General features: G+C 35.2%; 2 protein-coding genes across 11 annotated transcripts; both read right to left on the minus strand.

The window, feature by feature from the left end:
- Positions 1-13,911: 13,911 nt before the first annotated feature.
- Positions 13,912-56,513, minus strand: LOC126807861 (zinc finger HIT domain-containing protein 1). Of its 5 annotated transcripts, XM_056101945.1 has the most exons (6): positions 56,390-56,513; positions 32,153-32,323; positions 20,800-20,882; positions 15,864-15,954; positions 15,543-15,621; positions 13,912-14,753 (listed from the first exon to the last, which is right to left on the minus strand). In XM_056101945.1, the coding sequence occupies exons 1-6, from the start codon at positions 56,496-56,498 to the stop codon at positions 14,732-14,734; spliced, it is 555 nt and encodes a 184-aa protein (XP_055957920.1). In that variant the 5' UTR covers positions 56,499-56,513; the 3' UTR covers positions 13,912-14,731. The 5 variants fall into 5 exon arrangements, 1 of the variants encoding a protein (XP_055957920.1); XR_008788573.1 differs by lacking the exons at positions 13,912-14,753; positions 15,543-15,621; positions 56,390-56,513 and adding exons at positions 35,271-35,476; positions 38,310-41,432 and having other exon boundaries at positions 15,860-15,954; XR_007674204.2 differs by lacking the exons at positions 13,912-14,753; positions 15,543-15,621; positions 56,390-56,513 and adding exons at positions 35,271-35,476; positions 38,310-41,432 and having other exon boundaries at positions 15,860-15,954; positions 20,791-20,882.
- An 8,074-nt stretch (positions 56,514-64,587) lies between these two features.
- Positions 64,588-215,253, minus strand: LOC126807810 (replication factor C subunit 4). Of its 6 annotated transcripts, none has more exons than XM_050532667.2 (12): positions 214,385-215,253; positions 197,632-197,769; positions 197,142-197,220; positions 191,259-191,338; positions 180,998-181,117; positions 143,341-143,410; positions 133,549-133,743; positions 119,467-119,595; positions 99,273-99,353; positions 88,069-88,185; positions 72,659-72,855; positions 64,588-64,749 (listed from the first exon to the last, which is right to left on the minus strand). In XM_050532667.2, the coding sequence occupies exons 2-11, from the start codon at positions 197,748-197,750 to the stop codon at positions 72,700-72,702; spliced, it is 1,146 nt and encodes a 381-aa protein (XP_050388624.1). In that variant the 5' UTR covers positions 197,751-197,769; positions 214,385-215,253; the 3' UTR covers positions 64,588-64,749; positions 72,659-72,699. The 6 variants fall into 6 exon arrangements, with proteins under 6 accessions (XP_050388624.1, XP_050388601.1, XP_050388618.1 ...); XM_050532644.1 differs by lacking the exon at positions 214,385-215,253 and adding an exon at positions 213,838-214,378; XM_050532661.2 differs by lacking the exon at positions 214,385-215,253 and adding an exon at positions 213,249-213,443.
- Positions 215,254-272,904: the final 57,651 nt, after the last annotated feature.

The raw sequence follows: 272,904 nt of genomic DNA on the forward strand, positions 1-272,904 counted from the left end.
CAGTCAGTAAGTTACCCGGATGAAAACAATTATGGCGGTTAATTGACAGAACTGATGACAGAGCTGTCAAATTTCACGCATGGGCAGTCATCCGCACTGAAACCGTTCTCAGATTGGCACGGTACCAGGCACCGCACGCTTATGTTTGACCCGTTGACACAAGATTGGTTGCCAGCAGCTAAATCGTCCTGGCAGTCAACAAGAGTTGTCATATATTTTTACTTTTTTCGGTAATGAAACATTTATAATACATTAAAATCTGATTAAGAGTAACAACTCATTAAGTAATTATCAGAAAACCATTAGTATGTGTTTGGTTTTTATAAAGTTCTGACCCATGCTAACATTTAGTGTACGAAACTTATAACATCATGGATTTAGCTGTTCAAGTCATAAAAATTCATTGAAAATCAATATACTTGTTCGTCTCAAGACCTTAAACTCTGTGTACCAATCTGAAGTCAATCGGATGATAACTTTAGTCCCTGGAGCGTCACAAGGTTTTTCAAAGTGATCAAGGGCCATAACTTTGGCAGTAATTATTGGAAAGCGTTGAAAATCAATATGATTCTTTGTCTCATGACCTCAAACACTGTGTATAAATTTAAAGTCAATCGGATATTTAACTCTGGCAGTAATTATCTGAAAATCAATAGGCTTCTTCGTCTCGTGGCCTTAAACACTGTATAAATTTAAAGTCAATCTGATATTAAATTTGACCTCTAGGGTGTCCACAAGATTTTTTGAAGTGATCAAGGGCCATAACTCTGGCAGAAATCACTGAAAATTACCAGGCTTCTTCATCTCATGACCTTAAACACTGTGTATAAATTTAAAGTGAATCGGTTATTGACCGACCTTATTATCTAAAGTGCACAGGTCGTACCTATCCAAATTTTTTTCATTTCGTGTTACAAAATTACTATTTTAAAATAACACCTATATATATATGTAGTGAAGAGTATTATAAGGTTATGATTAGCCACGTGGACTTTGCATCATTGAAAATTAGACCACATCAAACGCTCTAATTATACTTTCTGATCCATTCACCTCCAAATCATGACTATTCACCAAAAGCTGGCAGAAAATTCAAACACTCTTCTTCAATCTAGACAAAAAGGTCAACAAAATTTGCCATGCAAAAAAAGAGAAAGAGATAATTGCTATAAATAAATGCACTACATTCATGCATCGTGTAGAGGAAGCAATTATAGGTCTGAGTCCTTATGGGAATCGCACCACTGTTCTTCTCATCCATATTTTAATAGCAGCAATGAAATGAAATGGCTTTAGAGTCTTACTTTTCTGCACCAACTGGACTAATAATGACAAAAATATCCCATGTCGCATGCTATGAGGGAAATTTTACCCAGACAGCGGAAAGTTTTTTTAATTGCAAACCAAGTATACAAGGAACCATTGTTCTGTAATCCAATCTCAAGGACTACATACATGCCCTCCATCCTATATCACTTTATCAATTATTTCAGTTCACTTTTTAATTTATGTAATTTATTTCTATGTACCCCGTGCCACCCCAAGGCCTAAATCCAGTCCTGACTGTGGCTCTCGTATTTGGCAAATTAGCATATAAATTTATGGGCTGGCATAAAGAAAGTCCATTTCTTATCTTTCAGCACAATTATACCCTCTCACACATCAAATAAGAAATGAGGCTGGGTTCGGATCCTCTATCCTGCATATTGAGAGACCCAAATCCACCAATATTTCAACTCATATCACATTAATTATTAAGATAGGTTGCCAGGCAACAAAACATACCCCCACAGCAGCTAAATCGTCCGAGCGGTTGACAAGGGTTGTCAAATATTTATTCCTTTGTAGGTAATTGGGGGTCTTTACAAGACAGTTCCATACAAATCAGATTATAAATTTTGTCGTTTTGAGGGTTTACAAGGTTCTACAAACTGAAACAAGGGTCTCAACTCTGGAAGTAATCTACAGAAATTGTTGAAATTTGACAGGCTTTTTCGTTTTACTAATTTAAATAATGCATATAAATTTCATACATATCGGATGATAACTTTCATCAATCGAGCATTAACAAGGTTTAACAAAATGAAACAAGGGCAATAACTCTAGAAGTAATTATTGTAAATTGCTGAAATTCAATAGGCTTTTTCGTTTCACTAATTTAAATCATGCATATAAATTTCACAAAGATCGGGTGATAACTTTTGGCGTTGGAGCATTCACAAGGATCAATAAAGTGAAACAAGGGCCATAACTCTAGACGTAATAAACAAAAATTGCTGAAATTCAACAGGCTTTTTCGTTTCACTAATCTAAATAATGCATATACATTTCACAAAGATTCGGTGATAACTTTTGGTGATGGAGCGTTCACAAGGTTCAATAAAGTGAAACAAGGGCCATAACTCTAGACATAATTAACGGAAATTGCTGAAATTCAATAGGCTTTTTCGTCTCACTAATTTAAATAATGCATATAATTTTCAGAAAGATCGAATGATAACTTTTGACGTTAGAGAGTTCACAAGGATCAATAAAGTGAAACATGGGCCATAACTCTAGACGTAATTAACAGAAATTGCTGAAATTCCATAGGCTTCTTCGTTTCAGGAATCTAAATAATGCAAATAAATTTCAGAAAGATCGGACGATAACTTTTGACGTAAGAGCGTTCACAAGGATCAATAAAGTGAAACAAGGGCCATAACTCTAGACGTAATAAACGGAAATTGCTGACATTTAATAGGCTTCTTCGTTTCAGTAATCTAAATAATGCATATAAATTTCAGAAAGATCGGATGATAACTTTTGGCGTTGGAGCGTTCACAAGGTTCAATAAAGTGAAACAAGGGCCATAACTCTAGACATAAACACAAATTATTGAAATTAAATAGGCTTCTTCATCTCACTAATGTAAACAACATATATCAATTTTAAAACAATTGGATGATAACTTTTGGCGTTAGAGCGTTCACAAGAAATTGTGGACGACGGACAGACGGACGGACAGGGGCGACGGCAATATACGTCCACATTTCAATGTGGGTGTATAAAAATGATAGTCCAGGAGCTAATGACAAAATAATATGGTCATCAGTTACAAAAGGTTTGATCCCCAAATTTGTAGCAGGTGTTGGTAGGAGTAAAAATCAGTTGGTCAGATCGGGCACTGCTGGGGCGTATAGCCGCAGCAGCACCTTAAAGTAGCCCCCAGGGGGCTTAAAATTAGGTCATAAGTTACATGGCTGAAACTTTGTAGGGACAATGGTATCCATAGTCGGAGTAAATATTTCACAAATCTAACCAAAATTTCCGGGGCTTTCCCCAAGTCAGACCACGCCCAATATCGCCTCACGGGGCTAATAATATGGTCATCAGTTACATGGCTGAAACTTACCAGAAACGAAGATCCACACTTGGTAAATACAATTTTCATAAATCTAACCAAAAATTTGGGGGCTTTCCCCAGGTCAGATCGCTCTAAAGTATGTCCGACCACACCCTAAAAATGGGGCTTTTTATATGGTCATAAGTTACATGGCAGAAACTTACCAGAAACAAAGATCCATACTTGGTAAATACAATTTTCAAAAATCTAACCAAAACTTTGGGGGCTTTCCCCAAGTCAGATCGCCCTAAAGTATGTCCGACCACACCCTAAAAATGGGGCTTTTTATATGGTCATAAGTTACATGGCTGAAACTTACTGGAAACAAAGATCCATACTTGGAAAACATATTTTTCAAAAATCTAACCAAAAATGTTGGGGCTTTCCTCAAGTCAGATCGTCCTAAAGCCCACCTGGCCACGCCCTAAAAGTGGGACTTTTTATATGGTCATCAGTTACATGGCTGAAACTTACCAGAAATATTGTTCCATGCATAAAATATGTATTTTTCGAAAATCTAATCATAAATGTGGGGGCTTTCCCCAAGTCAGACAGGTCTTAAAATTGCAGCCCCACCCACCCCCTCTATATAAAGCTTATAATAATGTAATATCAATAATACATTGTTAAACCGCATCAAGATTCAAAATTATAGCACAAAAATAGAACAAATGTTTATTAGCTATGTGAAATCCTAAAATGAGCAATGGTATCAAGTGTTTTAGGAAGAGTAAGCATGTCATATCCCATTCACGACACCTCTTATGAATAGATAGTTAGGACTGATGTTAAATTTATGTCTTCAAACGTTCTGTATTCCATCACAACAACCCATTCAACAATGATTCAGAATGTTATTCAATATCTTATAACAAAGTGGACAATTTAAACAAATATTTCGAAGGTATTTATTGGATTAATAAGTTGCTTTGGTTTGAATTCGATAGTTTTTGCTGTTCCCGATCTTCGATAATGAATAACAACCTAATGGATTTTAAAAAATGTTAGTCACTGATGAATTACTGAAATTATGAAATCTATTTATAGTTCTAATACATATAACTTTAGTTATCCTTCCTCCTCATTGGTAAATATTTGTTACGCATAACATTTTAATGATTTAAAATAAGTAAGTGTGGCTGGGTGATGCCAATAGTTAATCTGTCACACTTTCATCGTCACTACAAGAATTGTTTGATTCGTCATCGGAGTCCTTGCTTTGTTGGTCACTATCTTCATCTATGAAAATACTCTCAACTGACACGGGAGCAACATCACCATCAAACCACTTTAATTCATACACCCCATCATCATTTCAAACCCACCCTCTATTCTTTGGATGGAAATTGGGGAGATTATTCTTTGAAGCATTTATCCAGACACTACAAATATAATTCGCTCTCTTGATTTTCAAAGTTAATACCTGTGAGCATGGCGGCAAAGGGCTTGCTTCTATGCCTTTAATACCAGAAAGACATCCATTTTTAAGCATCCCATAGATACTACAAACAAATCCTTCAATAACTATTTACTCCAGAAGGAATGAATTCACTTTTACCAAGAGAAAACAAGGCAATTATTGGTGATTGGTTGTCAGTCTCAACAAAATCCCGAATGCCTACTGTATCATGAAGAGTGTCTTTACCAGAAAGAATTTCAACAAATCTATCGTAGTTTTTAAAAGTAACCCAAGTTGATAGGTGTGGTGACACCATCATGCCAATGGGTGTTTCTTGGTTGCGCTCAGTGGATGTAAATGTCAATTCTGTTCGAGTTCCTCAATTCTATTGTAACTTAATGTATGTCCAAAACGATTAAGAATCTCAATAACCTTTTTACTGCCTTTAAGACTTTTCATTGAAAGACCCTGTTGTAGGTGTTTTGATGGCTTAGTCCCACCCCTGGTTAAAGAATAAATGACATGCTGACTAATGGAATTAATTCTCTTGACTTTGTTTTATCCACAATTAGAGTATGGACCAACTAGTAGATGTGTAAAGAAAGGGGAGACCATGTCTGGTACTGCTATTTCACCATTTATGATATGTTGTATGGTTAAATTTTCAGGAAGTTTCATTTTCTTCGTACTGAATATTTCTCATCGGAGTAAGAAAGTGACACTCTGAAGTTCTGAACTGTATGTTCAGTTTCGCTGGCGTTGTCAGATGCCTTGCGAACAGCGTCATCAACATTTAAACCTTTACTGAAGACAATATTACCACATCTTTTATTCCCACTGTCAATTGAAATATTCTCACCAAAGAATTTAACCAGCTTGTTCTGAAAATCGCTGAGCAAAATACCTAACTCTGTATAGTTTCCGCCACCAAATTCTAATAAACATGACTGAAAGTATTGCAGTAATTTATTTAACAGGTAGACCTCTTGTTTTTCCCGAATAATGTCAGTCACAATACTACATAAAGCATCAAATGCTTTGGTATGTATATTCCTAGTATCATGTCATTCACTTTTATCATATGACCCGCTTACTTCTCGCATCTTTTCAACTCTGTGTTGATATTCTATTCTGCACATTACATGATAATGAATGTCTTTGCCAATGAAATCTATATCTTGGATGTTCTTAAGCATATTTTCATCCTGAAGAATTGTTGCATATTCTTGAATATTTTTTTCGATTGTCTTTGTGAAACAGGTTATTACTGTCTGTTTGTGACCTTGATGTTTTCTGTTTGATTTACTGCAAAACAGGCAGACCTTCTCGAACACACCAGAACTGGATGCAGAAGTCAATGTTAAACATGATCTCATCAATTTTGGATTGGAATTTGGATTGACATTTTCTTGTACTTCATCATTCTGTTTCTTTTGAATTTTAGATATCTCTGTAAATCTTCTTCATCATTCCATATGAAATCCTGTTAACTCATATACAACTTTGGGGGGCATAATTTCAGCATACTTCACACGTGACTTTTTACGGATTTCTAAAATTTGTTGACAGTTTTGTAGAGTACCTTTCTTAAAAACAAGAATCGGCACCATTGCCAGAATGAAGAGAGCACCAGCCTTCGTACGATATGATGTATACCAGAATGAAATGAAATGAAATGGGTTTAACGTCCTACTGTTTTGCTCCGAACTGGTCTAATGAAGACCGGCATACACCATGCAGTGTGCTATGAGGGAAATTTTGTCCGGACAGCGGCACTACGGCCTACTCTTATATCAAATTCCAACTGTCAAGGGATCTTTTACATGCACGCCAATGTGTACACAGGACCTCGGTTTTTTGTCTCATCTGAATGACTAGACAGCTGTCCTTGTCAGGCCGTCCGTCCTGCATCACTGACAAGGGGAATCGCGCCGGAAAATCTGGATGAACTTTCTCGGCCAATGCAGGGATCGAACACCCGACCTCAAGGCTAGCGAGCCAGCGCCTTACCCACTTAGCCACCGTGATCCCCGTATACCAGAATAAAGAAGTAAGGATGGTTGATTTTTCTAACTTGACGTATTTGTATTTTTGTATGTATTTATCTACCGTAAACATGGACATATTTGTACTGGATCTACTCTAATTTATATACATGCTTATATATATTACTGCTTGACTTTATGCCATAATTCAGAATATTTGGAAATTTCAGTTATATTACCAATTGGATTGATTTTACCATCGTCTTTTTCAATTTCCATGTTGTATTAAGTTCTTAGACTTCAACTTGCAAAATGAATGAAATTTGTTCCGACTGTAAAAGTTACATACTTTTTGTGTGGAAGAAAACAAAATAATTGTACTCTATGAGACACTGTAACTGAAGACTAATATACAATACATATATACCTATAGAATATTATATTGTACAAACTATTTATATTATGAGATAAAAAAAGTTCATTTTTGGTGGCACAGAGATAACCTGTTCTAATGATCACCATGGGAACTGCAAGACCCAAGTTATAAAACACATATTACATCACTGTTAATTCATTTCACACTTTTTAAAATGTAAATATGTTTAGATGATTTATATAGAGGTGGTGGGTGGGGCTGCAATTCTAAGGCCCTTCTGACTTGTGGAAAGCCCCCACATTTATGGTTAGATTTTCGAAAATACATTTTTCATGCATGGAACAATATTTCTGGTAAGTTACAGCCATGTAACTGGTGTCCATATAAAAAGTCCCACTTTTAGGGTGTGGCCAGGTGGGCTTTAGGACGATCTGACTTGAGGAAAGCCCCAACATTTCTGGTTAGATTTGTGAAAAATATGTTTTCCAAGTATGGATCTTTGTTTCCAGTAAGTTTCAGCCATGTAACTTATGACCATATAAAAAAGCCCCATGTTTAGGGTGTGGTCGGACATACTTTGGAGCGGTCTGACTTGGGGAAAGCCCCCAAAATTTTGGTTAGATTTTTGAAAATTGTATTTACCAAGTATGGATCTTTGTTTCTGGTAAGTTTCAGCCATGTAACTTATGACCATATAAAAAGCCCCATTTTTAGGGTGTGGTCGGACATACTTTAGAGCGATCTGACTTGGGGAAAGCCCCCAAATTTTTGGTTAGATTTTTGAAAATTGTATTTACCAAGTGTGGATCTTCGTTTCTGGTAAGTTTCAGCCATGTAACTGATGACCATATTATTAGCCCCGTGAGGCGATATTGGGCGTGGTCTAACTTGAAGAAAGCCCCGGAAATTTTGGTTAGATTTGTGAAATATTTACTCCGACTATGGATACCATTGTCCCATCAAGGTATTAGCCATGTAACTTATGACCTAATTTTAGGCCCCCTGGGGGCTACTTTAGGGTGCTGCTGCGGCTATACGCCCCAGCAGGGCCCGATCTGACCAATTGATTTTTACTCCTACCGACACCCGCTACAAATTTGGGGGATCAAACCTTTTGTAACTGATGACCATATTATTTTGTCATTAGCTCCTGGACTATGAGTTCATGGGTCTGTCCATCACCATTTTTGGGACACAACTCTGCTTCTAATTGAGGTAGCGTGCCGAAACTTCATGCAGATGATCATTAGGTGAAGGTCTTGACTGAGTTCGAGGATGAGAGAGAGGGAAATGGGGTTTAACGTCTACTCGACACAAACTAGGTCATTTCGGGACTAACATATGGTTTAATTTTATTTAGCAGTGGGAGGAAACTGGAGGACCCAGAGAAAACCCACGAGGTTGGACAGGCGACCATACTCCTTGTCACATACAACCGGGATTCTAAACCACGCCAGTTGACTCAATGACATGCCTTATATGATACAGCACTCACATGCTAACTATTCGGCCATTCAACCCCCCTCTTAACTCTGGAAGTAATTTACATAAATTGTTGAAATTCGACAGGCTTTTTCGTTTTACTAATATATATAATGCATATAAATGTCATACAGATCGAATGATAACTCTAGAAGTAATAAACGGAAATTCAATAGGCTTCTTTGTTTCCCTAATTTAAATATTGCATATAAATTTCACAAAGATCGGCTGCTAACTTATGGCATTAGAGCGTTCACAAGGTTTAACAAAGTGAAACAAGGGCCATAACTCTAGACGTTATAAACAGAAATTATTGAAATTAAATAGGCTTCTTCATCTCACTAATGTAAACAACATATATCAATTTTAAAACAATTGGATGATAACTTTTGGCGTTACAGCGTTCACAAGAAATTGTGGACAACCGACGGACGTACGAAAGGGGGCGAGGGCAATATACTTCCCCAATTCTATGTGGGCGTATAAAAAGATAAATACATGTCGTTAAAACAATAAATAACAAACCAACAGTGAGGCTGATGTCCCCCGCCGAAATCCCATAATAAATAGATGACACACATTAATTAATCGCACATTTTTTTTTTTTCAAAAGTATCAAGAATCAAACTATACACTAAGTTTCATCACTCTCTATTAGATAGAATCAAGATTATCTTGTCCCAAAGCATTGACCAATGAAATTGATTAGCTCTGCTTAGCTTCAGCTCGAAAGGTTAATCATTGAACTCAGTCAAGACATTCACCTAATGAGAGAGAGAGAAATGGGGTTTAACGTCCACTCGACACAAACTAGGTCATTTCAATAAGTCGCTTGTGCGTAGGGGTCTTTAGCAGTGGGAGGAAGCCGGAGGACCCGGAGAAAACCCACAAGGTTGTCACGTACAACCGGGGAATCGAAACCTCGCCAGTTGACTCAATGACAGACCATATGATACAGCGCAGCGCGCACGTGCTAACCATTCGGCCATCCAACCCCCCCATTCACCTAATGAACATCTACATCAAGTCTAAACATTCTACCTCAATTAAAAGCAGAGTTGTTATGTTCCAAAGTCCTGACCAATCAATTTGCTTATCGCTCATTAGCCTAAGCAGAAAATTCTCACCATCAAAATTAGTCAAGGTAATGATATAATGAATCTATATTCTGAGTTCCATTGCACTCACTTCATTATAACTAAAGTTATCGTGCAACAAGGCATCCACCAATCAAATTGCTTATCTCTGCTTACCCTAACTAAGCCGAAAATGCTCATCTTCGAACTCCATCAAGGCATTGACACACCAAGTTTGAACATTGTAGCTCAATTAGAAAGAGAGTTATTGTGACTCAAAAAGTGTGACGGACAGACAGAAGGACGGACAGACAGACAGACCCATTTTAATGGTCCCCTGCTTTCTTCGAAAGACGGGGGACAAATATTTTTTCAATGTAGATTGTGAAATAGTATCATTAGCTAGAAAATGCATCTAATAGTATAAGGAACACAATACACAAAACCTAGCAAACTGGGATAAATTTATGTTTGGTCACGTTTTAGATAATTGTAATCTTGTAAAATACCTTTCCTACATCATCAAACATGCAATTTTTTTCCCACAGTGTTCGTTTGTTCTGTGGCTGACAATTCGTGAATGTAAAATGTATTCCTGACAATGCAGCATACCCCATTCACGCCAAATAATAGATATTACATTATTCATTGGCCTGTTGTGGATTTTAAAGATAGATTGCCAGGCAACGAAACAAACGCCCGGGCAGTCAATAAGGGGTGTCACATATTTTTTCTTTTGTCGGTAAGGAAAGGGAAATGGGGTTTAACGTTCATATCGGGACTCACATGGTTCAATTTTATTTCAAAAATTCGCTTGCGTGTAGGAGTCTTTAGCAATGGGAGGAAACCAGAGGACCCGGAGAAAACACACAAGGTTGGACAGACTACCCTACACCTTGTCACGTACAACCGGGATTCTAAACCACGCCAGTTGACTCAATGACATGCCTTATATGATACAGCACTCACATGCTAACTATTCGGCCATTCAACCCCCGTCTTAACCACGCCAGTTGACTCAATGACAGACCTTATGATACAACGCGCATGTGCTAACCATTCGGCCATCGAACCCCCCTTGTCGGTAAGGAAAACATTTGCAACACACTAAAATATAATTACGATTGTAATTGTCATACTTGTTTGGCTTCTAATTCTGCCCCATACTAATGTTGAGTACTCAAAACATTAAATACCAAGGGCCATAAATCTGGAAGTTATTATCAGAAATCATTGAAAATCAATAGGATTCTTCGTCTCATGGCCATAATTGTTTAGCCTCCAGAGCGTGGACACCGGACGGGAGCAACGACAATATACGACATGTTGGCGTAATAAAAAAAAGTGTTGAAAACTGGAAATCAGCAAATAGGCTTAAAATACATTTATCCATATACCAATCCAAATTTCTTAAAATTGTATTTCAAAAAACCTGACATTGGAATGATTTGATTTGTATACACTGGCTATATTCAGGTTATTGATCCACTCTCCAATCTGCCAAGTAAACAACAATATATTATGATGTGCAAAATAATGTATTGATACCTGTTATAGATGAAGTGATAAACTTGGTCTCTCTCATATCCGCCCATTTTCATTCACTCATTCAACTTCTTACACAAAGAATCCAGTGTGTAAGTCAGTTATCGACCTTCGACCCTCAGGGTCAAGTTAGATGAACACCCAAGCTTGCACAATTGAACACTTCGGACGCTGACGCGTTCTCAGTGTACAACCTTGCACGAGCTCGGGTGTTCATCTAACTTGAACCCTTCTGTCTCAGTCGATAACTCTTACATATCAAAACAATTAGATGATAAATGTAGTCTGTAGAGTGTTTACGGACGTACGGACGTGGGCGACAGCAATATACAATCACATTTTGATGGTTTTTTTCCATTTTACTAATCTAAAAAAGGCATATAAATTTCATACAGATCGGATGATAACTTTTGTCATTCGAAAGTTCACAAGGTTCAAAAGAGTAAAACAAGACCAATAACTGACAGAAATTGCTGAAATTCAATAGGCTTCTTCCTTTCACTAATTTAAATGATGCATATAAATTTCATAGAGATCGGATGATAACTTAATTTCATCATTCAAGCGTTCATAAAGTTCAACAAATTCTAAACATAATTAACGGAAATTGCTGAAATTCAATAGGATTCTTCGTTTCACTAATTTAAATGATGCATATAAATTTCATACAGATAGGATGATAACTTTTGTCATTCACAAAGTTCAACAAAGTGAAACAAGGGCCATAATTCTAGACGTAATTAACGGAAATTGCTGAAATTCAATAGGATTCTTCATTTCACTAATTTAAATGATGCATACAAATTTCATACAGATAGGATGATAATTTTTTGTGTTAGAGTGTCGACAAGAAGTTGTGGACGACAGACGAACCGAGGTGACGACAATATAGGACCACATTTCCATGTTGGCGTATAAAAAGGGGCATTATACATGTATCTCCAAATATAAATGGGAACACCTCGCTATTTTTCATATTTAATTGTGGTATTCAAATTAATGTCAATGATATTTCTATAAAATTACGTGTTTTCGTAATATGATAGAATGAAAGCTTGCCGATCCGTATTGACTTGTAAAAAGACATAGCTTCTTGCAGCGTATGGCGTATGTGACTCACGGCACATAGCTTCATCGCAGCGAAATGCCACTGCAAATGAGAATTTCTATATGGAGTCTTAAAAGACGTAAAAGATATCGCAGACAAAATGACTGTCCACTGATTTGGGGTGTTTTTTACTCTTACGACATGTGATATCTAAGACTAGTTTATACATGCTTTCAGTTGGTACATGCTGTGATTAAAATGTAAAAGTCAATGTAGAAACCACAAGTTTAACACTTAGATTACACACTTCTACACAATTTGTGTACAAAGAGCGGCCATTTTGTCGAGTAGTTTCATTTTGATTTTCCCTAAATACGAATTCAACCTTCATTATGGTGGAATGGTTATGTATTTAAAAGCTTAAAATCGGAAAAAAGTGTGACCTCTAGAGAATCCGCAAGCTAAAAATGAGATTTTTCGAATAATCAGAGGCCATAGTCCAGGAAGTTAAGTTCAGGTATCCGCGATTATCAAAAGGAACCAAGATTGTGACCTCTACATGGACCATAAGCTAAAAACGTGATTTTTTGTTCAATCAAGGGCCATAATTCAGGAAGTTACGATCTGATATGAGCGAATATTGAAAGGAACCAACATGTATTTCGAGTTTCATTGAAATCGGATCAAAATTGTGACCTCTAGAGGGTTATGAACATGTGTTTTGAGTTTCATTGAAATCGGATCAAAATTGTGACCTCTACAGGGTCCACAACCTTGATTTACCAGATGTTTACACTATTTGCATACTAAGGGCGGACATTTTGTCTGTCCAACAGTTTTGGTCCGATTTTCATGAAATTCAAACTCAGACAAAATTACGGTTTTTCGGTGATGTATTCGAACGTTTTTTTAAATCAGATAATAATTGTGACCTCTAGAGGGGACACAAGCTAAAAACGTGATTTTTCATACAATCAGGGGCCATAATTCAGGAAGTTACGATTCGATATGTACGAAAATAGAAAGGAACCAAGATATTTGTGTTATAAACATGCATTTCAAGTTTCATCAAAATCAGATGAAAATTGTGACCTCCAGAGGGTCCACAACCCTGATACACAATATTTTGATACTATTTGCAAAAGAGGGGCGGCCATTTTGTCCGTCAGTTTCGGACCAATTGTTACGATATTCAAACTAAACCATCCTCAGGGTGTAACGGTGATATATTCAAACGTTTTTTTTAAATCGGATGAAAATTGTGACCCTTATAGGGTCCACAAGCTAAAAACGCGATTTTTCGTACACTCAGGGGCCATAATTCAGGAAGTTATGGTCCAATATGCGGGTTATAAACATACATTTCAAGTTTAAATCGGATAAAAATTGTGACCTCTACAGGGTTCACAAGCTAAAAACGTGATTTTTCGTACAATCAGGGGTCATAATCCATGAATTTACAGTTCCATACATGCCAATATCGAAAGGAACCGAGACCTTAGGGTGATAAACCTAATCGGATAAAAATTGTGACCTGTAGAGTGTTCACAAACAATTGTGGACGGACTGACAGGGGCGACAACAATATACGTCCACATGAAAATGTAGGCGTATAAAAATAAAGAATTATTTAATAATTCCATCTTCTGTTAAATAACATATTTGTGACAATGTGATCTCTTTCTCACGAGATTATTTTAATGTTGTTGCTGCAGATATACCACACAAATAATTGTAGATGTGCACAGGTTTACAGCATCAGTTATTCTCATTATCAAATAGTTGTAAGGCCATACAAAAAAAATATTCTGGTTCTCGGACAAACTTTCCTAAAAATAAGATGCAGGAGGGAGGTTTCTATCTTTGTGGGTTAAATTACTTCCGATAAATATCGCGTTTCAAAACACGCATATATCTCATCACATTGTTGATCATTTATCCAGTATCATTTATGATTGTCAGTAACATTTATTAGGATTGTGCACTGTACAGAAAGCCTACTGTACATCTCCGTATTCATCAGAATTTTTGTTAGACTTCCTGTAACCCAGGGAACACATTTACTTGCGGTAATTAAATAACCACAGTTCATGCGCCTCTTTTCAAGTGACAAAGGAGTATCTGAAACCAGAATATTTTATCATATGGCCTAATATGCAAATCTATTCATTGTAGATGTGCACAGGTTTTACGGCATCAATTATTCTTATTATCAAATAATAGGAAAGTTTTTATTCTCAATAGATGCATATCTATACATGTAGCATCAATCCAGTTGAACAGTTAGCATGTCATACATGTAGAGTCAACAATTACACATTCTTTCACCAACATACACCATCAAATTGTCCAATGCCCATTTTTCAACTATTTTACAATCTTTAACTGGTTAACAACAAACGGTTAGCATATCTATTCATTAACAAATCTCCATCTCAGGCAGTGTATTTCAAACATCTGAAATAAAGAAAAATAGGTTGTCATTAACAAGAGAGAGAGAGAGAGGGAAATGGGGTTTAAAATCCACTTGACACAAACTATGTCATTTTGGGACTAACACATGGTTCAGTTTTATTTCAATAATTCCCTTGCACGTATGGGTCTTTAACACTGAGAAGAAACCGGCGGACCTGGGGAAAACCCACGAGGTTGGACAAGCGACACTACTCCTTGTTACGTACAACCGGGGAATCGAAACCGCGCCAGACTCAATGACAGACTTTATGATACAACGCGCACATGCTAACCATTCGCCATCCAACCCCGCCACGTAATTAAAGGAAATTGCTGAAATTCAATAGGCTACTTCGTTTCAGTAATTCAAATGATGCATATAATTCCAAACAGATCGAATGATAACTTTGTGGTTCAACAAGAACCATAACTCTAGACATAATTAACGGAATATGCTCAAATTCAATAGACTTCTTCGTTTCACTAATTTAAATGAAGCATATAAATTCTATCAGATCGGATGATAACTTTTGTCGTTGAAAAAAGTGAAACAAGGGCCATAACTCCAGAAGAAATTAACGAAAATTATTGCAATTAAATAGGCTTCAGACTTCTTCATCTCATCAAACAACATAATGATAAATGTAGTCTGTAGAGGGTTCACAAGAAATTGTGGACGACGGACAGAGGTACGTATGGACGGGGGCGACAGCGATATACACGACCACATTTCCATGTGGGCGTATAAAAAGTTATAATATATAGTAATTTAGAACGAAAATATGAACTCACCTTGTATCTTGATGGGTTCCTAAACATCTAATACAACAATATCTAGCTCCACATTGTACACATGTAAAGTTAGATGGAAATGTGACGAAAGTTAAGGAAAGTAGATTTTATTATTTCATTAATAACAATATACATTATTGTTTTCTACACTTGGCTGGTGAGCTGAGAAAAGTTCTCCTTAATTTGAGAAAGCCAAAAATTGCAGTCCCAGTTGGTGATGGATGTGGTAAATACGGAGAGTGTACAGTGGGCAACAAAAAACTCTTGTTGATTGAGATGCTGTATAATCTTCTGTGTTAAATTGGTATTTTAATAAAGGATATCCACAAACAGCACAGAAATGTCTGGGAGGAATAACAGATGGTGGAACAGCAGCACTGAAGTAATTAGGTGGTTCACTGTGTACTTGTTGCTGAAAGTAAAAAGTTGTTCTATGTAAATAATCAAGAACAGAGAAGATTTCACTTCTTTAGATTTCAAACTCTTTATACATGTATGTCTGACTATATGCAGCAGTGAGTGTCATTGAGTCAAGTCTCCCATCACTGGCCCATCAAAATATTCTTTTTCAGGCATACCCAGTAACTGATATAATCAATTGAAATAAGGTTGTTTTGGGGGTATTCAACTCATTTGCGAGGTCTTTTGAGAACCCCACACATCCATTTGGGAATTGGCATGCAAGTTATCACTAACCTAGCATTAGTGCCCAAATTTACCAATTACAGTGCTTTGCTTTGATTTTCAATAATTAAGTGAGCCAAAGGTTATTGTTCAAAATCTTCTCTTGGCTAAATATATGCAAGTTGAAAGTTTTATCCCTACAACTGTTGCCAAATTATACAATTTTCATTGGTGATAAACACTAATCTGAATCATATTCATTTTTCTTAAATACAAATAGTAAATAAATTTGCTACGTGATTTTGATAATCCAGCAGGCAACTGGGGTCTTGGGATTTGGGAATTCTTGCTATTTATAAAGAATGTTTTGTATAGCACAGATACATTTGAATTTATTTCTTCCATCTTGTGACGTCATCCTTTGATGTTGGCGTGCCATTATTTGAACTTGCCAACTGTGTATTATTTTATACTACTACTAGATGAAATATTGGACTCGTGTGATGATTTCATTGAAATGCATGTGTCTATATTTTACGCTGTTTAATGGCCTTGAATCTCGAGCAAGACATTTCATAATATATTGAAACAGATCAGATACAACACTGGCAGTTAATATGTTAATAAATAATTTTGGTGTTAGAAATTGATAGTTTGAATATATTATAAGAATTGTAAAATTCTATTAATAAATCTATTTTCTTTATTTTTTAAATTATCCTGTATTTTAATTCTTTGATGAAGATTTTGAAGAAGACATCAATGTTTTTAGTTTGGTCATATCTGTGATATTGTACAAGTGCACTTTTTGTGTATTTTCTGGAATCTTCGTTGTTGATTAAAAGAAGACAAGACTGTTGATGGCTGTTAATATTTCTCTATATTCTTTTGGTAAACAGTAATCAACAAATATCACAGCAGAAAATTAATATAACAATTATTGGTTCAATGCTTAATAGTAAATAAGCTCCAATGTGGATATGGGAATTGACATAAACATATGTCTCCAAATATCCAAATACAGGTAAATAAGGTCTGTTCTTAGGTATGTGATCTAAGTTGATCTCCCAAGACACGTGTGTAGCAAGCTCCCCCCCCCCCCCCCCGAAATCCGGCATTTGGGTCTATATATCCCCATGCATCGCCCAGGGCATTAATCCTATAAATCTACAAACAATATACCCTGGTAACTAAACGCTATAGCCTGTAGACATTTATTATAATTTATAAGCTCAATTTAAAGTTTAAAACAAAGAATACTGGAGACAGGTGATTAATGAAATATATAAGACAATATGAAGTAGATATAAATGGTGGGTAATTAAGGTGGTAAGATCCATTAAAATATAATTTACTGAATTAAGTAATACTGTGCGGATTAGCACGACGTATTAAACATTTACTATTGAGTCCAAATTCACCCTACTATAATATATTTTGTTTATTGTAAATGAAACGATAGTTAGCAAATAATTTAGTTCATAGTAACTTGCATCATAGTATACTATTCAAAAAAAGTAGGGGATATTTGATTTTGGGGGCATAATACTAAAATATGGAAATGACTACGAAAAAAGTCACTATAGAACCTAACAGAAGAAACATTTCCAGTTACATGTGACGCCCAAATGCACCAATAGCTACCGCATGGAATGCAGGTGATGCTTGGGATCATCATGGGGGTCCAACCCAAGATTTGCACGACTCTGACTTTGAATGTTACAGTCATTGTGGCATTGAATTCAAGGGTGGAAACATCAGTTTAATTGTTTTAGTGACCAGAAAACAAATTTTGATATGCGTCGGCTTACCCAAAATGAAAGGTTACGTGCCCTTGGCATGCTACAGATCGGCACAACACAGGCGGTTGTGGCGCGGACGATGAATGTTTCTCAGTCTGTCATAAGCAGGCTATGGTCCAGATACCGTGATACACAATCTGTACAGGACAGACCACGCTCAGGTCGACCAAGGGCGACAACTCAAGCCCAGGATCGATTTATCCGTACCTTGGCCTTGACAAATCGTGTCATCACAGCAAATCAGATCAGCGCTCGTCTTCAAACAGACACTGGTGTGAGAGTGAGTGGCCAGACGATTCGGAATCGACTGCATAGGGGTCACCTTCGCGCCCGACGTCCTCGCGTGATCCCTTGTTTGAGAGATCATCACATTCAGGCAAGACGTCGTTGGTGTAGGGATCGTCAACACTGGGATAATCGACGCTGGAGCAATGTGATGTTTTCAGATGAGTCAAGGTTCACTGTTGATTTTTTGGACAGGCGTAGGAGGGTGTGGCGTCGTCGAAACGAGCGCTTCCAAGACGTTAACGTCATCAGACATGATCGATTTGGGGGTGGTTCTGCTATGGTGTGGGGAGGCATCACTGTTGCTGGAAGAACGGCTTTACATGTTGTTGCAGGGCGTGTTACAGGCCAGTACTACCGGGACAACATCTTGGCAGTCCATGTTGTGCCGTTCGCACGACGTCATGGCCGCCGTTTCATCTTCCAGGATGACAACGCAAGATGTCACAGGGCCAGGATCGTTACAGGTTACCTCCAACAACAGAACATCACTACATTACCATGGCCAGCACTGAGTCCCGACCTCTCCCCCATCGAGCATGTCTGGGACATGCTTGGACAGAGGTTACGTCAACGTCAACAACGTCCTGCCAATGTCCAAGAACTTGCTGCTGCGTTGCAACAGGAATGGGACAATCTGGACCAAAATGACCTTAGACGTCTCATTAGGAGTATGCCACGTCGGATCAATGCTTGTTTGGCAAACAGAGGAGGATTTACCCGTTACTGACTTGGTTGTGATGCTGTGGTAACTTTGCTGTTTGACCCCGGGTATCATTTTACCATTATAATGGTCAGTCTGTGCCTTACTTAGTCTAACGATCATTTGGAATAAATCGATGAATGTGAACTTCATTTCATTTTGTCATTTGTTTCTTCGTCAGTTTCATTAGGTGACTTTAATAACACTTAAAAATCAAATATCCCCTACTTTTTTTGAATAGTATATTTATAACCTAACACAAGTAAGATCTTTTAATGTTATTGGTTTATCTATGTGTAACTTTGATAGTAAATAACACAATTTATCCCAGAATAGTTTTAAATATTTACAATTTATAAAATAATGGTCATAGTTTTCCTCTACTGAAGAGAATTTGCAAAAGTTACTGTCGCTAATAGTCAATTTGCATAAAAAAATTTGAATCGGAATAATACATTGAAGAAGTCTATACGGTAAATATTTTCAGGTCATTGTCTATTAAAAACTTGAATATGAAAGTATATATTTCCTTTTTCAAGTATTGTAACCAATAATTCATTCCAATTGGTTTGATACTAATTAGTTAATTCAGAATAATCTACTTCCTTTCCTTTCCAAGTTAGACAAGTTTTATGTAGCCGGTATTATATATAATTTACTTTTATAAGAGTGGAAATAATTTTGAACTATTTTTGGGGTACACATGCTGTGATTGTTTTAAATTTGCATATCCAGTTGGATTTGTTTTGTAGTTTGTTCATAATAATTTTTAGTGAAATTGGTTTTTTATCATTTTATCATCAAGAATATCATTTAGATGAATTATATTACTATTAATCCAATTTTCATAAATTGGACTTTTATTATGTAATATGTTTATTACCCCATAATACTTGTTTCTAATCTGAATATGAGTTTTGGGATTTTGAATTTGTCCAGTGTTCACCCAGTATCTTATTATATCTTGATAGAATTCAGGTGCAGACTTAATATTTGGGATAGATTTTATTTATACTGTCTATATTTGATCCATACTGCTTTTAATGAATTAAAGTAACTTTCAATGTCAAGCATATCTATTCCACCATTTTCATATTTACCTATTAAAATAGCTCTCTTAATTTTCTCATTTTTAATATTCCACAGAAACTTAAGCAAGATATTTCTATTTTCATTCAGGAAATTTTTGGGTACAACATAAGTGCTTGCTAAAAACATGAATATTGGTAATAGCTTTGATAATTACAATTCTCCCAATTTAGTATCTGACATTTAAGTTTGTCATGTACAAAATATAAACCCAGTTAGTACCATGATTGGTTTATCAGCCAAGTTTATTCCATTAATTTTTTCTCTACAATTTTTAAGTTTACCTATCCATTTACCTAACTGTTTTATTTCGATTTAGTTTTAATCCTGAATGATCCAAATATTTCTATTTCGTTCATTGCTAAGGATATCTCATCCTTAGATCCTAAAAAAAAGAGTTGTGTCATCAGCCATTTGTGTAATTTTAATACTCTGTGTTTGGTTGTTAAGTTTTATACCTGTATCCCTTTAATATTTTTATTTTCCCTAAATTTTATTGCCATTATTTCAGCTGAGATGACAAGGGACACCCTTGCCTGATAATAGAAATTACATATGATAAGTCCATGTGCAGTTGCACTTAAATTTGTCACAAATAACAAGATAAATAATTAGCTCCATAATCATTCGAAAATCAATTTTATGTTCTGCTCAGTCACAGAAAAATAATTTGGGTTTATGATTATTGTAATATTTAAGTGAAATAATTAATTATTAGACTTTGTGTGAAACAGTTCAAGCTTACCACACTTACTTCTTCTTCCAATAATGCAGCAAAATTCTTTCTATATCTCTGTTTAAATTCTCCTTTTGATTTTCGCTTTTTCTTCATATTTGCTGAAATCAAACAACATTGCTAGAAACGAAAATATACCCACCAGTAGTAATTTGAAGCATAGATTTTTTTAAAAGTTTCTGGGTCAAGGGGAATACTGTACATGTAACTTAGCATGAAATTTTATGCACGATTAGCCAAACAATCCTGACAACACAGAAAATTTGCAAATTAAATTAATATTTCATGTCTTTTATTTATGGTACGTGAATTCATGTATCTATACCACCTTACACAAAAAATATATATATTGAACTACGAAATAAAAAGTTAGTAGGGCCTATAATAATTATATATTTAAAATGCAATATTCCCTTTTGGCTATTTAAATAGGTTTTATTATCGAAATTTCTTCTTTGGTTAAAAAGACAAATAAAGAGCCAAATTGGCTGTAGGAAAATCATTCCAACATAGCCTACATGTGTTACCACGTGCTCTATAGAAAACACACTGACTTTCATAATTTTGAAATGTATTACAATAACTTCCGAAATGAATCATTAATCACCAACACAACACTCAGCATAATCCTCTGTTGACAACTATGTATACAACTCTATAACACAGTGATGGGATTTTGCCTGTATATTCCAGACATGTCCGACTCTATTTTCCAAACGTCCTAAATTGTCCGACCAGGAATATGCCGAATCGGACATCAAGACATGGTAAATAATATTCAAAATTCCATAATTAATATAGTGTACTGAGTGTATAACTACCACTCAACCCGATTAGGCTGGATTGATTAGGTAATTAAGTGATCAACGTATTTATCTTTATATACCGCCCATTCACCTGCCTTGATTAACTACTTAATCTGTCTTGATTGGCCGACTTAATTCTTTGTCGGACAATTCATCAATTCAATCCTGAACAGAAGTCATTGCTTCTCCTTTGTCGGACTATATACCAATCCAATAAACTTAATCTACGTGATTAACCCGTGATTTCTCCATTGTCTCACGTTTTAATCGCCTTGATGTCGGCCGTAGACATTAGTCATATATGTCACATATCCTAATAGTATATAACACCCCAAATCAATATGCATTGTGTCTTGTCTGCGATATCACCTCGGTGGAAGCAGACGTAAAATACAACTAACACACACACATATACATTGTGTCCAATAACTTGTCTGTGATATCTCTTCAGTGGAAGCCGAAGTTCAATAAAGCTATTTCACACACACGCAAAATCAAAGTAGAAATCTCGCGAGACAAGTGGAATTAAGAGTTGTAAACGTGCCGAATCTAATATGTCTGATGTCGGGAGAAATGATTCTTTTTTGATGGCATATTGTCGGATTTATGATCACATTTTGAATGGGGTTTATGTTTTTAAATAAATAAATAAACACGCTAAGAAATGTTGACGAATATTTCGATTGGAATAACGTAAGTAGTTACGGTAATTGTTTTAGACGATAGCGCATGCTTAGAGTCGAATGGGATTTTTTAGCAGTTGGTGTCACTCGCTCGTTGTATTAGAGCGACGTTTATTACGGTTTACGGTCAAATAAATTTCGGGATGTCATTTTTTTACCTTCCGTATATAAATCGAAACGGAGTATAAGACAAATGCCGGACTTTGCTGAAAAATGTATCGACTTATGACCCGAAAAATACGGTAATTTTAAGGGAATTTGAAACCGGTACGGATGGGCAGTAGTCGGCAGGCTTTCATTCTATGGAATACGATGTCATGTAATTTTGTAGGAATATTATTGACATAATTTTGAATACCGTACGGGAATTAAATATGAAAAATAACGAGGTACACCTATTTTTTTTATTAAGTATGAATTTGAATATTTTGTTGACACGTGATTCTTAATTATGGTTTGAAAACGCCTGCTTAAATAACGATAAGAGTTATGTCCCCTTATTTTCGGGAAGAAAATGTCCGACAACTAAAATTTTGAAATCCCATCACTGCTATAACACCAATATTTTGTAAAGGCTGTAGAATTTTATAGCTACATGACGGAGGTCGATCGTAGCCATGTTTGATGATAATTGAGTTTTAAAAAATATGCTATTTTTCAGGTGTGCAAAATGACCAAATGTTCAGATCTAATTTCAGTCATTTTCCATAGCCCTCAGTCTTCACCGGCATATACAGCCAACATGGAATCATGGTCAATAGTCAATCGATAGAAGATTAGAATTTGATGTCTTGATATGAGTTTGGCAAAGATATTAATAAAGTGATGTGCATCTATGACAGAAACACTATGTCTGTCAATGTTTGATATTTGTTTTTGTGAAAAAAAGTCTGAAAAGTATCACTATCAGATGGGTCATTCCATGAAGTTGACACCTAGTGTGACATGGGCATTAAAATTTCAAAATGTATTTGGAGAGTAAATAACACATTGTTAAAAATATAAAAACTTTACAATTTTCTGTAAAAACGCCGACATACTAAAATGAATGTGTGTAACATTGACAAAATATTGTCCTCTTTTTCTTCTGGTTAAGATAAATAAATCATAGTTAAAGGCAACTGAGTACTCAAGACTAAAGTATCTATCATTTGGTGGTATCAAAATGTAAGAAGAGGTAATTTATTTTACAACATCTCTCAAAATGAGTCTGCGGGTAACAATGACCAAAAACACAAGTTAATGTTCTATAAAACAATACTCATAAAAAAAATGCGAAATCAATTCCTAATATTGTACATCTATTTGCCTTGTACAGTTTTTGACCTGTTGATTGTACCATCTAATAAAACAAAAAAATTAGATATCCTGTTTAAAAAGAGTTGGTAACATTGACCACATCAAATTCCTTTGGAAATTAATTCCTAATATTGTACATCTATTTGCAATGTACAGTTTTTGACCTGTTGATTGTACCGTCTAATAAAAAAAAATATATTACATATCCTGGATAAAAAGAGTTGGTAACATTGATCACATCAAATTCACTTGGAATCGTGATATATATTGTTAAGTAATCATTGATAAAAAATTGCTTTAACCATCCCAAGGAGCTATCACCTTCAAATACAAATGATAATGTGGATGTTAGTCATGTATGTGACAAGCACAAGGGTCACCTGTCTAACCTTGTGGGTTTTGCCAAGGACTATCATTTACCCCAACTGCTAAAGCCCTATGCACAAGCCAATTATTGAAATAACCTAGAGTTGAGTGACCGCTAAAGTCCACCTCTTTCGAACAACCATCATTAAATAAGTTACGACTTTGGAAATATGATTTAATATTTCATTTATTATTCAACATGTAACACAGTGATCAGTTTAAAAACAAAGACAAAATAAAAATGACATAAGAAATAAAATGGGGTTTAATGTAAATGACATAACAATAATGGTAAAATAATTAGACGGATAAAGCATCAATACTGATTTAATTCAATTAGACGGATAAAGAATCTATACTGATTTAATTAAATTGAACGGATAAAGCATCAATACTGATTTAATTAAATACCAGCGGCTGCCAGGCAGGATATGCCCACATTTTCGAGAGATGGATAGAGAACAAGCTAAAAAGAAAGGGATTTTTCCTACAATCAAGGGCCATAATTCAGGAAATTACAATTCGATATGCGCAAATATCGACAGGAACCGAGATCTTTGGGTTATAAACTTACATTTCAAGTTTCAACAAAATCAGATAAAAATTGTGACCTCTATAGGGTTCACAACCTTGATATACCATATTTTTACGCTATTTGAGAACGAGGGGAGGCCATTTTGTCTGTCAGTTTTGGGCCGATTTTCACGAAATTCAAACTCAGCCGTCCTTATGGTGTAACGGTGTTATGATAATACGTTTTTTTAAATCAGATAAAAATTATTACCTCTATAGGGTCCACAAGCTAAAAATGCAATTTTTCGTACAATCAGGCGCAATAATTCAGGAAGTTACATTCCGATATGCGCAAATATAGAAAGGAACCGAGATCTTTGGGTTATAAACTTACAATTCAAGTTTCAACACAAACAGATAAAAATTGTGACCTTTATAGGGTTCACAACCTTGGTATACCATATTTTTACGCTATTTGAGAACGAACGGCGGCCATTTTGACTGTCAGTTTTGGGCCGATTTTCACGAAATTCAAACTAAGCCTTCCTTAGGGTTTAACAGTGATATAATAATATGTTTTTTTAAATCAGATAAAAATTATAACCTCTATTGGGTCCACAAGCTAAAACGTGATTTTTCGTACAATCAGGGGCCATAATTCAGAAAGTTACGTTCCGAAATGCGCGAATATCGAAAGGAACCGAGATCTTTGGGTTATAAGCATACATTTCAAGTTTAAACCAAATCGGATAGAAATTGTGACCTCTACAGTGTTCACAAGCTAAAAACGTGATTTTTCGTACAATCAGAGGCCATAATCCATGAAGTTACAGTTCGATACATGCCAATATCGAAAGGAAAAGAGATCTTAGGGTGATAAACCTATATTTCAAATTTCATTGAAATCAGATAAAATTGTGACCTGTAGACTGTTCACAAACAATTGTGGACGGGTGGACGGACGGACGGACAGGGGCGACGACAATATACGTCCACATGAAAATGTGGGCGTATAAAAATTGGACGGATAAAGCATCAATATTGATTTAATTAAATTGGACGGATAAAGCATCAATACTGATTTAATTCAAGTAACGACATGGGATTTGCATTACTCAACATTGACTGACTTAATACTTAACTAAGAAATCAAAACATCAGCACTAGATAATTTCCCTGCATAGATTCAGTCAGATTAAAATCAGACCAAGTCATCAGATGTTGCGAAACAAAGATGACGAAAGGCTCTTTTGGTCATCAGATTTTGCGAAACAAAGATGACAGAAGGCTTGTTTACATAGGGAGCAGCATTTTCATGTTGTGAACAGAATCAAACCAATTTTTGACTGCTATTCCTATTACAGATTCAAATAACAGTTCATTTTCCAACCCAAAATTCCCTGCTGGTTTGAAGTACTTGACATACATATATGGCCAATCAACAACCTAGAAAGAAATTTAAACACAAGGTTAATTCTACAGTCTACACTATTTTGGAATTCAACATACATGTTCAGTACATGCAGATTAAATAAGTACATCCATTATTGCATAAAATCTAAACAACAAGAAACATAACTGTGTTGCTAACAAAAATTTCTTAAGAGCAGTTGTTTGGTCATTGTTACCAACACTTATTTTCATCAACAGCCTTGAACAGGTATACGGTATAGGTACATAAGGATGACAGCATGCATAGAACCATGAACTATTTAGAAAGATAAGTTTTTTTGTAAAGATCTAACAAATAATTAAATAAGTGTGACAGACAGGGGTAGTTAGTAATTTTGACATTCAACTGAAAGCTTGATCGTGTCAAGTTACCAACCAATCCAATCCTGGTTTGTTCCCGAGATAGGCGAGGGCAATCATTTGTTTTGCGAACCAAAAGTTTGAATAAAAGTATTCCATAATTATGTAAATAAAGAAAAGGCACATTCATATTGATTTAAGTATTCATATGTTCTTCGTAACTTGACACATGCGATTCAAATGTACGTAACTAATTGACAAATTCCATTTTCCTTACCGAATTCCATATTTTCCACTTCTTTTCCCGCCATGATGCCATTAACAAGTTGTCTATGCTGTAAATGAGTTGTATGATGTTGTTAAATTCTCGATCGCTCTCGACGGCGTAAAAAGAGAAGGAAATCGTGCGAACATAATATTGACCGACAAGCAACACTTTTCGTAATGACTACAGTTTAAAACATTTCAAAAGTAAAGCCGATAAACATTTTGCCTTTTCTAAGATGAAATAAGAGTGGTTACATTTTATGACATTATTTGAGTAGGTCACACAATAGCACTCCGTCTAATCGTGTCATTAGCATACCTAACAAAGCTGACCGACACAATTACGATTTTTCTTTATTTTTGGATGACGATATCTTAACAAATAGCCAAATCGATGCCCTTGTTGTGCAGTATTTGAAAAGTTGAACATTTAATCTTTGCAACTGCACCTCGGATAGTTGATTTAAACACATAAGATAAAGTGGGGATCAAATCAAAGTTCAGGAGTATGAAAATGTCACACTTTTGGTGCATGTCAAAATGACATTTTAATATTATCTTTACATCAGACCCCCAAAATAATTAGGGATGTAGTCATAACGGCCAAAAACAGGTTTGGTCAAAACGGCCCTACTTTGGTCATAACGGCCAAAACATTTGGTCATAACGGCCAAAACATTTGGTCATAACGGCCAAAACATTTGGTCATAACGGCCAAACATTTTTAATTTAACGAAAAACAATATATTTGAGTAAATATAACTTACCTTTGAATTTGATAAAAAAAAACAACTGACTATTAATCATTTGACAAAAATAGCAATTCATTCATCGGATAATCATTTGAACATGGTTTCAACTAATTATCCTATCCAATTTAAATACTCTTTGATAATCTCTTTGAAGATGGCTACATGGGATTAGTGGTGATTAGTATTAACACTTTGGCTTCACCAGCGAATATGTAGCCTATAAATGACCATCACAGATGTATCTATTCATCACTACCCCTTTACCAGGAACAAGATATGGCTGCTTAAATTCCAACTAATAATAAATGTGTCACCTGTAGGAAAACCGTCCAAAAGAATCAACATGCTATCGATTGTGATATTTGCAAGAACTGGACACACCGATCTTGCAACACCCGCGTTTCCAAATAAGATTACATGCAGATTTTAAACTCAGAAACTGATTTCAGCTTTACCTGCAGCGCATGCCGTATACCAGTTGGTAATTTTTCACTTAAAAAAATGCAACTTTAGATTCCATCTCATCAGAAACGTAAGTATGTTCAAATAATTTTTAAGTCAAAATGGAAAAATGACTCCTTATTAATATTTTTCAAACATACACAAGCAGGACTTATCTCATTATTATAATATTTTTCAGAAATACAGATACGGTACTTGCAGACACTTCCAATATTGTTACACCAACAACAAATATATCTTTCCATGAGGATGTCTTTGAAAGATCAATGGAGGAAGATATGGTGTGTGAACCAAGTTCAGTTACAACTGTACCAGAGTTTACAGTGGTATTTAGTGGGTCACAGAAAGGAAAAAACAAGTTAGTGGATGCTAATGGATACACCTATGTCAAGAAATCTTCGACTGAGAGGAAGGTTTATTGGCGCTGTAGCATACGGACAGCAAAACATTGATGTGGTGTTACGGTAATACTAACAATGTGCCCGGAAAAATTTGTAACTGGAAAGATTGCCCATAGCCATCCCAGCCAACCAGGAAAATTACATGCTGTAATTCAAAGAAAAGAGGTGTCAACTAATTAATCAACTGATTGGATAATCCCTAATTATATACTTCATATACTACCTCTGATTAGGTAATATATGAGATAAACATTAATCATATATTTTTTATGAAATAAAGGTAAAAGGCGTGGCCATCTCCAATCTATTCCGACCAGCCAATAAAATTCTACAAGAAGATCAGCCAATTTACAGTCGAGAAAATCCAGAGAACTTGATAAAAGCAGCCAATAGAATAAGAGAAAAAACAAGACCCAAAGACCCAAGAGACTTAGATTTTATTGTAAGTAAGTTATTTATTTTGTTATTTTATCGTGTTAAAAGTTATAATTACAAATTACAATATTTTTTAGGTAATTGAAGATGCAATACCCAAAAGACTTAGATGTTATTGTGTTATAATTCCAAATTATGATATTTTTTAGGTAAATGAAGATGCAATACCAGATGATTTTTTGCATGCTGATGTAACAGTGAAAGGGGAAAGGCACTTGATATTTTCTACAACTCGACAATTAGATTTGCTACCTAAATCCAGTCAATGGTTTGTAGATGGGACTTTTAAGATTGTAAAAGATAGGTTGCCAGGCAACGAAACATACGCCCACAGCAGCTATATCGTCCGGGCAGTCAACAAGAGTTGTCGCATATTTTTACTTGAAATGAAACATTTATAATACATTAAAATCTGATTAAGAGCAACAACTCAGAAAACCATTAGAATTTGTTTGTTTTTTATAAAGTTCTGCCCCATGCTAACATTTAGTATACGAAACTTTTAACATCACGGATTTAGCTGTTTAAGTCATAAAGATTCATTGAAAATCAATAGGCTTCTTCGTCTCATGACCTTAAACACTGTGTATAAATTTAACGTCAATCGGATATTAACTTTAGCCTCTAGAGCGTCCACAAGATTTTTCAAAGTCATCAAGGGCCATAACTCTGGCAGTAATTATCGAGAATTGCTGAAAATCAATAGGCTTCTTTGTGTGATGGCCTCAAACACTGTATAATGATAAAGTCAATCGGAGCTTAACTTTAGCCTCTAGAGCGTCCACAAGATTTTTCAAAGTGATCAAGGGCCATAACTCTGGCAGTAATTATTGGAAATCACTGAACACCTATAGGCTTCTTCGTCTCATGACCTTAAACACTGAGTATAAATTTAAATTCAATCGGATATTACCTTTAGCCCCTAGAGCGTCCACAAGATTTTTCAAAGTGATCAAGGGCCATAACTCTGGCAATAATTATCAGAAATTGCTGAAAATAATTAGGCTTCTTCATCACATGACCTTAAACACTGTGTATAAATTTAAAGTCAATTGGATATTAACTTTAGCCTCTAGAGCGTCCACAAGATTTTTCAAAGTGATCAAGGGACATAACTCTGGCAGTATTTATCGGAAATCGCTGAAAATAATTAGGTTTTTTCGTCTCATGACCTTAAACACTGTGTATAAATTTAAAGTCAATTGGATATCAAAGTTGCAATTTCATATTTTTACGTTATATTTTTAAAATTTATTTAAATAAAGCCTTAAAATAGATGGTATCTATAAACAGTCCTACCTTGTTAAAGAATAATCCTATTAATCCTATAATTCACTATTGCCAGTTGAGAAATTGGCAAAAATATCATTTTCCTCTTCAAATTCAAATGTTTGAGGATAGCTAATCCATGGTGGAGAATAGAAAACAAGGGAGGTAATTGTGTTATTATTTCCAGTGTAAATGAGTTTTAAGTGTGAGAGTGTGAGAATGACACCTATGACCGTATAATAGTGAGTTGACAACCTATTGAGCAAAAAACATAGAAATAATTATGTTATGACTTTCTTTAACTTCTTTAACTTTGACCTCTAGAGCGTCCACAAGATTTTTTCAAGTGATCAAGGGCCATAACTCGAAATCGCTGAAAATCAATAGGTTTCTTTGTCTCATGACCTTAAACACTGTGTATAAATTTAAAGTCAATTGGATATTAACTTTAGCCTCTAGCGTCCGGACGGACGGTCAGGGCGACAACAATATACGACCACATTTCAATGTGGGCGTATAAAAAACCATTTTATCAACTTGTATCCATACATAGTTTTGTGAAATCAGGTAGTCAAATGAAAATGGTGTCCCTTTGCAGCTATATTCTAATGTCAAGAAAAAGGAAAATAGATTACATAAAAGTATTTAGAAAATTGGTGGAATTGTTACTGGAAGAACCGAATGTTAAGTGTGCCACAATGGACTTTGAAGCGGCAACATGGAGGGCATTTGAAAAAGTACTGCGGGACGTGAAAGTGAAAGGGTGCCTTTTTCACTTTACCCAAGCTATTTGGAGACGGTGTCAAGAGCTTGGTTTGCAGGTAACTTGATTACCTTATAATGACAGCATTTTGATCACTTAGAGGAAGTAATTTAATTTATTTTCATAGAAAGCGTACTGAACACACAAAGTCACATCATTTTGTAATTTGTTTTATGATTTATTTTCAGAAAAAGTACAGGACACACAAAGGCACATCAGAGTTTATAAGGAAATTAATGAGCCTGCCATTTCTACCAAAATACCACATACTTGAAGTCTTCCAGCAACTAAAAGCCAAGACTACATGCCCAGATTTACTAGAATTAACAGAGTATGTCCAGGGACAATGGATTCACCACTCCATTTTTAAAATTGTATCCTGGTCCGTATTCAACCAGACCATATGAACTAATAACCACGTTGAAGGTGGGTATCTTTGACATGAAATTATTTATGCCAGTAATTGAAATAATTAGTTTAATATTTAATTTAATATCCCCAATAAAAATATCTTTTTAATATACTGTACTAAATAAATAGGTTGGCACAGGAGAATCAATAACAAGGCTGGAGAGCAGAAGTTAGGGCTTTACAAATTGATAAATTTTCTGTTTGATGAGGCCCAGCTTCTGGCGCTCCAATCTGCTTTGATATTTGAGGGGAAACTACGTCGGTATTTGATAAAAAATAGAACCGATAGACATGATGAAATTTTTAATTCCTGGAAGGAATGCAAAGAAGGCAATATTAGTGTGTCTATATCTGCTACGTGTATGTACAAGAGTACATGGTCCGGTCCAGTAGTTTAATCAAGATATATTGACCAAATATTTATTAAATTTTGTAGTAGTTTAAATCAAGATATATTTTGTATGTTTTACATCTATATTATATTTTGTATGTTTTACATCTATATTATATTTTGTATGTTTTACGTATTTATGTTAAATCTTTTTGACGTATTAAATGTTTTGTTGTATTAAATTAATGTTTATAAAATGCATGTATCTATATCTATATGTTTTTGTTAATAAATATCATTTCCTACATGTAAAAGATTTTTTGTTTTTAGTGGGACCGTTATGAACAAATTTCTTGGCCGTTTCGACCAACATTTAGGGCCGTTATGACCAAAATTTTTGGCCGTTATGGTTTAGGGCCGTTATGTCTATAACCCAATAATTATCAACAATTCATTTTATTGAATTCTGTTTCTTGAGTATTTTATCATCACACTGATAATCGTAGGTAACAAAGTGTCAACTTCATGGAATGACCCAGATATTAAAACCAAGAAACAAAGAGAGAAAAATGGGTTTTAACAACCACTTGACACAAACTAGGTCATTATGGGACTGACATGGCTTAATTTCATTTCAATAATTCCCTTATATGTAGGGGTCTTTAGCAGTGGGAAGAAACCAAAGGACCTGGAGAAAACCCACAAGGTTGGACAGGCGACCCTGCTGCTTGTCACGTACAAGCGAGCCACCTAACCTTCCTTCAAACCAAGAAAGTGAGTGGCAAGAAATACAGAAAACATTAATGAGTTGGCACTGGTACAAAAATTTTACACACTAAAAGAAAATGTTTGTTTGCATACTTGGTTCTCCAATCGATTCTTCAAACTTAGGAGCTTTTTTGCTCATTTTTAAATCTGCATGAGGATCATCTTGAAAGTTATCCGATTCTAAAGCTTCAAGAGCTTTTCTTTGTCTTCTTTTACGAGCAGCTTCATCCAAAACTCTTTTCTGTTGCGATTCTTTGATTCTCCCTGAAAATATAACCCGGATATAATATAGTTGAATTTTTCCAATACATATTGTGCATGACTAAATGCTTTGTCATGGTTCACATTCACTTATGAGAACAAACAAATACATGTACGTAACGAAAAATATTTAGAAGATTAGTTATACACTTGATGTAAAATACAAGTAGGGGTTTTTGGCACATCAAGGTCATTTTTGTTACTGCAAGAAAATGAAACTATATAAATCTTTTTTTTTTAAATCATGTTCATTCTTTACAAATATACTGAGCACCATGGAAAACGCATCACTATTTTTTCCCAAATATTTTATTACTAGGTGGTTTTGTATGTATAATATTATGCAATACTATGAACTATTGTTTCACACAATGCTCCCATACGCAAAAAATATCGGCCTGTGTGCAAAAAAAAAAATTGCATGAGATGCACATGAAAACCCAATATTCACATGCAGCATTGTGTGTGAGCCCTTTAAAAGCATGTCTTCAACTTAATCTGCAGTACATGAACTGTGAAACGTCAATCTGTCGTAATTTGTTGTTGGACGTGTGAAAGAATCGAGCTAGAGATGCCGAGACTAACTGAAAATCAACGGAATGAAGCCATGGGAATGTCCAGGGCTGGCATGTCTACACGTGCTATTGCCAGACACTTCAATTGTCATCAGTCCACTATTGTAAGGTTGGTGGAACGTGTTCGAGTTACTGGATCAACACGTGACCATCAACGTCCTGGTCCACAACGCGTTACAACCCAGGCTCAAGACCGCTACATCCAGGTCACTCATCTGCGTGACAAATTCTGCCTAGCGACTCGAACAGGTGCAGCAGTCGTCGGAAAACAAGGACCAGTAAGTGCCAACACCGTAAGACGTCGTCTAAGAGAAGTAGGACTCCGTGCACGACGACCTTATGTTGGAGCTATCCTCAGGGATCATCACCGTCAGCGGCGTTTGATATGGGCTCAAGGACACCAGACATGGAGAAAAGTAGACTGGCAAAGTGTGCTCTTCAGTGATGAGAGTAAGGTTGCAACGATACGGAAAAAAAGTATCGCTATATATCATGATATTGTTAAAATAAATTATCGCGATACCATGGATTATCGTCTGTGGTAAATTATCGTGATAATTAGAATTATTGTGGTTCAAAAATTCATTATCGTGATAATTACCGATGTATAAAAAAAACTGTGACTTTTTTTCCTGTGTTTTTTTTACCTAGGCAAATTTGTGACTTTTTTCCTGTGACTTTTTTTCCGCGCACCGCAATTCATTTTAATTCTATTCTAATCAGCTGGATTAGTACGCAAATGATAATAATACCATATGAAATGATAAGTTTGACGTATTTCTGCCAGGAGTTTTAATTTCCTTCTACTTCTAACACACTTTACACGTGGTCACGTCCTTGTCATTTGTTTTATTCCAAACCAAAATGTTCCCACACCACAGAAGATGTGTTCTTTTTCGTTGTCAGCAGTTGCGGTTTCGAACTATCACCGGGAACATTGGCATTTTCTATCTCGAATGCATCATTTGCCATTTTATTTAAAGAATAAAGGAAATATTATCCAGGTGGCTTTTCTATGTACATTATCAATGGAATTTTCAACGGACTGGGTAATCAATGATAAACCACCACTTCGTTGCTATGGCGACGTATATTGTCGCGTGCTGTTTAACTGTCGGGAATCCTTACATAAATATTGTGGATGCTTTCTTTTTGGGGGGTATATGGGACCAGCTATATCAAGCCGTAGCCTACACGTGTATACTTATGATTAATACTTAATTATTATTCAGTGAAATGTAGTCGACTTTAAACATGAGGCGGCCTATTGTCAGTCAGTGACAGTCGACCCATTGCGTTAAAAACCGTTGTCTGTTGTTGTGCAATATGGTCATGGACAAGATCTTGTTCGTATATATCGGCGCTTGTTGAAATCTGATTTCTTCTCCATTTTTCAAGTATTTTGAACGGATTTTACGTGACTATGATATAAAATATAAAAATTATCGCGATATATCGTGATAAGGCGATATTTGATATTTCAGACGATAATTTTATCGTCTGACCTAATTATCGCGATATATCGCCATCCCCGGGGTATCGCTGTATCCTTAGATGAGAGTCGCTTTCATCTTTATCACGCTGATGGCCGTCAACGTGTGTGGAGACATCTTGGGGAACGTCTTGCAGACTGCTGCATCTTCGAAACGAATCGATGGGGTGGGGGAGTGTAATGGTGTGGGGAGGCTTTACATTTCATCACCGGACCGCCCTACACATTTGCAGGGGTCGCATTAATGCTGTAGCCTACCGTGATGATGTCTTGCAACCAATTCATGTTCTGATGTTTTGAGCGCACCCACAACTTCAGCACTTCCAACAGGATAATGCACCTCCGCATACTGCCCGTTTTAGTATGGACTACCTGGCTGCTAACAACATCAATGTCTTGGACTGGCCAGCCATGTCTCCGGACATGGCACCGATAGAACATGTCTGGGATGAGATTGGACGCCATCTGTATCGGAGACCACAGATGCACACCATTGCTGCTTTAGAAGCTGCTCTTGTCGAAGAATGGAACAATTTGCCCCAGGCCTTCTTTCAAACATTGGTAAATTCCATGCGACGTCGCTGCACAGCGTGCATAAGAGCCTGTGGACGACACACGCGCTACTGACATCTGTGTTGTACTTTTGGTTTTGACCCCTCTGACTTTGTACCATTGATTACAGATTAAACATCCATAAGTGTACAAATGTGTTGTTATTGATGTGTTCTCATTTAAATATTGTTCACAATAAGAAGCAAAATAAAAAAGATATGTGATGCGTTTTCCATGGCGCTCAGTATACATGTATCTTATTTGATCTACCAATGGGTGGGCTGAGAAGGTAGTGTCCTTGATTTTATGTAATAGTAATAATCATAGACACCTTTGTCGGCACATCAACATTTCTAACAACCTGTTATGTGGTGTGGAAAAGGGATTTGACATTTTCTGAAGATTTCACATTGTTCTGTTTGTTTTGATGTCTGAATATGAAACCCTTCATTACTGGGTGCAATACACTTTCACCATCAATTCAACATGGAGGTGCAATGCTGTTAGATATTTGCCATTTACCAGTTTTGAATACTTCTGAAAGAGTTAATTAGGCCCAACAGAATTAAGTTAGTAATATAGTAGGGAATCTTTATTTGAGATGATCAACTATGAATATAAACTGAATGAAGTCAGTCTGACAGGTCTTCTTTGGACTATGCAAGTAACTATTCAGTTAAATACAATGATGTAACAGGAAGAGGCCTGATTTTAACATAGAAGTGATTGGGAAAATTGTATAAAAAGAGTTGCTAAATTCTGACATCAACACAGAATTTGAACAGATTTAACAGAAGAAAAGATAGGTTGCCAGGCAACGAAACATACGCCCACAGCAGCTAAATCGTCCGGGCAGTCAACAAGAGTTGTCGCATATTTTTACTTTTTCAGTAATGAAACATTTAATATAATACACTAAAATCTGATTAAGAGTAACAACTCATTAAGTAATTATTAGAAAATCATTAGAATTTGTTAGGTTTTTATAAATTTTTACCCCATGCTAACATTTAGTACACGAAATATTTAATATCATGGATTTAGCCGTTCAAGTTATCAAAATTCGTTGAAAATCAATATACTTGTTCATTTCAAGACCTTAAAAACTCTACGTATCAATCTGAAGTCAATCGGATGATAACGTAAGCCTCTAGAGCATCACAAGATTTTTCAAAGTGATCAAGGGCCATAACTTTGGCAGTAATTATGGGAAATTGTTGAAAATCAATAGGATTCTTCGCCTCATGACCTCAAATACTGCGTATAAATTTAAATTCTGGCAGTAATTATACGAAATCGCTGAAAATCAATAGGATTCTTCGTCTCATGACCTTAAACACTGTGTATAAAGTCAATTGAATATTATCTTTCGCCTCTAGAGCATCCACAAGATTTTTCAAAGTGATCAAGGGCCATAACTCTGGCAGTAATTATCGGAAATTGCTGAAAATCAATAGGCTTTTTTGTCTCATGACCTTAAACCCTGTGTTTAAATTTAAAGTCAATCGGATATTAACTTTAGCCTCTAGAGCGTCCAGAACCAATTGTGGACGACGGACGGGGGTGACGACAATATACAACCACATTTCAATGTGGGCGTACAAAAGCAAACATGAGATGCTCTATACTGAACACTGGGTAAAGAGCCAGTTGCAAGGGTCGCGATTAGTTAACTGAACAGTCGATCTTTATTTTCAAGTCCATCTAACTTCCGTTGTATCTATGACAGATTAGGTAATTAAGAAAAAGTCGGACGGCAATCCCTTATCCATCAAATAATTCACTGCTGTCAGTTATGGGCATGGCCAGTTAAAAAAATGTGATACATTAAGAGCCATTCCACAAGAAAACCATGCAATATCAGACAGATGTTAGAAGGTGGGGGTCGGCCAATTGAGTTCATACTCACAGGGTTTGGTCGATCCATCGAGCCTACTCCCCAGCCAAAATCGTCGATTTCAGAAATCAATCGTTTCCGAGATACAGGCTGATTACGTTTTTCGGCTGATTTTTGTCATTTTAGGCCAAATTTTAGCTATTTTTGTCACACTACAACCGCTGTTGCATGACCCTGGCGAACTAGGTTTTGATTGTTTGTGATAGTCGGGGTCTTACCCTATCGCATTATCATGGTCACCTGGTTCAAGTTCATTTTCCATAGGTGTGATAGTCGGGGTCTTACCCTATCGCATTATCATGGTCACCCGGTTCAAGTTCATTTTCCATAGGTGTCAGGAGACTACACAAGATACGTGTCTGTACCCTATCTTCAGATCGCGATAACTCCACTAGGGCAGGGTTTGCGATAAAAATTAAAATCAATTTATTTGCAGCTTGACCAGTTCTAACCACATAAGAAATTATAAAATCGTTGTCAGCTAACTTGCAAAAGTATGAAAATTCGTGTCGAAAGTTACCAACCAGCGGCTGCAAGGCAGGAAACGCCCACATTTTTGAGAGATGGATAGAGAACAAGTAAGGGTGATGATTTTCCGTGATTGCAGAAAAGAAAAAATGTGGAAATCGCGGAATTGTCCACTCAAAACGGAATTTGAAATCTCACACGGAAAAAGACGGAAAAACCGATATTTGCTGATACTAAACACAAACTCAAAACAATTTTGCAATTATCCAAGTATTTCATCTTTTTATTCATAAAAATCGGAAATATTGAATGATATCGCGTGGTTTTGTTACTGTCTATTTTAGTATTTAGCTACTTTCATTTCATCATTTAGGTATCATAATTTTACTCGAAACGAAAACCCGTCTTTCATATATCCCTGTATACAATTACTCTGTAAAAACACAACACAACTTTATGGATAACAATCACTAGGAACTTTAATAGTGCAACGTTTCAACAAGTGTCCTCTTGTCGTTATCAAGCACAGGGTAAAAAACGATAATATGATACAAAAACCTGGGAGTAAGCATTTAAGTATAAAAATTTAGAAGAAGCCACAAATAATAAATATTCTGTTTAAATATAAAAAATCAAAGACAAATTGGAGTTATGATTACAATACTTAATACTTAGATAATCAGGAAGCCATTACACAAACTAATTGGTTAAGATCTAGGTGGTTAAAGAAAACATATTTAGTATAAGCTAGAAAAAACATGGGCTTCATTTTAACACATAGCTAATTAATTATGGCAAAGGTATTGTGAATATCAAATAATAAAAACCAAAAAAAGATTCCCCCCCCCCCACCAAAACACAAGGCATTTGACTACAATTTGTGAGTTCACTTAGGCACAGTTAGTGAATTAAAATGTCATATGCTCTATGAATATGAAGTCCATCGTCGCAGTTTAATTTGGGCTGGTGTCTCTTAATGTGCACTGCTTCTGAAAGTTTACGTACTTTTTTGTTGTGTATGTTGCAGTCTAAGATTTTAACACTATCCCAGTTAACTTTATGACGCGGGTTGTCTCTGAGGTGTTGAGCCACAGCAGATGTGTTATTAGATGACTTAGCTTGATGTTCTAAAGGCCTTTTAGTTTCTCCAATGTAAGTTGATGAGCAGGAGCAGGTTATTTAATATACATATCCTTTTGTTTGGTTTGAGTTTGTTGAGGCTGATTTCCCGTTAGCTTTTAAGATTCCCTTTAGTGTTTCCCCATATTTAAAACCAGTTTCTATTCCAGCTTGTCTCAAGAGTCATCGGATATGGTAGGAAGTTTTGCCTATAAATGGTATACTAACATGTATTTCACATGTATTTCAGGTTTATCAGGTCTCTGCTTAGCTGTTGGTTTTGTTGGATGGAGAACTGATTGGATTACTCTTTTTACTAGCGATTGTGGATATTTATTCAGGAGACACAAGGATTCTTGAATTTGGTTGAGTTCTTTGTCTAAAAAGGCTGGGTGACAGATGTTGGTTGCACGGGTTACTAATGTTGTTATGATGGCTGTTTTAATATTGAGGCTGTGGTTTGAGTTGAAATGGATGTACTGGTTGGTGTGCGTTGGCTTCCTGTATACTGATGTTTCAAGCTGGTTGTTATTTTTCTTAATATCAACATCTAAAAATGGTATCCCTAGGTCTGTTTCTGTTTCCATAGAGAATTTGATATGGGGGTGTTGGCTGTTTAGGTAGTTTAGAAGAATTGTAGGATCTTCGTCTGGCTTGAGGATGACTAGTGTGTTGTCCACTTTTCTGTACCAATTAGAGGGTGTTATAGGAGCTGTAGCTAGCACTCTTTCTTCAAAAGCTGTCATGTAGATTTCACTCATAAGAGGTGACAAAGGGCTACCCATTGGGAGACCTCGCACTTGTTCATAGGTGTCTAATTCCCAGGTAAAATAGGTAGAGTTAAGGCATTCTGCTACTAATTTGGTGTTGCTTTCTGTAGTAAGACTGGTGTCAAGTGGCGTGTCCAGTTGATCCAACCTGGTTTTTAGTATCTTTATAGCTTCATCTCTCGGAATGTTAGTGAAGAGGTCAACAATGTCATAGGATATAATTTTCCCAGGGTGATCTATTTCTCTGATTTTACTGCAGAATTCGTTGGAGTTTTTGATGAAGGAGTCTGCCGTTTTCCCTAGAGGTGCCAGTAGTTTTGATAAGTGTTGAGCCACTTTGTAAAACACAGAATCTATGGAGCATATCAATAGTCGAGCTTTTATTGGATCTTTGTGTATTTTTATGGTTGCACGTGCGTATGGGGGTCTGGGGTGGCTTGGCTTGAGTTGGTAGAACAGGCTGTTGGTTATATGGTTTGATTCCTTAAGTTCCTTGATTAGTTTTGTTAGATTGGTTTCAAGATTTTTGGTGGTGTCTTTTCGCAATCTGCGATAGATGGAGGTGTCGTTAAGGAGATTGTTGACAGTACTGTGATATTCATCTGTGTTTAACAGGACGGCGACTTTTCCTTTATCGGCGGGCACTATGGTTATGGACTTGTCCTTCTTGAGTTCATCCATGGCTTTTCTTTCAGAGCGGCATAGGTTGCTGACTTGTGGTTTGGCTTTAGCAAGTGTGTTGGCTATTTGATGTCTAAGATAATCTGTTTTCCGCCTGGCGCAAGCTGTCGTAAGCCCTTCTCTATCCCGGTTATAAAAGTGTCATGATTCTTGGTTGTCACTGTAGGAATGAATTTGAGACCCTTGGACAGAAGATTTATCTGATCGTCTGTGAGCTCCTTACTGCTAATATTGTAGACAGTTTTAGTAAGATATTCGTTTTGAAGATTGGTATCATTATTGTTGGTAGGTTTAATGGTATTTCTTTTCAAGCTAATTAATTTATTAAACTTCTTTACTTGTTTAGTTTTGATCTGGTTTTGTAAGTTGGATTTGGTAGTGGTGAGTTTGGTGATAAAGGACTGATAATCTCTCTCATGCAAAGATGATTGAATTTGTTGGTGCAGTTCTTGGATTTGTATGTTAATACAATGTTTTTCGTTCCTGTAAAACTGGATACGTTCTCGAACTAAGCACTTGCTGGCATAACTAGTAATTTTCTTTGCCGCAATTGTGCAAACTGAAGATTTTAGCCACAGTCCTTTAGGTATGATATCATTGTCTCTACATCTAAGAAGAAAGGTTAGGTTATTACTTACACGTTAAGTGATAAACCTATATTTCAAGTTTCAACAAAATCGGATAAAAATTGTGACCTCTACAGTGTTCACAAGCTAAAAACGTGATTTTTCGTACTATCAGGGGCCATAATCCATGAAGTTACAGTTCGATACATGCCAATATCAAAAGGAACCAAGATCTTAGGGTGATAAACCTATATTTCAAGTTTCATTGAAATCAGATAAAAATTGTGACCTGTAAACTGTTCACAAACAATTGTGGACGGACGGACAGGGGCGACGACAATATACGTCCACATGAAAATGTGGGCGTATAAAAATCGAAGAAATATAGGCCAGATTGCCTTGAAATTTTGTTTCTGTACTAGCTGAGGAATTCCTGATGCATACACAAAATATGAAGTCTATCGATACAACTGGAAGTGCCACCATCTTGAAACGTGAAAAGTCCCTAAGGCTTTTTTGATATTTTACTTACAGACAAGGAAATTATATTTTCTGAATCCTTGAAGGAAAGCCCATATAATGTAGAGCTTAGAATTTTGATTTCTGGCAAATGATGGACACTATTTTGAATTGAAAATGGAAAATAGTGGAAAATCCACATTAATGGGCTTGAAAACATACACAATAGGTCGTGGTTTAGAGAATCCGTCTCCTATTACCGAAATTATTACATTTCTGGATAGCCCGGTTCAGGCACGAATGTTTGGTATTTCAAGATTTCAAAATTTCAAATTTCCACTTTGACGTTTTTCTTGCCGACAAAGTTGTTTACAGGACAATTTCTTTCTTATGATTCTATCAAGCTTATATCCAAGAGTCTAATCTTTGGGTCTTTCTAAATCTTTAACCTGTCTCCCAGAATGGATGTTGACTTTTGAATACATATTTTCGAAACGCTTTACAAATCCGAAATCACCAAATGTTAATGACGAGAGAATTAACCTACATAGCTGTAACTTTGGGAATATTTCACCTATTTTACACATTCATATTTGTTTGGGTAATTTGAAACGTTTACTTTAAATCTGCTATTTACGAACTTCAAAAATTACGTCATTGACATACATACATATTTTCGAACCGCTTTACAAATCCGAAATCACCAAATGTTAATGACGAAAGAATTAACCTAGATAGCTGTAACTTTGGGAATATTTCACCTATTTTACATATTCATATTTCTTTGGCTACTTTGAAACATTTACTTTAAATCTGCTATTTCCGAACTTCAAAAAATACGTCATTGACATATTATTTTGGAAGTAAAAACAAATATGACAACTTCTTTAATATTAGCACGATTTTCATGAAATTTATTTAACTTAAAGGGCCAATCCCGATAATTTTTTTGAGAATAAAACTGCTTAATTTTGTGTTAAAATCCCTTAAAATTGTCTACCTAAGGGCCGAGCAACTAACTCAATATTTGTGATACGTTTTCAAACAACTTAAACCCGTCAGTCTTCATCTGGAAATGGAGACCGGTGTCTCAAAATGTATTAGGCGGTATCTGGATAAAATAAGACTTTTTTTTATAAAAAATAATGTGTTGGTGAAATTTACCTTTCGTTATCAAGTACAGCACGTAAGGTGTGCACTGTATAGACCTCTCAAGGAACGGGAATCGATCATAAAGTCACCCAGCGAAAAAATTGACCCGAATTCTTAAAAGGGCTACGTGCTCGGATAAGCAGTTTTGACGTTCAAGTCCAAACGACTCAATATTTTGAGCTGAAATTTTGAGACAAGGTAAATACGCCACTCCTCTATATTTTGGCGCTTAAATTTCATACGTACTCGGACATTCATTTTTAAGTCTCTGTTCAAATCGGGATAGTCCCTTTAAACAATGTTTTTAGAAATTTTTAACTTATCTCCCCTCCGAGAAATGAGGGATCAAAGCACGATTTTCATGATATTTGGAATGAAAGTAAATTGATTCATTTAACTGGACAAAGCTGTTTACGAGTGAAAAATCTGCATTAACAGCTTGGAAATACTCGGAATAAGCCGCCGTTTCCTGAGTTGGTTTCCTATTTTCGAAGGTTGATTGCATGACATTTTTTTTATGTTAATTTTTAATACTTACAAACTTGATCTAAATATTCGAATAGCTGAGATCAATCCGATTCCAAAAAATATAAGATTCATTACAAGTTATCTCAGTTTATTGTTCGATATTTTCTCGGCATTTTTCCAACCATTTTCTACTCATTTTCTGAAGCTTCTGGGTTTTAAACGACTTGATCGATTTTTTGCAACAGAAAGTAAATCTGATTCCAGCAATACGGTCTCAGCAATATCTTTTTATTTTTAGATTACCTTTTGGCCAGGGGTAATGGTTCTCGTTATATTTTAGCAGTCTACTGTAAAACATGAAATTATTGCGAGCGTGAAATTATTGCGAAAATTGCGAGCTAGGTTCTCTCACAATAATTTCATGTTCGCAATAATTTCGTGAAAATTCGTTAAAATGTCGGCCATATTGAATTACCCCCCCCTTTCATTACTCTTCACAAGAAAGAGTCCCAATAAGTACAGTAGAATCTGTATGAGCAGCCACTCCTATTCAGTGACATCTCCTTGTAAGCGGTCATGATAAATTCCCCCCGTAAAAATTCTATTGTTTCATCTCTTTATTCAACGGTCACTCCTCTAACGCGGCCAGCAGTCACTATTTTACAAATAAATTCAACAAAACATCGCCCATTCAACGGCCATTGTTGAATGTTACCATCTTGTCGTTCTTTGTAACACCCCCGCTAATCCTGTGAGTAGTAGTTAATTAACTGGACCCCCACTGGCACTGATCAGGTAAAAAGAAATGTAACCCGGGATGTAACAATCAACCCGGGATTATCTATTAATTAATCTTTGTTTTATTAAACAACTAACCTGGTCATTGTTTTCACGTGTAACCACACATTATTTGATACTGATTGAATAAAATAAAAGTACCATGTTTTGTCACGATCATCTAGTATCTCTTTTCCATTGCCACTTTATTGTTAAACAGACGTTTTAGCGCCTCCGATAATATTACATACAGAGTTACATCCCCTGTAAATAGGAGATAAAATAAGCGATGTTTTTTTGTTCATGTGCTTTTTTGATAAAATAAAATTAATTCATGGATTTTCTTCACAAAAATGGATAAATATTATTGAATGCATCACAATGGTAGACAGTAGTATCGAAGGTTGGTACAAAATGACAAGTTTACACTATTTGCTGTTACTAATGATCACCAATCAACCGATGTTTTAAAAAGCCGACTGTCACCTCAAGGCTATAATCCTCAATAGTTGTTTATTTACTGTTACTAATGATCACCAATCAACCGATGTTTTAAAAAGCCGACTGTCACCTCAAGGCTATAATCCTCAATAGTTGTTTATTTACTGTTACTAATGATCACCAATCAACCGATGTTTTGAAGAGCCGACTGTCACCTCAAAATTAACAATCTACCATATTTTATAGACAATTATTTACTAAAAAAAATTATTTAAATTCGCAATAATTTCATGTCGCAATAATTTTTCCCCACTATAGAAATTCACAAAAATTTCATGTCGCAATTATAATTCACCACCCGAACTCGCAATAATTTCATGTCGCAATAATTTCATGTTTTACAGTAGGCCTATTAGTTGACTCGACTTCACTCTTCAGCCCGTTTCAATACTTACGTTAAATCTTTGCAAGCTAAAATTTAAAACATAAACAGATATCCAGATCATAAAGCCATCGCCATTAATTATGTTGATAATTCACCATTTAACCTAATTCAAGTGGTCTGGGGATATTAGACTGAACCTCGTAAGTGTTGTAATCTGGTGGGGGAAAAGTAAATCTCCGACATAAGAATAAGACCTATTCAATATGTTATATTCGAACAGTTTATGACAATTTTGGGGTTTCATGTTTGCGCAATTTTGTCCATAGCATGGTTTTGATTTTGTCTGATATATGAAAACACCTGATGTCCCAGCCACGTGACTTTATTCTAGCGCTTTGAACTATAGAAATAATGAAATGATCCGTATTTTAATCTTCTGGAGCGGGAAGTCTGTTCGATTACAGCAATACAAGTCTGAATTATTTCCCTTTATTTTCCAAATTTTTTTTACCAATGTGCAATGTTACTCACTATAATATATGCATAAATATCAGCATTTTCCTGCGTCGTTTCGCCTTGTTAGTGGTACAGAACGGAGGCCCTGACAAGAAAAGCTGTCTAATAGTTCAGATGGGCCGATCAACCCAGGACCCGTCTATAAATTGGTGTCCACGAAAAAGATCACTTGGCAGTTGGAATTCAATATAAGAGTAGGCCAAAGATCCGCTGCTCGGGCAAATTTTCCCTCATAGCATTCTGTATAACGTATGCCTGTCTTAATTAACCCAGTAGAAGCAGAACAGCAGGACGTTAAAGCGGTTAAAGCCTATTTCATTTCATATTAATAACCGTGCAATTGAGGTTGTATAATTTTCCAAATGATCATTCCACGACACACAGGGATCACAGTGGCTAAGTGGGTAAGACGCTGGCTCGCTAGCCTGGAGGTCGGGTGTTCGATCCCAGAATTGGCCGAGAAAGTTCATCCAAATTTCCCAGCGTTGATGCAGAACGGAGGCCCTGACAAGAAAAGCTGTCTAATTGTTCGGATGGGACGAAAAAAACGAGGTCCTGGGTATACATTGGCATGCACGTAAAAGATACCTTGACAGTTGGAATTCGATATAAGAGAAGGTCGTAGTGCCGCTGTCCGGGCAAATTTTCCCTAATAGCACTCAGTATAGCATATGCCCGTCTTCATTATCCCAGTTCAGAGCGGAACAGTAGGGCATTAAATCCCATTTCATTTCATTTCATTTCATTTCAACGACACAATTTACTTGTTCGAAATTTTCCTGCCATTTTTGAGTTATTTCCCGATATTTTCATTTCATTTTCTCATCAGTCCCGTTTTTCAACATCTAGATCCGTATTTTAAATTTCTGGAACGGGGAGTCAATTCAATTCGATTACAGCAATACAAGTTTCAGTTATTTCCCTTTATTTTCCAGATTTTTTTTGCCCGTGTGCACTGTATATATAACAAAGAGTTTTGATCGATTTTAATAATTCCTTTTCCTTGTTGAGATTCTTTATATAACCCATGACATGTGACAGAAACTGACCGTGAATATGAAAGCTTTAATATCTGCCTAGCAGATCTAGTTATTTTTTTTTTTTTTGTTCTTTTCCTGCAAATCTTATATCTCAGAATCTAACCTAAAGAATGCATTTGACCTACATTGCTGTAACTTTATGACTATTTGACCTATTTTACTAATTCTTTTTTTTTTTGAGTACCTTGAAACATTTACTTCAAATCTGCAATTTCGGATTTGCGAATTTTGAAAATTCGTGGCTGTGATTTCGAACTGGAAGTTAAGACCAACTTGACAACTTCTTTAATAGTTGCACGATTTTCATGAAATTTAGAATGTAAGTAGATCTTATCGATGCAACTTGAAAGATGTCATTAGAAATTTTCTAAATTATCTCCCCTTGATGAAATTAAGGATCAAAGTTTTCAAAAAAATCAACGAAATATAGGTCAGAGTGCCTTGAAATTTCTTTTCTACACTAGCTAAGAAAGGACTGATGTGTACACAAAATTTGAAGTCTGCCCATTGAACCGGAAGTGCCACCACCTTGAAAAGTGAAAATCCATAAGGCTTTTGCAGTATTTTACTTACAGTGTTACAGGCATGGGAGTTACATTTTCTGAATCCTTGAAGGAATGCCTAAAAATCTTGGATCAGAATTTTGATATCGGTCAACTGATGGTCACCATCAGGGTGCACAATTTCACTTTTGAACCACTAGCCCATGGGCAGGTGTCACTACAAAATTTGCTAGCCCTACAGAAAAATACACCTGCCCTCAATATAAAAATAAGGTCTTTTGTTTTTACTTTATTTTAATGACATAAAAAAAATAACAAAGTAACAAATATTTAAGCATCCAAATGTTCCAATTCTGTTTCAACCTGTCCATGTTAGGACGTTATAATTGTAATAGACAACAAGAACTATAAATGAAGGGATAAAATTAAAAAGGAAAAAGCATCAGAAAAGTTTGTGTTGTTCTATCGGCCGTTTTGATAGCTACGGCCAGGTTCGATATAGGAAGATATTCATTTACCCTTGCAAACTCGTTTTTTCTCATTCAAGCATATGCCGTATTGAAAATGAAATATTACAATACAAGAATGCTACATGTAAATTAAAGTATACAATATTTGTGCCCATTAACCAAGTCAAATAAATAGCGTTTTTTCGGATCATGCGATTTACAGACTACCATAATCAGTCTACCGGGACCTCTCAGTATAGTTAGCTTTATTCACATTTCTGCCTACATAAAATATATTTTAATCAGAAAATCAATGATTCCTTTGAAAAATCAAAATGGGTATACACAATTTGTGAAGAAACAGGGATAATTCTAACAGTACCATCGGTCGTGTGGAAAAGTGATCAAGAAGTCATGTGATGTAAAAACGCTATCTTTGTGAAATGAACACTTATATGTAACATTATTTATTGCTGTTTATCATTCAACAATAAAATGCTGTGAATGACATTGAAAGGAGGACATATTTTCACAAAATAGAGTAAAAAAATTGCGGTATCTTCGGTAAGGAATGTTGTCATTCGACAATACTCGTTTATTTTAGAAAAGTTATTTTTAGTACCGGAAGCTATTATAGGTAGGACTATCGTGTGCTTAGTAAGTTAGTTGTAACTGAAGTTAGTCTATTCGGCTATTATTATTGTACCCACAGGAACTAAAAATGCTTTAAATGATCACAAAGCATTGTTCAATTTCAAAGAATTTGTCAGAGAAAATCGGCCTGTCTGCGGGCGTATGGAATGCGTAATATCAGCTGTCCAACAAAATGATTAACCTGTCCAGGGCGTCGGGCGATGGGAATTGTGCACCGCTGACCATTTTGAACCGAATATGAGAAAAAGTGAAAAATAGACGATAACGGACATGAAAATGAAAACAATAGGCCGTAGTTTGGGGAATACGTCTCCTATTTACAAAATGAATACATTTCTGGATAGCCGGGATCAGGGTCGAATTTATGGTATTCGAAAATGTCACAATTTCAAATTTTGCCTTCGACGTTTTTCGTGCCAACAAAGTTGTTTACGAGTGAAAAATTGCATTAACTTCGTGAGTTTTTGACAGATTTTAATGATTTTTTTTATCTTGTTCAGATTCTTTATATGACCCATGACATGTGACAAGAAGTGATTGTGAATATGAAAGCTTTAATATCTGCAATAAACTATAACACATACTTATGGAAGAACAATTACTGATTTATTTGGTCGACGTTTCGAAGAGTATTCTCTCAACGTTTTCAACAAGTACAGTAACAAATGTGTAGAGCAATTATATATAGACAAGCAATAACAACAATTCAGAAACCATGCATGACAACAACAAGATCAAAGGAATAAGAACAACATGATCAAAGGCAATGTACATATGAAGGATTAGTGAGACCACTGATAGGTAATTATAGGGGTAAATAATTTTAATTAGACAACCAATCATGACAAATGAGAAACCATACATGATGTGATTGGCTAGGTGAGGGTACATCAAGGGAATAGTAAAGGACTGATAATAGGGGTAAAAATACCATTAAACCAAACAAAAGGGAAACCATACATGTTACGAAAACATCAGAGAAGTAGTAACCTACATAGGGATTAAATTTAAGTGAATTACAAAATATTAGTATTAAAATGCACACAACACAGCACAACTAGCATGCTCTTAAGTAAGAGTGTAATGATGGTCCTACACTCTTCCATCCGACAGACTCACACAAACATTTATGCCTAGGATAAGTACAAGAGACACTCAACTGTTTACTAAGGATAATTACATAAATGACCATAAATAAGTGGGATATAATGGTAAATTATAAATATTGGAAAGCCACACCACAGTCCTATCCACAGGCTCCTAAGTATGTCCTACACACTCCTTCCAATTAGACACACACACTTATTAAAATTAGTTCTACAAATGGATAACGAAAATTAACAAGTAATACACATGATACGCGAACTGAGTAAACTTAAGCATGTATGGAGGTCTAGGCATGTACACATCAGTTAAGAATTAGTTCATCATAGGCTCTTGGGAGGAATATTCCTGTGTCGCGATTGAGGTCTGGTTTGGATCTCCTGATATGTATTGCTTCCATGATTTTCCGTGTCTTTTCGTTGTGTTGGTTGAGTGCTAGGGTCTTAGACGATTGGATTTTGTGGCCTGGATTGTACTGGAGGTGCTGGGCAACTGCTGTTTCTGCTGTGGGGGACCTTGAGTGATGCTGGGCGAGTCTTTTAGGTAGGGGTTGTCGAGTTTCACCAATGTATGTGCTATCACACGAACACACAACTTCATACACACATCCTTTAGGTGGCAGTGGAATGGTGGGTTGCAGTTTACCATTCGCTTTCAGGTGGTCTTTAAGCGTGCGTCCTTTGGAAAAAATGACTTGGATGCCGGTCGTTGCGAGTAGCCTTCGGATGTGGTACGATAACGTTCCTTGAAATGGGATGGTTATCCGTATAGGTGGTTTATCTGGCTTGGGCTGTTCAGCAACAGTTTTTCTTTTTTTGTTTCTTTTATGGTATTCTTGACTAACTGGGGTGGATATCCGTTCAAATTAGAGAGTATGCTTTCTATATGGGTTAGTTCGCTAGGGAGGGAGTTGTCGTCACATATATTGATGGCTCGACGGGCTATGGTTGACTTTTTGACACTATGTGGGTGGTTCAAATGATAATGGATATACTGGTTGGTATGGGTAGGTTTTCTGTACACACTAGTGGTGAGTCCTGTATCTGTTTTCGTAACTAAGACGTCTAAAAAGGGTAGGCACTGGTTATTTTCTTTTTCAAAAGTGAACTTAATTCTATTATTCTGGTTGTTTAAATGCTGGAGAAGGGTGTCTGGATCATCACTTTTGTCAAGGATTACGAAAGTATCATCAACTTTTCGAAACCAAGCTATCGGCTGGACAGGTGATCTTGACAGGGCCACCTCTTCAAAGTTTGTCAAATAAATCTTGGTAAGCACTCGGGAAAGGGGACTTCCCATTGGTAAACCGTGTGTCTGTTCATAAAAATCATCTCCCCATGCGAAGTATGTGGATTCGATGCATGCTTTGGTTAGTTCTATGATGTCATCGACTGTTAGACTGGTTTCTAATGGAGTTTCTAAGTTGTTTAGTCTCTGTCGGAGTACTGTTATGGCATCTTCACAGGGGATATTGGTGAATAAATCAATAACATCATAAGATAAGATTTGTACAACATGGGGTTGGTTTTGTAATTTGTTGCAAAAGACTTTTGAATCTTTAATGAAGGAGTCTGCTTATTTGCCTAATGGGGACAGCAGTCTTGATAAGTGTTGTGAGGTGTTATAATAAGCTGAGTCACGAGAACAAACTAATAATCTGGCTTTGATGGGTTTTTTTTGTGTCTTGATGGTTGCCCTGGCATAAGGTGGTCTTGGATGTGAAGGTTTGAGCTTGTAGAAAAGCGAAGGTGTTAGTCGGTTCTGGGTCTTCAGGTTATTAAGTTGAGCTGCGTGGTTGTCATTGTGGGCCTTAGTTGGGTCTTTTCTTAACTTTCTGTAGGTTGTGCGGTCGGACAGTAGAAGGGAGACAGTTTCATGGTAGTCACTTTTGTCCATAATAACAGTTGATTTTCCTTTATCTGCAGCTACTATAGTGATAGTCTGGTCTTTCTTCAACACTTTGAGGGCTGTGTTTTAGTATCTGCTTAGCAGATCTAGTTCTTATTAAGCTTTCATATTTCATATGAAAGCTTATTGTTTATGTTAAGATTAATATTATTAAGCTTTCATATTTCATATGAAAGTTTATTGTTTCTGTTAAGATTATTATTAAGCTTTCATATTTCATATGAAAGCTTATTGTTTCTGTTAAGATTATTATAATTATTTTTTTTTTTTTTTTGTGTGTTTTGTCCACAAATCGGATTTCTCAGAATCTAACCATAGGATCTTTCTGACACTTTTACCTATTCCCCCAAAAATGGGTGGTGGCTGTTGATTAAATATATTTTCAAAATGTTTTACGAATCCGAAATCACTGAATTTTACGAACGAATGCATTTGACCTACAATGCTGTAACTTTGTGACTATTTGACCTATTTTACTAAATCTTTTTTCTTTGAGTACCTTGAGACAATTACTTCAAATCTGCAGTTTCAGATTTTCGAATTTCGAAAATTCGTCGCTGTGATTTCGAACTGGTATTTATGACCAATTTGACAACTTCTTTAATAGTTGTACAATTTTCATGAAATTTAGCATGTAAGTAGATCTTACCGATGCGATTTCAAAGTGGGTGTGGGTGTGACTTAGAGGATAAAGCTATTTTGAACATTCTGATAATGCGAAATGTCCAAAATCACCGAAGCTATCGTTTTTAAAATAATTTTTTATTGTTCGATTTGTATAAAACAAAGTTCATATGCTCTGTTATCTCAATTGACATTTTTTTTTTTTTTGTTACCGATAAGAGATATCTGTCGAACCCGGAAGTGGCGTAATTTTACCAAAACTACAAAATATTATTTTTTTTAAACTGATATAACTAAAAGGCTGTCCCCTTTAAAGGCGCAAAAATGTGTGAGCTCAGTTTTTTTAATTTCGATTTCATTTTCAAGCAAATTCGATTAAGAGGCGAAAAAAGATCTAAAATTGACTTTTTTACAACCCATTCAGACTTTTCAGATTTTAAAATATTTCTACGTAACTTTTTTAAACTAGTAGCTATAACCCATACGAAGAAAATGTATGTTTAAATTAGTTTGTAATATAAGCAGTTGCCTAGAAATGGGCAATTTTGCAGAAGTCACTGTTTTCGTTATTTTGCCTGTAAAATAGTCAATTATTATTGGATTTTCATACAAGTTACACCATTTCATTCAAAAAGCAAGTATGCTTCATATCAAATTGATTACATGTTAAAATTGACACCGGAAGTGACACCATTTTGTCAAAAACTGCATTTTTAACTTTTAAAATCAATATTTTTTTCAACCAAGAATTATTTAATATGTATTAATAATTTTAACTTTTAGTTTAAATTCACATATTAATAAAATTCATACGGTCATATAGATATCATAAAATTGTTTCTAACTTGTTCGGTTGCGGAGAAATAGACGTTTTTCTATAAATCACTTTTGAAGGTTTTTGGTCCATAAAAGTGTCAATTATTATTCAGTTTTCATAAAATTTTCACCATGTGATGCCTAATGTCGTAGACGATGTTATAAGACTAATTTAACATTTTTAGTATCACCGGAACAAATGTCATTTTGTCAAAAACTGTATTTTTAGCCTTCAAAACAGATATTTTATTCAAATTAGTCTGATTTGTAATGTTTTTAAAATTATATTTGATTCCAATCAACAAATAGAATGAACCCATATGATCATACAGATACCACAAAATGGTTCCTAACTTGTAAGGTTGCAGAGAAATAGACGATTTTCTACAAGTCACTTTTCAAGATTTTTGGTCTATAAAAGAGGCAATTATTATTCGAATTACATAAAATTTTCACCATGTGATGATGCCATTTCTGATTTCATAAAACTAATTCATTATCACTGGAAGTAATGTAATTTTGTCAGGATCACTTACCATGTAACAAATGTATAAAATGAATTGATTGCTGGCTTTGGTCGATTCTGCGGCATTGCTTATGTGGAAACCTGTTTAACGGTGTCATTGGTACCGGAAGTGACATAAGTTCAAGGGTAACTTGGCACCGGTGAAACACGTCATTACTGCATCCAAGTTCTAGTTTTATTATTGTTTTTATCAAATTGTAACAATCTGTTATTTAAAATCGAAGTAAAGAGTTTACCCAAACAAGATACAATTGTATTTCCTCTAAAATTATCGGGGTTAACCTTGTCCCCCTTTTTTTTTTGTACAATACTTCATTGCAAAAACATCGGTGAACAACAAAATAACAAAACAAACTAAAATCATAATGCCAATCTAACATCAAAACAGTGATCATACAATAATCAAACAATATGATTAACTTTATTACAAAAACATTGGTGATTTGATCTGAAATCAAATAACATTGGTGATTCGATCTGAAATCAAATAACAAAACAGTCAACGAGTACTAGCTATTTCTTCCACACGATTAAATTTTGTACGACGAGTCTTATTCTTAGTTGTGGACGACATCACCAATAGTTGTGGACGACATCACCAATGCCTTGAGGACGACTCCACCAACTGGTGTGGATGACTTCACTTGTATGTGGACAACTTTGCTTGTGGACGACTTGACTGGCACTCTTCATAGCATATGAGAGTCAACGGAACGGGACAGCAAATAGGATCCCTAGTAATAATAGCCACTTTGTTAAAATTTAAGAGTGTTTATTTAGTCAGACAGTAGCTGTACTACTGAGTGTTTAGTCAGACAGTAGCTGTACTACTAGTCTGTAGGCTACACTACCGGTAGTTACTCTAGTAACGTAATAATGTATCGGCTCTGAATAGCCTTCTACTACGTTACTGGGGGGCCTGAATGACAACTAGTATGAAAATAAGACTTTTCCTCGTCTCGGTTCTAAGGCTATTTTGGAATCCTTACCGTCTATTTTTCACCGTGATTCTTCTTTGATCACCAACAGGAATCATTTCCTGACACATCTGACACAAATTTATTATAATCCAACACTATTTTCATGTAGAATTGTACGATACGAAAACACAAACAACATTCATTTGAATGAGGCGGCCATTGTAAACTGACGTCTGCGCAGACCGGTTCATTACTGCGCTCAGCCAATATTCCAAATTTAGGAATGGAATTTTTACCGTAAACGAAAATTCGTGCTGTACCACAATTAACAGACTAAGCTTGTTAAGTTTTTTTTTTATTCAACATACATGAACAATAATTACATAAAATCTACGATATTGAACAACATTTTATATTGACCTTTATAAGATATTTAAAATCTCCTAAGAATAAAAAAATACTTTAAATTTAATATAGGAATACAAGATTTAATTAAATGATATCAAGTAAAATAAAAAAATGTAGCCTATCACAACCATTCAACACACATGAACAATTATTACATAAAATCTATCAAATAGACTAACACATTTTATCGAAATAAAAATGAATATCAAATATTCAATAAATAAATAAAACATGAATATAATGATGTAAAAAAAACCCACAAATTTTGAAAATACTGGAAATAAATAAGAGAGGAATGTAAAAGTATTGGAAATAGTTGTTTTTAAAAATTACAAAGACAAACGTACATGTAAACTAATATATCTGTACATTTTAATTAGAAAATGCAAGTCGACTTATATCAACAACAATCATAATTATTAAAAATGAAAAGTTTGTAATCATTAAAAAATAAAAATGTTTACAGCAGCAAGAATCCTTGGTCATATCAAAGACATATTATAATGACCTTCATAAAATATTCTAATAGTAAATAAATACTTGAAATTTAATAAAGTAATTACAAGGTAATTAAATGATATTTATCAAGTAAAATAAAAATGCACCGCAATTTAGGAATGAAATGTTACCGTAGAAATATTTTTTAAAAATATAACATGTGATGGCAGATATTCTGTACAACACTAATTATACCATATAAATTTATTGATTCAAACTGTATGTACATTAAATCTTGTATTCCTATATTAAATTTAAAGTATTTTTTTATTCTTAGGAGATATTAAATATATTATAAAGGTCAATATAAAATGTTGTTCAATATCGTAGATTTTATGTAATTATTGTTCATGTATGTTGAATAAACAAGCCAACAGTGAGGCTGATGTCCCCCGCCAAAATACCAAAATAAATAGATGACACATTAATTTATCGCACATTTATTTTTTTTAAAGTATCAAGCAATCAAACTGATTATCAACTATACACTTAAGTTTCATCACTCTCTATCAAAGTTATCTTGTCCTAAAGCATCAACCAACAAGGCATTGACCTAATCAACACATACACCAAGTTTGAACATTCTAGCTCAATTAGGAAGAGAGTTATCGTGCCCCAAAGTATCAACCAATCAAATTGCTTATCTCTGCTTACCCTAAGCGGAAAATGCTCATCTAATCAAATTGCTTATCTCTGCTTACCCTAAGCGGAAAATGCTCATCTTCGAACTCCATCAAGGCATTGACCTAATCAACACATACACCAAGTTTGAACATTCTAGCTCAATTAGGAAGAGAGTTATCGTGCCCCAAAGTATCAACCAATCAAATTGCTTATCTCTGCTTACCCTAAGCGGAAAATGCTCATCTTCGAACTCCATCAAGGCATTGACCTAATAAACACATACACCAAGTTTGAACATTCTAGCTCAATTAAAAGTTATCGTGTCCCAAAGCATCAACCAATCAAATTGCTTATCTCTGCTTACCCTAAGCGGAAAATGCTCATCTTCGAACTCCATCAAGGCATTGACCTAATCAACACATACACCAAGTTTGAACATTCTAGCCCAATTAGGAAGAGAGTTATCGTGTCCCAAAGCATCAACCAATCAAATTGCTTATCTCTGCTTACCCTAAGCGGAAAATGCTCATCTTCGAACTCCATCAAGGGATTGACCTAATAAACACATACACCAAGTTTGAACATTCTAGCTCAACAATTAGGAAGAGAGTTATTGTGTCCCAAAAAGTGTGACGGACAGACAGACGGACGGACAGACAGACGGACGAACCCATTTTAATAGTCCCCTGCTTTCTTCGAAAGGCGGGGGACCAAAAAAAACTTAGCAAGCTTAGTCTGTTAATTGTGGTACAGCACGAATTTTCGTTTACGGTAAAAATTCCATTCCTAAATTTGGAATATTGGCTGAGCGCAGTTATGAACCGGTCTGCGCAGACGTCAGTTTACAATGGCCGCCTCATTCAAATGAATGTTGTTTGTGTTTTCGTATCGTACAATTCTACATGAAAATAGTGTTGGATTATAATAAATTTGTGTCAGATGTGTCAGGAAATGATTCCTGTTGGTGATCAAAGAAGAATCACGGTGAAAAATAGACGGTAAGGATTCCAAAATAGCCTTAGAACCAAGACGAGGAAAAGTCTTATTTTCATACTAGTTGTCATTCAGGCCCCCCAGTGACATAGTAGAAGGCTATCCAGAGCCGATACATTATTACGTTACTAGAGAAACTACACTACCGGGTATGCTAGAAACAAATAATTAAGTATAAAGTAAGTATACCTGACTCTCTTTTTTCCGCCATAACCGCATTTATATCTGGTTCTATTTAGTAGTAAAAAAAACTTTCAATACTATTACTTGGAATGCTATTGCTATTACAGTAGCCAACCGACAAGGTCTTTTTTCTCAACTCAAGTTTTATCGGTTTGTCATTGTCAAGTTTTGACTCTTTTTATACCGACTTTATATATATAATTTATGGACTGAGCCCAATAATACCGATTCATTCCCACCTCTTCATTTGGAAATTAGAAATCTATCTTTTTGAGATAAACGCATATGCGTCAATTATATACGAACTTTGATTTTTTCACAAAAATGATCGCGTATTAATATTTGTAAACTGTGTATTGTCAAATAGGCTCCAAAACTTAATCAACACGGTTACTTCCGGTAAGTGTTTAGTCTCGGTAGACTGGACAACCTGCTCTAAATTGACGTCAGGCTGGTTCCTACGTCACTGAGCTATTCTGACTTCAATATAGACTGGACAACCTGCTCTAAATGACGTCAGACTGGTTCCTACTTCACTGAACCAGGTAGCGGGCAGCCATCTTGCCAGGAGGAATTCCTCCCGGCAGTGCGCATCTCTGTCTGCGCACATTACCAATGTTTACAAACAAAAACATGATCGGACGCAATCTGTTTCACAGAGAATTACGAGTCTCGTATAATATCTCTGTCATAGATGACTGCCTTAACACGTGCTGTCACAGCACGCGGTGTGAATCATTGGCTGAATGGCGCGTGCATTGTTTACGTAAGACATAACTGCTTCGGAGAGAATGCTGCATTTTAGTCATTTTAATACCCATTTACACTAAATCGGAAATAATTTTTAACTACAAATACGTCAAACGCCTTTATTTATTTTTCCAATATATACAAAAAATGTTTTAGAATTTAATTTGTCGCAGGAAAAAAAGTTAATATTTCTAGCTCAATAACGGGAAATGCTAATTGTAGGCCGGTTGGGGAGGTTCGGGTGTTTCCGGATACCAAAATGGCCGCTTTATATAAATGAGAATTTTGGGGAATATTAGGACTAACCCTAACCTTAATCCTTTTTAGAAGACTGAACTTGGATCCAATTTACCTTTTACCTCTCTTAAAAGGGTTAGGGTTAGGTTCGGGTTAGTACTCCCCAAAATACTCAATTATATAAGACGGCCATTTTGGACTCCGGAAATACCCGAACCTCCCCACCCGGCCTACAATTAGCATCAATGTCATCCTTATCAGTGATTGTCGCGGCCAAGCAAATATTCACTGCGGATCAGTGTGGACCGGACGCTGAAGATCGGAACAATAATTAATATTTTGGAATTTGAGAAATACGGCTTTAATAGGCTAAATCAAATGAAATATGAGTGATTTGAGCCGGTAGGCCTGCGATTGTGTAGCCTACTAGTACTAGCGTAATTATCTCGTGAGTGTGCATTCATGGTATTAGTCCATGTGACAGACAGATTTTCATTACCAATTTGATGAATAAATTTAACCATGATTTTCAGTTAGCCTTAGGTCTAAAGTGTCCAAAATTGGTTGATGGACATCCGGGTCACTTTGCCAAATGTGAGTTTGGCAGCCATCTTTAAAAATGGCCGCCATTTTTTAATATGAAATAGTGCAAGTCAGGGAAACCTCCACAACTCCTCAACAGGTTCACCTATGGATATGTAAAATGGCTCAAAATGTTCATAATACAATTCTAAATCTGCTGGTATATGACTCATGTTGTTTAGGAAATGCTTTCGGTTTCAAAATAAAAGACTAATCTGAAAACAGCAATATTTTCGGGTTTTTTTTCATGATGTCTGTTCATAAGTTTACTAAAAAAATCTTGTTCAGACCCATATAAGCCAAATTATCTATTTGGTCAACTAAAGTGATTTACTAGATATCAGAAACATTGCTCATAAAAAAATAATCTCTAATATGAGTGTCCAAAATCCAAGATGGCATAATATCAAAATGGCGGCCAAAAGTTGCTCAAATGGCCAATTTGTCAGTTAATAGTTATTTCACAGTTTGATATTACATGTAATATCCAATTGAAAGGGATTACTGACCTTAAAATTAACCAAAACACAAAGTGTTTAATAAAATCCAAGATGGTGAATATTCATAATGGCGGTCAGAATTTCCGTAAAATGATCGATTTTCTGTTTAATGTAGCTTGTAATATGTCTTTTTAAGCAAATAACACACTATTTGTGGATAACAATTACTATAGTTTATTTCACTGTGACGTTTCAACAAGATTTTACATGTCGTTATCATGTTTTTACTGTTATGGCCTATTGCTCGTGGTTCATTATACCGCTTGAATAATTGTTTGATCTTTTGTTCTTGTGCTTATCTATACCAATTACAGTTTATACCTGTATATGTGCATTTGATTATCTAACGGCTTGGGACACTACAATGCCCATACTAGCTGACTTTGCATCCCTTTGGAGGGTCAGCACCGCTCTTGTATATATATAGCCATATTCTTTTCATTTTATTGTCCCTCGCCTTTCGAAGAAAGCAGATGACTATTAAAATGGGTTCGTCTGTCCGTCCGTCACACTTTTTGGGACACAATAAGTCTCTTTCTAATTGAGCAAGAATGTTCAAACTTGGTGTAGGTGTTTATTAGGTCAATGCCTTGATGGAGTTCGAAGATGATAATTTTTTGCTTAGGGTAAGCAGAGGTACGCAATTTGATTGGTTGATGCTTTGGGACACGATAGTACTTTAGTTCTAATTAAGTGAGAGTGATAAAACTTGGTGTATAGTTTCATTACATCAATACCTTGACTAAGTTCGATAATGAGAGTTTTCTGCTCAGGGTAAGCAGAACGATAAGCAATTTGATTGGCCGATACTTTAGAACACACTAACTCTCATTCTAATTGAGGTAGAATGTTCAAACTCGGTGTAGGCGTTCATTAAATGAATGCATTGATGGAGTTCGATGATGAACATTGTCTGTTTAGGATAAGCAGAGATAAGCTATCTGATTGGTTGATGCTTTGGGGCATGATAACTTTGGTTATAATGAAGTGAGGGCGATATTAGCTTGACTAAGTTCGATCGTGAGAATTTTCTGCTTAGTCTAAAGAGCGATAAGCAATTTGATTGGTCAGGACTTTGGAACGCAATAACTCTGCTGAATGTCTTGACTCAGTTCAGTAATTAACATTTCGGGCTAAAGCTAAGCAGAGCTAAGCAATTTCAATGATCGATGCTTTGGGACAAGATAACTTTGATTCTATCTGATAGAGAGTGATGAAACTTAGTGTATAGTTGATAATCAGTTTGATTGCTCGATACTTTTGAAAAAAATAAATGTGCGATTAATTAATATGGGTCATCTATTTATTTAGGGATTTCGACGGGGTCATCAGCCTCACTGTTGGCTTGTTTATTAATGTTATATGCTTGGTAAGGACTTGTGAAATCTTATTGAAACGTCGCAGTGAATTAAACTATAGAATTTGTTATCCATAAATAGTGTGTTATTTGATTATGCTTCAATTACTAAATGCCTGACCCACCTACAATGCCCAACTAGTCTTATGCGGGACATATTGTGATCAATGGCCAACTGATAGCAGGGGCGGATTGGGCCATTGGGCGATCGCCCGATCGGACAAAAAAATGAAAAAAATAATTTTGTCCAATTCGTCTATAAAACCTTTTTCTGCTGAACATTATATGGTGTGGGGGGGGGGGGGGGTATTGGACCGGCCATGGAACTACGATGATGTGGCCGGTGTCTTTAACGGGCTGCCACGCCATCACTGGAGTCTGGAATGGGCTGGTATAATAGACTTTCTGGGCCGGGTGTGCTGGGTGTGGGCCGGAATTCGGAATCCTGCAATGGGGATTCCGAATTCCATCACAGGAGGAATCAACTAGCGCTCCCGGCAACAAAAATGGGACATTTTACAATGAAAATATTCCTACTTATTCAATATTCCTAAACTGGTTAATCAAATGGTCAAAATTTTCTCAACTAGTCCTATTTTTAAACCAGTTAAATTCTCTTGACTCTTGGCGATACAATACGTTAATTAATAATATGACGATATGATAATTTCACAGGTTGATGGTTGTAAATTACTTGTAGGTCGGGGTTTTGGCCTAAATTAATCGATTTATGAGATATATTATTTGACAAAGATTATAATCAGATATGCCACCAAATCGCATATTTGGGGTTCATTAAAAGGGGTAGCTCCGACAAGGGAGCCCGGACCGGTTCCCGGCCCCAATCCGCCACTGACTGAAAGTGTACCACTTTATTTATGCCTGACCTTGCTTGACCCATTACCCACCTAGCTAGAGTGTCAACAATTTTAATGCGTAACCTACAGTTCCCAACAATTTTTATGCATGGTCTAGTCTGACCCACCTAGCAATTTTTGTGTGTGGCTTAGGGTTTTTTCGGTAATTAGTGTTTTTTTTATTCGTTATTTATTGATATTTCGATATTTGGGGGTTTTCGGATTTTTTCGGTATTTTGTCTGCATCTTTCGGTACTTTTCAGATTTTTATCTCGGTACTTTTCGCATTTTTTCGTTATATGGTACAACCGAACCGGTTTTTCATCAAAGACTATGCCTGGCAACTTTTGTGGTATAGTCTAGATAACGTATCCACAGATCCATTTCACAACAAGTTGAAAGTTTAAAAAGAATCGTTGCGAAGATAATTTGAAATGCATTAACGACTAGGAATCACAAAAGTAATGTCGACCAATTTCTTCTTTCGCTTTAGGCAGGCCTATGATATTAAAAGGATATCATCATTGTCGCTGCCGAGATCTCCTGTTTCTTCTTGTACTTTGGCTAGTATCCATTGCTGAAGAAAAACAGTAGTTGCGATTGTCACAGTAATTCCAATGAGGTGGATGGTTGTGACATTAACAAAGAGGAAATAGTGAGCCATGCTTTTGGGTAAATGTATTTCAAATTATCTCTGTAATTATCATTTTTAAACTTAGAACTTGTTGTGAAATACATTTTACACTTTACACTTTCACAATTGACAAATATGAATCCATGATACCATCTGGCTAGATTCTAGATGATAACACAAAAGGTTGCCAGACTCTTCAAAGTAAAAATCTATCATATTACCATTTGTGGACCAGAAATGAAATGCAATGTGGGTTAACGTCCTACTGTTCTAACTTGGTCAATGAAGATGGCTATTCGTCATAGAGTGTGAAATGAGGTAAAATTTGTCCAGACACAGGGATCGAATTCCGGACCTCGTTGAGCCTTACCCTCTGAGCCACTATTTCGGCCAATTTCTGAACAAACAGAATAGATAAATTCTTAACAACTAGATATATTTGCAAAGATATATTAAAATTCCTTACAGTTTTGCTGGAATATTATTAAATCTTATTTTCTGATTTACGAGATCTGGTATAATTAATTCCATCATCCCCAAAAAAACTACTACACATTTTTATAATAAGCCAAGCCAAGAGAAAGACTGACAATTGTCCCGTTTTGTTCTTAAGCAATAATCTACGATATCCAAAATCTTTTTTTGAGGTAATATTTAAGTTTAGTGATCCTGAAAACCCCATAAATGGCATATTACAAGCCGTACAAAACAGAAAAATGACGATTATCTGAAAAATCATTCATTTTAGGGAAACTCTTGCCGCACTCTTGGATTTTAGCCATCTTGGATTTTGGAAATCCTTTTTTTAGATGTTGTATTTAAGTTCTGTGACATCGAAAACCCCTTAAGCGGCATTACAGGGCATATCAAACTGTAAAATGACGATTATCCGAGGCATCGATCATTTTAGGCAAATTTTGACTGCCATTTTGAATTTTCGCCATCTTGGATTTTGGGAAACTAACTTTATAGATCAATTGTAAGTACAATGACTACGGAAACCCTATATATGATATATCACAAGTTTTACCTTGCGTGATACTCATCCATCCTAACAAGAAATTCAATTTTCGTCAAATTTTGGCGACCATTTTGGAAATCAGACGGATTCAACCGAAAATGACGTCACAGAAGTGACACACTATCAAAATCGTCTTCAGTGACAAATTTTTCTTCAGAAACAACCGGTCCCCAAATATCGGTGTGATTGCGACAACCCTAAATAAACGTTCACATGGATAGTACCCTACCTCGCCGAGGCTCAACATTTTAAAATTGACAGTCTACTCAAGACTTTTGTTGAGTTTGCGGCCACCGCAGCTGTACAGACTGGGTCACTGACCGTATTTATTTATGCCAAATGAATAACTTAAGAAGACCAGACACAAAATTTGGCTAAATTTACCCTGAACATGATTTGGTAGTAAATTTTTTAATAAATCTTGAAAAAAAATGCCAAAACGTTGCTTTTTTCAGAATAATCTGTTGATTTGGAAAACATATGATTCATTCACCAACATGTGTCATATAACAGCAGCTGTAGAATGTTATTGCGAACATTTTGAGCCATATTCCATATCAATAGGTCAATCTGTGAAAGAGTTATGAAGGTTTCCTTGACGCGCTCAATTTCAATGAAAAAACGGCGGCCATTTTTAAAGATGGCCGCCAAAATGGCATTTAGCAAAGTGACCCGGAAGTCCATCAACCAAATTTGAACACTTCGGGCACCAGGCTAACTGAAAATCATGGTTGAATTTATTCATCAAATTGGTAATGATACTCCGAAATCCGAGGTCTGCCACATTTGACGTTCCCGTTCAAATGACTCCATATTTTGAGCTGAAATTTTGAGACAGGGTAAATACACCATTCCTCTATATTTTGGCGCTTAAATTTCATATACGTACCCAGACTTTTATTTTTGAGACTGTTCAATTCGGGATAGTGCCTTTAATGAAGGTGAATATATAGTTATACATAAAAAAACATGGTAAAATCATAACCATTGTCAAAATATCCATCAAGTTCTATCTGTTAATTGACCTATGGTTGGTAGACCAAATAAGGTAATGTTTCCTCCTCTATTCTTGTGAAATAAAGAGGATTATAACATATTTGGGATGGAAATTAACGTCAAGGCTATCTAAGACATGCAGAAAATAGGAGGTTATAAAACAGGGTGTAGATAGTGGTCAGAGCTCACCCAGATATTCCAAGCAGCTATTAAAGATGTAAAACCATTTATTCTGTAGTGTTATTACGACCACGATGAAAACAAACACAACAAGGAAAGAAGTCTTGATAGTACTACAAAGATTCAACAAAGTGAAACAAGAGCCATAATGGAAATTAATGGAAATTGCTGAAATTCAATAGGCTTCTTTGTTTTACTAATCCAAACAATGCATATAAATTTCATACAGATCGGATGATAACTTTTGTCGTTAAAGCGTTGACAGGGTGGAACAAAGTGAAACAAGGGCCATAACTTCAGAAGTAATTATTGTAAATTGCTGAAATTCAATAGGCTTTGTGGTTTCCCTATTTTAAATAATGCATATAAATTTCACAAAGATCGGATGATAACTTTTGGTGTGATAGCGTTCACAAGGTTCAACAATGTCACTCAGCTTTATGGGGCGCCCATACTGATTTGTGCACATTGGTCGGTGGCTTCGTATTGCGTCCATTGGAAAGGGTGCGATTCAACGCCCAGCTGGGGCAGCTGATCGGTTGTACTGGAAGGTCGCGTCAGGGGTTGTACGTCATTGATTAACTAATCAGCATTGACATTTCTAGTGGTTACCCACAGTTCCGTGCATCTCACACCAAGAACTCGCTGTAACAGTCCGTTTCATTGGTTAATCTCTCACTTCAACCAGAAAACCGGTAGTAACAACTCTTTCAGATCCTATTGTTTGTTTGTGATTTCTGCGTATTGTGTTTTGTCCGTAGTTTTGTTTTGTGTAATTATTTGTGGTGCAGTCCCCCTTCACTTACTATTATCTACTTATTTGTACCATAACTAAAATAATGTAATTAGTTTTTGTCTGTGTCATATAGTATTTGAAATTGTACATATTTTATACACCCAAACCAGAAGGAAGCATATTAATATAAGCCTATACATGGCTTGTTTTTGTATCCTATTCTTTATGCCTTTTATAATATATAATATTCTCGAAATAAATACTATTGTAAAAACTGGATAATACAATATCCCTCCACGTGTCTCTAAACAGTATTGAGCACACTAAGATTTCGCAAGTGATTTTTGAATCCCCCTAATACTACAACATACTACAAGGTAAACAATGTAATATGTATGTATATTATTTTATTATAATGGTTACTTTACATACAGTAGTAAATATATTCAAATTAAGTAATAGAGATCTGTTATAGTGACATGTCTATATTGTATTATTCATGTCTTTACAACACAAATTTCCCAGATATTGGTGAATTTTCATCGTAATACACATGAAGATATTTTTTAGGGGGAGAGGGTGTTGGTCGACTATCAGTACAGAACGTTCTGAATTGACAGAATTGCAATCAAGTGACACAGAATTCCGTAAATCCTAACAACTGAGGTGGTGTGAGTGGAATCTGATCTAATTAATCACAATGAATATGTTTCAGCTGTCATGGTTAGTTGAATTATTTCCTTATGCATTTGGCGCATCACCATTGTCACGTCACTATTTTTAGGATTGAGAGAATTCAATTCCAGAACATTCAATAGAGTATCTTCTAAAATATAACTAAGGCATAACTTTGTGTTCATACTCCAAGCAAGTTTATATTTGTTTAATATCATTATCAGTACAGTTTTAAAGTGTTTATTTTCCGTGACATATCTGTGTCATTACAACACTAAATAAAGCCATTAATTGTAGGTATCCATCTGCTCCATCCATCAGGCACTTATCACTCAACTAAAATTAAAAAAAGTCATTAATTTATTGTTTATTTTTAATATAAATATAAAACAATAGGTTGCCAATCAACAAAAAATATGCCCACCATCAGCATCACAAAATTAATAGTTTAGTGTTTTCTCAACAACTCACCAAATTATGAAAACTTTGAAAGGTTGTAACGGTTAGGTTGTAAGTTGTAACAAAGAACCAATTAAACTTTTGGATAGAAAATGTTTGGAAGAGTTATCTTTCAGTCACATTGATTTTGAAAAAGTAAAAAATATGTACTATGTTGAATTTCGTAAAAATCGGCCCAAAATTGACAGACAAAATGGCCGCTGTTCGTTCTCAAATAGCTAAAAATATGGTATATCAAGGTTGTGGACCCTATAGAGGTCACAATTTTTATCCGATTTTGTTGAAACTTGAAATGTAAGTTTATAAACCAAAGATCTTGATTCCTTTCGATATTCGCGCATATCGGAACATAACTTCCTGAATTATGGCCCCTGATTGTATGAAAAATCGCGTTTTTAGCTTGTGGACCCTATAGAGGTCATAAAAATGTATGTCTGTTTTATCCATTCCAACAAGCCAACAGTGAGGCTGATGTCCCCCGCCGAAATAGGAAAATAATTAGAGGACACATATAAATTTATCACAAATTATCTTTTACAAAGTATTGAACAATCAAACAGTATATCTTTACTTATAGTCTAAGCATACAATGTTTTTGATGGAATAATTATAGCATATTAAGGGGAAAACATACTCAATTCGAAGGAGAGTTATTGTGTTCCAAAGTCTCAGCAAATCAAATTGCTTATCGCTCTGCTTAATCTGAGCAGAAAATGCTCATTATCGATCTTAGTCAAGGTATTACTGTAATGAAACTATACACCAAGTTTCATCACTCTCACTTAATTAGAACTAAAGTTATAGTGTCCCAAAGCATCAACCAATCAAATTGTTTATCTACTTAATTAGAACTAAAGTTATAGTGTCCCAAAGCATCAACCAATCAAATTGTTTATCTCTGCTTACCCTAAGCGGAACGGACAGACAAACAGACAGACGGACGAACCCATTTTAATAGTTCCCTGCTTTCTTCGAAAGGCGGGGGACAATAAGCATGAACATTTACTCAATTCGAAGATCAACCAATCAAATTGTTTATCTCTGCTTACCATAAGCGGAACGGACAGACAGACAAACAGACAGACGGACGAACCCATTTTAATAGTTCCCTGCTTTCTTCGAAAGGCGGGGGACAATCAAAGTAGGAGAGTTATTGTTTTCCAAAGTCTCGACCAATCAAATTGCGTATCGCTCTGCTTACCCTGAGCAGAAAATGCTCAATTATCAAACTTAGTCAAGGTATTACTGTAATGAAACTATACACCAAGTTTCATCAATCTCACTTAATTAGAACTAAAGTTATCGTGTCCCAAAGCATCAACCAATCAAATTGCTTATCTCTGCTTACCCTAAGCGGAAAATGCTCATCTTCGAACTCCATCAAGGCATTGACCTAATCAACACATACACCAAGTTTGAACATTCTAGCCCAATTAGGAAGAGAGTTATCGTGTCCCAAAGCATCAACCAATCAAATTGCTTATCTCTGCTTACCCTAAGCGGAAAATGCTCATCTTCGAACTCCATCAAGGCATTGACCTAATAAACACATACACCAAGTTTGAACATTCTAGCTCAATTAAAAGTTATCGTGTCCCAAAGCATCAACCAATCAAATTGCTTATCTTCGAACTCCATCAAGGCATTGACCTAATCAACACATACACCAAGTTTGAACATTCTAGCCCAATTAGGAAGAGAGTTATCGTGTCCCAAAGCATCAACCAATCAAATTGCTTATCTCTGCTTACCCTAAGCGGAAAATGCTCATCTTCGAACTCCATCAAGGCATTGACCTAATAAACACATACACCAAGTTTGAACATTCTAGCTCAATTAGGAAGAGAGTTATTGTGTCCCAAAAAGTGTGACGGACGGACGGACGGACGGACGGACGGACGGACGGACGGACGGACGGACGGACGGACGGACGGACGGACGGACGGACGGACGGACAGACAGACAGACAGACAGACAGACAGACAGACGAACCCATTTTAATAGTCCCCTGCTTTCTTCGAAAGGCGGGGGACAATAAAATTGGAAGAGGGGAACTTTTCATTTTAAAACAAACTAACGTTATTTAACAGCACGCAACCAGCTGTCCGTTTGTCTCCATAGTAGTGTGGTGGCGAATTTCTCCCTGATCAACAAGACTGTAACTTATATGATCCTTTTAAGTTCGCTCCATACGTCTGGGAAAGGTTTCTTTGCATTAAAATAGTAACACAACTGAGTCTGTGAAAGCCGTAATGCCATTGGCTATTCCTTTTTAATCAACCAATCACAGTCAATATTACATAACTCCATGGTAATCATGGCTCAGCTGTAGGTCGTCAAATTCGCGATTTACGATATTAAAATGGAAGCTGTGATTAAAATTTAATTTTGTCGATAATGTTTTGGGGTACATGGCGGTAAAAAATCTTAAAATTCTAATCGTATACATGTATATGTCCTTGCTTGACCATTAATTTGAAATTTGAATGCAAATCACAACCACCTGGCGAACAGGCGGCATACATCAATTATATAATATAAAGCCTATCAATTGATGTTTCGTTTTGTCTTAAAAAATATATTATAAAATTCTTTCCGAAGAAAATTAGATATTTTGATTGTTGAATTCCATTTGCCGTGGTTCATTTGGAATGTAAAATATACACGCATGCCTGATTGGATACCGTATTATTTCAAATTATATTACCACCATGGGTCGGACTCAGAAACGTGCGGACAATGAACGAGTCGGAATAGCGAAGATTCCCGAGTGAGAAAACGGTTGTCATTTGTTTCATTACTTCCGCCAAAATGTGCTAAAGTAAACGCGGAGTCTGATTATAAGCATCTCTTACAAATGAAATTGAAATGTAATAAGTTTATTTATTATTTTTTTTTATTATTAAAAACTAAAATCAGTGGTGACAACTTGAAATGACCAAGTGACAAGTAAAATATATATTTCTACTTGTCACCTGAGACAAGTAAAATTTTACAAACATTTCAACCCCTGCCTGGGCATGGATTCCAATTTTATGGTAGACATTAAAATAACAATTGTATAATACATGTAGAGGTTTTGCTGACCAGTTGTTAGTTAAATTTAAATCTTAGTTGAATATAATCCTTGGATAGAACACCAAATACACTGAGAAACAGTCATTAATAATGTATTTTTCCGAAAAAATCTCCAATGCTGAATCCCCCGATGACACGCGACATTGGTTGAAATTAGGTCAATAAACCGGCGATGCTAGTTTTAGTTTTAACTCTTAAACGACCCAGAGGTTTGACGTCATAACGTCATAAAAACCCCCGTCATAATGGTCAATAGTATTAAAATATAGATATGTATTTTAAAGTCATATCATTAATAAACAACTGTAGATAGACCTTTCATGTAAATGGATGAAATAATCTAAATTTAATGCCATTTTCATAAATATAAATTTATACAAAAAATTAATTTAGACATTTCATGCAAAATTCATGTATATAATGGTTATTTCGATTTTTTTGTTCGGCTGTTGTGAACTAAAAATTATTCATCATGAATCTCTTTTAATTTAAGCTTATTTAAGTAACGTAATTCTAATAGAAATTTGTTGATTAACTGAGCCTACTTATATCACGTTCTTGGCTTAACGCAAAACTGTAAAAATCAACACTACAGATAAAATCTGAATCATTGTCATTCAATAAGGATGGTAATCCGTCATAAGGAGAAGTTTGCCGAATAGGTCTAGACATATCACCATTTTATTATAATTTTTCAAGGAGAAACAGTAAGATTTGTAACTGTCAAAATGTCAAACAGGAAGTAAACAAATGAGATAAAGTCGTCTGTTCATTAGGGAAATAACTCTCATTACGCTAGGAACGTTGCATTCGGCTAACCGGTTTTGTCGACAAAAGTCGCTGTGGGTACTTAACGGTAATGTTATAGTTGTCGACAAAAGTCGCCGTGGATAAGTTAAGAGTTAAGTAGCGTTTACTGTTATGATTTTTATTTTATACACATGCTGACAGAGGCTTAATTTTAAAAGTATTGACATTATTATTGAAAGCTATATGGCATAGTCCTACGAAATTTTATTTTAAAGCAATTTCAATTATAGTTGTCACGTTATTACTGTGCCGCGTGTCTATTATGGACGAATGAATAAAAACATATTTGCGAGTTATATGATAGACAAAAAATACAAATTGTGTTATGAAGAAATACCATGGTGCTGTATCAGTTTATATCCATCCAAAAACACAGTAATCTATTCATGAATTTCAAGCCAGAACATGAATTAAATATGCAAACTTTTCCGAACGGTGTAGCTGTACACCTACGTTATTTTTGTTGTAATTACACACAATAGAATACGATATTCATCAGAATTATTTTTGTTGAAGTTTGGTTATATTAAAGGTAATGGAAGCTTATAATTTTAAAACCACTTCCTACGGGACCTCATTAGTATAAATAATGCAAACGCTGTCTCTTGTAATCACCTCACCCCTTCACAACAAATTTGAACAATGGCTAACGAGTGTCAAGTGAATCGGACGATATTAATATCATAATAAATAACAGAAAAATATTGTGGAAATAAATTTATTCAAATAAATCGACATTTCTATAATAGGCCTAATGATAATGTTTGGGAAATTTATGTTTCTATCAGAAATACTAATGTTATTTCTGTAATTTTTGATTAACAAAATGGCGGCAAATTCCCGATGCATCGATACGAGAAGCGATGTTTGCGTCCGATGCATCGATGCGTAAAATTTTACTTGATATCAGCACTAATGGGGGTGCATTTTATAGGGCTGGCCCCTGTGAACAGCACATGCAGCATGAGTTAAATGAAAATCTTGGTGAAATTACCATCTCAGAAGTCAGGTTGCGTTTTTGAGAACATTTCCTAGGTTTATACTGTTTGGGGAGAAGCCTTATTGCTCAGGTAAAGTTGGAGATGTGGTCACAAACATACAATAAAAACATTTGACTAGTTTTATGCAATGCGTCTGTTCAGAGTAACATACCAACCTGACGTTTCTTTTACTGCTTAGTATATTATATAATTATTTAGCTCAATAATCTATTGGTCAAGATTGCTGAAATGGGTATTGCTCAAAATCGGTTACTGAGCTATAGGCATTTGAATACTGGTGGCCATGCCCATTATGATAATTGTCTGAGCAGCCATATTTTTACTTTTTTTGGTAATGAAACATTTATAATACACTATCAGCGGCTGCCAGACAGGATTTGCCCACATTTTCAAGAGATGGATAGAGAACAAGCTAAAAAGAAAGTGATTTTTCGTACAATCAGGGGCCATAATTCAGGAAGTTACGATCCGATATGCGCGAATATCGAAAGGAACCGAGATCTTTGGGTTACAAACTAACATTTCAAGATTCAACAAAATCAGATAAAAATTGTGACCTCTTTAGGGTCCACAGCCTTGATATACCATATTTTTGCGCTATTTGAGAACAAAGGTCGGCCATTTTGTCTGTCAGTTTTGGGCTGATTTTCAAATTCGAACTCCGTCGTCCTTAGGGTCTAACAGTGATAAATAATATGTTTTTTTAAATCAGATAAAAATTATGACCTCTATGGGCTCCACAAGCTAAAATCGCGATTTTTCGTACAATCAGGGGCCATAATTCAGGAAGTTACGTTCCGATATGCGCGAATATCGAAAGGAACCGAGATCTTTGGGTTATGAACTTACATTTCAAGATTCAACAAAATCGGATAAAAATTGTGACCTCTATAGGGTCCACAACCTTGTTATTCCATATTTTTACGTTATTTGAGAACGAAGGGCGGCCATTATGTCTGTCAGATTTGGGCCGATTTTCACGAAATTCGAACTCAGTCGTCCTTAGGGTCTAACGGTGATATAATAATACGGTTTTCTAAATCGTATAAAAATTATCACCTTTATGGGCTCCACAAGCTAAAATCGCGATTTTTCGTACAATCAGGGGCCATAATTCAGGAAGTTACGCACCGATATGCGTGAATATTGAAAGGAACCGAGATCTTTGGGTTATAAACTTACATTTCAAGTTTCATCAAAATAGGATTAAAATTGTGACCTCTATAGGGTCCACAACCTTGATATACCATATTTTTTACGCTATTTGAGAACGAACGGCGGCCATTTTGTCTGTCAGTTTTGGGCTGATTTTCACGAAATTCGAACTCCGCCGTCATTAGGGTTTAACGGTGACATAATAATAAGGTTTTTTAAATCAGATAAAAATTATGACCTCTATGGGCTCCACAAGCTAAAATTGCGATTTTTCGTACAATCAGGGCCCATAATTCAATAAGTTAGGTTCCGATATGCGCGAATATCAAAAGGAAATGAGATCTTTCGGATATAAACTTACATTTTAAGTTTCATCAAAATAGGATTAAAATTGTGACCTCTATAGGGTCCACAACCTTGATATACCATATTTTTACGGTATTTGAGAACGAAGGGCGGCCATTTTCACGAAATTCGAACTCAGTCGTCCTTAGGGTCTAACAGTGATATAATTATACGTTTTTTTTAAATCGGATAAAAATTATGACCTCTATGGGCTCCACAAGCGAAAATCGCGATTTTTCGTACAATCAGGGACCATAATTCAGGAAGTTATGGTCCGATATTCACGAATATCGAAAGGATTCGAGATCTTTGGGTTATAAACTAACATTTCAAGTTTCAACAAAATCGGATAAAAATTGTGACCTCTATAGAGTCCACAACCTTGATATATCATATGTTTACGCTAGTTGAGACTGAACGGCGGCCATTTTGTCTGTCAATTTTGGGCCGATTTTCACAAAATTCGAACTCAGTCATCCTTAGGGTGTAACAGTGATATAATAATATGTTTTTTTAAATCAGATAAAAATTATGACCTCTATAGGGTCCACAAACTAAAAACGCGATTTTTCGTACAATCAGGGGTCCTTAGGGTTTAACGGTGATATAATTATACGGTTTTTTAAATCGGATAAAAATTATGACCTCTATAGGGTCCACAAGATAAAAACGCGTATTTTCGTACAATCAGATGTCATAATTCAGGAAGTTATGGTGCGATATGCGCAAATATCGAAAGGAACCGAGATCTTTGGGTTATAATCATACATTTCAAGTTTAAACTAAATTGGATAAAAATTGTGACCTCTACAGTGTTCACAAGCTAAAAACGTGATTTTTCGTACAATCAGGGGCCATAATCCATGAAGTTACAGTCCAATACATGCCAATATCGAAAGGAACCGAGATCTTAGGGTGATAAACCTATATTTCAAGTTTCATTGAAATCGGATAAAATTTGTGACCTGTAGACTGTTCACAAACAATTGTGGACGGACGGACGGACAGGGGAGACGACAATATACGTCCACATTAAAATGTGGGCGTATAAAAATCTGATTAAGAGTAATAACTCAGTGAGTAATTATCAGAAAATCATTAGAATTTGTTTGGTTTTTATAAAGTTCTGTCCCATGCTATTGTTTAGTATACGAAACATTTAATATCATGGATTTAGCTGTTCAAGTTACCTTATTTTTCGGTGTATTAAGCACATGAGTAGATAAGGCGCAGGTCGAGTTTGGCAGAGGTGTTTCAGGAAAAAATAAAAGTGCATGGTTTAGGCGCACCCTTCTCCAACGCCTTGTTGAACACGTGCCATACTATACGCGAGTCAAATACACCTGCGATCTCCATTAACTGGGCCACGCTCTATTGTTTACAGATATAATAATTACCTATATTTAGCCGTATCAAGCTTTATATATATATACATTTTTTAAACTGCATAAGACTTTATATTAATTATAACTTTCAATTGCATTGTTTCATAACTTAAATGGTAATTCTGGCGCTTGTACGGGTAGTCAAATTGTCGTTGAAGTCCCGCCCACAACAAACATCGCCGTATCCTGTTAAATTTACGGGCAATTATCTGTAATAAATGAATAGGTATTGATGATAAACAAATGAAATAATAACTAGAAATAATTTATCATGATCAGCTACTCACAAATTAAATTCAGCTACTCACAAATTAAATTGACTACCGGTAAAAGAGAAACAATAATTCTAGTTTACTTTATACTATCTAAACAGTTGACAAACGATGGCGTCCATTGCCCCGCCCAGCCCGCCCACTACATGCGGCATGACAATACCTTGATTGTAGCCATTTAAATCTATCAGTAACATAATACAATAGCATTTTTAATACCAATCAAAGAAAAATGATGTTGTGAACTATAAACTACTTCATAAGGCATTTGGTGACAAATCTCCGGTAGATAATTAACGATACCGTTAAATTATAACAATGGATCAATCAGTGAATCTATGTTGCATGAAAACTAGCGGTAACTTGAAACGGCTAGATGTAAAATTTACAGCAATGTATAGAAAATACCAACAAACTTTCCATCAAATTTTTAAAAATTATCTATTGAGAATGGCTACGAGACGAACCGCTAAAGAGAACGGTAACAGTGACATGGGTTATGAATTCAATTTGGGTGAGTCGAACATAAGGCGGCTATGAGTTGGGAACTTAAGTCACATTATAAACCAAATAAAGAAGCCAATAGATGAAGCGACGCATGTTATCCACAAATTGAGAAAGAATTGGTTCACTATGTCAATCATATACGTCGAGTAGATTTACCGTTTCGATGACAGGTTAGACTGAAGAACATCAATATAATATGTCAGTTTAACTGTAATCCCACCCTTAATACTGATGACTTATATTGAGCCAATGAAAATGCTTGTAGGAATGCATGCCCCGCCCTATTCGGCAACTTGACTGATAACACCATTGACCTTGAAGGGGGATGAGTTAGAACTGCTGGTAATGGTCAAGAGTATACGGAATAGCAGAAATATATGTTGTTGAAATAGCAAGAAATATTAACGATACGTGTGCTATTTTTTTAAACACCGTTAAAGTTGAATGGCTATCGGCTGATGGTGTTTGCATTGCCGGTTATGACAAACAGTATACTGTACATGGAATAGCAGAAAATGTCGACATCTTTTTTATGCACGAAATATTAGCGATAATTATTGACAGATATGGATGCATTTTAAACATATCTAAAACATTATTGACAAATATAAATGGACACAAAAGGGAACAGTATTGTATTTAATTTAAGTGATAATAATATATCATTATCTTTTAAGGTAGCGTCACCCGGTCGACATGTGTTGATTGTAGGACAGTTATTTCTTGAACTTCCCGACTTAGGTATCGACACAGGAAGAGCCTGGATTTGCTTAACGTTATGTATTAGGCGCACCCCTTCTAGAAAATAAAATATTTGGTAAAAAATGTGTGCCTAATACACCGAAAAATAAGGTATCAAAATTAATTGAAAATCAATATATTTGTTTGTCTCAAGACCTTAAGGGCGTTGCCATGTCTAAGATTCGCACTAACTTTTCAAACTATTTCTCAGTGATACTTTAGTACCTGTCGCCTTTTCCCCTAAAAACACAAATAGTCAACAGAAAGAAATGTTCACTTCGCCGGATGGGTCAGGATTGTTGGTCAAATTGAGGGAATCCCTGACCTTGGTTGATCTAAAAATAGTATCCGAATTTGCTTTGAACGTTTCGATAAGTATAGTAGCTCGTCTTTCTTTGTTTCTGTATAGAAATATGCTTCTGTAGCCTGGTTTTGGTCATTTCTGATACACAGAAACTAGACTAAGGGGAATTCATTCGATCTCGAATAACCAGTCTTTTTGACAGATGCCAATAACGAAAAAATGGCTCCATTCGTTTTCTTTGTTTTGTGGGACAAAGATCTCATATTATTTTTAATAAACTACACAGACAGGAGCGACAAAGTCTACTCATTGCTAATTCATGATATTTTGTCCAATTTTTTACAAATGGTATTATTTATTACATAAATACGTCACGATTTGAAAGGACCTTTTTTTGTAACCATTGAAAACGATGAAAAAAATACAAGTTCTACTCAACCGATTTTAACAAACTTGGCATCAAATTGAAGCTTACATTCGGAGGAACGTTTCTATGGGACCAATTGAGATTATATGAAAAAGATTTTATTTCAGACCAGTTTACATAACGACCTATGAAATTTTTTGATTTTCTGGAATTTTGGCATTATTAATGGCACCATGAAAAAACACTCCTGTAATTTTATTAAACACTAGCTTAGCTATTTGCATGCCAAAAATTATTTAATTCGGATCAGGCAAGACTGAGAACTTTTTAGATTTATGATGAAAATTGGGTATTTTTTAGCCGATTTCAAAATTTAATATCTCTAAATCCAGAAAAGATATGTGCCCAAACTATGACTTAAATCACAGCTTCAGATGTCTATTTAATGATCATACTAAATTTATGTGGAACAGAGTTTGAAAAATAATATAAAATTAATTGTAAAGTTACCATAGGTTAGACATGGCAACGCCCTTCAACTCTGTGTATCAATCTGATGATAACTTTAGCTTCAAGAGCATCACGAAGATTTTTCAAAGTGATCAAATAACTTTGGCAGTAATTATCCGAAATCGATGAAAATCAATAGGCTTCTTCGTCTCATGACCTTAAACACTGCGTATAAATTCAGAGTCAATAGGATGATAACTTTAGCCTCTAGAGCGTCACAAGATTTTTCAAAGTGATCAAGGGCCATAGCTTTGGCAGTAGTTATCAGAAATATTTGAAAATCAATAGAATTCTTCGCCTCGTGACCCCAAACACTGCCTATAAATTTCAAGTCGATCAGATATTAACTTTGGCCTCTACAGCATCCACAAGATTTCTTGAAGTGATCAAGGGCCATAACTCGGGCAGTAATTATCCAAAATCGCTGAAAATCAATAGGGTTCTTCGTCTCATGACCTTAAACACTGTGTATAAATTTAAAGTAAATCGGATATTATCTTTAGCCTCTAGAGCATCCACAAGATATTTTAAAGTGATCAAGGGACATAAATCTGGCAGTAATAATTGGAAATTGCTGAAAATCAATAGGCTTCTTCGTCTCATGACCTTAACTTTAGCTTCTTGAGTGTCACAAGATTTTTCAAAGTGATCAAGGGCCAAAACTTTGGCAGTAATTATCGGAAATCGCTGAACATTTTGCAAGAGATGGATAGAGAACAAGACAAAAAAGATTTTTTGTACAATCAGGGGCCATAATCCAGAAAGTTATGGTCTGAAATGCGCAAATTTCAAAAGGGACTGAGATTTTTGGAATATAAAGATATGTTTTAAGTTTCATCAAAATTGAATAAAAATTGTGACCTCTAGAGGGTCCATAACCTTAGTATTACATACTTGCATACAAAGAGCGGCCATTTTGTCGGCCAGTTTCATTTCGATTTTCCCGAAATTCCAATTCAACCTTCATTATGGTGGAATGGTGATATATCTAAATGTTTTTTTAAAATCGGAAACAAGCATTTGCCATGCAAGGTACGCCCACATTTTGCAAGAGATGGACAGAGAACAGGCTAAAAAAAAAAAGTGATTTTTCGTACAATCAAGAGCCATAATTCAGGAAGTTACGATCCAATATGCATGAATATTGAAAGGAACCAAGATCTTTGGGTGATAAACATGTATTTCAAGTTTCATCAAAATCAGATTAAAATTGTGTCCTCTCTCTAGAGAGTCCAAAACCTTGATATACCACGGTTTTGATATACGAGGGGCAGCCATTTTGTCTGACAGTTTTGGACCAATTGCACGAAATTCAAACTCAGCCCTCACGAAATTCGAACTCAACCTTCTTTACGGTGTAACGGTGATATATTCAAACGGTGTTTTAAATCGAATAATAATTGTGACCTCTAGAGCGACGCCAAGCTAAAATCGCCATTTTTCATACAATCAGGGGTCATAATTCCAGAATTTATGATCCGATATGCACGAATATAGAAAGCAACCAAGATCTTTGGGTTATAAACATGCATTTCAAGTTTCATCAAAATCGGATTAAAATTGTTACCTCTACAGGGTCCACAACATTGATATACCATATTTTTTACACTATTTGATACATGCCAATAACGAAAGGAACCGAGATCTTAGATAAAGCTATATTTCAAGTTTCGTTGAAATTGGATAAAAATTGTGACCTGTAGAGTGTCCACAAACAAATTGTGGACAGACATACGGACAGACAAACAGGGGCGACGACAATATACGTCTACATGAAAATGTGGGCGTATAAAAATTGTGACCTCTATAGGGTCCACAACCTTGATATACTATATTTTGACGCTATTTGAGAACGAAGGGCGGACATTTTGTCTGTCAGTTTTGGACCGATTTTCATGAAATTCGAACTCAGCCGTCCTTAGGGTACAACGGTGATATAATAATATGTTTTTTTTAAATCGGATAAAAATTATGACCTCTCTAGGGTCCTCAAGCTAAAAACGCGATTTTTCGTACAATCAGGGGCCATAATTCAGGAAGTTATGGTCCGATATGCGCGAATATCGAAAGGAACCGAGATCTTTGTGTTATAAACTTACATTTCAAGTTTCATCAAAATAGGATTAAAATTGTGACCTCTATAATAGGGTCCACAACCTTGATATACCATATTTTTACGCTATTTGAGAACGAAGGGCGGCCATTTAGTCTGTCAGTTTTGGACCGATTTTCCCTAAATTTGACATTAGCCGTCCTTAGGGTCTAACGGTGATATAAATATACGTTTTTTTAAATCAGATAAAAATTATGACCTCTATAGGGTCCACAAGCTAAAAACGCGATTTTTCGTACAAGCAGGGGCCATAATTCAGGAACTTACGTTCCGATATGCGCGAATATCGAAAGGAACCGAGATCTTTGTGTTATAAACTTACATTTAAAGTTTCATCAAAATAACATTAAAATTGTGACCTCTATAGGGTCCACATTCTGATATACCATATTTTTACGCTATTTGAGAACGAAGGGCAGCCATTTTGTCTGTCAGTTTAGGGTCGATTTTCACGAAATTCAAAATTAGCCGTCCTTAGGGTGTAACGGTGATATAATAATACATTTTTTTAAATCGGATAAAATTTATGACCTCTAGGGTCCACAAGCTAAAAACGCGATGTTTCGTACAATCAGGGGCCATACTTCGGGAAGTTACTGTCCGAAATGCGCGAATATCGAAAGGAACCAAGATCTTTGGGTTATAAACTTACATTTTAAGTTTCAACAAAATAGGATAACCAGCGGCTGCCAGGCAGGATACGCCCACATTTTTGAGAGATGGATAGAGAACAAGCTCAAAAAGAAAGTGATTTTTCCTACAATCAAGGGCCATAATTCATGAAGTTACAATTCGATATGCGCAAATATTGAAAGGTACCAAGATCTTTGGGTTATAAACATGCATTTCAAGTTTCATAAAAATCGGATTAAATTGTAACCTCTACCCACAACCTTGATATACCATATTTTTTACACCTTTTGCGTACAAGCGGCAGCCATTTTGTCCGGCAGTTTGGTTTGATTTTCAGGAAATTTGAACTCGACCTTTATTATGGTGTTACGGTGATATATTCAAACGATTTTTAAAATCAGATAATGACTGTGACCTTCAGAGGGACAACAAGCTAAAAAAGGCGATTTTTCGTATAATCAGGGGCCATAATTCAGGAAGTTACGATTCAAGTTTCGTCAAAATCGGACAAGAATTGTGACCTGTAGAGAGTCCACAAACAAATTCACTGTAACATTGGTACCGTTTGACCAACAACTAAACACATCGTAATATCTGAACATCGCACGTGAAATTAGATGTTTGACAACAAAATTTAACACCTTACGTAATTGGACACCTTGACTGATTTTAATCAGGGAAATTGAACGGTCCAACTGATTATTGAACAATCGTGTTAATTAGACGGGACGCATAGAATTCAACACGTGTTGAGAAGCTAAACACTAGTTAATTAGACGCTTGGTAATCAAAATTAAACAGTGAGATTGAAATTCGATAGAAGTACAAATTGAGCACTATTCGCCTTAATTCAACAATATTTATGAATAATTGGACACAGAGTAGAAATTAACGCTATTTACGCTCTTTAGGGTCCACAACCTTGATCAGGCATCGATATTTCCGCGCACATTTGCTTTAAAAAAAAACTTTTTTGCAGGCACATTTTTAAAGATGAAGCCACGCCGGGCGCAGGCGATTTTTTGCCGCCCAGCACAAAGAAAAAATCGAAGAAAGCCGCCCAGTCGTATTTAAACCCCTTCGTCCTTCTCTGTACACAAACTCGGCGCTCGAAATTTACCACGGCAATTAAACGGCAAAGCCATGGTAAAAGCTGACGTCCGCAAACCATGTCTGTCACGGCATAATTTATTTTTGTGTGCCGTAGTAGACCCTATCATCCCAAATTAGTTTAAAGAAAGATGTATTGGTATTTTGTTTATTTATACTTAGAAGATCTGTAGGCCTAGGTCTATTCATTTTACAATTATGCTACGGTCTTTATATTTGTTTATTTGCCGTAAATAGGTCACCTAGACCAATTTACGGCACTCCAATGTTAAAGGTTTGAATGTCGTAATTGTCCAACACGTGCCTGCAAATTTATTTTCACGATGTTTCTTATTTTATTTCTTACCTGTGTTGACGGTGGATTTGCTACGGCCCGAGAGTAGGACTAGGGGGACGATGAGAGCTTTCTCAGTTTCTGCCTGACCGGATTCTCATTCCACCGTAATAATAATAATATTCGTGAGACAGGTACAACAACTTTACAAACAAGTCAAATAATACAATGTGTTTTAATTATCAATATCTACCTGTTGTCATAATTCGTTGTACTCAAATGAAACACAAACACCGTTTTAAGAATCGTTTTAGTTTTTAATCTCAAAGTAATAAAGTAATATTTGAAAAAAAAACCCATCAAAACAACAAATACCGAAAGGTCCTCAACTTATCTATCCAGAGAAACAGAGTGGGGCGGGACAATTTTATGCTCGGTCGGGTGGTGTCAAAAAGTTTTTAGATCCCTGTATCATTGATGAAAGTTAAGTTATTTTGGTAAAATTTGAATATATAAATGGAAATTTGATTTGCACTGAACCAAATACAAAAGGCAGCAGATGCTCTGAAAATACACCAAGAAGGGTTTAATTTTCATAAAAGACCACGCCCCCCTCCCAAAAATGTATTTTTACACCACTCACCAAATCCTGGCTACATCCATGTGTTTCAGTATGATCCTGCAGGCACATTTTCAAGTGTGTGCGCAGGCACACTCAACTTTTATAGAGCCCTGACCTTGATATACCATATTTTTACACTATTTGAGAACGAACGGCGGCCATTTTGTCTGTCAGTTTTGGGCCGTTTTCACGAAATTCAAACTCAGCCGTCCTTAGGGTGTAACGGTGATATAATAATACGATTTTTTTAAATCGGATAAAAATTATGACCTCTTTAGGGTCCACAGGCTAAAAACGCAATTTTTCGTACAATCAGGGGCCATAATTCAGGAAGTTACGGTCCGATATGCGCGAATATCGAAAGGAGCTGAGTTTTTTGGGTTATAAACTTGCAATTCAAGTTTCAACAAAATCGAATAAAAATTGTGACCTCTATAGGGTCCACAACCATATTTTTACGCTATTTGAGAACGAAGGGCGGCCATTTTGTCTGTCAGTTTTGGGCCGATTTTCACCAATTTCGAACTCAGTCGTCCTTGGGGTGTAGAGGTGATATAATAATACGTTTTTTTTTTAATCGGATAAAAATTATGACCTCTATAGGGTCCACAAGGAAAAAACGTGAGTTTTTGTACAATCAGGGGCCATAATTCAGGAAGTTACCTTCCAATATGCGCGAATATCGAAAAGAACCGAGATCTTTGGGTTATAAGCATTCATTTCAAGTTTAAACCAAACTGGATAAAAATTTTGACCTCTACAGTGTTCACAAGCTAAAAACGTGATTTTTCGTACAATCAGGGGCCATAAACGATGAAGTTACAGTCCGATACACGCCAATATCGAAAGGAACTGAGATCTTAGGGTGATAAACCTATATTTCAAGTTTCATTGAAATCGGATAAAAATTGTGACCTGTAGACAATTGTGGACGGACAGGGGCGACGACAATATACCTTTTAATCGTTCTATGCCAAAGAAAAAAATAGCGTAGAGAAGCCATTTTGTTCAAGGGAAAGAACTCGCGATAAAAACTTAAAAAATCATATCGTGTCATCGGACGAAATAGGTCCGTAATAAATGTATTTGTCTTTTAAATACCAATCGAGCAGATCGTATCCAACTTGTTTTTGTCCAATTGCGTGCCGTTACTTATTAGAACGAAGGTTGTGAGGATTATAGCTTTTCGGAATGTGCAGTGGTAAATCTAGACTGGACAACCTGCTCTAAATGACGTCAGGCTTGTTCCTACCTCACTGCGCTATTCTGACTTCAATATGCAAGTAAGAAAAGGAGTGACGTAGGAGCGAGTCTACGTATTAGAGCAGTTATCCAGTCTATGGTAAATCTAAACGAAACCTGTAGTCTCGATTTTCACGTCAGTTTACAATCTCGTGTCAACAGTATGGCCGTTCTTAATAATCGTTGCTGTACAACGTACCCGACCATTCCGATCGGTAAATGCAGATTCAAAGAACGATGGCATTTATATTCATTTATAGCAACAAATAAATAGGCATTTTCACGAATCCGATAGGCTTAGAGTATTCTGAACGGTCAGTAGTTGAACAAATTTTTTTGTTTTATTTCTCTTGACACTAAAATAAAATTGAGTCGGCAGGTTTTGTAATAGGTCGGTCGAGTTACTGGAAACAGAACATTTTTTTGGGGGGGCCTAAATGTGTGACACTACGGTGTCGTTAAAGATACATTATGGGAGATTCGATAACGAGCTGGCAGTTCTCACTATAATAGTTAAAAACTAGATAATGTAAAGGCAATTTGCTGAAAATTTCATTCAAATTGATCCACTATGAACCGAGAACAAAGTGATTGAATTTCCGCCTAGCTGTGATCATCATTACTAAAGTCAGTACGATAAACAGCATAGTCTTGATTATCCATTTAATTGTTAAATCGTGAAGGAAAGTTATGCAGTAAATCGGCTCACAATCCACTAAAGATTGCAGGCTAGCGATTCCATCTAGTGTTGATTATGGTCTGGATAGGATAATTAATGTCTAATTAATAATTTAGACAACATTTCTGGCCTAAAGAAAGACCGGCAATAGACAGATTCAGCTATTAGCTCTTGCATATAATGATAATGTATGTTTAAATAGTTGAATTATGAATTACTTCCACGTTGTGTATACGACCCGTGATACTAGGCTTGGACCTTCTTTGATTTCATGTTGTGATAACTATTTCCAATGATCAATTAAGTCTGAAACACTGTTTATGTTGTTATATAACAAATACAGCAAACTACAAAGGTTAAATACAGGAAACTACGATATATATGATAGTACTTTTCGAGTTATTAAAATATCTACGGTTAGCATCCTTTACAACTCAGACCTAACGGATTAAATACTACATTATGTCGCTATCCCAGCCTCTCTGTCAAGGAGGCTAAGATGTACCCCTGGGAACTACGAATGATATCTATTTCCCAGCCTCTCAATAATGTCTGGAGTGAAATTAAACTCGCTCTTTCTTATATAAAGATGATACATGCATGAGTCAGTATTGGGCCCCAGAAAAATGACCAGGTACTTCCTTTATCGGATTGGTCAGATGCACAGACGCTACCCTGGATTTCAACACAGTGTACATATATGGGCAACTAGGAGGGCGGCTAACCACGTTTCTAACGCATGAGATTACTATATTTGGATTATCAGACTATGATGTCATTGCCCGCTTTTAAACTACCAGATAAATTCTTGTTAGCCTAGTTCTTGTTGTCACTGGTACTAGTACTACTAGCTAACAACTTCAATACATTAACCAGAGCATTTTACAGAACTTAAATAAACTCTACTGTATATATACCCTATAGTATAATACGCCCGTTTGCAATGCGTTAAATAAGCACCGTTGCTTGATTATCGTTGTTATCTAACATGCATTAAATACAATACAATACAATACAAATACCAATACTTTCAGAATGACATTTCAAAATTGTCATTCCATGTCGCGAACAATCTTTAAATAATCCCTAATATTAGTTACATGTACTAAAAACTTCTACTTGTCTATTAAATATTTCAAGTCCTACTTCAACTATATAAAAACACTGATATATGCATGCTACAATAACATAAATACACGGATTCAGGTTATAACACAATAAAAGATAGGTTGTCAGGCAAAAAAACAAACGCCCACAGCAGCTAAATCGTCCGAGCAGTCGACAAGGGTTGTCACATATCTATTCTTTTGTAGGTAATTAGGGGAATTTAACAGACAATTTCATACAGATGACATTATAATTTTCGTCGTTTCAGGGTTCACAAGGTTCTAAAAACTAAAACCTGGGCCGTAACTCTGGAAGTAATCTACAAAAATTGTTCAAATTCGACAGACTTTTTCGTTTTACTAATTCAAATAATGCATATAAGTTTCATACAGATCAGATGATAACTTTTGTCGTTCGAACGTTCACAAAGTTCAACAAAGTAAATCAAGGGCCGTAACGGAAATTTGCTGAAACTCAATAGGCTTGTTCGTTTTACTAATTTAAATGATACATATAAATTTCATACAGATCAGATAATAACTTTTGTCGTTCGAGCATTTACAAGGTAATTAACGGAAATTGCTGAAATTCAATAGGCTTCTTTGTTTTACTAATTTAAATGATGCATATAAATTACATACAGATCGGTTGATAACTTTTGTCGTTGGAGCGTTCACAAGGTGCAACAAAGTGAAAAAAGGGCCATAACTCAAGAAATTAATGGAAATTGCTGAAATTCAATAGGATTCTTCATTTCACTAATTTAAATGATGCATATCAATTTCATACAGATCAGTTGATAACTTTTGTCATTAGAGCATTCACAAGATTCAACAAAGTGAAACAAGGACCATAACTCTAGATGTAATTAACAGAAATTGCTGAAATTCAATAGGTTTCTTTGTTTTACTACTTTAACCTAAACACAGAAAAATATAACTAAAATGTGGCCTAATTGTAAAATACTGTTACATTTCACTTAATGTTGTTAAAGTTCAGTTTCACTTTGTCTTCTGCAATTCGTCCTCTTGGATTTCCATTGGTCTGTTTCAGCTACCACCGTCTTCTTCTTCTAAGTAAGGTATCTCGTTTGTCAGAAGTCCCGACTTCTACAAATTTTCAATAAGCACTTCTTTTCTTCTTTGACGACTTAGTTGGGATAAATTCATTCATCCTCAAATCAAACATGTCATTGTCATCAGACCAAAAACTAAGTAGTCCTAATTTAAAACTTTATTTCAATATTCTAACATTATTTCTTAACCTTATTATTAACTCTTAGTCTTAATTAAAATTAACTTCATTTAATTATCAATAAACTTTGATGTGTCCCTTTAATCATCAGAATTCTCAAACAGTATTAAATTACTTTTTACCTCTTAACATTAATTACCTTTTACCTTTTAACATTAACTCATAAAATTTACCATTTTATAATTTCCTTTATATTTTATATTTTACTTTCGATTTCTTATTTGACGCTTGAGTTATCTGATATTTAGACTCTTTTAACTGGTCACATCAGTGCGACGTAACTATCACGACTGGTTAAACTAGCCTACTGCACCGTTATTGTTTAAAATTAGCACTAGGGCTTTACGCAGGCTACTAGCGCAGTACATATGGATTTATAAATATCGTAATATGAATCCGTCTTATTTCTTCGAAATCAGGAGGCCCACAATTTCTTGCAAGTCCGCGACACGTATATTCGTGCACTATAAATTGTAATATCCGTATCCACGTAAATTCCACCAAATAAATATAAGCATCATGCCTTCATGGTACCAAACTAAAACTTGCATTTTAAATGAATACTTCGCCGTTGAGGTGTTGAATTCCGGTTATAAAATATCTGTAATACGGTTATAATTTGATTATCAAAAGACGATTTCACACATGTGCGTGTATGACATTTTTACATGAACCTCGTGCGGCGGACATGTAACGCCCCCCCCCCCTCCTGAAATTCCTTTCTCACGTCACGTCTATTAATTGCGCTAAAAATTATAATATATGACATATTTTCCCGACCTAATTATTTGATTTGGTCATATTTTCCAGTAAATTATTCACAGCCGTTATTTCTGGAAATTGTTTTAAACTTTTTAAATGATTAAATAAACCAGACGAGCCGTGTGCACTCCATTCCAGCCACGTGACGTTACGGTAGAATTAGGTCAGATGACTTGGGGGACACGTGTTTTATTTATTTAGATATAAATACTTCATAATGTTACGATAGAATTAAGTCAAATGACTTGGGGGACACACGTTTTATTTATTTAGATATAAATACTTCATAATGCTATAAACTAGTGACAGACAGATGAAAACGTGCAAAGACGGTGTGAAATTCATTGTTATAAAATTGGCTACTAGTGCTACTTGACTGCCAACTAGCTGAGTAACCGCACGACAATGGACCCTATACGTTCCATGGTACCACTACGACTGAACGAATGCCGACTTGTGTTTTCGATAGAAAAATGCAGTCACAAGAACTCAGGAAAGAAACAAAACAATAAATTCCTATTTTAGAATATGCCCTGGATTACGCAGGTATACAAGAGCGGTTTTAGTGTCAACATCGGCAAATTCCATTGTCATATTCTTAAATAAATTACCCTGCTTAAGATGCCCTAGTTCTACGGCAATTTCGCTAAATACTATGACGCCGTTGTGAATTTTGACAGCTTGGAGTCAAACATGAAATTGCGCATTTTCGATCGGAAAAAAACGGTAATTTTCTGCCGAAGATTACCGCCCGGCATGAAGATTTTTCTGGGCACATCCCTGTATAATAATACGTTTTTTTAAATCGGATAAAAATTTTGACCTCTATAGGTTCCACAAGCTAAAAACACGATTTTTCGTACAATCAGGGGCCATAATTCAGGAAGTTACGGTCCAATATGCGCGAATATCGAAAGGAACCACGATCTTTGGGTTATAAACTTACATTACAAGTTTCAACAAAATCGGATAAAAATTGTGACCTCTATAGGGTCCACAACCTTGATATACCATATTTTTATGCTATTTGAGAACGAGGGGCAGCCATTTTGTCTTTCAGTTTTAGGCCGATTTTCACGAAATTTGAACTCAGCCGTCCTTAGGGTGTAACGGTGATATAATAATACGTTTTTTTTAAAGCAGATAAAAATTATGACCTCTATAGGGTCCACAAGCTAAAAACGCAATTTTTTGTACAATCAGGGGCCATAATTCAGGTAGTTATGATCCGATATGCGCGAATATCGAAAGGAAACTAGATCTTTGGGTTATAAACTTACATTTCAAGTTTCAACAAAATCGGATAAAAATTGTGACCTCTATAGGGTCCACAACCTTGATATACCATATTTTTACGCTATTTGAGAACGAACGGCGGCCATTTTGTCCGTCAGTTTTGGGCCGATTTTCACGAAATTTGAACTCAGCCGTCCTTAGGGTCTAACGGTGATATAATAATAAATTATGACCTCTATATGATCCACAAGCTAAAAACGCAATTTTACGTACAATCAGGGGCCATAATTCAGGAAGTTACTTTCCGATATGCGCGAATATCGAAAGGAACCGAGATCTTTGGGTTATAATCATACATTAGACTGTTCACAAACAATTGTGGACGGACGGACAGGGGCGACGACAATATACGTCCACATGAAAATGTGGGCGTATAAAACTGATTTTTCGTACAATCAAGGGCCATAATTCAGGAAGTTACGATCTGATATGCATGAATATTGAAAGGAACCAAGATCTTTGGGTTATAAACATGTATTTAAAGTTTCATCAAAATCAGATCAAAATTGTGTCCTCTCTCTAGAGGGTCCAAAACCTTGATACACCACATACATGTATTTACATTATTTGCGTAGAGGGGCAGCCATTTTGTCTGGCAGTTTTGGTCCGATTTGTACGAAATTTGGACTCGTAAGGGTGTAACAGTGATATATTCAAACGTTTTTTTAAATCGGATAAAACTTTTGACATCTAGAGGGATCACATCCTAAAAACGCGACTTTTCGTACAATCAGGGGCCATAATTGAGGAAGTTTATATCCAATATGCGCGAATATTGAAAGGAACCAAGATCTTTGGGTTATTAAAATGAATTTCAAGTGTCATCAAAATCGGCACAAAATTGTGACCTCCAAACGGTCCACAACCTTAATATACTAGATGTTTACACTATTTGCGTACAAGGGGCGCCCATTTTGTCTAGCAGTTTTGGTCCGATTTTCACAAAATTCGAACTCAACCTTCATTACGGTGTAAAGGTGATATATTCAAACGGTGTTTTAAATCGGATAATAATTGTGACCTCTAGACCGACTCAAAGCTAAAAACGCCATTTTTTGTACAATCAGGGGCCATAATTCAGGAAGTTACGATCTGATATGCACGAACATCGCAAGCAACCAAGATCTTTGGGTTATAAACATGCATTTCAAATTTCATCAAAATAGGGTCCACAAGCTAAAAACGTGATTTTTCGTACAATCAGGGGCCATAAATCAGTAAGTTACGGTCCGATATCCGCGAATATCGAAAGTAACCGAGATCTTTGGGTTGTAAACTTACATTTCAAGTTTCATCAAAATAGGATTAAAACTGTGACATCTATAAGGTCCACAAGCTAAAAACGTGATTTTTCATACAAACAGGGGCCATAATCCATGAAGTTTCGATCCGATATATGCCAATATCGAAAGCAACCGATATCTTTTGGAGATAAACCTATATTTCAAGTTTTGTAAATATCAGATAAGGATTGTAACCTGTAGAGTGTCCACAAACAAAATGTGGACAGACAGACGATGTCCGGAGGGACAGGGGCTACAACAATATACGTCCATATGAAAATGTGGGCGTATAAAAAAATATACCGTGACTTCCAATAAATAAATAATCTATCAATTCTTTACTTACTGCTATTTTTTCACAGATAACTGACTTCTGTGTATCGGTTAATTCTTCTGATATAACTATTCTATCATGTAACTGATTGATTACTTGTGTAGCAGCATAACCTTCATTTATCATTAGCTAAAATATAAAACAATAAATACAAGGCCAATATATATAATAAGTAGCATGGGGGAGAATCTCTCTGGTTCTCAGGCAATCTCTCAAAAAAAAAAATTTTTTGTGTTTTTTTGTCAAAATTAAATGAAATGGGGTTTAACATCCCACTAAACCCCATTTCATTTCATTTCATTTCATAATGCAGGGATCGAATACCTGACCTCCAGGCTAGCGAGCCAGCGTCTTACCCACCGTGATCCCCCTTTTTTTGTTGAAGTATCAAGTGCCTTATCATAAACATCACATTTCAAGGTTTTACATTCACCTCATGCTTAGTTTATTCAAGTCATTTGTAGGAATTCACAAAATAATTACTAATTCTTGTGTTATATATCTAAACATTACTGTACGCTGAAAGGAATACAAGTTTATTTACAGTATAATTTCATTCATTTCGCAAGATAATTGTGACCAGCCGCATCTAAATGAGTCGGAATGCGCGAGAATCAATAATGAGATAAAGACAAAATAAGTGAAAATATTGATTTTGAACGAAATTGAGATTTTCACAAAAATGAGTATAAATATACTATCTATCGACACAGAAGATCAAAATAGCAATAAAACATTTTAAAAAAACCTGTATTTGAACGTTTTGTAAGAGTACCGTATTCTTAAATATGTCCTATTTCTTAAAATTCTCGGCGAAATTAGTTATTTTTCTTTGCCTGCAGCGGGACGACCGGTCATTCCTCTTGCATAACAATTGGCATCTTTGTAAAGCAGAGCATCTCTAGTTTATAAATATGATCAAAATATTGTTGATGAATTGATTTTGAACGGATACAATCGAGTTTTAAAACCCTCCAAAATATAAATAAACTCCGCCTGTTGCCATGCTGTCCACACAACTCCTTTGCTGATTGGCTCCAGACACCGCGTGAAAGACATTATCCATAAATATTTGGTTTTGGCGATAATGTTTTTGAGTACCTACTCCTTTACCGATTGGCTCCAGACACCGCGTGCAAGACATTATCCATAAATATTTGGTTTTGGCGATAATGTTTTTGGGTACCTACATGCGATTCACTCTGATAAGTGGCAGAAAAAAAAAATAATTCTGATCGTAGAAATTGCCGTTGAGTGTTAATCGAAACCACGTGGCTGATGATGTAAATTAATCGACAAGCGGGTGTGTGTCATTGAGTAATACTATTACTAATCAACTGTCACGGGTCAATGATAAAGCCGTCGACAACTCATTATTACTACAAATAATTAATCCAAGTGGTGATTATTTGATATCTCATATCATCTTTAAAAAAATAATCTATAGGCCTTAAATGGAAATAAACAAAATGGCCAATAATTTTCTTTTCGAAGAGAATTTTATTGATAGCTGAATTCTGTTTACCGTCGCTTCTTCATACGGCATGAAAAGTAAGGAATGCATCTGGGATATTATTGTTTAAAATTCTCTTATCACAATGGGTCGAAAAAATGAGAATGACCAACGAGCCGAAATGCGACGATTCTCAGTCTGCAATTGAGTATCCTCTGAATAATGTTGATATTTACATCAAAGCCAAAATGCACGCAAGTAAACGTACACGCAAAATCTTATTTTAATTCACGTGTTAAATGAACACGCGTACAACTGTGGCGGCTTCTTTGATGATTATCCAATCAACAATCTTAACCTCCTGACCACTAGCTGGCACTAAGGTGCTAATTAATGAGGGTTCTCGCTGAAACAAAGGCCGCTAGAGGGCGCCATAGAACATTGGGGACTTAATGAATTATCTCCCTTGATCACCAGAGGCAATTCGTCACACGCATGTTTGTTGACATCGTTTTTTTATTCAAATATGCCGTCGTCTTTGTGTTGTGTTCCGAAGTGTTCGAACAGGGGTGGTCATAGGTTTCCCAAGGATCAGAACTTAACAAGAAAGTGGATTGTCGCCATTCGTAGAGATCGCTGGACACCGTCAAAATACAGTATTGTCTGCTCCTCACATTTTCGTCCAGCTGATTATATATCCGAGACTACCCACAGTAAGTTCCTTTTTTTCACTTAACAATAGGCCTAACAATAGAATAGTAAAATTCGTATGAAACTAACAATGTAAATAGTTAATCTAGGTTTTAATTTTAATATGCCAGGATCCGAGATGTGGGCTATGTTTTTATCAATACCGGTACGTACAGAATGCCACGTGTAAAATAGAAAATGTCACCATTAAATAATTGACATTACATTAACAAGTGCCGGGGTGTTCTAGGTTAATTACCACCCTAATTAAATGAAACAAATGACAATACAAAGAAAGAAGTATAAAGTTTCTTCCACTACATTGAGTGGTATGGTACATGTGTACAGAAAAAAATGTAGGTCTATTTTAATTTTTATAAATAACAATGAAAATTTTTATATTTCATCATCATAATTTTTTTCAAGTGTAGGCTTATTTTAATTTATTATTTATGTAATAACGTTTATATTTCCCCATCATATTATCATAATTTGTTTTTTCAATTTTTTAAGGTACAAAGCCGTTAGTGCAGAGATTGAAACTAGCCAGTGTTCCTAGTATCTCTGCTTGGAATAGGACAGCTAGAGACAGTGAGGAAGCTCGTCGACAACGGGCAACAGAACGAGCTGTAAGAAAAGGTATCCCAGATTCACCGCTGACCCTAAAAGGAATGCCTGGTAATGATTTATGTGACATAGGATCTGAAATAGAATGCAGTGATCATAATACTGAACATGAGTTGAAACTAAACACAGTATTACCAGAAACACCTCCCACCATAAAACTCTGTGAAAATAGTGCTCAAACAGACCCGTATTCATCCTTTTCAATAGAGCGCTTCATGCATAACAACAGTAAAATCCTAAATTACACAGGATGTGATTCATATAAGAAGTTTCGGTTAGTCTTAAATTCCCTTGGTCCAGCTGCATATGAGCTAAATTACTACTACCATGCAATAAAGAATGTTTCAATCGAAAACCAGTTATTTTTAACACTTGTCAAACTGCGTCTGCATTGGACAAATTTTGTTTTAGCTGACATGTTTGAAATAAGTGAAACAACTGTATCGAACATTTTTATCACGTGGATTAATTTTATGTACCACCAATGGAAGGAAGTGAAAATTTGGCCATCAAGAGATTTAGTATCTTTCTTTCAGCAAACAAATTTCCGAGAGAAATTTCCTAAAACTCGGGTAATAATTGATGGAACTGAATGTCCAGTAAAAAAACCAAAGCCTCCAATTGCACAACAAGCAACCTTTTCAACGTATAAGAATAGGAACACTGTTAAAATATAAGTTGGTGCGACACCCGGAGGGTTAATTTCCTATGTGTCTGAGGCTTTTGGGGGATCGACTAGTGACCGTCAGATAGTTGAACGAAGTTCTTTAATGACACATTGTGATCCCCTTGATTCGATTATGGCAGATAAAGGATTCAATGTGCAAGACATATTTGCCTCTTTTGATGTGTCCATAAACATACCATCTTTCTTTAAAAAGAAAAATCGACTAGATGGTACAACTGTACAAAGAGATCGGGTAATATCTAGCAAACGCGTTCATATTGAGAGACTGATTGGCTTAGCCAAGACCTTCAAAATAATGAGGGAGCCATTAACTATTGGAGAGACAAATCTCTCAACAGAGATATTTTTTGTATGCTGTATGCTTACTAATTTTAAGGAGGGTATTATTTCCAAATCTGCTTAATCTGGCCAATGTAAAAAAAACCCAAAGTTATATCCAGACACAAATGGTATTATTGATCATATATATATATTAAATAAATTAATTTTCAGTTACCTTTCAAATATATTGTCAATGCTAAATTATATCCATACTGACAAGGACCAGTGTCAAGTTGTTTGCATGGGATAAAAAAAAACAGGGTCATGTAAACTCATTCATGTGCACATGAAAGAGCCCTTGGCGGTTGGAAATTGGAAGAAGATAGGCAGATATGCCGCTGTCTGAGCAAAATTTCCCACGGCACACGGTATGCCTGTCTTCATTAACCTGGTTGGAACAGAAAAGTAGGACTTTAAACCCCAATTTAATTTCACATTTATATGTACCACACTTCAAATTGATAAAGAAGATATAAATATATAGGATGTTTAACAGTTTATTTCATGATTCAAAATTAAATTTTATGTAATTTTTGTACAAAAAACATTGTAACACTGCTTTACGGAAATAATTCCCCCAAAATGTTGACGGAGTGCAAACCATTTTTGAAATAAACATATTATCCCTTTCAATTTTAATTACTTTAAAGTCTTTTAGAGTAAAAACACAAAAATAGCACAGTTTGCATTGGGTACACAATAATTGCCCCTGTACTTGGTAATAATAATTGTGGGATGTGTTTAGAGTAAGGATTTTATTTTCATCCACATTCAAATATGGCACAGATAATGGGGATATGCATTGGTCCCTAGGCTTGTATGGGCATTTCACCTCAATCGTAGCATCACTCCCAACCAAACCATCGGGACTGGATGCCAAGAATGGGTGATCCAAACAAATTTGAGACCCACATGACTCAACAGACAGTCCAGTCTCTTCGCTAAATCTGGCAACAGCAACCTTTTCATAATTACGCCCGTGTTTTATCGGCGCTGTTTGCATATTTGAGGTTGTAAGCATAACGTTCATAGTGTGTCCTGTCTGTTAATTTACATATCCTCCTAAAATCTGAAGAGTTCATGCGATAACATCTCAACTCCAGCCACTCCTTTGATGCAGCCTGATTTAATGTCTTTGCAGCAAACTCCTTTTTTTCATCCAATGAAATTTTAATCAGTCCTATTTGATTCAAGAATATATCCTCTGGTGAAAGTTCTAAATAGTCATGGTCATGGCACATTGCGGGTATGTTTGCTGGGATAAACGACTGCGAAATGGGCATTTTACCAATGTTATCATAATTTAAACATGTATTTCTGAAGTGTCCTTCATATGTTGTATTATTTCTGTGGTAGACTGCACGGGGGTCATAATTCAAAGAAGATTCATCCCTCTTCCTTTTATGGGTCAAGTTTAAATCCTTGGCTTTTATGGGTGAACCTTGATGCCGCTTTGCCTTATGGAAAGTTTGTAATTTTTGTGTGCATGTTTCTTCTGTCAAAATCACACTATTTGCTGAAAATTTAAAAAGGGCATACAAAAGAGCATTTATATGCTTACAGTGTGCTTCAGGGCCCATGCCAGATCCACAATCGCACTGACATTCATCACATGTCCATGACTGTTAAATGACAAGTCTAATTTAGACTTAACAGTCTTACGCATTTCCGCTCTGCACTGACTTTTAAAATAAAACATATTGTCATGTTGTAAAACTTTAATATATGAAAGGAATCTTTCATTTACTAGATTGACACTTTCTTTTTGTAATGTTTTGTTCAGTGGTTCCAAATAGGCCTCAATAACTTCCATATTAATTCTTGGTATTGACATGTGTTCATGAAGATCTTAATATAACGATTCCGATGGAAGTTTCATTTGGTAATCCACTTGATTTGTGTTGAGTTCTTTACCAAAGTTGAAATTTCTCTCATATGCATGAAGCCTGAAAAAAAAGGGGAATACAAATTATTAACAGAATGCATAGTACAAAAGACTTCCTCTTACGACTTAATATTATGTAACATTTAGAAGATTAGGCCTACTTAGTCTAAGCTTCTTATCTAACCTTTTGTGGTCATTTATTTAAGATCCTTGACCACATGTCTACAAATTTCTTGTCTTTTGTTATTTCTGAAATTCTGTATCCATGATTCCATGCATGCTATTTCATTCGGGCCTGGGATTTGCTCCGTACTTCGGTCAACCAAATCAATGATTAGCAATCAACAATTATTTTAGACTACACATACAGAAATTGTATGTTCATGTTGCCAATTTCAAATAGTTCCAAAAAAACCATGGGAAATACATGTAGGTTACTGTTGATAGGGCTTGGCATTGAACTTATATCGTTAATTTAGAGCTGCCAAATGAAAAAGCCTACGTAATTTTGTAAACATAACATGCCAGTCTACAGTACTGGGCCTATTTAGATATGCTTGGTACTTCGGTCAACAAAATCAATGATTTGCATAATAATTTTAGACTACACAGAAATTACATTATATGTTGCCAATTTGAAATAGCTAAAATAAAAAAAACCATGGGAAATACCGTAGATAAGGCTCGGAAATGCACGAAATAAAATAAATGTCAAAATGAAATAACTCACCGCTCTATCAATTCTTTCTTACGACCAGACAGTTTTGCATTTCTTTTTTTCAACTCCTCTCGCAATTCGGTGATTGTCATGCAACCAAATCTCGAATCCTCGGCGTTAAAAGACATTTTTCATCGAAAAAACACTTTTTAAAGTAGAAGTGTAAGTCTATGCACGGTTCATTTTATCCATATTTACATCGGTTGTTAGGTCACGTGGGGCCCCCTGACAGAGGCACACTCTATTTGATTACCTCCCCTTATCGCTAGCGAAGATGCCCATTGATGAGATTAACTGAGTTAATCTCACTGAAGTTATATTATACACAACAGACTACTAATGTATAGATTGTTCTTCAGTATAACACTATCATGTGAATATTATGCCATGATTTGACGATGTATTTGGACTAAAAACATATTCAAACTAATTAATCTATCAAAATTTTGCTACAAATCCTTTTCAAAACACTGTTTAGACGAAGGAATACCCCTGCTATAAAAAATCTATTAAAAGAGGTCATAATTGTGTCACGTGACTTAGCTGACGACTACCTAGCAACTGGAGCGAATTCGGAGGAGAATTCACTGCATACACAAGACGATGTTGTCTTTAATCAGTATCAATTTATCATAAATATCTAAGCTTAATTAAATTCTCGGATTATCCACTGCCCACGCCTTTTTCCGTGATTTGTATCTCAGAAAGTGTTGTACGTCTAACTCTTCATAAAGTTTATCAACATGTATATCAAGTGCCCAATCTCTGCGTGCAACCTTTGACGTCACGTAAGCAGACATTCCTAATCGTCGGGCTGCCAATTAGGGAAACCCTTACATTTTTGTCCTGTATACACTCTATAAATACTTTTCTGGGAATGTATCTTTAACAATGGAACTATGAACACTCGGTTATCAATGAGTGTTGTTAATACAAATGACTATTTCTAAGAACAGGGCAGACTAATAATTTGTTGTTTTAAAATTTAGGTCTATGTAGGTCTATAGAACAATGATGGCAAGGTAATATATGTGATCATGTGATTAACCCAATAGCACGCAGAACGTCCGCCAACGTCCGTACTATATTTCCTCAGAACGTCCGTCAACGCCCGGGTGTTTATATTGTCCGCTGTATCAAAAATACTGCACTGAGATCATTGATTCACGGCTCCTTTGATAGCTAACATATGTGCCGACACGCTCGAGGTGTGAAAACCGGGTCATTGTATTTGACTTTTCCGAGTAAACAAAGCGTGAACTTTGATACCGGAAGATAACGGTAGTCATGTGACTAACTGGTTTTTTCCTCTGACCTGCATTACTTGTGACCTGCATTCCACTGTTTCAAAATGGCTAGCACAAGTAAAGGAATGGATGTTACGACTGCATTGGGTCTTTTGATGGAATCGGATTCAGAATTGGAAGAAAGTAGTGGCGAGGAATCTGATGGTTATCCAGACCATTCGGATTTAGAAATCTCTATGCAGGTAGGTTTTTTTATCTTCAAAAATCGTACTTATTTGTTTCGTTTTCTCTATGAAACGTGTTTGTAACTTTGTCGACAGTCTAGTCCTGAGGATTCATAAGGGGTTCATGTGTTTGTTTTATTCAAACTAATCATTTTTGGGGGAATAATGTGCGTATGTTGAGAATTTATTTGTTGAAGTTGTGAGAGACGTCATGAAGTGAGTGACATAGATATACTTTGTTTCATTTGTTTACAAATGGCTAGACCTACTAACGGTAAATTGCTATTTTGGTGTCACGTGACAATATTCCCCCGAGGCTAATACAATAATTATTTCAATAGGCTATTGTTTTTAGACGCCTCGATCTTGCCACTTTTTCCTATTTTGTTTTATTATAGATGTAAGCCTAAAAAAATAAAATAGACATTGGCTACTGTTGAAACTGCAGTTTGCAACTATCCATGCTCATTACAAGTAGAATATTTATTCAGGCTTACCATAAACAAGATTACAAAAAATGTTATAAAGCTTGATAGTGTGTGGTTATAAAAACTTGACTTACAGAACAAATATATTTTTATATTTTTAGATTGATGATGAAGACACTGATAGTGATCTTGACTGGGCTGCTCCAACAGTATCCGATAATGACTCCGATCTACCTGATATTTCACCAGCCTCCACACCTCCACAAGATGATAATGCACCAAGAGGTCGTCCAGCAGCAAGGGGTCGTCCAGCAGCAAGGGGTCGTCGAGGCCGTGGCAGAGGAAGAGTTCGAGGTGATAACCAGAGACCCCCCTTGGACCAAGGATGGTCTTATGACATGCCAACACCAAACATTTTACCCTTCAGAGAAGATCGGGGGCCAAAATGCAACCTGGCCTATGATGCCCTTGAAGTTGACTACCTACTTGCATGTATTGGTGAAGATTTTTTTGAGAAGGTGGCGAATATGACCAACTTATATGCGGTGTACCAGAGTCCGCCAGACAACCCAGATCCTGCTGATCCTCTCAAGACTTCCGACTCGCACTGGACACCTACCACAACAGACGAGATGAAGGCATACTTTGCCATAATGATGCTAATGGGAATCAAAGAGCTTCCTGAGTATGCAGATTACTGGTCGAATGATTCAGCATTGGGTGATCAATATGTAAGTTCCCGGATGTCTCGTCGCCGCTATGAATCCTTGAGTAGGTACTTACACATTACATATCCAAACAATGAAAATAAAGAAGACAAACTTTGTAAAGCCAGGCCATTTATTGACACACTACAAGACAAATTCCCAAAATTATTCGGCCCTGGACCAGCTCTCTCGATAGATGAAGCCATGATCAAATACAACGGTCGTATAAAGTGGAAACAGTATATGCCCAAGAAACCGACAAAGTGGGGAATGAAACTTTGGTGCTTATGTGATGCAAGTACTGGCTATTGCCTAAAATTTGACGTCTACACTGGCAGATCAGATGATGATGCTCCTGACAAAGGCCTTGCCTACCAAGTAGTAATGGGCCTAATGGAGAAATTTATTTTATCCAACCACCAATTATTTTGCGACAACTTTTTTACCTCGCTTGACCTGGTTAGAGACCTAAAAGATGCTGACACATACTATTGTGGAACAGTAAGAAAGAATCGTAAAGGCCTTCCTAAATCCATTGATGAACCACGTCTCGCCCCTGGTGAAAGTGTGAAGATGGCCACTGACAGGGATATTATCTTCTGTAGGTGGAAGGACAAACGGGATGTTTATCTTGTCTCCTCAAATAATGATGGTTCGGACACCGAGAAGCCCAGAACACGCCATCGCCAAGATGAAATGATTCAGATACCAACCATGGTGGTAGATTACAATAAGAACATGGGAGGTGTAGATCACCTTGACCAGTACAGATCTTATTATAATCTTGGACGTGCTGGAAAGAAGTGGTGGACGTATCTGGTTTTTGCCTTGCTAAATATAGCGGTTGTAAACGCTTATATTTTGTGGTACTCATCTAGGATGCCATTGCCAAAAAATAAGAGAAAGTGGTCCTTGAAGACATTCAAACTGAGAATAGTCCACCAGTTAGCAGACAATTTTAGTTCTCGCAAACGTAAATGTTCATGGGAAGGAAGAGAAATACAGAAAGTCATCGAGAGAAACATAATGCCAGGACATGACCTTGTTAGGTTTGATGGAAGAAAGAGAGCCTGCCAATGGTGCCTGAAAGAAAAGAAAAGAACTGCCTCTGATCGCTGTGTGGTATCAAGTTTTGGGTGTTCGCACTGTCGAGTAAATCTGTGCCGTGATGGTGATTGTTATGTAAAATTTCACGGAATAATTTGAATTTGAAAATACAATGTCAGGTGAATAACAATGATGTGACCAAAATAAAACTAATTTGACTTGACTTGAATAATATGAACAGAATAAAACTAGTGTGAATTGGATAAACATGTGAACAGTTGTGACAATCAGTGATAATATAAAATAAAAAAAATGCTCTATTATTTTTTGTTTTTTTATTTTAGCATCCTTTTTTTTTATCCTGTATGCATGTAGTTATTTCTAATAAGTGGTAAAAGTATGTCTGAAGTCTTGAATACCGGTACATGCAAACAGGATAAAAAATATATATATATAGGCGAATATAAAAAAAATAATTTTTTTTTATTTATATATCCATTACTTTCAAAATGGTTTATGGTCACGATTTATACCTCTGTGATCTAAAAACTACATACCATTGGAAAGATAAATTTATTAGCTATAAAATAACACTTGGTTGTAATGTATGATTTTCAATAGCTTTTTCATGATAGTTGAATGAACAAAACAGGTCATTTATTAGGTCAAATGTATATTTTAAGCGTTTGATATTATGGAATCATTAATTAAACTTGTGGCAGCTAATGGGTTAAGAGATAGCCATGCAAAAAGTGGAAATATGCCCACACAGCAGTTTATCCAAAAAGAAAACTTGGATGTTAACGAAATTTGACAAGAATCTATATAGGATCCTTCAAGAAATCTAATCTCTATCGTGTTCACAACTTTTCCGGACACATTATATATCTCTGGAACCGAAACTCCTAATGCTGAATACTGATAGCGTTATAAATCTGTTAAAAACTGTAGCCTTTTATCACGTTTTTCTGAAAAGGGGGGAGAACACAGTAACGAAAGGTCGTGTAGTGCTCAATATCGATAGGGGTCGTCCACTCATGACCCCAATGCTGGACATGAAATTTGAAAAAAAATTTGTTACAAACTGCAGCCTCTATCGCGTTGACAAGCCAATTGTTGACGGACAGACAGGCTTTTTTGACAAAATATTGAAATTTCAAATAATCTGTTTTTAAACTTACCTTTATAACCGTATCAAGTTTTTCATACGAATCTGACTGACAAGTTTTTAAAACATCATCAATAGTTTCTGTTGGTACAATCTGTCAATAAAAATATTTTGACACATAACAAAAATATTTCGGTTTTACCCTCCAAGGAAAACCAGTATTTCAACAAATTTCTAATAATCCAAAACAAAACACACTAGAACTGTGACGCAGTAATGACAGGTTTCACCGGTGCCCCGTTACCCTTGAACATATGTCACTTCCGGTGCCGATGAAACTATTAAACAGGTTTCCATGTAAGCATTTTCACACATCAAATAAAATGTACGCAGAATCAACCAAATCCCGCAATATCAATTCATTGTATACATTTGTTACATGTAAGTGATCCTGACAAAATTACATTACTTCCGGTGATAATGAAAATTCTAAATTAGTTTTATGAAATCATAAATGGCATAAGGCATCACATGGTGAAATTTTTTATGTAAATCGAATAATAATTGCCACTTTAATAGAACAAAAACCTTGAAAAGTGACCTGTAGAAAATCGTCTATTTCTCTGCAACCGTACAAGTTAGAAACCATTTTTTGGTATCTGTATGATCGTGATGGTTCAATCTATTTGTTGATTGGAATCAAATATCATAATTTTAAAAACAATACAAATCATTTGAATAAAATATCTGTTTTGAAGGCTAAAAATACAGTTTTTGCCAAAATGACGTTACTTCCGGAGACAGAAAAAGTGTTAAATTACTTGTATAAAATCGTAAATGGCATTAGGTATCACACACTGGAAATGTTATGAAAATCGAATAATAATTGACACTTTTATGGACCAAAAACCTTGAAAAGTTACCTGTTGAAAATTGTCTATTTCCCCGCAACTGAACAAGTTAGAAACCATTTTGTGATATCTATATGATCGTATGGGTTCATTCTATTAGTTGATTGGAATCAAATATCAAAATTTTAAACAAATAACAAATACGACTCGTTTGAATAAATTACTGGTTTGAAGGCTATAAATATATTTTTTGCCCAAGTTACGTCATTTCCGGTGACATTGAAAATGTTAAATTGGTTTGACCTAGTTAAAATTGACATTACGCATCAAATGGTGTCACTTTTAAGAAAATCCAATAATAATTGACACTTTTACAGGCAAACTAGCGTAAAAAGGGACTCATGCAAAATTGCCCATTTCTCGGCAACTGCTTATATTACAAACTAATTTTCACGTACATTCTCTTTGTATGGATTATTGCTACTAGTTTATGAAAGTTGCGAAAAAATATATTAAAATATGAAAAGCCTGAATGGGTTGTAAATAGCTCATTTTTTCACCCTTTTTCACCTTAAAATCGAAATTACCCGAAAACGAAATCGAAATTAAAAAAAGTGAGTCCGATGTTTTCTGCGCCTTTACAGGGCACACCCTTTCAGTTATACCAGATTTGAAAAAAATAATATTTGCTTTCAAAAAGTGGTACCGAACTCTCAAAATTGTAATTTTTGCTAAATTTACGTCACTTCCGTTGCCGAAAGGCAATTTTACCGGTAACAAAGAAAATGACATTTTGGACCACAGAGCATATAAACTTTGTTTTATACAAATCGAACAATAAATAATTAATCCAGGACTGAAAAACTGAATTAGCCAATGGGGGCCAAGGAAAATCAAATGACTCTTTAACCCTAAGTAAAATACCACACCACATAAAAATATTCATTAATAAAAAAGTTTTTTGTAAAAATTTAAATTTTCAAAATTTGGCGCCTAATATCTCCTAAGATTCGTCGAAAATAAAAAATCCAAAGAACTGTAGCTATGTGCCTTGTCTCTGGCTTTGTCGAAATGTATCAAATATTACAATCCGACAATTATTGATAACATTACGGCAAAATATCGAAAAACAACAACTTCGGTGATTTCGGACATTTCGCATTGTCGCAGAACGTTGGAAATATTAGTTTGTAGGTAATTGGGGGCCTTTACAAGACAGTTCCATACAGATCAGATTATAAATTTTGTCGTTTGAGGGTTTACAAGGTTCTACAAACTGAAACAAGGGTCTCAACACTGGAAGTAATCTACAGAAATTGTTGAAATTTGACAGGCTTTTTCATTTAACTAATTTAAACAATGCATATAAATTTCATACAGATCACATGATCACTTTTGTCATTCAAACGTTCACAATTGCCATAACTCTAGAAATTATTGACGGAAATTGCTGAAATTCAATAGACCTGTTTCACAAATTTAAATGATGCATATAAATTTCATACATATTGGATGATAACTATCATCAATTGAGCATTAACAAGGTTTAACAAAGTGAAACAAGGACAATAACTCTAGAAGTAATTATTGTAAATTGCTGTAATTCAATAGGCTTTTTCGTTTCACTAATTAAAATCATGCAAATAAATTTCACAAAGATTGGATGATAACTTTTTACGCGCGAATATCGCAAGGAACCAAGATTTTTGGGTTACATTTCGGTGTAAAAGTGATATATTTGAATGTTTTTTTAAATCAGATAATAATTGTTCACAAGGATCAATAAAGTGAAACAAGGGCCATAACTCTAGACGTAATAAACAGAAATTGCTGAAATTCAATAGGCTTCTTCGTTTCACTAATTTAAATAATGCATGTAAATTTCAAAAAGATCGGATGATAACCTTTGGAGTTAGAGCGTTCACAAGGATCAATAAAGTGAAACAAGGGCCATAACTTTAGATGTAATAAACAGAAATTGTTGAAATTCAATAGGCTTCTTTGTTTCACTAACTTAAATATTGCATATAAATTTCACAAAGATCGTATGTTAACTTTTGGCATTAAGGCAGTCACAAGGTCAACAAAGTGAAACAAGGGCCATAACTCTAGACATAATAAACGAAAATTATTGAAATTAAAAAGGCTTCTTCATCTCACTAATGTAAACAACATATATTTTAAAACAATTGGATGATAACTTTTGGCGTTAGAGCGTTCACAAGAAATTGTGGACGATGGACGGACGGACTGACGGCAATATACACGTCCACATTTCAATGTGGGCGTATAACAAAAACTAAAAGTAGTTTATTAATCTCAATACTCAGGAGAGCGATTTAGCTAATTTGCAGGAGTCTTTAATGACTCCCGCGAAGGAAAGTCGAGGTGTGTCGAGAGGAGTCGGAGTGAAAGCTCACCTTAAACATGAAGGACTGTATAAAATAAAGTTCTTTTCAAAGACCAGTTGTTGACAATTTATAACTATCATAATTATTTATTAAAACTTAACAAGACAAAAACCGCTACACTGTAAAACGACACGTCCTCTTTCATTCTGGTAAAAAAAAAAACCAGCGGCTGCCAGGCAGGATACGCCCACATTTTGCAAGAGATGGATAGAGAACAAGCTAAAAACAAACAGGATTTTTTGTACAATCAGGGGCAATAATCCAGAGAGTTAATGTCTGAAATGCGCAAATATCAAAAGGGACTGAGATCTTTGGGATATAAAGATATGTTTTAAGTCCACATCCTTCGTAGCATACTTTTACACAATTTACATACAAAGAACGGCCATTTTGTCCCGCAGTTTCATTTTGATTTTCCTGAAATTCAAATTCAACCTTCATTATGGTGAAATGGTGATATATTCAAACAGTTTTTAAAATCGGAAAAAAAAAAATGTTGAACTCTAGAGAATCTGCAAGCTAAAAATGTGATTTTTTGAACAATCAGGAGCCATAATCCAGGAAGTTACGTTCGGATATATGCGATTATCAAAAGGAACCAAGATCTTATTGAGTAACGGTGATAAATCCACAAGTTTTTTTTTAAATCAGATAAAAATTGTGACCTCTACATGGAATAATGCAAGCTAAAAACGTGATTTTTTCTACATTCAAGAGCCATAATTCAGTAAGATACAATCTGATAAGCGCAAATATTGAAAGGAACCAAGATCTTTGGGTTATAAACATGAATTTCAACTTTCATCAAAATCGGATCAATATTGTGACCTCTAGAGGGTTCACAACCTTGATGTAACAGATGTAATACACTATTTTGTTCGGCAGTTTTGGCCCGATTTTCATGAAATTCAAACTAAATTTACATTTCGGTGTAAAAGTGATATATTTGAACATTTTTTTAAATCAGATAATAATTGTGACCTCTAGAGGGATCTCAAACTAAAAACGCAATTTTTCGGACAATCAGGGGCCACAATTCAGGAAGTTACTATTCGATATGCGCGAATATCGAAAGGAACCAAGATCTTTGGGTTATAAACTTACATTTCAAGTATCATCAAAGTCAGAAGAAAATTGTGACCTCTAGAGGGTCAACAACATTGATATACCATATTTTTTTACACTATTTGAGTACGAGAGGCGGCTATTCTGTCTGTCAGTTTAGGGCTGATTTTCACAAAATTCAAACTCAACCATCCTTAGGGTGTAACGGTGATATATTGCAATGTTTTTTTAAATCGGATAAAAATTATGACCTCTATAGGGTCCACAAGCTAAAAATGCGATTTTTCGTACAATCAGGGGCCATTAATCAGGAATTTACAGTCCGATATGCGCAAATATCGAATGGAACTGAGATCTTTGGATTATAAACTTACATTTCAAGTTTAAACAAAATCGGATAAAAATTGTGACCTCTATAGGGTCGATAAGCTAAAAACGTGGGCGTATAAAAATTGTGACCTCCAGAGAGTCCACAACCCTGATACAACCGTTTGGTGATATATTGTAACGTTTTTTTAAATCGGATAAAAATTGTGACCTCTATGGGGTCCACAAGCTAAAAACAAGATTTTTTGTACAATCAGGGGCCATAATTCAGGTAGTTATGGTCCGATATGCGCGAATATCGAAAGGAACCGAGATCTGTGGGTTATAAACATACATTTCAATTTTAAACCAAATCGGATAAAAATTGTGACCTCTACAGTGTTCACAAGTTAAAAACGTGATTTTTCATACAATCAAGGGCTATAAACCATGAAGATACAGTCCGATACATGCCGATATTGAAAGGAACCAAGATCTTAGGGTGATAAACCTATATTTCATGTTTCATTGAATTCAGATAAAAATTGTGACCTGTAGAGTGTTCACAGACAATTGTGGACGGACGGACAGGGGCGACGACAATATACGTCCACATGAAAATGTGGGCGGATAAAAACGAGAGCATTGCTAATGCTGCAATATACGTCCACATTCCTGCTTTGATTGATATGGTACCTTTTAAAATGAAGAGAATGAAATGTGAAATGGCTGTAATATGACAAGAGGCAAAGAAGGCTAGGCGGTGGTTTGCTTTGCCAAATTTACAGACAAAATATTAACAAAAAAGTTGCTGTCTTTACGGTATAAGGAATAAATATGTAAAGTTCCAAGATGATCCATTCAGAATTGCAGTCTGTAGACGATAAATACAACAAGAGCATCGCTAACGCTGCAATATACGTCCATATTCCAGCTTTGATTGATATGGTACTTTTTAAAATGAAGAGAATGAAATATGAAATGGCTGTAACATGACAAGAGGCAAAGAAGGCTAGGCGTTGGGTTTGTTTTGCCAAATTTACAGACAAAATATTAACAAAAAAGTGGGTATGACACTGTCCCAGGACGTCAGGGCATGCACCAAAATAAATAGTTGCTGTCTTTACGGTATAAGGAATAAATATGCAAAGTTTCAAGATTATCCATTCAGAATTGCAGCCTGTAGATGATAAATACAAAAATTGGGTGTGGCTCTGCCCCCCTGGGGGTTGAATATGGAATAATATAAATAGGCACCACCCTGTTATTGAAATGACATCAATAGTTGCCGTCCTTAGGGTATAAGGAATAAGTATACCAAGTTCCAAGATAATCCATTCAGTATTGTGGCTTTTGGGCGCTAAAGTAAAAATTGGGCGTGGCTCTGCCCCTGGGGGTAGGGACATTCACCAAAATCAATAGTTGGCGCCCTTGGGCTATAAGGAATACATATGCCAAGTACCAAGTTGATCCTTTCAGAATTGCAGCCTGTAAACGATAAACACAAAAATTGGGCTTGGCTCTGCCCCTGGGGGTCGGGACATGCAGTTGTCGTCTTTAGGCTATAAGGAATACATATCCCAAGTTCAAAGACGACCCATTAAGAATCGTGGCCTGTCGGCTACACACACAAAGAAAAAATGGGTATGGCTCTGCCCCTGGGGGTTGGGCAATCACCAAAAAACAATAGGGGTCATTCATCGGGTATAAAGAATAGGTATGCAAAGTTTTAAAAGGATCTGTTAAGAATTGCGGCCTGTAGGCAACACATAAGCATTGGGCGTGGCTCTGTCCCAGGGGGTTGGACATGCACCAAAAATAATAGAGGTCAGCCTTAGGGTATAAGGAATAAGTATAAAAAGGTTTTCAAGACGATCTATTAAGAATTGCGGGCAATTAGTGAAACACAGAAAGAAAATATACGTGGTTCTACCCCTGGGGTTCGGGCATGCACCAAAAACAATAGGGATGTTCCTTAGGATAGAAGGAATACATATGCAAAGTTTCAAGGTGATACATTTAAAAATGCAGTCTGTAGATGACAAATAAATACAAGAAATGGGTGTGGCTCTGCCAGTAGGGATTAACCATGCACCAAAAACAATAGAGATCATCCTTAGGGTATAAGGAATTCATATGAAATTTTTTCAACACAATCGATTAAGAATTGTGGCCTGTAGGCGACACACAGACACATAAAAAGAAAATGGGCGTGGAAATGCACCTCAAATGATAGGGATGTTCCCTAGGGTAAAAAGAATAATTATGCAAAGTTTCAAGATGATACGTTAAGAAATGCAGCCTGTAGATGACAAACAAACAAATACAAGAAATGGGCGTGCACCAAAAACAATAGGGATCATCCTTAGGGTCTAAGAAATAAGTACCGTATTTTTTGGTGTATTAGGCACATGCGTATATAAGGTGCAGGGCGAGTTTGGCAGAGATGTTTCAGGAAAAAATAAAAGTGCATGGTTTAGGCGCATCCTTCTACAGCGCCTTTTGGAACACGTGCCATACCATACCTGACTCAAATACACCTGCATCCTGCGATCTCCAGCAACTGGGCCAAACTCTATTGTTTACATTTATAATAATTGCCGATATTTAGCTACATCAAGCTTTATATATACTCTTTAAAAAAAGTAGGGGATATTCAGAAGCAATACAAAACTGCGGAAATGCACTGATGTTTTTATTAGAAGTTACAGGCCAATTGCCTACACATGAACATAAACAGTTCATATGGGTGGCTTATCTGACGACCCCATTTCATTTGCAAAGAGATACACTGTCAAAAGTGGAAATGGATGTTTTTGATTTTTGTCTTAATAATGAGTAATTGCTCCACCAATCCTCAGACATTCAGCAATTCGTCGTGGCATGCTCCTAATCAACCGTCCAATCACGATTTGGGGAAATCTGACCCACTCCTCTAGCAGTGCCACGGCCAATTCTTGCCGTGTTGTTGCTTGACATTGACGTCGACGAACACGTCTCCCGGTCAAAGCAAACATGGATAGGATAACCAGGCATGCGGCAGTTTTCATCAAACCTTCCTTGAAGTGTCAAATTTGACAATGAACCCCACCCACCCACCACGTGTTTGGCGCTATTGCGCGTTGCATGTGCAACTCAGTGGTTCTGTTGGGGCATAAGTTCTTCATCTGTGAACATACTCTCAAAGCATGTCAAGTGTCCATGACTACTTATCATATCACAACCTACATAGTTATTTGCATTTCAATATCCCCTAATTTTTTTGAAGAGTATATATATATATATCATATATTTCTTTATGCAATAGAAAACCCTATATACATTTTTTGAACTGCATAAGACTTTATATTAATTATAACCTTCAATTGCATTGTTTCATAACTTAAATGATAATTCTGGCGTTCATATGGTAGTCAAATTGTTGTTAAAGTTCTGCCCACAACAAACATCGCCGTCTATTACATCCTGTTAAATTCATGAGCAGTTGGCTGTGAAAAATGAATAGATATTGATGTAGTGGGCAAGGCAATGGACGCCATCGTTGTCAGTTGTTTGGATAGTATAAGTAAAGTAGAATTATTGTTTCTCTTTTACCGGTAGTCAGGATTTAAGTCGTGAGTAGCTGATCATGATAAAATATTTCTACAGTTATTATTTCATTTGTTTATCATCAATATCTATTCATTTTTCACAGCCATACAGTGTGCTATGAGTGAAATTTTGCCCGGACAGCGGCACTACGGCCTACTCTTATATCAAATTCCAACTGTCAAGGTTTCTTTTACATGTGCTTAGAAGAAAGTGATTTTTCCTACAATCAAGGGCCATAATTCAGGAAATTACAATTCGATATGCACAAATATCGAAAGGAACCGAGATCTTTGTGTTATAAACTTACATTTCAAGTTTCAACAAAATTGGAGAAAAATTGTGACTTCTATAGAAACTACAACCTTGATATACCATATTTTTACGCTATTTGAGAACGAATGGCGGCCATTTTGTCTGTCAATTTTGGGCCGATTTTCACGAAATTCGAACTCAGCCATCCTTAGGGTGTAACGGTGATATAATAATATGTTTTTTTAAATCGGATAAAAATTATGACCTCTATAGGGTCCACAAGCTAAAAACGCGATTTTTCGTACAATCAGGGGCCATAATTCAGGAAGTTACGGTCGGATATGCGCGAATATCGAAAGGAACAGAGATCTTTGGGTTATAAACTTAAATTTCAAGTTTCAACAAAATCGGATAAAAATTGTGACCTCTATAGGGTCCACAACCTTGATATACCATATTTTTACGCTTATTGAGAACGAACGGTGGCCATTTTGTCTGTCAATTTTGGGGCGATTTTCACAAAATTCATACTCAACTGTCCTTAGGGTGGAACGGTAATATAATAATACGGTTTTTTAAATCGGATAAAAATTATGACCTCTAATGGGTCCACAAGCTAAAAACATGATTTTTCGTACAATCAGGGGCCATAATTCAGGAAGTTACGGTCCGATAGGGCAAATATTGAAAGGAACCGAGATCTTTGTGTTATAAACTTACATTTCAAGTTTGAACAAAATTGGATAAAAATTGTGACCTCAAAAAGGTCCACAACCTTGATATACCATATTTTTACGCTATTTGAGAACGAGCGGCGGCCATTTTGTCTGTCAATTTTGGGCCGATTTTCACGAAATTCGAACTCAGCCATCCTTAGGGTGTAATGGTGATATAATAATATGTTTTTTTAAATCGGATAAAAATTATGACCTCTATAGGGTCCACAAGCTAAAAAAGCAATTTTTCGTACAATCAGGGGCCATAATTCAGGAAGTTACGGTCTGATATGCACGAATATCGAAAGGAACCGAGATCTTTGGGTTATAAACTTAAATTTCAAGTTTCAACAAAATCGGATAAAAATTGTGACCTCTATAGGGTCCACAACCTTGATATACCATATTTTTACGCTAATTGAGAACGAACGGCGGCCGTTTTGTCTGTCAATTTTGGGGCGATTTTCACAAAATTCAAACTCAACTGTCCTTAGGATGGAACGGTAATATAATAATACAGTTTTTTAAATCGGATAAAAATTATGACCTCTAATGGGTCCACAAGCTAAAAACATGATTTTTCGTACAATCAGGGGCCATAATTCAGGAAGTTACGGTCCTATAGGGCACACATTGAAAGGGACCGAGATCTTTGTGTTATAAACTTACATTTCAAGTTTGAACAAAATTGGATAAAAATTGTGACCTCAAAAAGGTCCACAACCTTGATATACCATATTTTTACGCTATTTGAGAACGAACGGCGGCCATTTTGTCTGTCAATTTTGGGCCGATTTTCACGAAATTCGAACTCAGCCATCCTTAGGGTGTAATGGTGATATAATAATATGTTTTTTTAAATCGGATAAAAATTATGACCTCTATAGGGTCCACAAGCTAAAAACGCGATTTTTCGTACAATCAGGGGCCATAATTCAGGAAGTTACGGTCTGATATGCGCGAATATCGAAAGGAACCGAGATCTTTGGGTTATAAACTTAAATTTCTAGTCTCAACAAAATCGGATAAAAATTGTGACCTCTATAGGGTCCACAACCTTGATATACCATATTTTTACGCTAATTGAGAACGAACGGCGGCCATTTTGTCTGTCAATTTTGGGGCGATTTTCACAAAATTCAAACTCAACTGTCCTTAGGGTGGAACGGTAATATAATAATACTGTTTTTTTAAATCGGATAAAAATTATGACCTCTAATGGGTCCACAAGCTAAAAACATGATTTTTCGTACAATCAGGGGCCATAATTCAGGAAGTTACGGTCCGATAGGGCAAATATTGAAAGGAACCGAGATCTTTGTGTTTTAAACTTACATTTCAAGTTTGAACAAAATTGGATAAAAATTGTGACCTCAAAAAGGTCCACAACCTTGATATACCATATTTTTACGCTATTTGAGAACGAACGGCAGCCATTTTGTCTGTCAATTTTGGGCCAACTTTAATGAAATTCGAACTTATTCATCCTTAGGGTGTAACGGTGATATATTAATACGTTTTTTTAAATCGGATAAAAATTATGACCTCTATAGGGTCCACAAGCTAAAAACGCGATTTTTTGTACAATCAGGGGCCATAATTCAGGAAGTTACGGTCTGATATGCGCGAATATCGAAAGGAACCGAGATCTTTGGGTTATAAACTTAAATTTCAAGTTTCAACAAAATCGGATAAAAATTGTGACCTCTATAGGGTCCACAACCTTGATATACCATATTTTTACGCTAATTGAGAACGAACGGCGGCCATTTTGTCTGTCAATTTTGGGGCGATTTTCACAAAATTCAAACTCAACTGTCCTTAGGGTGGAACGGTAATATAATAATACGGTTTTTTAAATCGGATAAAAATTATGACCTCTAATGGGTCCACAAGCTAAAAACATGATTTTTCGTACAATCAGGGGCCATAATTCAGGAAGTTACGGTCCGATAGGGCAAATATTGAAAGGAACCGAGATCTTTGTGTTATAAACTTACATTTCAAGTTTGAACAAAATTGGATAAAAATTGTGACCTCAAAAAGGTCCACAACCTTGATATACCATATTTTTACGCTATTTGAGAACGAACGGCTGCCATTTTGTCTGTCAATTTTGGGCCAATTTTCATGAAATTCGAACTTATTCATCCTTAGGGTGTAACGGTGATATATTAATACGTTTTTTTTTAATCGGATAAAAATTATGACCTCTATAGGGTCCACAAGCTAAAAACGCGATTTTTCGTACAATCAGGGGCCATAATTCCGGAAGTTACAGTCCGATATGCGTGGATATCGAAAGGAACCGAGATCTTTGGGTTATAAACTTACATTTCAAGTTCCAACAAAATCAGATAAAAATTGTGACCTATATAGTGTCCACAACCTTGATATACCATATTTTTACGCTATTTGAGAACAAACGGCGGCCATTTTGTCTGTCAATTTTGGGCCGATTTTCATGAAATTTTAACTCATTCACCCTTAGGGTGTAACGGTGATATAATAATACGGTTTTTTAAATTGGATAAAAATTATTACCTCTATAGGGTCCACAAGCTAAAAACACGATTTTTCGTACAATCAGGGGCCATAATTCAGGAAGTTACGGCCCAATATGCGCGAATATCGAAAGGAACTGAGATCTTTGGGTTATAAACTTACATTTCAAGTTTCAACAAAATCGGATAAAAATTGTGACCTGTATAGGGTCCACAACCTTGATATACCATATTTTTACGCTATTTGAGAACGAACGGCGGCCATTTTGTCTGTCAATTTTGGGCCGATTTTCAAGAAATTCGAACTCGGTCATCCTTAGGGTGTAACGGTGATATAATGAAACGTTTTTTTTAAATCGGATAAAAATTATGACCTCTATAGGGTCCACAAGCTAAAAACGTGATTTTTTGTACAATCTGCAGGGGCCATAATTCAGGAAGTTACAGTCCGATACATGCGAAAATCGAAAGCAGCCGAGATAATTTGGAGATAAACCTATATTTCAAGTTTCGTCAAAATCGGATAAGAATTGTGACCTGTAGAGTGTCCACAAACAATTGTGGACGGACGGACAGGGGCGACGGCATAATACGTCCACATGAAAATGTGGGCGTATAAAAACCATCTGTATGTACTTGTAGTTTTTCTTTTTACTAATTTATAACTTCTGTTTAGTTGGATGAAAGCAAAAGTAGTTTAGTTGGATGAAAGCAAAAGTAGGAATATGCAATGTAAGTTGCTGAAATAATAATATGACTATAAAAGTCGATATTATAGCGATGTATGAATACAAGTATGCAGTTACAAAGGTCTTGTTTATTCAGAGTTTCAGCTATTATTATCCTGGATAAGTTATGCAATTAATGAATTATGCAATTACTGTCGTGAATAGAGTATGGCCGGTTCATTTCAAAATGGATTAAGAACCCTGCTACAGAGTGTATTCAGGATTTTTCAAAGTAATCAAGGACCATAACTCGGGCAATATTCATCGAAAATCATTGGAAATCAATAGGATACGTCATATTATAACCTTAACAGGACTAGAAATTCACGCAAATCTCTGAATCTAATTTGTGCAATGATTTTCGAAAGAGCTTAAGCTGCAAATCTACAAGGAATAGTGTTAAAACAAGCCAACAGTGAGGCTGATGTCCCCCGCCGAAATTGCAAAATAAATAGATGACACATATTAATTAATCGCACATTTATTTTTTTCACTAAGTTTCATCACTCTCTATCAGATAGAATCAAGATTATCTTGTCCCAAACCATCGACAAATGAAATCGATTAGCTCTGCTTAGCTTCAGCTCGAAATGTTAATTATTGAACTCAGTCAAGACATTCACCTAATGAACATCTACATATACATCAAGTTTAAACATTCACCTAATAGACACCTATGCCAAGTTTGAACATTCTACCTCAATTAGAAGGAGAGTTATTGTGTTCCAAAGTTTCTACCAATCAAATTGCTTATCACTCTGCTTACCCTCAGCAAAAAATGTTCATTATCGAACTTAGTTAAGGTATTCATATAATAAATCTATACACCAAGTTTCATCAATCTCACTTAATTAGAACTAAAGTTATCGTGTCCCAAAGCATCAACCAATCAAATTGCTTATCTCTGCTTACCCTAAGCGGAAAATGCTCATCTTCGAAAGTCCATCAAGGCATTGACCTAATCTACACATACACCAAGTTGGAACATTCTAGCTCAATTAGGAAGAGAGTTATCGTGCCCCAAAGTATCAACCAATCAAATTGCTTATCTCTGCTTACCCTAAGCGGAAAATGCTCATCTTCGAACTCCATCAAGGCATTGACCTAATAAACACATACACCAAGTTTGAACATTCTAGCTCAATTAAAAGTTATCGTGTCCCAAAGCATCAACCAATCAAATTGCTTATCTCTGCTTACCCTAAGCGGAAAATGCTCATCTTCGAACTCCATCAAGGCATTGACCTAATCAACACATACACCAAGTTTGAACATTCTAGCCCAATTAGGAAGAGAGTTATCGTGTCCCAAAGCATCAACCAATCAAATTGCTTATCTCTGCTTACCCTAAGCGGAAAATGCTCATCTTCGAACTCCATCAAGGCATTGACCTAATAAACACATACACCAAGTTTGAACATTCTAGCTCAATTAGGAAGAGAGTTATTGTGTCCCAAAAAGTGTGACGGACAGACAGACGGACGGACAGACAGACGGACGGACGGACAGACAGACAGACAGACAGACAGACAGACAGACAGACAGACAGACAGACAGACAGACAGACAGACAGACAGACAGACAGACAGACAGACAGACAGACAGACAGACAGACAGACAGACAGACAGACAGACCGACGGACGGACGGACGGACGGACGGACGGACGGACGGACGGACGGACGGACGGACGGACGGACGGACGGACGGACGGACGGACGGACGGACGGACAGACAGACAGACAGACAGACAGACAGACAGACAGACAGACAGACGGACGAACCCATTTTAATAGTCCCCTGCTTTCTTCGAAAGGCGGGGGACAAAAAAGAGAAATCTTGGAGTCCGACTATTGAATGTCAGTCAGTGTGTTTTGAATCAAATTTGTATGACTTACTGTTAGTGCTGATATCAAGTATCTATGCATTGCCTATCAATTGTTTCGGCTGACACCGATTCGATTCTTTGTCCTTTTTTTGTATTATCGATGCATCGGCAAAAAATACTTATAATTAGCTTTATGTGTCCGATGTCTCCGAGTTCGTCGACTAGAATAAATAACATCTTTTCAATACGTTTTTCTGTGATAATTCAAAATAAAACAATATATGTGACCCCCCACAGCATATTGAGTCACAATGAGGAAATTTTGAAAATTGAGTTATTGTTATTTTCACATTCTCCAACTCATTGCCTTCAAATTGATGTATAGTTTGTTTGAATTGGGCAAAAATTGACTGAGCTGTGTCAATTAGAAGCTACCCAACTCACAAAAGTAAGTTTTGAGAAAAAGCAAGTCAAAGATTTGGTATGTTCCAAAACAAAATCCCATAGCAACCAGGCCATTTATCTGCTGTTTTGTCGTTGAATATATCTTTTCATGGGTGCTGAAGACGAAAATTGTAGTAAAAATTTAATCCGACAATTTCCGCAATTTATTTGCTATATTTTGTCGTTTAATATGTTTTTTTATTTAGGATTTCAAGTGTGCCGACGACGAAAATAGTAATAAATACACTCCTTTCGTAACGAAACATCAACAACACATACGGCATAATATTCACAGGATAGTGTTATACTGAAGAACAATCTATACATTAGTAGTCTGTTGTGTATAAGGCTACACAAAATAAATGTCTTGTTTCTCGGGCAACTGACAGCTGAAACCGTAGGGGGGGAGGGTGGTTTCTTTTTTTTTTTTTACCTCATTGCTGGCTAGAGGATGGTGCAAAATAAAATTTGGCTATTGTTGAAAATTGTTGGGGCGGAAGGGCGGCCTTGTATTTTTTTTTTTTTTTTTTAAATGAGAAAGTCATTACTTGTCTACGGTTTTGCTTTCAGTTATATATTGTACATACTTAGAACATAAACCCCAAAATCAAGTCTACTCAAACACTGAACACTGACTGAAAGGAAAATAATTTTCCATATTTATTTCACGTAATGTAGCTTACAAATGGTAATGGTGACAACAACCATAATTGAAATTGGTTTAAAATAACATTCCGTACGACTATTAATAGCCGTCCATAATAACAAAAATAATTTAAAGAGTAAGCTTCTGTCATCATGTGTATCAAAAATAATCATCACGGTAAACGACACTTAGAACTAAATCTAGTATCGCTGGTTTGACCTAATTCCAACCAATGCATGTCACGTGTCATCGGGATTTGTGAAATGACTGTTTCTCAGGATATTTGGTGTGTTTCTCAGGATATTCGGTGTTCTATCTGGAGTTAAATATCGAATGACTATTTAAATTTAACTAACAACTGGTCAGTAAAACCATTTAATGTGTAATCCAATTATTATTTTCCGGATTATCAAAACTACCGTTATGTGCTAATGACCCAGATTCTGACTAAGGTATGGTGACTATAATCGTATCATATTCGTAGCCACAAGTAATAATTAACCTGTTCTACGATTCATTGTTTTATAAGTAGGATTATTCAAACATGGACCGACTGAAGCCGGCAATAGTGAGCCGATTAATATCGAATGATTGAAATACATTGCATTGTTGTCAATGACTTTCGGTGTTTAACACGAATCAAATTCTAGTTAACCAGGGGAGGTAATTAAAATCACGTGATACAAAAATGGAGGTTCTTTCGATATCAATAAAAACGACCTGTAAATGAGCATTTACATCTGAATCAGGTTAATACATTTGAATGGATATACAAGTATGACGCATGTAGGTACATGCGGCATATTCTTTTTATGACTTGCTTATCGATGTTCTGGCGGGCGTTACATTTTTTTTATTTTTCATCAAGACTAATAAATAGGCCGCACGCGCAACCAATTTTGCGTGCGGGCGGTGCCCGAGAAACAACTTACTTTATTTGTGTTGCCTAATATAATTTATTAGCACCTTAGTGCCAGCTAGTGGTCAGGATATTAAGATTGTTGATTGGATTATCATCAAAGAAGCCGCAACAGCTGTACTCGTGTTCATTTAACATGTGAATTAAAATAAGATTTTGCGTGTACGATAGGTCTATTATTAATTTCAGGTACCGTGATGTTATCAAAATATGAGTCCCTATAGAAATGTCAATTTCATAGTCAATGCTTACGTTCACTTTCGTGCATTTTGGCTTTGATGTAAATATCAACATTATTCAGAGGATAATCAATGGCAGACTCGAGAATCGTCGCATTTCAGCTCGTTGGTCGTTCTCATTTTTTCGACCCATTGTGATAAGAGAATTTTAAACAATAATATCCCAAATGCATTCCTTACTTTGCATGCCGTATGAAGAAGCGACGGTAAACGTAATTCAGCTATCAATAAAATTCTCTTCGAAAAGAACATATTGGCCATTTTGTTTATTTCCATTTAAGGCAGGGATGTCACTAACTTTTCAAGTAACAGGAAATTTTGCTAAAGTAAGGGGCAGCAAATGTTTAGGGCCTCAGGCCTGAAACTGCGGGCAAACAGAAGGGTGGGGAGTGTGTTATGGCGTTAGGTGCATTTCGGGTCAATATTTTAAATGACAGAAAGTTTTTTTTAAAACATTTTGTGAAAATATACATAAAAAATCTACCCAAAAAAACTTTAATAATCCAAAGAAGTGCTTTTCAGTCATATCTGAGTAAAGTCTTAAGATAAGCCTTATTATAGAACTGCAAGTCTACCAATTTTAAAACTGAAGTCCGTGAATATTAGTTTAGGCTTTGCTAAAACTTATAAAATCGTAACAATTTATTCGGAATTAGCAAATTTCAGTCTGCAAAACCGATAAATCCTGTTTTCTAATTATGGGTGTAATCGCGTGAATGGAAATCCCTGGAAACGTGACATCAGAGTTTTATTTTCCCGCAAGTGCCTCCCACATAAACAGTAGTGGCGATTATATTTCTATAACTTTTAAGTCCAGACTATTTTCGTATATTGAGATCGATATCAAAGCATTATAATACAACCGCTAGTAATATATTTGAACGAAAAAGTAATCTAAAATCGCAGATTGAAAGTCAGCTAAATTTCATGCTCAAGTCACGTAGCATGAAACGTTTTCTGATCACGGGAGAACTGTCAAAATTGTATAGACGTTTACTACTAGCCATGAGGAAAAATGACAGCAAGGGAACGGACCTTGTACAGTCAGTACAGTTCTCTATTTTATTAGGTACGCTCATGTACTCTGCTATTACTACTCCTTGATTACAATATACTTTTATTAACCCACAAGCATACTACCGGAATAAGAATCATGAGGTCGATTTATACAACGGAAGTAAGGGGGTTACCTCCCTTTTTGAAAGTAAAACTAGCATTGGCATAATTATGAACATTTACCGTGAGAAATAGCCTTCCGTGCGGGAGATCGGGAGAAGGTCATAAATCTTTGAGTATCAAGGAAAAAACTGGTTAGTTGATACGTCTGTGTGCTTTGCGTTTAGGAATTTTATTCAAATGAGTCATATATATTATTTGTTGAAAAGTATGATATTTAATTTCAATCAACAAATAGAATAAACCCATACAATCATACAGATACCACACAATAGTTTCTAACTTGTACGGTTGCAGAGAAATAGACTATTTCCTACAAGTCACTTTTTAAGGTTTTGGGTCTATAAAAGTAGGGTGACCCACCATAAATAAATATCTCCAATATCTTGACAATTATGCCACAATATTGATATATATACCAAGCCTTAAATCAGTTTCACACAATTACAGTCACTAAATAAACGATCATGTTGTACTTAATAAGCTATGACCATTTAATGATCTATAAATAATAGACTGAAACTGGTTCCAAGTTTCGTCCATTTTGAGTAAAAGATAGGTTACTTGCCCTTGTTTTGAAATTAGTCTCGCTTAACCAGCGTACCGACCATTCTACGTCTGATTGACAGGTCGGGATAATCAAGACTACCTTTTTATGAAACATAACAGAAAGCTGGAACAAGAAATTGAATTTAGAAAAACGCATGTTAGCCAGCTCAACAATTGTTTTAAGAAGCTTGTAAAAGTAAAATGAAACTACTGCTAGTATCATGTTCCTGCTAACGAAAGTGATTCAGAGATACTATTTGTACTAAACCAAAAGATGCCGCTCTTAACGGTACAATTAATGATAAAGCAATTTAAAAAATAAAACGAACGTAATTTCTAAAGCTGCTGTAATAACCAAGAAACTAAATTTTACTGCTATTCAAAATCGTCAACAATAGATTTTTTACGGCTGTAATAGTTGATAGATTTGTAGAGAATTGCACGTCCCATGGCTATTTATAGTATCATACAATCCACCGCTGATAGTTCGAGACTACCACTGAAGTCTGCACATTAGCCGTGTCGAGACCAACTTTCTGTAGAGTGCATGGGTCACCCTAATAAAAGTGTCAATTATTATTCGAATTTCATAAAATTTTCACCATGCGATGCCGTATGCCATTTCTGAGTTGATAAAACTAATTTAACATTTTCATTCTCACCAGAAGTAATGTCATTTGGGCAAAAACTGTATTTTAAGCTTTCAAAACAAATATTTTTTTGAAGTGAGTTATATTTATTATTCGTTTAACAATTTTGATATTTGATTCCATTGGACATATAGATTGGATCAATACGATCATATAGATGTTCAAAAATGGCTTCTAGTATCTTTCCCTTGTCGAGAAATAACCAATTTTGTCAGGATGACTTTTATAGATTTTTTTCCCATTTTAATTTCCCATTAGAAAGTTAGCTAACTTATCGGTAAGTTAGAAATAAATTTTGTCAGGATCATTTTTTTGACATATGTAACACATGGTAACAAATGTATAGATACAATTGATATTGCTAGATTTGGTTGATTCTGCGTCTATTTGTGCAATGCTTATGTGGAAATCTGTTTAACGGTTTCATTGATACCGGAAGTGACATAAGTTCACGGATAACATGGCAACGGAAGTGACACAAGTTCAAGGGTAACGTGGCACCAGTGAAACCCGTCATTACTGCGTCGCAGTTCTAGTTAAAATATAGATCTATATTTTGTTTCGTTTTTTATACTTTCGATGGCCTACACTACAGGTAGATCTAACAAGTTATAGTGGGAGTTCACGTTCTATGACGTCAGGTACCAAGCAAGCGACATTTGACCCGATAACGTCAGTCATTCGATTAACCAATTAGCGACCACCATGCTTTTTAAAATCTACTTTTGCTTTGTTTTGATTTCTATCGCTGGTAATGTCTACCCACAGTTCCGCGCAAAAAAGGTCAAACGCTCGATTCGACAGACCATTTGATTGGCTGACCCCTCATTTCAAGCAGAACATGAGTTATATAACAAGTCTTCCAGATCCAAATTTAGTAAAGACAAGTAAAAACTAAATTTTGAACTATAAAAAACGAAACGAAATTGGATCTGTGTTTGAATCAGATTGTATTATTAATTAAGAGTAGGAGGATTTGCGCAGATTGCATATATGGGTATCCTCTTAGATTCTCGCAAAAAATGACGAATTTCTAGTCCTGCTTAAACACAGTGTATAAATCAATCCGATGATTAACTTTGGTCTCTTGAGCATCCACAAGATTTTTCAAAGTGATCAAGGACCATAACTCTGGCAGCCTTTATTGCAAATCGTGGAAACTTCGTGACCATAAACACTGTGTATAAATTTAAAGTCAATCTGATATCAACTATAGCCTCTAGAGCATCCACAAGATTTTTCAAAGTAATCAAGGGCCATAACTCTGGCAGTAATTATCAGAAATCATTGAAAATCAATAGGCTTCTTTGTCAGATGACCTTAAACATTGTGTATCAATATAAGACCACATTTCAATGTGGGTGTATAAAAAGGTCCTGCCTCTAAATCCTACCCCTGATATTTCAAAGATATCACTTTGTGTAATTTGGGTTTCATCTTGGTGTAAGGAAGAGGCACTCTGTAAATAGGTGATAGCTTTTCTTAAATCACCTTCTGATGTATCTATTAAAGCTTGGATAACCTAAAAAACAAAACAAAGAAGGTTGTCAGGTAACAAAACATACACATTACACCCAAAGTCGTCCGAGCAATCCACAAAGGTTTTGGCATATTTATACTGTTGTATGTAATATGAGCATTGTATGTAATATGAGCATTAAAAACAGACTCAAGACCGATCAAGAGTCAAATTTCAAGCCAATCCAATGATAACTTTAGCCTCTATAGTGTCCACACGATTTTAAACAGTGATCAAGACAGAACTCAAATTATCAGATCATTGAAAACCAATAGGATTCGTCACCTCGTTAACATAAACACAGTCATCAACTGGATATCTTTATCAAGTGATGAAAAGTTATAACTCTGAAATCAATTATAGGAAATCTTTAACAATGGTTAAATTTAACTACAGTGCACTCTGTATCTGACATCGTACAGGATCATTACAATATGTCGGATTACGCAGAGTGTCGGAATGCCCAGTTTTCTCAAAGCCGGAAATATTGTAACTTTGAAAACATGAAGTATTATTATAATGTAGCTTCGAACATAGAACTTCGAATCACCAGAATGTTATTCCCTTTAAAAATGATAAACCTCTCTGTACATTCAAAATTTTATAACATTTTTATTTCATTTAACATGCGTAGGCATTTTGAATAGGTCAAGTCTGTCATTAATTTATCTTCTTCGCCGTCTTCAGTTGATCGCACCCTTGTCTTTGCTATCACGTGTTCATTGATAATGGGCTTACTCGATTGAACGTTCCGGAATTGAATTCTCTCAATCCCAAAAATAGTGAAAATCAAGTGAAAATGAGTACTTCGGGCTACAACACTTGTGTTGGATGTAACAGAGTGCCGGACTGATCAGAGGTCGGATGTGACAGAGTGCACTGTACGTTGATCGGTACATAAAGTCTATGACGTCAAACTATGATATTTAGAAAGTGGGGACCTTAATCGATATTCCCATTGTCATCATGATGGTGAAGTCCAGCGACCGCAGAAATATACAATTATCAATGGTATTATTGCGGGGTTTTTTAACAGCATCCACAAAATACTCTGTTTCATTCATCTTTTATTATATTTTCACAGAAACATTCTGTTTTATGAAAAATCAATGCCTGATGGACACATACTGTATTTTGCTGTATCTGTAGATAATTGGTTGTGCGATTTCTAGCTGTTTTATGCTTGATGGTCAGATGTAGTAATAGATTGTAAAATCATATTTCACCGTGTGCATTTAAACTACACAATAGAAATGAAATGAAATGAAATTGAGTTTAACGTCCTACTGTTCTGCTCTGACTGGGCTAATGAAGGCGGGCATACACAATACAGTGTGCTATGCGGTTAATTTTGCCCGGACAGTGGCTGGGTGATATACCGGTTTTTCGTTCTATTGTGATAAAATCATCAACAACTTTATCATATCGGACTTCTTTAAATATATCGAAAAACCGGTATATCGTGATAACCAAAATTATCGCGATATGACAATTATACTTGAAATTGAGAAACGGTTGTTTGGCAAGGTCAAGGTTGGACAGTTACGTATTTCTCGGGGTATAACTAGTATAAGTCGATACTTTTTCCGCGGCCGAAGTTGGACCTTCGTCTTATAGTCTGCATCACCTCATATATCGATGAAGGTAAACAAAAGGAGATCAAAAAATGTTTTTTTCTCTGTAACTGTTGCCTACGAAGTACAATGTTGAGTGACATCGTTTGCTAAATATCAAAATAATAGCACTCTCACGGCAAAGTCAACTCACATTGTTCCGACTTTTGCTATTGTTATTCCTATACAAATACTTGTCAGAGTTTCTAAATATATATAGTTTGTTTAACTTTTTAAAAAAATATAACCAACATTCAAGAAAGGCTAGAAAATGTCATTAAGATATAATCTTTCTGCCGACAAGAAATTTATCTCTATCTCTCACAATTTCTCGCAAGAATTCTACTTTGGTTTTCAACTAAATTAACCAATCATAAAAATTCTACTTTAAAAGCCTGTAATTATTTTTTTATTGTCCACTCAACAGATGCCTTCTATTTTATTTTATTCTATTATTAGTAACACTGTGTGATCGCCAGTCACGTGCAAATAGAAACCGTGTATTGTCTTGTATTTTCGGAGATATTGGAATAATATAAAAGTTCAAATGAATCAAGAACAAAACTTAGAATAATACTCAAGTTAATCCTACATTTAGCAGCTAATTATTTTACATTAATTGATTTTGTTTACAAACATCGGCACAGTATTAGACTAGGATAAAAACACTGCTGTAACTCGACAAGTTAAAAGATTACTGCCCGAAATGAACGGAAAAACATTTGTCTTACACTACACCGCTTCAACTTATCTATCGACGGAGGTCAGAAAAACAGTAAAATATGACGATTCGACTTATACCCCTCATCGACATATACCCCGTAAAATACGGTATTTACCTCAGTCGCATCTGTCACTGTCTTATAAATATCAAAAAGTAGATTATCGAACGCTTCCGATTGTGTTTACATATTATCATCATTGATCAATATTTTACTTCGACTAATGTACAAGATTCTATTGATAGGATTGAATTCATCTGTAAAAATAGCATTATTAAGTATACTATTCAAAAAAAGTAGGGGATATTTGATTTTTAAGTGTTATTAAAGTCACCTAATGAAACTGACGAAGAAACAAATGACAAAATGAAATGAAGTTCACATTCATCGATTTATTCCAAATGATCGTTAGACTAAGTAAGGCACAGACTGACCATTATAATGGTAAAATGATACCCGGGGTCAAACAGCAAAGTTACCACAGCATCACAACCAAGTCAGTAACGGGTAAATCCTCCTCTGTTTGCCAAACAAGCATTGATCCGACGTGGCATACTCCTAATGAGACGTCTAAGGTCATTTTGGTCCAGATTGTCCCATTCCTGTTGCAACGCAGCAGCAAGTTCTTGGACATTGGCAGGACGTTGTTGACGTTGACGTAACCTCTGTCCAAGCATGTCCCAGACATGCTCGATGGGGGAGAGGTCGGGACTCAGTGCTGGCCAAGGTAATGTGGTGATGTTCTGTTGTTGGAGGTAACCTGTAACGATCCTGGCCCTGTGACATCTTGCGTTGTCATCCTGGAAGATGAAACGGCGGCCATGACGTCGTGCGAACGGCACAACATGGACTGCCAAGATGTTGTCCCGGTAGTACTGGCCTGTAACACGCCCTGCAACAACATGTAAAGCCGTTCTTCCAGCAACAGTGATGCCTCCCCACACCATAACAGAACCACCCCCAAATCGATCATGTCTGATGACGTTAACGTCTTGGAAGCGCTCGTTTCGACGACGCCACACCCTCCTACGTCTGTCCAAAAAATCAACAGTGAACCTTGACTCATCTGAAAACATCACATTGCTCCAGCGTCGATTATCCCAGTGTTGACGATCCCTACACCAACGACGTCTTGCCTGAATGTGATGATCTCTCAAACAAGGGATCACGCGAGGACGTCGGGCGCGAAGGTGACCCCTATGCAGTCGATTCCGAATCGTCTGGCCACCCACTCTCACACCAGTGTCTGTTTGAAGACGAGCGCTGATCTGATTTGCTGTGATGACACGATTTCTCAAGGCCAAGGTACGGATAAATCGATCCTGCGCTTGAGTTGTTGCCCTTGGTCGACCTGAGCGTGGTCTGTCCTGTACAGATTGTGTATCACGGTATCTGGACCATAGCCTGCTTATGACAGACTGAGAAACATTCATCGTCCGCGCCACAACCGCCCGTGTTGTGCCGATCTGTAGCATGCCAAGGGCACGTAACCTTTCATTTTGGGTAAGCCGACGCATATCAAAATTTGTTTTCTGGTCACTAAAACAATTAAACTGATGTTTCCACCCTGGAATTCAATGCCACAATGACTGTAACATTCAAAGTCAGAGTCGTGCAAATCTTGGGTTGGACCCCCAATGATGATCCCAAGCATCACCTGCATTCCATGCTGTAGCTATTGGTGCGTTTGGGCGTCACATGTAACTGGAAATGTTTCTTCTGTTAGGTACTATAGTGACTTTTTTCGTAGTCATTTGCATATTTTAGTATTATGCCCCCAAAATCAAATATCCCCTACTTTTTTTTGAATAGTATACCATCTCCATCACCAACGTTAGTAACAAAAATGTGGCATCAAGCGATGATTCTAGGACCAAGTATTCAAAATTTGACTGCTTAAGACACACGTATAAATTATCAAGATAATATTTGTTTATTGTGATATTTGATAAATTACACTGTAACCTTGGTACCGTTTAATCTTGCGTAAATAGCGCTAATTTCTACTCGGTGTACAATTATTCATAAATATTGTTAAATTTCGGCTAACTGTGCTCAATTTGTACTTCTATCAAATTTCACTCTCACTGTTTAATTTTGATTACCAAGCGTCTAAGTCTAATTAACTAGTGTTTAGTTTCTCGACACGTGTTGAATTATAAGCGTCCCGTCTAATTAGCAAGACTGTTCAACAATTAGTTGGACCGTTCAATTTCCCAAGCCGTGATTAAAAATTAGTCAAGGTGTCCAATTACACAAGGTGTTAAATTTTGTTGTCAAACATCTAATTTCACGTGCGATGTTAATATATTACGATGTGTTTAATTGTTGGTCATCGTTCAGTTTTGCAGCACAATGTTGAAATACTGTATTAAGTGTTAGTTTTAGTACTGACCTGTTGCGATACGGTGAAATATTATTTTTCAGGATTCATACGACGGCAGGTATCTGTAATGCCTGTTATCATCCAGGGATTATTTTTCAAGATCACTACGGTGAAACAGATGTTGGATTTTTAATGGCGACGGGACAGTTCCGAAGCAAAGCTTTCTTGAGATGCACATACCGTTTCGTCCACAATCATAAAACGTGTATTTATATATCCATTTAAAACAGTATTTCCCACACTGACAACACATCCACGAATGATAAATCTCACGCATCTGATTTACATGTGTACACGTCGACTCCCTACCCTACCCTGATTAACCCTGATTAAATCCTTTTGTTTAAATGTCTTCGCAATTAAGACTAACAGCATGGATATTGCACCAATATATTATATAATATGGGATCTATAGAAAGCATTTTGGGTTGAAGGGTAGTGCGATTATCTCGGGCAATAAACACAGAAGGCTTGTAGATTTAATACATATGTGTCAGAAGCTAACAATATGTCAATTGTGTAAGACAAAACGTGAAAATAAACTAATAATTCGAACTCTTTCATATGAAAGTATATTGTTTCTGTTAAGATTATTATTATTAACCATACATATTTCATATGAAAGCTTATTGTTTTTGTTAAGATTATTATTATTATTATTTTTTTTGTGTGTACTTTCTGCAAATCGGATTTCTCAGAATCTAACCATGGGATCTTTCTGAAACTTTGACCTACCCCCCCAAAATTGGGTGGCAGCTTTTGATTAAATACATTTTCAAAACGTTTTACGAATCCGAAATCAACAAATTTTACGAACGAAGATATTGACCTACATACCAATAACTCTGTGACTATGAGACCTATTTTACTAATTCTTTTTTCTTCGAGTACCTTGAAATATTTACTTGAAATCTGCTATTTCCGATTTTCGAAAATAACGTCACTGACATTTCGTCCCGGAAGTAAAACAGAATTGACAACTTCTTTAATATTGGTACGATTTTCATGAAATTTGGAATGTATGTAGATCTCATTGACCCAACTTCAACGATACCAGCTACGACACTTCTGATTCGTTCACAGAAAATGGAGTTTGTAGCCCATTCCGAAAGTGCCACCATCTTGAAATGTGAAATGTCGCTAAGGCTTTTTTGATATTTTACTTACATGCAAGGGAATTATATTTTCCGAATCCTTGAAAAAAAGCCCATAAATTGTAAGAATTAGAATTTTGATTTCTGGCAAATGATGGACGCCATTTTGAATTGAAAATGAAAAATAGTGAAAAATCCACATTAATGGGCTTGAAAACATACACAATTGGTCGTGGCTTAAAGAATCTGTCTCCTATTACCGAAATCAATACATTTCAGGATAGCCTGGCTCATGGTCGAATGTTTGGTATTTGAATATTTCAAAAATTCGAATTTCGCCTTTGATGTTTTCCGTGCCGACAAGGTTGCTTTGAGTTTAGCTGGTTTGGACTTCGCGCATCCGCTACGCCGGAACCAAAGGTACCAGGAGTACCAAATTCCGGCGAGGAACTTTTCACGTTGGTACCTAGGTATCCTGAAAATTTCAAGGTGTTACCTGCATTCGTTCAAGTCGTTTGTTCTTGGCACGGCTCCAGGTCGGTTTTTTTTCTAAGTCAATTTACGGCTTCCATAAGGGGAAAAAAGTGGAATTTTGCCGTGACACCGGCACCGATTGTCCGAAAACCATGAAATTTGGACACAATACGCCCATTACCACCCTGGACTCTGTGCTTTACCCCCATTTTGATCCCATTAAACAAAAAGAGTTTTAGCAAAAAAACAATTTTCGGAATTTAATATTGGTTTTAATTAATTTTGAAATTGCAAATGCAAAGAGATTTTATCGCCTCTTCCATGTGATAGGTATTAGTACTATACACATTATCCTTAAAAGACAATTTTTTAAAATGACCGCAACGATGTATCGACACCAGAAACCGAAACCGCCTATTTTGACCTTTTTTGACTGCTGAGACATCCTTCCAGTGGTCCAAATCTCTGGAATTTCTAGCGGTTGGCTGCGCCGCGATATTTATCACATATTAAAAGGAGAAAATGCTCAGATATCAAGAACAATAAAAATTTGATAAAATACGGCAATTTTTTAAGCAAAAAAACGTTGATGGCTGGGGGTGGGTTTCGAATTTATTTTCAATGTTCTCGGAATTCCACACTCTTCTATTTTTAATATGTGATAGCTAGAATCCCAAGGTACAGTCCGTGCAAATTTGAAGGCAATCGGACCAACGGAATGTTGCCTGGGCAGAGCAAATTAACCCCGGTGGCGAAAATTTGCTCATTCTTCAACGTTATTATAACCGCCATCTTAGATCCATCTGGGTCCCCGATCCACCGTCACTTACCAAATCACTCTGAAATATACCCAAAATCCCAAAATCGACCTTAATTTCTTTTGACTTCGCACAGGCGCCACGCTGGAACCAAATTTACCATGACTACCAAATTACGGCGAGGAACTTTTCACGTTGGGACCTAGGTACCCTGAAAAATTCAAGGCGATAACTGCATTCATTCAGGTCGTTTGTTCTTCACACGGTTCCTGTCGTTTGGCTTTTTCCGCCATTTATGGTTTCATTAAGTGCGAAAAAAGTGGAATTTCGCCACAACACCGATTGTCCGAAAACCATGAAATTTGGACACAATACACCCATTAACACCCCGGACTTTGTGCCTTACTCCCATTTTGATCCGATTAAAAAAAATAGTTTTAGCAAAAAAAAAGATTTTCGGTCAACTGATGGTCTCCATTTGGAATAGAATATGAAGAACAGTGAAAAATCCACTTGGACAGACGTGAAAATAAACACAATAGGCTGTAATATGTTCAATGCGTCTCTTATTTCTGAAATTAATGCATTTCAGGATAACTCGGGATCAAGATCGATTTTTTGGTGTTTGAAAATTTTCAAAATTTCGTATTTCGCCTTTGACCTTTTACGTGCCGACAAAGTTGTTTGCATGACAATTTATGCCTTTAATTTTCAAAATTTACAAATTTAACCTAAATATTCGGACAGCTATGGTCAATCTGATTCAAAAAATATTAGTTCCGTTCAAAGTTATTTCATTTATTTTTTTGATATTTTCCTGCCACTTTTTAGTTCTTTCCCGCCCTTTTCGTTTCATGTTCTCATCCGTCTTGTTTTTAAACGGTTTGATCAATTTTTCTGAAACTTCTGGAATGGAAAGTCATTCCGATTACAGCAATCCAAGTCTCAGTTATTTCCCTTTAGTTTTCAGATTATTTTGTTGCCCTGGTGCAATGTTTCTCAATATATTTAGACTTGTAACTTCGCGACTTTTTCACCGATTTTGATAATTATTTTTTGTTGTTCTTTTTTCTTTTAAGATACTTGATATAATCCATGTCACGTGACGATGAATATGAAAGCTTTCATATCTGCATGGGACAGTAGCGGATCTAGTTTCTTTTTATTATTATAGAATGACGACCCTTTTTCCCTGAGGATCAAAGAAAACCTACTAAATACATTTCATGCTTATATGTAACACATAACTTTGCCAAACTTTATTTCAGAGAAAGCCCATTTAAAAAGGAATTGTATCATATATTTAAGTTTAATTTTTGATAATGAATGGCGATATCATAAATACGGGCCTCGGTGTAATTTTACATGCAAAATCAACGATATACTGCCACGATGTTATGAATGCTGAATATTTTCGTTAATAATACGGACGCGTTAGTCCACGTTGTATAGTGAGAACACGCGTGTTCACATTTTCTGCACGATATATATGCTGTTATATTTCCAACCAGTCATGTAAAGCTGGATGTCTAGAACATTTTAAAGGACATGTATACATACATGTATTATACAGTTTAGATATTTATGCTGTGTTCAAATTGTTTTGCATATTTACTGTATTAAGAGTGTATAGTTAAGAATTACTCTTGAATTACGGCAAAGATAGACTTTTAAATTGCAAACTATGAAGGTATTTTGGTAATCGGTATTTTGGTAATAGAAATAAGACATAAATAGAACTTGCAACGGGATTCGAAAGCGCTTTCAAGTCAGACGTAAGCTCGTACTTACCGTAAAAATGAACTGAACGCAACACAAGTCTCCGATGTAAGAGAATATCAGTTAATTATAACCGCTATCAAATCCACACAAAAATCCAAGGCACTCGTTTTATTTTAGAAAAGAACAACTGTATTTCGACCGAAGAGCCTATTCCACATGAACCCCAAATCAATGATGAACTGAACTGTCAACTTATGTAGTCATTCACGTGCAGATTGGTTTGTATAACAGAAATGGCCCGTGTATGAATGATTAAAGGATAAAATTGCACGTAGCCACTTTGTTTATCTAAAAGGGGCTCTGGCGCACTTTAAGGAATTATTCTTGACCCAATATTAACCATCGCCATTTTTTTTAAATCATAAGATAAAGTCAATCAACAAACAATACGGGTCTACTTTATTACAAAAATATTGGTGAACTTATCATTTTGTCCAAAATCATAATGCTAATCAACAAACAATACTATTGTTCTTTATTACAAAAACATCGGTGAACTAATCTCTGTCGTTATGGCGAGCCAAGCTAGTTGATTATTAGGTAAATAAAACAATATAAACAACCAATGAGTAAAACTGATTTATTCTAATCAATTTATATACGAGACAAGTATTACCTTAAGTCAAGTATTACCTTAACCGTGTACGAGTTTGCTTTTGAAGTGGTTAACTCACACCCTTTCAACTTGTAAATACCAAATACAAACTGCTTACCATATTCATGCCATAGACACTAATATCCTAATTAAAAAAAACGTTCCGTTTCAAATAATTATCAGACACAAATATTAATTCTGATTGTTTTATCCATCAACACACAGAGTAAACACATCTAACAACCAGATCTTATGAATTCGAGCCTCTTCAATAGTTATAAAGCACATCAAACAGTGTAGAATAAATTGCCTAACAGAAAATCATGCTTTATAAGTTGTTAAAGGGGCGTGGGGCTATTTAAGGAATGACGTTTGTGCACAATGCAATGAAATAATTACCACCGGTAATAGGAGAAAGATTCTTTAAGCCACGACCAATTGTGGATGTTTTAAAGGCCATTAATGTGGATTTTTCACAATTTTTCATTTTCAATTCAAAATGGCGTCCATCATTTGCCAAAAATCAAAATTGTAATTCCTACAATTTATGGGCTTTTCTTCAAGGATTCGGAAAATATAATTCCCTTGTCTGTAAGTAAAATATCAAAAAAGCCTTAGCGATATTTCAAATTTCAAGATGGTGGCACTTCCGGTTTGGGCCACAAACTCTATTTTTTGTGTCGTAGCTAGTAAAGAAAAATAATTTCAAGGCAATCTGAAATATATTTCGTCGATTTTTTGGAAAAATTTGATCCTTAATTTCATCAAGGGGAGATAATTTAGAAAATTTCTAATGACATCTTTCAAGTCGCATCGGTAAGTTCTACTTACATACTCAATTTCATGAAAATCGTGCAACTATTAAAGAAGTTGTCAAGTTGGTTTCAACTTCCGGTTCGAAATCACAGCTACGAATTTTCGAAATTCGAAAATCCGAAATAGCAGATTTGAAGTAATTGTCCCAATGTACTCAAAGAAAAAAGATTTAGTAAAATAGGTCAAATAGTCACAAAGTTACAGCATTGTAGGTCAAATGCATTCGTTCGTAAAATTCGGTGATTTCGAATTCGTAAAACGTTTTGAAAATATATTTAATCAACAGCCACCACCCATTTTTGGGGGGATAGGTAAAAGTTTCAAAAAAATCCTATGGTTAGATTCTGAGAAATCCGATTTGTGGATAAAACACACAAAAAAAATAAAATAATAAGAGCAACTAGAACTGCGATGCAGTAATGACAGGTTTCACCGGTGCCATGTTACCTTAAACATGTCACTTCCGGTACCAATGAAACCATTAAACAGGTTTCCACATAAGCATTGCACACATCAAATAAAATGGATGCCGAATCAACCAAATCCAGCAATATCAATTCATTTTATACATTTGTTACATGTAAGTGTACAGTACGTCCGGTGATAATGAAAATGTTCAATTAGTTTTATGAAATCAGAAATGGCATAAGGCATCACATGGTGAAAATTTTATGTAAATCGAATAATAATTGCCACTTTTATAGACCAAAAACCTTGAAAAGTGACGTGTAGAAAATCGTCTATTTCTCTGCAACCGTACAAGTTAGAAACCATTTTCTGGTATCTGTATGATCGTATGGGTTCAATCTATTTGCTGATTGGAATCAAATATCATAATTTTAAAAACATTACAAATCAGACTCATTTGAATAAAATATGTTTTGAAGGCTAAAAATACAGTTTTTGCCAAAATGACGTTACTTTCGGTGATAATGAAAATCTTAAATTACTTGTATGAAATCGTAAATGGCATTAGGTATCACACAGTGAAAATTTCATGAAAATCAACACTTTTATGGACAAAAAACCTTGAAAAGTGACCTGTTGAAAATTACCTATTTCTCCGCAACTGAACAAGTTAGAAACCATTTTGTGATATCTATATGATCGTATGGGTTCATTCTTTTAGTTGATTAGAATCAAATATCAAAATCTTAAACAAACAACAAATACAACTCATTTGAATAAATTATTTGTTTTGAAGGCTATAAATACAGTTTTTGTCCAAATTTCGTCATTTCCGGTGACATTGAAAATGTTAAATTTAGTTGAACTAGTCACAATTGACATTATGCATCAAACAGTTTCACTTTTATGAAAATCCAATAATAATTGACTCTTTTACAGGCACAATAGCGTAAAGAGTGACTCATGCAAAATTGACCATTTCTCGGCAACTGCGCATATTACAAATTAATTTTCACATACATTCTCTCCGTAAAGATTATTGCTACGAGTTTATGAAAGTTACGAAGTAATATTTTAAAATATGAAAATGCTGGATGGGTTGTAAATAGCTTAATTTTACACCTTTTATCACCTTTTAATCGAAATAGCCCGAAAACGGAATTAAAAAAACTGGGCCCAACATTTTGTGCGCCTGTAAAGGGCGCACCCTTTCAGTTATACCAGATTTGAAAGAAATAATATTTGCTTTGAAAAGTGGTACCTAACTGTCAAAATTGTAGTTTTTGGTAAAATTACGCCACTTCCGGTGCCGACAGATAACTCAATCGTTAACAAAAAAAACGGCAATTGAGACAACGGAGCATATATGCACTTTGTTTTAAACAAATCAAACAATAAATAATTAATGTAGGACTGAAAAACTGAATTAGTCAATGGCGGCCAAGGAAAATTACCGAGACAAAAAAAATTCAGATTTTTGCTCAAGTCAGATGACTCGTTAATTTTGCGTAAAACACGAATAAAAAATATTTATAAATAAAAAAGTTTTTTGTAAAAATTTAAATTTTCGAAATTTGGCGCCTAATATCTGCGAAGATTTGCCGAAAATCAAAAATCAAAAGTAGCGTAGCTATGTGCCCCGTCTCCGGCTATGCCAAAATGTATCGAAAGTTAAAATCCTATGATTATTGTTAAAATTACTGCAATATTTCTAAAAACGATAGCTTCGGTGATTTCGGACATTTCGCATTGTTGCAGAACGTTCAAAATAGCTTTATCCTCTAAGTCACACCCACTTTTCCAGTAAAACCGAAGAAATCGTAACGATCCGACAAGTAGTTGCTGAGATCTACTCAAAACAAAAGAAGAAGAATAATAATAAGAATAATAATTTTAACAAAAACAATAGTGTTTCACACAAGCTACGCAGTGTGAAACCCTAATAATCTTAACAGAAACAATAAGCTTTCATATGAAATATGAAAGCTTAATAATAATCTTAACAGAAACAATAAGCTTTCATATGAAATAAAGAGTTCGAATTATTAGTTTATTTTCACGTTTTGTCTTAGTATAGACATATTGTTAGCTTCTGACACATGTGTATTAATTTTACAAGCCTTCTGTGTTTATTGCCCGAGATAATCGCACTACCCTTCAACCCAAAATGCTTTCTATAGATCCCATATTATTTAATATATGATTGGTGCAATATCCATGCTGTTAGTCTTAATTGCGAAGACATTTAAACAAAAGGATTTCATCAGGGTAGGGAGTCGACGTGTACACACGTAAATCAGATGCGTGAGATTTATCATTCGTGGATGTGTTGTCAGTGCGGGAAATACTGTTTTAAATGGATATATAAATACACGTTTTATGATTGTGGACGAAACGGTATGTGCATCTCAAGAAAGCTTTGCTTCGGAACCATCCCGTCGCCATTAAAAATTCAACATCTGTTTCACCGTAGTGATCTTGAAAAATAATATTTCACCGTATCGCAACAGGTCAGTACTAAAACTAACACTTAATACAGTATTTCAACATTGTGCTGCAAAACTGAACAAGGACCAACAACTAAACACATCATAATATCTTAACATCGCACGTGAAATTAGATGTTTGACAACAAAATTTAACACCTTGTGTAATTGGACACCTTGACTAATTTTTAATCACAGCTCGGGAAATTGAACGGTCCAACTAATTATTGAACAGTCTTGCTAATTAGACGGGACGCTTATAATTCAACACCTGTCGAGAAACTAAACACTAGTTAATTAGACGCTTGGTAATCAAAATTAAACAGTGAGATTTAAATTCGATAGAAGTACAAATTTGATAGAAGTACAAATTGAGCACAATTAGCCGAAATTTAACAATATTTATGAATAATTGTACACCGAGTAGAAATTAGCGCTATTAACGCAAGATTAAACGGTACCAAGGTTACAGTGTTATTATCATAATATTTTTTTTTTTTCATTATCACCCAACCCTACACTGCGGTCTACTCTTATATCGAATTCCAACTGCCAAGGGATCTTTATGCGCACGTCAATGTGTACACGGGACCTCAGATTTTTGTCCCATCCAAACAACTAGACAGCTGACCTTGCCAGGCCCTCCAGCCTGCTTAACTGACAAGAGGAAACCACGCCGGAAAATCCCGATAAACTTTCTTGGCCAACACCAGGATCAAACCTGCGACCTCCAGGCTAGTGAGCCAGCGTCTTACTCAATTAGCCACCGAGGCTCCCATTCTAACACAATAGTAAATACTATTTAAAATCTATAAAACTTACCTCATCACTTAATGTAATATTTTCTTTCTTACTGATAAGTTTTAACCGATCACTGAGTACGTCCTGAGCAAGAGGTTTAAAACGAAACTTGGCACATCTTGATGTGATTGGTTCTATAATGCGACTAACATAATTGCATATTAAACAAAATCTAGTTGTACGTGACTGTTTCTCCATTGTTCTCCTCAAGGCAGCCTTAAATACACAATTTTAGATAAATAGAATGGTTCATTCCAAAAAGTTAATATAATGTTTATGTATATGTTCATATATAGAGTTCTCTGACTACCAGTATCATTCTTCCTAAACCACTTAATATCAGATTTTCACAATGAATTAAAAGGAATACAAGCCAACAGTGAGGCTGATGTCCCCCACCGAAATCCCGTAATAAATAGATGACACATATTAATTAATTGCACGTTTATCTTTTTCAAAAGTATTGAGCAAATCAAACTGATTATCAACTATAAACTAAGTTTCATCACTCTCTATCAGATAGAATCAAAATCAAAGAAATTGCTTAGCTCTGCTTAGCTTTAGCGGGAAATGTTAATCATTGAACTCAGTCAAGACAATTCAGTCAAGATTAAACATTATTCCTCAATTAAAAGCAGGGTTGTTATATTCCAAAGTATTGACCAATCAAATTGCTTATTGCTCCTTAGCCTAAGTAGAAAATTCTCATCACAATCAAGGTAATGATATAATGAATCTATACTCAGAATTTCATCGCTCTCACTTCATTATAACCAAAATTATCGTGCCCAAAAGCATTAACCAATTAAATTGCTTATCTCTGCTTACTGGTTAAAGTGTACTGGTGATGATTTTCCGCGGAAAAAACGCAGAAATCGCAGAATTCGGCACTCAAAACGGAATTTGAAATCTCACACGGAAAAATACGGAAAGGCCGATTTTTTGGTGATATTAAACAAAAACTCAACAAAACTTTGTATTTATCTAAGTATTTTATCTTTCTATTCATGAAAAAAATCGAAAATATTGAACGATATCGCGTGGTTTTATTACTATTTTAGTATTAAGTAATAAAGTAATAGTATATAGGCTACTTTCATTTCATCATTTTGGAATCATAAATTTACTTGAAATCGAAATGAAAACCTGTCTTTCATTTATCCCTAATAATACAATTACTCTGTAATGTAATCTATATCTTGATATAGTCATTTATAAAAGTAAAAATCGTTTTATTTACTTCTTCTTTACTGCCGGACTCTCGTGGCTCGTGTTTATCCGCTTTTACCACGTGATTTCACAAATATATCGTAGTCTAGTGAATCCAGCCTTTATCCCCGTAGAAACTACGAAGCTTGTCTGGATACATCTCGACAACAACAAGCAGGCAAGGGAAATCATAATGGCGTCGGCTGCTAAAAAAATGAAACGCGCCCACAGGGTTGTAAGCCTTTCTGCCGTAAATAGGGCGCAGCAATTCCCTGCAGACTTTTATGAAGACGGGGTAATCATGTTTTGCCGTTTTTGTAGTCACAGTGTTGATTTTAGAAGAGTCGATACCATTAAGGACCACATCAATTCCAAAAAGCATCAAGCTACAAAGTCAGCGAGTGGCCGGCAAAATGACGTCGTCTCACAAGGAAATAAACAAACCACCATTACTTCTACTATTGCTAAACAGCAAACGTCAAAATGTATCCGAGAAGAATTTGTTCTTGATTTTCTTAAAACAATGGTTACAGCTGACATTCCATTGAATAAACTGGAAAGAATAAGGCCATTCATTTCAAAGTATTGCAAACAAGGGGGGGGGGGGCGCGCTTCCACAACAGTCAACACTTACCACGACTCTTTTCTGATCATCATACATCTTTGGTAGATAAATTTATTAACAAGCTAATTGCAATAATATTGGACGAAACTACTGATGTACGTGACCACAGTATACTAAACATAATGTTTTCTGTCTATGGTGAAGTCTATTTAGTGGATTGTGTGACAATGGGGGCATGCAATCATAGTACTGTTAGTCAAGCTGTGGTAAAAACTGTTTACAGACTATGGAATTGAATATATACATATTATCACATGGACATAATGAAATTTGTGTACTTTCATCTTATCAGAAGCTTAGCAGACATTTAGTGCAGAATAGTGACGCGGTCTATGTGTTGTGAACGATCGTTTTCAACGGCTTTGTAAAAATTTTGATCGTTTTTTATTTGTGGATATTGTCTTCATTCATATGGGATCCAATGATTTGTGTGATGTGACGGTTTTACCGGAGTTCTTGGCCAATTCCATTGTGGAATTTGCGTTAAGACATTTTGGCAACATACGCTCCGAAATGTGTTATAATATCCCAACTTCTAAAACGCCAATTGGTTGTCGATGACGAATACAATCAAAGAGTGTATGACACAAATTGCCACTTGAAGAATATCTGTAAATCCTTCTCAAACATTTCTTTTTGGAGGCATCGGTCTGGCCTTTGCCAGCCAGTTAGTAATGTGTATGACCCAGATGAAATTCATCTATCTGATAACCGAGGTGCTATGCTATTCATGAAAAGTATTCGCAATGTTTTGCTGCGGCACATGAGATGGTGTCAACTGCTGTTACCCGCAATTTGATTTTGGTGTCGGTTTTACGGGATGTGATTACTATCGGTGCATGTAATTCATTTTGCAATGAACGACAGATTTCACCACGGATGAAGAGGAGTTGCCCGGAAAAGCTGGTTATTCGACATAAACTTGACCATTTACAGCTGACTAATTACTTGCTCTTGCCACCCGGTTAACCAATGGTTAAACCGGCATTATTTACTAACAACTTATTGTTAATTTTTCCAATAATCTAATGTTAACCTTACATTTATGCTTTTTCCGAATTGACTTTTTGCTATGTTTTTCCAAAAGGATCTTTGCTATGTTTTTCCGAAAGGACCTTTTGCTACGTTTATTGTTAACTTTTCCAATAATCTAATGTTAACCTTACATTTAGGCTTTTTCCGAAACGACTTTTTGCTATGTTTTTCCGAAAGGATCTTTTGCTATGTTTTTCCGAAAGGATCTTTTGCTATGCTGCTTTCCGAAAGGACTTTTTGCTATGTTTTTCCGAAAGGATCTTTTGCTATGTTGCTTTTCCGAAAGGAATTTTGCTTGCTGCTTTTACAAAAGGACTGGTGCCATGTTCCTCCGAAGGGACTTTGCCAATATATTGTGCTCCCCATAATGATTTTATTGCTGCTTTAGTACATTGTGCCTTCCCTAAAGGTGTTGCCTTGCTTGTCGCAAGTAATTCCGAAGGGACTTTAGCTACAATACCGAAAGGACTCTTGCTGTGTATTCCGAAAGGGCTTGTACTCTTTGTCAAAAGGGGACTCTTGCTGGGCTGTTCCAAAAAGAACCTTTTGCTTGTAATTATGCTTTATGTACGGACTTTACTGCACTATTATTGATGCTTTTCCATTAGGACTTTGGCTTCGCTCTTTGCAAATTATTCCGAAATTACAATGGTCTGTGCAGGACCTTGGCTTTGCATGTCGCAAATTACAATGCCTGTGCATGCTGGCTTTCTAACATGTTGCTTGTTGGAGCAAGATAAAACAATTATGTCGTTATGGTATCAGCATTAGTTTCCATTTTTCAGAACCATGCCGAAACGGAAAGCCAGTCCATGTCCCTCCAGTGACGCTGAACATGACCTGACTGAGTCCCCTCCATCCATGACTACAGCGGAAGATCGACTAACGGACATCCTGATGAGGAAACTGGTACACTACAACATGGTTTGGTGCCGAAAGCCCAAATAGTCCCAGCAACCCCCATCAGCACCCCCTGCTCCTTGCCCAACCTCAGTTCCTGAACCAACAGAACCGCCGCAAGACTCATCACCACCGACAGACACAGGGCTGTCTGTATTTTCTATACAGGCCAATGACATATTCCCACCAGGACAAGGTAATTCAAACGAGGCGGTACCAATGTCCAACATAGCTAATTTATGTGCTCCTATTTCCAGCCATATATCAGACAAGATCAAGTCCGACATCTGGTCTGACAAGTGTATTGAATTTTCGACACTTTTTCCAGGTTACACGGCAAATGGAGAGAGAAAGCGAGAGATATGGGGTTTAACTTCCACTCGACACAAACTAGGTCATTTCGGGACTAACATATGGTTTAATTTTATTTCAATAATTCGCTTGCGCGTAGGGGTCTTTAGCAGTGGGAGGAAACCGGAGGACCCGGAGAAAACCCACGAGGTTGGACAGGCGACCCTACTCCTTGTCACGTACAACCAGGGATTCGAAACCAAGCCAGTCGACTCAATGACAGACTTTATGATACAGCGCGCGCTCGCTAACCATTCAGCCATCCAACCCCCCACGGCAAATGGAATGTCACTCAATATTATGGAGGGTGACGATACGTCAACTTTCCGTATATACTCGGTACCAAAACTAAAACAGATTAGTTTGGAGCAGTGGCGTCGAGCCTTTCTTATATTTATGGATGTTTACATCCAACGTTTCCCGCATTTGGCTTCTAGCCTATTTTCGTACATGTCGTCTGTTATGGACTTGTACTCGTCATTTGGATTCAAGGCTGTGCAGTTTTATGACAGCCAGCTTCGATCTCTGCGATCCACCCTGCCTATACCCTGGAATCAAATCCATTCAGAGTTGTGGCTGAAAGCGTCAACGGTGTACGCCGCAAAAAATGTTGGGTCAGAGTCTCAAGTACGCCCTTACACCCGCACACCTTCCAAATTGGTCTGCTACGACTACAACTCCAGCAAGGCTTGTGGTAGACCACTATGTAAGTACCCGAATGTATGCCGACTATGCCATTGCAAACATCCTATTATGTCCTGTAAGACGCTTATCGGCACAAAATACATATAGATCTGACCCCACAGGACAATTTCTTTCACAGCCAATGCCAGTACCCCCCCCCCCCCCCGTACCTGCGTATACCATGCCTCCCCCAGTAAAACACCATCCTGTTATTCCGCCACCTGCAGCTGCCACGTCTGTCCCTCCTGTCAATAACCGCTATTCCTTTCGTAGAAGTGGTCTTTCCTTCAGCAAGAATGCCAACTCCGGTCAATCCTGTTAATCTTAATGTTGCATTAGAGGGCTACGATCCCCAGGACAGGTCCTTTTTAGTTGAAGGCTTTACGAATGGCTTTCGTATTCCCTATATAGGCACTAGACAACTGTCTGTAACCAAAAATCACTCCTCCTGCTTTGATAATTTTGACATTTTATACCAGAAAATAAATCATGAGGTAGCTAATAACCGAGTCATGGGTCCCTTTCTGTCTCCCCCTTGTCAAATCTCATATGTTCCCCCTTAGGTGTGGTTCCAAAACATGAGAAGGGTGCCTTTAGGCTAATTCACGATTTATCGTTCCCTCACGGTAATTCGATTAACGCCCATATTTCCGAAGAATTTACCACGGTTTCCTATGATACAATTGATGACGTCATCTCCATTGTTAAGCAAAGGGGTCAGGGAGCATTAATGGCAAAGGCGGATATTCAGTAAATCGGATATTAACTTTAGCCTCTAGAGCGTCCACAAGATTTTTTGAAGTGATCAAGGGCCATAACTCTGGCAGTAATTATCGGAAATCGCTGAAAATCAATAGGCTTCTTCGTCTCATGACCTTAAACACTGTGTATAATTTAAAGTCAATCGGATATTAACTTTAGCCTCTAGAGCATCCACAAGCAATTGTGGACGCCCGACGGACGGACGTGGGTGATGACAATATACAACCACATTTCAATGTGGGCGTATAAAAACTAAAGTAGAAATCTTGCGAGACGTGTGAAACTACAAAAGATGTAATCGTGACAATTATCAAGTCGGAGGAAAGATTCTATTTTGATGGCATATTCTCGGGTTTATGATAATATTTTGAATGGGGTTTATGTTTAAAAAAAAGAAATGAACAAGCTCAGAAATGTCCACAAATATTTCGATTGGAATAGTGTACATGTAAGTAGTTAATTGTTTTACATGATAGCGCGTGCAAGTGCTATTATTTAGCAGATGATGTCACTGGCTCGATATCGTGGAGCGACGATCACTGCCAAAAAAATTTGGGGATGTCTTTTTTTTTATACGCCCACATTTTAATGTGGACGTATATTGTCGTCGCCCCTGTCCGTCCGGACGTCCACAATTTGTTTGTGGACACTCTAAAGGTCACAATTCTTATCCGATTTTGACGAAACTTGAAATATAGGTTTATCTCCAAAATATCTCGGCTGCTTTCGATATTGGCATGTATCGGATCGAAAATTCATGGATTATGGCCCCTGTTTGTACGAAAAGTCACGTTTTTAGCTTGTGGACCCTATAGAGGTCATACCCGATTTAAAAATATGTATTATTTTATCACCATTACACCCTAAGGACGGCTGAGTTCGAATTTCGACAAAATAGGCATAAAATTGAAATTTTGTTGAAACTTGAAATGTATGTTTATAACCCAAAGATCTCGGTTCCTTCTTGAATTATGGCCCCTGATTGTACAAAAAAATCACGTTTTTAGCTTGTGAACCCTATAGAGGTCATAATTTTTATCTGATTTAAAAAAACATATTATTATATCACCGTTACACCCTACAGACAAAATGGCCGCCGTTCGTTCTCAAATAGCGTAAAAATATGGTATATCAAGGTTGTGGACCCTATAGAGGTCACAATTTTTATCCGATTTTGTTGAAACTTGAAATGTAAGTTTATAACCCAAAGATCTCAGTTCCTTTCAATATTCGCACATATCGGACTGTAACTTTCTGAATTATGGCCCATGATTGTATGAAATATCGCGTTTTTAGCTTGTTGACCCTATAGAGGTCATACCCGATTTAAAAATACGTATTATTTTATCACCATTACACCCTAAGGACGGCTGAGTTCGAATTTCGACAAAATAGGCCCAAAATTGACAGACAAAATGGCTGGCGTTCGTTCTCAAATAGCGCAAAAATATGGTATATCAAAATTGTGGACCCTATAGAGGTCACAATTTTTATCCGATTTTGTTGAAACTTGAAATGTAAGTTTTTAACCCAAAGATCTCAGTTCCTTTCGATATCCGCGCATATCGGACCGTAACTTCCTGAATTATGGCTCCTGATTGTACGAAAAAATCACGTTTTTTATCTTGTGGACCCTATAGAAGTCATAATTTTTATCCGATTTAAAAAACGTATTATTATATCACCGTCACACCCCAAGGACGGCAGAGTTCGAATTTCATGCAAATCGGCTCAAAAATGACAGACAAAATGGCTGGCGTTCGTTCTCAAATAGCGTTAAAAAATATGGTATATCAAGGTTGTGGACCCTATAGGTCACAATTTTTATCCGATTTTGTTGAAACTTGAAATGTAAGTTTATAACACAAAGATCTCAGTTCCTTTAGATATTTGCGCATATCGAATTGTAATTTCCTGAATTATGGCCCTTGATTGTAGGAAAAATCACTTTCTTCTTAGCTTGTTCTCTATCAATGTGAGCCGCTGGTTTTACCTCCATCTGTATAGAAGTCAAAACGTAGTGTAAGACGAATGCCGGATTTCTGCTGAAAAAAGTATCGACTTATACCCCGGAAAATACGTTAATTTTGGTGGTGATTTTGAACAAAAGTACGAGTCGACAGTAGTCGGCGCGCTTCCATTCTATCGTATTACGACAACACGTAATTTTGTAGGAATATTACTGACACAAATTTGAATACCGTACAGGAATTAAATATGAAAAATAATGAGGTGCAACTATTTTTTTTATTACGTACGAATTTGAATATTTTGTTGACATGATTTTTAATTGTGGTCTGAAACTGCCTGCTTAAATAATGATAAGAGTTATGCCCATTTATTTTCAGTAAAAATGTCTAACAAGAAAAATTTTGAAATCCCATCACTGGTTTAGACGCACCCTTCTCCAACGCCTTGTGAAACACGTGCCATACCATATGTGACTAAGTACACCTGTGATCACCAGTAACTGGGCCAAACTCTACTGTTCATAGTTATAATAATTACCGATAATTAGCCGTATCAAGCCTTATATATATTTCTTTATGAAATAAAAAACTCTATATACATTTTTTGAATTGCATAAGACTTAATATTAATTATAACTTTAAACTGCATTGTTTCATAATTTAAATGGTAATTCTGGCACTCGTACGGCAGTCGAATTGTAGTTAAAGTCCCACCCGCAACAAACATGGCCGTCTATTACATCCTGTTAAATTCACAAGCAATTGGCTGTGATAAATGAATAGGTATTGATGATAAACAAATGAAATAATAACTGTAGAAAGGATTTATCATTTTCAGATACACATGACTTTAATCCTGACTATTGTTAAAAGAGTAACAATAATTCTAGTTAAATTTATACTATCTAAACAACTGACAAACAATGGCGTCCATTGCCCTGTCCACTACACGCGGCATGACAATACCTAGATTGTAGCCATTTAGATCTATCAGTAACATAATAGCATTTTTAATAACATGATTTTGTGAACTACAAACAAGTTCATAAAGCATACGGTGACAACTCACCGGTAGACAATTAACGATACCAGTAAATTATAACAATGGATCAATCAGTGAATCTATGTTGCATGAAAACTATTGGTAACTCGAAACGGCTAGATGTAAAATTTACAGCAAAGTATAGAAAATACCAACGATCCTTCCATTAAATTTTAAAAAATGATTTATTCAGAAGAGACGAACTGCTAAAGAGTACGATAACAGTGTCATGTGTTGTGAATTTAATTTGGGCGAGTCGAACGCAAGACGGGTATGATTTGGGAACTTAGTCACATAAACCAAATAAAGAAGCGAATAGATGGAGTGCCGTACGTTATCCATAAATTGAGAAAGAATTGGTTGACTATGTCAATGATAGACGTCAAGAAGATTTGTCATTTCAATGACAGGTTAGACTAAAGAACTTCAATATATCTCAGTTTAACTGTAATCCCACCCTTGATACTGATGATTTGTTGAGCCAATGAAAATGCTTTTATGAATGCATGCCCCGCCCTATTCGTCAACTTGACTGACCTTGAACAGGGACCTGTTAGGACTGCCGGTAATGGTCAAGAGTATACGGAATAGCAGAAATATATGATGTAGAAATAGCAAGAAATATTAACGATACGTATGCTAATTTTTTAAACACTGTTAATGTTGAACAGCTACCGGCCAATGGTGTTTGCATTGCCCGCAAAGACAAACTGAATGCCATACACGGAAGCAGAAAATGCTGACATCTTTTTAATGCACGAAATAACAGAAATACGGGCGATAATTATTGACATAATTTAACCGTCTCTAAAAGGTTATTGACAAATATGGGGCATTTTAAACATATCTAATATATTATTGACAAATATAAATGGACACGAAAGGGAACAATATTGTATTAATTTGAGTGATAATATATCATAAGCTTTTGACACAGCGTCACCCAGTCAACATGTCTTGATTCTAGGGAGGTTAGCCTGGATTTGCTTAACGTTATATTTATTATTCTAGAAAGAAAAAATATATTTGGTAAAAAAAAGTGCGCCTAATACACTGAAAAATACGGCAGTGAAAACAATTGTTGATGTTCACTCTTCAATGTCAATTGACACAATCATTCTAATTTTAACACTTCTTAACAATCGTAATAAATTAAATGCAAGAAAGTAAGAATTTCCAGTGATCAAGAGAATGAAACTTTTGGATTTTTCAATAAGTTAGGATAAACTTGTTACCTGTGCCGCACCAGTCATAGAATCTGCTTCATCTAATATAACTATCTTAAACGGTGGACATGGTTTCCCACTGTAAAATACAATTTACATATTTACAAGGCATGTATCATTCAATCTTACAATGTCATTCATAAGGAAACAAAATTATATATTCAAGAATCTTGACAACATGTTACTTTAATAAAGATACAGGTTAGCATTCTCGAAAAAAAAGTTGTAATGAAATTTGGATGTTCCCCGTACCAAAGGAGCTAAGTCGCTAATATTTGGGATGTAGAAATTGACACAAATGGGTTGCAATGCATATAATAATGTAATATGAATGTATATAAACTGATTTACATTCAATCATTTCAATTTTTAGCAGGGATTGATCTTTAGTTCAGCTGATTAGTGTAACGGTGATATAATAATACGTTTTTTTAAATGGGATAAAAATTATGACCTCTATAGGGTCCACAAGCTAAAAACGCAATTTTTCGTACAATCAGTGGCCATAATTCAGGAAGTTAAGGTCCAATATGTGCGAATATTGAAAGGAACCAAGATCTTTGGGTAAAAAACTTACATTTCAAATTTTAACAAAATGGGATAAAAATTCTGACCTTGATACCATATTTTTACGCTATTTCAGAACAAAGGGCGGCCATTTTATCTGTCAGTTTTGGGCCGATTTTCACGAAATTCGAACTCAGCCATCCTTAGGGTGTAACTATGATACAATAATAGTTTTTTTTTAATCGGATAAAAATTATGAACTCTATAGGGTCCACAAGCTAAAAACGCGATTTTTCGTACAATCAGGAGCCATAATTCAGGAAGTTACGGTCCGATATGCGCAAATATCAAACAGATCAAGATCTTTGGGTTATCAACTTACATTTTAAGTTTTAACAAAGTCGGATAAAAATTGTGAACTCTATACACTATACGACTGGTACCGTGGAATCTCGGGTAAATAGCGTTATTATCTAATCTATGTAGAATTATTCATAAATATCATTGAATTTGGCCTAATAGCATTCAATTTGTCCTTGTATACAACTTAAATCTCAATGTGCAATTTTGATTACCAAGCGTTAATTAATTAGTGTTTAGTTTGTCGACAAATGTGTAATTATAAGCGTCCCGCTTAATTTTCATGACTGTTCAATAATTAGTTGGACAGTTCAATTTCCCGAGTTGTGATTAAAATTAGTCAAGGTGTCCAATTACGCCAGGTATTCAATTCTGTTGCCGAACATCCAATTTCACATGCGTTGTTCAGATTTTAACGAAATGTTTATATTGAAGGAGTTGTAATATAGTAATGCTGCTGTGAAAATGTGTACATGTATAATGTACAGGCTTCAGTTAATCTAAATCAATCATTCATAGAGCACACGATCCACTCCACGGGGCGATTAACGGTTAGTCACGCGGTCAGAAACGCGCCAATATTGGGACTATATTCTTAGTCTGTGTTAATCGTCGACAAATCTCCGCCGTGACAATTTACATCTACTTTAAATGTCGCCCAATTCATTTCGGTGGAAGCAGATATAGAATAAAGCCATTTCACACACGTGTACATTACATGCGCATGTCATATATTTATACAATGTCCACGAGTGTGTTAGGCCTACATGTAATTCTCGCCTTCACTTCGTTATAATTTTCTTATTTTGAGTACAATTTCTGAATGTTTCCATTCTTTTGTACGTCCAACTTCCCGAATTCCTACTGCATATACATGTACCCTGTGTAACTGCAATCTATAAGTTTATACATACATGTATATGTTTACGTTTAAAATCTAGATATCAGAAACTCGAAAGTTATACTAGACGGTGAACACGCAAGTTTCTTGATTGAACCTGCATTTGCTTTTGTAATTATAACTGTATGTAAATCGTGATTATAATTATAAACAATGCATTTATATAACTGTACGGCTTGTTTTCAGATCCCATAATTGAACATTGTATCTTTATAATATGTAAATATTGAATAAATATTGTTAGAAAAAAAAGGAGAAAAAAAAAACAAACCTGCATCTATATTGCATAATATCGCACCCATATTTATCCTTGCTATTCGGCCCAACCCAAAGGACCACACGGACCAATTAAATTACACTATAAGGCTTGACTTATACATTTTAAAAATATAATACAGACAATATGTTATTATGTTATTAATGATTTTAATCATTGATAACATATTGTATCATAATACAAAGAGGCGAACAATTTATAGGTGAGTATATACATAACTTTAGAATATCCGCTGCCGGTAAGTACATATTAGCAAATATATATCTTTATTACATCAACAATTTAATTGTTTTCTTTGATGTGCTTCATGACGAAACAATGCGACGGGTAAGTACATAACACTTTATTATTTCAAAGAAAACATATGCATACTAAAACAAACACTATTATCAATTATTAAAACAACAATTAAAACAACACTTTATTATTGATTCGAGTAGTCATATTAATACAAACACAAATATAAACGTATTAAAACAACACTTTATTATTGGTCCAAGTGGTCCTTTTGTATGGTCCAAGTAGTCTTTTTTGTTTCGTCCGAGTGGTCTATTCGTTGGTCCAAGTGGTCATGCATTCGTACAAAAGAATGGAATCATTCAGAAAGTGTAGGCTACTCAAAATAACGGAGTGAAGGCGACAATTACATGTAACACAACGTGGACATTGTATAAATATATGACATGCGCATGTAATGTACACGTGTGTGAAATGGCTTTATTCAATATCCGCTTCCACCGAAATGAATTGGGCAACATTTAAAGTAGATGTATATTGTCACAGCGGAGATTTGTCGCCGATTAACACAGACAGACTAAGAATATAGTCCCAATATTGGCGCGTTTCTGACCACGTGACTTACCGTTAAGCGCCCCGTGGAGTGGATCAAGTGCTCTATGAATGAATGATTGATTTAGATTAACTGAAGCTGCAAGCTCATCGTATGACGTATATAATTTAAAGTTTGGATTTTATAGCAGCCAATAATTGATGGATTACATCCAAGTTATAGACGAAGATGTAATGATACATTGTAAAAAAATTGCAAGTTCTTCATTGTTGCATACATTTTGGCCGACGTTATATGCATGTACAGTGCGTTAGAAAAAAATCCTAACCGATACAGAATGCCGGTAAATGTTTTCCCGAGATTACCGAACTCATTTTGTTGTTATTCAAACCGGCCTGTACATTATACATGTACACGTTTTCACAGCAGCATTACTATATTACAACTCCTTCAATATAAACATTTCGTTAAAATCTGAACAACGCATGTGAAATTGGATGTTCGGCAACAGAATTGAATTCCTGGCGTAATTGGACACCTTGACTAATTTTAATCACAACTCGGGAAATTGAACTGTCCAACTAATTATTGAACAGTCGTGAAAATTAAGCGGGACGCTTATAATTACACACATGTCGACAAACTAAACACTAGTTAATTAACGCTTGGTAATCAAAATTGCACGTTGAGATTTAAGTTGTATACAAGGACAAATTGAATGCTATTAGGCCAAATTCAATGATATTTATGAATAATTCTACATAGATTAGATAACAACGCTATTTACCCGAGATTCCACGGTACCAGTCGTATAGTGATAGGGTCCACAAGCTAAAAACGTGATTTTTTGTACAAACAGGGGCCATAATCCATGAAGTTTCGATCCGATACATGCCAATATCGAAAACTGTCGTGATCTTTTGGAGATAAACCTATATTTAAAGTTTCGTCAAAATCGGATAAGAATTGTGACCTGTAGAGTGTCCACAAACAAATTGTGGACGTCCGGACGGGCAGGGGCGACGACAATATACGTCCACATGAAAATGTGGGCGTATAAAAACGCGATTTTTCGTACAATCAGGGGCCATAAAAATCCATGAAGTTATGGTCCGATACATGCCAATATCGAAAGGAACCGAGATCTTAGGGAGATACAAGGTATATTTCAAGTTTCGTTGAAATCGGATAAAAATTGTGGACGGACGGAGGGAAAAACATGGGCGACGACAATATACGTCTACATGAAAATGGGGGCCTATAAAAAGGGGTTAAGTCAATATGAGAACGTGTGATTTTATTTGCTTATCGTCAAGAATTTAATACACGTATCCAGCAAATAGATTGCCGTCAAGAATGTGTTAAATGGCGTCAAGATTCACCAAAACCCGCCCAGTTTGTGCAACCATGTAGATTAAGAAACAATGTTTACTTTTGACAACGATCATCTGCTTTATGACCGTCCAGTTTCTCGGGATGTTTTTTAGAAATGAACACTACCATTTAGATTTGAAAGGGGTTTAGTTTTTAGACAAGGCGTTTATTTTCCCGGACGTTGTCAAGAGATGAACAGAGTGTTTAATTATTTAACAGGGGTTTCCCCGGCTACTTGGCCCGTTGCGCCGGCTATATTTTTATTCCATCTGAGAATTTATTATGTCATGAAAAGTTTGTAAAATGGAGTACTTCTTTAAGTATAAATGTACTGGTATACAGAGTTTTGCTACGTAACATAGAACGGGTAGCCGGCGAGTTTACAAACTGCACGCCCAACAATAAACAGCGTCAAGGTTTAATCGAGTTTAAAAGTACAACGTGATAATCAAGAAACAGGTGGTATTCTGTATCTCTTTTCAAAAAGAGTTACCGGTGTAGTTTAATATCGTGCCTTCCCTTTTTTCACCCACTACTCGAAATTTCTTAACCATCAATTACATTTATACTCAATATAAAAAGTTATGAGGCTTATCTCTTTATACCTTACTATTTTACATACTTTCTTTCGAAAACTGTCATTTATACCGGCTAGTTTTCACGCATTTCAGAGTTTCCGATAACCAGTATTTTATCTTCCCGTTGGTCCATGGGACCGGTGAACAATGATAACGGAAAATCATAAACGTTAACAAAATTAACTGCTACTTTATCTTTCCATTCATACCTCGTGCCAAAAATCCAGTGCGGACCATGGGTGTCGAAAAGTGGTGCTATTTATAGTAACTTGGCTATGACAATTTCTTCTGTCTTGAAGATCGCTGCTCAATGGCTGCATGATCTTCACAAAATGGTGCCAAAGCAGACGAATCTTTCGTACTTTAACGGGGGGGAGGTGATACATACATGTATGTATCAAACGCAAAAGAAATATCGCCATATCTTTCGTAGTTACAGTGAGTAGTGCACCAGCGGAGGAAAGACGGGTTTACGTTGGTAAAACTTAATATACGTCTCTGCGTAATCGTTTAGTTTTTGTCTGTCACCTTTTAGTTTATTCATTCAACGATGATAGACAAACGACACAATGATCACGTGACAACCATAATTAAAATTGCTATAAAATAAAATTTAGTTTGACTATCTCGCATAGCCTGCAATAATATAAAATAAAGCTTCTGTCAGCATGTGTATTATAAAGTAAAAAATCATAAAATATTTAAAACTTAAGCTTACAACATCGCTGATTCATTGACCTAATTCCAACAATGTCACGGTCATCGGTAATGGCGATTCTTTCGAAAAAATATATTATTAATGACTGTTTCTCGGCGTATTCGGTGTTTTATCAGTGGATTATATTCAATGAAGATTTAAATTTAACTAACAACTGGTTTGTGAAACCATCAAAAATGTATGATCCAATTAAAATTTTAATATCTACCTGGGATTCATAGTTCTCAATACAATCCATGACGAGATTATATAAACTGACATGGAATAAAATACGTAGTAACTACCGACCCTACACCCAATAATAATAATAATGACTGAAAAACGAAGTTTAATAGCCCACGATGTATTGATGTACCAGATATCTATATATACATTAGAAAAGAGATTGATAAAGGAATCGTTGAGTTAACGGTTAGATCGACCCATTTTCCGCGACTGCACCAAACTGAGTTATCAAACCTGTTCACTAGTTAATTACTGTGTGTGCTAACTTTTACATTCAAAAACTATTTACCCGATATTATAGGTTTTGATAGAAATACAGAGATGCCCATATTTGGCCCTTATATAAATTGTTGAAAGTGGTGTAAAATCAACCAAATTGCATCATATTGCGTGCCAAAACGCCAAATTTCCTCAGGGGGGCATGGCCCAGAACCCCCCTAGGTTCGATCGCCTGCGGCACTCTTTTCGAGCCTTCAGCTCTCAAAAAATTAGCTGCCTACTCTGATACTTTACCCACCTACAGGTATATTTAATGAAACCCCTGATTTAAGGCGTTTAGATTTTACGCCAAATTACCACTTTCCCGAGAGCCGTCTAGTAACTTAAGGGTGAGTAGTAATGCAATGCCGTTTACTTTTCATGTCTTGTAATTAGTTTGCCCATTGTCATCTAGAAAACTTAAGGTGTTTGTTTTTGTGTGAAATATTTAATTTCTGTCTCCCAATTTGATTTAGCTGTTCAAGTCATAAAATTTCATTGAAAATCAATATACTTGTTCGTCTCAAGCTCTGTGTATCAATCTGAAGTCAATCGGATGATAACTTTAGTCTCTAGAGCGTTACAAGCAGGCCTTGCATTTTGAGGCGCGCGCAACCGTCACCGAGGTGTGTCTTGATCGCGCACGCCAGATTTTTGTGAACGAAAAAAAAAAAATTCGCGAGGCTCATATCGCTGGCGAAGCGAATGCACAGACGATAATGTTAGTCAGTGTTGTCGGTACAAAATTATCTCCCTTTACCAGATGCGGAAAACAGCTTAGTTTCGAGCGAATGGTTGAATCGATTACCGCGTTATTTGTCATGCTTGATTTCCGGACATGTGAAGTCGATACCGGAGAATGTTTTATTTTTTCTGGCTGTCTTTGTTGACATTTATTATGTCAGCGGTCAGTGGGAACAGAGTCAGATTGGCCACCTTCAAATCATGGAATTTTTCCGAGGTTGGTTATCACACTTTCGAGGAGGAAAACGGGACAGTGTTTGTCAATGTTTGGTGCACAGTTTGCGCTAAACACCGAAGGCAAATCGAAAAAGACTTGAGAATTCGAGGTCAAACACTCAAAGAGCTCGATAGATACTGTGTAGGTACAAACTATGTCAGCAAATATACTGTTCTTCGCCATTTAAAATCCACGGCACATGCGATAGCAAGTCAATGCGAAAATGGACCAAAGTTGGACTTCGTGCCTCCTAAGAACCAACCAAGGATTGACCATAAACTTATTAATGCTTCTCGGAGTGCCTACCAAAAACTTCTAAGGAGTGCTTACATAATAGCTGTCGACAGTGCACCATTGACTTGTTTCAAAACAGTTGTAAAAAGTCAAAAAGCGAATGGCGTGTTATTAATAGATAAAACAGATTCTGGGACTGTCTGCAAAAAACTGATTACTTCCATTGCTACAACAATTCGCCAGAAAATCAGAGAAATAATTTCATCTTGCAGTGCATTTTCCTGTTTAATTGATGGCTCCCAAGCTAGAAAGATAGGTTGCCAGGCAACAAAACATACGCCCACAGCAGCTAAATCGTCCGGGCAGTCAACAAGAGTTGTCGCATATTTTTACTTTTTTCGGTAATGAAACATTTATAATACACTAAAATCTGATTAAGAGCAACAACCCAGAAAACCATGCTAACGTTTTGTATACAAAACTTTTAATACTGTATCATGGATTTAGCTGTTCCAAGTCATAAAAATTAATTGAAAATCAATATACTTGTTCGTCTCAAGATCTTAAACTCTGTGTATCAATCTGAAGTCAATCGGATATTAACTTTGGCCTCTAGAGCGTCCACAAGATTTTTCAAAGTGATGTGGGCGTATAAAAACTGGAGCAGAAAAAGAGATAATAATGGTAAGGCTGTTAAAAGAGGGGGTGTCAAAGTACTTTCTTGCGGCATTGGCAGACATTGGGGAATTTGGGGAGGCAGATGCGGCTACATTGAAGCATGCTATTGATCATTCATAGCTTCACTCAGTCTTTGGGTATTACAGATGAAGCTTACATAAATCGGATGTCAGCATCAACTTCTGATGGAGCAGCAGTAAATACTGGTGTTTACAATGGATTATTAACTCGAATGAAAATGGAAAGACCATGGTTGATCACTATACACTGTGCAAGTCATCGTATGGAACTGGCAATTAAAGACAGCTTAGCCAAAAACAAACACTTCAAGGATGTTCAAGACCTCATGATAGCACTGTTCTACGCAATGAAACAATCTGGTAAGTACATCATCATCATGTAAGTATGACTTGTCATTGTATGGACACAGATCACTAAAGATTTCCCCATTGACTCCAATGTTAATTCTCGTATCTTAGACCGGCTCTAACTTTTTCCCAAATTTTCGTTGGGTAGAAAGCTTTCTACCACAGATGGAGCAACATGTGGCAAGCACGTATGAGGTTCTTCATGAAAAACTTGAGATACACAAGCTGGAAGTAGAGACAAGTAAACATGCAATTTCAGGCCCTACATTTCAACCTAACCAACCTCTCAACTCTTGTATCCTTCCGCATCAAAATTATGAATATTCACCAAAACCTGGCAGAAAATGTATTTTCAAACCCTTTTCCTCGATTCTACACCAAAAAGTCAACAAAAATCGCCATGCAAAAGGGGGAAAAAGGAAAAGGCAGAGGAAGACTAAAAATAGCTTTGGCCCTTGTTTCGTGGGTGACGGCGTAGGAATATTTGGTGATCTGTGTCCTATATAGGGGTGAAACTTCAGGTATCACCAAAAGGCCCTTTTTATTTCCTTCCCATGTGTTCTGGCAACATGCCGGTGAAAGAAAATCAAAATCAAAGAATAACTGTAAAAATGATGGCCCTTTAAGTACACATGCTGCTTTATGAACACTGGTGCATCTCAGGTCCATAGGCCTTTTGTGCTAAAATTTAAAAATCTTTCTTATTAAAGGCAGTATTTGAGTTCTGTGAAAAAATTAGACAAGTTACAAAGAAACTACATAGAAAACACTCATAATTTGGAATTTTTTCAAAAATATAATTTTTTACTGCCATGTGATGAAAAATGTACAAAATTTACATGTAGCATCTCTCAAAATACCAATAATTTTCCACTTTTTTTAAATATCCGGACGGACAAGAAATATATTTTTAGAATCTGTGGACAATATGCAAACAGAAAAAATGCAAACCAGTTGCAATGATTGTAATATTAGAGATCTATACTGAAACATGTATGCCTACCCCCTGAACATGCCACTGATTGAATTAATCTAATCTATGGTTGCAGAACTTACATTACCAAAGGAATCTGTCTAACAGCTATGTTTTACCATCCCTGGCTAACATATGCACATATAAACTAAAATAGGTGCAATAAATATGAATTATGGTTAAAAATAGGCCTTGATGAATGAAAAAAATGCCATATTTGGTCTATGATCACCCCTCTCTAACAGAAGGGTCACAGAATACACAATTTTCACAAATTTGGGAATATTTCAATATTTGCAACATTTCAAACCTCAGAGGCATATTACAAATTTGTATTGCAATCCTTGTGCTGAAGCAAGATGTCTGGAACTTTACATTAATTTCCTGAAAAAAGAAGTCAAAAAAGTAGTCATGACAAAGTTGACAACATAAAAAGAGGCCTGAAAAGGAGAAAAATTAACATTTTATTGTTTTATAGGCAACATAAATGCAGCAAACACCACAAATGCTGGATTTTGATAAGAAAATATTGAACATTAAACTGACATTTACACATCTACACCAGTTTTATATCTGGGTCTGGTCTCATTGGCCTGAAATGCCTCAGGGTTCTACGTTTGACTCTGAACAAATAAGGGTTAGAAATCCTTGAAATGCACAAAAATAAATAACATTCTTAGCTGTAATTCAACCACAAATTCCAATTAAGATCATTTACATGTCAACACCGGTGCATTTAAATCCCTCAAAACACATTAATAGAAAAGGGTGGGGTGGGGCATTTATTGCCTCTCTAAACAGAATGATGGAGTAAAAAATGTCTAGAAAGGCTGGGATACTGCTTCCTACATGAAGGAAATGCAAGAATTTAATGTTTCAAAGAAGAAAAAAATGCTTATTCTGGGTAAAATAGTGGCAAAATTGAGCCAACCCCTGTTTTGAACATTTTGTACAAACCCATCTGCTGTACATTATTAACTCAGTGTTACCAATTTTCAATTTTCTGTAGGAAAGCTGGAGCTATTTCTAAACCTGACAAACATGTAGATCCCATCTAAGTTATATTAGCAAAGAAAAAATGGGCATTTTTAGACATTTTGACTCATTTTAGTAGTCATGAAAATATTAATTTCTACATCGAAATGGGGGGGGGGGAATCTCAAGATTTTTTGTGAATATTCCTGATCTTTAGACAAAATTTGGTGAAATTTCAATACTGTTCACTTTATCTGTGCTTTCTGAGACTGAATAAGCCAACATTGGGCATTAGAATATTTTACTTACTGTTAAAAATTCAATAAAAATTGAAAATTGAGAAATTTGCAGTAAAATCACAATTTTTCTTCAAAACTTTGATTTTTTTTTTTTTTTAATTAACTTTTTTTAGTTTTTCTGTAGCCAAACTATTTTATTCATATTTTCTGAGAATTTAATCTTCATATTTTCAAAACTAAGGCATATCAGTGACAGCCTTATCACACACAGACAGGACACAGATCACTAAAGATTCCCCATTGACTCAAATGTTAATTCTCGTATCTTAGACCGGCTCTAACTTTTTCCCAAATTTTCGTTGGGTAGAACGCTTTCTACCACAGATGGAGCAACATGTGGCAACCACTTGCCCAAAAGCATGTATGAGGTTCTTCATGAAAAACTTGAGATACACAAGCTGGAAGTAGAGACAAGTAAACATGCAATTTCAGGCCCTACATTTCAACCTTACCAACCTCTCAACTCTTGTATCCTTCCGCATCAAAATTATGAATATTCACCAAAACCTGGCAGAAAATGTATTTTCAAACCCTTTTCCTCGATTCTACACCAAAAAGTCAACAAAAATCGCCATGCAAATGGGGGAAAAAGGAAAAGGGAGAGGAAGACTAAAAATAGCTTTGGCCCTTGTTTCGTGGGTGACGGCGTAGGAATATTTGGTGATCTGTGTCCGTATTATTTTAGGAAAAAAATAAAGCATTGCTGTGACCATGTGACCAACATTACAATTTGTCATGTTGCTGACAGGCATTCTTTTTAGTATTATATTTGAAATCCAGGTGACAGTTCTGACTGTGTTCTTGTTTGATTTTTATACGAGAGTATTACAAGGTATCGACAGAAGGTCTAAGTTTGCTCAGGGCATACAGCCTCTTCCTCACCCCCCTACCACCCCCCTACCGCCCCCCCCCCCCCCCCGGAAACCTGGGAAACCTGCCTTTAAAACAATCATAGTATGGAGTAAAAAAACAACCAACCTGATTCAATCAATCTTTTGTATTTTTACTCTACGGTTTTGTACACTAGACTGGTTAACTTTCATGGTGTTGTAATCAGGCTTTTTGTATTAAAATTTGAAAAACAAAGACTGAAGAAGTTGTAAAGATTTTAATTTTTTACAAGATTACTTTTATATTTTCAGGCAAATTCAAGCGCCACTTTCAACTGACCGCTAGAGCTTTAGAGGTGCAGGTGTACTCTTTTCCAAAGGTGCATGGGACACGTTTTATATCTCATCAGTATCGAGGGGTGAAAGTCCTATTAAACAACTGGATCCCTCTTGCTCAGACAATGAGAATTCATTAGCAAACAACAGTGTTAATACTGGGTTGCGACCAAAACTTGAAGGGTTTCTTAAAAAACTGAGTGATTACCGCTTTGTGCGCTACGCAGAAGCCTACAGTGCATATCTTGGAGAGTTATCCCAAGAATCACAGAACTTTGAGGAAGATGGTTTATTGTTACACCAAATTCTACCAGAAATTGAACAGACAAAAGCTGCTGTGGAGGAATTGACATTTCAGTCGGAGTTCACTGTTGTGGGCGACACAATTACCAAGAGTCTTTTGAAAAGGGGCCACAAACGTAGAAAATCAGATAATCAAGAGTCAGTGGTTGTTTCGTTGGACAGGATAAAACACCTTCAAGTCAAATCTGCTGATGAAACTATTCTTGGGTTTACCGAAACAATAACTGAAAATTTGATAAAGTGTTTAGACACCCGTTTCAAGTCCTTCAAAGATGAATTATTTGTGAAAATGCGTTGGATTGATCCAGCAAACTGGAACAGTGAAAACCTAAAGGATGAAATAGCCTCTTTGACATTTGTGGCAGACCACTTCAAAAGCCTCTTGAGCTTGTCACAATTTACTGCTAACAACCTTAAAGTTGAGTGGAGGAAATTAAAATTAGCTTATGGCCATTTCTATCAAGGGTTTAAACCTGCTTCTTTTTGGAAACAAATTATGCTGTTTCGCAGAAGTGAATTTGCAAATGTCTGTCTGTTAGCTGAAGTTGTTATGTCCCTTGGTTGTTCCAACGCTGTAGTGGAGCGAGGGTTCAGCCACTTGACAAACATGTTGAATGATAAACGCTGAAGTCTCCTTCATTCCACTATGGAAAACTTGTTACTGATTAGAGCCAATCATCTTAGCTGGACTGCTGAGGAGAGGGACATGATTATAGAAACAGCTTTAGATATCTATTTAACTAAAAAGAGGAAGGCAAAAATAGATCAAACAAAGTTTAACCTATTAGGAATAAGACAGAAAACAAAGAAACGTAAAGTCAAAGAGGGGAGGACAGATTCCGGAATTACCATAAATTTGGAGAGCGATGATAATATGTCTTCGGAGAATGAGACTATATCCAACAGTGAGGTTGTGTCTGATGAGACAGAAGAAACCAACAGTAGCACTGATGATTTCAGTGATGACACTGACAGTGAATTTGAAGGTTTTCTCCCATCAGACATTGTCTGAGTCTGTTCACTTTAAATAAAGTGGCATGAGCTGCTTACTGCTAGAATTTTTATATTTTTTGTTGGCTATTTATTTTACTCAAACAGCCAAAATCAACACGGTACAGATTCAACGCATGATGTTTTATTCTAATCTCTGTGGTTTAGTAAACTGTATTACAGTTGGGTCTTATTACTTAATAGTCAGTCAACCACAATTTACTATGTAACTATGAATTGATTTATTTCAGTAATTGATACATATAATCAAATATATATATTATTATATTATATATATGCAATAATTATGTATTTACAAAATTTTGTGACTGAAATAATTTTTAAATCAATGTATAGTCCTACAAAGTACATTAACAATGTACTTGAGATGCTCAGCAATATCAATTTTAATGTATCCATCATTCAACAAGGTAATGATAGTATAAATAATCCTCGGTCTTCTGAGTCTAACATGATTCACACCAAAATGGTTCAACTGCTGTATTTTTAAACTTGAATTTAGATTTACTAATTTTAATAAACATAAAAAATGTAACTTCACCTTTAAACTGTGAAATGAAGTAATTTCAGTGTTTGTTTCTCAAATATTTCAATGATGAATATTTTAATCAAGTTAATAGAAAGTTTCTTTTGTTTGTTAATAGAAAGTTTCTTTTATTTGTTAATAGAAAGTTTCTTTTGTTTGTTTGCTGAGTGCATTTGTTCATGTTGTCACAGTTGAGATTATTAATTTAATTTTTCACAAAGTTAATTCTTCGTTTTACTGTAGTTATCAGTAGATACGCTGTAGTTTCAGCTTTTACTTCTTAAATATTTTTATGATAAAGTTTATTTTTACAAATTTTCATTGTTGGTCCTGTTCACATGTTGAGATAAATAGAAGTTCATCTTTTAACCACTATCTGTTGTTTTTTCATTTAGACTGGTTTCCTCCTATATACCTGGCCATGTCGCCATGTATTTAGAATTAGTGATTGAAATATTTAAATAATTCTGAGTGCGACATAATTTGATAAAAAGGCCAATTAATCACACGTGAATAGTGAACAACAGCTGGTTTTGCCTATGCCTTTCAGCATGTACATGTATCTAGTAAGGGGCAGATCCCTCTTTAAAGGTATCCGAAATAAGGTCCGTCATGATGTGAATAAAATACTAATGGATTTTTTTGGTGTTAAACGCCACACTCAAGATATTTCACTAAATGGCAACTTGGCCAGGTCTATAGGGGAAGGAAACACTAGACCTTTTGTTGCTACTGTTGACAACCATCCCAGATACAATTACATTGTAAGTCAGTCGATCAGATAATCGTAGAAAAAATATAGATGGCAATATAAAGCGCATCACAAGGCAACACAAAACTTGAAATTGGATTTAATAGGAGGACCTGATAGTTCAATGAATTCACACCTTAATTTACATTATTGTTAAAGCACACGCCCAAAAAAATTTTAGGTGTGTGTTTTAGGTGTGTTATCCACACGCCTGAAGATAAATAAGGTGTGTGTTACGCGCACGCCTGCCCCTGTACAAACGGCAAGGCCTGCACAAGATTTTTCAAAGTGATCAAGGGCCATAACTGTGACAGTAATTATCGAAAATCGGATATTGACTTTAGCCTCTAGAGCGTCCACAAGATTTTTCAAAGTGATCAAGGGCCTTAACTCTGGCAGTAAATATCGAAAATCACTGAAAATGAATAGACTTCATCTCATGACCTTAAACTCTGTATATAAATTTAAAGTCAATCGGATATTAACTTCAGCCTCTAGAGTGTCCACAAGATTTTTCAAAGTGATCAAGGGCCATAACTCTGGCAGTAATTATTGTAAATCGCTGAAAATCAATAGGCTTCTTCTTCTTATGACCTTAAGCACTGTGTATAAATTTGAAGTCAATCGGATATTAACTTTTGCCTACAAAGCGTCCACAAGATTTTTTGAAGTGATCAAGGGCCATAACTCTGGCAGTAATTATCGAAAATCACTAAAAATGAATAGACTTCTTCGTCTCATGACTTTAAACAATGTGTATAAATTTAAAGTCAATCGGATATTGACTTTAGCCTCTAGAGCGTCCACAAGATTTTTGGAAGTGATCAAGGGCCATAACTGTGGCAGTAATTATCTGAAATCGCTGAAAATCAATAGGATTCTTCGTCTCAAGACCTTTAACACTGTGTATAAATTTAAAGTCAATCGGATATTAACTTTGGCCTTTAGAGCATCCACAAGATTTTTTGCAGTGATCAAGGGCCATAACTCTGGCAGTAATTATCGGAAATCGCTGAAAATCAATAGGCTTCTTCGTCTTATGACCTTAAGCACTGTGTATAAATTCAAAGTCAATCGGATATTAACTTTGGCCTCTAAAGTGTCCACAAGATTTTTTGAAGTGATCAAGGGCCATAACTCTGGCAGTAATTATCGGAAATAGCTGAAAATCAATAGGCTTCTTTGTTTCATGGCCTTAAACACTGTATATAAATTTAAAGTCAATCAGATATTAACTTTAGCCTCTAGAGCGTCCACAACAAATTGTGTACGCCGGACGGACGGACGCGATGACAATATACGACCACATTTCAATGTGGGCGTATAAAAATAATTTAGAATATTATCGCAAAATAGCTACCCTCAAATAATGGCCTCCCATACTATGAAGACCTACTCAAAAAAAATGTCAACATTGGTTTTTTGTAATCAACCATCAAAACCTACAAAATAAAGCTTATTCCACGATTTCTACCCAAAAAACGGTAGGTTTTTAGACTTACGAAACGTTAGATTCTATAGAAGATGGTTTTATGATACCCATGACTTTGTTTTTAACCACTCCTACTACTGGTGTCACCATATCAAGTTTATTATCACTTGTTGGATCCCATCTAAGTTTATGTTATTCAAATGGTTTTAGATTCCCCTCTCTTTATATTTATTTGGATTCACATGAAAATGTGGGCGTATAACAATTACCAGCGGCTGCCAGGCAGGATACGCCCACATTTTCGAGAGATGGATAGAGAACAAGCTAAAAAGAAAGTGATTTTTCGTACAATCAGGGGCCATAATTCAGAAAGTTACGGTCCAATATGTGCGAATATCGAAAGGAACCGAGATCTTTGGGTTATAAACTTACATTTCAAGTTTCAACAAAATCGGATAAAAATTGTGACCTCTACAGTGTTCACAAGCTAAAAACATGATTTTTCGTACAATTAGGGGCCATAATCCATGAAGTTACAGTCCGATACATGCCAATATTGAAAGGAACCGAGATCTTAGGGTGATAAACCTATATTTCAAGTTTCGTTGAAATCGGATAAAAATTGTGACCTTTAGACAGTTCACAAACAATTGTTGACGGACATCCGTCCACAACGTTGATATACCATATCTTTACGCTATTTGAGAACGAAGGGCGGCTATTTTGTCTGTCAGTTGTGGGCCGATTTTAACGAAATTCGAACTCAGCTGTCCTTAGGGTATAACAGTGATATAATAATCAAGGCTCTACACAGCATTTTGAACTTACTTGTGCAAACATAAGTAAATTATCAAAACCACTAGCCAAACAAAATTTTCAGTTGCCAAGTCTAAAGATTAGAATAATTTGTCGTATGATATAGCTAAATTATATTGTGAACATACATAACTCTTCCACTTGTCGGCCTATAATAATAATAAAAGAAGTTTTAAACATTTTTTTACGACTGGGACTTGTAATTTTGCTTATTTGGGTGGTGTAGCGTCAGTAGCATGACTATCATCATTTTTCCCCGACTGAGACTCACTGCGAGACGAAGTTACTTTACTAGTAAAGTAAGACGATAAAGGTTTGATTCGTCTGCTAGCCATGCTGTCAGCTGTCTCGTAAACTTCCGATAAATACACTGCATGCGTAATGAGAATTTCCTTGCAGAGGACAATGAGATTGACCCAATTTCAAACCAGGAAAGAAACACGAGTGACAGTTGACCGGGATCATTGCCGATTACGTTATCTTTACAGAGAAAAGTTCAGATAGCTATAGTGTGAATTGGGGACTTCAAGATATATGTTCACTCGCCAGAAACCTAGCATTTATAAATATCTGGTCGCCATTGTCAAAATTCACTCGCAAATGCAAGTGTTTCAGTCGCATTGTAGAGCCTTGAATACGTTTTTTTAAATCGGATAAAAATTATGACCTCTATAGGGTCCACAAGCCAAAAAGTGTGATTTTTATGTACAATCGGGGGCCATAATTCAGGAAGTTACGGTCCGATATCCGCGAATATCGAAAGGAACTGAGATCTTTGGGTTATAAACTTACATTTGAAATTTCAACAAAATCGGATAAAAATTGTGACCTCTATAGGGTCCACAAGCTAAAAACGTGATTTTTCGTACCAACAGGGGCCATAATCCACATGTGAAGTTTCGATCCGATACATGCCAATATCGAAAGCAGCAGAGATCTTTTGGGGATAAACCTATGTTTCAAGTTTCGTCACCTGTAGAGAGTCCACAAACAAATTGTGGACAGACGGACAGGGGCAACGACAATATATGACCACATGAAAATTTCGAGAGATGGATAGAAAACAAGCTAAAACGAAAGTGATTTTTCCTACAATCAAGGGCCATAATTCAGGAAATTACAATTCGATATGCGCAAATATCGTAAGGAACCAAGATCTTTGAGTTTTAAACTTACATTTCAAGTTTCAACAAAATCGGATAAAAATTGTGACCTCTATAGGGTCCACAACCTTGATATACCATATTTGTACGCTATTTGAGAACGAAGGGTGGACATTTTATCTGTCAGTTTTTGGCCGATTTTCACAAAATTCGAACTCAGTCGTCCTTAGGGTGTAACGGTGATATAATAATATGATTTTTTAAATCGGATAATAATTATGACCTCTATAGGGTACACAAATTAAAAACGTGATTTTTTGTACAATCAGGGGCCATAATTCAGGAAGTTACGGTCCGATATGCCCGAATATCGAAAAGAACCGAGATCTTTGGGTTATATCCTTACATTTCAAGTTTCAACAAAATCGGATACAAATTGTGACCTCTATGGGGTCCACAACCTTGATATACCATATTTTTACGCTATTTGAGAACGAACGGCGGCCATTTTGTCTGTCAATTTTGGGCCGATTTCCACGAAATTCGAACTCGGCCGTCTGTAGGGTGTAACGGTGATATAATAATACGTTTTTTTAAATCAGATAAAAATTATGACCTCTATAGGGTCCACAAGCTAAAAACGCGATTTGTCATACAATAAGGAGCCATAATTCATGAAGTTACGGTCCGATATGCGCGAATATCGAAAGGAACCGAGATCTTTGTGTTATAAACTTACATTTCAAGTTTCAACAAAATCGGATAAAAATTGTGACCTCTATAGGGTCCACAACCTTGATATACCATATTTTTACGCTATTTGAGAACGAAGGGCGGCCATTTTGTCTGTCAGTTTTGGGCCAATTTTCACGAAATTCGAACTCAGCCGTCCTTAGGGTGTAACGGTGATATATTAACACGGTTTTTTAAATCGGATAAAAATTATGACCTCTATAGGGTCCACAAGCCAAAAAACGCGTTTTTGCGTACAATAAGGGGCCATAATTCATGAAGTTACGGTCCGATATGCACGAATATCGAAAGGAACCGAGATCTTTGGGTTATAAACTTATATTTCAAGTTTCAACAAAATCAGATAAAAATTGTGACCTCTATAGGGTCCACAACCTTGATATACCATATTCTTACGCTATTTGGAATGAACAACGGCCATTTTGTCTGTCAATTTTGGGCCGATTTTCACGAAATTCGAATTCAGTCGTCCCTAGTGTGTAACGGTGATATAATAGAACGTTTTTTTAAATCGGATAAAAATTATGACTTCTATAGGGTCCACAAGCTAAAAACGTGATTTTTCGTACAATCAGGGGCCATAATTATAATAATAATAAAAACTTTATTTAATGAGGCAACGTATTTAGTTTGCAAAAAAAAACCTAATCTTCCATAGGTCCCTCCTAAACTACAAAGACATATATACATGTAATATCAGGATAAATTTAAAATCATTAGAAATGCAATAGCATTTTAAAGTGGGGAAGTTTGATAAGTCACTCCCAAACTACAAAACATATACATTATACAAGTAGAATATAGGAAGAACACTATAATTACACACAAAATAAAATAGAATGCAGTTGCAAGTTAAAAATAATAAGTATGTCATCAGTTGAATATTATGGTTCCTTCAGTGTGCAAAATAAATGAGTTTTCAGTTTAATCTTAAAATTTTCAACATTTTTACACATCTTTATATCAAAAGGCAGATTGTTCCATAAAAGACATGCAGAATAATGAAAAGTACGTTTCATGGATTCCGTTTTGCATTTTTGAAGAAAAAGAGATTTACTGGTCTGTGAACTCAGCAAGATATCCGTTTTGGAAACAAGAGATTTTTCAATAAAATGGAAATTTAGATAAAGTGGAGTATTAAATGTAATAATTTTGAATGATAAGACAATTTTATTGTAAAGAATCCTCTGTGTAAGGGTAAGCCAACCGAGTTTAGTAAATAAAGAGGTGGACGGAGTTTCAATCGGTGCATCAAGAATAGCTCTTGCTGCCCTCTTTTGTAATTTTAAAAGAATGTCTAATCTACTTTTGGTAGCATTTCCCCAAATAATAGAGCAATAATCAAATATTGGTAGTATGTAACTGTTATAAAACAAAATTCTTGTCTCGTAAGGTAAATGATCTTTTATCTTATTTAGGAGAAATATTTTTGATGCAAGTTTTTTAGACATCTGCTATCTGTGCTTCCCAATTAAGGTCTTGGTCAATTTGAATTCCAAGTAATTTTGCGGTAGTAACCGTCTCAATTTTCTCACCATGGAGTGATAAAGTTAGGTTTTTCTGATTTCTTTTGTGTTTTGTTGAAATCAGCATTGATTTTGTTTTCGAAGGATTGATTACCATCCCATTGTTTTCACACCATTCAGCAACCAAATAGAGATCATTTTGGAGATTTTTGGCGATGGATAAAATATCTTTGTGTGAACAATGCAGGGTACTGTCATCAGCAAACAAATCTATCTGACTTGATTCAATATTGAGTGGGAGATCATTTATAAAAATTAGGAATAGGAGAGGACCCAGGATCGAACCTTGTGGAACCCCGCATTTGACTGTAGTAATTGAGGAGGTAATTGATCCTAAACATACTTTTTGCTTCCGTGAGTCAAGATATGATTCAATCAAAATTTGTGAATTATTATCAAATCGATAAAGATGTAGTTTTTCAATAATAAGCTTATGATCAATGAGATCAAATGCTTTGCTAAAATCAAGATACACTATACCACTCATCGCACCATTATCGATAGCATCAAGCCAATTATCTGTCATTCGGATCAGTGCAGTAGCACATGAATGATTTGATCTAAATCCAGATTGGTAAGCATAAAGAACATTGAAGGTTTCCAAATAAGTTTGAATTTGAGTGCTCAAGTGCCTTTCGAATATTTTTGAAATTGTGGGGAGAATTGAGATTGGCCTATAATTGTTCGGATCATCTTTAGCTCCCTTCTTATGTATAGGAATAATTTTAGCCAGTTTAAGGGCACTGGGGAACATGTTTTGAGAAATACAAAGATTAATGATATATGTCAAACTGCTACAAATTGTATATATGTTTTAATACCTCTGTGGTAGTAATACAATTAATAGAAAAGTTGTTATTTGGGGGAATCTTATCATTTACGTAATCTGATATCTTTCGTTTGCACTCTTGAGAAAGTGGTGTATAGGGGGGCTTAATGTCATCAGTTAAATTAGTGAAGTAATCATTCATCACATTAGCAATAGCATTTAGATCATTAACTGTTGTTTTTCCATATTTAATACTATTGGGATAAGGGCAATTATTGGGTTTATTTTGTATGTCACTAAAATATCTCCATATGTTTTTAGATTGCTCTTCATTTTCGATAGAGTCCTTGATAAAGTTTTTTTGGGCTTTATTAATGAGATTTTTGGTTTTATTTCTCCATATTCTATAGTCGTCACACCTCTTGGAGGCTTTAAAGAAGTCCCTGAACTTTCGGGCTTTATTTATTTCCTCATTAAACCACTTCGGTTGATAGTATCTTTTTACTCTTTTTCGCTTTTGCGGAGCATGGCAGTCTAAAACACCTATAAAAAGGTTATACCAAGTATCAAGGGCAGAATTTGGGTCATCAATTGACTCGACTAGTTCAAATGGAATTTTAGCAAGATCATTAATAAAATTAGAATCATCAAAGTTTTTGTAATTTCTGTATAGAATTTCCAAGTGGTTGTGTTTTGTGATTTTTCTCTTGCAGTTTCCAATGATAAAAATAATCGGAAAATGGTCACTAATACCATATTGAGGAACTTTAATTTCAACAATATTATCCGGTGTGTTTGTATATAGATGGTCAATGACAGTAGAAGAATTTTTAAAACAGCGTGTAGGGGCAGTAATTAATTGATGTAATCCCTGCATATTGATTATGTTTTCCCATCGTTTTGGAACAGTAGTTGAATAATCTATATTAAAATCTCCTATTACATAAATAGATTGACCAGTATTTATGGAATTTAAACTAGTTTCAAAATCATCAAACCAACCTGTACACGAAGAAGGTGGTCTATATACAAGACATAATAAAAATGATTTTTCTTATTCTGGATGGAGTTCAATCCAAATGGATTCGATATTTTGATGTTCATAATCAAGTTTTCTTGAATATTTTAGATCTGAATTTACATATAAGATAAGGCCTCCGCCACTTTTGCTCAGTCGATCTTTTCTGATCAGATCATAACCAAAGATATTAATAAATTTATCGTCAATTTCAGAATGTAAAAACGTTTCAGAAAAGCCCATGACATTAAAATTTTCATTATCTTGCAAAATTAAATCCCTTACTTCATCAATTTTACCGAAAAGTCTATTTATATTTAAATGACCTATTTTAAAACCTTTACGTTTGGTCGAAAATAAAGTGGAAACAGAGGGATAATTGATGGATTGTAATGAATCGAGGGTTACATCAGAGTCAATAAACTGACTGCTGAGGTCGCCTTTATGCATCGTTGGATCATTACTTTTATGATCTTCAAAAATCAGACTATTATTATCAGTACCAACAGGATTATCGAAGGAAGTTTCAGTATCATTAGTTGTGCTATTACTTGAAAGAGTTACATTAGTGAAACAGTGGAAGTTATCAATCAATGGTTCAATTGAATAAATAAAAATATTTGTGGTGTTGGTCATATATTGCATAAAATTATTATAATCAATTAAATCAGAATCATACGTAGATTTTCCAGCTTCAAAAACATTGCCTTTATCCTAGTACCTATCTGTACAATATTGCCTATGAAATGCTTTACAATAATTCGCTTTATGACCCTCAATATTACACCGGTAACATGTAACCTTGGTACCAATTTTACACGTGTCTTTTGTATGACCCGAAATACCACAGAAGAAACAGGGTTTAATGAAACTATTGTTAATGTCTAGTCTTTCCTTGATAATGTCTACATATTCTTCATAAATATGTAGTAGTGCAGATGTACCTCTGTCAGACAAGTGAATATTGTCTTTCCAAATATGTCTGTAGTCAGATTTTATTGAATCAAACACTCGAATTAGATTTACTGCCTTTTGAACACAAAACTCACGAAGGACATTGTTATAAAATTGAATGTTATGATCGATATTTTGTCCTGCCTGGTCATGTCTTGGTGTAGCCTCACAGATGAAAATATGTGCATTTGGCCTTTTCTTTCTAATAGTGTCCACTGTTCTTTTCAGGTCATATGTAATATCAGATAAGGACCGTAGCTCTGATACGTCATTCCCTCCAGCCTGAATGATAATTTTGTCATACATGCTGAGATCCATGCGCTGTAGATTTTTGACAATGTTGAAAATCTTGGCACCATTAATTGACAGCACTTTAACATTTGATTTTAACTCTTTGTAAAATGGAACTGCCGATAAGAAGAATGTTTTTCTGGGATTGGGTTTCATTTGACAATTTATCTCCAATTACAATCGGTGGTTCTTTGGGTTTACTGGTGTCAATGACCTTTAGTCCATCCTGTCTCTCTTCAGTTAAGGTTCTAGTTGTTAGTGGCGTATCTGTACTGGCACGTGTCTTTGATGTTGATGGGGTAGTGTGGGTGGTAGTTTCTGTTGTAACATTCTTATCATCGTGGGAATGGAGATTTATAATGGATACATTGTTGTCTGAAGTATTATCTCTTGTACTAACCGGTTTGTCTTCACTAGTATTTTGTTGTTGATTTACTGCTGGTGTCTCATTTGATATGATTTTGATAGTGTCTGTGTTGATTTCCTGACTGGTTAGCATTACCGGGTCTGTTTGAGTTGCACTGTCAATGTAACTGATTTTATGGTTGAGGGCCTCTTGAAGTTGAAACACTTGGCTATCAAGATCTCTTATTTTCTCAAACATGCAGTCTAGGTCAGAGTTCGTTACATGTACATTTTGTGATTGATAAGGTGTAGAATAAATTGGAGGAATGAAATCAAGTGAACTATTTTCCACAGGGAGTGGTATGATTACATTTCTAGATGTACTATGGCTGTATTCAGAATTAACATCAAATAAATCTACTATATCTTCCTTTGAGGTATTTTCAATACTGTTCACATCTCCTGCGAATTTATCCAGAAGATTTGGAAAAACAGATGTAATCCATGCTATGCAGGCCCCTCCTTGAATATGTACCATATCCGTTGTTGGGTATAGATAAATCTTGAGTTTTTTGCCACCCATTTCAGTAGTTAGAACAAAACCATGATGAGATTTTGGAAAACTGTCTTTCGAATAGTGTAAATGCAACAGTTTTTCCATTATGTTAAAATATGAGTGTTGAATAAATTGTACTGTAACACTGCAGCATTTATCTGTGTAGTCACTAAGTGTGAAATACTCATTGTTATTGACATCAATTGGTGTTGGTTCACAATTTGAACTTACTTGAGAGGATTGGTTTTCAAATGAATTTACTTCCATCTTCGTATATTGTAAGTATATTTTGTATATTATTCACATAAATTAGCAGATTGTAATATCCATATAAACGAAGCAATAGCTTACCGTATTTTATTATCCATATAGTATTAAGTATTCACGGCTCTATTTAAGAATTGTCACTATATTTTTGAATCCAAAATTCTAAAATTAAGATTAAGGTAATCCACAGAATTTCACGAAAATCCAAATAAACATGTATAATAATCTTATCTTAACATTACAAGAAGGAATGGCACTTTGTTGGTTAGTATTTTTGAAGTACAGCACAATTTCTCCAGAGCTATTTTATTCCTGGCTGGTACTGGCGGCCATTCAGTCGAAAAGGAACTGAGATCTTTGCGTTATAAACTTACATTTCAAGTTTCAACAAAATCGGATAAAAATTGTGACCTCTATAGGGTCCACAAGCTAAAAACGTGATTTTTCGTACAAACAGGGGCCATAATCCATAAAGTTTCGATCCGATACATGCCAATATCGAAAGCAGCCGAGATATTTTGGAGATAAACCTATATTTCAAGTTTCGTCAAAATCGGATAAGAATTGTGACCTGTAGAGTGTCCACAAACAATTGTGGCGGACGGACGGACAGGTGCGACTGCATAATACGTCCACATGAAAATGTGGGCGTATAAAAATTGTGACCTCTATAAGGTCCACAAGCCAAAAACGTGATTTTTCGTACAAACAGGGGCCATAATCCATGAAGTTTCGATCCAATACATGCCAATATCGAAAGCAGCCAAGATCTTTTGGAGATACACCTATATTTCAAGTTTCATTAAAATCGGATAAGAATTGTGACCTGTAGAGTGTCCACAAACAAATTGTGGACAGACGGACTCCCGTAGATATACTTGTGCAATTTCTGACTTGCGGGCTTTATGGGGGTACGAACGCTACTTGCGCGATACGTTTTCGGACGGCAATTGAGGGGGAATATTTTTTGCAGTTCATTAATTATTTTTTCTCATTTTTCCAAATCTTCCGCGGAACTTGTCCTCGCGGCTACCCCTACTAAATCGACCCCTGTGCGTCACGTGGCGCCCTCGAAAATTTTCTGCGTCGACCGGAAGTGGGATAGAATGGTCAATGATGGCCATTTGACCATGACCTTGACGGATCAAACCAAGGTCACCACGCGACTCCCAGGGGTCGATTTAGTTCAAGAGGCCGCGACCTCAAGGCCGTCAGATGCGATTTGGGAGATGCCAGTTATCTCCCCTTTGACCACAGCAGTAAAAAGCCAGCTATTTAACTTTCACAGACAATTTTGCCCAAAAATGTCTTCCCATCGGCCCGGGATTTGGTGACCGGATAGACCGACCCCATATTTGTTCTTCATTTTTAAATTTCGCCCTCAAAAAGTCGCGACCTTGACCCATTAGGGGCCCGGGAAGTTTATCGGTTTTTGCCCCCTAGGGGCAAAACTAATAAATTTAAGACCACAAGACCTTGACATTGCGACATATCATAATGACCCACATGACCTTGGCAGATCAAGGTCACCTGAAAGGGTCAAGGTCACCATAATTTCTACCGATTCGTATCTTCCTCGGGCTCTCGCGGGGCCTAAGTTCTACGTGGCAAGTCAAAGGTCATGACCTTGGATGGACACCCCACTGACCATTTGAAGTTGGTCTTGACCTTTGACCTGAACTTTGACCTTGATATTGAAAAAGTCCCAAAACTTCATGTACCGTCCAGAATTTCGCCAGAAGTGTCAAGGTCAATTCCAAGGTCACAGCAAACAAGGCCGATGACGGGGCTGTCTCACGGGTCAAGGTCATGAGCTTAGCTGGCAGACCCTCTCCCCGGCGGCATTTTTAGGTATACTTGTGCAATTTCTGACTTGCGGGCTTCATGGGGGTACGAACGCTACTTTAGGGGTAAAAGTGACAAAATTGTGAGGAGTTCTGGCGGTTTTTTGTGGGGAATATTTTTTGCAGTTCATTAATTATTTTTTCTCATTTTCCAAATCTTCCGCGGAACTTGTCCTCGCGGCTACCCCTACTAAATAGACCCCTGTGCGTCACGTGGTGCTCTCGAAAATTTTCTGCGCCGACCGGAAGTGGGACAAAATGGTCAATGATAGCCATTTGACCATCTCCTTGACCTTTAAGGGTCAAACGAAGGTCACCACGAGACTCCCAGGGGTGGTTTTAGTTCAAGAGGACGCAACCTCAAGGTCGTCGGATGCGATTCGGGAGATGTCAGTTATCTCCCCTTTGACCACAGCAAGAAAAAGCCAGCTATTTGACTTTCTCAGACAATTTTGCCCCAAAAATGTCTTTCGATCGGCTCGAGATTTGGTGACCCGATAGACAGACGCTAAATTTGTTCTTCATTTTTTAAAATCGCCAACCAAAAGTCGTGACCTTGACCCGCTAGGGGCCCAAGAAGTATTTCAGTTTTTGCCCCCTAGGGGCCCAACTAATTAAGTCAGGACCACCGGATCGACCAAGGGGTTCCTATTGTATTCAAGTTTTCCCGTAAAAGTCGAATTATAGGTAGGCAAGTATTGGATCAGAACCCTACTCGACCTAATCCCCCCTGGGGATGTTAACCCAAAATTATTAGAATTTTGCTCCAAAAAGGTGTCCGTCCTCAGCCCCCAGGGGTCCGAGGGATCCCAAATGTGGCTGAGAGATGGGCGATGTGGTGATGTACCTGCCCTTAAAATTTGGTGTCGATCGTAAAGCTGGAAGGGTCGGGCGTAGCGATAATCCTAATGAAAAATCGGCGAAAACCGAAAAAATCGATTTTGGCATTTCGGTGCCCCCTAGAAAATGCCCATAAATCATCCCCTATGGGCAATAGGTCCATGCCATTTGGCGGTGGGTCAGTGGGGGTCCGTGGGCAGGTGCTCACCAAAAATGAGCAGTATAGGCCAAGGGGTTCCTATTTTATTCAAGTTCTCCCGTAAAAGTCGAATTATAGGTAGGCAAGTATCGGATCAGAACCCTACTCGACCTAATCCCCCCTCGGGATGTTAACCCAAAATTTTTTCTTTTTTCCCGGTATAGGTGGGTTAGGCCTAATACCTAGGCCAACCGAATCTGGTTTCAAAATTAATATCGTAGCATTCTACGATTTTTCGAAAAAAGAATTTCATTTCGGTAACCTCGGGAAAATGGCCACCCCTCGACTTACGGAAGTCAGAACCAGAAGTGGGTGATATTGGACGCTGCGCAATGTCCTAGGGTAGGTACCCAGTGAATTTCACGTTGAAACTCCCAATGGTACGGATGTTGTGAGCAAACGGGCACGCGTATTCGGATTTTTAGCCAAAATTATTAGAATTTTGCTCCAAAAAGGGGCTCGTACTCAGCCCCCAGGGGTCCGAGGGATCCCAAATGTGGCTGAGAGATGGGCGATGTGATTATGTACCTGCCCTGAAAATTTGGTGTCGATCGTAACGCTTGAAGGGTCGGGCATAGCGATAACTGAAAAAAATCCCTTTTGACATTTCCGTGCCCCCTAGAAAACGCTCATAAATCATCCCCTATGGGCAATAGGTCCATGCCATTTGGCGGTGGGTCAGTGGTGGTCCGTGGGCAGGTGTTTACTAAAAATGAGCAGGATCGGCCAAGGGGTTCCTATTTTATTCAAGTTCTCCCGTAAAAGTCGAATTATAGGTAGGTAAGTATCGGATCAGAACCCCCTGGGAATGTTAACCCAAAATTATTAGAATTTTTCTTCGAAAAGGGCCCGTACTCAGCCCCCAGGTCGGGCGTAGCGATAATCCTAATGAAAAATCGGCGAAAACCGAAAAACTTGATTTTGGCATTTCGGGTCCACCCTAGAAAACGCCCATAACTCATCTCCTATGGGCAATAGGTCCATTAAATTTGGAGGGTGGTCAGTGGGGGTTCCTGGGCAGGTGTCCAAGGGGTTCTGATTTTATTCAAGTTCTCCCGTAAAAGTCGAATTATAGGTGTTATATTCCTGTTGTCCCTATTGCAAACATATGTTAAAGTAGCTAAGTCTCAAACTCAATATCATCAAAAATCTTCGACATTGAAAACACAAATTATTTGTCAATTCAAATCAACATTGGTCTTATGATCTTACAGGGAAAAGATGGGCTTCTAATATCCAATATTCAAGACAAAATAAACATTTTACCATTGGTTCACGAATCGTGTACCATAATGCGTTTCAGTGCCATTTGGAACAAGGGACTCAAAGAACAAGGCTAGACATATTCCACAGGGTCATGTCAAATGGTGACGCTATATTCTTATCTGGAGAGCATGCGCAATAAATACCATCGGTTTAGACTGGAATAACCAGACGCTAAAGATTGTCTTCAATTGAGACTTCTGGCGTATTTCGCCGAACATAACTGATTAGAAATTACAGTAAAAACAGAAATGATTGAATGTAAATCAGATTATAAAACATTCATATTACATTATTATATGCGTTCCGACCCATTTGTGTCAATTTCTAGATCCCAAATATTAGCGATTTAGCTCCTTTAAGTCTTTAATAACCCACTTTAATAACGTAGCATGTTATTTTACACAACTGCTCACAGTGTTCCTATGGACTTTCGATGTGGTGTTTCACTTTGTCGGGACAAGACGAAGGGCCTGTCAAGGAACAGTAAACAGTCCTTCAAATGTTACAAAAATAATTTGGCGTGCACGTACAAGAACCCTTGGGATTCAAAATAAGAGTCGGCCGTATTACCGCAGTTTGGGAAAATTTCACTCACAAAACACTGTATTAGTCCAGTCGATGCATAAAAGATGGACGTTAAACCCCATTTCTTTTCACAACAAATTCTTTAAATTTCTGACAAAAGACTGGCTTTATTCCTTGGATCCCACACCTAAGCTAAAAAAATCTACAAGCTAAAAACGCGATTTTCGTAGAATCAGGGGCCATACTTCAGGAAGTTACGGTCCGATATGCGCAAATATCGAAAGGAACCAAGATCTTTGGGTTATAAACTTACATTTCAAGTTTCAACAAAATCGGATAAAAATTGTGACCTCTATAGGGTCCACAACCTTGATATACCATATTTTTACGCTATTTGAGAACGAATGGCGGCCATTTTGTCTGTCAGTTTTGGGCCGATTTTCACGAAATTCGAACTCAGCCGTCCTTAGGGTTCAACGGTGATATAATAATACATTTTTTTTAATCGGATAAAAATTATGACCTTTACGCTATTTGAGAACGAACGGCGGCCATTTTGTCTGTCAATTTCGGGCCGATTTTCATGAAATTCGAACTCAGCCATCCTTAGGGTGTAACGGTGATATAATTGAACGGCTTTTTAAATCAGATAAAAATTATGACCTCTATAGGTAGGGAGTTCAGTCAGAAAATCATAATTACACAAACACAATAATGAACACAATATTATAATAGATGAGATTCCAAGCTTTTATTCAACATTTATTTTATTAAGGGGTTAAGATTTTATGGAGGTTTTTAATCTTAAAAAAAGTCACATTTCGAAGACAATTGAGACTTAAAACAATAGGCATTTAACATTAAGTGTAATTGGACAATGGCACCTTGATTAAAACAATATTTTGAATCTTATTGTTATTAAACTATAACTTTGTCATTTTAGAAGATATCTAAATAAAATTTTACAACATTAACAATTGAATATATCATCACAAGAATTCGTAAAAAAATTGAAAATATTAATCTAAATAATTTATGCTAATTAGCATAATGCGAATCTAATTAGCATAAAATTTGCCATTTTCTTTCTTTTCTCACATATTTCTTAAGTTATAAACACTACTGTTGAATTTTAACCATGTATTGGTTTTTGTATGCGATGACAAAAATAAATATGCAAGTTACATTTTATCTTATGCAAATTAGACTGTCTAATTTGCATAATATGACCTAATTTGCATAAATTTATCATTTATTTTAACAATAAGCCATCAAACATAAAATAACTTATCACATTGTAGTACTGAATAAATGTGCATCTAGTTGAGGGGAATTTGATGCAAAAACAAGGCAGCTAATTATCATAATGCATATTAAATTTGCATATTATGCACCTAATTTTAGCTTTTTTTTTACTCCGTTTTCATCATTTCACTAAAAATTAAGCCGTGTAACATAACATAACGTATCACATTGTAGTACTGATTAAGTGTGCAGCCAGTTGGGGGAATTTGATGCAAAAAAAAAGACAGTTAATTATCCTAATGCATACTAAATTTGCATATTATGCATCTAATTTGCATAATTTTGCATAATTATCTCCCCTTTGACCACAGCAAGAAAAAGCCAGCTATTTGACTTTCTCAGACAATTTTGCCCCAAAAATGTCTTTCGATCGGCTCGAGATTTGGTGACCCGATAGACAGACGCTAAATTTGTTCTTCATTTTTTAAAATCGCCAACCAAAAGTCGTGACCTTGACCCGCTAGGGGCCCAAGAAGTATTTCAGTTTTTGCCCCCTAGGGGCCCAACTAATTAAGTCAGGACCACCGGATCGACCAAGGGGTTCCTATTGTATTCAAGTTTTCCCGTAAAAGTCGAATTATAGGTAGGCAAGTATTGGATCAGAACCCTACTCGACCTAATCCCCCCTGGGGATGTTAACCCAAAATTATTAGAATTTTGCTCCAAAAAGGTGTCCGTCCTCAGCCCCCAGGGGTCCGAGGGATCCCAAATGTGGCTGAGAGATGGGCGATGTGGTGATGTACCTGCCCTTAAAATTTGGTGTCGATCGTAAAGCTGGAAGGGTCGGGCGTAGCGATAATCCTAATGAAAAATCGGCGAAAACCGAAAAAATCGATTTTGGCATTTCGGTGCCCCCTAGAAAATGCCCATAAATCATCCCCTATGGGCAATAGGTCCATGCCATTTGGCGGTGGGTCAGTGGGGGTCCGTGGGCAGGTGCTCACCAAAAATGAGCAGTATAGGCCAAGGGGTTCCTATTTTATTCAAGTTCTCCCGTAAAAGTCGAATTATAGGTAGGCAAGTATCGGATCAGAACCCTACTCGACCTAATCCCCCCTCGGGATGTTAACCCAAAATTTTTTCTTTTTTCCCGGTATAGGTGGGTTAGGCCTAATACCTAGGCCAACCGAATCTGGTTTCAAAATTAATATCGTAGCATTCTACGATTTTTCGAAAAAAGAATTTCATTTCGGTAACCTCGGGAAAATGGCCACCCCTCGACTTACGGAAGTCAGAACCAGAAGTGGGTGATATTGGACGCTGCGCAATGTCCTAGGGTAGGTACCCAGTGAATTTCACGTTGAAACTCCCAATGGTACGGATGTTGTGAGCAAACGGGCACGCGTATTCGGATTTTTAGCCAAAATTATTAGAATTTTGCTCCAAAAAGGGGCTCGTACTCAGCCCCCAGGGGTCCGAGGGATCCCAAATGTGGCTGAGAGATGGGCGATGTGATTATGTACCTGCCCTGAAAATTTGGTGTCGATCGTAACGCTTGAAGGGTCGGGCATAGCGATAACTGAAAAAAATCCCTTTTGACATTTCCGTGCCCCCTAGAAAACGCTCATAAATCATCCCCTATGGGCAATAGGTCCATGCCATTTGGCGGTGGGTCAGTGGTGGTCCGTGGGCAGGTGTTTACTAAAAATGAGCAGGATCGGCCAAGGGGTTCCTATTTTATTCAAGTTCTCCCGTAAAAGTCGAATTATAGGTAGGTAAGTATCGGATCAGAACCCCCTGGGAATGTTAACCCAAAATTATTAGAATTTTTCTTCGAAAAGGGCCCGTACTCAGCCCCCAGGTCGGGCGTAGCGATAATCCTAATGAAAAATCGGCGAAAACCGAAAAACTTGATTTTGGCATTTCGGGTCCACCCTAGAAAACGCCCATAACTCATCTCCTATGGGCAATAGGTCCATTAAATTTGGAGGGTGGTCAGTGGGGGTTCCTGGGCAGGTGTCCAAGGGGTTCTGATTTTATTCAAGTTCTCCCGTAAAAGTCGAATTATAGGTGTTATATTCCTGTTGTCCCTATTGCAAACATATGTTAAAGTAGCTAAGTCTCAAACTCAATATCATCAAAAATCTTCGACATTGAAAACACAAATTATTTGTCAATTCAAATCAACATTGGTCTTATGATCTTACAGGGAAAAGATGGGCTTCTAATATCCAATATTCAAGACAAAATAAACATTTTACCATTGGTTCACGAATCGTGTACCATAATGCGTTTCAGTGCCATTTGGAACAAGGGACTCAAAGAACAAGGCTAGACATATTCCACAGGGTCATGTCAAATGGTGACGCTATATTCTTATCTGGAGAGCATGCGCAATAAATACCATCGGTTTAGACTGGAATAACCAGACGCTAAAGATTGTCTTCAATTGAGACTTCTGGCGTATTTCGCCGAACATAACTGATTAGAAATTACAGTAAAAACAGAAATGATTGAATGTAAATCAGATTATAAAACATTCATATTACATTATTATATGCGTTCCGACCCATTTGTGTCAATTTCTAGATCCCAAATATTAGCGATTTAGCTCCTTTAAGTCTTTAATAACCCACTTTAATAACGTAGCATGTTATTTTACACAACTGCTCACAGTGTTCCTATGGACTTTCGATGTGGTGTTTCACTTTGTCGGGACAAGACGAAGGGCCTGTCAAGGAACAGTAAACAGTCCTTCAAATGTTACAAAAATAATTTGGCGTGCACGTACAAGAACCCTTGGGATTCAAAATAAGAGTCGGCCGTATTACCGCAGTTTGGGAAAATTTCACTCACAAAACACTGTATTAGTCCAGTCGATGCATAAAAGATGGACGTTAAACCCCATTTCTTTTCACAACAAATTCTTTAAATTTCTGACAAAAGACTGGCTTTATTCCTTGGATCCCACACCTAAGCTAAAAAAATCTACAAGCTAAAAACGCGATTTTCGTAGAATCAGGGGCCATACTTCAGGAAGTTACGGTCCGATATGCGCAAATATCGAAAGGAACCAAGATCTTTGGGTTATAAACTTACATTTCAAGTTTCAACAAAATCGGATAAAAATTGTGACCTCTATAGGGTCCACAACCTTGATATACCATATTTTTACGCTATTTGAGAACGAATGGCGGCCATTTTGTCTGTCAGTTTTGGGCCGATTTTCACGAAATTCGAACTCAGCCGTCCTTAGGGTTCAACGGTGATATAATAATACATTTTTTTTAATCGGATAAAAATTATGACCTTTACGCTATTTGAGAACGAACGGCGGCCATTTTGTCTGTCAATTTCGGGCCGATTTTCATGAAATTCGAACTCAGCCATCCTTAGGGTGTAACGGTGATATAATTGAACGGCTTTTTAAATCAGATAAAAATTATGACCTCTATAGGTAGGGAGTTCAGTCAGAAAATCATAATTACACAAACACAATAATGAACACAATATTATAATAGATGAGATTCCAAGCTTTTATTCAACATTTATTTTATTAAGGGGTTAAGATTTTATGGAGGTTTTTAATCTTAAAAAAAGTCACATTTCGAAGACAATTGAGACTTAAAACAATAGGCATTTAACATTAAGTGTAATTGGACAATGGCACCTTGATTAAAACAATATTTTGAATCTTATTGTTATTAAACTATAACTTTGTCATTTTAGAAGATATCTAAATAAAATTTTACAACATTAACAATTGAATATATCATCACAAGAATTCGTAAAAAAATTGAAAATATTAATCTAAATAATTTATGCTAATTAGCATAATGCGAATCTAATTAGCATAAAATTTGCCATTTTCTTTCTTTTCTCACATATTTCTTAAGTTATAAACACTACTGTTGAATTTTAACCATGTATTGGTTTTTGTATGCGATGACAAAAATAAATATGCAAGTTACATTTTATCTTATGCAAATTAGACTGTCTAATTTGCATAATATGACCTAATTTGCATAAATTTATCATTTATTTTAACAATAAGCCATCAAACATAAAATAACTTATCACATTGTAGTACTGAATAAATGTGCATCTAGTTGAGGGGAATTTGATGCAAAAACAAGGCAGCTAATTATCATAATGCATATTAAATTTGCATATTATGCACCTAATTTTAGCTTTTTTTTTACTCCGTTTTCATCATTTCACTAAAAATTAAGCCGTGTAACATAACATAACGTATCACATTGTAGTACTGATTAAGTGTGCAGCCAGTTGGGGGAATTTGATGCAAAAAAAAAGACAGTTAATTATCCTAATGCATACTAAATTTGCATATTATGCATCTAATTTGCATAATTTTGGCTTTTTCTACTCCGTTTTTAGCATTTTGCTATAAATTAAGTCGTCTAACATAACTTGTCATATTGTAGATATCAATCCATTCAGAGTTAATACCAAGCTTTTAACAGTGTGTTCCTGTAATATAAAAAAAAATAAAAATAATGATTAAAATCTAGTAAATTTTAATGAAATTGTTCTATATTATGTTTTTAATTGGAAATATCTAATTAAAAATACAAATATGGATGCTGTCACTATTTCATTTTGAAATGACATGCTCAATCAAAGGCAAATAACTTACAAAATTTAATTGCCAGGTGAGAATTTGACTTGCACAGGTGTTCTCCTATAAATCAAGTAATGTTGGACTTTTTAATGAATTGTATTTAAAAGTTTAATGTCAATATATGATATGTTCTTCAGTTAAATAAATTATTTTCATTATGTCTGCATGGTGCAAAATAATTGACTGTAGGTGTAGACTAAGCCCTATATATATTATTATAGAATTGAAGTGTAAATGTTGTACAAGTTTGTAAATTTAACTATAGATCTATTGTTCCAACGGAAGGTAAATGACAACATTAAGTCTTTCACGGATATCTCAGAAAAATAGTTATAAAATACTGAGCCTATTCACTCCCCACGTAATCTTATTTTGTCAATTTTGAATTTAAATTATAAAGTAAATACCATATTTATTTCGCTAGAACAACGTTACTTGAAGAATGTTCCTTTTAATAATAATTGTTACAGGTAACACTGACCATGCCTAACAGAATATAAGGCTTTGGCCTTTCATTTGTTTATAGTTATAGCAAATAAAATAAGATATAAAGATAACAACGTGAGTTGTTTAGGGAGAGACAATAACTTACGGAACAGCCATTTTGTTATTGCGCATAAGCAAAAAAACACTGATTCAACAGCGTTTCATTTTAAATGGCGTCTTTAACGCTATTCTTATTATCGTTCACTCCCCTCGTATTCGATATATTACATCATTTCATTAATTTTATATAATAAATTTAGCGTTTAGTACTAACAGAGCATATAAATTGGGGGGAAAAGTTGATTTCTTACCAATACTGGTCTGATTTACCAAATAATCAACAGTAATATAGTTCGTTGTATCCGTAAGTGGAGAACTGTCAAGCTCGTCCATTTTGGGGTCAAGTGGCGAAAACCACCCGATACAAAATACAATTTGCACATGATTTTATGAATGAAAATTATTTAATATTTGTAATTACTAGTTCGCTAACGTGTTGAACTATCATAATATCGGTGCCTCCAATAAAAATTTTAATCGAGTCTATCAAAATTTCACTAAAATGTCACTTACCTTTCATGTTTTTACTTCTCGTTTCGGACCGTCTGCTCGTATCAAAATGAGGCACACACATTGGAATATATCTGCCAAACGGGGAACAGGGAATAAGCAGGAAACTGCCCAATAACTGTTCGGTGTACACTGCAGAGCTTGTGGCCATTTGTGACGCTATATCATGGATCTCCCATCAAAAGACTATTAAGTTCGTCATTCCAAGCGACTCTCTGAGCAGTCTGATTTCAATCCAAAATGACAACTCTGACTCAAGACCAGAAGTCATTTTGGAAATTAGGCAGCTTTACCAGAGGGTCCTAGAGAAGGAAGCAAATTAGAGCTTGTGTGGATTCCATCACATGTCAACATTAGAGGAAACGAGGAGGCAGCTCGACTCGCCAACGAAAGTCTCAAGGACACAGCACCACTCCGCACCATAGACTACAGCACCACGGAAATCTACAGTATGGTTAAAAGACAGGTCAATTCATTCTGGGAATTAAAACTCGTTGAACTTGACACATACAGATTCCGACTGGATGACAAAATCTACACGAAGACAGCGATAAATAAAGCTATTTCACACATAATATGATAATCGTAGATAAAAGACGTCTTTCACAACATAAAAGTTGCGTTTATTTTGAATACTAAACAGACTGTGGTATAGGATTTAAATGGTTCATTTACATTACATACAATTTTCCAATTGTTTTCCAATTTTGATTTCTTTTTGTGCATGCTGCTATTTCTGTATTTATAAACCAGTGATTTTTTTCCAGTGTTGCGTTTTTAGTATTCATGCTGTTATTTGTGATTGTTTTTAGTATTTAGTGTACATACATATAAATACATACAATTAGTTTTTGTTATTAAATTGTCATAGCTAAATATATGTTCTGTTTTATTTATAAACCCTTTTCTTTTTCGGGAATGTTGATTTTGAATCAGTACCAAAATTTAACACCTGTACCCAATAATCAACTAAAATGCGCAGAAGCCCCCAATCAAGTAATTACGCTGTCTGAAAATGGGCGACAGCTTGTCTATAGAGATTGACAGTGACCTTTTTTGGCGCCAGTCTAATGTACAGTCTTGCGAGATTATCACACTGCTATTGAGAGCTCGACTTATGAACACGTGTACAGATGGAAGACTAGTTAATTAATTTGTGATTTAAAAAGAGATACATTACTTTGGACGTGATTTACCGATTTCCAATTGTATAATTACCTGGGACGTCATTTACCGATTTTTGATTTATTTGTCAGTGATGGAATACAAAGTTTATAGGATAGTGGATAATATATAATACTATGACCACGGTAAGGTGATCATCTATGGGTGTGCATTTTTTATATTCCCCTTTTTTATTCATACTTCATATGTAAATAATCGTAATAAAAAATTAACCGATCGGATAAACGGCTAGCGGGAAATTAAAAGGTTCATCTAATTTTTCAACGCTGTAGATAAATTAATCGTGTGTTGATTTTTCAACGTATCTCGGGAAAGTAAACGGCTCGTCTAATAAGTAGAGGCCGTAGATAAGTAAACAGTGTGTTGATTTTTCAACGTATCTTGGGAAAGCAGACGGCTCATCTAATAAGTGAACGTTGTAGATAAGTGAACGGGTCGGCCATTTTTAAACGCCTCTCGGAGAAACTAAACACGTTACTATTAAACTAAGCCATAGTACTAACTAACTCATTTATGTAATTCTTAAACGATTTTTATCAATTATCGAACGATGTTTTGAAAGTAAACTCTATGCATACTTTCCAACGCTAAAAACCCTGTTCTAAACGATACCAAATCCCTAGTGATTGCTTATCTATACTTAGCCTAAGCTGAACATCCCCATTATCATACTCGGTCGAGACATTAACCTTATAACCATCTACACTAAATTTGAACATTCTACCTCAATTAGAAGCAGACTCATTGTCTTCCAAAAGGTATGATGAAACGGGAAACAAAAAATATAGTACAATTACTTACTCTGATCTTGATCCTGCAGCAGTTAACTGTGAAAAGTTTTTAACTTTGGTTCGGACAACATCAATACCTCTTTCATCAGAAGCATTCAGTTCCAATATTCTAGATTTAAAGAGTTCGGGTCTGAAATAAATTGTTATTAAGAAATGAAAATAACCATTACCATTGTTGCCATCTTTTAATTTGTAATGTGATTTTTTCAGTTTTTATAATATTCGGTATTTTACCACACACTTTCTGAGCATTGCTATGCAGGCCCGGAACTTGTCTTTTCATTAACACTGTTGACAAAGAAATTAGACATGATGCTATATGTACAACCCAAGATGAATGTCTTTCTCTTTCAATCTTATTATATTATAAATTTCTGAATTTCATGGTAACTGTAACACTAACAGGTTATGAAAACCAGTGGTTAATTACAGCCATGTGAAATAATCATTCAACGATAAAATCATTGAACCGCAAATGAATAGACACAGTTTAAAGATACCTTCCTGCGTATAAACCAGGGGCTACCAAAAATAACTTACGGGCTAGTGATCTATTTAGCCGTACTAATCCTGGGCTAGTGCCCTTTCATTGGTTTGTGACTCAAACTAGTGACGATATAGATGAATAAACCGTAAAATATCCCACATTTATTCCTCATATTCCAAGGAAAACTCAATCATAAGAATAGATTTTCTGTAGTATTTACTGTACCCCTTCTATTCCCTTTTATTCATTCATAATTGACATTTGATTTCTCCATCTTGCAAGCTTTGACTGGTCATGTATAAGGTCATGTATAAACCAGTTGAAATCAGGTTGATTTAAAAACAAGTTCTGACATAAATATTTGAAAGCTTACCTTTGTATTTTCAAATACAAGATAATTTTGATTATTTAACATGTCGGGTATTTCCAAAGAATTTAGTACACGTGTTAATTACACACACGCCATGATGAATGGTTCCAGTGACCCGTGTGTCATCAACTTTGACCCTATCGGCACACAGCATGGCACTCGAGTGATAATATAAACAATTTTACTATCCTGTCTATTTTAATATATCAGCACATTAAACTGATTTGTTTCATTTTGAGACTCTTTATTATAGAGTGACCAGGTAAATAAATACGGTAAAACAATTAATTTGTCAATCAGTCGAGGCTATCTTGTGCTTTACAGTAAGTGCTAATAATAACGTAATGTATACAAATCTTCGAGTGGGAATTAAAGGACGTTAATTTACCGTGATATATTATAAATGACATGTGCTATATGAAGTATTTACATATGGTCTTTAGTGAAAGAAAACGTTGTGGCTACCATTCCTGGTTTTGAAGGTCAGATATGATATGAAAACGAATATCGGTTTGTATTTTTTTTTTTAACCGTTTCACCAGTGCAACCGAAACGTGACCGGTTAACCGAGTAGCCGTATACATCCTTAATGAGTTGGCAATCAAGTCTACGATCTTTATTAACCAGCGGCTGCCAGGCAGGATACGCCCACATTTTTGAGAGATGGATAGAGAACAAGCTAAAAAGAAAGTGATTTTTCCTACAATCGAGGGCCATAATTCATGAAGTTACAATTCGATATGCGCAAATATCAAAAGGAACCAAGATCTTTGGGTTATAAACATGCATTTCAAGTTTCATCAAAATCGGATTAAAATTGTAACCTCAACAGGGTCCACAACCTTGATATACCATATTTTTACACCTTTCGCGTACAAGCGGCGGCCACTTTGTCCGGCAGTTTTGGTTTGATTTTCAGGAAATTTGAACTCAACCTTTATAATGGTGTTACAGTGATATATTCAAACGATTTTTAAAATCAGATAAGTGTGACCTTCAGAGGGACCACAAGCTAAAAGAGGCTTTTTTCGTATAATCAGGGGCCATAATTCATGAAGTTACGATCCGATATGCGACAATATCGAAAGGAACCAAGATCTTTAGGTTATAAACATGCATTTCAAGTTTCATCAAAATCAAATTAAAATTGCGACCTCTACAGGGTCCACAACCTTGACATATACCATATTTTTACACTATTCGCATACAAGCGGCGGCCATTTTGTCTGGCAATTTTGGTCCGATTTTCATGAAATTCGAACTCAACCTTCATTACGGTGTAACGGTGATATAATCAAACGTTTTTTTAAATCGGATAATAATTGTGACCTCCAGAGGGACCACAAGCTAAAAAAGGCGATTTTGCGTACAATCAGAGGCCATAATTCAGGAAGTTACGATCCGATATGCGACAATATCGAAAGGAACCAAGATCTTTAGGTTATAAACATGCTTTTCAAGTTTCATCAAAATCGAATTAAAATTGTGACCCATACAGGGTCCACAACCTTGATTTACCCTATTTTTACACTATTCGCATACAAACGGCGGCTATTTTGTCCGGCAATTTTGGTCCGATTTTCCCCAAATTCGAACTCAACCTTCCTTAGGGTGTAACGGTGATATAATAATAGAGTTTGTTAAATCTGATAAAAATTATGACCTATATAGGGTCCACAAGTTAAAAACACAATTTTTCGTATAATCGGGCCATAATTCAGGAAGTTACGATCCGATATGCGACAATAACAAAAGTAACCAAGATCTTTAGGTTACAAACATGCATTTCAAGTTTCATCAAAATTGAATTAAACTTGTGACCCATACAAGGTCCACAACCTTGATTTACCATATTTTTACACTATTCGCATACAAACAGCGGCCATTTTGTCCGAATTTTTACGAAATTAGAACTCAATCTTCCTTAGGGTGTAACGGTGAGATAATAATACGTTTTTTTAAATCAGAATGTTGCTTCAAATCCCTCTCAAAATATAGTATTCGTGAGGAAATACCCCAAGCTATAAAAATCTATTAAAGATACTTTCTCAGAAAAGTATTTATTGGGTGGTTATTTCCAATAAAAGTATAGCAATTTTGGTATATATGGAAAGTAGAAATATTTAATCTTAACAGAAAAATACTGGATTCCCTGAAAAAACACCCATGGAGTGCATACAGGACAAAAATGTAAGGGTTTCCCTAATCAACAACCCGATGATTAGTGATGTCTGCTTGAGTAACGCCAAAGGTAGCATGCGAAGATTGTCTAATCTCCAGCGTTAGTGCGCGTTTGATGTAGATCAGGGTATGAAATAAGCCTCTTATATGGTAACCTCAAAATTGGTTACGCTAATCTGCCTGAAATTTTAAATGGTAACCTATAGGTTACGATGCATCAATTTGCAGCCATATTTGTTTAGATCTGACCCTCAAATTAGCCTAGGGGGATTTGGGGGCAAAGAAAATTTTGCATTTTGGCATGTAATATGGTATAATTTGGATGATTTTACACAACTATAAGTAGTCTACACTTTAACCCATTTAACACTAGAGCCAATCAAAAGATTAGCCAGATACCCCTAAGCTCATTAAATCAGCAGGACCCATATCCCTAAGCCAATTAATGGATTAATGTTAATCCTAATACCCTCTACGAAATTGCAAATATCAAAAATATATTTTCTATACAAAGAAATACTCTGTTACAAAAATGTACAGAATGTCGTGTTCTTTCCAATGATATAAAATTCAACTGTACAAAGTAACAATTATATTACTATAAATAATATTGAAAAGTCAGTCCCGGTTCCACTAAAATTATGACTTTTCTCAGTCATAATGGTAAAATAACGTGAACAAGTATCTCCTATGATTTTTTTTTTTTTTTTTTTTTTAAATAGAAATGTGTTTAAAAGTAAATATAAATATAACTTTTAAAAAGAAATATCGCCCCAAATGACCGTCACTTCATCGTTATCAGCATTTGACATAATTTCTGCCTTTGGATATATGGCGGAAATTGTCGTCTTCTTTGCTTCATTGCATCGAAAATAAAAAATATATAGTTGAAATCTTCAACTATGTAATATTCCTCTATGAAGCTTGTATTAAATCCTAAAAGATTTGATTCAATTTATAATTTCCAAAGTCTAGAATTATTAGCCGTACGTTTTGTCGTTTAGCCCATCTGAAAGTGTATCCAAGATATGGCGACCGACACACTTAATCTCGGCTGGAGTATACGCATCATAAACGTCCCAAAAAAATATATATAGCTGATTTCATAGACATTATCATATTCCACGATATGCCTGCCGGTAAATCATAAACCAGCGGCTGCCAGGCAGGATACGCCCACATTTTCGAGAGATGGATAGAGAACAAGCTAAAAAGAAAGTGATTTTTCCTACAATCAAGGGCCATAATTCAAGAAATTACAATTCGATATGCGCAAATATCGAAAGGAACCAAGATCTTTGGGTTATAAAATTACATTTCAAGTTTCAACAAAATCAGATAAAAATTGTGACCTCTATAGGATCCACAACCTTGATATACCATATTTTTTAGGCTATTTGAGAACGATGGGCGGCCATTTTGTCAGTCAGTTTTGGTCCGATTTTCACGAAATTCGAAATCAGCCATCCTTAGGGTGTAACGGTGATATACTAAAACGTTTTTCTAAATCGGATAAAAATTATGACCTCTATAGGGTCCACAAGCTAAAATCGCGATTTTTCGTACAACAGGAGCCATAGTTCAGCAAGTTACATTCCGAAATGCGCAAATACCGAAAGAAACCGAGATCTTTGGGTTATAAACTTACATTTCAAGTTTCATCAAAATAGGTAAATAAATTGTGACCTCTATAGCAAGCTGTCGGTAATTTTTCACAGTTGATTAGCAGCACTGCTAATTAAAAAGTCCAATTTTGCCAAAATTGATTAGCAAATTTAAAAATTGATTAGCAGTTTTTCAGTTTCAACATAAAACACCTAAATAACAAGATATTACTTTAGTTCATAACACATATGATTAGATTCCATTCTTAGATTTTTTAGCACTGCCACAAGTATTTGTGATAGTTTGTGAATGTGATGTAGACATTTAGTTAGGTCTTATGTATGAAGCCAATTCTTGACAGTGACTTCCGAAGCCCCAATCATTTTAATTGTTATTTTTTCGTTACGTTAGAAATCTTCATTAGAAAACAATTTCGTCTGCTTTTTATCATGTGTTACTATTTTTGTTCAATCAGGCGCACCTCGATTAACTAGACACACGCGATATAAACAATAATATTTTACGGGAATTTTTACTTTGATTTATCATTTTACAATACGTTAACATATATTTATTTTTTTATATTTTATTTACAATACGTGGGGGAACACTGGATTTATTTATTTCAAAATGAATATGATATAATTACTTGATGTCTCACAACGTGAGTGGTACTACTTAATTCCCTATTTCCGGTTTAATAGTCCCTATTCATAGAGTTATGTCCCTGTATTATATAGTACCGTATAATGAATTGTGTCTGGGTAGTTCGAGAAGAAAATGTCACACGGAGAATTGAGTTTTGTTTATAAAATTTTATTCAACATTTTATACACGTTGAAAGTGTTGAGAAAGCCTTCAAATGTGGATTATCCTTGTGTCAATATCCAAAATGACAGGCGTATTAATGATTCGCAGTTACTGCGAATCAAAAACTTTAGATTTTAATTTTTGATTAGCAACAGACAAAATATGTATCGCAAATTGTGCTGCGATACTGGTTGCGGCAGCCCTGCTCTATAGGGTCCACAACCTTGATATACCATATTTTTACGCTAGTGGAGAACAACGGGCGGCCATTTTATCTGTCAGTTTTGGGCTGAGTTTCACGAAATTCGAACTCAGCTGTCCTTAGGGTGTAACGGTGATATAATAATCCGTTTTTTTAAATCGGATAAAAATTATGACCTCTATAAGGTCCACAAGCTAAAAACATGTTTTTTCGTACAATCAGGGGCCATAATTCAGGAAGTTACGGTCCGATATGCGCGAATATTGACAGGAACCAAGATCTTTGGGTTATAAACTTACATTTCAAGTTTCAACAAAATCAGATAAAAATTGTGACCTCTATAGGGTCCACAACCTTGATATACCATATTTTTAAGCTATTTGAGAACGAACGGCGGCCATTTTGTCGGTCAATTTTGGGCCGATTTTTACGAAATTCGAACTCAGCCGTCCTTAGGGTTTAACGGTGATATAATACAGATTTTTAAATCGGATAAAAATTATGACCTCTATAGGGTCCACAAGCTAAAAACGCGATTTTACGTACAATCAGGGGCCATAATTCAGAAAGTTACGCGATGTGCGCGAATATCGAAAGGAACCGAGATCTTTGGGTTATAAGCATACATTTCAAGTTTAAACCAAATCGGATAAAAATTGTGACCTCTACAGTGTTCACAAGCTAAAAGCGTGATTTTTCGTACAATCAGGGGCCATAATCCATGAAGTTACAGTCCGATACATCTCGAAAAGAACCGAGATCTTAGGGTGATAAACCAATATTTCAAGTTTCATTGAAATCGGATAAAAATTGTGACCTGTAGACTGTTCACAAACAATTGTGGACAGACGTCCGGACGGACAGACGGGGGCGACGACAATATACGTCCACATGAAAATGTGGGCGTATAAAAATCTTATTCCATTTCACTCTCCATGTCATAAAATTATTAGCCGTAAGTGACCACGTAAAAATATTGGAATAATGCTGAAGTCATTGACACGGTTTGAATTTTCACCTCTGACCTATTACGTAAATACCGTTGAAACGTATGTTTTTTTATTTGATAATTTGCGAATATAACATTTCTTTTCATTGGGTGTTCTATTTTTATTACTCAATCACCATTAATTTAAGAAATAACCAGCGGCTGCCAGGCAGGATACGCCCACATTTTCGAGTGATGGATAGAAAACAAGCTAAAACGAAAGAGATTTTTCCTACAATCAAGGGCCATAATTCAGGAAATTACAATTCGATATGCGCAAATATCGACAGGAACCCTACTCCTTGCCACGTACAACCGGGGATTCGAAACCACGCCAGTCGACTCAATGACAGACTTTATGATACAGCGCGCGCACGCTAACCATTCAGCCATCCAACCCCCCACAAAATCGGATAAAAATTGTGACCTCTATAGGGTCCACAACCTTGATATACCATATTTTTATACAATTTGAGAACGAGGGGTGGCCATTTTGTCTATCAGTTTTGGGCCGATTTTCACGAAATTTGAACTCAGTCGTCCTTAGAGTGTAACGGTGATATAATAATACGTTTTTTTAAATCGGATAAAAATTATGACCTCTATAGGGTCCACAAGCTAAAAACGCGATTTTTCGTACAATCAGGGGCCATAATTCAGTAAGTTAGGTCCGATATGCGCGAATATCGAAAGGAACCAAGATCTTTGGGTTATAAACTTACATTTCAAGTTTCAACAAAATCGGACAAAAATTGTAACCTCTATAGGGTCCACAACCTTGATATACCATATTTTTACGCTATTTGAGAACGAAGGGCGGTCATTTTATCTGTCAGTTTTTGGCCGATTTTCACAAAATTCGAACTCAGTCGTCCTTAGGGTGTAACGGTGATATAATAATATGATTTTTTAAATCGGATAAAAATTATGACTTCTATAGGGTCCACAAGCCAAAAAACACGTTTTTGCGTACAATCAGGGGCCATAATTCAGGAAGATACGGTCCGATATGCGCGAATATCGAAAGGAACCGAGATCTTTGGGTTATAAACTTACATTTCAAGTTTCAACAAAATCGGATAAAAATTGTGACCTCTATAGGGACCACAACCATATTTTTACGCTATTTGAGAACGAACGGCGGCCATTTTGTCTGTCAGTTTTGGACCGATTTTCACGAAATTCGAACTCAACCGTCCTTAGGGTTTAACGGTGATATAATAATACGTTTTTTTAAATCGGATAAAAATTATGACCTCTATAGGGTCCACAAGCCAAAAAACGCGTTTTTGCGTACAATCAGGGGCCATAATTCCGGAAGTTACAGTCCGATATGCGCGAATATCGAAAGAAACCGAGATCTTTGGGTTATAAACTTACATTTCAAGTTTCAACAAAATCGGATAAAAATTGTGACCTCTACAGTGTTCACAAGCCAAAAACGTGATTTTTCGTACAATCAGGGGCCATAATCCATGAAGTTATGGTTCGATAGATGCCAATATCGAAAGGAACCGAGATCTTAGGGTGATAAACCTATATTTCAAGTTTCATTGAAATCGGATAAAAATTGTGACCTGTAGACTGTTCACAAACAATTGTGGACGGACGGACAGGGGCGACGACAATATACGTCAACATGAAAATTGTGACCTGTAGACTGTTCACAAACAATTGTGGACGGACGGACAGGGGCGACGACAATATACGTCAACATGAAAATGTGGGCGTATAAAAACAATAAAACTCAGGTGATTGATCTGGCGCTTTTGTTCGCTAATGACGTTGCCAGGTATGATGGGTACGCAAGTTGATTCGCTACCCCAAAATGACTTGAGGATCTGTCAGGTATTTATTTATAACGTAGGAGTGGGTCAATATTTTAACCGTCAGTTAAAAATTATAGCTTGGTGGTCGAGAACGGAAGTCCGTTCACGTGTTTCCGGGTTATGGTAACCGATGCGTAACCTGAACGACCGTTCGCGTGTTATTTCGTACCCTGTATATGTTGATAAACTTGATGGTACAACAGTTTCTGAGGTAAAAACCACAGAAAAAACCTTGGACAGTGGATAATCCGAGAATTTATTGGGTTTTGATATTGATGATAAATAATCAGCGATTAGAGACAACATCGTCTTGTATATGCAATTAATTCTCTTCTGGCTTCGCACCCATTGCTAAGTACCGAGACAGCCAAGTCATGTGACACAAACATCACCCCTTTTGATTGATTTTTATAGCAGGGATATTCCCTGACAAATACACTGTTTTGAGAAGGATTTGAAGCAAAATTATGATAAATTAATTAGTTTGAATGTCATGTGACCTGACTGTCGCAACTGCCGGAGGAGAATTCATTGCATATAAAAGACGATGTTGTCTTAAATCGCTGTTCATTTATCATAAATATCGAAGCCTAAGTAAATTCTCAGATTATACCCTCCCGATGTTTTTTTCCGTGGTTTTTATCCCGGAAACTGTTGTACATTTAAGTCTCTCACTTTTTCCATGTCTGCTCACCATTAAGTTTATCAATATTATCAAGCATAACCTGGCTGACACCAAGAGTTCAGACAATCTATGCGTGCAACCTTTGACGTCACTTGAGCTGACAGCCCTTAATCGCCAGGATGCCTTGTCCTGCGCGCGCTCTATGGGTGTTTTCAAGGAATCCAGCATTTTTCTAGAAAGATTGGGTGTCTCTACTTTTCATATATACTCTTCAAAAAAAGTAGGGGATATTGAAATGCAAATACCAATGCAGATTGTGATATGATAAATAGTCATGGACACTTGACATGCTTTGAGAGCATGTTCACAGATGAAAAAATTATCGCACCAACAGAACCACTGACCTGCATGTGCGACATGCAATAGCGCCATACATGTGGGAGGGGTTCATTGTCAAATTTGACACTTCAAGGAATGGTTGATGAAAACTGCCGCTTGCTGGTTTATCCTATCCATGTTTGCTTTCCTATCGGTTCTTGCATAAGATTTACTGTTTAGCGTATCTTTGCTTTAGTGTGTTACATTTAATTTGATCTGGAGACGTGTTCGTCAACGTCAACGGACAACACTGCAAGAATTGGCCGTGGCACTGCAAGAGGAGTGTGTCAGATTGCCCCAAATCCTGATTGGACGGTTGATTAGGAGCCTACCACGACGAATTGCTGAATGTCTGAGGATTGGTGGAGCAATTACTCATTATTAAGACAAAAATCAAAAACGTTCATTTTCACTTTTGACAGTGTATCTCTTTGCGAGTGAAATGGGGCCGTCAGATAAGCCGCCCATATGAACTGTTTATGTTCATGTGTAGACAATTGGCCTGTTATTAACATACACTGGTTACCTCTAATAAAAACAGCAGTGCATTTCCGCAGTTTTGTATTGTTTCTGAATATCCCCTAGTATATATACCAAAACTGCCATACTTGGTAATAAACACCCAATAAATACTTTTCTGGGAAAGTATCTTTAACTAAGTGTTCATTTTAACATGTTGATAAAATCTTTCAGGCCGGCGCAATAATTCTAAACATATTTGCATTAATTTTCCATAGTATTCATTTCAGATTCTGAAATTCGTGCCAAGAAACAGTTGTTACATAATTAACTTTACCCATATAATTCCCTGGCAGCAGCTAATATGGTTGATGTTTTTCCTGTTCCTGGAGGTCCATAAAACAGCAAGTTAGGTAACTGAAAATAAATAAAAGATTATAAAATCTAATATAGTCAAAGTAGAACAATCAACAGGAAAGCAGAATTGGAAGACTACAGTCATACAGAAAAACTTGTAAGGTTCAGCAGATGAGCCTGCTACTCCTGGTCACATACAAGCCTGGAATCAAATATGTGGCACTTGACTCCCTTCCAGAAATTATAATCGAATGACAGAGGGAAGGGGTTAAATGTTCACAACACAAATTATAATATTTCAGGAAAAAAACAGAGTATATCTTTATTTCAATTATTGGCTTGCACACAGGGATATTTAGCAGTGAGAGGAAACTGGAAGACCCTTAGAAAACTCATGAGGTTAGGCATGTAAAAGCCTGAGATCTATACCTGACTCAATGACAGGCCTTATTGAGAGGAGAAATGGGTTAACATCCACTCGACACAAACTACGTCATTTTGGGACTAACAGATGTTTCAATTTTCTTTCATAATTCACTTACGCGTAGGGGTCTTTAGCATTGGGAGGAAACCATAGTACCCGGTGAAAACCAATCGGCTACCCAAATTTGTCAAATTTAGTGAGGTCCAAAATTTTTCCTTTAAAACTATATTTGTTTGCCTTTAAACATGCATTATGCAAGAGCAAAATCTGCTTATTACAAGTCTTTCTTTAGGCCTGAAATGTTATTTAAATTATCAATTAGACATTAATTAACTTATCCAGACCATAATAAACTCTCGATGTCAAGGCTAGCCTTCGATGTTGGCTGGATTAGATTCCTATATGCCGCTAATGGCCATTGATAATTAAATCAAAAAAAGTGGATAATCGAGACTATGCTGTTTATATTAATGATTTTAGTAATGATGACTGTGACTCTGCAAAAATTTTACCCGCTTCTTTCTCGGCTCATAGTGGATCAATTTGACTGAAATTTTCAGCAAATTACCTTTACACTATCTAGTTTTTAACTATTATAGCGAGAACTGCCATCTCTTTATCTTATCTCCCATAATGCATCTTTAAATATGAACAATGAATTGACGCATTAAAATCCACTATTTATCGATGAACATGACACCGTAGGTGATAAGTAACACTATACGACTGGTACCGTGGAATCTTGGGTAAATAGCGTTATTATCTAATCTATGTAGAATTATTCATAAATATCATTGAATTTGGCCTAATAGCATTCAATTTGTCCTTGTATATAACTTAAATTTCAACGTGCAATTTTGATTACCAAGCATTAATTAACTAGTGTTTAGTTTGTCGACACGTGTGTAATTATAAGCGTCCCGCTTAATTTTCACGACTGTTCAATAATTAGTTGGACCGTTCAATTTCCCCCGAGTTGTGATTAAAATTAGTCAAGGTGTCCAATTACGCCAGGTATTCAATTCTGTTGCCGAATATCCAATTTCACATGCGTTGTTCAGATTTTAACGAAATGTTTATATTGAAGGAGTTGTAATATAGTAATGCTGCCGTGAAAACGTGTACATGTATAATGTACAGGCCGGTTTGAATAACAACAAAATGAGTTCGGTAATCTCGGGAAAACATTTACCGGCATTCTGTATCGGTTAGGATTTTTTTCTAACGTACAGTACATGCATATAACTTCGGCCAAAATGTATGCAACAATGAACAACTTACAATTTTTTTACAACATATCATTACATCTTCGTCTATAACTTAGATGTAATCCATCAATTATTGGCTGCTATAAAATCCAAACTTTAAATTAAATACGTCATACGATGAGCTTGCAGCTTCAGTTAATCTAAATCAATCATTCATAGAGCACTCGATCCACTCCACGGGGCGCTTAACAATAAGTCACGTGGTCAGAAACGCGCCATTTTTGGGACTATATTCTTAGTCTGTCTGTGTTAACCGGCGACAAATCTCCGCTGTGACAATATACATCTACTTTAAATGTTGCCCAATTCAAATAGCTTAAAAATATGGTATATCAAGGTTGTGGACCCTATAGAGGTCACAGTTTTTGATCCGATTTTGTTGAAAATTGAAATGTAAGTTTATAACCCAAAGATCTCGGTTCCTTTCATTATTCGCGCATATCGGACCGTAACTTCCTGAATTATTGTGACCTCTATAGGGTCCACAACCTTGATATACCATATTTTTATGCTATTTGAGAACGAACGGCGGCCATTTTGTCTGTCAAATTTGGGCCTATTTTCACGAAATTCGAACTCAGCCGTCCTTAGGGTGTAACGGTGATATATTATTTGGTTTTTTTAAATCCGATAAAAATTATCACCTCTATAGGGTCCACAAGCTAAAAACGCGATTTTTCATACAATCAGGGGCCATAATTCAGGAAGTTACGGTCTGATATGCGCGACTATCGAAAGGAACCAAGATCTTTGGGTTTTAAACTTACAATTCAAGTTTCAACAAAATCGGATTAAAACCTTGATATACCATATTTTTACGCTATTTGAGAACGAACGGCAGCCATTTTGTCTGTCAATTTTAGGGCGATTTTCATGAAATTCAAACTCATCCGTCCTTAGGGTGTAACGGTGATATAATAAAACGTTTTTTTAAATCGGATAAAAATTATGACCTCTATAGGGTCCACAACCTAAAAACGCGATTTATCGTACAATCAGGGGCCATAATTCAGGAAGTTACGGTCCGATATGCGCGAGATCTTTGGGTTATAAACTTACATTTCAAGTTTCAACAAAATCGGATAAAAATTGTGACCTCTATAGGGTCCACAACCTTGATATACCATATTTTTACGCTATTTGAGAACGAACGGCGGCCATTTTGTCTGTCAATTTTGGGCTGATTTTCACGAAATTCAAACTCAGCCGTCCTTAGGGTGTAACCAGTGATGGGATTTCAAAATTTTTCCTGTCGGACATTTTACCGAAAATAAAGGGGCATAACTCTTATCGTTATTTAAGCTGACGTATTCATACCACAATTAAAAATCATGTGTCAACAAAATATTCAACTCCTGTAGTAATAAAAATAGGTGAACCTCGTTATTCTTCATATTTAATTCCCGTACGGTATTCAAATTTATGTCAGTGATATTCCTATAAAATTACGTGTTTTCGTAATATGATAGAATGAAAGCTTGCCGATCCGTACCTACTTGTAAAAAGACATAGCTTCCTGCAGGCTGCGCCGTATGGCGTACGTGACTCATAGCACATAGCTTCATCGTAAGCACTGCCTTGTAAGCGATTTTCACGCGGCAATCGAGATCGCAGCAAAGTTCCACTGTGGATGAGAATTTCTATATGGAGTCTTAAAAGACGTAAAAGATATGGCAAATAAAATGACTGTCCACTGCTTCGGCATCAAATTCACAACAGTAAGCCTAATATTCCTGTAAAATTACATGTCTTCGTTTATACGGCAGCAAATGAATGTAGAACTTTCGGAATAAGAATCGTTTTCTTCTTAATAAAATGTCACAAAAATATTCAAATCTGTGCGTAATAAAAATGGGAACACCTCGCTATTTTTCATATTTAATTGTGGTATTCAAATTTATGTCAGTGATATTTCTATCAAATTACGTGTTTTCGTAATATGATAGAATGAAAGCTTCCCGATCCGTAACTACTTGTAAAAAGACGTAACTTCTGCAGCGTTTGGCGTACGTGACTCACGGCACATAGCTTCATCGTAAGCGATTTTCGTGCGGCGCTCGAGATCACAGGAAAGTGCCACTGTGGATGAGAATTTCTATATGGAGTCTTAAAAGATGTAAAAGATATCGTAGACAAAATGACTGTCCATTAATTTAGGGTGTTATATACTCTTAGGATATGTGACATCTATGATTAGTTTAAAGATGCTGTCGGCTCACATCAATGCGATTAAAATGCTCGACAATTGAGAAACCACGAGGTAAACAGGTGGATTAAAATTATAATCACTCTTCTTGGATTGATGAATAGTCCGACAAATGGAAAGCAATGACTTCTGTTTAAGATTAGATTGATGAATTTTCCGACAAAGGATTAAGTCATTCAATCAAGGCAGATTAAGTAGTTAATCAAGGTAGGTTTATTATTAGACGGTATAACACGATAAATACGTTGATCACTTAATTACCTAATAAATCCAGCGTATTATCGACGATAATGGGGTTGAGGGGTAGTTATACACTCAGTAATTTCGGAATTTTGAATAATATTCACCATGTCTTGATGTCCGATTGGGCATATTCCCGGTCGGACAATTTTGGGCGTTTGGAAAAAAGATTCGGACAAGTCCGGAATATACAGACAAAATCCCATCACTGGGTGTAACGGTGATATAATAATATGTTTTTTTAAATCGGATAAAAATTATGACCTCTATAGGGTCCACAAGCTAAAAACGTGATTTTTCGTACAATCGGGGGCCATAATTCAGGAAGTTACGGTCCGATATGCGCGAATAGCGAAAGGAACTAAGATCTTTGGGTTTTAAACTTACATTTCGAGTTTCAACAAAATCGGATAAAAATTGTGACCTCTATAGGGTCCACAACCTTGATATACCATATTTTTACACTATTTGAGAACGAAGGGCGGCCATTTTGTCTGTCAGTTTTGGGTCGATTTTCACGAAATTTGAACTCAGCCGTACTTAGGGTGTAACAGTGATATATTAATACATTTTTTTAAATCGGATAAAAATTATGACCTCTATAAGGTCCACAAGCTAAAAACGCGATTTTTCGTACAATCAGGGGCCATAATTCAGGAAGTTACGGTACGATATGCGCGAATATCGAAAGGAACCAAGATCTTTGGGTTTTAAACTTACAATTCAAGTTTCAACAAAATCGGATTAAAAATTGTGACCTCTAGGGTCCACAACCATGATATACCATATTTTTACGCTATTTGAGAACGAGCGGCGGCCATTTTGTCTGTCAATTTTGGGCCGATTTTCACGAAATTCGAACTCAGTCGTCCTTAGGATGTAACGGTGATCTAATAATACAGGTTTTTAAATCGGATAAAAATTATGATTTCTATAGGGTCCACAAGCTAAAAACGCGATCTTTCGTACAATCAGGGGCCATAATTCAGGAAGTTATGGTCTGATATGCGGGAATATCAAAAGGAACCGAGATCTTTGGGTTATAAACTTACATTTCAAGTTCCAACAAAATTGGATAAAAATTGTGACCTCTATAGGGTCCACAAGCTATAGGGTCTATAAAGTTTTGATGCGATACATGCTAATATCGAAAGCAGCCGAGATCTTTTGGAGATAAACCTATATTTCAAGTTTTGTCAAAATCGGATAAGAATTGTGACCTCTAGAGTGTCCCAAACAAATTGTGGACTGACGGACGTCCAGACATCCGGACGGACTGGGGCGACGGCATAATACGTCCACATGAAAATGTGGGCGTATAAAAATTGTGACCTCTATAGGGTCCACAAGCTAAAAACGTGATTTTTCGTACAAACAGGGGCTATAATCCATGAAGTTTCGATCCGATACATGACAACCAATATCGAAAGCAGCCAAGATCTTTTGGAGATAAACCTATATTTCAAGTTTCGTCAAAATCGGATAAGAATTGTGACCTCTAGAGTGTCCACAAACAAATTGTGGACGGACGTCCGGGGCGATGGCATAATATGTCCACATGAAAATGTGGGCGTATAAAAATTAAATTTCATCTCAATAATTACCGCATGTAGCATGTATATTTCACAAACTCAGATCATGAGAAACTGACAATTAAATAACCGCGGCCTTATGATCTAAGGCGCAAGCATTAGACCACTCAGTTAACCATAAAATAATACTTACATCTGATCCTGATAAAGATTTCTTTAAGACTAATACAACTTCATCTTGAAAAGCAACATCTTCAACACATCGTGGACGACTGAAAAATAAATAATCTCATTTATTTTTAAAATCGTGTTACATTTGCTGATCATGACCCAAGTATGAGTATCAGTATCAGACATACATGTATATCAGCTGATAATTGCATGAAATACTTATAATTTTCACCCCTTCATTTTTCCATCAAAATTAAATTTATGTTATATTGGTAACTTTATACTCCACACAGCTATATAATGACAATCTCTTTTTACACTCTATGATTATTTTGATCTAGTGACACAACCGCCAGACTGGCATCAGGTTTTAGCTAATATCAAGTAGGAGAGTGTAATATATATTAATTACATCAATAGATAGGGGTATGATAGTTTTAATTACATCAATAGATATAGGGGTAGGATAGTTTTAATGACATCAATAGAAAGGGCCAGAGGTATCCACTTACTATTTTTCAACCCATGGAGTATGTTTTCGTTTTTCTGTGGTATCTTTGGAGGAACTGGTGGTTGGTTTATCTTTAGCTTTTTGTAAACCACATGAACCACCTTTTAGAAAAGCCTGCATGTTGGTTATCTTGGGGTATCTGTCAGTTAAACACAATAAATACTAATAAATCAAAAAGTAAGTTTACAGAGCATTTTCTGACCAGTCGGACCAAGACCAGTCGGACTAGCCGACAGACCACTCAGACCAAACAAAAAGACTACTCGGACCAAACAAAAAGACCACTCAGACCAATAATAAAGTGTTGTTTTAATAAATTAAAAAATGGGTTGTTTTAATATTACTACTCAGACCAATAATAAAGTGTTGTTTTAATAAATTGATAATTGTGTTTGTTTTAATATGCATCTGTTTTCTTTAAAATAATAAAGTGTTATGTACTTATCTGTGGTATTTTTTCATCATGAAGCACATCAAAGAAAATCAGTTAAAACAACGATAACTGAGTAGTGATTAATTTGTATGTATCTGTACTCACCCGTGTTACTAGCTGCAATATTTGTGATAATTCTTCTTAACGGCTACAATTGATACATTATTCAAGGCTTTGAGCAAGTAAAGTTAGGCTCAATTGCAAAATTTTCAACACATATCACAGTTTGCATGGAAATAAGTAATAATGTTACAAACAGTGAAGAGTGGACCACTGAAATCTTAATCTTATCTTACCTAACAGGTTTTTTTTCTGTATTTTCGAATGACATGAAATCATGTGATGCTGGTTTGGCGGACATATTAAGATATTTTGCCAGGCAACGAAACATACGCCCACAGCAGCTAAATCATCCGAGCGGTCGACTAGGGTTTTTCGCATATTTATTCCTTTGTAGGTAATTGGGGGCCTTTACAAGACAGTTCCATACAGATCAGATTATAATTTTTGTCGTTTGAGGGTTCACAAGGTTTTACAAACTGAAACAAGAGCCTCAAGTTTGGAAGTAGTTTACAGAAATTGTTGAAATTTGACCGGCTTTTGTCATTCAAACGTTCACAGGGTTCACAAAGTAAAACAAGGGCAATAACTCTAGAAATAATTGATGGAAATTGTTGAAATTCAATAGACCTCTGTTTCACAAATTTTAATGATGCATATAAATTTAATACATATCGGATCATAACTTTCATCAATCGAGCATTAACAAGGTTGAACCATAGAAATATATACTGACTGTATATATTTCTATGGTTGAACAAAGTGAAACAAGGGATATATCTCTAGAAGAATTATTGTAAATTGTTGAAATTCAATAGGCTTCGTGGATTCATATTAAATAATGCATATATAAATTTCACAAAGATCGGATGATAATTTTTGGTGTTAGAACGTTCACAATGTTCAATAAATTGAAACAAGAGCCATAACTCTAGACGTAATAAACAGAAATTGCAGAAATTCAATAGGCTTCTTCGTTTCACTAATTTAAATAATGCATATAAATTTCACAAAGATCGGATGATAACTTTTAGCATAATAGTGTTCACAAGGTTCAACCAAGTGAAACAAGGGCCATAACTCTAGATGTAATAAACAGAAATTATTGAAATTAAATAGGCTTCTTCATCTCACTAATGTAAACCACATATATCAATTTTAAAACAATCGGATAATAACTTTTTGAGTTAGAGCGTTCACAAGAAATTGTGGATGACGGACGGACGGACACAACGGCAATATACGTCCACATTACCATGTGGGTGTATAAAAATGAAAAGAAATTTCGCATAGCAGTTGGGTTTAATCAAATCATATAATTATATGGTAAGGTTTCAACTTTATTAGGCTTTCACCTTCAGTGAAAGACTATTGTTATTACTAAGATTAATATTATTATTATTTTTTTTTCTTTTCCGTTTTGCCTATTTCTCAGCAACTATAAGAGATAGAGGTCTGAAGTTTGATTTTCTCTCATGAAAGTGGGTAGTAGTTAGTGCTTAAATGTAAAACGAAATATGTGCGCATAGCGGAAAAGCGTCAAATCTTCAACGTGCACGAAAATTGAAAATTATAGTCAATTATTATTTGATTTTTATAAAAAAGACATAAAGGATTTTTCTGAAACTTCAGGAATATGAACTCGAAGGAAGAAACTAGTCATTAAAGTAAAAATGAAAATTTTCTATTCACCGGAAGTGGTAAAAAAAAGTGCCCAAACTTGGACAAAATTCAGAAAAATGGGTGCCTGTGCGGAAAATGCGATGTATCAATTGTGTTCTTGTTGTTTAGTTAAAGTTTTATATTGTTTAATAGCCAATCGAATCGTCTATCAGATGGTACTTCAGCGACAAGTTTCTATCAAAAAATAAAAAAGTTATGTGACTTTGAAAAGTAAGGTATTTTGCGATTTCGAGCAACTTTAGACGCATGTTTCTCGGAAACGCCCCTAAATTTTTTTTTAAAACTTCCTCAATCGAGAGAATAATGGGTACTCTGTTGTTTGAAACCCCTGTATCATTTTTTGAAATGTCAGGGGTAGCCGAAAAAAGAGATCGAAAATCGAAAACGTCGTATTTTCACGATTTGGAGCATTTTTAGAGGTCTATTTCTCGAAAAGTCAACATAATATTTTTTTGGAACTTTTTCTACAGAGAAGCCTATCAGTAGTGTTATATATAAAACCATTGTACAACAGTTCCAAATTTCAGGAGTAGAAGAACAAAGGGATCGAAAATTGAACACGACACCTTTCATTGTTAAGTGAAACATAAGGTGGGATACAATCTGTACGTTTTGTCACCGTATAGAGCCTGTTCAAGAGTGCTTTTATCAGTGATCATATTTGAACTGAAATTATTTCAACTATGAATGTTTTCTTCTATCCAACATATGGGTTTAGTGAACTTGTAACAGAAATAGTTGATTGCTGTGTGTAATAATTAGTCTTTGAATTAATTTTGTTGCCTCTTTGTCAAAATTATCTTATACCGGTAATCATCTGGACAGAAATCGACGGCTCGCGCTGTTTATAAGAAAGTCAAATTTGTGAAACTGTTGCAGTAGTATCTGACAATATTATAGAATATTGCACCTATAATAAAAGGCATGACGTTGTTTGAGCATGGACTCTATCTGTAATTAATATTATATTTTTATTAGTGACGTCAAATCTTTAACGTGCACGAAACCAGAAAATTGGCGATATTTCATTGACATGAAGGCGATTCCGAAGTCCCGTGTACACATTGGTGTGACCGTAAAAGATCCCTTGGCGGTTGGAATTCTATATAAAAGAAGACTAGCGCAGCGGTACGAGCATGTTTTGAGGTCTTTTTCTCAAAAGGGCAATCTAATATTTTTTGGGGATCTCCTTCTATAGAGAGATTAATTGATATATATGTGTATGAAGAGAGAGAGAGAGAGGGAGAGAGAGGAATGGGGTTTAAAGTCCACTCGACACAAACTAGGTCATTAGGTCATTTCGGGACTAACATATCGTTTATTTCTTTTTTATTTCAATTATTCGCTTGCGCATAGGGGTCTTTAGCAGTGGGAGGAAACCGGAGGACCGGGAGAAAACCCACTAGGTTGGACAGGCGACCCTACTCCTTGTCACGTACAACCGGGGAATCGAAACGCCGCCAGTTGATTCAATGACAGACCGTATGATACAGCACAGTTCCAAAGGCACCATGCAAATTCCATCCATCATAATGTATCTATATAAGAGACATTTATTCCTACTGGCGGTTTACAAATATTGTATGAAGAAATTCAAATCATAAGAACATAAACCCGACTAATACACAGTATCATATTGATTATAAAAGTACAATGTATATATTGGTTACACTATATATGTCACAAAACAACAATCATTAGATAATAATAATTATTTACTAATTATATAAATCATTTTAAGAGGTAGGAGTTATCCATTGTTTAATTTAACAGTTATATAATTACCCTGGTTAGAAAGGTACGAACAATTAAGGTATTTAAACAAATGATTACGAAAGAACATAACACTATAGACTTCTATGATAAGACATATAATACATGTTTAATATATATAAGTGACAATGTCCTACGCTAACAAATAATGAAATATGATAGTATCTGTAAATATAAAAAAACAAAGTAGTCGCGAACATCCTGGCTCTTGACTGCTTCAGTTGTTTGATCCTGGACTCTGTCTGTAATTAATAGTAAACTTTTACATGTTAGTGACGTCAAATCTTTAACGTGCACGAAACCAGAAAATTGGCGATATTTAATTTTTGAACCAGTTACATATTTCAGTAGCTGACATGAACGCGATTCCGAAGTCCTGCATACACATAGGTGTGACTGTAAAAGATCCCTTGGCAGTTGGAATTGTATATAAGAGTAGGCTAGCGCCGCTGTACGTTCGAAACATTCCTCATGGTCCATTCCGAGCAGAATGGTGTTAAACCCCATTTCATTTTACTTTGATATTAATGTCTATTGCGACATTGCTTTTCGTCTATTTCGCGAAACTGTTCTTTTAACATTTCGAGTAGTTCAACTTTATTTTGCGATTCCCTTCTATCGTAATGCGCATGCAAAGAACATGTCAATATCTGAGTTATGCAACTGTGTGTTTTTATTTGGGGGGTGGGTGAGTGTGTGTTTGTTTAGGGGGTGAGAGGATTGCCGGCGTCTGTTCGATTCTACCGATCTAGGATTATCATGATGTGAATTGTTCAACTCTATTTTTCAATTCCCTTCTCTATCGTAATGCGCATGCAAAGAACGTGTCAATATCTGAGTTATGCATATTTGTGTTTTTAATTGGGGGGTGCGGGAGTGGTGGGGATAGTCTTTTGTCATGCATCTGTCGATCGTGTGACGCCTTGGCACGGTGAAAGCCTTTAGTCTTGCAAGCAAGTCTAATTTCAATTGGTTTTATATGTTAAGCTATATACACTCGTACAGTATAACTGCCAATCCTTTAAATACCATGTGAACGTACAGCTATAAGGGGGGTGAAACATCCAAATGCACAATCAATCAAACTACTAGTTCCACATGATAAAGTTGACTTTAATCAGCAAACAATCATTAAAATCCACATGGTTATATACTGTAACAACTTTAGACATAGTGGTTGTAAAGTTGAGATATATCGGTGTGTCTGTGTGTGATTTCTGAAATATATATACAAATATAACCCATTCTTAAACATACATTATGCAAGAGCTAAATCTGCCTATTGCAGGTCTTTCTTTAGGCCTGAAATGTTATATAAACTATTAATTACACATTTATTAAAAAAACAAGACCATAATTAACTCTCGATGGCATCGGATACTCGAGATTTTAACTAGATTAAAACGGTTCGCCATTTAAAAATTTAATTTAAAAATGGGAAAGCGAGGCCAAGTCCCAATTATACCAGTGCCCTGGTTACCACTGTACACACATCTTGTCAAAACTACAAACAATGATAACTTGGCTGAGAATGAAGTAATTTGAATGAAATTTTCAATATTTTCTTTTTATATCATCTATTTTTGAATTATTATAGCAAGAATGACCAACTCTTTATTAAACTCTTAACTAATGTATCTTTAATAGAATTAAACCAACTGGTATTAAACTGATGTGCAACAAGTATTCAATCATCACGTGGAAATCTTGACAGAGTTTGTGTACAATTTTACATGTATGAAACAAACATATTCATAGTTATAGCTACATATATGGATTAAACATTTTTAGGAATATAATAAACATAAAATTATCCTTACAGACACGTTTTGTCCTCCCAAATTCTATATAAAAACACAGCAAAAGTAATTCACTTGACCACCATCAAACTTTACATTCTTAACAAGTGGAATAACTCTAATTTACGAATTTTGCAAAGTCTGCATGTTAGGTTCTTAAAGATTTAATGGTATATATGGACTAAAAACATATTCAAACTAATTAATTTGTCATAATTTTGCTTCAAATCCTTCTCAAACATTGTAATTGCGAAGGAATGCCCTGCTATAAAAATTCGATCAAACCAGGTCATGTTTACGTCACATGACTTACCTCTCTTGGAAGTCAGAGGAGAATTCATTGCACACATAAGACGATTTTGTCTTTAATCGCTTACTATTTATTACAAATATCGAATCCTAATTAAATTCTCGGATTATCCACTACACGTGTCTTTTTCCGTCATTTTTTATCTCAGAAAGTGTTGTACGTCTAACTCTTCATAAAGTTTATCAACTTGTACATCAAGCGCTCAATGTTCACGTGTGACCTTTGACATCACACATGCAGAAATTCCCAATCGCCGGGCTATCGATTAGGGGAACCCTTACATTTTTGTCCTGTATACGCTCCATGAGTGTTTTTCGGGGAATCCAGTATTTTTCTATTAAGATTGGATATGTATAGTTTCCATACATACCAAAATTGCCATACTTTTATTGGAAATAATCTTTATGTGTAATCTTTAAATGCAATTATCAATTAAAGGGAAGCGAGAGAGAGAGAGAGAGAGAGAAATGGGGTTTAACCTCCACTCGACAGAAAACTAGGTCATTTCGGTACTAACATATGGTTTAATTTTATTTCAATAAACCCACAAAGTTGGACAGGCGACCCTACTCCTTGTCACGTACAACCGGGGATTCGAAACCACGCCAGTTGACTCAATGACAGGCCTCATGATACAGTGTGCATGTGCTAACCATTCAGCCATCCAACCCTCCCATTAAAGGGAAGCAAATCTGCTTATCATAATTGGAGGCAGACCACCATTAATTTCCCCATTGACTTCAATGTTAATTCTGGCCTCTTTGCCCACCTCCAACTTTCCCCCAAATTTTCGTTGGGCTGAATGCTTTTCACTACAGACAGAGGAACAAATGGTCATGTCTTTGCACTAAAATTTGTATGAGGTTGACCACCAAAATTTTGAGATACAAACTTGAAGAAGCATACTAAAAACATGTAGCTAGTTGCCGTACATGTCGCCGTAGCCAACCTGATAACCCTTTTATCCTTCCGCCTCAAAATCATGAATATTTACCAAAACCTGGCAGAAAATGTTTATTCAAACCCTCTTCGTCCATTCTAGACCAAAAAATGGGCATGCAAAAGGGGAGAAAAGAGAGAGAGAGAGAGAGAATTGCTATAAATAGACGAACTACAATTCGATGGTACCGAGATGGTGAAATGTAATGGTGGTCTGCCTCCAATTAACATGTCTAATTTAGAATCTACATACAGTACAGTTTGGGGTCAGTGTAATTGGAAATTAACGAATTTATTGGCCAGTAACTTTTACTCTGGAGCAAGACGGAAGACATCAGTAGTGGAACTATTTCTACGTGTTACATGCTAATCAAATTGACGAAGCACATCAAAGAAAAACAATTAAATTGTTGATGTAATAAAGATGAATATTTGCTAATATGTACTTCTGTAGAGCACATCTAGTAACGAAGACATTGTTAAGTTATGTATATACTCACCTATAGTATAAATTATTTGTCTCTTTGTATTGTGATTTAATAATAAATAACATATTGTCTGCATTTCATTTTTAAAATGAATAAGTCAAGCCTTATAATATGATTTAATAATTGGTCCGAGTGGTCCTTTGGGTTGGTCCGAGTAGCAAAGATAAATATTTGTCCGAGTGGTCTTACAATATAAATTAATTGGTCCGAATGGTCTTTTTGTTTGGTCCTAGTAGTCTTTTGGGTTGGTCTGAGTGATCCCTCTTTTGGTCTGACTCAGTGACTGGTCTGTTTTTTGGCCAGAGTGGTCACTGTCTGAGTGGTCTGCATACCGATGAAAGACTTGAGAGGTCATTTTCTTGTACTTGTACACCACATTTGCCAAAGCGCAAATCCCTACAGAACATGTATTCCGCAACGCACCCTATGTTTAAGTGTGGTTTTATTTAGCTCAAAATATAGTATATACATGCTTTGTAGTTTGTCAACTTTGTGGGGTTTAATTTTAGACAGGGTATTTACCGGATTAGTTCAGCTCTGAACGTAGGTCTCATTACACTCGGCCTGTACGTTCAGGGACTGTCCTATTGAATCCTGGGCGAAACTGAAATTGCTTCCCAGTCAAATTTACTTGGCAACTTTTTACTGCTAAATGGTCGTGTGTCAGTCCCTGTGAACGCCTGAACAATATAAATGAACATCTTAGTGAGAAAATAAGACCTTGCTTACCTCGCTAGAACCAGTATGAGCGACACAACACGCTGTTAAAAAAAATTGAAATCTTTGAAAGAATTTGATTGTAAATTATTGTAATTTGCTAGGCAAAGCAATAAGTTGAGAATCTTCAGTCATTTATTGCTTTGCCTAGCAAATTACAATAATTTACTATCAAATTCTTTCAAAGATTTCAATTTTTTTCTCCCAGACTTACCTAAATTTCGTTTCATCTAATATGGCTGAGTTCATAAATTTGTGCGTTCCCTGTTCAATGAAGTCCGCCAAGTCGGTTAGAAAACGGAGACGTATTTTTTAACAGCGTGTTGTGTTGCTCATACTGGTTCTAGCGAGGTAAGCAAGTAGGGGCCCCCCCAAAAGAGTCATGATAAGCTTTTCTTTCGTGATAGCACTAGCAGGATGTTGGGTTACTTAAAATGCAAAAAATCACATCACAACGCTTCATTTTCAGGACTTTGTCCCTCAATTGTCAGACCCCCCCCCCCCCACTTCGGTAATCACTCCGCAGTCTCTGAGCAAGGTCTTATTTACTCACTAAGATGTTCATTTATATTGTTCAGGCGTTCACAGGGACTGACACATCACCGTTGAGCAGTAAAAAGTTGCCCAGTAAAATTGACTGGGAAGCGATTTCAGTTTCGCCAAGGATTCAATAGGACAGTCCTTGAACGTACAGGCCGAGTGTAATGAGAACTACTGTCTGAACCATCGTAAATTTTAATCGGATTTCTTCGATTATGATCGAACTACTTCAACATGCATTATGCAAGAGCAAAATCTGCTTATTACAAGTCTTTCTTTTGGCCTGAAATGTTATCTGAATTATCAATTAGACATTAATTAACTTATCCAGACCATAATAAACTCTCGATGTCAAGGCTATCCTTCGATGTTGGCTGGATTAGATTCCTATATGCCGCTAACGGCTGTTGATAATTAAATCATAAAAAGTGGATAATAGAGACTATGCTATTTATATTAATAATTTTAGTAATGATGACCAAGACTATGCCAAAATTTCACCCGCTTTTTTCTCAGCTCATAGTGGATCAATTTGACTGAAATTTTCAGCAAATTACCTTTACACTATCTAGTTTTTAACTATTATAGCGAGAACTGCCATCTCGTTATCTTATCTCCCATAATGTATCTTTAACTGTGGTTATTATAAACTTACATGTGTGTTTGAAATAACTCCCGTTAATTAAAATCCATTGCACAATTTAATATCCCAACGAATAAAAAAGTTCTCTCTTGAAAAAATTGAATTCCCACAAACTTTTGACATGGAGAAATACCAAAATGGAAGCCAATACGTCACTCTTCGGGAGAGATCATTTCGTACAAAGGGGTTACAACATGTCACAGTTTGCGGTACTTTTACGACAATTCAAGTTTTGTGTAATCCCGGCTCCGCTCGGTATTGAGTTTGGGCGTTCACACACATAACTGCCCGTATTCCTTTATTTTGTTACTATCTTTAACATTCTAGTAAAATCTCTCCAAAGTTTATAGCTTTTACCTTTTGAAATATTTTGTTTTAATCATATTTTTGATTAGGGTCGGGTGAATGAATTTTCTTTTGAACACAAATACAACACAAAAACAATGACATTCGTTTTACGGGTCTTAAATTTTACCCATGAATATCTTTAATCTGATATATAACATGATATATATAACATGTACAGGGTATTTAAAATTATGGGGCTATAGTATATGCATGTTCCTGGAGCAACGACTATGAGTTTTACAACATCTGATAAGATGTAGGCTACGTAGTTAAAGCGAGATTAAGCCTTCTATAGAAGGTGGGGGCTATGGTGTGATTTAAGTATTATTTACAATAAATTAAAAAAAAAATAATTGATGAATATATTTTCATATTCATGAACATTAAATATTTGCACTATATTACAATACGGTCAAAACTGTCTTCAGTTGATATTTTTCATTGCCCAAACTCAAACGATCGAAATGAAGACGCTTTGTTTTGATTGCAACACGTGGTTGTCAAAATCTCTGTCATACTCATCAACAGATTCAATTCAATGGTTTCGTCCAACACGGGAGGAAAGCCATGTTGTCTTGAACTCAGTCAAAATACAAGTAAATATGTCAATTTTTTCAAGAGAGAACTTTTTTATTCGTTGGGATATTAAATTGTGCAGTGGATTTTATTTAACGGGAGTTGATTTCAAACACACAGGTAAGTTTACAATAACCAAAGATAAGTAGTCTGATCATAATCGAAGAAATCCGTTTAAAATTTACGATGGTTCAGACAGTAGCGTGTGCCAACCGAAAAAGGGACGTAACTCTTTTTTCTTAATTGGCTGTCACAAATATGGCGCTATTTTTTCGCGAAAAGCTAGCCTTGCATTACGGCCTCGTGTTGGTTACCTGCAATCGATACCGGTTCCATTCAACCGAAAACAGTTAGTTAAGAGGTCAAGGTTGCTCCGCATGCAAAATTTATCACTCGTAGCAAGGTAAGAATATTTTTTTTCTCCGATTGAAAAGTTTGAAATTTTGTAACTTTTTTCGTGGAAGATGCGGAGCGAAAAAAAACCTGCTCAAATATGGATTAAATATCCCTTTATAAGATCCATCTTCATTTATTTCCATAAGTGGACGTGAACATTGGTAAAATTCAATTTTTCTCCATGTGACCGAAATTCTGTCGGCCATATTGTAATGGCGGGGGCGTGTCAAATGTACCGTTAGACACCCGTTAATTACACACGTGCTAATAATGAGTGATCATAGGAAGAATTTTAACTTTCTAAGACTGTGCAGTTGATTTTTTTACGAAAACAAACATAGCTCAGAATTGTATGGTATAATAAAGCCCAATAAAAAAAAGAAATAAGGAGTACTTTTCTATAATTTTATTTTTAGGGTTTTTTTTTTAATTATTGAGAAATGGATAGGTCTACTAGTAGTTCTGAAGAGACATTACCCCCAACCGAAGAACTAGTAGAAGACACATTGGAATGTGGACAGAAGCTAAGCGATGAGAGTACTAGCAAAGAGCCAGAGGTGTGCACGGTAATTCAAAAATGTAATTTGTAAATTAAAAAGTATGTTGGGCTTTTTTGGGGATCAGCAAATATTATCAAATTTAAGAAGCTACCTTTGTATATTTAAATAAGTTTGAAATAGCTTTAATATTGTTTTATTTTTTGTATATTTCAGACTTCCTCCGAAATTGATTCCCCAAGTTTATTAATATTAACTCATGTATTATTAACTCATGTATCATGTATTCCAGCCTGTTTTCCTTCATTTTATCAGTATTGTTTAATCATACTTACAAAACTTTTTCAGTATATGCAGAATATTTTGTAGATATTTAGCTGAATTGTTGTGTTTTTTTATATTTTTATACTGAAAACTTCAATTCTGGAGTTTTGTTAGTTATGATTCAGTGCATTTATTTTGATAATTTTATTTTTTGATATTTCATACTCATAGCTGTCCACAAGAACATGGATATTTCATAGCTGTCCACGAGAACATGGATATTTCATAGCTGTCCATGAGAACATGTTTCCAGTTTCCATTTAATCATCAAAAAACAATTTCCACTATTTTTAATGATTTTTTTATATAGTTATTATTTTTATGTTTTTTCGGAACAAAATATGTCCGATTTGCTTTAAATTTTGTCAAAATAAAAGGTAAAAACAATATTTTTGTGGTTGATTTTAGTAAATGTGTGTCTCTAGAACATCTGTGTACAATTTGAGTCTGTTCCAAAGTCATTCAGTTAGTCAAAATATTATTTTTTCAATTTTGCCTGTTTTTGACGGATTTTGGGAAAACGCTGCTTACGTATGGGTATATAAAATTAGCTACAAAAAACAAAGTTATGAACCGATTGTCATAATTGAAAAAGATTAATGATTCTCAGGTGTTTTTCTAACTGTGTGCAAAATTTCAGGTCTGTAGCTCAAAAATTGAATTTTGGTTGGCACATGCTACAGACAGTAGCCTACAGTACGTTCAGAGCTGAACTATTACCGGATTACACCCTTTTAATTTAATGGCGCTATTGCACTTTCGTACCTCTACCAGTTCCCGTGGTCGTAGGAACTTGAAATTTTCAGAGGATGTTCAGGGGGACTAGCAATGACCACACACCAAATTTCAGCCGAATTGATCAATAACTTTTTATTTTACCGACCTTTTAATTTCTAACGAGAGAGAGCTTCATCCGTTTGACGCCATTTGCTTTGTTTACTATTTAGACTCGAATAACAAGACACTAAGACGGAAACCGACTCGAATAACAAGACACTTAGACGGAAACCGACACACTGCACCAGCTGCCTAACACTGCAGTTCATAAAAATTAATATAATTTTCGTATACTTTAATTTTTGCGCGAAGCCACCATTTTCAATAAAATACTATTTGGTGTTGATCAGTGGATTGGCCGTTAGGTGTAAATATTGCCGTGACCTTGATTTTGACCTTGAGGCCAAACTTCCCACCCATATCGGGGCCTTTGCGTTTATGCTTGCCGTGGCCTTATTTCTAAATGTATTATCAAAGTTAATGTTCGAGGTTAAAGCAGAGACGACGTCCTCCAGAAAAGATAATTGGGTCAAAGTCGTAGGTCAAGGTCATCTTACAGAAAACTAAACTCAAACTTTTCAAAGTCAGTTTTGGGACATTTGACCTTGACTTACGACCTTGACCCCGTAACCATTTTCGAAGGCTATCAACTTGGCTTGAACCATCGACGTTTACTTTGATCCTGTCGCACACTGTTCGGTCAGATAGGTTCACTACAATCGTATCATGAGGTCAGATGAATCAATTACATTGACCGCGCCTATTGACTTCCTTTCGAACACAGACCCTCTTCGTTTGATCGTTTTCTGACCGAGCAGTGTGCGACAGGACCAAGGTAAACGTCGATGGCTGAAGCCCAGATGATGGCTGTTTAAAATAGTTAGGGGGTCAAGGTCGTAAGTCAAGGTCAAATGTCCCAAAAATGACTTTGAAAAGTTTGAGTTTATTTTTCTGTAACATGACCTTGACCTACGACTTTGACCCAATTATATTTTCTGAAGGACGTCGTCTCTGCTTTCACCTCGAACATTAATTTTGATAATACAGTAAGAAATAAGGTCACGGCAAGCATAAACGCAAAGGGCCCGAGATGGATGGGAAGTTTGGACTCAAGGTCAAAATCAAGGTCACGGATGGTTAATGGTGACTAATGGAGGTCACCACGACCTTTCACATTGACCACGCCCATTGACTTCCTTTCGGACACGGGCCCTTTGCGTTTGACCCTTTTCTGACCGAACAGTGTGCGACAGGACCAAAGTAAACGTCGATGGTTCAAGCCAAGTTGATAGCCTTCGAAAATGGTTACGGGGTCAAGGTCGTAAGTCAAGGTCAAATGTCCCAAAACTGACTTTGAAAAGTTTGAGTTTAGTTTTCTGTAAGATGACCTTGACCTACGACTTTGACTCAATTATCTTTTCTGGAGGACGTCGTCTCTGCTTTAACCTCAAACATTAATTTTGATAATACAGTTAGAAATAAGGCCACGGCAAGCATAAACGCAAAGGCCCCGATATGGATGGGACGTTTGGACTCAAGGTCAGAGTCATGGTTACGGATGGTTAACGGTGACTAGTGGAGGTCACCACGACCTTTCACATTGACCACGCCCATTGACTTCCTTTCGGACACGGACCCTCTGCGTTTGACCGTTTTCTGACCGAGCAGTGTGCGACAGGACCAAGGTAAACGTTCATGTTTCAAGCCAATGTGATAGCCTTCGAAAATGGTTACGGGGTCAAGGTCGTAAGTCAAGGTCAAATGTCCCAAAACTGACTTTGAAAAGTTTGAGTTTAGTTTTCTGTAAGATGACCTTGACCTACGACTTTGACCCAATTATCTTTTCTGGGGGACGTCGTCTCTGCTTTAACCTCGAACATTAACTTTGATAATACAGTTAGAAATAAGGCCACGGCAAGCATAAACGAAAAGGGCCCGAGATAGATGGGAAGTTTGGACTCAAGGTCGAAGTCAAGGTCACGGATGGTTACAGGTGACTAGTGGAGGTCACCACGACCTTTCACATTGACCACGCCCATTGACTTCCTGTCGGACACGGGCCCTTTGCGTTTGACCCTTTTCTGACCGAACAGTGTGCGACAGGAACAAAGTAAACGTCGATGGTTCAAGGCAAGGTGATAGCCTTCGAAAATGGTTACGGGGTCAAGGTCGTAAGTCAAGGTCAAATGTCCCAAAACTGACTTTGAAAAGTTTGAGTTTAATTTTCTGTAACATGACCTTGACCTACGACTTTGACCCAATTATCTTTTCTGGGGGACGTCGTCTCTGCTTTCACCTCGAACATTAACTTTGATAATACAGTTAGAAATAAGGCCACGGTAAGCATAAACGAAAAGGGCCCGAGATAGATGGGAAGTTTGGACTCACGGTCGAAGTCAAGGTCACGGATGGTTACAGGTGACTAGTGGAGGTCACCACGACCGTTCACATTGACCACGCCCATTGACTTCCTTTCGGACACGGGCCCCTCTGCGTTTGACCTTTTTCTGACCGAGCAGTGTGCGACAGGACCAAGGTAAACGTCCATGATTCAAGCCAAGGTGATAGCCTTCAAAAATGGTTACGGGGTCAAGGTCGTAAGTCAAGGTCAAATGTCCCTAAAACGACTTTGAAAAGTTTGAGTTTAGTTTTCTGTAAGGTGACCTTGACCTACGACTTTGACCCAATTATCTTTTCTGAAGGACGTCGTCTCTGCTTTCACCTCGAACATTAACTTATACAATACAGAAAGAAATAAGGCCACGGCAAGCTTAAACGCAAAGGCCCCGATATGGATGGGAAGTTTGGACTCAAGGTCAAAATCAAGGTCACGGCAATATTCACACCTAAAGGCCAATCCACTGATCAACACCAAATAGTATTTTATAGAAAATGGTGGCTTCGCGCAAAAATTAAAGTATACGAAAATTATATTAATTTTTATGAACTGCAGTGTTAGGCAGCTAGTGCAGTGTGTCTGTTTCCGTCTTAGTGTCTTGTTATTCGAGTCTAAATAGTAAACAAAGCAAATGGCGTCAAACGGATGAAGCTCTCTCTCGTTAGAAATTAAAAGGTCGGTAAAATAAAAAGTTATTGATCAATTCGGCTGAAATTTGGTGTGTGGTCATTGCTAGTCCCCCTGAACATCCTCTGAAAATTTCAAGTTCCTACGACCACGGGAACTGGTAGAGGTACGAAAGTGCAATAGCGCCAATTTAATTATTAGTCAAACACCATCAGACAATTAAGACAACACTGCCGGTCAATACACAAATGTTCATGTCAGTTCATCTCAAATAAAATCTGTAAATCTACCTATTTCTAAAACTAAAATACTGTAAATAATGTTATGTTCTTAATTTCAGTCTACTTTCCCGCTACTTCTTGCCAGTGATTCCGGTTTACGAGACTAATCGCTGGATAACCTCGACTCAATACGATGCGGCTACGATGCGGAAGTGGTTGATGCTATATCGTATCTAGCGAAATACCAAAAAAGGGAGGAGCTACCAATAGCTAGCTGAGCAGAAATTCTAACGTATTGATCAATCTCCCAAACAGAGTTGTCTTCCCTTGCAGTCCAAACTATCTTAGACTGGATAACCTGCTCTAATACGTCAGACTAGACTGGATAACCTGCTCTAATACGTCAGACTCATACTCGAACCTACGTCACTCCTTTTCTGACTTGCATAGCATAGAAATATAAATCATAGAACTAGTTCTATGTATAAATAGACTAGAATGGCCGTCACGTGACCCGCGACATGTAAATACGGCCGTCATCTTTGTGCATTGATTCTGTTGACGTCGCGCGCGGTGAACTCAATGAATCCAGCTTCGTTTTACGTTACGCTTGAAAGAAAGAAGGGTCGTAAAACAACCCATTGCCATACATACTCACAGGTTTTGTTCTACCAGTTTGTAAAACTTAATATATATCTTCATTCTCCAATTTAATGGAATGACTCTCGAAGCGAAGCCGTTTATAGGCGTTGTACTGGCAGCCACGATGAAACATAACATATTAAGTATGCCATGTCTGCATGTCCAAATGAACTTATTATTTTCATCTACAAATTAAAGACACTGAATGGATGGGCCATGATTGTGGTATTTTATTTTTGAATTTATGGAATCTCGATGATCGACAAAGCACACAAATAAAATATGCTAGTCCGTCCAGCAAAAAGATAGGCGTACAGGCCTAGGCAGGCTCAATACTGACAATAGGATAGGCACAGTTGCGAACTTGCGTACGAAAGAATGTTTTCAAACCAGGCCGGCATTTAGGCCTATACTGCATTTTAATGTTACCGGTAGGTAAGTTATTTCCTTTTGTGTATTAAAATATTTCTTCAGTCCCTTTTTTATACAGACGACCGTAGTTTATTATTCTGAGAGACTAAGATAAGAAGAGTAGGTCAACCGGTACTATTTCAGTAACGTACCTCTACCAGTTCCTGTGATCGTAGAGACTTGAAATTTTCAGGGGGTGTCCACGGGGACTAGACATGACCTCACACGAAATTTCAGCCGAATCGGTCAATAACTTTTTTTATTTTACCGTAGTTTAGCTTCTATAACAGATAAATTTATCCGATTTTGACGCCATTTTGTTTGTTGACTATTTAGGCTCAACATTTTCAACATCTAAAGGCATATTATAATCATCACCATATCACCATTCCTGGAAACCGTGGATGGGACATATGTAGAAGTGGAAGCTTGAATGATTGCTGTGTCGTCCATTCCAACTACATTGCCACTGCAATGGTAGGGTGACCCACCATAAATAAATATCTCCATATATCTCGACAATTTCGCCACAATATTTATATATATGCCAAGCCTCAAATCAGTTTCACACAATTATAGTCACTAAATAAACGATCATGTTGTACTTAATAAGCTATGACCATTAATCATCTATAAATAATAGACTGAAAACTGGTTCCATGTGTCGTCCATAACATCCAGACACTCTTGAGTAAAAGATAGGTTACGTGCCCTTGTTTTGAAATTAGTCTCGCTTAACCAGTCTATCGACCATTCTAGGGCTGATTGACAGGTCGGGATAATCAAGACTACTTTTTTACGAAACATAACAGAAAGCTAGAACAAGAAATTGAATTTAGAAATGAGCACGTTAGCTAGCTAAACAATTGTTTTAAGAAGCTTGTAAAAGTAAAATGAAACTACTGCTAGTATCATGTTCCTGTCTAACCCGAGTGCTTCAGAGATATTATTTGTACTAAACCGAAAGATGCCGCTCTTAACGGTACAGTTAATGATAAAGTAATTTAAAAAATGTTAAACGAACGTAATTTCTAAATATGCTGTAATAACCAAGAAGCTTAATTTTACTGCTATTCAAAATCGTCAACAATAAATTTTTTACGGCTGTAATAGTTGATAGATTTGTAGAGAATTGCACGTGTCAGAAAGTTGGACTCGACACGGCGAATGTGCACGCTTCAGTGGTAGTCTCGAACTATCAGCGGTTGACTGTATTTCTGTAGGTGCATGGGTCACCCTAGCAATGGACCCACTTGTACTTGTTCCAGCGCGTGATATAAGGCGTCTAAATGCAGCCTTAATTAAAGTGAATAACAGTGGGGTTATTATTCCAGCCACCTACAAAGAAAAGTTAAAAACTTGATTATACAACAAATAAATGGTTATTATCTTTCAAGAGCACTAATGAATTTTGTTTTATTGCCTTTCAGGTGTGTGTTTTTCAATATGCCACTTCTTAAATTTCATTGTTGAACTTGATGACATACAAGCAGGATTTCAGGAAGAGCTGTATCGTGTAAAACCATAAAATTGAGAGGACAGTTACCCTCATTGCCATTGGATACCTCTTTTTTACCAGCTGGAATCTCAATGAATTTCCACTTTTGGCTACAATACATGTATGTTATATGTTTTAATCAAGAATATAATGATTACAATAATATCAAAGACTTGTCTTATTTTTTTTATATATTAGCAAACACAACAGGGCTACATTTAAATTTGTTTATTCAAATAAATGTTTGTGGATGTGATATTTGCCCATATATATTTTATAAAAATCTTACCAATTCTACGTACAGCATTGAAAAATAGTTCTAAGTGATCTTGGCTTAATTTATATGTCAGTAGATATTTGAGTGGGTGCACATCAGTATAAAAGAGATCTGAAGACAAACCAAGGATGCTGTCTATATTTATGACCATTCCCATAAATCCTGTTTTCCTGAAATTAACAGCATTTAAAGAGATTATTATTCTTTGTTTGTAAAAGATACAAGAAAAATACAATTGTTAATGATTCCTATTTTCAGTTATAAGTTTGTGTAAAAGTTCAACTTGAATAAAATATTTTCATTTAATATATTTTATGCCAAGGCAGAAATATGCCAATATACGTAAGCTACGGTAAGCTTATAAACTGATGACTTCATTAAAGATAATAATGATAACCCATTATAATAACATAACCAAGCATTCAATGAAGATATATGTTTATGTAGTAAAAAGAAAAAACAGAAATTAAATACAACTCTTTAACAAAACTGTTAAACAAAATAAATATCTTTTAATTACTAATAATTACAGTTTATGTTCAGATACCATTAGTGAAATAGATATGTAAACAATAATAATTGACAATTTTATGGACCAAAAACCTTGAAAAGTGACCTGCTGAAAATCGCCTATTTCTCCGCAACTGAACAAGTTAGAAATCATTTTGTGATATCTATATGATCGTATGGGATCATTCTATTAGTTGATTGGAATCAAATATCATAATTTTAAAAACATTACAAATCGGACTCATTTGAATAAAATATCTGTTTTGAAGGCTATAAATACATTTTTTGCCCAAATGGCGCCATTTCCGGTGACATTGAAAATGGTAAATTGGTTTAAACTAGTCAATATTGACATTACACGTCAATGGTGTCACTTTTATGAAAATCCAATAATAATTGGCTCTTTTACAGGCAAAATAGCGTAAAAAGTGACTCATGCAAAATTGACCATTTCTCGGCAACTGCTCATATTACAAACTAAGTTTCACATACATTCTCTTCGTATGGATTATTGCTACAAGTTTATGAAAGTTGTGAAAAAATATTTTAAAATATGAAAAGCCTGAATGGGTTGTAAATAGCTCATTTTTACACCTTTTTTCACCTTTAAATCGAAATGGCGCAAATACAAAACCAAAATTAAAAAAAAGCGAGTCCGAGATTTTTTGCGCCTTTTGTAGGGGCATTTATCTTCATCTATCAGATTTGCAAAAATTAACATTTGCTATTGAAAAGACGTTCCGACTCGACAAAATTGTAGTTTTTAGTAAATTTGCGTCACATCCGGTGCCGATAGAAAACTTTACCGGTAATAAAAAAATTGAGAATTTGCACTATGGAGCATATGAACCTTGTTTTATAAAAATCGGACAATAAATAATTAACCTAGAACCGATAAAATGGATTAGCCAATAGCGGTGAAGAAAAATTATCGAGACAAAAAATGTTCACATTTTTGCTCAAATCAGACGACCCCTTAACCCTGGGTAAAATGCCATAAAAAATTATTTATTAATAAAAAAGTTTTTTGTCAAAATTTAAATTTTCAAAATTTGGTGCCTAATATCTCCGAAGATTCGTCGAAAATCAAAAATCTAAACTACCGTAGCCATGTGCCCTGTCTCAGGCTATGTCAAAATGTATCCAATGTTAAAATCCAACCATTATTGTTAATATTACGGCAATATTTAAAAAAAAAAACAACTTGGCGATTTCGGACATTTTGCATTGTCACACAGAACGTTCGAAATAGCTTTAATCTTTAAGTCACACCCACTTTCCCAGGAAAACCGAAGACATCGAATCGATCCGACAAGTAGTTTCTGAGATATGCTCAAGTGGGAAAAAAAATAATAATAATAAGAAGAACTAGAACTGCGAAGCAGTAATGACGGGTTTCACCGGTGCCACGTTACCCTTGAACTTATGTCACTTCCGGTACCAATGAAACCGTTAAACAGGTTTCCACATAAGCATTGCACACATGAAATAAAATGGACGCAGAAACAACCAAATCCAGCAATCAATTCATTTGCTACATGTCAGTGATCCTGTCAAAATTACATTACTTCCGGTGATAATGAAAATGTTAAATTGGTTTATGAAATCAGAAATAGCATCATCACATGGTGAAAATTTTATGTAAATCCTATAATAATTGCCACCTTTATAGACCAAAAACCTTGAAAAATGACTTGTAGAAAATCGCCTATTTCTCTGCAACCGTACAAGTTAGAAACCATTTTGAGGTATCTGTATGATCGAATGAGTTCATTCTATTTGTTGATTGGAATCAAATATCATAATTTTAAAAACATTACAAATCTGATTCATTCGAATAAAATATCTGTTTTGAAGGCTAAAAATACAGTTTTTGCCAAAATGACGTTACTTCCGGTGATAATGAAAATCTTAAATTACTTGTATGAAATCGTAAATGGCATTATGTATCACACAGTGAAAATTTCATGAAAATCGAATAATAATTGACACTTTTATTGACAAAAAACCTTAAAAAGTGACCTGTTGAAAATTGCCTATTTCTCCGCAACTGAACAAGTTAGAAACCATTTTGTGATATCTATATGATCGTAAGGGTTCATTGTATTAGTTGATTTGAATCAAATATCAAAATTTTAAACAAATAACAAATATGACTCATTTGAATAAATTACTGGTTTCGAAGGCTATAAATACAATTTTTGCCCAAATTACGTCATTTCCGGTGATATTGAAAATGTTAAATTGGTTTGACCTAGTTAAAATTGACATTACACATCAAATGGTGTCACTTTTATGAAAATCGAATAATAATTGACTCTTTTACAGGCAAACTAGCGTAAAAAGTGACTCATGCATAATTGCCCATTTCTCGGCAAATGCGCATATTACAAATTAATTTTCAAATACATTCTCTTCGTATAGATTATTGCTACGAGTTTATGAAAGTTATGAAGTAATATTTTAAAATATGAAAACGCTGGATGGGTTGTAAATAGCTTAATTTTACACCTTTTTTCACCTTTTAATCGAAATAGCCCGAAAACGGAATCGAAATTAAAAAAACTGGTCCCAACATTTTGTGCGCCTTTAAAGGGCGCACAATTTCAGTTATACCAGATTTGAAAAAAATAATATTTGCTTTCAAAAATTGGTACCTAACTGTCAAAATTGTAGTTTTTTGTCAATTTACGCCACTTCCGGTGCCGACAGATAACACTATTGGTAACCAAAAAAATGACAATTGAGACAACGGAGCATATGAACTTTGTTTTATACAAATCGAACAATAAATAATTAATCTAGGACTGAAAAACTGAATTAGCCAATGGGGGCCAAGGAAAATTACCGAGACAAAAATTTTTCACATTTTTGCCCAAGTCAGAGGACTCGTTATATTTGTGTAAAACACGACTAAAAAATATTCATAAATAAAAAAGTTTTTTGTAAAAATTTAAATTTTCTAAATTTAGCGCCTAATATCTGCGAAGATTTGCCGAAAATCAAAAATCAAAAGTAGCGTAGCTATGTGCCCCGTCTCCGGCTATGCCAAAATGCATCGAAAGTTAAAATCCAATGATTATTGTTAAAATTACTGCAATATTTCTAAAAACGATAGCTTCGGTGATTTCGGACATTTCGCATTGTCGCAGAACGTTCAAAATAGCTTTATCCTCTAAGTCACACCCACTTTTCCGCTAAAACCGAAGAAATCGTAACGATCCGACAATCAGTTGCTGAGATCTACTCAAAACAAAAGAAGAACTAGAACTGCGAAGCAGTAATGACGGGTTTCACCGGTGCCACGTTACCCTTGAACTTATGTCACTTCCGGTACCAATGAAACCGTTAAACAGGTTTCCACATAAGCATTGCACACATGAAATAAAATGGACGCAGAAACAACCAAATCCAGCAATCAATTCATTTGCTACATGTCAGTGATCCTGTCAAAATTACATTACTTCCGGTGATAATGAAAATGTTAAATTGGTTTATGAAATCAGAAATAGCATCATCACATGTTGAAAATTTTATGTAAATCCTATAATAATTGCCACCTTTATAGACCAAAAACCTTGAAAAATGACTTGTAGAAAATCGCCTATTTCTCTGCAACCGTACAAGTTAGAAACCATTTTGAGGTATCTGTATGATCGAATGAGTTCATTCTATTTGTTGATTGGAATCAAATATCATAATTTTAAAAACATTACAAATCTGATTCATTTGAATAAAATATCTGTTTTGAAGGCTAAAAATACAGTTTTTGCCAAAATGACGTTACTTCCGGTGATAATGAAAATCTTAAATTACTTGTATGATATCGTAAATGGCATTATGTATCACACAGTGAAAATTTCATGAAAATCGAATAATAATTGACACTTTTATTGACAAAAAAACCTTAAAAAGTGACCTGTTGAAAATTGCCTATTTCTCCGCAACTGAACAAGTTAGAAACCATTTTGTGATATCTATATGATCGTAAGGGTTCATTGTATTAGTTGATTTGAATCAAATATCAAAATTTTAAACAAATAACAAATATGACTCATTTGAATAAATTACTGGTTTCGAAGGCTATAAATACAATTTTTGCCCAAATTACGTCATTTCCGGTGATATTGAAAATGTTAAATTGGTTTGACCTAGTTAAAATTGACATTACACATCAAATGGTGTCACTTTTATGAAAATCGAATAATAATTGACTCTTTTACAGGCAAACTAGCGTAAAAAGTGACTCATGCAAAATTGCCCATTTCTCGGCAACTGCGCATATTACAAATTAATTTTCACATACATTCTCTCCGTATAGATTATTGCTACGAGTTTATGAAAGTTACGAAGTAATATTTTAAAATATGAAAACGCTGGATGGGTTGTAAATAGCTTAATTTTACACCTTTTTTCACCTTTTAATCGAAATAGCCCGAAAACGGAATCGAAATTAAAAAACATGGTCCCAACATTTTGTGCGCCTTTAAAAGGCGCACAATTTCAGTTATACCAGATTTGAAAAAAATAATATTTGCTTTCGAAAAATGGTACCTAACTGTCAAAATTGTAGTTTTTTGTCAATTTACGCCACTTCCGGTGCCGACAGATAACACTATTGGTAACAAAAAAAATGACAATTGAGACAACGGGGCATATGAACTTTGTTTTATACAAATCGAACAATAAATAATTAATCTAGGACTGAAAAACTGAATTAGCCAATGGGGGCCAAGGAAAATTACCGAGACAAAAAATTTTCACATTTTTGCCCAAGTCAGAGGACTCGTTATATTTGTGTAAAACACGATTAAAAAATATTCATAAATAAAAAAGTTTTTTGTAAAAATTTAAATTTTCTAAATTTAGCGCCTAATATCTGCGAAGATTTGCCGAAAATCAAAAATCAAAAGTAGCGTAGCTATGTGCCCCGTCTCCGGCTATGCCAAAATGCATCGAAAGTTAAAATCCAATGATTATTGTTAAAATTACTGCAATATTTCTAAAAACGATAGCTTCGGTGATTTCGGACATTTCGCATTGTCGCAGAACGTTCAAAATAGCTTTATCCTCTAAGTCACACCCACTTTTCCGATAAAACCGAAGAAATCGTAACGATCCGACAATCAGTTGCTGAGATCTACTCAAAACAAAAGAAGAATAATAATAATAACTAGAACTGCGAAGCAGTAATGACGGGTTTCACCGGTGCCACGTTACCCTTGAACTTATGTCACTTCCGGTACCAATGAAACCGTTAAACAGGTTTCCACATAAGCATTGCACACATGAAATAAAATGGACGCAGAAACAACCAAATCCAGCAATCAATTCATTTGCTACATGTCAGTGATCCTGTCAAAATTACATTACTTCCGGTGATAATGAAAATGTTAAATTGGTTTATGAAATCAGAAATAGCATGATCACATGGTGAAAATTTTATGTAAATCCTATAATAATTGCCACCTTTATAGACCAAAAACCTTGAAAAATGACTTGTAGAAAATCGCCTATTTCTCTGCAACCGTACAAGTTAGAAACCATTTTGAGGTATCTGTATGATCGAAGGAGTTCATTCTATTTGTTGATTGGAATCAAATATCATAATTTTAAAAACATTACAAATCTGATTCATTTGAATAAAATATCTGTTTTGAAGGCTAAAAATACAGTTTTTGCCAAAATGACGTTACTTCCGGTGATAATGAAAATCTGAAATTACTTGTATGAAATCGTAAATGGCATTATGTATCACACAGTGAAAATTTCATGAAAATCGAATAATAATTGAGACTTTTATTGACAAAAAACCTTAAAAAGTGACCTGTTGAAAATTGCTTATTTCTCCGCAACTGAACAAGTTAGAAACCATTTTGTGATATCTATATGATCGTAAGGGGTCATTGTATTAGTTGATTTGAATCAAATATCAAAATTTTAAACAAATAACAAATATGACTCATTTGAATAAATTACTGGTTTCGAAGGCTATAAATACAATTTTTGCCCAAATTACGTCATTTCCGGTGATATTGAAAGGGTTAATTTGGTTTGACCTAGTTAAAATTGACATTACACATCAAATGGTGTCACTTTTATGAAAATCGAATAATAATTGACTCTTTTACAGGCAAACTAGCGTAAAAAGTGACTCATGCAAAATTGCCCATTTCTCGGCAACTGCGCATATTACAAATTAATTTTCACATACATTCTCTCCGTATAGATTATTGCTACGAGTTTATGAAAGTTACGAAGTAATATTTTAAAATATGAAAACGCTGGATGGGTTGTAAATAGCTTAATTTTACACCTTTTTTCACCTTTTAATCGAAATAGCCCGAAAACGGAATCGAAATTAAAAAAACTGGTCCCAACATTTTGTGCGCCTTTAAAGGGCGCACAATTTCAGTTATACCAGATTTGAAAACAATAATATTTGCTTTCGAAAAATGGTACCTAACTGTCAAAATTGTAGTTTTTTGTCAATTTACGCCACTTCCGGTGCCGACAGATAACACTATTGGTAACAAAAAAAATGACAATTGAGACAACGGAGCATATGAACTTTGTTTTATACAAATCGAACAATAAATAATTAATCTAGGACTGAAAAACTGAATTAGCCAATGGGGGCCAAGGAAAATTACCGAGACAAAAAATTTTCACATTTTTGCCCAAGTCAGAGGGCTCGTTATATTTGTGTAAAACACGACTAAAAAATATTCATAAATAAAAAAGTTTTTTGTAAAAATTTAAATTTTCTAAATTTAGCGCCTAATATCTGCGAAGATTTGCCGAAAATCAAAAATCAAAAGTAGCGCAGCTATGTGCCCTGTCTCCAGCTATGCCAAAATGTATCGAAAGTTAAAATCCCATGATTATTGTTAAAATTACCGCAATATTTGTAAAAACGATAACTTCGGTGATTTCGGTGATTTCGCATTGTCGCAGAACGTTCAAAATAGCTTTATCCTCTAAGTCACACCCACTTTCCCAGTAAAACCGAAGAAATCGTAACGATGCGACAAGTAGTTGCTGAGATCTACTCAAAACAAAAGAAGAATAATAATAATAATAAGAACTAGAACTGCGATGCAGTAATGACGGGTTTCACCGGTGCCACTTTACCCTAAACATGTTACTTCCCGTACCAATGAAACCATTAAACAGGTTTCCACATAAGCATTGCACACATCAAATAAAATGGACGCCGAATCAACAAAATCCAGCAATATCAATTCATTTTATACATTTGTTACATGTAAGTGTACTGTACTTCCGGTGATAATGAAAATGTTCAATTACTTTTATGAAATCAGAAATGACATAGGGCATCACATGGTGAAAATTGTATGTAAATCGAATAACAATTGCCACTTTTATAGACCAAAAACCTTGAAAAATGACTTGTAGAAAATCGCCTATTTCTCTGCAACCGTACAAGTTAGAAACCATTTTGAGGTATCTGTATGATCGAATGAGTTCATTCTATTTGTTGATTGGAATCAAATATCATAATTTTAAAAACATTACAAATCTGATTCATTTGAATAAAATATCTGTTTTGAAGGCTAAAAATACAGTTTTTGCCAAAATGACGTTACTTCCGGTGATAATGAAAATCTTAAATTACTTGTATGAAATCGTAAATGGCATTAGGTATCACACAATGAAAATTTCATGAAAATCGAATAATAATTGACACTTTTATTGACAAAAAACCTTAAAAAGTGACCTGTTGAAAATTGCCTATTTCTCCGCAACTGAACAAGTTAGAAACCATTTTGTGATATCTATATGATCGTAAGGGTTCATTGTATTAGTTGATTTGAATCAAATATCAAAATTTTAAACAAATAACAAATATGACTCATTTGAATAAATTACTGGTTTCGAAGGCTATAAATACAATTTTTGCCCAAATTACGTCATTTCCGGTGATATTGAAAATGTTAAATTGGTTTGACCTAGTTAAAATTGACATTACACATCAAATGGTGTCACTTTTATGAAAATCGAATAATAATTGACTCTTTTACAGGCAAACAAGCGTAAAAAGTGACTCATGCAAAATTGCCCATTTCTCGGCAACTGCGCATATTACAAATTAATTTTCACATACATTCTCTCCGTATAGATTATTGCTACGAGTTTATGAAAGTTACGAAGTAATATTTTAAAATATGAAAACGCTGGATGGGTTGTAAATAGCTTAATTTTACACCTTTTTTCACCTTTTAATCGAAATAGCCCGAAAACGGAATCGAAATTAAAAAAACTGGTTCCAACATTTTGTGCGCCTTTAAAGGGCGCACAATTTCAGTTATACCAGATTTGAAAAAAATAATATTTGCTTTCGAAAAATGGTACCTAACTGTCAAAATTGTAGTTTTTTGTCAATTTACGCCACTTCCGGTGCCGACAGATAACACTATTGGTAACAAAAAAAATGACAATTGAGACAACGGAGCATATGAACTTTGTTTTATACAAATCGAACAATAAATAATTAATCTAGGACTGAAAAACTGAATTAGCCAATTGGGGCCAAGGAAAATTACCGAGACAAAAATTTTTCACATTTTTGCCCAAGTCAGAGGACTCGTTATATTTGTGTAAAACACGACTAAAAAATATTCATAAATAAAAAAGTTTTTTGTAAAAATTTAAATTTTCTAAATTTAGCGCCTAATATCTGCGAAGATTTGCCGAAAATCAAAAATCAAAAGTAGCGTAGCTATGTGCCCCGTCTCCGGCTATGCCAAAATGCATCGAAAGTTAAAATCCAATGATTATTGTTAAAATTACTGCAATATTTCTAAAAACGATAGCTTCGGTGATTTCGGACATTTCGCATTGTCGCAGAACGTTCAAAATAGCTTTATCCTCTAAGTCACACCCACTTTTTCAGTCAAACTGAAGAAATCGTAACGATCCGACAATCAGTTGCTGAGATCTACTCAAAACAAAAGAAGAATAATAATAATAATAAGAACTAGAACTGCGAAGCAGTAATGACGGGTTTCACCGGTGCCACGTTACCCTTGAACTTATGTCACTTCCGGTACCAATGAAACCGTTAAACAGGTTTCCACATAAGCATTGCACACATGAAATAAAATGGACGCAGAAACAACCAAATCCAGCAATCAATTCATTTGCTACATGTCAGTGATCCTGTCAAAATTACATTACTTCCGGTGATAATGAAAATGTTAAATTGGTTTATGAAATCAGAAATAGCATCATCACATGGTGAAAATTTTATGTAAATCCTATAATAATTGCCACCTTTATAGACCAAAAACCTTGAAAAATGACTTGTAGAAAATCGCCTATTTCTCTGCAACCGTACAAGTTAGAAACCATTTTGAGGTATCTGTATGATCGAATGAGTTCATTCTATTTGTTGATTGGAATCAAATATCATAATTTTAAAAACATTACAAATCTGATTCATTTGAATAAAATATCTGTTTTGAAGGCTAAAAATACAGTTTTTGCCAAAATGACGTTACTTCCGGTGATAATGAAAATCTTAAATTACTTGTATGAAATCGTAAATGGCATTATGTATCACACAGTGAAAATTTCGTGAAAATCGAATAATAATTGACACTTTTATTGACAAAAAACATTAAAAAGTGACCTGTTGAAAATTGCCTATTTCTCCGCAACTGAACAAGTTAGAAACCATTTTGTGATATCTATATGATCGTAAGGGTTCATTGTATTAGTTGATTTGAATCAAATATCAAAATTTTAAACAAATAACAAATATGACTCATTTGAATAAATTACTGGTTTCGAAGGCTATAAATACAATTTTTGCCCAAATTACGTCATTTCTGGTGATATTGAAAATGTTAAATTGGTTTGACCTAGTTAAAATTGACATTACACATCAAATGGTGTCACTTTTATGAAAATCGAATAATAATTGACTCTTTTACAGGCAAACTAGCGTAAAAAGTGACTCATGCAAAATTGCCCATTTCTCGGCAACTGCGCATATTACAAATTAATTTTCACATACATTCTCTCCGTATAGATTATTGCTACGAGTTTATGAAAGTTACGAAGTAATATTTTAAAATATGAAAACGCTGGATGGGTTGTAAATAGCTTAATTTTACACCTTTTTTCACCTTTTAATCGAAATAGCCCGAAAACGGAATCGAAATTAAAAAAACTGGTCCCAACATTTTGTGCGCCTTTAAAGGGCGCACAATTTCAATTATACCAGATTTGAAAAAAATAATATTTGCTTTCGAAAAATGGTACCTAACTGTCAAAATTGTAGTTTTTTGTCAATTTACGCCACTTCCGGTGCCGACAGATAACACTATTGGTAACAAAAAAAATGACAATTGAGACAACGGAGCATATGAACTTTGTTTTATACAAATCGAACAATAAATAATTAATCTAGGACTGAAAAACTGAATTAGCCAATGGGGGCCAAGGAAAATTACCGAGACAAAAAATTTTCACATTTTTGCCCAAGTCAGAGGACTCGTTATATTTGTGTAAAACACGACTAAAAAAATATTCATAAATAAAAAAGTTTTTTGTAAAAATTTAAATTTTCTAAATTTAGCGCCTAATATCTGCGAAGATTTGCTGAAAATCAAAAATCAAAAGTAGCGTAGCTATGTGCCCCGTCTCCGGCTATGCCAAAATGCATCGAAAGTTAAAATCCAATGATTATTGTTAAAATTACTGCAATATTTCTAAAAACGATAGCTTCGGTGATTTCGGACATTTCGCATTGTCGCAGAACGTTCAAAATAGCTTTATCCTCTAAGTCACACCCACTTTTCCGATAAAACCGAAGAAATCGTAACGATCCGACAATCAGTTGCTGAGATCTACTCAAAACAAAAGAAGAATAATAATAATAAGAATAATAATTTTAACAAAAACAATAGTGTTTCACACAAGCTACGCAGTGTGAAACCCTAACTAGAACTGCGAAGCAGTAATGACGGGTTTCACCTGTGCCACGTTACCCTTGAACTTATGTCACTTCCGGTACCAAAATTACATTACTTCCGGTGATAATGAAAATGTTAAATTGGTTTATGAAATCAGAAATAGCATCATCACATGGTGAAAATTTTATGTAAATCCTATAATAGTTGCCACCTTTATAGACCAAAAACCTTGAAAAATGACTTGTAGAAAATCGCCTATTTCTCTGCAACCGTACAAGTTAGAAACCATTTTGAGGTATCTGTATGATCGAATGAGTTCATTCTATTTGTTGATTGGAATCAAATATCATCATTTTAAAAACATTACAAATCTGATTCATTTGAATAAAATATCTGTTTTGAAGGCTAAAAATACAGTTTTTGCCAAAATGACGTTACTTCCGGTGATAATGAAAATCTTAAATTACTTGTATGAAATCGTAAATGGCATTAGGTATCACACAATGAAAATTTCATGAAAATCGAACAATAATTGACACTTTTATTGACAAAAAACCTTAAAAAGTGACCTGTTGAAAATTGCCTATTTCTCCGCAACTGAACAAGTTAGAAACCATTTTGTGATATCTATATGATCGTAAGGGTTCATTGTATTAGTTCATTTGAATCAAATATCAAAATTTTAAACAAATAACAAATATGACTCATTTGAATAAATTACTGGTTTCGAAGGCTATAAATACAATTTTTGCCCAAATTACGTCATTTCCGGTGATATTGAAAATGTTAAATTGGTTTGACCTAGTTAAAATTGACATTACACATCAAATGGTGTCACTTTTATGAAAATCGAATAATAATTGACTCTTTTACAGGCAAACTAGCGTAAAAAGTGACTCATGCAAAATTGCCCATTTCTCGGCAACTGCGCATATTACAAATTAATTTTCACATACATTCTCTCCGTATAGATTATTGCTACGAGTTTATGAAAGTTACGAAGTAATATTTTAAAATATGAAAACGCTGGATGGGTTGTAAATAGCTTAATTTTACACCTTTTTTCACCTTTTAATCGAAATAGCCCGAAAACGGAATCGAAATTAAAAAAACTGGTTCCAACATTTTGTGCGCCTTTAAAGGGCGCACAATTTCAGTTATACCAGATTTGAAAAAAATAATATTTGCTTTCGAAAAATGGTACCTAACTGTCAAAATTGTAGTTTTTTGTCAATTTACGCCACTTCCGGTGCCGACAGATAACACTATTGGTAACAAAAAAAATGACAATTGAGACAACGGAGCATATGAACTTTGTTTTATACAAATCGAACAATAAATAATTAATCTAGGACTGAAAAACTGAATTAGCCAATTGGGGCCAAGGAAAATTACCGAGACAAAAATTTTTCACATTTTTGCCCAAGTCAGAGGACTCGTTATATTTGTGTAAAACACGACTAAAAAATATTCATAAATAAAAAAGTTTTTTGTAAAAATTTAAATTTTCTAAATTTAGCGCCTAATATCTGCGAAGATTTGCCGAAAATCAAAAATCAAAAGTAGCGTAGCTATGTGCCCCGTCTCCGGCTATGCCAAAATGCATCGAAAGTTAAAATCCAATGATTATTGTTAAAATTACTGCAATATTTCTAAAAACGATAGCTTCGGTGATTTCGGACATTTCGCATTGTCGCAGAACGTTCAAAATAGCTTTATCCTCTAAGTCACACCCACTTTTTCAGTAAAACTGAAGAAATCGTAACGATCCGACAATCAGTTGCTGAGATCTACTCAAAACAAAAGAAGAATAATAATAATAATAAGAATAATAATTTTAACAAAAACAATAGTGTTTCACACAAGCTACGCAGTGTGAAACCCTAATAATAATTTTAACAAAAACAATAGTGTTTCACACAAGCTTCGCAGTGTGAAACCCTAATAATTTTAACAAAAACAATAGTGTTTCACACAAGCTACGCAGTGTGAAACCCTAACTAGAACTGCGAAGCAGTAATGACGGGTTTCACCGGTGCCACGTTACCCTTGAACTTATGTCACTTCCGGTACCAATGAAACCGTTAAACAGGTTTCCACATAAGCATTGCACACATGAAATAAAATGGACGCAGAAACAACCAAATCCAGCAATCAATTCATTTGCTACATGTCAGTGATCCTGTCAAAATTACATTACTTCCGGTGATAATGAAAATGTTAAATTGGTTTATGAAATCAGAAATAGCATGATCACATGGTGAAAATTTTATGTAAATCCTATAATAATTGCCACCTTTATAGACCAAAAACCTTGAAAAATGACTTGTAGAAAATCGCCTATTTCTCTGCAACCGTACAAGTTAGAAACCATTTTGAGGTATCTGTATGATCGAAGGAGTTCATTCTATTTGTTGATTGGAATCAAATATCATAATTTTAAAAACATTACAAATCTGATTCATTTGAATAAAATATCTGTTTTGAAGGCTAAAAATACAGTTTTTGCCAAAATGACGTTACTTCCGGTGATAATGAAAATCTGAAATTACTTGTATGAAATCGTAAATGGCATTATGTATCACACAGTGAAAATTTCATGAAAATCGAATAATAATTGAGACTTTTATTGACAAAAAACCTTAAAAAGTGACCTGTTGAAAATTGCTTATTTCTCCGCAACTGAACAAGTTAGAAACCATTTTGTGATATCTATATGATCGTAAGGGGTCATTGTATTAGTTGATTTGAATCAAATATCAAAATTTTAAACAAATAACAAATATGACTCATTTGAATAAATTACTGGTTTCGAAGGCTATAAATACAATTTTTGCCCAAATTACGTCATTTCCGGTGATATTGAAAGGGTTAATTTGGTTTGACCTAGTTAAAATTGACATTACACATCAAATGGTGTCACTTTTATGAAAATCGAATAATAATTGACTCTTTTACAGGCAAACTAGCGTAAAAAGTGACTCATGCAAAATTGCCCATTTCTCGGCAACTGCGCATATTACAAATTAATTTTCACATACATTCTCTCCGTATAGATTATTGCTACGAGTTTATGAAAGTTACGAAGTAATATTTTAAAATATGAAAACGCTGGATGGGTTGTAAATAGCTTAATTTTACACCTTTTTTCACCTTTTAATCGAAATAGCCCGAAAACGGAATCGAAATTAAAAAAACTGGTCCCAACATTTTGTGCGCCTTTAAAGGGCGCACAATTTCAGTTATACCAGATTTGAAAACAATAATATTTGCTTTCGAAAAATGGTACCTAACTGTCAAAATTGTAGTTTTTTGTCAATTTACGCCACTTCCGGTGCCGACAGATAACACTATTGGTAACAAAAAAAATGACAATTGAGACAACGGAGCATATGAACTTTGTTTTATACAAATCGAACAATAAATAATTAATCTAGGACTGAAAAACTGAATTAGCCAATGGGGGCCAAGGAAAATTACCGAGACAAAAAATTTTCACATTTTTGCCCAAGTCAGAGGGCTCGTTATATTTGTGTAAAACACGACTAAAAAATATTCATAAATAAAAAAGTTTTTTGTAAAAATTTAAATTTTCTAAATTTAGCGCCTAATATCTGCGAAGATTTGCCGAAAATCAAAAATCAAAAGTAGCGCAGCTATGTGCCCTGTCTCCAGCTATGCCAAAATGTATCGAAAGTTAAAATCCCATGATTATTGTTAAAATTACCGCAATATTTGTAAAAACGATAACTTCGGTGATTTCGGACATTTCGCATTGTCGCAGAACGTTCAAAATAGCTTTATCCTCTAAGTCACACCCACTTTCCCAGTAAAACCGAAGAAATCGTAACGATGCGACAAGTAGTTGCTGAGATCTACTCAAAACAAAAGAAGAATAATAATAATAATAAGAACTAGAACTGCGATGCAGTAATGACGGGTTTCACCGGTGCCACTTTACCCTAAACATGTTACTTCCCGTACCAATGAAACCATTAAACAGGTTTCCACATAAGCATTGCACACATCAAATAAAATGGACGCCGAATCAACAAAATCCAGCAATATCAATTCATTTTATACATTTGTTACATGTAAGTGTACTGTACTTCCGGTGATAATGAAAATGTTCAATTACTTTTATGAAATCAGAAATGACATAGGGCATCACATGGTGAAAATTGTATGTAAATCGAATAACAATTGCCACTTTTATAGACCAAAAACCTTGAAAAGTGACTTGTAGAAAATCGCCTATTTCTCTGCAACCGTACAAGTTAGAAACCATTTTCTGGTATCTGTATGATCGTATGGGTTCAATCTATTTGCTGATTGGAATCAAATATCATAATTTTAAAAACAATACAAATAAGACTCATTTGAAAAAAATATCTGTTTTGAAGGCTAAAAATACAGTTTTTGCCAAAATGACGTTACTTCCGGTGATAATGAAAATGTTAAATTAGTTCTATGAAATCATAAATGACACAAGATATCATATGGTGAAAATTTTATGAAAATCGAATAATAACTGACACTTTTATAGACCAAAAACCTTGAAAAGTGACTTAAGGAAAATCGCCCATTTCTCTGCAACCGTACAAGTTAGAAACCATTTTGTGGTATCTGTATGATCGTATGGGTTCAATCTATTTGATCAATAGAATCAAATATCATAATTTGAAAAAAATAACAAATACGAATCATTTGAATAAAATATTGTTTTTTGAAGGCTAAAATTTAAGTTTTGAGCAAATGACGTCATTTCCGGTGGCAGCGCAAGGGGTAAAATGGTTTGACATAGTCCACTATGGCATTAGGCATCCAATGGCGAAAGAAAATTGAAAATCGAATAATAATTGATTCTTTTACAGCCAAAATTACGTGAAAAGTGACTCATGCAAAATTGCCTATTTCTCGGCAACTGCTTATATTACAAACTAATTTTCACATACATTCTCTTCGTATGGATTATAGCTACAAGTTTATAAAAGTTACGTAAAAATATTTTAAAATCTGAAAAGCCTGAATGAGTTGTAAATAGGTCAATTTTACGCCTTTTTTCACCTCTTAATCCAATTTGCTAGAAAATGAAAAAGAAATTAAAAAAACTGCTTCCGACATTTTTTGCGCCTTTAAAGGACACACTCTTTGAGTCATATAATTTTTCAAAAAAATAATATTTGTTTTCAAAAAATGGTACCTAACTGTCAAAATTGTAGTTTTTGGTAAAATTATGCCACTTCCGGTGCCGACAGATAACACTTTTGGTAATAAAAAAAATGACAATTGAGACAACGAAGCATATGAACTTTGTTTTATACAAATCGAACAATAAAAAATTAAGCTAGGACTGAAAAACTGAATTAGCCAATGGAGGCCAAGGAAAATTACTGAGACAAAAATTTTTAACATTTTTGCGCAAGTCAGATGACTGTTTAATTCTGTGCACAACACGAGTAAAAAATATTCATCAATAAAAAAGTTTTTTGTAAAATTTTAAATTTCCGAAATTTGGCGCCTAATATCTTCGAATTTTTGCTGAAAATCAAAAATCGAAAGTAGCGCAGCTATGTGCCCTGTCTCCAGCTATGCCAAAATGTATCGAAAGTTAAAATCCCATGATTATTGTTAAAATTACCGCAATATTTGTAAAAACGATAACTTCGGTGATTTCGGACATTTCGCATTGTCGCAGAACGTTCAAAATAGCTTTATCCTCTAAGTCACACCCACTTTCCCAGTAAAACCGAAGAAATCGTAACGATGCGACAAGTAGTTGCTGAGATCTACTCAAAACAAAAGAAGAATAATAATAACTAGAACTGCGAAGCAGTAATGACGGGTTTCACCGGTGCCACGTTACCCTTGAACTTATGTCACTTCCGGTACCAATGAAACCGTTAAACAGGTTTCCACATAAGCATTGCACACATGAAATAAAATGGACGCAGAAACAACCAAATCCAGCAATCAATTCATTTGCTACATGTCAGTGATCCTGTCAAAATTACATTACTTCCGGTGATAATGAAAATGTTAAATTGGTTTATGAAATCAGAAATAGCATGATCACATGGTGAAAATTTTATGTAAATCCTATAATAATTGCCACCTTTATAGACCAAAAACCTTGAAAAATGACTTGTAGAAAATCGCCTATTTCTCTGCAACCGTACAAGTTAGAAACCATTTTGAGGTATCTGTATGATCGAAGGAGTTCATTCTATTTGTTGATTGGAATCAAATATCATAATTTTAAAAACATTACAAATCTGATTCATTTGAATAAAATATCTGTTTTGAAGGCTAAAAATACAGTTTTTGCCAAAATGACGTTACTTCCGGTGATAATGAAAATCTGAAATTACTTGTATGAAATCGTAAATGGCATTATGTATCACACAGTGAAAATTTCATGAAAATCGAATAATAATTGAGACTTTTATTGACAAAAAACCTTAAAAAGTGACCTGTTGAAAATTGCTTATTTCTCCGCAACTGAACAAGTTAGAAACCATTTTGTGATATCTATATGATCGTAAGGGGTCATTGTATTAGTTGATTTGAATCAAATATCAAAATTTTAAACAAATAACAAATATGACTCATTTGAATAAATTACTGGTTTCGAAGGCTATAAATACAATTTTTGCCCAAATTACGTCATTTCCGGTGATATTGAAAGGGTTAATTTGGTTTGACCTAGTTAAAATTGACATTACACATCAAATGGTGTCACTTTTATGAAAATCGAATAATAATTGACTCTTTTACAGGCAAACTAGCGTAAAAAGTGACTCATGCAAAATTGCCCATTTCTCGGCAACTGCGCATATTACAAATTAATTTTCACATACATTCTCTCCGTATAGATTATTGCTACGAGTTTATGAAAGTTACGAAGTAATATTTTAAAATATGAAAACGCTGGATGGGTTGTAAATAGCTTAATTTTACACCTTTTTTCACCTTTTAATCGAAATAGCCCGAAAACGGAATCGAAATTAAAAAAACTGGTCCCAACATTTTGTGCGCCTTTAAAGGGCGCACAATTTCAGTTATACCAGATTTGAAAACAATAATATTTGCTTTCGAAAAATGGTACCTAACTGTCAAAATTGTAGTTTTTTGTCAATTTACGCCACTTCCGGTGCCGACAGATAACACTATTGGTAACAAAAAAAATGACAATTGAGACAACGGAGCATATGAACTTTGTTTTATACAAATCGAACAATAAATAATTAATCTAGGACTGAAAAACTGAATTAGCCAATGGGGGCCAAGGAAAATTACCGAGACAAAAAATTTTCACATTTTTGCCCAAGTCAGAGGGCTCGTTATATTTGTGTAAAACACGACTAAAAAATATTCATAAATAAAAAAGTTTTTTGTAAAAATTTAAATTTTCTAAATTTAGCGCCTAATATCTGCGAAGATTTGCCGAAACTCAAAAATCAAAAGTAGCGCAGCTATGTGCCCTGTCTCCAGCTATGCCAAAATGTATCGAAAGTTAAAATCCCATGATTATTGTTAAAATTACCGCAATATTTGTAAAAACGATAACTTCGGTGATTTCGGACATTTCGCATTGTCGCAGAACGTTCAAAATAGCTTTATCCTCTAAGTCACACCCACTTTCCCAGTAAAACCGAAGAAATCGTAACGATGCGACAAGTAGTTGCTGAGATCTACTCAAAACAAAAGAAGAATAATAATAATAATAAGAACTAGAACTGCGAAGCAGTAATGACGGGTTTCACCGGTGCCACGTTACCCTTGAACTGATGTCACTTCCGGTACCAATGAAACCGTTAAACAGGTTTCCACATAAGCATTGCACACATGAAATAAAATGGACGCAGAAACAACCAAATCCAGCAACCAATTCATTTGCTACATGTCAGTGATCCTGTCAAAATTACATTACTTCCGGTGATAATGAAAATGTTAAATTGGTTTATGAAATCAGAAATAGCATCATCACATGGTGAAAATTTAATGTAAATCCTATAATAATTGCCACCTTTATAGACCAAAAACCTTGAAAAATGACTTGTAGAAAATCGCCTATTTCTCTGCAACCGTACAAGTTAGAAACCATTTTGAGGTAACTGTATGATCCAATGAGTTCATTCTATTTGTTGATTGGAATCAAATATCATAATTTTAAAAACATTACAAATCTGATTCATTTGAATAAAATATCTGTTTTGAAGGCTAAAAATACAGTTTTTGCCAAAATGACGTTACTTCCGGTGATAATGAAAATCTTAAATTACTTGTATGAAATCGTAAATGGCATTATGTATCACACAGTGAAAATTTCATGAAAATCGAATAATAATTGACACTTTTATTGACAAAAAACCTTAAAAAGTGACCTGTTGAAAATTGCCTATTTCTCCGCAACTGAACAAGTTAGAAACCATTTTGTGATATCTATATGATCGTAAGGGTTCATTGTATTAGTTGATTTGAATCAAATATCAAAATTTTAAACAAATAACAAATATGACTCATTTGAATAAACTACTGGTTTCGAAGGCTATAAATACAATTTTTGCCCAAATTACGTCATTTCCGGTGATATTGAAAATGTTAAATTGGTTTGACCTAGTTAAAATTGACATTACACATCAAATGGTGTCACTTTTATGAAAATCGAATAATAATTGACTCTTTTACAGGCAAACTAGCGTAAAAAGTGACTCATGCAAAATTGCCCATTTCTCGGCAACTGCGCATATTACAAATTAATTTTCACATACATTCTCTCCGTATAGATTATTGCTACGAGTTTATGAAAGTTACGAAGTAATATTTTAAAATATGAAAACGCTGGATGGGTTGTAAATAGCTTAATTTTACACCTTTTTTCACCTTTTAATCGAAATAGCCCGAAAACGGAATCGAAATTAAAAAAAATGGTCCCAACATTTTGTGCGCCTTTAAAGGGCGCACAATTTCAGTTATACCAGATTTGAAAAAAATAATATTTGCTTTCGAAAAATGGTACCTAACTGTCAAAATTGTAGTTTTTTGTCAATTTACGCCACTTCCGGTGCCGACAGATAACACTATTGGTAACAAAAAAAATGACAATTGAGACAACGGGGCATATGAACTTTGTTTTATACAAATCGAACAATAAATAATTAATCTAGGACTGAAAAACTGAATTAGCCAATGGGGGCCAAGGAAAATTACCGAGACAAAAAATTTTCACATTTTTGCCCAAGTCAGAGGACTCGTTATATTTGTGTAAAACACGATTAAAAAATATTCATAAATAAAAAAGTTTTTTGTAAAAATTTAAATTTTCTAAATTTAGCGCCTAATATCTGCGAAGATTTGCCGAAAATCAAAAATCAAAAGTAGCGTAGCTATGTGCCCCGTCTCCGGCTATGCCAAAATGCATCGAAAGTTAAAATCCAATGATTATTGTTAAAATTACTGCAATATTTCTAAAAACGATAGCTTCGGTGATTTCGGACATTTCGCATTGTCGCAGAACGTTCAAAATAGCTTTATCCTCTAAGTCACACCCACTTTTCCGCTAAAACCGAAGAAATCGTAACGATCCGACAATCAGTTGCTGAGATCTACTCAAAACAAAAGAAGAATAATAATAATAAGAACTAGAACTGCGAAGCAGTAATGACGGGTTTCACTGGTGCCACGTTACCCTAAACATGTTACTTCCCGTACCAATGAAACCATTAAACAGGTTTCCACATAAGCATTGCACACATCAAATAAAATGGACGCCGAATCAACAAAATCCAGCAATATCAATTCATTTTATACATTTGTTACATGTAAGTGTACTGTACTTCCGGTGATAATGAAAATGTTCAATTACTTTTATGAAATCAGAAATGACATAGGGCATCACATGGTGAAAATTGTATGTAAATCGAATAACAATTGCCACTTTTATAGACCAAAAACCTTGAAAAGTGACTTGTAGAAAATCGCCTATTTCTCTGCAACCGTACAAGTTAGAAACCATTTTCTGGTATCTGTATGATCGTATGGGTTCAATCTATTTGCTGATTGGAATCAAATATCATAATTTTAAAAACAATACAAATAAGACTCATTTGAAAAAAATATCTGTTTTGAAGGCTAAAAATACAGTTTTTGCCAAAATGACGTTACTTCCGGTGATAATGAAAATGTTAAATTAGTTCTATGAAATCATAAATGACACAAGATATCATATGGTGAAAATTTTATGAAAATCGAATAATAACTGACACTTTTATAGACCAAAAACCTTGAAAAGTGACTTAAGGAAAATCGCCCATTTCTCTGCAACCGTACAAGTTAGAAACCATTTTGTGGTATCTGTATGATCGTATGGGTTCAATCTATTTGATCAATAGAATCAAATATCATAATTTGAAAAAAATAACAAATACGAATCATTTGAATAAAATATTGTTTTTTGAAGGCTAAAATTTAAGTTTTGAGCAAATGACGTCATTTCCGGTGGCAGCGCAAGGGGTAAAATGGTTTGACATAGTCCACTATGGCATTAGGCATCCAATGGCGAAAGAAAATTGAAAATCGAATAATAATTGATTCTTTTACAGCCAAAATTACGTGAAAAGTGACTCATGCAAAATTGCCTATTTCTCGGCAACTGCTTATATTACAAACTAATTTTCACATACATTCTCTTCGTATGGATTATAGCTACAAGTTTATAAAAGTTACGTAAAAATATTTTAAAATCTGAAAAGCCTGAATGAGTTGTAAATAGGTCAATTTTACGCCTTTTTTCACCTCTTAATCCAATTTGCTAGAAAATGAAAAAGAAATTAAAAAAACTGCTTCCGACATTTTTTGCGCCTTTAAAGGACACACTCTTTGAGTCATATAATTTTTCAAAAAAATAATATTTGTTTTCAAAAAATGGTACCTAACTGTCAAAATTGTAGTTTTTGGTAAAATTATGCCACTTCCGGTGCCGACAGATAACACTTTTGGTAATAAAAAAAATGACAATTGAGACAACGAAGCATATGAACTTTGTTTTATACAAATCGAACAATAAAAAATTAAGCTAGGACTGAAAAACTGAATTAGCCAATGGAGGCCAAGGAAAATTACTGAGACAAAAAATTTTAACATTTTTGCGCAAGTCAGATGACTCTTTAATTCTGTGCACAACACGAGTAAAAAATATTCATCAATAAAAAAGTTTTTTGTAAAATTTTAAATTTCCGAAATTTGGCGCCTAATATCTTCGAATTTTTGCTGAAAATCAAAAATCAAAAGTAGCGCAGCTATGTGCCCTGTCTCCAGCTATGCCAAAATGTATCGAAAGTTAAAATCCCATGATTATTGTTAAAATTACCGCAATATTTGTAAAAACGATAACTTCGGTGATTTCGGACATTTCGCATTGTCGCAGAACGTTCAAAATAGATTTATCCTCTAAGTCACACCCACTTTCCCAGTAAAACCGAAGAAATCGTAACGATGCGACAAGTAGTTGCTGAGATCTACTCAAAACAAAAGAAGAATAATAATAATAATAAGAACTAGAACTGCGAAGCAGTAATGACGGGTTTCACCGGTGCCACGTTACCCTAGAACTTATGTCACTTCCGGTACCAATGAAACCGTTAAACAGGTTTCCACATAAGCATTGCACACATAAAATAAAATGGACGCAGAAACAACCAAATCCAGCAATCAATTCATTTGCTACATGTCAGTGATCCTGTCAAAATTACATTACTTCCGGTGATAATGAAAATGTTTAATTGGTTTATGAAATCAGAAATAGCATCATCACATGGTGAAAATTTTATGTAAATCCTATAATAATTGCCACCTTTATAGACCAAAAACCTTGAAAAATGACTTGTAGAAAATCGCCTATTTCTCTGCAACCGTACAAGTTAGAAACCATTTTGAGGTATCTGTATGATCGAATGAGTTCATTCTATTTGTTGATTGGAATCAAATATGTTAATTTTAAAAACATTACAAATCTGATTCATTTGAATAAAATATCTGTTTTGAAGGCTAAAAATACAGTTTTTGCCAAAATGACGTTACTTCCGGTGATAATGAAAATCTTAAATTACTTGTATGAAATCGTAAATGGCATTATGTATCACACAGTGAAAATTTCATGAAAATCGAATAATAATTGACACTTTTATTGACAAAAAACCTTAAAAAGTGACCTGTTGAAAATTGCCTATTTCTCCGCAACTGAACAAGTTAGAAACCATTTTGTGATATCTATATGATCGTAAGGGTTCATTGTATTAGTTGATTTGAATCAAATATCAAAATTTTAAACAAATAACAAATATGACTCATTTGAATAAATTACTGGTTTCGAAGGCTATAAATACAATTTTTGCCCAAATTACGTCATTTCCGGTGATATTGAAAATGTTAAATTGGTTTGACCTAGTTAAAATTGACATTACACATCAAATGGTGTCACTTTTATGAAAATCGAATAATAATTGACTCTTTTACAGGCAAACTAGCGTAAAAAGTGACTCATGCAAAATTGCCCATTTCTCGGCAACTGCGCATATTACAAATTAATTTTCACATACATTCTCTCCGTATAGATTATTGCTACGAGTTTATGAAAGTTACGACGTAATATTTTAAAATATGAAAACGCTGGATGGGTTGTAAATAGCTTAATTTTACACCTTTTTTCACCTTTTAATCGAAATAGCCCGAAAACGGAATCGAAATTAAAAAAACTGGTCCCAACATTTTGTGCGCCTTTAAAGGGCGCACAATTTCAGTTATACCAGATTTGAAAAAAATAATATTTGCTTTCGAAAAATGGTACCTAACTGTCAAAATTGTAGTTTTTTGTCAATTTACGCCACTTCCGGTGCCGACAGATAACACTATTGGTAACAAAAAAAATGACAATTGAGACAACGGAGCATATGAACTTTGTTTTATACAAATCGAACAATAAATAATTAATCTAGGACTGAAAAACTGAATTAGCCAATGGGGGCCAAGGAAAATTACCGAGACAAAAATTTTTCACATTTTTGCCCAAGTCAGAGGACTCGTTATATTTGTGTAAAACACGACTAAAAAATATTCATAAATAAAAAAGTTTTTTGTAAAAATTTAAATTTTCTAAATTTAGCGCCTTATATCTGCAAAGATTTGCCAAAAATCATAAATCATAAGTAGCGTAGCTATGTGCCCCGTCTCCGGCTATGCCAAAATGCATCGAAAGTTAAAATCCAATGATTATTGTTAAAATTACTGCAATATTTCTAAAAACGATAGCTTCGGTGATTTCGGACATTTCGCATTGTCGCAGAACGTTCAAAATAGCTTTATCCTCTAAGTCACACCCACTTTCCCAGTAAAACCGAAGAAATCGTAACGATGCGACAAGTAGTTGCTGAGATCTACTCAAAACAAAAGAAGAATAATAATAATAAGAATAATAATTTTAACAAAAACAATAGTGTTTCACACAAGCTTCGCAGTGTGAAACCCTAATAATAATTTTAACAAAAACAATAGTGTTTCACACAAGCTTCGCAGTGTGAAACCCTAATAACTAGAACTGCGATGCAGTAATGACGGGTTTCACCGGTGCCACTTTACCCTAAACATGTTACTTCCCGTACCAATGAAACCATTAAACAGGTTTCCACATAAGCATTGCACACATCAAATAAAATGGACGCCGAATCAACAAAATCCAGCAATATCAATTCATTTTATACATTTGTTACATGTAAGTGTACTGTACTTCCGGTGATAATGAAAATGTTCAATTACTTTTATGAAATCAGAAATGACATAGGGCATCACATGGTGAAAATTGTATGTAAATCGAATAACAATTGCCACTTTTATAGACCAAAAACCTTGAAAAGTGACTTGTAGAAAATCGCCTATTTCTCTGCAACCGTACAAGTTAGAAACCATTTTCTGGTATCTGTATGATCGTATGGGTTCAATCTATTTGCTGATTGGAATCAAATATCATAATTTTAAAAACAATACAAATAAGACTCATTTGAAAAAAATATCTGTTTTGAAGGCTAAAAATACAGTTTTTGCCAAAATGACGTTACTTCCGGTGATAATGAAAATGTTAAATTAGTTCTATGAAATCATAAATGACACAAGATATCATATGGTGAAAATTTTATGAAAATCGAATAATGACTGACACTTTTATAGACCAAAAACCTTGAAAAGTGACTTAAGGAAAATCGCCCATTTCTCTGCAACCGTACAAGTTAGAAACCATTTTGTGGTATCTGTATGATCGTATGGGTTCAATCTATTTGATCAATAGAATCAAATATCATAATTTGAAAAAAATAACAAATACGAATCATTTGAATAAAATATTGTTTTTTGAAGGCTAAAATTTAAGTTTTGAGCAAATGACGTCATTTCCGGTGGCAGCGCAAGGGGTAAAATGGTTTGACATAGTCCACTATGGCATTAGGCATCCAATGGCGAAAGAAAATTGAAAATCGAATAATAATTGATTCTTTTACAGCCAAAATTACGTGAAAAGTGACTCATGCAAAATTGCCTATTTCTCGGCAACTGCTTATATTACAAACTAATTTTCACATACATTCTCTTCGTATGGATTATAGCTACAAGTTTATAAAAGTTACGTAAAAATATTTTAAAATCTGAAAAGCCTGAATGAGTTGTAAATAGGTCAATTTTACGCCTTTTTTCACCTCTTAATCCAATTTGCTAGAAAATGAAAAAGAAATTAAAAAAACTGCTTCCGACATTTTTTGCGCCTTTAAAGGACACACTCTTTGAGTCATATAATTTTTCAAAAAAATAATATTTGTTTTCAAAAAATGGTACCTAACTGTCAAAATTGTAGTTTTTGGTAAAATTATGCCACTTCCGGTGCCGACAGATAACACTTTTGGTAATAAAAAAAATGACAATTGAGACAACGAAGCATATGAACTTTGTTTTATACAAATCGAACAATAAAAAATTAAGCTAGGACTGAAAAACTGAATTAGCCAATGGAGGCCAAGGAAAATTACTGAGACAAAAAATTTTAACATTTTTGCGCAAGTCAGATGACTCTTTAATTCTGTGCACAACACGAGTAAAAAATATTCATCAATAAAAAAGTTTTTTGTAAAATTTTAAATTTCCGAAATTTGGCGCCTAATATCTTCGAATTTTTGCTGAAAATCAAAAATCGAAAGTAGCGCAGCTATGTGCCCTGTCTCCAGCTATGCCAAAATGTATCGAAAGTTAAAATCCCATGATTATTGTTAAAATTACCGCAATATTTGTAAAAACGATAACTTCGGTGATTTCGGACATTTCGCATTGTCGCAGAACGTTCAAAATAGCTTTATCCTCTAAGTCACACCCACTTTCCCAGTAAAACCGAAGAAATCGTAACGATGCGACAAGTAGTTGCTGAGATCTACTCAAAACAAAAGAAGAATAATAATAATAATAAGAACTAGAACTGCGAAGCAGTAATGACGGGTTTCACCGGTGCCACGTTACCCTTGAACTTATGTCACTTCCGGTACCAATGAAACCGTTAAACAGGTTTCCACATAAGCATTGCACACATGAAATAAAATGGACGCAGAAACAACCAAATCCAGCAATCAATTCATTTGCTACATGTCAGTGATCCTGTCAAAATTACATTACTTCCGGTGATAATGAAAATGTTAAATTGGTTTATGAAATCAGAAATAGCATGATCACATGGTGAAAATTTTATGTAAATCCTATAATAATTGCCACCTTTATAGACCAAAAACCTTGAAAAATGACTTGTAGAAAATCGCCTATTTCTCTGCAACCGTACAAGTTAGAAACCATTTTGAGGTATCTGTATGATCGAAGGAGTTCATTCTATTTGTTGATTGGAATCAAATATCATAATTTTAAAAACATTACAAATCTGATTCATTTGAATAAAATATCTGTTTTGAAGGCTAAAAATACAGTTTTTGCCAAAATGACGTTACTTCCGGTGATAATGAAAATCTGAAATTACTTGTATGAAATCGTAAATGGCATTATGTATCACACAGTGAAAATTTCATGAAAATCGAATAATAATTGAGACTTTTATTGACAAAAAACCTTAAAAAGTGACCTGTTGAAAATTGCTTATTTCTCCGCAACTGAACAAGTTAGAAACCATTTTGTGATATCTATATGATCGTAAGGGGTCATTGTATTAGTTGATTTGAATCAAATATCAAAATTTTAAACAAATAACAAATATGACTCATTTGAATAAATTACTGGTTTCGAAGGCTATAAATACAATTTTTGCCCAAATTACGTCATTTCCGGTGATATTGAAAGGGTTAATTTGGTTTGACCTAGTTAAAATTGACATTACACATCAAATGGTGTCACTTTTATGAAAATCGAATAATAATTGACTCTTTTACAGGCAAACTAGCGTAAAAAGTGACTCATGCAAAATTGCCCATTTCTCGGCAACTGCGCATATTACAAATTAATTTTCACATACATTCTCTCCGTATAGATTATTGCTACGAGTTTATGAAAGTTACGAAGTAATATTTTAAAATATGAAAACGCTGGATGGGTTGTAAATAGCTTAATTTTACACCTTTTTTCACCTTTTAATCGAAATAGCCCGAAAACGGAATCGAAATTAAAAAAACTGGTCCCAACATTTTGTGCGCCTTTAAAGGGCGCACAATTTCAGTTATACCAGATTTGAAAACAATAATATTTGCTTTCGAAAAATGGTACCTAACTGTCAAAATTGTAGTTTTTTGTCAATTTACGCCACTTCCGGTGCCGACAGATAACACTATTGGTAACAAAAAAAATGACAATTGAGACAACGGAGCATATGAACTTTGTTTTATACAAATCGAACAATAAATAATTAATCTAGGACTGAAAAACTGAATTAGCCAATGGGGGCCAAGGAAAATTACCGAGACAAAAAATTTTCACATTTTTGCCCAAGTCAGAGGGCTCGTTATATTTGTGTAAAACACGACTAAAAAATATTCATAAATAAAAAAGTTTTTTGTAAAAATTTAAATTTTCTAAATTTAGCGCCTAATATCTGCGAAGATTTGCCGAAAATCAAAAATCAAAAGTAGCGCAGCTATGTGCCCTGTCTCCAGCTATGCCAAAATGTATCGAAAGTTAAAATCCCATGATTATTGTTAAAATTACCGCAATATTTGTAAAAACGATAACTTCGGTGATTTCGGACATTTCGCATTGTCGCAGAACGTTCAAAATAGCTTTATCCTCTAAGTCACACCCACTTTCCCAGTAAAACCGAAGAAATCGTAACGATGCGACAAGTAGTTGCTGAGATCTACTCAAAACAAAAGAAGAATAATAATAATAATAAGAACTAGAACTGCGAAGCAGTAATGACGGGTTTCACTGGTGCCACGTTACCCTTGAACTTATGTCACTTCCGGTACCAATGAAACCGTTAAACAGGTTTCCACATAAGCATTGCACACATGAAATAAAATGGACGCAGAAACAACCAAATCCAGCAATCAATTCATTTGCTACATGTCAGTGATCCTGTCAAAATTACATTACTTCCGGTGATAATGAAAATGTTAAATTGGTTTATGAAATCAGAAATAGCATCATCACATGTTGAAAATTTTATGTAAATCCTATAATAATTGCCACCTTTATAGACCAAAAACCTTGAAAAATGACTTGTAGAAAATCGCCTATTTCTCTGCAACCGTACAAGTTAGAAACCATTTTGAGGTATCTGTATGATCGAATGAGTTCATTCTATTTGTTGATTGGAATCAAATATCATAATTTTAAAAACATTACAAATCTGATTCATTTGAATAAAATATCTGTTTTGAAGGCTAAAAATACAGTTTTTGCCAAAATGACGTTACTTCCGGTGATAATGAAAATCTTAAATTACTTGTATGATATCGTAAATGGCATTATGTATCACACAGTGAAAATTTCATGAAAATCGAATAATAATTGACACTTTTATTGACAAAAAAACCTTAAAAAGTGACCTGTTGAAAATTGCCTATTTCTCCGCAACTGAACAAGTTAGAAACCATTTTGTGATATCTATATGATCGTAAGGGTTCATTGTATTAGTTGATTTGAATCAAATATCAAAATTTTAAACAAATAACAAATATGACTCATTTGAATAAATTACTGGTTTCGAAGGCTATAAATACAATTTTTGCCCAAATTACGTCATTTCCGGTGATATTGAAAATGTTAAATTGGTTTGACCTAGTTAAAATTGACATTACACATCAAATGGTGTCACTTTTATGAAAATCGAATAATAATTGACTCTTTTACAGGCAAACTAGCGTAAAAAGTGACTCATGCAAAATTGCCCATTTCTCGGCAACTGCGCATATTACAAATTAATTTTCACATACATTCTCTCCGTATAGATTATTGCTACGAGTTTATGAAAGTTACGAAGTAATATTTTAAAATATGAAAACGCTGGATGGGTTGTAAATAGCTTAATTTTACACCTTTTTTCACCTTTTAATCGAAATAGCCCGAAAACGGAATCGAAATTTAAAAAAATGGTCCCAACATTTTGTGCGCCTTTAAAGGGCGCACAATTTCAGTTATACCAGATTTGAAAAAAATAATATTTGCTTTCGAAAAATGGTACCTAACTGTCAAAATTGTAGTTTTTTGTCAATTTACGCCACTTCCGGTGCCGACAGATAACACTATTGGTAACAAAAAAAATGACAATTGAGACAACGGGGCATATGAACTTTGTTTTATACAAATCGAACAATAAATAATTAATCTAGGACTGAAAAACTGAATTAGCCAATGGGGGCCAAGGAAAATTACCGAGACAAAAATTTTTCACATTTTTGCCCAAGTCAGAGGACTCGTTATATTTGTGTAAAACACGATTAAAAAATATTCATAAATAAAAAAGTTTTTTGTAAAAATTTAAATTTTCTAAATTTAGCGCCTAATATCTGCGAAGATTTGCCGAAAATCAAAAATCAAAAGTAGCGTAGCTATGTGCCCCGTCTCCGGCTATGCCAAAATGCATCGAAAGTTAAAATCCAATGATTATTGTTAAAATTACTGCAATATTTCTAAAAACGATAGCTTCGGTGATTTCGGACATTTCGCATTGTCGCAGAACGTTCAAAATAGCTTTATCCTCTAAGTCACACCCACTTTTCCGATAAAACCGAAGAAATCGTAACGATCCGACAATCAGTTGCTGAGATCTACTCAAAACAAAAGAAGAATAATAATAATAAGAATAATAATTTTAACAAAAACAATAGTGTTTCACACAAGCTACGCAGTGTGAAACCCTAATAATAATTTTAACAAAAACAATAGTGTTTCACACAAGCTTCGCAGTGTGAAACCCTAATAATTTTAACAAAAACAATAGTGTTTCACACAAGCTACGCAGTGTGAAACCCTAACTAGAACTGCGAAGCAGTAATGACGGGTTTCACCGGTGCCACGTTACCCTTGAACTTATGTCACTTCCGGTACCAATGAAACCGTTAAACAGGTTTCCACATAAGCATTGCACACATGAAATAAAATGGACGCAGAAACAACCAAATCCAGCAATCAATTCATTTGCTACATGTCAGTGATGCTGTCAAAATTACATTACTTCCGGTGATAATGAAAATGTTAAATTGGTTTATGAAATCAGAAATAGCATCATCACATGTTGAAAATTTTATGTAAATCCTATAATAATTGCCACCTTTATAGACCAAAAACCTTGAAAAATGACTTGTAGAAAATCGCCTATTTCTCTGCAACCGTACAAGTTAGAAACCATTTTGAGGTATCTGTATGATCGAATGAGTTCATTCTATTTGTTGATTGGAATCAAATATCATAATTTTAAAAACATTACAAATCTGATTCATTTGAATAAAATATCTGTTTTGAAGGCTAAAAATACAGTTTTTGCCAAAATGACGTTACTTCCGGTGATAATGAAAATCTTAAATTACTTGTATGATATCGTAAATGGCATTATGTATCACACAGTGAAAATTTCATGAAAATCGAATAATAATTGACACTTTTATTGACAAAAAAACCTTAAAAAGTGACCTGTTGAAAATTGCCTATTTCTCCGCAACTGAACAAGTTAGAAACCATTTTGTGATATCTATATGATCGTAAGGGTTCATTGTATTAGTTGATTTGAATCAAATATCAAAATTTTAAACAAATAACAAATATGACTCATTTGAATAAATTACTGGTTTCGAAGGCTATAAATACAATTTTTGCCCAAATTACGTCATTTCCGGTGATATTGAAAATGTTAAATTGGTTTGACCTAGTTAAAATTGACATTACACATCAAATGGTGTCACTTTTATGAAAATCGAATAATAATTGACTCTTTTACAGGCAAACTAGCGTAAAAAGTGACTCATGCAAAATTGCCCATTTCTCGGCAACTGCGCATATTACAAATTAATTTTCACATACATTCTCTCCGTATAGATTATTGCTACGAGTTTATGAAAGTTACGACGTAATATTTTAAAATATGAAAACGCTGGATGGGTTGTAAATAGCTTAATTTTACACCTTTTTTCACCTTTTAATCGAAATAGCCCGAAAACGGAATCGAAATTAAAAAAACTGGTCCCAACATTTTGTGCGCCTTTAAAGGGCGCACAATTTCAGTTATACCAGATTTGAAAAAAATAATATTTGCTTTCGAAAAATGGTACCTAACTGTCAAAATTGTAGTTTTTTGTCAATTTACGCCACTTCCGGTGCCGACAGATAACACTATTGGTAACAAAAAAAATGACAATTGAGACAACGGAGCATATGAACTTTGTTTTATACAAATCGAACAATAAATAATTAATCTAGGACTGAAAAACTGAATTAGCCAATGGGGGCCAAGGAAAATTACCGAGACAAAAATTTTTCACATTTTTGCCCAAGTCAGAGGACTCGTTATATTTGTGTAAAACACGACTAAAAAATATTCATAAATAAAAAAGTTTTTTGTAAAAATTTAAATTTTCTAAATTTAGCGCCTTATATCTGCAAAGATTTGCCAAAAATCATAAATCATAAGTAGCGTAGCTATGTGCCCCGTCTCCGGCTATGCCAAAATGCATCGAAAGTTAAAATCCAATGATTATTGTTAAAATTACTGCAATATTTCTAAAAACGATAGCTTCGGTGATTTCGGACATTTCGCATTGTCGCAGAACGTTCAAAATAGCTTTATCCTCTAAGTCACACCCACTTTCCCAGTAAAACCGAAGAAATCGTAACGATGCGACAAGTAGTTGCTGAGATCTACTCAAAACAAAAGAAGAATAATAATAATAAGAACTAGAACTGCGAAGCAGTAATGACGGGTTTCACCGGTGCCACGTTACCCTTGAACTTATGTCACTTCCGGTACCAATGAAACCGTTAAACAGGTTTCCACATAAGCATTGCACACATGAAATAAAATGGACGCAGAAACAACCAAATCCAGCAATCAATTCATTTGCTACATGTCAGTGATCCTGTCAAAATTACATTACTTCCGGTGATAATGAAAATGTTAAATTGGTTTATGAAATCAGAAATAGCATCATCACATGGTGAAAATTTTATGTAAATCCTATAATAATTGCCACCTTTATAGACCAAAAACCTTGAAAAATGACTTGTAGAAAATCGCCTATTTCTCTGCAACCGTACAAGTTAGAAACCATTTTGAGGTATCTGTATGATCGAATGAGTTCATTCTATTTGTTGATTGGAATCAAATATCATAATTTTAAAAACATTACAAATCTGATTCATTCGAATAAAATATCTGTTTTGAAGGCTAAAAATACAGTTTTTGCCAAAATGACGTTACTTCCGGTGATAATGAAAATCTTAAATTACTTGTATGAAATCGTAAATGGCATTATGTATCACACAGTGAAAATTTCATGAAAATCGAATAATAATTGACACTTTTATTGACAAAAAACCTTAAAAAGTGACCTGTTGAAAATTGCCTATTTCTCCGCAACTGAACAAGTTAGAAACCATTTTGTGATATCTATATGATCGTAAGGGTTCATTGTATTAGTTGATTTGAATCAAATATCAAAATTTTAAACAAATAACAAATATGACTCATTTGAATAAATTACTGGTTTCGAAGGCTATAAATACAATTTTTGCCCAAATTACGTCATTTCCGGTGATATTGAAAATGTTAAATTGGTTTGACCTAGTTAAAATTGACATTACACATCAAATGGTGTCACTTTTATGAAAATCGAATAATAATTGACTCTTTTACAGGCAAACTAGCGTAAAAAGTGACTCATGCATAATTGCCCATTTCTCGGCAACTGCGCATATTACAAATTAATTTTCAAATACATTCTCTTCGTATAGATTATTGCTACGAGTTTATGAAAGTTATGAAGTAATATTTTAAAATATGAAAACGCTGGATGGGTTGTAAATAGCTTAATTTTACACCTTTTTTCACCTTTTAATCGAAATAGCCCGAAAACGGAATCGAAATTAAAAAAACTGGTCCCAACATTTTGTGCGCCTTTAAAGGGCGCACAATTTCAGTTATACCAGATTTGAAAAAAATAATATTTGCTTTCGAAAAATGGTACCTAACTGTCAAAATTGTAGTTTTTTGTCAATTTACGCCACTTCCGGTGCCGACAGATAACACTATTGGTAACCAAAAAAATGACAATTGAGACAACGGAGCATATGAACTTTGTTTTATACAAATCGAACAATAAATAATTAATCTAGGACTGAAAAACTGAATTAGCCAATGGGGGCCAAGGAAAATTACCGAGACAAAAAATTTTCACATTTTTGCCCAAGTCAGAGGACTCGTTATATTTGTGTAAAACACGACTAAAAAATATTCATAAATAAAAAAGTTTTTTGTAAAAATTTAAATTTTCTAAATTTAGCGCCTAATATCTGCGAAGATTTGCCGAAAATCAAAAATCAAAAGTAGCGTAGCTATGTGCCCCGTCTCCGGCTATGCCAAAATGCATCGAAAGTTAAAATCCAATGATTATTGTTAAAATTACTGCAATATTTCTAAAAACGATAGCTTCGGTGATTTCGGACATTTCGCATTGTCGCAGAACGTTCAAAATAGCTTTATCCTCTAAGTCACACCCACTTTTCCGCTAAAACCGAAGAAATCGTAACGATCCGACAATCAGTTGCTGAGATCTACTCAAAACAAAAGAAGAATAATAATAATAAGAATAATAATTTTAACAAAAACAATAGTGTTTCACACAAGCTACGCAGTGTGAAACCCTAATAATAATTTTAACAAAAACAATAGTGTTTCACACAAGCTTCGCAGTGTGAAACCCTAATAATAATTTTAACAAAAACAATAGTGTTTCACACAAGCTTCGCAGTGTGAAACCCTAATAACTAGAACTGCGATGCAGTAATGACGGGTTTCACCGGTGCCACTTTACCCTAAACATGTTACTTCCCGTACCAATGAAACCATTAAACAGGTTTCCACATAAGCATTGCACACATCAAATAAAATGGACGCCGAATCAACAAAATCCAGCAATATCAATTCATTTTATACATTTGTTACATGTAAGTGTACTGTACTTCCGGTGATAATGAAAATGTTCAATTACTTTTATGAAATCAGAAATGACATAGGGCATCACATGGTGAAAATTGTATGTAAATCGAATAACAATTGCCACTTTTATAGACCAAAAACCTTGAAAAGTGACTTGTAGAAAATCGCCTATTTCTCTGCAACCGTACAAGTTAGAAACCATTTTCTGGTATCTGTATGATCGTATGGGTTCAATCTATTTGCTGATTGGAATCAAATATCATAATTTTAAAAACAATACAAATAAGACTCATTTGAAAAAAATATCTGTTTTGAAGGCTAAAAATACAGTTTTTGCCAAAATGACGTTACTTCCGGTGATAATGAAAATGTTAAATTAGTTCTATGAAATCATAAATGACACAAGATATCATATGGTGAAAATTTTATGAAAATCGAATAATGACTGACACTTTTATAGACCAAAAACCTTGAAAAGTGACTTAAGGAAAATCGCCCATTTCTCTGCAACCGTACAAGTTAGAAACCATTTTGTGGTATCTGTATGATCGTATGGGTTCAATCTATTTGATCAATAGAATCAAATATCATAATTTGAAAAAAATAACAAATACGAATCATTTGAATAAAATATTGTTTTTTGAAGGCTAAAATTTAAGTTTTGAGCAAATGACGTCATTTCCGGTGGCAGCGCAAGGGGTAAAATGGTTTGACATAGTCCACTATGGCATTAGGCATCCAATGGCGAAAGAAAATTGAAAATCGAATAATAATTGATTCTTTTACAGCCAAAATTACGTGAAAAGTGACTCATGCAAAATTGCCTATTTCTCGGCAACTGCTTATATTACAAACTAATTTTCACATACATTCTCTTCGTATGGATTATAGCTACAAGTTTATAAAAGTTACGTAAAAATATTTTAAAATCTGAAAAGCCTGAATGAGTTGTAAATAGGTCAATTTTACGCCTTTTTTCACCTCTTAATCCAATTTGCTAGAAAATGAAAAAGAAATTAAAAAAACTGCTTCCGACATTTTTTGCGCCTTTAAAGGACACACTCTTTGAGTCATATAATTTTTCAAAAAAATAATATTTGTTTTCAAAAAATGGTACCTAACTGTCAAAATTGTAGTTTTTGGTAAAATTATGCCACTTCCGGTGCCGACAGATAACACTTTTGGTAATAAAAAAAATGACAATTGAGACAACGAAGCATATGAACTTTGTTTTATACAAATCGAACAATAAAAAATTAAGCTAGGACTGAAAAACTGAATTAGCCAATGGAGGCCAAGGAAAATTACTGAGACAAAAAATTTTAACATTTTTGCGCAAGTCAGATGACTCTTTAATTCTGTGCACAACACGAGTAAAAAATATTCATCAATAAAAAAGTTTTTTGTAAAATTTTAAATTTCCGAAATTTGGCGCCTAATATCTTCGAATTTTTGCTGAAAATCAAAAATCGAAAGTAGCGCAGCTATGTGCCCTGTCTCCAGCTATGCCAAAATGTATCGAAAGTTAAAATCCCATGATTATTGTTAAAATTACCGCAATATTTGTAAAAACGATAACTTCGGTGATTTCGGACATTTCGCATTGTCGCAGAACGTTCAAAATAGCTTTATCCTCTAAGTCACACCCACTTTCCCAGTAAAACCGAAGAAATCGTAACGATGCGACAAGTAGTTGCTGAGATCTACTCAAAACAAAAGAAGAATAATAATAATAATAAGAACTAGAACTGCGAAGCAGTAATGACGGGTTTCACCGGTGCCACGTTACCCTTGAACTTATGTCACTTCCGGTACCAATGAAACCGTTAAACAGGTTTCCACATAAGCATTGCACACATGAAATAAAATGGACGCAGAAACAACCAAATCCAGCAATCAATTCATTTGCTACATGTCAGTGATCCTGTCAAAATTACATTACTTCCGGTGATAATGAAAATGTTAAATTGGTTTATGAAATCAGAAATAGCATGATCACATGGTGAAAATTTTATGTAAATCCTATAATAATTGCCACCTTTATAGACCAAAAACCTTGAAAAATGACTTGTAGAAAATCGCCTATTTCTCTGCAACCGTACAAGTTAGAAACCATTTTGAGGTATCTGTATGATCGAAGGAGTTCATTCTATTTGTTGATTGGAATCAAATATCATAATTTTAAAAACATTACAAATCTGATTCATTTGAATAAAATATCTGTTTTGAAGGCTAAAAATACAGTTTTTGCCAAAATGACGTTACTTCCGGTGATAATGAAAATCTGAAATTACTTGTATGAAATCGTAAATGGCATTATGTATCACACAGTGAAAATTTCATGAAAATCGAATAATAATTGAGACTTTTATTGACAAAAAACCTTAAAAAGTGACCTGTTGAAAATTGCTTATTTCTCCGCAACTGAACAAGTTAGAAACCATTTTGTGATATCTATATGATCGTAAGGGGTCATTGTATTAGTTGATTTGAATCAAATATCAAAATTTTAAACAAATAACAAATATGACTCATTTGAATAAATTACTGGTTTCGAAGGCTATAAATACAATTTTTGCCCAAATTACGTCATTTCCGGTGATATTGAAAGGGTTAATTTGGTTTGACCTAGTTAAAATTGACATTACACATCAAATGGTGTCACTTTTATGAAAATCGAATAATAATTGACTCTTTTACAGGCAAACTAGCGTAAAAAGTGACTCATGCAAAATTGCCCATTTCTCGGCAACTGCGCATATTACAAATTAATTTTCACATACATTCTCTCCGTATAGATTATTGCTACGAGTTTATGAAAGTTACGAAGTAATATTTTAAAATATGAAAACGCTGGATGGGTTGTAAATAGCTTAATTTTACACCTTTTTTCACCTTTTAATCGAAATAGCCCGAAAACGGAATCGAAATTAAAAAAACTGGTCCCAACATTTTGTGCGCCTTTAAAGGGCGCACAATTTCAGTTATACCAGATTTGAAAACAATAATATTTGCTTTCGAAAAATGGTACCTAACTGTCAAAATTGTAGTTTTTTGTCAATTTACGCCACTTCCGGTGCCGACAGATAACACTATTGGTAACAAAAAAAATGACAATTGAGACAACGGAGCATATGAACTTTGTTTTATACAAATCGAACAATAAATAATTAATCTAGGACTGAAAAACTGAATTAGCCAATGGGGGCCAAGGAAAATTACCGAGACAAAAAATTTTCACATTTTTGCCCAAGTCAGAGGGCTCGTTATATTTGTGTAAAACACGACTAAAAAATATTCATAAATAAAAAAGTTTTTTGTAAAAATTTAAATTTTCTAAATTTAGCGCCTAATATCTGCGAAGATTTGCCGAAAATCAAAAATCAAAAGTAGCGCAGCTATGTGCCCTGTCTCCAGCTATGCCAAAATGTATCGAAAGTTAAAATCCCATGATTATTGTTAAAATTACCGCAATATTTGTAAAAACGATAACTTCGGTGATTTCGGACATTTCGCATTGTCGCAGAACGTTCAAAATAGCTTTATCCTCTAAGTCACACCCACTTTCCCAGTAAAACCGAAGAAATCGTAACGATGCGACAAGTAGTTGCTGAGATCTACTCAAAACAAAAGAAGAATAATAATAATAATAAGAACTAGAACTGCGAAGCAGTAATGACGGGTTTCACTGGTGCCACGTTACCCTTGAACTTATGTCACTTCCGGTACCAATGAAACCGTTAAACAGGTTTCCACATAAGCATTGCACACATGAAATAAAATGGACGCAGAAACAACCAAATCCAGCAATCAATTCATTTGCTACATGTCAGTGATCCTGTCAAAATTACATTACTTCCGGTGATAATGAAAATGTTAAATTGGTTTATGAAATCAGAAATAGCATCATCACATGTTGAAAATTTTATGTAAATCCTATAATAATTGCCACCTTTATAGACCAAAAACCTTGAAAAATGACTTGTAGAAAATCGCCTATTTCTCTGCAACCGTACAAGTTAGAAACCATTTTGAGGTATCTGTATGATCGAATGAGTTCATTCTATTTGTTGATTGGAATCAAATATCATAATTTTAAAAACATTACAAATCTGATTCATTTGAATAAAATATCTGTTTTGAAGGCTAAAAATACAGTTTTTGCCAAAATGACGTTACTTCCGGTGATAATGAAAATCTTAAATTACTTGTATGATATCGTAAATGGCATTATGTATCACACAGTGAAAATTTCATGAAAATCGAATAATAATTGACACTTTTATTGACAAAAAAACCTTAAAAAGTGACCTGTTGAAAATTGCCTATTTCTCCGCAACTGAACAAGTTAGAAACCATTTTGTGATATCTATATGATCGTAAGGGTTCATTGTATTAGTTGATTTGAATCAAATATCAAAATTTTAAACAAATAACAAATATGACTCATTTGAATAAATTACTGGTTTCGAAGGCTATAAATACAATTTTTGCCCAAATTACGTCATTTCCGGTGATATTGAAAATGTTAAATTGGTTTGACCTAGTTAAAATTGACATTACACATCAAATGGTGTCACTTTTATGAAAATCGAATAATAATTGACTCTTTTACAGGCAAACTAGCGTAAAAAGTGACTCATGCAAAATTGCCCATTTCTCGGCAACTGCGCATATTACAAATTAATTTTCACATACATTCTCTCCGTATAGATTATTGCTACGAGTTTATGAAAGTTACGAAGTAATATTTTAAAATATGAAAACGCTGGATGGGTTGTAAATAGCTTAATTTTACACCTTTTTTCACCTTTTAATCGAAATAGCCCGAAAACGGAATCGAAATTTAAAAAAATGGTCCCAACATTTTGTGCGCCTTTAAAGGGCGCACAATTTCAGTTATACCAGATTTGAAAAAAATAATATTTGCTTTCGAAAAATGGTACCTAACTGTCAAAATTGTAGTTTTTTGTCAATTTACGCCACTTCCGGTGCCGACAGATAACACTATTGGTAACAAAAAAAATGACAATTGAGACAACGGGGCATATGAACTTTGTTTTATACAAATCGAACAATAAATAATTAATCTAGGACTGAAAAACTGAATTAGCCAATGGGGGCCAAGGAAAATTACCGAGACAAAAATTTTTCACATTTTTGCCCAAGTCAGAGGACTCGTTATATTTGTGTAAAACACGATTAAAAAATATTCATAAATAAAAAAGTTTTTTGTAAAAATTTAAATTTTCTAAATTTAGCGCCTAATATCTGCGAAGATTTGCCGAAAATCAAAAATCAAAAGTAGCGTAGCTATGTGCCCCGTCTCCGGCTATGCCAAAATGCATCGAAAGTTAAAATCCAATGATTATTGTTAAAATTACTGCAATATTTCTAAAAACGATAGCTTCGGTGATTTCGGACATTTCGCATTGTCGCAGAACGTTCAAAATAGCTTTATCCTCTAAGTCACACCCACTTTTCCGATAAAACCGAAGAAATCGTAACGATCCGACAATCAGTTGCTGAGATCTACTCAAAACAAAAGAAGAATAATAATAATAAGAATAATAATTTTAACAAAAACAATAGTGTTTCACACAAGCTACGCAGTGTGAAACCCTAATAATAATTTTAACAAAAACAATAGTGTTTCACACAAGCTTCGCAGTGTGAAACCCTAATAATTTTAACAAAAACAATAGTGTTTCACACAAGCTACGCAGTGTGAAACCCTAACTAGAACTGCGAAGCAGTAATGACGGGTTTCACCGGTGCCACGTTACCCTTGAACTTATGTCACTTCCGGTACCAATGAAACCGTTAAACAGGTTTCCACATAAGCATTGCACACATGAAATAAAATGGACGCAGAAACAACCAAATCCAGCAATCAATTCATTTGCTACATGTCAGTGATGCTGTCAAAATTACATTACTTCCGGTGATAATGAAAATGTTAAATTGGTTTATGAAATCAGAAATAGCATCATCACATGTTGAAAATTTTATGTAAATCCTATAATAATTGCCACCTTTATAGACCAAAAACCTTGAAAAATGACTTGTAGAAAATCGCCTATTTCTCTGCAACCGTACAAGTTAGAAACCATTTTGAGGTATCTGTATGATCGAATGAGTTCATTCTATTTGTTGATTGGAATCAAATATCATAATTTTAAAAACATTACAAATCTGATTCATTTGAATAAAATATCTGTTTTGAAGGCTAAAAATACAGTTTTTGCCAAAATGACGTTACTTCCGGTGATAATGAAAATCTTAAATTACTTGTATGATATCGTAAATGGCATTATGTATCACACAGTGAAAATTTCATGAAAATCGAATAATAATTGACACTTTTATTGACAAAAAAACCTTAAAAAGTGACCTGTTGAAAATTGCCTATTTCTCCGCAACTGAACAAGTTAGAAACCATTTTGTGATATCTATATGATCGTAAGGGTTCATTGTATTAGTTGATTTGAATCAAATATCAAAATTTTAAACAAATAACAAATATGACTCATTTGAATAAATTACTGGTTTCGAAGGCTATAAATACAATTTTTGCCCAAATTACGTCATTTCCGGTGATATTGAAAATGTTAAATTGGTTTGACCTAGTTAAAATTGACATTACACATCAAATGGTGTCACTTTTATGAAAATCGAATAATAATTGACTCTTTTACAGGCAAACTAGCGTAAAAAGTGACTCATGCAAAATTGCCCATTTCTCGGCAACTGCGCATATTACAAATTAATTTTCACATACATTCTCTCCGTATAGATTATTGCTACGAGTTTATGAAAGTTACGAAGTAATATTTTAAAATATGAAAACGCTGGATGGGTTGTAAATAGCTTAATTTTACACCTTTTTTCACCTTTTAATCGAAATAGCCCGAAAACGGAATCGAAATTAAAAAAAATGGTCCCAACATTTTGTGCGCCTTTAAAGGGCGCACAATTTCAGTTATACCAGATTTGAAAAAAATAATATTTGCTTTCGAAAAATGGTACCTAACTGTCAAAATTGTAGTTTTTTGTCAATTTACGCCACTTCCGGTGCCGACAGATAACACTATTGGTAACAAAAAAAATGACAATTGAGACAACGGGGCATATGAACTTTGTTTTATACAAATCGAACAATAAATAATTAATCTAGGACTGAAAAACTGAATTAGCCAATGGGGGCCAAGGAAAATTACCGAGACAAAAAATTTTCACATTTTTGCCCAAGTCAGAGGACTCGTTATATTTGTGTAAAACACGATTAAAAAATATTCATAAATAAAAAAGTTTTTTGTAAAAATTTAAATTTTCTAAATTTAGCGCCTAATATCTGCGAAGATTTGCCGAAAATCAAAAATCAAAAGTAGCGTAGCTATGTGCCCCGTCTCCGGCTATGCCAAAATGCATCGAAAGTTAAAATCCAATGATTATTGTTAAAATTACTGCAATATTTCTAAAAACGATAGCTTCGGTGATTTCGGACATTTCGCATTGTCGCAGAACGTTCAAAATAGCTTTATCCTCTAAGTCACACCCACTTTTCCGTTAAAACCGAAGAAATCGTAACGATCCGACAATCAGTTGCTGAGATCTACTCAAAACAAAAGAAGAATAATAATAATAAGAATAATAATTTTAACAAAAACAATAGTGTTTCACACAAGCTACGCAGTGTGAAACCCTAATAATAAGAATAATAATTTTAACAAAAACAATAGTGTTTCACACAAGCTTCGCAGTGTGAAACCCTAACTAGAACTGCGAAGCAGTAATGACGGGTTTCACCGGTGCCACGTTACCCTTGAACTTATGTCACTTCCGGTACCAATGAAACCGTTAAACAGGTTTCCACATAAGCATTGCACACATGAAATAAAATGGACGCAGAAACAACCAAATCCAGCAATCAATTCATTTGCTACATGTCAGTGATCCTGTCAAAATTACATTACTTCCGGTGATAATGAAAATGTTAAATTGGTTTATGAAATCAGAAATAGCATCATCACATGTTGAAAATTTTATGTAAATCCTATAATAATTGCCACCTTTATAGACCAAAAACCTTGAAAAATGACTTGTAGAAAATCGCCTATTTCTCTGCAACCGTACAAGTTAGAAACCATTTTGAGGTATCTGTATGATCGAATGAGTTCATTCTATTTGTTGATTGGAATCAAATATCATAATTTTAAAAACATTACAAATCTGATTCATTTGAATAAAATATCTGTTTTGAAGGCTAAAAATACAGTTTTTGCCAAAATGACGTTACTTCCGGTGATAATGAAAATCTTAAATTACTTGTATGATATCGTAAATGGCATTATGTATCACACAGTGAAAATTTCATGAAAATCGAATAATAATTGACACTTTTTTTGACAAAAAAACCTTAAAAAGTGACCTGTTGAAAATTGCCTATTTCTCCGCAACTGAACAAGTTAGAAACCATTTTGTGATATCTATATGATCGTAAGGGTTCATTGTATTAGTTGATTTGAATCAAATATCAAAATTTTAAACAAATAACAAATATGACTCATTTGAATAAATTACTGGTTTCGAAGGCTATAAATACAATTTTTGCCCAAATTACGTCATTTCCGGTGATATTGAAAATGTTAAATTGGTTTGACCTAGTTAAAATTGACATTACACATCAAATGGTGTCACTTTTATGAAAATCGAATAATAATTGACTCTTTTACAGGCAAACTAGCGTAAAAAGTGACTCATGCAAAATTGCCCATTTCTCGGCAACTGCGCATATTACAAATTAATTTTCACATACATTCTCTCCGTATAGATTATTGCTACGAGTTTATGAAAGTTACGAAGTAATATTTTAAAATATGAAAACGCTGAATGGGTTGTAAATAGCTTAATTTTACACCTTTTTTCACCTTTTAATCGAAATAGCCCGAAAACGGAATCGAAATTAAAAAAAATGGTCCCAACATTTTGTGCGCCTTTAAAGGGCGCACAATTTCAGTTATACCAGATTTGAAAAAAATAATATTTGCTTTCGAAAAATGGTACCTAACTGTCAAAATTGTAGTTTTTTGTCAATTTACGCCACTTCCGGTGCCGACAGATAACACTATTGGTAACAAAAAAAATGACAATTGAGACAACGGGGCATATGAACTTTGTTTTATACAAATCGAACAATAAATAATTAATCTAGGACTGAAAAACTGAATTAGCCAATGGGGGCCAAGGAAAATTACCGAGACAAAAAATTTTCACATTTTTGCCCAAGTCAGAGGACTCGTTATATTTGTGTAAAACACGATTAAAAAATATTCATAAATAAAAAAGTTTTTTGTAAAAATTTAAATTTTCTAAATTTAGCGCCTAATATCTGCGAAGATTTGCCGAAAATCAAAAATCAAAAGTAGCGTAGCTATGTGCCCCGTCTCCGGCTATGCCAAAATGCATCGAAAGTTAAAATCCAATGATTATTGTTAAAATTACTGCAATATTTCTAAAAACGATAGCTTCGGTGATTTCGGACATTTCGCATTGTCGCAGAACGTTCAAAATAGCTTTATCCTCTAAGTCACACCCACTTTTCCGATAAAACCGAAGAAATCGTAACGATCCGACAATCAGTTGCTGAGATCTACTCAAAACAAAAGAAGAATAATAATAATAAGAACTAGAACTGCGAAGCAGTAATGACGGGTTTCACCGGTGCCACGTTACCCTTGAACTTATGTCACTTCCGGTACCAATGAAACCGTTAAACAGGTTTCCACATAAGCATTGCACACATGAAATAAAATGGACACAGAAACAACCAAATCCAGCAACCAATTCATTTGCTACATGTCAGTGATCCTGTCAAAATTACATTACTTCCGGTGATAATGAAAATGTTAAATTGGTTTATGAAATCAGAAATAGCATCATCACATGTTGAAAATTTTATGTAAATCCTATAATAATTGCCACCTTTATAGACCAAAAACCTTGAAAAATGACTTGTAGAAAATCGCCTATTTCTCTGCAACCGTACAAGTTAGAAACCATTTTGAGGTATCTGTATGATCGAATGAGTTCATTCTATTTGTTGATTGGAATCAAATATCATAATTTTAAAAACATTACAAATCTGATTCATTTGAATAAAATATCTGTTTTGAAGGCTAAAAATACAGTTTTTGCCAAAATGACGTTACTTCCGGTGATAATGAAAATCTTAAATTACTTGTATGAAATCGTAAATGGCATTATGTATCACACAGTGAAAATTTCATGAAAATCGAATAATAATTGACACTTTTATTGACAAAAAAACCTTAAAAAGTGACCTGTTGAAAATTGCCTATTTCTCCGCAACTGAACAAGTTAGAAACCATTTTGTGATATCTATATGATCGTAAGGGTTCATTGTATTAGTTGATTTGAATCAAATATCAAAATTTTAAACAAATAACAAATATGACTCATTTGAATAAATTACTGGTTTCGAAGGCTATAAATACAATTTTTGCCCAAATTACGTCATTTCCGGTGATATTGAAAATGTTAAATTGGTTTGACCTAGTTAAAATTGACATTACACATCAAATGGTGTCACGTTTATGAAAATCGAATAATAATTGACTCTTTTACAGGCAAACTAGCGTAAAAAGTGACTCATGCAAAATTGCCCATTTCTCGGCAACTGCGCATATTACAAATTAATTTTCACATACATTCTCTCCGTATAGATTATTGCTACGAGTTTATGAAAGTTACGAAGTAATATTTTAAAATATGAAAACGCTGGATGGGTTGTAAATAGCTTAATTTTACACCTTTTTTCACCTTTTAATCGAAATAGCCCGAAAACGGAATCGAAATTAAAAAACATGGTCCCAACATTTTGTGCGCCTTTAAAAGGCGCACAATTTCAGTTATACCAGATTTGAAAAAAATAATATTTGCTTTCGAAAAATGGTACCTAACTGTCAAAATTGTAGTTTTTTGTCAATTTACGCCACTTCCGGTGCCGACAGATAACACTATTGGTAACAAAAAAAATGACAATTGAGACAACGGGGCATATGAACTTTGTTTTATACAAATCGAACAATAAATAATTAATCTAGGACTGAAAAACTGAATTAGCCAATGGGGGCCAAGGAAAATTACCGAGACAAAAAATTTTCACATTTTTGCCCAAGTCAGAGGACTCGTTATATTTGTGTAAAACACGATTAAAAAATATTCATAAATAAAAAAGTTTTTTGTAAAAATTTAAATTTTCTAAATTTAGCGCCTAATATCTGCGAAGATTTGCCGAAAATCAAAAATCAAAAGTAGCGTAGCTATGTGCCCCGTCTCCGGCTATGCCAAAATGCATCGAAAGTTAAAATCCAATGATTATTGTTAAAATTACTGCAATATTTCTAAAAACGATAGCTTCGGTGATTTCGGACATTTCGCATTGTCGCAGAACGTTCAAAATAGCTTTATCCTCTAAGTCACACCCACTTTTCCGATAAAACCGAAGAAATCGTAACGATCCGACAATCAGTTGCTGAGATCTACTCAAAACAAAAGAAGAATAATAATAATAATAAGAATAATAATTTTAACAAAAACAATAGTGTTTCACACAAGCTACGCAGTGTGAAACCCTAATAATAATTTTAACAAAAACAATAGTGTTTCACACAAGCTACGCAGTGTGAAACCCTAATAATAATTTTAACAAAAACAATAGTGTTTCACACAAGCTTCGCAGTGTGAAACCCTAACTAGAACTGCGAAGCAGTAATGACGGGTTTCACCGGTGCCACGTTACCCTTGAACTTATGTCACTTCCGGTACCAATGAAACCGTTAAACAGGTTTCCACATAAGCATTGCACACATGAAATAAAATGGACGCAGAAACAACCAAATCCAGCAATCAATTCATTTGCTACATGTCAGTGATCCTGTCAAAATTACATTACTTCCGGTGATAATGAAAATGTTAAATTGGTTTATGAAATCAGAAATAGCATCATCACATGTTGAAAATTTTATGTAAATCCTATAATAATTGCCACCTTTATAGACCAAAAACCTTGAAAAATGACTTGTAGAAAATCGCCTATTTCTCTGCAACCGTACAAGTTAGAAACCATTTTGAGGTATCTGTATGATCGAATGAGTTCATTCTATTTGTTGATTGGAATCAAATATCATAATTTTAAAAACATTACAAATCTGATTCATTTGAATAAAATATCTGTTTTGAAGGCTAAAAATACAGTTTTTGCCAAAATGACGTTACTTCCGGTGATAATGAAAATCTTAAATTACTTGTATGATATCGTAAATGGCATTATGTATCACACAGTGAAAATTTCATGAAAATCGAATAATAATTGACACTTTTTTTGACAAAAAAACCTTAAAAAGTGACCTGTTGAAAATTGCCTATTTCTCCGCAACTGAACAAGTTAGAAACCATTTTGTGATATCTATATGATCGTAAGGGTTCATTGTATTAGTTGATTTGAATCAAATATCAAAATTTTAAACAAATAACAAATATGACTCATTTGAATAAATTACTGGTTTCGAAGGCTATAAATACAATTTTTGCCCAAATTACGTCATTTCCGGTGATATTGAAAATGTTAAATTGGTTTGACCTAGTTAAAATTGACATTACACATCAAATGGTGTCACTTTTATGAAAATCGAATAATAATTGACTCTTTTACAGGCAAACTAGCGTAAAAAGTGACTCATGCAAAATTGCCCATTTCTCGGCAACTGCGCATATTACAAATTAATTTTCACATACATTCTCTCCGTATAGATTATTGCTACGAGTTTATGAAAGTTACGAAGTAATATTTTAAAATATGAAAACGCTGAATGGGTTGTAAATAGCTTAATTTTACACCTTTTTTCACCTTTTAATCGAAATAGCCCGAAAACGGAATCGAAATTAAAAAAAATGGTCCCAACATTTTGTGCGCCTTTAAAGGGCGCACAATTTCAGTTATACCAGATTTGAAAACAATAATATTTGCTTTCGAAAAATGGTACCTAACTGTCAAAATTGTAGTTTTTTGTCAATTTACGCCACTTCCGGTGCCGACAGATAACACTATTGGTAACAAAAAAAATGACAATTGAGACAACGGAGCATATGAACTTTGTTTTATACAAATCGAACAATAAATAATTAATCTAGGACTGAAAAACTGAATTAGCCAATGGGGGCCAAGGAAAATTACCGAGACAAAAAATTTTCACATTTTTGCCCAAGTCAGAGGGCTCGTTATATTTGTGTAAAACACGACTAAAAAATATTCATAAATAAAAAAGTTTTTTGTAAAAATTTAAATTTTCTAAATTTAGCGCCTAATATCTGCGAAGATTTGCCGAAAATCAAAAATCAAAAGTAGCGCAGCTATGTGCCCTGTCTCCAGCTATGCCAAAATGTATCGAAAGTTAAAATCCCATGATTATTGTTAAAATTACCGCAATATTTGTAAAAACGATAACTTCGGTGATTTCGGACATTTCGCATTGTCGCAGAACGTTCAAAATAGCTTTATCCTCTAAGTCACACCCACTTTCCCAGTAAAACCGAAGAAATCGTAACGATGCGACAAGTAGTTGCTGAGATCTACTCAAAACAAAAGAAGAATAATAATAATAACTAGAACTGCGAAGCAGTAATGACGGGTTTCACCGGTGCCACGTTACCCTTGAACTTATGTCACTTCCGGTACCAATGAAACCGTTAAACAGGTTTCCACATAAGCATTGCACACATGAAATAAAATGGACGCAGAAACAACCAAATCCAGCAATCAATTCATTTGCTACATGTCAGTGATCCTGTCAAAATTACATTACTTCCGGTGATAATGAAAATGTTAAATTGGTTTATGAAATCAGAAATAGCATCATCACATGTTGAAAATTTTATGTAAATCCTATAATAATTGCCACCTTTATAGACCAAAAACCTTGAAAAATGACTTGTAGAAAATCGCCTATTTCTCTGCAACCGTACAAGTTAGAAACCATTTTGAGGTATCTGTATGATCGAATGAGTTCATTCTATTTGTTGATTGGAATCAAATATCATAATTTTAAAAACATTACAAATCTGATTCATTTGAATAAAATATCTGTTTTGAAGGCTAAAAATACAGTTTTTGCCAAAATGACGTTACTTCCGGTGATAATGAAAATCTTAAATTACTTGTATGATATCGTAAATGGCATTATGTATCACACAGTGAAAATTTCATGAAAATCGAATAATAATTGACACTTTTATTGACAAAAAAACCTTAAAAAGTGACCTGTTGAAAATTGCCTATTTCTCCGCAACTGAACAAGTTAGAAACCATTTTGTGATATCTATATGATCGTAAGGGTTCATTGTATTAGTTGATTTGAATCAAATATCAAAATTTTAAACAAATAACAAATATGACTCATTTGAATAAATTACTGGTTTCGAAGGCTATAAATACAATTTTTGCCCAAATTACGTCATTTCCGGTGATATTGAAAATGTTAAATTGGTTTGACCTAGTTAAAATTGACATTACACATCAAATGGTGTCACTTTTATGAAAATCGAATAATAATTGACTCTTTTACAGGCAAACTAGCGTAAAAAGTGACTCATGCAAAATTGCCCATTTCTCGGCAACTGCGCATATTACAAATTAATTTTCACATACATTCTCTCCGTATAGATTATTGCTACGAGTTTATGAAAGTTACGAAGTAATATTTTAAAATATGAAAACGCTGGATGGGTTGTAAATAGCTTAATTTTACACCTTTTTTCACCTTTTAATCGAAATAGCCCAAAAACGGAATCGAAATTAAAAAAAATGGTCCCAACATTTTGTGCGCCTTTAAAGGGCGCACAATTTCAGTTATACCAGATTTGAAAAAAATAATATTTGCTTTCGAAAAATGGTACCTAACTGTCAAAATTGTAGTTTTTTGTCAATTTACGCCACTTCCGGTGCCGACAGATAACACTATTGGTAACAAAAAAAATGACAATTGAGACAACGGGGCATATGAACTTTGTTTTATACAAATCGAACAATAAATAATTAATCTAGGGCTGAAAAACTGAATTAGCCAATGGGGGCCAAGGAAAATTACCGAGACAAAAAATTTTCACATTTTTGCCCAAGTCAGAGGACTCGTTATATTTGTGTAAAACACGATTAAAAAATATTCATAAATAAAAAAGTTTTTTGTAAAAATTTAAATTTTCTAAATTTAGCGCCTAATATCTGCGAAGATTTGCCGAAAATCAAAAATCAAAAGTAGCGTAGCTATGTGCCCCGTCTCCGGCTATGCCAAAATGCATCGAAAGTTAAAATCCAATGATTATTGTTAAAATTACTGCAATATTTCTAAAAACGATAGCTTCGGTGATTTCGGACATTTCGCATTGTCGCAGAACGTTCAAAATAGCTTTATCCTCTAAGTCACACCCACTTTTCCGATAAAACCGAAGAAATCGTAACGATCCGACAATCAGTTGCTGAGATCTACTCAAAACAAAAGAAGAATAATAATAATAAGAATAATAATTTTAACAAAAACAATAGTGTTTCACACAAGCTACGCAGTGTGAAACCCTAATAATAATAATAACTAGAACTGCGAAGCAGTAATGACGGGTTTCACCGGTGCCACGGTATCCTTGAACTTATGTCACTTACGGTACCAATGAAACCGTTAAACAGGTTTCCACATAAGCATTGCACACATGAAATAAACAACCAAATCCAGCAATCAATTCATTTGCTACATGTCAGTGATCCTGTCAAAATTACATTACTTCCGGTGATAATGAAAATGTTAAATTGGTTTATGAAATCAGAAATAGCATCATCACATGGTGAAAATTTTATGTAAATCCTATAATAATTGCCACCTTTATAGACCAAAAACCTTGAAAAATGACTTGTAGAAAATCGCCTATTTCTCTGCAACCGTACAAGTTAGAAACCATTTTGAGGTATCTGTATGATCGAATGAGTTCATTCTATTTGTTGATTGGAATCAAATATCATAATTTTAAAAACATTACAAATCTGATTCATTTGAATAAAATATCTGTTTTGAAGGCTAAAAATACAGTTTTTGCCAAAATGACGTTACTCCCGGTGATAATGAAAATCTTATATTACTTGTATGAAATCGTAAATGGCATTATGTATCACACAGTGAAAATTTCATGAAAATCGAATAATAATTGACACTTTTATTGACAAAAAACCTTAAAAAGTGACCTGTTGAAAATTGCCTATTTCTCCGCAACTGAACAAGTTAGAAACCATTTTGTGATATCTATATGATCGTAAGGGTTCATTGTATTAGTTGATTTGAATCAAATATCAAAATTTTAAACAAATAACAAATATGACTGATTTGAATAAATTACTGGTTTCGAAGGCTATAAATACAATTTTTGCCCAAATTACGTCATTTCCGGTGATATTGAAAATGTTAAATTGGTTTGACCTAGTTAAAATTGACATTACACATCAAATGGTGTCACTTTTATGAAAATCGAATAATAATTGACTCTTTTACAGGCAAACTAGCGTAAAAAGTGACTCATGCAAAATTGCCCATTTCTCGGCAACTGCGCATATTACAAATTAATTTTCACATACATTCTCTCCGTATAGATTATTGCTACGAGTTTATGAAAGTTACGAAGTAATATTTTAAAATATGAAAACGCTGGATGGGTTGTAAATAGCTTAATTTTACACCTTTTTTCACCTTTTAATCGAAATAGCCCGAAAACGGAATCGAAATTAAAAAAAATGGTCCCAACATTTTGTGCGCCTTTAAAGGGCGCACAATTTCAGTTATACCAGATTTGAAAAAAATAATATTTGCTTTCGAAAAATGGTACCTAACTGTCAAAATTGTAGTTTTTTGTCAATTTACGCCACTTCCGGTGCCGACAGATAACACTATTGGTAACAAAAAAAATGACAATTGAGACAACGGGGCATATGAACTTTGTTTTATACAAATCGAACAATAAATAATTAATCTAGGACTGAAAAACTGAATTAGCCAATGGGGGCCAAGGAAAATTACCGAGACAAAAAATTTTCACATTTTTGCCCAAGTCAGAGGACTCGTTATATTTGTGTAAAACACGATTAAAAAATATTCATAAATAAAAAAGTTTTTTGTAAAAATTTAAATTTTCTAAATTTAGCGCCTAATATCTGCGAAGATTTGCCGAAAATCAAAAATCAAAAGTAGCGTAGCTATGTGCCCCGTCTCCGGCTATGCCAAAATGCATCGAAAGTTAAAATCCAATGATTATTGTTAAAATTACTGCAATATTTCTAAAAACGATAGCTTCGGTGATATCGGACATTTCGCATTGTCGCAGAACGTTCAAAATAGCTTTATCCTCTAAGTCACACCCACTTTCCCAGTAAAACCGAAGAAATCGTAACGATGCGACAAGTAGTTGCTGAGATCTACTCAAAACAAAAGAAGAATAATAATAATAAGAATAATAATTTTAACAAAAACAATAGTGTTTCACACAAGCTTCGCAGTGTGAAACCCTAATAAGAACTAGAACTGCGAAGCAGTAATGACGGGTTTCACCGGTGCCACGTTACCCTTGAACTTATGTCACTTCCGGTACCAATGAAACCGTTAAACAGGTTTCCACATAAGCATTGCACACATGAAATAAAATGGACGCAGAAACAACCAAATCCAGCAATCAATTCATTTGCTACATGTCAGTGATCCTGTCAAAATTACATTACTTCCGGTGATAATGAAAATGTTAAATTGGTTTATGAAATCAGAAATAGCATCATCACATGTTGAAAATTTTATGTAAATCCTATAATAATTGCCACCTTTATAGACCAAAAACCTTGAAAAATGACTTGTAGAAAATCGCCTATTTCTCTGCAACCGTACAAGTTAGAAACCATTTTGAGGTATCTGTATGATCGAATGAGTTCATTCTATTTGTTGATTGGAATCAAATATCATAATTTTAAAAACATTACAAATCTGATTCATTTGAATAAAATATCTGTTTTGAAGGCTAAAAATACAGTTTTTGCCAAAATGACGTTACTTCCGGTGATAATGAAAATCTTAAATTACTTGTATGATATCGTAAATGGCATTATGTATCACACAGTGAAAATTTCATGAAAATCGAATAATAATTGACACTTTTTTTGACAAAAAAACCTTAAAAAGTGACCTGTTGAAAATTGCCTATTTCTCCGCAACTGAACAAGTTAGAAACCATTTTGTGATATCTATATGATCGTAAGGGTTCATTGTATTAGTTGATTTGAATCAAATATCAAAATTTTAAACAAATAACAAATATGACTCATTTGAATAAATTACTGGTTTCGAAGGCTATAAATACAATTTTTGCCCAAATTACGTCATTTCCGGTGATATTGAAAATGTTAAATTGGTTTGACCTAGTTAAAATTGACATTACACATCAAATGGTGTCACTTTTATGAAAATCGAATAATAATTGACTCTTTTACAGGCAAACTAGCGTAAAAAGTGACTCATGCAAAATTGCCCATTTCTCGGCAACTGCGCATATTACAAATTAATTTTCACATACATTCTCTCCGTATAGATTATTGCTACGAGTTTATGAAAGTTACGAAGTAATATTTTAAAATATGAAAACGCTGAATGGGTTGTAAATAGCTTAATTTTACACCTTTTTTCACCTTTTAATCGAAATAGCCCGAAAACGGAATCGAAATTAAAAAAAATGGTCCCAACATTTTGTGCGCCTTTAAAGGGCGCACAATTTCAGTTATACCAGATTTGAAAAAAATAATATTTGCTTTCGAAAAATGGTACCTAACTGTCAAAATTGTAGTTTTTTGTCAATTTACGCCACTTCCGGTGCCGACAGATAACACTATTGGTAACAAAAAAAATGACAATTGAGACAACGGGGCATATGAACTTTGTTTTATACAAATCGAACAATAAATAATTAATCTAGGACTGAAAAACTGAATTAGCCAATGGGGGCCAAGGAAAATTACCGAGACAAAAAATTTTCACATTTTTGCCCAAGTCAGAGGACTCGTTATATTTGTGTAAAACACGATTAAAAAATATTCATAAATAAAAAAGTTTTTTGTAAAAATTTAAATTTTCTAAATTTAGCGCCTAATATCTGCGAAGATTTGCCGAAAATCAAAAATCAAAAGTAGCGTAGCTATGTGCCCCGTCTCCGGCTATGCCAAAATGCATCGAAAGTTAAAATCCAATGATTATTGTTAAAATTACTGCAATATTTCTAAAAACGATAGCTTCGGTGATTTCGGACATTTCGCATTGTCGCAGAACGTTCAAAATAGCTTTATCCTCTAAGTCACACCCACTTTTCCGATAAAACCGAAGAAATCGTAACGATCCGACAATCAGTTGCTGAGATCTACTCAAAACAAAAGAAGAATAATAATAATAAGAATAATAATTTTAACAAAAACAATAGTGTTTCACACAAGCTACGCAGTGTGAAACCCTAATAATAATTTTAACAAAAACAATAGTGTTTCACACAAGCTTCGCAGTGTGAAACCCTAACTAGAACTGCGAAGCAGTAATGACGGGTTTCACCGGTGCCACGTTACCCTTGAACTTATGTCACTTCCGGTACCAATGAAACCGTTAAACAGGTTTCCACATAAGCATTGCACACATGAAATAAAATGGACGCAGAAACAACCAAATCCAGCAATCAATTCATTTGCTACATGTCAGTGATCCTGTCAAAATTACATTACTTCCGGTGATAATGAAAATGTTAAATTGGTTTATGAAATCAGAAATAGCATCATCACATGTTGAAAATTTTATGTAAATCCTATAATAATTGCCACCTTTATAGACCAAAAACCTTGAAAAATGACTTGTAGAAAATCGCCTATTTCTCTGCAACCGTACAAGTTAGAAACCATTTTGAGGTATCTGTATGATCGAATGAGTTCATTCTATTTGTTGATTGGAATCAAATATCATAATTTTAAAAACATTACAAATCTGATTCATTTGAATAAAATATCTGTTTTGAAGGCTAAAAATACAGTTTTTGCCAAAATGACGTTACTTCCGGTGATAATGAAAATCTTAAATTACTTGTATGATATCGTAAATGGCATTATGTATCACACAGTGAAAATTTCATGAAAATCGAATAATAATTGACACTTTTTTTGACAAAAAAACCTTAAAAAGTGACCTGTTGAAAATTGCCTATTTCTCCGCAACTGAACAAGTTAGAAACCATTTTGTGATATCTATATGATCGTAAGGGTTCATTGTATTAGTTGATTTGAATCAAATATCAAAATTTTAAACAAATAACAAATATGACTCATTTGAATAAATTACTGGTTTCGAAGGCTATAAATACAATTTTTGCCCAAATTACGTCATTTCCGGTGATATTGAAAATGTTAAATTGGTTTGACCTAGTTAAAATTGACATTACACATCAAATGGTGTCACTTTTATGAAAATCGAATAATAATTGACTCTTTTACAGGCAAACTAGCGTAAAAAGTGACTCATGCAAAATTGCCCATTTCTCGGCAACTGCGCATATTACAAATTAATTTTCACATACATTCTCTCCGTATAGATTATTGCTACGAGTTTATGAAAGTTACGAAGTAATATTTTAAAATATGAAAACGCTGAATGGGTTGTAAATAGCTTAATTTTACACCTTTTTTCACCTTTTAATCGAAATAGCCCGAAAACGGAATCGAAATTAAAAAAAATGGTCCCAACATTTTGTGCGCCTTTAAAGGGCGCACAATTTCAGTTATACCAGATTTGAAAAAAATAATATTTGCTTTCGAAAAATGGTACCTAACTGTCAAAATTGTAGTTTTTTGTCAATTTACGCCACTTCCGGTGCCGACAGATAACACTATTGGTAACAAAAAAAATGACAATTGAGACAACGGGGCATATGAACTTTGTTTTATACAAATCGAACAATAAATAATTAATCTAGGACTGAAAAACTGAATTAGCCAATGGGGGCCAAGGAAAATTACCGAGACAAAAAATTTTCACATTTTTGCCCAAGTCAGAGGACTCGTTATATTTGTGTAAAACACGATTAAAAAATATTTATAAATAAAAAAGTTTTTTGTAAAAATTTAAATTTTCTAAATTTAGCGCCTAATATCTGCGAAGATTTGCCGAAAATCAAAAATCAAAAGTAGCGTAGCTATGTGCCCCGTCTCCGGCTATGCCAAAATGCATCGAAAGTTAAAATCCAATGATTATTGTTAAAATTACTGCAATATTTCTAAAAACGATAGCTTCGGTGATTTCGGACATTTCGCATTGTCGCAGAACGTTCAAAATAGCTTTATCCTCTAAGTCACACCCACTTTTCCGATAAAACCGAAGAAATCGTAACGATCCGACAATCAGTTGCTGAGATCTACTCAAAACAAAAGAAGAATAATAATAATAAGAATAATAATTTTAACAAAAACAATAGTGTTTCACACAAGCTACGCAGTGTGAAACCCTAATAATAATTTTAACAAAAACAATAGTGTTTCACACAAGCTACGCAGTGTGAAACCCTAATAAGAATAATAATTTTAACAAAAACAATAGTGTTTCACACAAGCTTCGCAGTGTGAAACCCTAATAATAATTTTAACAAAAACAATA

The sequence above is a fragment of the Patella vulgata genome, chromosome 1, assembly GCF_932274485.2.
Source record: "Patella vulgata chromosome 1, xgPatVulg1.2, whole genome shotgun sequence".
NCBI classification, from domain to species: Eukaryota; Metazoa; Mollusca; class Gastropoda; family Patellidae; genus Patella; species Patella vulgata.

Excerpts from the sequence above, each read along its gene's own strand:
- LOC126807861 (XM_056101945.1), bottom strand. The coding sequence starts at position 56,498 with ATGTGCGCAGACAGAGATGCGCACTGCCGGGAGGAATTCCTCCTGGCA. Across the intron at positions 32,324-56,389 it reads TCTGACGTCATTTAGAGCAG|GGAGAATCAAAGAATCGCAA; the intron begins GTTGTCCAGTCT and ends TTATATTTTCAG. Across the intron at positions 15,622-15,863 it reads TTTCTGTGCTGTTTGTGGAT|TTCCATCTAACTTTACATGT; the intron begins ATCCTTTATTAA and ends CTTTCGTCACAT.
- LOC126807810 (XM_050532644.1), bottom strand. The coding sequence starts at position 213,959 with ATGTTATGTTTCATCGTGGCTGCCAGTACAACGCCTATAAACGGCTTC. Across the intron at positions 143,411-180,997 it reads GCTGCAGGATCAAGATCAGA|TGGGAAACCATGTCCACCGT; the intron begins GTAAGTAATTGT and ends TGTATTTTACAG. Across the intron at positions 99,354-119,466 it reads ATATCTTTGAAATATCAGGG|ATTGTACCAACAGAAACTAT; the intron begins GTAGGATTTAGA and ends TTTTATTGACAG.